The 288,358-nt window shown below is 41.2% G+C and overlaps 10 protein-coding genes across 27 annotated transcripts in view; 5 read left to right on the plus strand and 5 right to left on the minus strand.

The window, feature by feature from the left end:
• Window positions 1–1,854: 1,854 nt before the first annotated feature.
• On the minus strand, window positions 1,855–7,935 carry gcdhb (glutaryl-CoA dehydrogenase b). Its single transcript, XM_058654707.1, has 12 exons — window positions 7,824–7,935; window positions 6,920–7,038; window positions 6,569–6,601; window positions 6,313–6,453; window positions 6,120–6,182; window positions 5,684–5,854; window positions 5,458–5,587; window positions 3,957–4,173; window positions 3,751–3,854; window positions 3,491–3,616; window positions 3,009–3,169; window positions 1,855–2,807 (listed from the first exon to the last, which is right to left on the minus strand). Exons 2-12 carry the CDS (start codon window positions 7,023–7,025, stop codon window positions 2,734–2,736), a joined length of 1,326 nt encoding a protein of 441 aa, XP_058510690.1. The 5' UTR covers window positions 7,026–7,038; window positions 7,824–7,935; the 3' UTR covers window positions 1,855–2,733.
• A 2,083-nt stretch (window positions 7,936–10,018) lies between these two features.
• Window positions 10,019–28,321, plus strand: LOC131475436 (choline transporter-like protein 2). 3 transcript variants are annotated; one of them, XM_058653558.1, is made up of 22 exons: window positions 10,019–10,185; window positions 17,287–17,335; window positions 17,421–17,494; window positions 17,594–17,678; window positions 18,176–18,260; window positions 19,268–19,381; window positions 19,496–19,556; window positions 19,659–19,782; window positions 19,941–20,024; window positions 20,183–20,295; window positions 21,190–21,321; window positions 21,433–21,532; window positions 21,647–21,739; window positions 22,022–22,106; window positions 22,252–22,514; window positions 22,595–22,689; window positions 23,329–23,432; window positions 23,524–23,597; window positions 23,690–23,760; window positions 24,292–24,380; window positions 24,709–24,793; window positions 27,471–28,321. In XM_058653558.1, exons 1-22 carry the CDS (start codon window positions 10,158–10,160, stop codon window positions 27,575–27,577), a joined length of 2,115 nt encoding a protein of 704 aa, XP_058509541.1. In that variant the 5' UTR covers window positions 10,019–10,157; the 3' UTR covers window positions 27,578–28,321. The 3 variants fall into 3 exon arrangements, with proteins under 3 accessions (XP_058509541.1, XP_058509543.1, XP_058509540.1); XM_058653560.1 differs by lacking the exons at window positions 10,019–10,185; window positions 27,471–28,321 and adding exons at window positions 15,487–15,731; window positions 25,282–26,703; XM_058653557.1 differs by lacking the exon at window positions 10,019–10,185 and adding an exon at window positions 15,489–15,731.
• Window positions 28,322–36,497: 8,176 nt separating this feature from the next.
• Window positions 36,498–51,221, plus strand: LOC131475928 (ral guanine nucleotide dissociation stimulator-like 1). 2 transcript variants are annotated; one of them, XR_009242555.1, is made up of 18 exons: window positions 36,498–36,882; window positions 39,732–40,024; window positions 40,536–40,580; window positions 40,968–41,167; window positions 41,278–41,435; window positions 41,525–41,773; window positions 41,892–41,995; window positions 42,229–42,313; window positions 43,752–43,823; window positions 44,347–44,433; window positions 45,284–45,316; window positions 45,585–45,706; window positions 46,512–46,601; window positions 46,871–47,000; window positions 48,162–48,482; window positions 49,262–49,376; window positions 49,459–49,946; window positions 50,064–51,221. XR_009242555.1 is itself a non-coding variant. In XM_058654318.1 (17 exons), the coding sequence occupies exons 1-17, from the start codon at window positions 36,856–36,858 to the stop codon at window positions 49,596–49,598; spliced, it is 2,271 nt and encodes a 756-aa protein (XP_058510301.1). In that variant the 5' UTR covers window positions 36,498–36,855; the 3' UTR covers window positions 49,599–51,221. The 2 variants fall into 2 exon arrangements, 1 of the variants encoding a protein (XP_058510301.1); XM_058654318.1 differs by having other exon boundaries at window positions 49,459–51,221.
• Window positions 51,222–79,711: 28,490 nt separating this feature from the next.
• On the minus strand, window positions 79,712–90,108 carry nfil3-2 (nuclear factor, interleukin 3 regulated, member 2). 2 transcript variants are annotated; one of them, XM_058653634.1, is made up of 2 exons: window positions 89,758–90,108; window positions 79,712–83,844 (listed from the first exon to the last, which is right to left on the minus strand). In XM_058653634.1, the coding sequence occupies exon 2, from the start codon at window positions 83,588–83,590 to the stop codon at window positions 81,758–81,760; it is 1,833 nt and encodes a 610-aa protein (XP_058509617.1). In that variant the 5' UTR covers window positions 83,591–83,844; window positions 89,758–90,108; the 3' UTR covers window positions 79,712–81,757. The 2 variants fall into 2 exon arrangements, with proteins under 2 accessions (XP_058509617.1, XP_058509618.1); XM_058653635.1 differs by lacking the exon at window positions 89,758–90,108 and adding an exon at window positions 88,684–88,853.
• A 4,599-nt stretch (window positions 90,109–94,707) lies between these two features.
• Window positions 94,708–97,677, minus strand: nfil3-6 (nuclear factor, interleukin 3 regulated, member 6). Of its 2 annotated transcripts, none has more exons than XM_058653636.1 (2): window positions 97,417–97,677; window positions 94,708–96,617 (listed from the first exon to the last, which is right to left on the minus strand). In XM_058653636.1, the coding sequence occupies exon 2, from the start codon at window positions 96,527–96,529 to the stop codon at window positions 95,306–95,308; it is 1,224 nt and encodes a 407-aa protein (XP_058509619.1). In that variant the 5' UTR covers window positions 96,530–96,617; window positions 97,417–97,677; the 3' UTR covers window positions 94,708–95,305. The 2 variants fall into 2 exon arrangements, with proteins under 2 accessions (XP_058509619.1, XP_058509621.1); XM_058653638.1 differs by lacking the exon at window positions 97,417–97,677 and adding an exon at window positions 97,053–97,184.
• Window positions 97,678–116,459: 18,782 nt separating this feature from the next.
• Window positions 116,460–124,075, minus strand: LOC131475561 (uncharacterized). Of its 3 annotated transcripts, none has more exons than XM_058653780.1 (4): window positions 124,020–124,075; window positions 120,195–122,421; window positions 117,638–117,723; window positions 116,460–117,023 (listed from the first exon to the last, which is right to left on the minus strand). In XM_058653780.1, the coding sequence occupies exons 2-4, from the start codon at window positions 122,353–122,355 to the stop codon at window positions 116,925–116,927; spliced, it is 2,346 nt and encodes a 781-aa protein (XP_058509763.1). In that variant the 5' UTR covers window positions 122,356–122,421; window positions 124,020–124,075; the 3' UTR covers window positions 116,460–116,924. The 3 variants fall into 3 exon arrangements, with proteins under 3 accessions (XP_058509763.1, XP_058509762.1, XP_058509761.1); XM_058653779.1 differs by having other exon boundaries at window positions 116,460–117,026; XM_058653778.1 differs by having other exon boundaries at window positions 116,460–117,026; window positions 117,626–117,723.
• Window positions 124,076–125,025: 950 nt separating this feature from the next.
• Window positions 125,026–150,469, minus strand: LOC131475031 (probable serine/threonine-protein kinase kinX). Of its 2 annotated transcripts, none has more exons than XM_058652834.1 (8): window positions 150,337–150,469; window positions 133,617–133,679; window positions 132,457–132,537; window positions 130,606–130,724; window positions 129,671–129,812; window positions 129,023–129,047; window positions 128,259–128,351; window positions 125,026–127,019 (listed from the first exon to the last, which is right to left on the minus strand). In XM_058652834.1, the coding sequence occupies exons 2-8, from the start codon at window positions 133,677–133,679 to the stop codon at window positions 126,142–126,144; spliced, it is 1,401 nt and encodes a 466-aa protein (XP_058508817.1). In that variant the 5' UTR covers window positions 150,337–150,469; the 3' UTR covers window positions 125,026–126,141. The 2 variants fall into 2 exon arrangements, with proteins under 2 accessions (XP_058508817.1, XP_058508818.1); XM_058652835.1 differs by lacking the exon at window positions 150,337–150,469 and adding an exon at window positions 141,954–142,011.
• Window positions 132,498–203,901, plus strand: plppr2a (phospholipid phosphatase related 2a). Of its 5 annotated transcripts, none has more exons than XM_058652837.1 (9): window positions 132,498–132,584; window positions 155,747–155,926; window positions 160,878–160,988; window positions 182,361–182,549; window positions 196,210–196,330; window positions 197,141–197,391; window positions 200,048–200,224; window positions 201,343–201,470; window positions 203,369–203,901. In XM_058652837.1, the coding sequence occupies exons 3-9, from the start codon at window positions 160,920–160,922 to the stop codon at window positions 203,475–203,477; spliced, it is 1,044 nt and encodes a 347-aa protein (XP_058508820.1). In that variant the 5' UTR covers window positions 132,498–132,584; window positions 155,747–155,926; window positions 160,878–160,919; the 3' UTR covers window positions 203,478–203,901. The 5 variants fall into 5 exon arrangements, with proteins under 5 accessions (XP_058508820.1, XP_058508821.1, XP_058508822.1 ...); XM_058652838.1 differs by lacking the exon at window positions 132,498–132,584 and adding an exon at window positions 155,433–155,615; XM_058652839.1 differs by lacking the exon at window positions 132,498–132,584 and adding an exon at window positions 155,433–155,551 and having other exon boundaries at window positions 201,343–201,486; window positions 203,081–203,901.
• A 48,436-nt stretch (window positions 203,902–252,337) lies between these two features.
• On the plus strand, window positions 252,338–272,778 carry tlcd4b (TLC domain containing 4b). Of its 6 annotated transcripts, none has more exons than XM_058653077.1 (8): window positions 252,338–252,441; window positions 252,639–252,770; window positions 256,795–256,947; window positions 260,912–261,001; window positions 265,910–265,968; window positions 266,828–266,922; window positions 267,041–267,114; window positions 267,957–272,778. In XM_058653077.1, the coding sequence occupies exons 3-8, from the start codon at window positions 256,802–256,804 to the stop codon at window positions 268,303–268,305; spliced, it is 813 nt and encodes a 270-aa protein (XP_058509060.1). In that variant the 5' UTR covers window positions 252,338–252,441; window positions 252,639–252,770; window positions 256,795–256,801; the 3' UTR covers window positions 268,306–272,778. The 6 variants fall into 6 exon arrangements, with proteins under 6 accessions (XP_058509060.1, XP_058509062.1, XP_058509061.1 ...); XM_058653079.1 differs by having other exon boundaries at window positions 252,366–252,441; window positions 252,642–252,770; XM_058653078.1 differs by having other exon boundaries at window positions 252,396–252,493.
• Window positions 272,779–283,046: 10,268 nt separating this feature from the next.
• cnn1b (calponin 1, basic, smooth muscle, b) overlaps window positions 283,047–288,358 on the plus strand; it is an 11,989-nt gene continuing 6,677 nt past the window's right edge. The window contains exon 1 of the mRNA XM_058654263.1: window positions 283,047–283,336. Coding sequence (XP_058510246.1) covers window positions 283,277–283,336 — 60 coding nt within the window. The 5' untranslated portion in view covers window positions 283,047–283,276. The remainder of the gene's footprint in view (window positions 283,337–288,358) is intronic.

The following is a 288,358-nucleotide window of genomic DNA, read 5'->3' on the forward strand; positions in this document are numbered from 1 at the left end:
AAAACAACAGAAGATGAGTTGATGGTGTAGAAATGCTCCTTTTAACTGTTCTACATACATTTGCAAGTGTGACAATGGCATTTATAGAGATGTTTGCATGTGTAATATAACAGCAGTCACTGAGCACAGTTCATCATACACAGCGACCGTTTTAACATGTTATTGCAGGAAAAACTCAGGTGTTAGTGATCACACTTAGTTTCATTAGTTACATTAGTTACACCTGCACTTGACCAGTCACAGTGGCTGCTACGTGTGTGTGTCATGGTGAGAGCTGGTTGACGTTACAGGCGGCAGCTTGTGGTGAGTAAAGGAATAAAGATTAATGCTAAATTTAAAATGCTTCTGGTGTAAATGTGCATATACATATGTTTAGTCTGATAACATGGAAGTTTATGAACATCTGGGCAGGTTAGGATGAAGTGGCTGACTGAGCAAGACCGACACCATGAACTCCCACAGGAGAATCTCTACTGAATTATAATGTTATAAATCACGTGACAAACAGGATCTGATGTTCATAAAAATTCATTTCATAAAAACATCATTTTAGAAACATTAATTTCACTTTCCACACCCAGAGACTGTGTTTATAATCTATAATGTACAGCAGTGGTCAGCAACTGGTCGATCCACCAGTGTCAGTATCTGCCGTGCCGGATAAAAATTAGGGGGGGGGAAATGACAAATGTATACATAATTTAGAGCCTTTATTTTGAAAAAAAACATCAACTCAAAGAGAACTCAAGGAGATTTTGTTGCTAAAAATTACAATTAACTAACTAAGTTTGGAGAGAAAATGTCAATAAAAATAACTATTAGCAAATGTTAGGCTCATAGAAGAAGCATTCATTCTCAAAATTAAAATGATGATAATCATTTTTAACAGTACAAAAAGTTAAAAGTGTTTAAGAACAATTTTATTTTCTACATCTCACACATTTGTGTCTTAAAGGAGTCTTTGTAACAAGTTGGTGATTAAAGACAACGTCCACATTATTACCACATAATGACTATTGTTCACTTAAAGCAGCATATAAATGTGGGTTTAAAGACACTAGAAACTTTAAGTTACATTTTTGAATGATGGGTTTCCTTAATTAGTCATTTTTATACATGATAATATACATAATATAATATACAATATACATGATAAAGAATTGCCCTATGCCGTCCCTTGATATTCAGTATATTCCCAGTCCATGTTATATACAGTATCAATTATAATCCAGATGATTATTATGAATGTAAATCATCTTATCTTAACTGTCACAGCTGCTGCTGCTAATGTGAGAGGACATGAGAGAGTGAAGCTGTTTTTGAGAGACAGCCGCCATCTCTCTCTTTCTCTCAACAATTCTTTTCATCTTGTATCACAAGGAAACATTACGTCCACCTCCATCATCACCGACTCAGATCACACTGAACACACAGACCATGTGGGAGGCAATTTATCACAGCGAGTCACATCGACGTGAGTCCAAAAGATGAAAGACCATTAAAAGAGAACATCATGTGCAGCCAGGGATTTGGCGCTTCTTTAATTCCCTCCACTTCAAAGTGGCAGACATGCAGTGAGGCTGGACAGGATGGAGGTCTTTATCTGCCCAGGCACAGACAAGACATTCTGTGGCCTTCACTTCTTCTTAACTGTCCTTAACAAGTCTGTGTTTTGTAATGATTCCAGTTTTTTTTTGCTCATGTTAAACATGGTTCTCAAACTTTTTTACATCAAGGGTCACCTGAGAAAATACTGAGCTCTTGAAGTAAAACCATTATCACTGACAACGTTAAAATACAGTGGCGTAAAAACGGTCGAACAAAGTCGACTACAGACTTTTCACAGGAGGCAGATTTAATATAAAATCATTTATTTGTTCAGTTTTTCCTCCAAGTTCCACCAGAGGAAGCTGCATCATGTGCATTTGTTTATTTTCTTACATTACAACATGCACTGTCAAATGTTTGACTGCACATTGACAGTAAATTATTGGCTACTAGTTGCGTTACTTTTGCTTGGTTCTGCTCTGAAACTTTAATTAAACGTTTTTTTTTACCATTAGCCCACAATAGACAAACTAAACCTCATTTTGGGTTTTGTTCAATTTTACACACTGTGCCTAAACTACTGACTTAGCAAAAGAAATCTTTTAAATTTTATTTCACTATGTAACCTAATACCTCATGGGTTTAAGCTTTGGCCAAAATCACAATTATTGTGATCAATATTGAGATCAAAATGAATAAAAATTATTATTTGCTGGTAATGGGGACAAAATATTTTTATTTCATTGATATCTGTTTACCACAATGGTAAACTGATTCTCTGATTCTCATCTTCTCTACTGAACACATGATAATGACAGGAGATCACATAAATATCAAAGTGCAGTAGACATCATAATGTGAGTATTTACTCTGCATACATCAGTAACCAGTATCAAATCTGGATCTTGACCTCATTCAAACTATTAATACTTCGTTAGAGTAAAAAGAAACGACAGTCCAGATGATAAACCTTAATGTTTTCTATACAACTGAGAGTAAAAAAATAGTGTAGCCCTCTTTAAGTTAAACATCTACATTATAGTTCATTACACATCACAGCAGACTTTCAGAAACCTGAGAGAAAACCAACAATGCCACGATACAGCCGGCCCCTTTATTTGAACTCTTTTTTTTTTCTTGCAGAGTTGTTTTAGGAAGGCTGAGTTCTGCTGGACTGGTCACGTCTTACTTGTCCACGGTGAAGGACTGCAGACCTGTGATGGCTCTGCCCAGGATCAGAGCGTGGATGTCATGAGTACCTGAGGACGACAGAGGACGACAGAGGACGGGACGCGTGTCAAAACCAGCTCAACAGGTGGAAAACAACTGCAGCTTAAAGGTGAATAATTAAAGGTTCAGAGACAATGAAGATAACTGAGCATCAGAAATGACTTCATGATGCACTCAACCATATTGGTGTCATGTTGGTGTTTCCTCCTCCTCCTCCTCCTCCTCCTCACCTTCATACGTGTTGACAGCCTCCAGGTTCATGACGTGGCGGATGACGTGGTATTCGTCTGCGATGCCGTTTCCTCCCAGCATGTCTCTGGCCTGTCGGGCGATGTCCAGAGCTTTACCACAGCTGTTCCTCTTCAGCATGGATATCATCTCTGGGGCAGACCTGAAAGAAGAAGAAGAAGAAGAAGAAGAAAACGAACAGTTTTTCACTGACAAACAGACTAAAGTTGACCGGTCACAGCTGGAAATATGATGAAGATTCCTGATCATGTAGTTCAGGTTCAGTCACATGTTTCTCTACATGTATACAACGTCCATAAAGCATGACACTAATTTATTCAGGTTGAACCTGATCACATGACTACAGCTCGTTTTTTTGCGTTTTGCTTTGACAGAGTTCAGAGAGACTGTGTGGCTTCACCGCCCAGACCCAGTTTCATGTCACATTCCGTCCATAACACTGCAGTCAGAGGGCGTGAGTTACTTTTTCTCATCGATGAGTCTTCCCAGCTGCAGGCACGACTGCAGGCCGATGGTTATCTCTGTCAGCATGTCGGCCATTTTCTTCTGCATCAGCTGATTCCTCGCCAGCGGCACGCCAAACTGGATTCTGGGTTAGAGAACAACAGTGGGATATCATCAAGTTTGTTCACAAAAGGTAAAAAAAACAAACACATGATCTACTAAGTATAATAAAACCAGAACAGCAGCAAAGAGCTTGTGTTTTCATGGGTGACCTCTGACCTGTCGAGTGTGTACTGACGAGCTGCATGGAAACAGAACTCTGCAGCACCTAAAGCACCCCAGGCGATACCATAGCGAGCATTGTTTAAACAGCCGAAAGGTCCCTGCAAGAAAAGGATGAGTAATCACTGTGTGTACTATACTCTTCAAGTGAGTATAGTCCCGCATCTGTGACAGTCCGTGTTTGACTGTTTCAGTCCACTCACCCCCAGGCCAGAGATTTTCGGCAGCAGGTTCTCCTCAGGAACCTCCACCTCGTCCATGACGATCATACCAGTGGCCGACGCTCTCAGAGAGAACTTTCCCTCTATTTTAGGTGTGGCGAGGCCTTTCATGCCGCGCTCCAAGATGAAGCCGCGCACCTTTCCATCATCACATTTGGCCCAGACCACAGCGATGTCTGCCACGGGAGAGTTGGTGATCCTGAAGGTGAAGGTAAAGAGTGTTAACACTGGTACGGCTCAAGAAAAACATGGGTGTTATTTGTAAAGTAAATAGTCAACTTTTGTCTTTTAATCTACATAATAACATTTGTTTACTACATAAATGTAGTGATAAAACAAATCTCATTATTAAATCTACACAGTTTTTCCCTCACATTGTCGGTTCATCCGTTTCCCCCTCCCCTCGGGTTCAGAGTCTGGGTGTCATCCTCAAACTTACCCTCTTCAAATCCAGACTCAAAACCCACCTGTTCAAATTAGCTCACTCTCTGTAATTCCTCTCCATTTTACTGTGTTGTCCTGTTGTTTGTTTTTGTAAAGTGTTGGAAAGGTGCTTATAAATAAAATGTATTATTATTATTATTAGAAAATTGATTAAAAATCATAACATGATAGACTGAAATGTGTTTTAAACTGTATATACTTTAAGTGTACACAGCTCCACCTTGTGGACAATTAATGACATGTCACGACCCGTGTGACAACAAAACCTTGAACAGGAAAAGAAACAACACAGAACAGCTAACTACGATCTCCTCAGACTCGCTCCTCTCCACACCACCTGTCTGCCTGTCCACAATGGGACATTCAAATGTCATTCAGCCCCCCCCACCCAAGTGGAATACACTCCCACAACACACAGCTGAACAATAACGTCACTGTTCACCTTCAAATCCCAACTAAAAACGTACTTATTCAGATTTGCTTACCCCACGTGACCCCCGTTAATTTTTAACCTCCGTCTACTGTGTGATCTTGTCCACTTTATTTTATCTTAAACTTTTTATGTGTTTTGATTCATCTTATTAATATGTAAAGTCACCTTGAGTTACTCGTGCAAAAATGATATTAAATTAATAACCTTATTTATAATCCTACGCGTCTTTGGTCGAAGAGGACAAACAGTCTGGTGTTAAAATGACTATCGTATTCCACCAGAGTGTGGAGTGATTTAACAGACAAACCACAAATATCACACTGGTATCACATTTGTACACGTTCCAACCTACAAGAAGTACCTCGCCAAAACAAATCCAGTCTAGCTCAACAGGATGCTGCCTTCATGACGTTTATTAAGGTCAGTTTCTTATGAAACATTTCTAAGGAACTGTTGCATCATGTTTTAGAGGTTGCAGTTCCTGCTGAATTGCATTTTTTTTCATTGACCACATTCATATCAGTAAGAGACTTTTAATTCAGTGCCTCCTCATTTTACTCAAAAAGTCATTTGATTATTTCTCACACATACAGACAAACTACTCACCAGGTCTTTGAGCCAGTGAGAGAGTAGGTGCGACTGGATGGATTGTATTTGGCTCTGGTTTCCATGCTGCCCGGGTCACTGCCATGGTTTGGCTCCGTTAAGCCGAAGCAACCCAGGATTTCACCACAAGCTGAGTGTGACAGAGGAGCCGGAAAGGTGATTACGACACAAAGGATGAACATCTTCGGATGACAGATACATGTATTTGTGATTTTTCCCGTCTTACCCAGCTTAGGGAGGTACTTCTCTTTCTGCTCCTCTGTACCATAGGCATTAATTGGATGCATGACCAGGGACGACTGCACGCTCATGACGGAGCGATAGCCGCTGTCCACTCGCTCCACTTCTCTGGCAATCAAGCCATAGGCCACATAACTTGTCCCAGCACAGCCATAACCTTTATATCAAAAGAGAAAGAATAGATAGAGGAGTTACTCTCTGAAAAACAAATAAATACAGTTCAAACCTGCAGACGACCAAAGTCCATTTCAGACAGTCAGCTGTGTGGGAGAAACGTGGCTTATGTCCATTAGAAATATAGTAAAACATGTTTACAATAAAAGCACAGGATAGGCACATTTTATTCACATCATTAGATGTACATAATGCAATGAGTAGTGAAACGTGAGCATAGAAAATTAAGTGAACTTGCTCTGACTGACCTTTAATGGTTGGACCCAGGACACCCATCTCCCCCATCTCTGACACTATTTCTCTGTGGAACACTGAAATAAAAAGACACGACTGTCACATCTGTGCAAGTTACAGGAATAGCTTCTCTTTTAAAAAGTTTCAACTAAGACCATGTTGAACAAACTGTCGATTATGCATAAACAAACAAACAAAAATTCTCACCTTCATTTCTGTTTGCCATCACGATGCGAGGCATGAGTTTCTCTTGGCAGTAGGTGCGGAAAGAGTCCCTGATCATGATCTCCTCCTCCGTCAGCTGGCCATCCAAGTCCAGGGCATCCCGCCAGTTAAACTGGACCTTAGCTGTCAGACATTTAGATTGAGAATAATTCAAAAACCTTCAAACAAAGACTTTGAAATATACTCTTAGATTAGATAGAACATGTTAACAAGGAATGATAATTTTATCAACACCTACGTGCTTTAGGTTTCTGCTTGGTCTTCTCTGCATCTGTGAAAACACATCAGAGTGATCAATCTAGAAAATATAAGCATCTGTTTTGGCCACTAACTGCAATAATGTCATAGTTGTGATTAATAAACTAAACCTATGAGTATTTTAAAACAATTACACACAACTATTGGCTCTTTATTTCATTAAGGTTTGTGCTGTGCCACATAGAGCTTCATTATAAATGCTACAACATATAATCCTGCGAGTCTTCAAGTCAAGAAAGAAAAAACCAACACTCAAAACATGAAATAATGAGTATGGACAGATGGCTGTGTGAATAGTGAACTGCCCCTTTAAGCAGTATTATAACACTACCTTGTCGGACAGGTGTTGCAGTTGTGCTCTGTGTCCTGCAAGCTGAGATGAAGACACTCCTGTGAGGGTTGACTAAGAGACGACACACCGCTCTCCTCAGAGCCATGATGGAGATCAGTCTGTAAAAGACACACAACTCGTGGGTCACAGCAGAGCTACAGTCTACAGGACACAAATATATTTCATGAATCATTTTGTGAACGGTCATTAGATAGATGGTAACTGGCCGGAACAACCCATCAACTGCAGAACAGAGAACAGCTCCCGCTTGGACAGATTATTCGCCACCATGGTGCTGATGCTGATGATACTCAACTCTATCTCAGCTGTTCCTGCAAGTTTCTGCCACCTGATTGTTTGTTAGTGTTTTTTTGATCTGTTCTCAACTGTACAGTGACCTTGGGTTTTGTGGAAGGCGCTTTATAAATCTAGGTTATTATTATTGTTATTATTATTATTATTATTATTATTATTAATAACATAAAGAATGAAATACAAAATAGACATGTTAAAAAAGTATGTAGTATAATCCCACTGGTAATATGCCACAGCTATACAAAGAGAAGGAACAGAATATTAGAATAAAACCGCAGGTGAGTCATGTAGTAGCCTAGTCCCAAGTCGTGACATCCACTTACACAGTTAACACCCTAAACTAAGATTCATTCTTTAATACGATGTTTAAAATCACAGCAAACAGACGTTCGTCTACACAACCTGAGTTACCTGCTGAGTAACTTCACTGTAGCTACAAGCTAACAACGCTAGCATACGGTATTCAGGCATTAACAATGAGTAACGACACATTAAACAGAATGACTGTAATGCCAATGAGTTACCAATGATATTTTTATGTTGGATTACAGTGATTAGAAGCAGGGGGTGACTGTACAGGGGCTCTCACCTGAGTTATGCGGGACAACAGACAGTCGCTATCCCTACTCCACTGTCCTGCTTTTAGCAAGTTGACGATAGCAAAACACAACCTGACGTCATCACGTAAAGTAGTACGCCACACAGGTGCCATGTTTAGTGTGGCGTCGTGAGTGATTTAAACCTTATTTACTATTTTCTACGGAAGTAAATGTTGCCACTGTGTGACTACAATGCATACAAAATAAGACAAAACTATGGACTGGCTCCGTTTTTTTGTATTATTGATGATTTGGACAATTGTCATCATTCAAGATGGCTGCGTTTTGAGGACGCTTCTGCCACTGTGCAGGAATCTGATTGGCTTATGAGCAGGGGCGTGGAGGAAAGGGGCGGGGCGACTTTAAGGAAGGAGGGGCGACTTCAAGGAACAGTAAATTCCCATCAGGTCGTGTCCTACGCCCGTCTAACATAAACAATATCCAATTTATTATTAGTTTAATTAATTAGTTTAGGTCTACTGTATTATGGGATAAGACTTGGCAAAGTGATATGAGAAAGTTAGAACATGCACTTTCATGTTTGACAAAGTTTGAAAAGTTTTGAAACAATGCATTTAATTGGTTTGGCTAGGGGAAGTGTCTTATCAGCCTTTTTCTGTTAGTAGTGTGAAAACTATATTTACCCCAGTGACAATCATTTTCTCCGTGGTTACACTATCTGACACTGAATTTTAACAGCCTCCTTAGAAAGGCTTTTATGGTAAAAAAAAAGAAAAAAAAAGGTTATCAACATTTAGTTGTCAAACATCAAGCGCACTGTATCTCTGTCTGAGTGCACAATTGAAAGCACAGTTCCACAGTGGCACTTGTTCATTGAAAAAAATGACCATAGGTTCTGGAAAAGACTGATAAAGTAGTGTATTCAGGACACCAATGAGGATTTTTACTGTACAGTTTTAGAAAAATTTCAAGTTAAAAGTCCCACATTTGCACTCTTTAAATCAAAACAATTCTCAACTTGCAATAAACGCAAAGGTTTCCATGAGTTCTGGACAAGACTGACTAGGTTGTGTTCAGGACATCTATGACTACTGTAAATCAAACATTTTTAGAGAAATTACATATTTTCATAATGAGAACCTAATATGTACTTGATGGAACAATCCTAACAGTTTGTTCAACAGGCTTTTAGTTCCTGTAACTTGCACACATGTGGCAGTCTTATCATTTCTGTGTTCCACTGAGAAATTGTGCCAAAGATTGGAGAGATGTCTGTCCTGCACACCACTCACTACTTACTGCATTATGCACATATAATGATACGAATAAAATGGGTGACAGGTGTGTGCTTATCCTGTGATTTCATTGTAATTGTAAACCGACCAGATTGTGTGACGCAAGATGCAATTCCACACTGATGTGATACAATACCCAGACTTACAGTCTCACATTTAAGTCAAACAGCTCTTAAGGACAATTAATTTTACATTTCTAATGCTAGAGAATAACATTTATGTTTGTTAGACACTCTATGGTTTGTTAATAACAACATCTTAAGTGCATGACCACAAGAAAGTATGTGTGTAAATGCAGCCATGAGTCACACAGACAACAGGAGGTGGAGGTAGCCAGAGATCCACTGGGGCCATTCTGAATTTAAGTGTTTTTGCAATCTTATTGTCAAAACCACAATATACTGTGGCAGTATTCTTATATTTTTTCCTGAAGCAAATGCAGAAATCCTCTCCTCCTCCTCCTCCTCCTCCTCCTCCTGCAGCCTCTCAGAGCAGCTGCGGTGACTCACAGAGTGCATAGTCAGACGAGGCAATATTCGCCCTGTAAGCTGAATTATGAATGAAAATAATGGCTTTTATAATTAATGTTGTCTTGCACTTCGTCAGATGTGCAGTGTCATAGATGTGTTGACGGTGAGAGGACATTTCTAACCGAATAATCTCAATAAAGGACAAACACTAACACTAGACTCTGTTTTAATGAGTTAGCTCTTGAATTAAATAGTGCCTGCGAAACAATCAATGGGTATTAAATAGTTATAATTGCTCCAAGGAGAGTAACGAAGTGAATCGGTTAACGGTACTAGAAATGAACCGAGAGTCCCGCCTTTACTGTGTGATTGGTCCAGCAGGTTGTCAATCACAGCGTCCGGCTCTGTGATTGGTTGGCTCCCCGCTGTTGAGGAATCTCCCTTTAAATGTTCACTGCACAGTCAAGATTTTGGAGGGGGACTTCTCTCAAGTGTCCAAACTGAGGGAAGCTCGCCACGATCACCTCCGCCGAGGCTGGAAGTTCGCTGTAGCCGAAGCTTATGAGCATCTGCGGTCCAGAGGAAACACTCCGCAACCATGGAACTGGAGGAGAAAGCGAAATATGGTAATAATTCAAGCCCGAAACGGCGCACGCTTCACTGTGTTTGTCCCGGAATAGCGAGCCCACGACTGCAAGTTCACGCCAGCCACTTTTGTTTTGGTACAAAACGTGGCTCTAATATGTATATCGCTGTTTTGTTTTGAGCTTTTTATTGTCTTGTGGAAGCAATGAGTACGAGGCAAACACTTTCTCTCTCACCCGTGACTATTAATATCAACATTGTGCTCATATTCGTGAGTTTACTACTTCAGCCTCACACACACATGACGTTTACTCTCTGTCAGGCTTCAGGAAATCAGTGTGGAGATATAATAGAATATAGAAGTGGCTGTTTTATTGTCAGAGATGAGTGTCCCAGTTGCTCTGCTGCTTGTCCAGTTGCTGCCACATTCCTCAGACTGGTATGGCCTGAAATTAGCTGACGCCCAGCTCTATAGAGAGCTCAGCTTATTAGAAAATACCTCCAACTAGTGAAGAGGGTCTTCATCTGTCAGCCAAACGACTCTGGTGTCTATGTCATGGTGTCATGACTTTCTTACACAGTTTTCGGGTGAAGTTTCCTCAGCTTTCTTGCTCTACAGTCTTTGTGGTTGTAATTATGCCCTCCTTCCTCCATATACCCCCTGTTATAAATGTGTTTTTACAGTGGCACACCCTCCTCCAGTGTGCTGGTGCAGATATACTGTCAGCTATACAGCAATAAATGATTAACACGATAGAGAGATAAAGTGTGCTAATGGAGCACGCTCACTCATAATCGCTCTTGTTTGGAATCTTCCAGCTCTTGTTTTGTGTGCAGTTGTGAGTTAAATGGAGATTTAAAGGTGTTAAAGGTCCACCAGTGTGACATCAAGTAGAGGACTCTTCTTCTCACTTGTCCCACTCCAAATTGCATAAAGTAAAATGACATTGTATATTCAGTTTCTGCCAGTATCCCCCCGAAATGTCACATACTAGACCTTTTTTAAATCTAGGTTTTTCAGAATGTACTCTGGAAAGGTTACTAGCGTCACACAGGGCGGGATGTTTACATCCTTCTACTTCAATTGGCAAGTAGTTAATTTAAAAAAACAACTTAACATGTTTTGTATAATTATGTCAATACAACATGTTGAGTTTAAAATGTGCATTTTTCATTGTGAAACTCTTGTCTGCTAATATTTTTTATCATGCATGTACAGTGTTTTTCCTCCTCTTCTTCACTGCACACACCCATTTCCACTCTGATGGCTAATTGATTAACATTTCCAACCCTCATTAAAAAGAAATCATCATAGAATGCCTCCTTGTTTGTCAAGCGAGCGACAATACTTTTGATCTAGTGCAAACAGAGAAACAGCAGCAGCAAAACAGCTTCCAGTTAACAGTTAAAGGGGAGACCTTTCAGAGGAAATGGTTGGATCTGTCCCAGTTGCACATGTTGGAGTAATTTCAGGCTGAGATAAATAAAGAAACCTCAATGACAGGATTTAAAAGCAGCCATGCAGCCTTGCCCTGGTGGGGACCTGGTGTAATTATAAGCCATATTTTGGAAAGTGGTTTGAAACTTGACTCCAAAGGGCTCTCCGATCACTCTTGCATGTTTGTAAGAGCTGGTTTACGTTGTGTCTGCTTTCAGTTCACTCGCCGCAGTTGATCTTCTTCGCTTGAGAGGCAACAACAGTCTGCCTCCAGTTACTGTACTGTACCACGTTCCCAGCAAACAGTCAAAGACGACTATGTCGTGACAGCACGGACACCCGTTTCCACTTAAATGTGTTCCATCGTGCAGCGGCAACCTAGGCAGCACCATGTGACCTTGCTCACTGTGCAGTGGTCCTGCCAACTGTCCTAATACAATGTTGTTGTTTTCAGAGCAGTGACTGATTGGTTTTTAAGGTCACAGGAAACGATTTTGTAGAGAGAGAGAGATTCAAATTTTTTTTGGGATGTGAAAGCAGGACCAACCCAGAGATCCGTTCTCTGTATGTCTGGGTTTGTTTATCCTGGCCGACCTCTCTGACTCTTAGATTTAGAACTTAAACTGCTGCCACTGATAATGACGGGTAATTACAAATACATGTGGACGTTTTGTCATTTAAACAGAAGGTAAAGTCTGTGTGATCCTTGTGAGATGGAAACAGTTAGAGATCAACCTTAGATAGTTCTTTGTCCCCAAATTAAATACCATTCAGTATTTATGCTATTTAATACTGACTGAATGTCCCTTTTTACAACCAGTTACAAATGTCTCAAACTTTTTTTTCACAATCGATTTGACATATAAATAAGATTAGTCTGATCTATTTTGTGAGTGAGTAATCATGTGTAGTTACAGTGTTGTTCACTTTGTAACACTATAAATAGAACTTGGCTAGACTTTAACACTCTACGCCCTGTTACTGTAATGAAAGACATGGGGAGACAAGCAGGGGGCAGCAGCTGTAGCCTCTATGATAATTCACTGGCTATAGTTTCATGCTTTCTTTTTGTATTTCAAGAAGTTTGATGTTATCATGTCTAGGGTCATGACTCAAAGTAATGTAATGTTTCATAACAGACATTTCTAGCCGTTACATGCCAAAATGTCTGCTGTGAAAGAGATTGTGGACATGTAGGAATCGGCAGTCGCGAGATAAAAGAAGCTGTTGTAAGTAAATACTGTACTAGAAGGAACACTGTAACAGCAGGATGCAAATTTGGGGCAGGATATGATGCATAGTTATGGTTTCACTTTTGACTTTTGTTTCTCCGGCAATGGAAAGTATCAACATTTGTTTCCATTGTATCACACATTTTATCCATATAATCAGAATCAGAATACTTTATTGATCCCCGAGGGGAAATTCTTGTGTTACAGCTGCTACTATTCAAAGAACATGAAACAAGGATATAAGAATAATAAAGAATGACAAGAGTAAACGTAAAGCTAAGTAAACTTAAACATATGTACTCTAATATAAAATGTCAATATAATACAATATATACAGTAGAGATGTACACTCTATACAGTGCTGAAAATACTAGATGATTGGCTTGACATAAATAAGCTGCGTTTAAATGGTTGTGCTCTTTCGAAGAGTCCCGTCTCATATTTATGACTTGCTTTTTGTGAAATCTCAGAGTTCAGGATGATTACAAGTTTACAGAATCCACTGGAAGGCAGGATGGGTTAGGACTAGGAGTCATTTGATAGTGACTTCTCTGGATTTACCTCCAAAGGCTTCAGACGAGGACAGAGAAAAGACCAGTGTTTACTTTTTCCCCTAACGACAAGCTTGATGATGGAGGAAAGGTTCTCCAAAATGACACAGACTTCACTCCACTCCTCCTGGACTCATACGTGACTTGATGCAACCATGATGTTACATTTCTCTTTTCACTGCTAACTGGCTAGAACAGGCATGACAGTTGTCCGCATTTATATTTATAATATAATTATATAATTATTTATTAAATAATTAAAATAAAGTATCGATGAAAATTAAAAGTTGTTCACATATGTTCACCTTTAGCAACTTCTTAAGGATTGAATTGTGCCATTAAGGATTCTAAAACTGACTTTAGTTCAGGGATGGCAGATATAGGTGTAAACATAACATGGAGGAACATCCCTGACACTCAGGTTGGGGTATTCAGAGGTTTTAGAATACGACTCAATTGTTACAGAACATGATACTTTTTAACTCAGAGGTTGAGGGTATAAATGTTATCTAAAGAAACTTCCCATATAACTAATGACTTAATAACAGAAAACAATATCAGGAATGAATGGTTAACATACAATGTTTATTGCAATGTCCAAAAGTGAATAAGCCATAGCCAGCATAAACAGATATTACAACACACCTGTGCTGAGTTCTGGTAAGCAGTTCAACACCCAGAGTGGGTCTTCTTTCTTTCCTTAAATATCCAGACACTCCCACCCAGATACTTACCAAATGGAAATTTGCATGGAGACACATTTCATCTGAAGAGCTTTTAATCACCGGAGGTATTTGACAATGAAACCACTCAGACCTGATCACCTCTCGCACTGAGACCATGTGACACACAATGTTTGGAGTGACAGGAAGTTTTGAGGAGACAGTTTGGAGTGACCAAAGTGGGAACCACTAAATTCAAGTGATCAAAGACACAATACACACAAAGTGGTTCCTTCCAGTCCGGGGGAAACTTCTAATCTCACACACGAGAGTCTAGGGTGGGGATCGAAACCGTCTTATAGTGTTAATGAATGGTGGTAATGTGAAAGTAGATTAGAATCTACACACGTTCAAATGTTTCTCATGAGTCACTCATCTGTGGGTTTATAATATATGATATATATAATAACAGCTGCTCTGACAACCAACGTGCACATGACCATGTCACCCGTAGCATCGGTGAAAAGAAAGTAGACGGATTTGAGAGCTGTTGCTGTTGTTGTTGTTGTTATGTTTTTGTCATTGTTTGTCAAAACTAAAAACAGATTTTAAAGAAATTTTCAGAGGATGAAAGAAAGTATTTCTTTTGACTTTAGTGCTGATCTGGACACCATGTTATTGATGCTTTGGAGTGTAATGACACTGTGGGAAACTCCGGGTGGTCTCTCTAGTTGTGATGTGTTGTCATTTGTGTCAGCCTCTCCTTTCACTGTGTCACACAGAACGTGCAGTAAAACCAGCGCACAGTTACATTGGCCAAGAAACAAGAATCACATGGATGGAAACTTTCAGTCACTCGAGCTGAGGTTTCTGTTTCTGGCAGCATCTGTTAAAAAAAGGGAAAAACAGCAAAGCTTTAAAACCCTCTGTGGATTCTGTAGAAGTTGTGACTGATCCAAAAATAGCAGCTGGGAAGTTTGTTTTCTTTTCTGCCCCACACATTGGGAGGGATGAGATTTGTGGCAATTTAATAAATAAAATCACAATTTCCCTCCTGTTTGTAGTCATAGATTGTGTGTTTCACTTCCTGCAGCTGATGGTATGTTGCCAAAAATACCTGCACACCTGAATCTCATCTGTCCTCCTCAACTGCAGCTGCACTGAACACCACCGGAGGCAGTATTCCTTCTTGTTTTGTCCAAACACATGTTTTTGATAAAGAACCTCACAACTTCTCCTCCTCAAACACAACAGCAGCTCTCTTTCCACTCCACCTCCTCTCCTCTCTGCCAGCCTTGAAGATCCAACTGGCAGTTTTGGGGGTGGCTGTGTTGAAGACAGACACAGGCAGACACAGCACACAGAGAGTGGGAGGAGACAGATGCACAGGTGGAGCACAGATTGGAAAGGAGCAGTTGTTCCTGAATAAAGACAGAGTGCAGGGGGGGGTGGGGAGTCTGAGGTGAGGTGAGGTGGAGCGTTGCAGGCTTGCTGATCTCACGGCTATTCAGGGACAGGTTGGACTGGTTTCTCCTCCACAGCACTGGTGTCTTTTGGCGGCTGTTGTTCATAGAGAGGGAGGAAGAAGTGAAGAGATTAAAGAGGGAGCGTGGAAAGAGTGAAAGGGTTCTCTGCACGTTTCAACGTTTGACTCGGAAAGACATTTCACCATGACAGAGGATGGGGAGTATTATGGAAAGCATGGTAACGACTCTTTTCTGCCTCACTTTCCTGTTTGTCTGCTCTGTTTTTGGTTTATTCCAGTTCCATTTTCTTCTAATACTTGGCCAAATGGCTCAAGTGTTAGTGTAAATGTCTCCTTTTTGTGCTGCTTAAGTATGTAATGATTGACCTCTGTGTGAAACCGGAGCAGAGGTATTGGCATGTCAACACTGGGGTGAGAAAGGGTGTGTGTGTGTGTGTGTGTGTGTGTGTGTGTGTGTGTGTGTGGAACCTGCTGCTGCTGGTGGTAGCCTGTGATTGTACAGGTGTGTGAGAGCAGGGAGCTCTTATATCAGTGTTTTTCTACCACAAATGTTTTTGTGCCGCATAAATAAGCACATTTTTCTTCCCAGACTGTGTACCTGCTTCTTTAGACCTGTCGCCGTAGCTACATAGGCGTGAAGAAGGCCTCACTTGAGTTTGTAATCGATTTGTTTTGGACTTCTGTGTGTTCATCATTGGAGAAAACACTGCAGGGATTAAACCAGACTGTTAACCAAAATGCCATGTTCCACTGGCAGCACTGAGGCCCAACTGTACATACTTGAAATACACAAAGCCCATGCTCTTTCTCAAAGGAAGCCGTGACCTTTTCTAAAGAGCCCATCTGGTAAATGCTCTCTGCAGCATTATCTCCGTTAGCACATACATAATTTATAATTTATATGTAAAGATGCCACAGAGAATATCACTCTCCGGTACAGACTCCTAGGCAAGGAAACTATGTTTATAGAGCACCAAGGCAATTCAAAGTGATTTATAAAGACATTAAAAAGGTGACTGGGAAAGCTCTCTGTGGAGTCATTGTCCAAGTGTGAGGTTTAAAACGTGACAATGCAGCGCTGATGTTAAAAATGTTGGTCCCTTTTTATTTTTGGAATATAAAAACTGTTAATCATTCGCTCAGTGTTTGTGTTTTGCTCTTTAGCTGTAATGTGGCACGCTGCCATCGACGCCGGAAAGATGAATCCGTTTAGATAACAGACCATGAGCTTCCTGCTTCAGGCGCACTGACCTCCGATAACTTACAGCAACTCTTTCTCTATCGCTGTATCACTATTGAACGTTCACGATTTCACAGAAAGTCACATTGACATTGCACTATGTTAATTCTGTGACTTTGACACTTTGAAACAAGGAGCAGTTTAATCTAATATTCACTGCTTCACATTTTACACACACACACACACACAGAGTCGGCTGCTCATAATAAACATACTACAACCCCTCCCGTGGCCGTGTGAGTCACACTGGCCTTGTCTTTTACACTGGAGTTTCTTCTGCTTAGTCACTAGGGAGGAATTTGTCAGGTTGCCAGGCGTGTCGGCCTGGAGGGAAAAGCCATCTGACAGGAGAATGAGAGGAAAAGACAGGGGCGTACCATTTCTTAACCTTGGAGCTCGTCTTCCCATTAAGACCCATGGGTGTGGATTGAAACTCTGTTGTTGTGTAAACAGTTGAAAGACCTCACCAACCCAAGATGCAATGCAAAGCAAAGCCCACACTGAGTAACAATGCACTTCTTCTTTTAACGTAGGCGAGCCGAAGAAGTATGACCCGACGTTCAAAGGCCCCATCCACAACAGGTGAGGTGGAGATGGGATTTTTAAACTCTGGTTTTTGTGTGAAAATCACCACTAAAAGACATATATTTATTTTTTTATTTTCCAGAGGCTGCACAGACATTGTGTGCTGCATCCTCTTCGCTATCGCCATTGTGGGTTATATTGCAGTTGGAATACTTGGTAAGGAAATAACACTGCAGATTAAAACCTAACTTAAAAACAACATTTTTTTTATTTTATTTTTTTTCAAACTTTAACTTTCTGTTCCTGTGCTTCCAGCCTGGTCTCAGGGGGATCCCAGAAAGGTGATCTATCCCACAGACAGCCGAGGCCAGTTCTGTGGGCAGGCTGGCACCCCACTGGAGTGAGTTATTTTCCAAGTATAGCTGTGAATATCCCACTTACTCTAATGGACCTTTCATTTTCTTCTTTGATACTACACACACACACACACACACAGCTCAATAATATCATTTAAAAACATGTCACCCAACCCCGGTATTTAATGTCGTGTTCACCAAATGTTTTCATCTATCTTGCCCTCATCAGGGTATATGCATAAAAACAACCGTAGACCTTATGATGCTGCTTTTAACTCACTCTTTTAAAAACATATGATACAACACAACTTTATTTATCCCTGCAGAGCAAGTAAACATTTAAGAGGTAAATAATGAATAAATATACACATTAAGACTCTCAAGTTTACATTACCTGGCCTGTTTTTCCGTCATGTCCCTTGTGTTTCATGAATCCACTCTTCTTACTTTAATAATTTAATTTTCTTTTATTTATTTTGACTGCACAGATGTGAGCTTTTACATGAACTCATGCACTTTCTCTGTATGTCCTGATAAACAGGAACAAGCGTCTGTTGTTCTACTTCAACATCATGAAGTGTGCCAGTCCTATGGTGCTGCTGGAGTTCCAGTGTCCCACCACACAGGTACCATATGAAGTCTGCTCTTTTTGCTTTTATGTGCGTACGTGTCAACAGTGTGCATGAATTACAGATTATACTGAAACAAGCCTTTTCTGATTGTTTTTTATATCCTGGGCTTTGCACACACACACACACACACACACATGCACAGACAATTTTTTTACAGGCATTAACAAATCCAATCTGTCATTGTCAGTGCACCGCAATCTTTTTTAGATTTTGAAAAGACATTTCATACCGTATAGTTATTTTTATCTCATTATAATAAGGGCAATATAGAAGGAAACTGTGACTCATTGTCACTTTCACACATTTTCTTTTAAATCTGCCACCTTTAGGGTGACGGGTGAGAGCCACTAAAGATCCACCCCCCCCGGACTTCTTGATAAGTTTAGTCACTTGATTAATTGATTGGTTTGAGATGTTTTTTCTTTAATAATTTAAAAAAACTCAGATTTTCCAGCTCATTAAATGTGAATATTTTGAGAACATCAACATTTCAAGGTTTTACTCCATCGACAGATTAAACAATTATGAAACTAATTGTTAGTTTCAGCCCCAGATTCAACAGTTTTATACTAACAGGAAATGTATACAATGCTGTAGGTTGATCACAGTGGAAAGTAACCTGTCAGCATTTTTGTTGCCTCCACCTACAAATTGTTTTAGTTTTGGCAGCTAAAGTGTCTTTTAATATTTAATATTATATTTGTTAGTGTTATGTTGATTAAATACTGATTGGTGTGCTGCCAATCTGTCACATTTTCTCAATTCGTTGATTAGTTTCTTCCATAAAACACCGACAGTGATGTCAAATAACAAAATGATTTTAGTCCACAAACCTGACGTTCAGTTTCCTGTCATAGAGGGAAATAAAAAAGAAACCAGGACACATTCACTTTTAAAGAAGCTTAGAGGAGCAGAACGTGCACGTGTTTAGCAGAAACCTATGGTTGCAGCCCTTCTGTGTAAGACAAGTGAATTGTTTTCTGCTTTTAAATGTTGTTTAGATCTGTGTGGACAAGTGCCCTACGAAGTTCATGACGTTAGTCCAAGCTTACTCCAACAAAAAGGACTTTGAATACTACAAGAGCTTCTGCCAGGAGGGCGTGACTGACTCAATGGTATGTTGTTGTTTTTTGAAAGCAGCGTTGTTTCAGACATTTTAGTGGAAACTCTTCTTTCCACTGTTCATTGATTGTCTTCACGCCGTCTATTCTGGATTGACTGTGTTTCAGGGAATACCACACATCCTAAAGGCACGTCTCTGTCCTGCTATTCTGACGCCAAGCGTACCCTGTGAGTTTGGTCTCCCAAAAGATTCCATTTCAAACTGATGCAGGTTAACATTTTATACACTAATCAAAAAAAATGCTGTTCTTTCTTTCTCTTGTCTCCCAGTCACACGCAGGTGCTTCCCAGCTTTGGGCCAGAAAGGCGGCGTGATCACTGTGGGGAACAAGTCTCAATTTGAAGATGAAACTGGAAGAATTCGAGATGCCAAGGACCTTGTGGACGGAGTCAAGTGAGTACATCACTGGAGTGACTGTGACAAGACTACTCTTAATGTCACTGTATGGGGGGGGGAAACATAAGCTGTAGCCACATCATATTTTATTTTTTTTTATTTTTCAATCTTACCTAAAGACTGTATGGTGATAACACGCATGCATCTGTCCACAGGAATGCCACTGTGGTTATGGAGGCGCGTCAGGTGGTTATGAAAATCTTTGAGGATTACACACAGTCCTGGTACTGGATTCTCATGTAAGACGCTCGCTGACGGTTGTTAATCTGCTTCTGTGATCTGTTCACTTTGATGCTGTGTGTGTGTTGTGCAGAAAGAACAAGCTGCTGAGTTTTACCTTCCCTTCAAACACTCCTCTCCCCTCTCTCCCCCCTCTCCCCCCTCTCTCTCTCTCCAGAGGGTTAGTTATCGCGTTGCTCCTCAGCCTGCTCTTCCTCGTTCTGCTGCGCTTCCTGGCTGGAATCATGGTGTGGGTCATGATTGCACTGCTGATACTGGTAATAGGATATGGTAAGGATGAATGCACCAATGACATTTAATCATTATCTTTTGTAACGTAGTTCAACTCTCGAGGGGGGGGGGGGGGGGGCTGTTTTTTCAAAAACAGGTTTAAACTTTGAGCCATGGGTTAATAAATGCTGAAATGAAAAAAGAAGATCAGACTTGTTTATATAAAATCCTACCATGTTGATGCATATTAATATTTGACTTTTTACTTCCCCTCCACTTTCGGGTATTGAATAAAACTTTGACTCAACTGTACTATGACTGTGTGAGTCCACTTTGCCTGGACATGGAGCTAAATGCAGGGAGACAGATGAAGTGCAGGCCATTGTTTGTTCTCTGTCATTGGGGAAGTGCTTTGCATCAACGGTGCATTCAAAACTTGTTTCCTGAGTTTAGAGCACAGCTTTGAAAGGAGTCAGGCATGAGAATATATCAGTGGAGCACAGATACAACACGTCACCATAGTAACAGGAAAATAAGGGCGAAGAACAGCTAAATATATTAAACTTTTGGTTTATCCAAATAAAAACCTGGCAGAAGTTACCGAAGTGGTTAATTTGTACTGTGTATTAAAACCTAAAGGAACCTAAAGAGAGAAACTGCCAATAAGAAACCAAACCAGAACTAACAAACTGTTTTTCTATCAAAGAAAATTCCTTCCTTTAACTCACAGTTGACATGTTTGTGTTCAACTGTTGTCTCTTTTGGATGACTTTAATCTCTCCTGCCCAGGATCTACACCCCTGATATTTGCTGTTCTACTGGTTTTATATTTACTTTGAAGATTGAAGAAATTCATTTGCTTAGTGTTGTTGTTCTTGACAGAAAGATGATTTTTTTTATTGTTCCCAAAAGTGGGATTTTTGCTTTCTTATGTATTGTATTCTGTTTGCTCAGGTATCTTCCACTGCTACATGGAGTATGCTTCTCTGAAGGGAGAGCCTGGCTCTAACGTGACCATCCAGGATCTTGGCTTCCAGACGGACTTCACAGTCTACCTGCAGATCAGACAGACCTGGCTGGCCTTCAGTCAGTGCTCATCCTCCTCATCATCATCATCATCATCTGTTGTGGACATTTTTGCTGTTGAGAAATATTTGATCTCTACCTCTGCTTCTCTTTCTCTCTCTTTTTTTTTAGTGATCATCCTGGCCATTGTGGTGGTCATCATCATCCTCCTGCTCATCTTCCTCAGGAAAAGGATTCTCATTGCCATCGCTCTCATCAAAGAAGCCAGCAGGTCAGATTTCACATTAGTGACACAGTCACAGATAAACTGACCAAAATACAAGATGAGATTGTTTTTATTTTTTTATTTGTTTGTTTGTTTGTTTGTTTTTGTTTATGTTTACAGAACCATTGCCCATATGATGTGCTCCCTTTTCTACCCTCTCTTCACTTTCCTCCTCCTGGCCATCGTTATCGCCTACTGGGGAGTCACTGCAGTGTATCCTTTTTTTTATGTCATCAGAAAATTCATAACCACCTGAAGAGAAAATAAAGACTCTTGATGACTTGTGGTGCTGCCAATGAGCCAGATATTTAACCAGCAGGTGGTAAAATAGAGTGAAAGTAACTCCTATGATAATAATTTGTATTTCTACCAGTTATTTTCAAAACTCGGGGAAAAATAAAAGATTAAGCTAAACTAATAGCATTTGCAGAACGTTGGATGTTGATCAAAGTCAGTATTTGTTTAATGATGGTGAACTTTAACATAAGTGATCAGTTTCTTGTCCACATCAAATGAGCCCATCTACAAGGTCTTTAATGAGACGCTGTGTGAACACTCCAGAGAAGTTTGTGAGCCGGCTGTAAGTTTTCCATTATTATTATTATTATTGTTATTATTATTAATAATAATTTTTAACCCTTTCAATTTATCTTTGCCGTCGTCGTATTAAGATCGTTCCCAGTCTCTGTTTACGACGTGTTCATGGAACCTGTGTCTGTCCTCAGAACTACTCGACCAGCGACCAGCAAAGAGCGTGCCCAGACTCCCAGTGCCTCTTTGCGTTCTATGGAGGAGAGACCGTTTACCATAAATACCTGATTGCGCTGCAGTTCTACAATGTCTTCCTCTTCTTCTGGTGTGCCAACTTTGTCATTGGTCTGGGACAGATGACGCTGGCCGGGGCCTTTGCCTCATATTACTGGGCCGTTGTTAAACCAGACGACATGCCAGCCTTCCCAGTCTTTTCCTCCTTGGGGAGATCACTCAGGTCGGTTTCTTTTTTTGAACATGTTGCTCATCTCTTTTCTGTTTTTATTACCAAAACCGTTTCTGTTTGCCTTGTTGTAGGTATCACACTGGGAGTCTGGCGTTTGGTTCCCTTATTCTCTCCATAATTCAGATCATCAGGGTTCTGCTGGAGTATCTGGACCACAAACTTAAAGGTTTGTTCTTGAAACTGGTCGTCTTCAAACATACACTTTAAGGAATACTTCACCGATTTGCATGTAGCTTTGTATTACTAGAATAGGGCTAGTATTTTTGAAAAAAACATGTGCTTCCCAACCTCAGTTTCTCCTGAGTTGAGAAAATATCTTCATTCTTTTCTTCAAGATATTTCTCAACTCAGGGGAAACTGAGGTTGGGACGCTCGAAATGACAAGTAATACAAAGCTAAATGCTAAAGTATTCCTTTGAATAAGCAGCTATTATAATAAATAAAGTGATATAAATGAAGTTTTTATTACCTGACCGTTCACTCCCATCTCGTCTGAAACCTGTCCACGCATTAACAGCGTTCGCGCGCCTTCGTGTTCTCAGCAGAAACCTATTTTCAGACTTTACCCGGCAACAAGAAATACTATTTTGTATGAATGGACGACGCAGAGCAATCTGCCTTCGCATCATCCATTCATAGATTACTCATTTCTGTTTACAGCGTGAGAAATGTCATGTGTCGTGAGAAAAGTTTGTATCCTATAATTAACCCATCTCTTCATCCCTCATTTATTTGTTAACTTTTGAAATGACACAGAAATTCTGTCTCCGTGGGCGGGTTCAAATGTTCTCTTCTGGTTTCACAGGAGCCCAGAATAAGTGTGCGAGGTTCGTGTTGTGCTGTTTGAAGTGCTGCTTCTGGTGTTTGGAGAAATTCATCAAGTTCCTAAACAGAAATGCCTACATTATGGTGCGTGTCACCGAATTCAGTCGTACAATTACAGACCATTGTACCATTGTAAGGATTTCAAATCAATGTAATGGTTTCATTTCGCCTCTAGGTGGCAATTCATGGCAAAAACTTTTGTGCCTCAGCCAAAGATGCCTTCTTCCTCCTCATGAGGAACATGATCAGGTGAGCGTGTTTGTCGTGTTGTGAAAATAAAGCGTAAATGTGTATTATTTTTTTTTAAATTTTTGGTCAAATGATTGTTTTTAACCCTTCAGGGTTGCTGTCTTGGATAAAGTCACAGATTTCCTCTTGTTTTTGGGCAAATTGCTCGTTGTTGGCCTCGTGGGTGAGTCTGCAGTTTATATTTATGACTGGAACAACGGCAAATTTTCATTTATGTGTGTGTTGACGTGGTTCTCAGGTGATTTTGTTATAAGGAAAATTAATTCATTGTACGATGAAATTAGAGTGAACAGGTTTTTGTTTCAGTCAGTCTTTAAATGACTATGTTACTCATCATTTTAAAATGTAGATGCTCTTCATAATCGTACTTTCATGAATACAATACCTCTATTGAGATTTAAATGAATTTTGTACAGCATTCATGTGCTGTTTATTTTATGGTTTTAATGAATGTGTTACAGAACTGTCATCCAGGCATCACTTCACTTAAAAGTAATATGATATAATGCTCCTAAAATACTTGATGGGATGTTATTTGCCATTCTTGTGCATTTTTCAGTCTCCTTTGTAAACATTTGAAAAAAATAATAAAGGTAGCAAAAAATATAAGTGAGGACAAAATAATCTCAGTCTAACAAAGATCTCTGTATGACGAGAATTACTCAAGAGTTTTCTTTTGGTTTTGCTTCCACAGGCGTCTTTGCCTTCTTCTTCTTCTCTGGAAGAGTGAAAGCCTTTGAGGACACGGCTCCCACTCTCAACTATTACTGGGTTCCCATCCTGGTGAGTCTCACGGTGCTTTCTGATTCCCAGGAAAAGCAAAATGCTGTTCTATGATCCCAAACTTTGAATTCAGGGACTCACTCTTTGACGTTGACATACCATCGAGAGCATATTTTATTACCATTAAGAAAAATATGAGTTGATCAAGTAGATTCACAAGTTTGATAAATGAATCAAAAACTCTGTATTTAAAACATGAACCTGCACATCTTCAATAAAAGGCATAACATTTCCCATTCTCTGATAATGACATAAGATAATTGGCACATAATTGTTTTATTTTATATTTCTTACACTTAATAAAACATAAATTCCTGTCGTCCCCCAGACCGTGGTGGTTGGTTCGTACCTCATTGCAAGTGGATTCTTCAGCGTGTACAACATGTGTGTGGACACTCTGTTCCTCTGTTTCTGTAAGTAGACCTTCTCACCTTCCTTCACGTTTAAGTTGATACTTAGAGATTGTCTGCGAGTGTGTCGGATCGATTTAAAACGTAGGAAATCGAGCATTGAAGACGAGTTACGATGAAGCAAAAGAAAAAAAACAACTAAGCGCGAAACGTAATAATTGCCTTTTCTCACTTCATGAATTCTTACTTTGCTGCTCTTGGTGTTGGGCTGTCACTAATTCTAAGTTGCATGAATATAAAGAATAATCTGTGACTCACAGTATGTTAAGCTCAGGGCTGTAACGGATGATAATCTGAAGTGCATGCTGGGTGCTTTTGCTTGCTTGCTATTTGACTTTTTTCTCTTTTTGTCTCTCTTTTCCTTTCCTTTCCTTTTCTTTTTTTATACTTCCTACAATTCACCTCCCTTTCCCCTTTCCCACTGGCCCTTTTTATACTCATTTTCTGTTCCCTTCATTAACACACACACACGAATACTCACACACGATAAGGTGAAGACCTGGAGCGCAATGACGGTTCGGCCGCGAGGCCTTATTTCATGTCGCCGACTCTCCGTGAGATTCTGTGGAAGAGCAAGGCCGAGGACTCGTCTTCGTTTTCCGCTCAGCAACGGGAAGACGAGGAGTTGAAACAGCGGCAGACTAAAGAGGAGGATGTGTCTTAGAGTCGTTTTTAGGAGAAACCGAAGAGGCTACAAGCACATGAACACTGAACACTTCTTTAACAACTACAGTTAAGAAGTAGAAAATTCTCTTTTGCACTTAACCCACTTGTCTCAAAGAGGCAGATTGTGGTGCAATGATAAGACGGACAATTCCAGGTTCAGTGTTTTTGCTTCACGACACTCAAAACAAGTAGATTCAACCTCTCTGTGTTGAGGACTGCATGAAAGACCGTCTTTTTATTCACTACTGACCCCTAAACATTTAACTTTAACCTCAGAAAATGTTTAAATTTAAATTGACCATTCACTAAATTCCTCTTACAGTCCGTGTTTATACAGATCTCTCTATAAGCCAAGCTTTCACTATATTTTTCTCATCTCTTCTGTCGCCCCCTGGTGGCTATTCAATGGATTATAAATTATGGATAAGGCCAAACCCGGAAGACTACATTCACTATTTATTTATTTTTTCAAGTTGAAGTCTTTTTTAACTAATTAAGAAATTTTGAAGCAACAGTAACTACTGGGATTAAGTGAATGGTCAATTAACCAAGCTTGTCTCTTGGAACCAGTGCTTTAACATGTACATAGGATTATTACAGGCATAATTTGATGCTTTGTGAATATGACGATCTCCGACTGGAGGTGATGAGATTTTAGTGTTGACAGCCAGGTCTGTCGTCGTCTTCTTCTTCTTTTAATGACGCAGTTCTTTGGATTTCTGTAGCTGCTTTGTGTTTAATATTAGAGTTTTCAGACGTAATCTGACGTTTCTTGTGCAAAGAAAAAGTGCATTTGACAGCCTCTGGCCACTTGAAACTTGAAGCCGTTCATGTGCCTGATTTACTGTGTTAACGTTGGTCTGTTTGCGTCTGTGACTTAAAATAAAAAAGGGTACTCGCTTGTTTACGGTCAGTGCAAACGGCACAATATAATCATCAGTGGTGCGTTTGTTAGTATGCTGTGTCATCGATGCACTTTATATTTTCTCCCGTTTCACACAAAGCCATTACCGATGTGTATCTGTGTGAATGAATGCTGGTGATTTTACTTGAAGGTAGTTGTTTTATAATTTCATGTCACGTTTATATGATTGTGTAAGGTTCCCCACTTAAACGATTGATTTTTCTACCTGAAGAAAAAACTGGATTCTGACATTCAAATATAGGCAGGAGTTAAGCATTTAAAAAAAATTAAAATAAAAAAATTTAGCAGGTGTTTAGGTGAAAAAAAGCTTAATGCAAACAAATCATTTTTTCAATAATCAAAAGATGCATTATACATACATTTTCCTTTGTTGAAAATAAATTATGAATTATTGAACTTTTATCCTTTTTAAACTTTTGACATTTGTCTCAAATAAAATTGTTTACTCAACTAGATTATTTTTGACCAAATGCTTTTTATCTAATTGTAGTTTAAACTAGGGCTGCAACTAACGATTATTTTCATATCCGATTACTCGAGTAATCGTTTGGTCCATAAAATGTCAGAAATTGTTGATCAGTATTTCTCAAACCTGGAAAGGAAGATGTTCTCAAATATCTCGTCTCATCTTGTCCAAAAACCAAACATTATTCAGCTTTAATGATTTCTTTGTTGTATGGAGCAAAGGAACCAGAAAATATTGACATTTAAGAAGCTGAAAAATCAGAAAACTTGCTTTAAAACCGTTTAATCGATTATCAATTTAGTTGACGATTCATTTAGTAATTGAGTTATTATTTCAGCCCTAGTTTAAACTAATATTTAATCCACTGCACCCTTAATGTGCAAAATCCCAACATAAAGTGCGTGTCTACTTATGATAATTAACTCTGTTTTTATGTGTCATGGTTCTGTCTTGACATAAAACTGATGTGAGAATCTCTCTGGGCGATATGAGATAAACACTGCTATACTGAGAGAGAAAGTTACGTACTACAGCTTTAGAGAGAAGCATTTTTGCAACTTAACCATGGATTAAAATGTCTGCATGTACCATTTTTTTCTTCTTCGTATTTAATTCCATTTCAGTGGAGGATCTGGAGAGGAATGACGGCAGTGCAGAGAGGCCCTACATGATGGCCGAGAGCCTCCGCAAAATCCTAAATAAGAAGAACAAGAATCAGCCGGCTGAGTAGAGCTGCGTCATCTGACGGCCAAAGCCTCAAAGTGACTGTGGGCTGTAAAACTGACTGTGGAGTGATTCAGTGGGAACAGGTCTGGACAGGAACCTCATACCATGACTCACCAGGAAGTTCACATGGGTGACAATCAGTCGTGTTGTTTTTATTTTATTTTATTTTAATACCAAATGTGTCATAACTCGAGTCTAACGTGTGTTGGAATACTAGGATCCAATCGTGGGCTTTGCGTTCCCGCATCCTCCATGTGGATTTTAACATTTTGCAGCTTTTAAAAAAAAATGCAGGTCACATCCAAAAACAGTTTTAGTAAGATGTATATTTTTAAATTAAAGATGCAGCTTAATATGAGCATTTTTTTGAATATCGTGTGTTATATGAAGTTATGTATAAATGTTTATCTATAAAAGTTGTTTAAAATATGCTTTCAGCCTTTTTTTTTTCTTTTTTATAATATATATAATCTTGAATTTTTAATAAATAAATGAATAACCTTGTTATACCAAAGCCATTATGGTGCCATATTGTAGTCGAGGCCTTTTCTACATTCATAGTTTCTGAAACTGATGATGTGCAATCTTTTTCATTCTTTTTTAAAAATCTATAAACACATGGAGAGATGAATACATTTGAACAAATCTAACATTTATTCTATACTTGATATCCAGGGTTATACATCGATGCTTATGTCAAGCATTCGGATTTGTATTGTTTTTGAAATAAATCATAGTTTTGTACATATTTATGTCGGCCTGTTTCTCTTTTGAACTGATGGCTAATTTGCAGATGTGCTGATTAGGCTGCATGGATTATTAAAATGTTCAGTTACGTGGCAAATGCAAGTCTCTGGTTCCTGAAAATGTTAAAATATTTCCATAATCTGGAAAATGAGAGATAGTTTTGAAATATACTCTCAGGAAACCATATATTTCTTAAAGCGCATTATCAAAGCATGGTCTAATTGTGATTATTTCTTACCTGGTTCAGTAGATTATGTTATTTGTCGATTTAAAGTTGCTTACACCAGTGTTTCCCAATCCTGCTCCTCAGGGACCCACTGCATGTTTTACATGTTTCATAGAGAGAGAGAGAGCGAGAGAGAGAGACCCATTTATGTCACAGCAAAGGAATGTGAACAATGACAGTAAATCTCACTATAAATAGATGCGGCCTACATGTTGGAACAAAACCTGAGATGTGTAGCCTGTGTGTGTGTGTAGGTTAACGGGTTTCTTGTTGCAGTATGATCATATAGTTCAAAATGAGCCATGACACTCATGGAGGTCTGACCATATGCAGACTATGCGAATGCATATAGGGCCTCCAAGCCACCAGGGGGCCCCAAAGCTCCATGATTCCTCATCTGCAGAGAATTAAAATGACATGTCTGCTATGTTATCGTCCAGTGGAAGTTGTCTCTCAGATATTTGCCATTTAACATTACTTTAGGATTACTTATGATTAATTTATTAAGTTTAGTGTGTATTTTGTTTGCTTTCTCATAAATATATGGCTTATTGTGGGAGTGAATTATTGCTAACTCATCTGAGTTAGTATTATTTTTTATGTTGGTTTGTGTTCATTGTTGCACTTTAAAATAGATGCTGGTTAATTGTATTTTTATTCTAGGGAACGGTCTATGTTGATTTATGGTTATCATGTGCAATGGCCAAACAAACAGGAAGTTTGTTGTTGTTTTTATTGTTTGCACATTGATAAGGATGCTGGCTCATTGCGTTTTTTTACTCATTTATTTTTCTGTTGACTTTATTTCTTTATTTTATTCTTTATTTATTGACATATAGAAGATTGTTGTTGTTGCTTGTATCAGTTCAACGTGTTTGAGTGGCTCCACTTAAGATGTTTAATTTTAACATGAGAGGTTATCATGACTGTGGCCTGTTTTGCTCGTGAAGTGTAACAGATTGTGGCATCTTCGTGGATCATCTAATGGGTTAGGAATTTCTCCATAGTAGTTTGGCAAACTAGGGGCCCCAAACAGCACCTAGCATAGGGCCAACACTAAGCTGGAAATGGCCCATATGACTGCTGGTTACTGAGGTGACAGAGGAGAGCAAACAGAGCCAGTACATTATGACAAACATTCAGTCACATTCAGTCTGTATCTTAACAATCATTCATAAAGACAGAATTCCAGTGTGCCCACTGTCCTTGTAACCCACTTTCCAACTACACTCTTTTAACTTCTAGTTTCCTACCTGTTGTTCCCCTTGTGGCCATGAGATGGAGTGCACAAGCTAAAATAGGTCAGAAGAGGCTCTCACGAGGCTTGAGTGTTGACTTCATGCAAGCCTCACCTGAGGGTTGCAGCAGATTGTGATCATCTTTCTCCTTGAATCATCTCAACCACAAGCAGTGCATCTGTCACTGCCACGTCGACTTGTTGTTGACACCAGATTAATGGAATGAATCCTTGAGAAGAGCATTTGGTATTCTGTGCTTCAGCTTGCGGCTGGTAGAATGTCTGATGAGTTCATTTCCAACATTCTTTACATTTTCTAGGACCTTGTGGTTAAATTGTGTCAATCAAGGATTAAAGAACAATAGTTATGACGTCACAGTATCAGTATCAGATTTCACATGTTTCACTCTACTAAAAGTACAGTGGCAGCAGTTTCAGGTGATATTGTAATGTCATTTGCTTCAGGTGACTGCATTGTGATAGCACTGCTTGACCTCAGGTCAGCATTTGACTCAAGAGAGAACGATATTCTAAATGTTTTGGACATACGTATATTAGACATGTTTTTAGACTTCTATAATAAAGCTTCATGACACCTCTTTATTCTCTTGTGGGGTCCCATAGGACTCACTTCTGGAGCTTCTGTCATTTGCTGCTCTTGGGTAAAAATCAAATGTAGATTCAATATTTAATATTTTCTATTTAAAAATGACATCCAGTTAAAAATGTTATCCAAGTATAAAAACACTTTAAGGCAAGGTTTTGTTTATAACACACTTTTCATAAAAGAAAAAGTCACAGAAACATTTAAAACAACACAAAGACAATATTGAAGAGAAATTGGTACAAAGTCAAAAACTAAAATCCATAACAAATTGTTAAAAAGAGCATAACAATAATTATGGATTAAGAAGAATAACAGTGTATCAAGTTTATCTAAGCTGCTGGACTTTTATTTAGATGGAGCTTCTTCTTTTTTTGTATATTATACAAATGTTTGGACTTTTGTATGTCTTCCGTTTTGCATTTTGTATGAGCCTGTGTGACTCTATTTTAAGTTTTTATGGTCCTGTAAAACACTTTGTGATGCTTGTCCATGAAAAGTGCTATGTAGACAAACTTACTTTATCTTAAACATGATGGACACAACATGCACCTGTACTTTGAGCAATAAGGTGTATGAACTGATGAGGACTGTTCTGATTAACCTACACAATGTTTGTGGATAATTGTAGTTTCTATTGACAGATTAATTCCTAATGACATGTAACATTACTGTTTTTTTTTTTTGGTTTTGTTTTTTGGTCTGTAACAGTCGGTCTATGGTTTTAATAATACAAATAAATGGTTTGATTTCTGTTGTGAATCATATCACAGCGCACTGAAAGGTTATGTTTATCCATTCACAGACCACATGCTTGCAACACACGCATCATCACAACTCAGGGAATGCAAATTCGGGTCATTATGTTTGAAGTCAAAGACTGAGCAGAGATTTTGTTTGTGAATAACAAAAATATGCTGTTTTCTTAGCAGCCTTGCGTCACAGGTCATGTGTGGTTACCAAGGCTTGTCCCAGGAGGGTTTTCTTTCTTTCCAGGTTCATGGCCTTGATGCTTGAGTCAATGCAGTGGCATTCCTGGGAGTGACTGGTATACACTTGATATTTGTGGCCCTGGCGACCTTAAATATGTGACGCCGCCTTTCCCTAATAATGACAATATATTTTTTTTTTATTTCAAGGCAAACATAGATTTAATAAGGTCTGAGTCACTTTCCTTTTGTGAGGAGATGTTTACACTCAGAGAAACCCAAGGGAAACTGCACTGTTAACCTCATCACCTGGCCAACAGCTTAGCCTGTGTAACAACAATCTAAAGAGGACATGAATGGTTGTCAGTGCAAAGACTGTCATGATTACAAAAGTTAGCAATCAGTATTGAAATTGAAGCATTTGTTTGAATGTTTGTTTCTGATCAGCCTGTGAATGTTAATCTAAGAACTCATGATCTGGCCATTAAAATGTGAACATGACGGTGCAGAAGCAATTCCATACTTTTATGATTAAAGGCCAGCCCAAGTCATGTGGCTTGTGAATGACAGGATTTTTTAAAATGGTATTTGTCTCTCTCTTTGTGCTGATAAAGAATCATGCGTCTGCATTCTTTACCGCTGCTGCTGGGCATCAGCCTTGCTCTGAAGTCTTTTAATTCCTGCGTCCAGAGACCAAATGCCTGAACTCCATGAACCATGTGAGGTTTGAAGTTTGTGTTTCTTTCCGATGGGAGCAGTGACTCACAGGTCAACACTTCTTTGTCCATTGTCAACATACAGTGTGATATGTGATACACTACTCTGCTGCCTGGAGTCCATTACCCCATGTGGATCACACTGAGGGTGACAATGTAATAAATGCTTGTCTTTGGCTTTGTCACTCAGAGGAGTTTGTAATCCTTGACAGGCAGAGAGCAGACGTGAAGATATGCAGTGGTTTGCTGAGGACGAGCCTTACACAATTTGAAGAGCTCTTGGCATGCAGGGGTAGGACTGAGAGTGCTCATCAGTGACATTCCTACACATTGTAGTACTGTTACTAGTATGTGGTGTGTGTTTTTTCATCAGACTAGTTTAAACTGTAAAGCCTGGCGTGACATTTGCCACAGACAACATCGTAACACATTTCACTCAGAGGTGTTTCAAGGGACTGTGGGGACACAAGGGAAAGGGCACTCAGGAGGCCTACACTGAAACAAACTAAAGCAAGCTAGAGGCCTTGTTAGAACGTTTCCAACCTTCTTGCAGTCTCCTTTACATCCTGTACATAGCAAATCAAAAGTTATAAGCATGTTCTCTTACAAAAGTAGTTTGTTTACTGACACAATGAGCCCCTTTTCAGCTTTGCCTGTCCCGTTGCAACGTCCCTTTTTTCATTAGCTTTGATATAACTTAACTATTACTCCAGTGTTGTTGGCATGTCAGGATATCACTTTGTCCAAAACTTGGACTGTCCAAATACCTGCAAATCTAATGCCATTCTTGTCATGACATACATGTCTTTAATGCCAATTAGTGAATGTTAGCACATCAACAAGCTGATCTAAGATGGTGAACATGGTAAACATCACAGAAGCTAAACATCAGCATATTCTCATGCTGACATCAGCGGTTCCTTCACAGCCTAAGTACAGAGCTGCTAACCTGTCTGTACACTGTTATTTGAGTCTTACAATGTCTTTTAAGTCAACTTAGAAGTTGACAGAAAAAAACTACAGGGGGAACTTTAACACTTTAATACAAATGCTCCATAAAAATACATAATCAGACTGGGCTGTGTCAGGTTTATGAGGTGCTCATGCTGTCTGGTGTCATATTTGTGTTTACAGCCCAGGCTAAAATATGATGCCTTTGCTATAAACAATGAGATGCACTCAGGGGGAAGAACCACACCTTTTGGCACAAGAGGGGTCAAGAAAATGGAAAATTACTCTGAACCAAGATTTTAGACAAAGAGGATACATGAATGGATGTCTCTTGTGTCAGTTGTTTGAGTGCTATTGTGGCTACAAAATTAATACAAGCCTTGTGGTGTATGATGCCGTGATGTTGAACACAATACTTGTAACTCAGGTTCAAAAACAAACAAACATGTTGTTTTCTCATATTTTGTCTGCTCATGTTATTGGGCGATATGTTTTTGTTGTCTGTTACATCTGCAAAGGAAGATGTTTACACAGTTCATCAGCTGTGATGATGACACAGAGAAAATTGCCATAGGAGACGATGACAGTCTTTCAAAGAAGGGCTCAGCATGTTTTAAAGTTCTTGGAAAAGCCAGTGCCAACTACAGGTCAAATCATGTACTTGTTGCCTTAAACATAAACACACATGCGCCTCATCCAGGTCACATGTTAAACACCAGAGCTGAACAGGGCCAAAGTAACTCTTCACACTCAGAACAGCCAGTGTCTAATGTATTTCCCTGCTTTTTAGCTTTCGGGCAAGTGAGTTCTCACCATTACCAGTGTCTTTGTTGGACAGAGTTCATCCAACACATGTGAACACCACATGAGCAACTGTCTCCAGTACCAGACACCATTTGCACCCACTGTCAAGCAATAAAGCAACATGTAAGACATGCCCCTTTGATGGGGAGAGACAAAAAAAAAAATGGTTGTCAAACTTACAAACTAACTTCATTAGGTAACACCTAAATTAAGTTCACACAAATTAAAATAGTTAAAAAAAAATTGTCTTCATATAACATGCAAACTTTAATTGAACTGGACTTCTTTCATTAAGGTGTTACCTAGTGAAGTTGTTTGTAGGTTTGACAATCGTTTTCTTTTTTCAGTGTATAACTGCTTTTTATTTGAAAATTAAAATTGTTTTTAAAAATAAACCATCTGCATCCAGACAAGCATCAGAAACATTATGTACATCACGTGATCATTAAGGCACACTGTGTACAAAATGAAGCAGATTCTATCCTCTGAGGGTGTTTGCTTAGTTTCAGTAAGTGTAGAAGTTTCTAGCAGGCAAAGCTAATTATCTTTCATTCTATTTATCTGTTCATTGTTGTAATTGGTATCAAAGCACTGTTGCCTTTAAAGTGCCTTTAAGGTGCATTGTCAGAGCCATTAACCTTTGTATGTGCCTTTGTAAGTGGCTTTGTAAAGCTATCTGTCATCAGAACCTGTACAACATGTCGGTTTTACAACCTAACTAACTCTAGTTAGTAGCTAACTACTAACTGTCTAAACTAAGTACTAACTGACTGCTGTCTAACTGCTATTTAACTGTGTATGTGAAATAAACCTTCAGAAAGAGAGTCGAGTTGTGCCCGCCGTACTTGTTCTGGTTACCCTTTCCAGAAGGGAGTATTGAGCTGAAAGGATCAGCCAGCAGAAATCTGGACAGTAAGTACTTACTCATGAAAAACAACAATTCATCTTCTATAATAAAGTGGGGCTTTATGTGAGCTGGAGCCAATCCCAGATGACACAGGGTGAAAGGTGGTGTACACCTGGACAGTTACCATGGCCAACATACAGAGACAAACATCTATTCACGCTCACATTCACACCTACAGTCAATAGAGTCTCTAATCAACCCAATCCTCAATTTGCATGTTTTTTTTTACGACAATGGGAGGGACCGGGAATAGCTAGAGAAAACTCACGCACACACAGGTAGGACATGCAAACTCCAAACAGAAGAGCTCTTTGTCATAACACAGAAAGACACAGGTATCAATTTCAGTTTGTTGCTACTCCAATTAGTGACCTTCTTGTTGTGAGCCAACAATGTTAACCATCATGCCAGTATGTGGTCCCTTACGAGAACAATGATATGAACAAGGCTTTCTGAAATGAGACTGACGATGAGGTATATGTGAAAGTGAAGCATTAACAGCGCTTCACAGGAGACAATCAAGTTGTGGCCAGTAAGAACCATGGTATTGTTTTCAAAGGTTGCCATTTCTGACGGTCCAGATTGAAACACTGTCTTGGAGTTTTCAGACTAAAACAAAGACAGCTGTTTTGGACTCTACAACGTTGGTGTAGTGTGGATGGCAGGTATATCCAGAGCAGAATCAATACCTTTTTAATAAAAAAGGAGTCATGTGAATGTAGCTCAATCTTGATACTCTCTATGGAGCCTCGTTCACACTAAAGTGGGTGTACCCGGGATTTGTGATCCCAGATTAAAAAAAAGGTGATTAACACCATTCTATTGCTAGTGTTTGGTCTGCCCTATATTATTTTCAACCTTGTATCACCTTCGTGTGAAATATTACATTACAAAAAACAACAACAACAACACAGTGGTGATTGGTGACAATGTTACAGCCATTACTACTTTGTATCTTTTACTTTGGTTCCTCGTTGAAACTCAGTGCTAATACAATTTAATATAATTGAATAAGATGACTTAAAAATGATATAATAACGTTGTCCCAAGTTTAAAGAGAATGTTTCAGTTATGGTTAACAGCTATGATCACAGCAGGAAGATAACTGTGCTGGAAATGATGATAAAAGTAAAATATCAATCCGTGGGTAGTACATATTCCCAATTCACACTGCAACAAAAATTTGCCGGGCAAGGAAATGAGAATATAATTAATTTGACAATTGCATTTGGAATTTAAATTATTAAAATTTAACTGATTTTATTGAAAAAACCCATGCAGTACTTATTAATTTTAAACTGTAGACTGGCTATGTTTCCACGTTTTATTTCCAACTTCATAATTGAATCTCCCAGTTCCGACTTCCAACCACCGATTGTAATGGAATGTTGCACTATCCTCATGTACCTTAACGCTCAAGTCCTCACACACATGTTCGTGCAGCATTTGTAGTGAGGACACGCATAGACATAATGCATTCCCTAGCCCTTTACCCATCACGTCTAAGTGCCTAACCCTAACTTAAACCCAACTCTAACCCTAACCCTAAAACCAGCTTTTAACTCCCAAAGGACTATTTAAAGAAGCGAGGAACAGCAAAATTTGCCAAAATGTCCTTACTATGCCAAAATGTCCTCATTCCGTAGGTTTATACGATTTTTGGTCCTCAGAAAGCAACAAATACAAGAACTGACACACACCCGCTCGCGCACCCACCCACCCACGCACCCACAGAGACTCCTCCTACATTCAACACCTCGAACAGAAAGCCACCTCCCACCTTAAACTCACAGAGTTTCAGTCTGTGACAGAGACAGAGACAGTCCACTGACTCTGTCACACACACACTGGGGAACACGGCCGCGGGTTTCGGTTCGTCCACGCTGTGAAAACACGTCGGAACAACTTCGGTGCAGACGGACACACGGAAACAAGCCCACTCTGCTTTATATCCCAGTGAAATGTAGCCGCGAGTCTGCGGTGAAAAGTCGTGTTTTTTCATTGTAATGTTCTCGGGTTAATGTAGTCCCCAAACCAGAGAGTAACAGAGAAACATTTATTATTGCACGATGCAGCCTTAAACTGTACGCCGAGCAAAAGTGGACGTGGATTTTCAGACCAGCAGTCTTGACAAGATGGAAAGCAGCACTCCTTAGACGACATGATGGGAAAATGGGAGTTAACAATGGTGAGTCTGATTTGATTTGACATAATAATCACATTCTGCATTATAAGGAGTGTTGGAGCTGTTTGATTTCAAACTATGGGAATGTAACATTATACAGTAGTTGGCTCGTGCAGTGCAACTTCTTTAGCCAAAACACTGCTAGTGTAGTTACACCCTCACCTCAGGTGAGCCTGCAGAGCTTTCTCAACCAAATATATTACAACATTAGTTTCACTGTCTCACATTATTATTATTATAATTATTAGTATGACAGTATCCTTGTTCTTTTTAAGTATGTGAAAGTAACATTAGCTTAAAGTTATTGGTATATTAATGTTATTTTAGATTATATATTTTTATATATGTGTATTTATGTATACACGTATATGTGTGTATGTATATATCTATATGTGTGTGTATATATATATATATATATATATATATATATATATATATATATGTATATATATATATAACAACAACAACAACATAGCATTAGGCAAGGCCTAAAAGATAAACCAAAGTCTGAACACTATCAAAAAACAACAACAAAACAATAACAACAACAAAAAACAGGTCAATCCATAAGACTACAGGTATACCGATGGTTGATGCTTGGACTGGTTTTGGTCTGTGTATATGTTTTTAAAGAGCTTATTTCTCTACATGATTTCAATGTTGTTAGCTTGACTAAGTCAGAAATGAACTGATCGGACCTGCTTTTTAATATCTGATATGACTCATTAGAAATGAATTGATTCTGTATCAATGAACAATCGTTTAGAGTTGTTGCATAAGCTGCTTCATTTTTCAAAGCTTGTTTAGACAGTAGGCCTATTTAGTCAATCATATGCTCAGCGGTGTGACTCAAAAGTAACATGTTCACACATGAGGAGCACAAACGGTTGCAAAAGGTCAAAACTATGACTATGCCTCTTTATTAAGTTGATGTTTTTGTTGGACTCTAGAGTCGTCCTGATACTAGGGACGAGTGATATGCAGACTTAATTCCATGTAAGAGGAAGTGATTCTTTTTTTTTTGCATTATATTTTCACTGTGGAAAAAATAATAAATCAAGGTGATGTGGTTTGTGCCAAAAAATTATATCAACAAACATCTAATTTGTGGTTGTTGCCTTTATGCGATCAATATACGTGATGTGCAATAATATTGTTCACTATTAATGTAAACCCATACGTTGACTTACCGATACAGACGCTGAAGGAAAACAAATAAATTGCATTGTTTTCATTCCAACAACATGGTTAAACATTCTCTAATATATAAATAACAATCCTTAATGCCTGGGTTTTTTTCAATCAAAGAACAAAAAAATAAAACCAGTTAAATTGTAAATGAATGTAAACAAATTAATAGTTTAAATTTCTTTGCCCACCAAATTTTTGGAGTATAAGGGCGTTGCACTGTAGAATAAGTAGAATAAATGTCGCTAGTCGGCCTCATTGGGACAAAATGGTAACACAAAAACAACATACAGACAGGTAGGAAATCCAGCCACATCATAGTCAGTTGATTTCTGTAGAACAGAACAGTGTCAGCAGTGCTCAGTACCACCACTACATCACTGACTCAGAGCAACAGGACACGAGGCACAATTTCCCATCTGAGGAACAAAAGGGTTTCTGTCATTTTTGTTAACGCTTACAAACGCCACACAAGTATAACATGTTTTACATAAAGGCATAAGAGAAGATGCAAGTCAAGTAATGTTCACTGTAGGTCCGTGACTTTTACACAATGACCACAACATTTTAGAATGGGAATATGTAGGTGTTTGGACTGACTCCGGCAATTAAAAGGACAATCCCACTGATTTTGCACATGAAGTTTGGTTTGCTTGTCATGATTTCTGCTGTTTTTTAACCACATAAAAGACCCATTGAGATTAACACCTCTTTTAAGGGCATTAAATATGAGGAGGGTAAAACAGAGTCAGGTCATTGACCGTTTTTTTTAACTTTTATTAAGCAATGGGCAGGATTTTCCACCCACACAAAGAATAAAAATAGACATATGCTAAAATAATATTAATCGATTGGTAGCAATTTGCAGAATAAACACACAATGACCGCATGTTGCTCCCTTTGACAGGGCTTTTGTGACACAGCTGCTGTCTTATTATACAACTATGCATAATCGTGTTCTCAAACAGAACAAGGTGCCCAGTATTTGCATTCAATCATCCCCCGCTCCTCTTGTGCACATCACATCAAGTGCTGTCGAGCGTTCAGGAGGAGCTATGGCTGAAACCCTCACTGACAGCTCTCGCCGAGATCAAACATGATCTGCCTGACGCTCTGAATGTATCATGGAACCGGCGTGTTTGAATTACAACCGCTCGGAACTGGAGCATTTGTGACATTTTGGATTAGTTCCTCATGTTTTGCTTTTGATTGAACTAAATATTCCTATTTTGTTCATAAACATTGTTAAAAAATACAAACCTTGAGAAATTCTGGGAACTGGTGAGAATATGCTGAGGCCAGCATATGAAGTGGACGAACACCTGATAATTATGATTGTTACACACTCACCTGTTTAACCAGTCATTACAGGGATGACGGCGACTGTGAGTACATGTAAATATTACGTAGTTCTTGCGGTTCATATGAGATCAGTGTGCGTCTCAGTGGTGTTGTGTCACTTGTGTGAGTGTTTGTGTGTTGGTTCACTTGGCTATTTGACCATGGAGGACTGCTGCTATTTTTACCGCCTCAACCTCTGACCTTAATGTTGTGACCAGCAGGATTTGCATTTGTGCGACCCACACTGGTGTGTGTGTGTGTGTGTGTGTGTGTGTGTGTGTGTGTTTGTCAAACTCAAAACTTTTAATTTCTACCATCTCCAGAATCCAGTGCAGGAGTGGGGTGAGGAGTTTGAGGACGGCGCGGTGTACCGGGTCACCCTGCGTCGGGAGCCTGCCCCGTCTACTGCACAAAAAACCAGCGACGCAAATCCGTCCTGCGCTTTTGTCCAGTACCGAACCTGCAAGGTGCGGCGCCTGAAGGCCGCCACCCTGGACCTGCTGGTGAATCATCTCCTCGACCCCAGCTACCAGGAGCAGGATTACAGCAAGATCTTCCTCTCCACATACAGAACATTCACCAGCGCCTCCAAGCTCATAGAGCTGCTCTTTCAGAGGTACGACTATTTGTTTGACATTTTGATATCTTTGTACAGTAAATATTAGCTTAGCTCTACATAACAGCCTGTCTCTGCACAAAAATCTACCTGCTTCCTCTGAAGCTTTCTTACCAATGGCCTTTAAAGACGGCCCAATTTGGTGAACCATCGCTTCTGTGCTTGATATTAAGAAAACATCTCGTGCTCTTGTTCATGCAAAGTCACCATGTTGCATCAGAGGTTTTTTTTTATACATTGTTTCCCTGACAAAGCAGTCCCGTCCTCCTGGCTTTGATGTAATAATAAGTGCCTAGCAGGTGCTCATTATGTGGAAGCTTTCAATAACAACAGTTGTGCACTGAGCGGTTGTAGGCTGTGGCTGGCATGTCTCGATCTCGAGGTCAGCATAGCTGCAGGCCAGGGAAAAATAACAATTAAAAACTTAATGGCTTGAACTGAAGCATCGTGCCAGGTGCACCGTGACATTTTTGAAAAGTCATAATTCTGACACTGTTTTTTATTGTTACAGAGAAAGTGCTGCCTCAGACCTGGACAACAGTGAATGCTATAGGAGGTAAGTCAATTGCCCTTCCCTTCTCAGATTGTTAAAAGCTTGTCTGATACACTTGTTTCATACGTGACAGACAACCCGAGACAATCTCTTGATCTTTGTGGCCCAGTTCAGATCTGATATTTACATGTGGCCTCACAGAGCCAATCACATGTTTCCTGGTTGCATCTAGACAGGAAGGAGAGAAAAACACGGTCTACGTTACACTGAAAGGTTATTATGTAAATATTGAATACTCTACATACTGTACCTTTGATCCTCTTTATTTAAATAACTTTAAACAAAGAAAAGAAGAGAACGTTCAGGTGGACTTTACTTGACGAACCCTACGGCGCAGGTTGAAATGATTTACATTGTTAAAATGTAAAGACTCTTTTGCTGCGTCCCCAGCCCTTTATTGGCCTTTGTCCAGATGTGGTTGGACGAGTATAATGAGGACTTCAGGGATCCTCCCATGCACCTGCCGCTCAGACTGCTGCTGGATCACCTGAGGATCAGCTCCGCAGTGTACGACAACATACACAGCCAACCCAACTTCTGCTCGTTGGCTGGGCAGGCTGAGGCACTGCTCAAGAAGTTCCAGAGAAAAGGTGCTCCTCCACCTCGTGTCATGATTAACAGTGACGAGGCCCTTGTTTACATGCTGTACTGTCAATGTCAAAAGAGACAAGCTCACCTGCTCCTGCATGTGTCTGTTCAGAAGCTGAGACAAACGTCAGATTTTCCCTGGGAGATCTGGAACAAGAGGAGGACAGATCTGGTGATGAAGATTTCGGATTTGAAAGCTCTGTAGATTCAGGTGGTGTCATGGATTTCTCCACAGCGGCCGTCGCTGAACAGCTCACCCGACTCGATTCTGTACGTGAAAAGATAGATGTTGTTTCACCTTTACTTACAAATCAGCTGTTGGTTTAAGGCTAATGATATTGTTCTTCGTTGTCTTACAGGCTCTGTTCGTCAAAGTTGTGCCTTATCAGTGTCTGGGCTGTGTGTGGTCACAGAGAGACAAAAAGGAGAACATGTCTCCCACCATCAGGGCCACCATTGCCCAATTTAATGCCGTCACCAACCTGGTCATCATGTCCCTGCTCTGCCAACCTCCAGACCCAACCTCCAGTCCCACGTCCTCCAGCCGGCCTCAAACTAGTCCAGCACAAAGAGCTCGCATCATTGAGAAGTGGATTAGAGTGGCACAGGTCAGTCAAAAAGCCACAGTGACTAAACTTTAGGCTGCATTTGAAGACCTTAAAAGAACCTCATTCAGCCTTTGTTTAAAGAGAACACTTTAAAGGTCTGATATATTTTCTTCTGCAGGAATGTCGTAATTTGAAGAACTTTTCCTCGCTCAAGGCGATCCTGTCGGCCCTACAGTCTAATGCTGTTTATAGGCTGAGAAAGACCTGGACCGTGGTGAGCAGGTGAGTTTGGCCTTTAGCCCTTTGTCAGGTCTGTTTTCAGCAAATGTCTTGCTTTTGTGTGTCAGGTCACAAACACTGTAAGCTATTACAATGTCAAGGACAGGTGAAGCCTAGCTCTGTATTTGTCTTCTTTATCATGTAGTCTGGATTGTGATTGTGTTAATTATTTAAGGATTTAATATTGTAGCAAACCTATTTACCTGATTTCTTTTTTTCTCTCTTTTTCTTTGTAGAGATAGCATGTCCACATTTAATAACCTCTGCGAGACCTTCCCTGACGAGAACTGTGTTCTCACCAACAGAGAGCTCCTGGGAGAGGTGAGAAGAAAAACAAAAAAAACAACATCCTTCATTTAACTCATTGTTTAACGTGTTTACTCTGAGATGCATAAGTCACAAATATGCCCTTAATGTAAGTGAGATAATTCAACTCAAACATTTGCAATTGTAATTTTCATCATCAAATGATGACCCATGATTGGTTGTTAGTCTATTATTCTGTAAACTAATGAGTCTAGGTTAGCGAAACGAAGAGTTATAGCCACAGACAGAAAGTAAGAGAATGTTAGACAGAAAAAACAGGCTAATGTTAGTAAGCCATAATGTAGAGTCCTTGGATTATTATTATTATAGCAGATACTCTTAAACATGTTTTTTATGTTAATCATTTTTGATTTAATTGAATTATTTTGTTTATTTTATTTTATTCAGTGAAAATAAATGGCTTTATTTGAGTATAGATGCTATTCTCAGTCTACTAACATAAAGTTATAGTTTGCATATAGTTTGCTTTCTGAAGGCTTTTCTATAAAATTCCATAAGGAAAGCATATGGTTCATGTTTGACACATCCCTGCACACGGTTTAACGTTTGCCAGTGCAAGTCAACCTGCTTCATCATCTCTCTTCCAGTCTTTGCACAGAACCTGTGAGTAATCTGGAATGAAGGCTCATTAAATCATTAATGCAGCCAGGTGTGGTGTTTTCAGCACTGTTTCTTTTCAGATGCAGTTTGGAAATGATCGTCCTCCTGTACATGGACTCTCTCGATCAATTATTAAAATAATAATTCATTTTTCGTTTCCAGTTAATATTGACAGCGTGTTAATGAGAAACCAGAGGCATTGAGCACATTCTGTACCCATTTTTTTTATTTTTTTCATTTAGTGTCATCCTTAAGGCGACTGCGTCAGAGACGCCTTGTGTCTGGTTACAGTGAAAGGAGACTTAAGTCAATAGCTGGGCTCACTGGTACACAACAACACAACAACTCTACTGCTTTATAATTTACAAAAAAGTTCAAAGACATTCTTCACCAGGAAAAACTCTCTGTTTTTTTCTTCTGCTCTTTTTCACTTGCCATTGTAGCTGAAGTCAGCTTTTATCTATGTAAAGGCATGAAATCATACATGTATGTGAGGCTGTTTCCTAACACAGATATCCCACACAAAGGCTTGAAAGACATGGATGTGTTTGTCCTCCCTCTGTCACAGGGTAACATTAAAACAGGATATCCAAGTTAATGTGTAATCAACCTTGAAGAAGTTGCTTTACAGGCGACTTTTGCAGTTCTCCCACGTGCTTCATTTCAAGCCACCTTGCACATATTTGTGTACATGCATATAATCCACTGTCTATAAAAATTAAACCCACATGCCTGCAGATGTAACAAGCAAAAATCATGTCTGTAGTTTTCCATGTATGTATGCTCCTGTAGCCTTGACCTGAATGTAGCTCTGTCTGACCCTCTATGACAGGACGGAGGCCAGGCAACTGTGGATAACATTTCTCCTAAGATATCCAAGCGGTGTCCGATCCCCAGACAGATGGTAAGCTCCATGTCTGGATGAGAAATTAGACGCTTTGAAAACATGAATTGAAGCCCAGTGGGTCTAGCTCAACCATAAAAAGTTGAGCATCAAAGTTTCTTTTCTAGCCACATCGAATGTCATCCTTTTCATATTGTACAACCGTGAATCCCACAAGAAAGCCGATTACCCTCAGTGTGGGTGGAGTATCTGTCTCGGGCTTGGTTAAGACCCAAACTTATCTTTAGCTCTGAGAGAGTTTCAAATAGCCCCACATCACCACGGTTCTAGGATAGTAATAATAGACTAGACTGAGTTCGTTTATGAGTCATAGGCACATTCTCCTGGGCTGTAACATTAACCCACAGTGCTGCAAGTGGGACATGCGCTATGTGAATGTGGCCACATCTCAACCCATTGAATACAGTTTAAAAAAAGAACAAGAGAGCTAATGCTGGATTCTAAAGATGCAAATGAACAGATCCAGTGACAGAGTGACACATATTACTGTAAGTGTAACAGGCAGTGTGTTGTTTCTCTGCAGAGCACCTCCAGTGGCGTTGTCCCTTACCTGGGGACCTATCTGACCGTGCTCACCATGTTGGACACTGCTCTGCCGGACTGTGTGCAGGTACTAAATGTCCCTTGAGTCAGCAGCGTTGTGGTGTAATGTTTGACATTCAGTGGTCAAAGTATCAACTGCGCAGTGACATATCTCAAAATATTATAATCGAGTACATATATAGTAGTACTCTATTAACCCTAAAAAAATAAAAATAAATGCAGATTCTCTGTTCTAGTTTTATTGGACCTCACAGCTGATTTTAAACTTCTCAAACTCGTCGTACCTTACATACAGGGCCTTTCTTTCTGTCTTTTCATAATTTTAAATCACAACAGTTTCACATTACCTCTGGAGGTCCCACAAGGGTCAAGTCTTGGCCCGTTAGTGTTTGATTGTGTTGAGTGTTTGAAGTGAGCAGGTCAGAAACCTGGGCGTCACGTTGGATGCTGAATGTGTTTTATTTCTCTGGAACTGCATGCAAAGTAAGCTGTTCTCCTACTGTACTGTAGGACAGTGAACTGTCTCCCTCAGCACTGTCAAAAAGCTTAACTCTAAAACTTCAATAGCAGGGAGAACCACCTCTTTTGTAGAGGTGTGACTCCTGATTGGATAAATAAAAAAAACAAACTTGTTACAACATGATTGTGCTTAAGTACACATATACAGACAGACTGGTGATTACTATGTTAAAGGAAGTTGTGCTCTTGATTTTTGAAATTGTTGTTTTACTCAACTACTTAATCACAGTCATTTATTTGTAAATGATTAGTCATTTCAGTAAAGAGTTGATATTTGTGTACAATATTATTACATCTTTATTGCTAGGTAAACCTGTGTGTTTTTCATTTATTGGTGCAAGTTATCATTGATATATGATACACATAAATACATTTTGTACGATCTCCTCCTTTGACAGGGTGGGCTCATAAACCTCGAGAAGAGACGGAGGGTGAGTGATAGCCTTTTGTGACATCCTTTCCAGTGCAAAGATGTTTATATAATGTTTATATAATGTCAGTGTGTTGCTGAGTGTGTACAGTGTACATATTTAAATGGATACCATGGCAAACACTTGACTTCAGCTTTGTAACGGTTAAAAAGGGTTGCGCTGTATCACCTTCTGGCAGCTTTTGTTACAACATGAATAACAGAAAGCAGGACGCATTGCAGTCCTTTTCAATCTGTTAACTGATGTTTCTCTCTCTCTTTGCCAAAAGGAGTTTGAGGTTCTGTCACAGATCCGTGTGCTGCAGATGTCCTGTTTGCTGTACAACCTGCCACAGCATCCCAGAATTGCTGCATGGCTGCAGGGATACAAGCTGCTCACTGACCAGGAGAGGTGAGATGGGGGGGAAAAATTAGTTCCATAATGTGGTAGTTATACTGTCAAAAATGTTCTTTTTTACTTATATATGGCACACGGACAGTAAATCATTTCATGTTATCAATTGAAGAATGGAGCCAGAGCTTTCACAGTCATAAAAATGTTGTCATTTAACATTTATAATCCAAAAAAAAAGCACCTTATTCATGCAATCTTTACTGTATCTGCTTATATTGAAACTATAGTGTGTAACTTTGTAACTTATAACTCAAAATGTCAAATGAGTTCACACAATACTGATAAAGCTTATCAGCTCCGCATGACACTCTCTGTGTGTTTCTTAGTATATCAGTGCTGAGATCTTGTGTTCTGTGCCATTCCTGCGCCGCACACAGGAAGAGATTTAGTTTATGTCAAGACAGCAACTTTGTGCTAGTAAAGTGAGATAACTGCAAACGGGTCGGAGTATGACTGAAGACAAAAAAGAAGTTTCAGAAGTCAGTTCTACTGCTCCAAAAACCTGGTTGTTGTCCCCTCCTGCCCCTGTTCTGCTGCTGCTGCTGCTGCTGCTGCTGTATACACACAAGAGCTCCCCCAGTCAGGACTGACAGTATAGCTTGAGATATTTTCAGGTGTCAAAGCCTCAAACAGAATCAGAACGATGACACTATCAACAAAGCAATTGCCAAAGTTATGCACTGCAGTTTAACAGCAACAGCAATGTCAAAGTCAGAATGAAGCACATTTTTGACTTCCTGTCTTTCTGGTCTTCACTGCCTTGAGTTTTTCCACAATTTTCATTGTTTGTGTCTTACTACAGTTATGAGCTGTCGAGACAGCTGGAACCTCCAGTGGACCTGTCCTCGCCAACGCTCTGGAACCACCGCACACTAAGTAAAAAACTCTCCAGGTGAGTGCTGTGCTCCGGTCTGCTTTGAATTATGTAAACACACACCGCACATGTACTTTATAAATATGCACACAACACGTAGAAACACTGGAGGCACAGTTAGTCTTTTTGGACTCATTTTGGGTTTGCCACAGACATTTACAAAGTGGAGTCTATTTTTCTGTAAGCAAAGGCTGCTTCACAGCATTCTATGATATTTATTATACAATTTATAATTAAAAAATTAAGCTTTGTCTATGACACACGCTCAAGTTAACCTCTGTCCTCAGTCTCCTGACAGTTACTGATGGATCTAAGAAAGTGCCTGCTGACCAGATCAGCGTTTCCTCCTCTGGATCCAGTGGATCTGAGATGGATGATCTATCTTCCCCGAACTCAGCCTGCTCCATCAGGCTGCAGGTAAACAGCTCAGTGCGTGTGTGTGTGTGCGTGTGTGTGTGGTTTGCGTCGTTGTGTCTTTGTCCTTTATGGCACTAAGAGTGGTGTCTTTGTTGAAACCCTCATCTGAAAGGTCTTTGTGCTGAGCACAACATCCACTATTTACACTTCAAAAACAAGCGCCCCATTTTAAGGAGCCAAACAAACTCTAAAGCATTTCCAGTGAGAGGTTCTTTTAAGTGGGGATGCTTTTATGATTCTATTTTGTGCGTGATATTGAAACTGGAATAGAATTTAAAGCAGGTTTTACTCAGTCACTCACTCAACACATTATTGAGTACTGAGTTCATCTGTCTAAAACAGGAATTTTAAAGAATATGTATCATCTGCACAAAATGTCGGTGCACAAGTTCCCTTCAGTGCCACGATTTTAAGGCTCGTCTTTTTGTCATTTCCCATATAGTGTGCAGGTAATTGTTTGTCTTTATTTGTATAGTGTAGTGTGGTCTAATGTAGTGACTGTACGGACTTTAACACGACTCCCTGCCCTGCACGTTGCATCTACAGTAGAGGGCTGCGTTAAGGAGTCGCATGTATATATCTTTACTCGGGCCAGAGTCAGAAAACTATCCTCGGTGCTGTGTGCATGCACCACAGTTTTCCACCATTTGCAAATCCATCCATCTTTTACCACTTTATCCTTTACATGACTGTGGGAGGAAACCAAAGTACCTGGAGAAAACCCACAAACACTTGCTAATACCCACAAATAATAGAAGAAGAGTACCCTAGTATGCAGAAGAGAAAGACAAAAACTGTGACAAAAACATGGTGAAATTCAGGCTGGTACATATTTTTAAAGAATTTAACATTTTAAAGTTTATGGATGTTTAGACACAATAATTAGGTGCACACAAAACTAAGTGGAGGTGGACCCACTTGTATCTACTAGTGCTTGTACACTGGGACAAGAGAAGTCTCGTCGAATGGTGTAGTTGAGCTTCAACTGTAGCTCGACATAACTATGCATGGAAAAGTACTGACTGCTGCACAGTGGCTCAATAGCTTAGTTGTTGTATGTCGAACAATCATTATGAGAAACAATACAAATGCTTTGACTACACTCCCAGTGGCGCTCATCAGTCCTCCTTTTGTTGCCTCTCCCTCTTGTTTTCTATGCAGTGCTTTCACAGCTCATGCAACAATGTGTGCGAGTCCTCCTCCTCCTCGTCCTCCTCTTCGTCGTTTTCCCCTTGCTCCTCTGCGGCTTCCTCTCCAGAGTGCCCTACGCCATCCAGCTGCTCCTCCTCTGACCGCCGGACAGAAATCTGCCCTCCATGCTCGTCGCAAGGCGGCGCTCGGGCGAAGCCTCTGGCCTCTCACAAGCGCTCGGTGTCCATGACCTCCCTGCCCATGTACAACCGCCAGGCGGCTGACTCGTGCATCGTCCGGGTGAGCGTTGACCTGTCGCAGAAGAACGGCAACATGTACAAAAGCATCCTGGTGAGTGTCCGCTCCAGAATCCAACTTCTGTTTCTTTAACTTGGAACCTATTGGATGAATTGCGTGTCAAAGTCAGGTGGATGTTGAAAGTGAAAGTACAACAGCAGCAGGGAATTATCACATGAGAAGGAGATGACAATGTGACAATAAAGGGCAATAAAAACATGCTTTATGACATACACCACCAACATGTCTTTGCTGTTGGGCGGGTGGTGCAACAAAATATCAAACCATAACTTAAAATGAAAATGAAAATGAAAATATACTGGCTGTTCCATTGTGATCAATGAATCAAGTATTATATTTCAATTTAACATGTTTTCATAGGAAATAGATGTAATCTAGGTCTTACATTTACTCTCTTTTAAAGTGTCTTATGGCGCTTTTCCACCACACAGTACCAGCGCGACTCGGCTCAATGCTGCTCAACTCTACTCGTTTTATTTTTGCTTTTCCATTAGTACCTGGTACTTTTTTTATTATTCTGTGAACAAGTCTTTTTTAATGAACTGAGTCTAATGATTCTGTTACGCCGAAAACAACTGCTTCACAAGTCACTAAAACAACGCCGCGGCAGTTTCATGCAGCCGTGCTGTGACGAGTCCGCCCACGATGAGGAGTCATAATGGAAAAACGATACCAAACCGAGTAGAGTCGAGCTGTTGCGTGCCAAGTCGTGCTGGAACTGTAGAGTGGAAAAGTGGCATTAGTTAATCACGGAGCTCTTCCTGTGTGTTCAGGTATGTATCGCAGCACTCATGAGTGTTTGTCTTTCACAGTTAACCAGCCAGGACAAAACTGCTCATGTGATTCAGAGGGCACTGGAAAAACATCACCTGGAGCACATGGACTGGCAGGAGTTCACCCTGACACAGGTCATCTCCCACGAGAGAGGTCAGAACACCAAATATTCAACCATGAAAAGAAATTTAGGGGATAAAAATGTCTTTTAACACTTACTTTTTTCTCTTTTCAGATTTGCTGATCCCAGACAAAGCAAACGTCTTTTATGCCATGTCCACCGCGGCAAACTTTGACTTTGTTTTACGGCAGTTCCCCAAAGGCCAGAAGAAACCACTGAAGGCCACGTCGAGCCTCGGGAGATACACGAAGTAGCACGGACTCCACAAATACTCCACTTAAAGGAGCTGATGGGAATGTTCCTGTAAAGTTGTCTTAAATTTTTAAAAGTTGCTCTATATATTTTAATTCTCAGAGATGGGGCCACACTTTATTGCCCCCTTTTTTTTTAACATGACCGACTGAAGATGATGCAAAAGCACTTTATGAAGAGGAATGACATAGAAGCTAAAATACGTCTGGATTTGAGTTTAAAGCTTTAATTTCCCGATGCAATAAACTGGTTAATAATCATAGTATTAATCTAAAAAAGAAAAAAAAACACTTGAACTCCAGCCCCCCTCATGCAAGTTTGCTGCCAGATGTCACTTACAATAACTGACGGTATGAAGACACACAGCGTGTGTGAGAGCAACACACACACACACTCCCCAACAACAGTGACCTATTTCTCCAGGGACGTTGGGGAAATGACTGGCCCCCTTTTTTTTTTTTTTACAGCTGGATGCCATTAATAAAACAAGTGTGGAAAAGGGAATGTGGGTCAGACGCCGTGTGAGGGATGCACAGTCGCTAATGAACTCCTGCAGGCGGTGCAGCAGGGTGTCGGACACTTGAGATGAGATTCCCCCGCTGTGCTGATGTGCCGCTGCTGTCATCTCAGGAGCAGGTGGAGAGATCACAGCATTCCTTGAGAGTTTCGGCCCAGCACTCTGGTGTCACTTGACATCTATCATGTGTGTCCCACAGCTCTGACTGGAAAGTTGGCATTCCTGAAACCAAAGGAGTAACCATGGCAACAACAGCAGCAACTTTGATGGACGCGTGATGTGAATCACGACTTTCAATCGTATCTTGATTAGACGAGAAGAAGAGTTGCGTGCGTGTGTGTGTGTGTGTCTGTGTGTGTTAGACTTTTAAGGGTTATTATTTTGCAATATTATATGTAATTATTTTCACTTTGGTTCCTCTGTGGTTCGCTTGAAATGTGACTTTATTTGATTGACACTTTGTGATGACTCACTAGACTTTAACTTGTGTTCTGATTGATTTACTTTCTTTTTCCAAATTGTATTTAATTTGTTAAATTTTAAAGACGGGAGATATTTTCTGATCAACACTGATCTTATTTAAATGTTGTTGTTTTTTTTTTAACTTAATTGTATTTAACAATGGTTAAGACACGTGAAGCCTGGATGGTGTTTAAATGGTTTGAACTGATTGATCATTTCACTTTTCACCAATTGACAGCTGCACTGTTGTGAGATCATATTCCCATCATTCAGGGAGCGTTTGCAAAGAAGATGAGTTGTACAGTGAACAAGACAAGACATCGGCAAATATGGAGTGTTGTTTAAGGGCAAACATAATAACTGTTGTCTTCGACTCAATTACTTACTGTGAGTAAACACTTTACCACTTTTACTTCTCCTGATATTGTGCAATACCCCCCCCACCCCATGGCAACTTAAACTTGAACGGATAAAATATCTCGGCTTATAAAGGAAAATGGTATATTGCTCATGTGTTTTTTTAGCAAAGGTAAAAGTCACTGTTGTAAAACAAAATGAATAAACTCACTGGAAAAGAGGCAATATATTTGAAATGAATGGATGAAATGAACTTCCACCCTTTCTAATAAACAAATGTTCTTGTTTACCTGCTTCGTAGCCTGTTGTCATGAATTAAGTCTCTGCATTTTCACACTATCTTTAATAATAAATCTTCTTTATAGCGTAAGAATGTGTACTTACTTATTTTTGAATAAACAACGTGCAACTTCTTTTCAGACTTAAAGATATTTAGGATATTCTTTCTACTAACGAGAATGTTAAATAAAACATGTGAGCAGCGCATGTATTTAAATAAAACAATTCCTTGAACAATGAGTAAAAGCCAACTAAGAACCGTGTGATTAACCACTAAATTATGTTTATATCTGTGATGAAATTAAGCCACTGGGCCTTTTTTACTGCAGCCATTTTAACATTAAATTATTTGTATCCCCTCTGAAATAAATAGAATTGTCATTTAACAAGACGATGACTTTAGTAGTTCTACTTCTGAAAATGTTGCACAAAAAAAAATTAATTCACACATAAATTAACACTGAGAATACAAAGCGCAAACTTTTATAATAGTGTCAGAGATTTATCATTTGTCATCTTTATCATTCCCAAACCTTTCATATAACCTCAAACAAATGCAGTTCCATAAATAAACAAAACTGTAAATGATTCTAAAAGAACATAGGGCACCATCTTGTGGAAGTGGAAGTTACTATTGGAATTATACTCTGGATTTAAGTGGGGTCATCTCCAGAGGTAGAAAGTAATGTATAACATTTTTTTTGTACTTGTATTTTTTAAAGTCATTTTTATTTTAATGTGTAATTTTACTTTAACTTAAGTATGTTTTTTATTTAAGTACTGTACTTTGCTATGTTTTAAATTGCATTTGTTATATTTGTGAGAAGAACCCCAACCTTGTTAAAAAAAAGAGTAACTTTTACTATGAGTAAATTTAATAAAAACAAGCTACTTTTTTACTTGAGTAAATTTTTAGACCAGTACTTTTCCTTGTACTATCAAAAATAGTGGTACTTTTACTTAGAATATTTAAGTACTCCCATCTCTAAGGACAAAATCCAGAGGTAAATGAAAGCATAATTTAACAGAATTGTCTTATTTTAGAGGTACTGTGTCTTTGTTTTCTATTTATTTGGACACAGTCTTCTTATGTCGTCTTGGTCATATTTTCAAACAATGAACGCAGATAATGATTAAACAACCAAATAAATGGTCACACAGTGAAGCAGATCAAATACACGCAGGTGTGACGAATCATCGTTAATGGGCAACATGGCGCCGGAAGCTGTCGCAATAGCTCAGAGCTAACATGCTAACATGCTAACAAGATACGTCATTCTGCGCAAGAGCAGCAAGAACCAAAGTGTTTGTTTTATTTTTTTATGCGAAGAAAACATGTTATTAACAAAGAAACACTTAAAACAACATTGGAGGACAGTTCTTCTTCTTCTTCTTTACAAGCCCTGCGTCTGAGAATCATCATGAAACATCAGTCTGGTCACCACAGTGAAGCAGTTCCAGCCATCACTTCATCACAGAGCTGTCAAACATGAGGTAAATAAATACCCTTTGTGTTGTCTTTAAAAGTTCTAAGGATTTGCTCAAACCAACATGTTCCCTGAAGTCACGTGTAAAAGTATAAAACACACCTTTTTAGGGCAATTTACTTAATTAATGAACCATTCCACTTTATATTAGCAGTGGTTGTAGCAAATGTTGGCAAATGGACATTAACAACAAGATTAGACCTCAATATAAATCAACTGGAGAAAAGTAGATGTAATAATATAACTTATAAAACAATTCTCAAATTTGAGAAAACAGAATTATCCATAATATCTGGAAAAGACTGATACAACTGTGTTCTATAACTACAGACATTTTTACTGAACAGTTTTAGAGTAATTTTAAGTTAAATGTCCCACATTGGCACTTTTTATTTTTCAAATTTGTTTTTTTTTTATTTAAAAAGTTCTAATGTGAGACTTTTAACTTGAAATGTCTCAAACTGTAAAGTAACATATGTCTGATATCCACTATACACTAGTAGATATTAATGTGCTGAACACAACTTGAAGCAAACTTAATAATAGTTAAAATATCACCACTAGATGGCACCAGAGAACTGCATGCTCAGCTACAGTTGAGCACAGTGTCAGGGAGATTGCATGTACATGGAGATGCCACTCGGGTGCAGCAGTAACCTGTCAGTGATCACTGGGAGTGTTTGGATTCTTGGCTCTGTTGAGTCTTAAAACAGTGTGTGCATGTCTTGTTTTTGACAACATAACAGACTGTTGCATAACTTAAAAAAAAACCAAAAAAACAATCCCTGATGTCCTCATTTGCTCTGCAGCTAATGATTGTTTTCATGATCAATTAATCAATATGTTTTTTTTATTATTATTGATAAAATGTCAGAAAGGGGTTGAAAATGTCAATAGTTGTTTCCCAACATGCACAAAAATAATTGATTTGTCCACAAATCAAATACTTTCAACCCACTGTCAGTGTAGCCAGGCATTAACACCAAGCAACGTATTGCTGTAAAATGTTGATTATTTTATTTATCTATTGTGTTTTAGTATTGTATTTTAATGTTTCGCAAGTATGTAAGTTGACATTGAGTGTCTAGAAAGGCACCAACAAATAAAATATTATTTATTGTAATACATTATTAGAAGATAATTCCAGATTAATTTTTACTCCGGAGTACAATTTGAAGAATTCTGTTAAAGTGGATTTAAACATTTTTTATGGACATAAAACAACATGCACGGGAAAAACATTATAAATATTATATTGACGTATATTGAACACTTCTGATATTGATATTGAGAGAACGTTTTATTTGTTATTGAGTGAGAAACCAGACAATGTTAACATTTAAATTGAATTTAAAGGAGAGGACGTACATTTATGCAGCACTGATATGACGTTGTCTTTGAATGGTGATCGTTGTATAGTCTGTAAGTTCAACACAAAAGCAAATGCCTGCAGCTGCTCATTGTCTCACCTGATCAGAGGATTTTTGTCAGGAAGGATAGAATTAATAGAGCATCTGTTCTCTGCTGAGTGCTGCTGACCTGGTCTATTTACACTGTGTGTGTGTGTGTGTGTACTTGGCTTAGCAGAGAGATCGTGTTTGGCATCGTTCCATGAGGACTTGCCTCATGGTGTGTGTGTGTGTGTGGAGGGGATGCATAGGTCAGCACTCCTGGAGGAGAAACAGGACACTGGCCCTCATCTAATACTTCCTCATGTATAATGTATACTCGCTGATGTCCGGCCGCGAGCTTGGCTGTGTGGAAGTGCACATTATGTCAATGCTGCCCTTGGACATGCGAGATCCAAAATGCTTCTTATCTGCCTTTCAGAGCGAGGGCTCTTCAGGCCACGGGAGCCACTCGAGGTCTTATCAGGGTGGAGGAAATCACTAGAGCAGGTCTCTGCTGAAGACTGATGAGACACAGAGTTTAGCTGTCAATGAAATTGATGGTGTCCACTTCTGTTGTGTGTTTTGAGGAAGTCAGGGGTGTTTCTGTTTGTGGCTGCATACTTTCTTAAAGTCACGTGTGGTCAGGTCACACAGTCTCAGGTCTGTTGAGTATTTTGGCTTCTCGATAAGTAAGTAAGGAAGGCCACGTGGTGATACAGTGGCTAGCTTTATTGCCTCACAGCAAGAAGGTCACCAGTTAGGATCCTGATTTGACCAAGGATCTTTTTGTGTGGAGTTTGCTTGTTCTGCCCATGGGTTTTATCCAGTGTTGTAATATAGCAAAGTACAAATACTTTGTTACTGTACTTAGAGGAGTTGGTAATGGTCTGTATTTATATAGATCTTTTCTAGTCTTGATGATTTGCTTTAAACTAGAGATTATTTTCATAATCGATTAATCTGTCAATTATTTTCTCGTTATTAATTGAGTAATCGCGTGGTCCATAAAATGTCGATTCATGTTAAAAAAGCGTTGAAAAAAAAAAGCAGTGTTTGTCAAACCTGGAAATGATGATGCTCTCGAATGTCTTGTTTTGTCCACAAACCAAAATGATTCCATTTTAATGATTTCTCTGTTATATGGAGCAAAGAAATGAAGAAAATATTCACATTTAAGAAGAAACAATCGGAATTTTAATCAGTTTTAATCATGAAAAAAGCTTCAAACCGATTATCAAAACAGTTGACCATTTATTTAGTAATCGAGTAATTGTTTCAGCTCTACTTTACACTACAGTTTTAACCCATTCACACATCTTTCATACCCATTCACTGCAACATGGGGTTTAGTGTCTTGCTCAAGGACACACGTAGACTAGCAGAGTCAGGAATTGAACCCACAACCTTCCAGTTGAAAGACAACTCACCCTACCACTGAGCTACCATGGCTCAATCTTTAGTCTTTTCATACTTTTACTTCTAAAACTTGAGTACATTTTATATCAGAAAATTACTTTTGATACTTAAGTACAGTAAATGTCATAACTTTTATTTAAGTAATATTATAAAAAGTGACTGTAACTTCTACCAAAGTCATTTTCTGGTAACATACTAAAACTTCCTCCCACAGTCCATGCACATGCAGCTTAATTCTTACATTCGTAAGTCTATGTTCACCCTGTGATGGACTGATGACCTGGCGACCTGTCCAGGGTGTACCCTGGAGGATAAAGTGGTAGAAAATGAATGAATAAATAAACAAATAAATAATTAAAGAGCCATGATTGAAAGCAACTTAAGCACAGACCAGAAGTAGAGCACAGCATAGAAGAGCCAGCTCCTGCATTTGAAGGACAAGAGACATGAGAATGAACACGTTCAGTGAAGACAGGTGAGGAGTGAAGGAAGCCATCTCTATTAACCTTGAGAAAGCATCACTCAACAGAGGAGGTGGTCCACGATACCAACTCTCAGACACCTACAATGCTGTCCTCAGCTCTCTTTAACAAAGGATCAACGCTCACTCACACACACACTCGACAACAAAAGTGAACTTCAACACTCGCACAATAGCAGGCGACTATTTCTCATGTGACGCCTTCTTGACTCGGGTGAGGCAAACAACCTGAAACTAGGTCAGAGGGTGAACGACCTACATTGTGTAACTAACGACTCTCTTGACAAGTGCACAACCTACAGAGATAAACAGAGAAATGAAATGCCTGGATTTTTCCACCAGTTACTCAGAACTGAAATTGATTTATAGTCGATACGTCTTTAACTGAATTCAGTTTAGTACAGATAATTCCTGAAGATTGTCTCCATGTTTGTTTGTATGTCTGTCTGTGTGTGTGTGTGTGTGTGGAGTAAAACAGTGGAAATGTTCATCAGCACACACCGAGGACTGTCCTGCAGTCCAGTAGAGACATTATTCAGAGGCTTTAACAGCTCAAAAACAACGGCAAAGAGTGTGCATATGGTGTGTGTGCGTGCACGCCTATGTGTGGGTTGAGGTCAGTGAGTTATTGCCATGTTTTCACAGTTTACATCGAAGTTACACATGCCTGTAACAGCTGTAACAAAGGCAGCTCAAAGTGTCATGTGCCGGCTCTGCACACTGTTGATTTGATTTGATTTGATAAACCTCTCTCAGAGGAGGAGGCAGCTTGGCTTTGGTTTGGTTTGGTTTGGTTTGGGGTGTAAATTGCACTGGTAAACATCACCCCTACATATTCTGAACAGGATGTAGAATGGCCGTGCCATATGCGTGCACACACACTCCGTGAATGTGCATGCCAGGCTAAATATGAATCGCCGCTTCCCCCACAGACATACGTGCACATGCATGCGTAATGACATGCGCTACATATGGATATTTAGTGCCCACACGAGTTATTCATCGCTCTCTCTACTCTCTCACCTCTGATTGTGTGAGGGTTACGCTCTCGGATCTCACCTCTGCTGCATGGAGCCCCCACAGTTGTGTTGCTCTATTTTTAGAAGATTTTAATCACATCATCTAAAAATATACAGTATATCATAATGTGGTTCTGGCAATTCTCTAAACTAAAAGTTTGTTGTTAAATTTATGTTTTAATGGAACACTGTAATAACTCTTTATCAAGCTGAAAAAAAAGTCTGTTTTTTCTTCAGATCAATATTTTTCTGACATTTTATGGAAACAAACAGTTCATGTTTGTAAACTACAACGAAAGTGTACATAGTGCCTTTTAATCTTAGCTTTTAATGGGAATGAATGGGGGAAAAACTGATCCCATTTACCATCCTGTGGTACATGTCTGCCGTGCCCTGACCAGAGCTCAGAGGTCTGTTTGTGTTCAGTTCAGATCTGATATCCTGCTCTTATTGTGAAACTGGAAACTTCTATTCAGGTCAGTTTTTATCACAATGCCTGTTCTTTGTCACATTCTTGATAAGAGAAACGCACATGGATTTACTGTAACTGTAATCGGTAATCTGATGCAACCTTTATTCATTTATGATCGTGTTCTTTTGCTCGTTACGTTAACGTCAGCGGTGTCTTTCTTTCATGTCCATGTGGACTGAGCAATGGGTGTGAAATATGAGTGATAGGAAATGTTCTGTGTGAAAGTGAGAGAAGTGGAAAACTGCACTTTAAAGCAGCTTTGAGTGCTCATCAACACTAGAAAAGACTATAAATACAAACAATTTTAAGAGGCTATATGTACACCGAGCATTTAAAACAGGTATTGTAATCCCACTTGCCCACAGTTGCTACAGAAAGTTTCCAAAACACGGAAACAGCAAGCTTAAACAAAGCTATTCCACAGTCTACAGTTCTACAGTATGTTTTAGCACTGGTTTATTATTTCTGTGTGCCAGCAAAAGGCAGAGACTGAAAGTGGAAGTGTGTCTGTTCCAAGAATCAGCAGCAGCAGCAGCAGCAGAGAATGTCACATGAGTGGAGAGATAAACAACAATGATGGATCATAAAGACATTATACTGAATGGTCCCTCGCATGTCGGGGCGTGGTGTGACCGCATTGGCCTTAGAGAGAGGCCACCAATAATTTATGTCAGGATATAGAAAATATAGACCACACCTTGAAGGCTTCATGTAAATGAAACAATGTGTTACTGAAGGTGTACTTCTTGTTGTTGCCAGTAGGTGGTGCAATGAAAATGGGGCAAAAAGCCTGCTGCGTGATCGCGACAGTGGTTCCCGTGGTAACCTGCGTACAGATCACAGGAAAGCGAGGGTGGCATCTGTCTTGGTGGATGCCTTCTGCTTGGCTAGTGGGAACACGGAATGTGTGTTGATGTGTTTTTAGCTATAATTCCTGCTAAATCTATCGGGATTGTCCTAAAACCCGCAGGTCCTGATAAGAACACCAAGTTTGGTGAGTTTTTGTGCATGATGATGATGATGATGTTGAAAGAAAATAATAATATGGCCTTCTCAGCAGTTCGTACACGGGCCCTAATACCAGTATTTTTCTTCAACTTCCTGTCTGTTGTCAGTCATCTAATTTTTTAATGCATCTCCATTTCAGACCCTTGTTTTTTTTTCCTCCCATAGTTGTGCTCGTGTAAAGCTGCTTTGGTCAGGTGGCGCGATAGACCAGGACATAAGTATAGTTTGTCATGTGCAAAAATTAACTGAATTAACTGCTCTGTACTTTTATCAGTGAAGCCTTTATTTCCTTCATCTGTGGTGACATAGTCATTTTATGACTTAATACAATACAGCGCTTAGATAATGTAAGTCATATGCTATGGTTTACATAATATATCTTTTATGACATTGGTCAGTTCTAAATCAAATGCAGTGACAGGAGGAGAGACACACTTCCTCCCATGATTTCTTCATTCACATGGAGAACTGCAGCATCTTTCCCATACTGTCCTTGTGTGTGTTATTGTGTGGTCAAGTGTTTTTCTGAGTGCGTATTGTGATTGTGTCTATTTTTAGACGACGGACGAAGCAGCACGCATCACCTTCATGGATGGATTTGTGCGTTTGTGTGTATGTGAATGGGGATGTGTGGCACGTGACGCTAACCTCCGCCAGTGTGAGTCATACAGTGACGTAAAACGACTTCACTCACTCACATGCTCGGCCCTGGCACATGGCTCTCAGACAACACACTCCCTGCCTTCACATGCTCTCCTACCCCCTTCATCTCCCTCGCTTCCACTTTTGGCCTCTTTATTTTTTTTTTCATATTACCAAGAAGAACCACACATTTCCCCCGGCTCTGCCTGTTGCTTCATGGTCATTTGCAGCCGCTTACTTTCCCCAGATTTAAGTACATGTCAATAACCTACTTTCACTTGAATGAAAACAAGCCGAACGAGCGTGAGAGGTTCTTCCACTTTAAAATGAATTTGTCTGCCCATCTTTGTTCAGGAACTTTTAATGTTTTGCTGCAGATGAAGTACAGTCTATCCTAGATTTTATCTTTTCATCCCCTCTTTTGCAACTCAGGGCAACTTGAGCCAAGATGTAAACATGCTCCAACTGCTCATGCTGCAGCTGCAATTAATAATAATAAGGAGCTGTCTGTGCAGGAGTTGCTCAAGAGCCGACGAAAACAAAACCTCTGCCACGAATCCCAGCAGGTTTTTTTTGGAAGCACACGGGTTTCTTAGAAAGTGGGTGAGCCAGAACGGGAGGTCAAATCATATCGGAGCAGCAGCGTCTACCACAGCAGCTCACAGTCATGTCAGTAGCTGCTGATTTCCCACTGCAGAACAGAAAATCCCAGCCTGTGACAAAGAATGCTCTAGTTTATATTTTACAGTCAAGTGTGATTTTTATTCATAGTTAAGTACGTGACACCGATTAACTGGACCACTGTCATTGACCCAGTATACATTACCGATGTGGGCCGATCGCGATCATTCATGCCGATTCCGATTTAATTTTTTCAAACCAATTTACAGCACACAGAGAGATTTATTTTCTGTCTTTTCTTTAATATAAAATTCTAACATAGAAATACAACCAACTTTTCAGTCATGTAATGTCTGTTAAAAGAAATGGAACAGGTTAACAGATAAATTCTTCAAGACTAAGAGTCAGAGTCTAGAGGTGTTGCTACTGCAATACTCAATAGGGCCACAAGGTGGTGGCGCCTCCTGCTCCATGGACATCCCCAAGAAGGAACTCTCAGTAACTAATTGGTGCCGGTTGTACTGTCTACGTCTTACTGCTCATGTATGATTAGTGAACGTAGTGTTGTGGAGACCTGGCTTTGTATGGTGTGGAAATCCCCACTTATCCCCATAACTTAATCCCCACTCTGTCGACTCTCTGAGCTAACTTGCTAACTGGAGCCTCTGCTAACTGCTAACCCGTTAGCCTCTTTACCAGCTCACGTTACTTTTGACCAGCATAAAATCGACCAATTCCGGTCACCGGCCGATCAATCGGCGCATCCCTAATTACAAGCAGGAGTGGGGATGAAGTGTGTCTGCCTCCACTCCACTAGGGGGCAGTACACCCCCTTTCAGTCTTCCTTCCATCCATTAACTTAAAATATCCAATGCTTTAAGCTGATATAGTATAAAATCTGTCTCCTGACTTGGTGCGACGGTAGCTCAGTGGTAGAGCGAGTCGTCTTTCAACTTGAAGGTTGTGGGTTTGACTCCCGGCTCCACTACTAGACTAGATGTGCCCTTGGGCAAGACACTCTTTACTGAAGGTATGCATGCAGTGTTAATTTGTGTTATCTGGGTGTGTCAGTCAGACACGCTGAAGGTCACTCTGCAGTAAAGTGTTTGAATCAGTGTCTGGAATCCTGTTGTTACAGGTTCAGTGACCCACATACTGTGAGAGAAATCCCAGCTTAATCGGAGTTTCTCACTTCCTGGAGCCTCGCGGACGTAAGTGCACTACACGAGTGTAGTGTTCTCAAACTTGTGAGCCCTGGTACTTCACACCAGGTCTTGTCTCTCACTAAAGTCAGCGGGGTGTACCCTGGATTTTTAAACCCCCAGTGAAGCCACAGAAAAAAGTCATCCTTAATGCCAGTGGTTGTTTTTGTCCTGTGGTGTTTTTCCCCACCCCTGTGTCATGTGTGTCACCCGTGTGTGAAGTGTCAGTTTTGTAATTTAAGATTTAAATGGCTGTAAAATATGTAGTATAGATTTTAACAAATATTTTTAAGGAGTAAAGCAATAGTGTGTTTATTTCTGACCGAGTATAGCCGGTGTCACCATATCTGTTGATCCTAATTAATGTTGGAATGTTTCTTGTCTCTTCACTCTGTTGTGATGCTAAACCTTTCAAATACTGTATTACATGGAGCCTGAGCTGTAGTAACCACATATTCGCACAAAAACAATAATATATTTTTAGTGGGGAGTTTTGGAAATGGCTGGTTAAGATGGTCTGAGATGAGATGAGATGAAGTAAATTAAACTGAGCACTGTTCCAAGTTTTAAAAAGTAAATAAACAAACGTTGGATAATAGGTGGGTCTTACTTTCCCACTGATGCCAATCATAGTTAGTAAAACTGTACACTGTACACTGTAGAATAATCTGACCTGGGACTTGACAGGTTATTTGACCAGTGGAAATGGGATCTAGTTGCTTCTTTTGACAGACATTGCAAGTGCAGTTTGATTTCAGGTGTAATTTTTTACACAATTCAATATTTATTGTGGTAAATTTGAAATGTGGTAGATCACTACCTCATGACACGATCAAAAAAGATGTATTAACTATTACATATGTTTCCAATATGTTATTTTTTCATTTGCACAGATCAAATATGAAACTATAATTATTATAATATAAGTATTGCCTCAGATTTGTATTATGGTAATTATTGGAACCTTTCTTTTAAAGTCACGCTAACATTGTTGCATGTATCACTCGACTATAATGACATTTAATTGCAGCCTTCACAACTTTTCACAACAATTAACAAATTCCGATTCATTTTCTATGTGAAAACAATTGATTGTATCGTCCTACTTCACACACATCAATCATACCAAAAAGTCTGTGAATTAATTTTAAATGTGCGTTCCATGCATATCCTCTCCTTGAGCAGCACTTCTAATAAATCTGCCAAATGATATCTGCACTAGAGCTGCAACTAACAATTATTTTCTCGATTAATCGATTAATTTTTTGGTCCATAAAATCTCAGAAAACTTAAAATGTTTATCAGTGTTCGTCAAACCTGGAAATGATGATGTTTGCAAATGTCTTGTTTGGTCCACAAACCAAAATGATTAACTTTTAATGATGTATTTGTTATTCACATTTAAGAAGGTTAAACAATCGGAAATCTTGTTTTATTTTAATCATGAAAAAAGCTTTGAACCGATTAATCGATTATCACAATAGTTGTCGATTAATTTAGTAATCAATTAATAATATATTCATCGATGAATTGTTTCAGCTCTAATCTACACATGCGATCTTGATGTTTTAACAATGCTGCAGTTTAGCACACTTGAGCACATAGGAAGCCATGGCCTATAGGATATTTGTGTCTGTATGGGGCTGTTTTACATAACTGCCCCACTTGTCCCCAGTAAAGGTGTTACGGTAACACGTTGAGTGCCGACTGCATGTGAGCAGCCGCTCACATGGGACCTGCTGCTCGCCCTCCCCCCCAGGTGTTTGGATTAGAGGAGGAAGGGTTGAGTGGTGGGGAGGAGCACGGAGGCCCTTACTGTAAACTGACTCCCATGTCGCTGTGTACACTTATGGTCAACTTCTGCGTACTTACTTCCCTCTCCCCGCTCCGTCTATCGCTCTTTTATGTGCACTTGAATATTTTTTCCCTTCCGCTCGCTGTTATCTCATCCTCCTTTTCATGCCTTTTTTTTTTTTTTTTTTTTGCACTCGATGCATCTCCAACAACCCGAGAGGCAGTGGTGCTCAGTGCAGCACTGTGTAAATATCCTCACAGGAAACTCTCTGCAGTGCCCTCACAACATGTCGTAACAAAGGTTAATGTGACACCTGAACGCTTCTTTTAAACTTTGATGCGTGTTATGTCATTTTGGACAGTTTTTGCTCTTAAAAAGATGAGGCTGTGTGCTCACTGTTAAATATTAACACACATCTTTGGCAGGCAACTCCATAACGTAGCTTATCACCTTTTTCTTTACTCTTAATTATTTCCTGAGGGTTTATAGATCAGGTAAAGGATCTTGTAGAACAGATATACAGTTAGTGGGGTATTTCTTTTATAAATAGGTTCCAATTAAGTAATAAAATATAGTTATAAAACTTGGTAAGCATTAAAAAGCTTACAAATAACCAGGTTAAAGCTCTTGACTGAAGGCAGTGTTGGTAGTGTTATGATTTTCTTACACAATACGAACAAAGCAAGATAATAATTTACTCAAACTCAACTATTTGTCACACTTAAACGATAGTGAGAATGCCACAGATGCACTTTGAGCTTCACGGCTTCAACAGCTTTTAACAGCAACAGATTATCAGATAGATTTCCCGCCCACTTACTATTTATTACCGCAATTATTTGCTGCTGTAACGCTGTAAATCTCCCCAATGTGGGACGAATAAAGGTCGGTCTTATCTTTAAACCCTTTTAAAATCAGAACGTTTGTCACATTACAATCTTAATCAGAGAGAAGGTGCTTTGACACACTTCCTGCATATTTGTCTGTCAGCAGTCAGAACACTCCTGAAGGAGTGTTTATGAGCTTATAGCAGGAAGCCCCCCCCCCTTCTTCTCTTCTCATGTGTTGTTGTCTGTCAGTTCGGTTTGTCCCCTGACACTAAACAAGAAACAGGAAGTGCTCCTTTTGTCAAGCTGGTTGTTCACACTATTCAACACTAATAGCTACAGGTGTAACTGGCCTGACTGCACTGTTGTGCGCTATATATATAAATATGTGTGTGTGCATCTTTATATACATATTTTGTAGGTACACACCCTGGTCTTTTTGTGCATTGCATACAGGTTGTGTGACTTTTATGGGGGCAAACAGGAACTGGAGCACCTGGCGCTCTCCTTACAGTCACTTGAACCAAGACGGCTCTAGACAGACAGATGGATGGGCCTGTTGACACTAATCCACTGTATGAGGTAATGGAGTTAGCCTGTGTTTGTGAACTCCTTCCCCTGCCACTGCTGACTTACTGACTGACCTACTTAACCAACAACTCACGTGGCACCAAAGCAAGCATGCACAGATTTGGTGTTCCGTTTCCCAAAAGCTCCGAGGACCCTTAACACAAAGCCATGTCTGGGTCACACTGACACTGACTCCTGCCTTTACGTGTACATGGAAAATAGACTTTGATTTGATCACTGATAATTTATAGGTGTGTGTGTGTGAGTGCTTCCTCTTCTGTATTGGTGTGTGTGTGGGTGGGGGGAGTTTGTGCAATGATTCATATGTTCAAAATTAACAAAACTCATCCAGCAGGAGTTAGATTGTGTTACCTAGCACAGGATACAGTTGCAACACAACAATAAAGATGGTTAATGTTGTAACACAATACAGTCTATTTTTTATTAATATACTGGATGGCAATAGTCCAATCTTAATCTATAAAGGTGGAATAAAACCAATATAATTTTCTGATTACCTTAAACAGAATCAGGTCAAGCAAAAAGGATCATCAGGTAGCTGTTTATGCATCTTAATTATTATTATTATTATTATTATTATTATTATTATTTTAACATCCTAATGAGTTTACTCGTCAGTGGATGTCATGTAAATAAACCTAATCAAATTGTGTTCTATATAAACACAACTATGAATGCAATATTGTTCTCGCTACTCATGTAAACACAATTATCCAAACAGTGTCTTATTCAGAATGAGGTCAGTTGTCAGATTATTGATTCAGTATAAACGCAGTCATTGTTGAATGTCACTGGGTTTATAATGACACACACACACAAGGGTGTCGGTTGGAACGAGAGTTCATTATAAACCGTGGCTGCAATTAAACACGCACTGATGTGGTTATTAAAGTGAACTAATAAGCAGGAGGTACATGAAACGGATGGTAAAACTGCCACGGGGAGATAAAGAAATGTCAGAGTGACAAGTAGAAGTGATGACATGCTGTAGCTCTGCATACATGTAGGGAGTGTGTGTGTCTTTGTGACCTCTTTTGGACGTTTTCTGGCATAAACACTGACTTTGTCAGGACCAGTAGTCTTTATTGGGCCCCTAAGATTTGAATTGTGGTTAAGATAAGGTTCGGGTTAGACTGCCCATACCTGTCTGTGTGTCCTTGGCGTCCTTGGCTGCATGCCTCCTGACATGGCATGGAACAGTTTGACCTCGACATTCCTCTATTCTGGTTATTTCCAAATGTAATCAAGCACAGACGTTGAATTACCAAAAATAACTCCCCACAAAACAGGTATAACCTGTGGGCGGGGGAAAAAAGGAAAAATCCCCAGGTGTTTCTTTTTGTCAATTCCTGGTAGCTGGTAACCTGTGAAAGCATGGTTATGGTGTTTTCCCCATTCATTAAGAACGTCTGATGTTGTTGGCCTACAAATAACTTCCCTAGGGCATAACAAGGTGGCAAGCACGGCGGCTGCCAAGTGGCAAGGCTTGCCAATAATGACTTAAGTCTTTTATGTGTAATCATTTATGAATATTATTGTTCTGCCAGTCCAGCACCAAGAGTCCTGGAGTCAATGCTGTTTAATGACTCATAGATGCAGCACTTAACCTCCATTCATCCCATAAAAATCTGTATATCCTATCAAAACATCAGCTTGTTGTAATGAATTCATTTTAATTTACTCAAACTACCTACTTTCTTTTTTAGTTTTAGGAATGACAACAAAAGATCATCGAATCCTAATAAAAGCAAATAATGATGTGCTGCGTCTCATCATATACTGATTATATTTATATGAACAGGGTGCCTGAAATAACATATATTAATATATTCAAAACAAGTTTACTAACACAACATAGCCTAATACATTTTATTTAGGATTTATTTATATTTATTATGAATTAGTGCTGTCAGTTTAACGCGTTAACAATCTCAAAATAAAATATATTGTCTTAATAAAAAAAACATTAGCGCAAAGAAAGCCGATACACTTTTCTATGTTGATAAGAGCATTAAAATGAGAAAAAATAATGGGAAATAATGCGATTAATTACGATTAATCGTGAGTTAACTATGACATTAATGTGATTAAACGCGATAAAATATTTTAATCGTTTGACAGCACCAATGTATTTATTAACAAGTATGTTTACTCCATTCAATCCAATGAAGCAAAGACTTATGTTTTCTTTTGTAGATGCCTTGTTATCTGTACATCCCTACTGTTCCTGTCTGTAGTTGTTGCAGGTACACAGTTATTAATTGCACTCTTTTAGCATTTAGCTTGAATAAAATGCTGTGCATTGAACATGTCTCTGTTTGGAGTTCATTCACTTATATGAGCTACAATACTTAGGTAAAAATGTCTTGTAATTACTTGGCTACATAATGGCATACATAGTCAGAATTTAACATACGTGTTAAAAGTTGGATTTTAAAACCATTTATTTACATAATAAGCCTCAAACGATTGGTATTCAGATGTTTAATAGAAGTCTGTAAATTTGAAATGGAAAATGTTTATGAACTCTGTATGAACCTTTGTTATTATGCTGTGGAGGAAAATGATTGAATTATAGCCCAGTCCTAGGTCGAAGGAGTGATATTTGAGTTATTAGTGCCTGTAAATGCTTAACCAACACACTGATAACCTGGCCATACATGTTTTTTTTGTTCAACCTGAGAAAAGTATAACTGTATAACTGAGACTAACTGTATACTGAGACTGTTTTGGTGCTGCAGTGCTCAGTAATGTAGCAGCGGGGCTGCACCACTGCTGAAAGAATAACACACTGATCCATTTAAACTTAAGTTGCACCCTGAAGAGCTGATATAACAGGAAAACAGCAAACTGCTGTAGCAGTGCGAGTGAAGTCTAAATGAATGCTCCCCTCAGCTCGACTGTTGACCCTAGTGCCTGCAGTTACAGCTCTTCTGAGTACACTGAATGCTCCTAGAAGTGTAATTAATGTGTCGTAGCTGTTATTAAAAGTAATTCCCTTTTAATTTCCTATGCGAGTTTCCTCAGTGGATGCATGTTTCATCCCTTACTGCTTCTCTGAGCAAGGACAGCGGAGAGGAGGAGGAGGAAGAAAGCAAGCATGTGCTCTTTCAGAACGATGGTGAGCTGCAGAGACACGGACTGAGATACAAGGCCTGTTATTGTCTGAGCGCTGGTGTCTGTCTGGCACAATGGACCAGGTCCACACGGAGGCCGGCGAGGAATCCCGGCTCATGGCCCAGTGATTTGTCAGTGGCAGGAAATCAGCACAGTGGAGACGGGGGAGCATTTATCCTGTGACACTTCAGTCAACAGGATTTTATGGATGATGATGCCACTCGAGACATAATGATGTTAAACCACCTGACACTTTGTCATGGCAGCAGTGGGCCAACTCTTTTCTAGATGTAGTGAGGATGGAGAGATCTGTGGTGCAAGGAGCCAGTCAGAAGCTTTTCACTTTGGTGGTGATGTTTTTGAATGTAATCTTATCTGTATCCATATTTTTATATTTCTTTATGTCCGTGATGTGTCCTTGGGCAAGAAACTTAACCTATCCTGAAGGCTGTCTGTGGCAACAGCGTGTGAATGAGTTTAAAAGATCAGAACATAAATGCGGTACTTACTTTTTTAAAATTTTTCACTTTTGACATTTGAAATCAGAGATGAGTCGATACCACTGCTTTGGGTCTGATACCTTGAATTGCTACTGATATTGATCCGATAATCTTTTACCTCTTTTAAATTAATGTGGCTGTAAACAGCACATATATCAATGGGAAATGGTCTGTATTGATGTAGCACTTTTCTAGTCCACCCAAAGCTGCTCTACACTACAGTTTTGCCATTCACAACCATTCAATCACACTTTCATACAGCACATCTATTTTCTATCGCTCATCTTTCACACGCTGCCGGCACACACTGGGGTTAAGTCTCTTGCCCAAGGACACATCGGCTTGTAGACTAGCGGAGCCGGGAATCAAACCCACCACACAGCGGTAGCTGACACTGTAAATAGCAAACATACTGATGCATTAATCGGCGAGCTGTAACCATCCATTTCAGAATCATAGCGTGCCGGATATGTGCAGCATGTCACACATCTTGGTCACATGGTGGTGTTTACAGCAGGGGTGTCAAACTCAAATGACCTGGGGGGGCCAATGAGTGTCTAATCTGGTCAAGAGGGGGCCCCTCTCTTGGTGTATAGAAAAAAAAGTGGGAAAACACAACTGTTCTGTAGCAGGTGGGCAATATGAGCTAAAATATTATATCACAATAAAGATATTCATAATGATATTTCACAGAATTTCAATGTAAAAATGCTTGTTTTGATATGGAACGACGTCTACTTCAGTATAATAACACGTTTATGATGTAAAATAAATCTATGAATATCAAATTTAAAATTAAATCAATAACATGGACAACTGTAATTTAAACACCAAACAGGCTTAAACATAATGTAATTTAATGTAGAACTCAAAACATTTAATACTGTGATAATAACAACCAAATGTCTTATTACTACTACAAAAAATACTGCTAGCAAACATTAAATTGTGTTGAAACACATGATATTAAGTGGTGGGCCGCATATGGCCCGCGGGCCACCAGTTTTACAGCGCTTGTCACTTGTGCTTAGTGAAGCATTTATATTATATTATACAAATGCGTATATGAATCAAACATGAATAATGGGTCTGGAAAATGCAGTTCACGTGATGTGTAATGTTAGGAAACATGTTCTTGAAGAGTCTTTGTTAAATTTTAAATAACATTGATTAAATCCAGGGTATGCTTCAGGGCATGGCTACGGTGTGATTGACAGCGAGTGTCATGCTCTCAGTAGGATCTACTCCTCGTTGTCTCCCAACGTCCAAACGTCTGGTCCAAATACAGTGTCTTCTGGTTTAAAAGCCTTCAAAGACACTGTTGAACTCCACTTTTATGATAGACTTAAACCTGTCCTTGAAACCCAGCCTTGAAGTTACTTTAATGCAGCAAAACAAATGCAGCATTTGTGTGTGGAATGTGTTTATGTTGCATGTGACCGTGTTTATTTTTTTGTTTTTGTGAATGATCTTTTGTGTCTGGTGTCTTCTCTCCGTGTGGCTCGAGTGACATTTCCGCCGTGCACCTTTGACCTCTGACACTGTTTGCAAATAGCCAGGCGTCTTTCTTCTTTTTGCATTTTTCCTGACACCCGATCTCGACAATAATCTTACACAAGGCTCTGAAACGTCACACAGGCAAACATCTCAGGTCACACTCACCTGAGGCCTGTGTGCTGCTTTGTGACAAACTGGATTGAACAGGATGAGAAACTAGGTTCATTGGTTTTGCGTCTATGAGAGCAAGCATCAGTTACAGTGTGACAACAACGTGAGATAAGGAAGAAGGAAAACATGAGCTTAAGATGTAAGGTGTGCTTGAAGGTTACTAAATGCTGTTATCTGTGCATGATAGCTGAATAATGGAGTGAAAAACATGTTAAGCTTCTGGAGTCAAGAAAGAAAACCACTCTACAACCTGCCACACACACACACACACAATGTAAACAACTGTCTAGAATTCTTGACCGTGTGTCTCATTCCTCTGTTCAATGCAAAGGCCACGGTTGCCATTCACCGCAGTACACAAAAGCTCCTTTATGTCCCGTGTTGTGTAACAGGCTATTGAATGCAGTTTGGCTTCTCTGCTTTCACATCGTACTTTGGTTATCTCACTGCGAGACCCTCCTTTGAGGTTTATCTTTGTATCTCCTTTCCTCTGTGAGCCGCGGTGATGCTGACACCCCGCTGCTGCTGCTGCTGCTGCTGCTGCTGCTGCTGTTTGCAACACTTCTGTCACCATTGTGCGATCTGCGCCCGTTTTAAAGCCCTCACTGGTTTCAGGTTGCAGATACAAATACATCAGCCCGTGTGGAACTGCACGATTTGGCCCCGCTGTCATTAAGCGATAAGTCATCTTCAATTATAATTGTCGACCTTAAATATCACCGGGTGACCTTTGTAGAATCAAGCCATTAATTATGAGGTGACATGACGGAAGTCGCGTAATTTCCCGGTGAGTTAATGGTTCCCTTTTAGAGAAAAAAAGGCCAAATCACGACTCTCGAGTCTTCGTATTGGAAGGTCGGATTCCTACTGGTGACGTCACGACCAGTTTGTGCATTTTATTTTAATGTTTTAAAATGTCTTAATGACATTTGAGTGTCTATTATTTTGACGCTAAAGCTGAAATAAGTACAAATAAATTAAATATAACTAACACACTCCAGGAAAAAAAATAGCCCTTGGTGGATGACTTATCAAATATGGGCAGATGTAGTGTGTTTTAAAAACCCCTCTATTTTCCAGTGACTCATCACCCTCAGAAACTCACACCCCTCCTCTTCACCACAGTCAGTATTTTCATACTGCGCAGCTGTTGATGCATAACCTATGATTTAACTTCTCTGTTATGCTCGCAGACATCCAGCCTGTAACGGCTGCAGTGCTATCTGCCAGGGCGGTAATGGAGAGGAACTGTGCTTGCCTTAATATGTGACACACTGCCCTAAACAGCACACTCATAATGGGAGGCTGTTGTCACCCACCCACAGTCCTGCACTCAGCTGCTGCTGCTGCTGCTGCTGCTGCTGCTGCTGCTGCTGAGGGGGCCCCCAAAGTGAGTCAGTGCTCACATTCTTGTCTGGGGGAAAAAAATAAGTCACCCCATCATTCCCTCCCTGCCTCCTGCTTGCTTTGTTATTTTTTTTTTGTTTTTTTTTTTAACTCTGTTCCCTCTCCCATACCAGACCACCTCAGTTTTACACTCCTTAAAAGGTGGCCTTCTGTGTGGCTCAGAGACAGAACAGCTGTGGCACTGTATTAACACCGGGGGAAGTTGACTGAACCTGCTGATTGATAACGGTCGCTCTCTCCCTCTCTCCCTCTCTCTCTCTCCCTCTCTCTTGAGAGGGGTCACCAACGGAGACAAGACATTCCTGCAGTCAGCCGTTGAGGCGGAATCGGAGCCAGTGGAGACATGTGATGACAGTTTAGTCTGTTGGTGTCGTGATCCCTCTGCCTGCTGTATATGGTCAGGTTTCTTGGACAAAGAGAAGATTTCCTCAGAAATCTGAGGGGGGGGGGGGAGTTGTTGCCAAGAGGCTGAAGACCAAATATGAATTTGTAACCCGCCCATTTTTAGATGGAGCTTCTGTTTTCTCTGATGAGCTTCTGCTCATCTGTAACCGTCTGTTACCCACATGGCAGCTTCAGGTGCTTTGCTGTGCGGTGTGTTTTTTGTGTGTGCGTGGGTTCACTTGAGGCTGTTGCTACTTGAAAAAATATTTTGGTAGAAGGGTTAGAGCAAGGCGGGGCCACGATGAAGAAAGAAGGAGGGGGAGGCGGGGGGGGTGACCTACATTTTGCCCCGTTTGCTCCATGTGCATTGGCTTTGGCACAGTGTGGATAACCACAATCGTATCTGATTGACTCGTACCTATTTTTTGCTTCAAATTAGGGCAGATAGGCGTCCGATTACACCAGGTGGTTGTTTGTGAAAGCACTTGCAGCATGTAACCGGGTTTCACTCAAGAAAAACTCATTTCAACGGCTCAGTGACTTGTAGTAATGTGGAGAAAGGAGCCTCATACATAACCACTCGGCATCTGAACCTCTGTCCTTACACTATGTAAGTTTGTGGAGCGGCTAGATACAAATACTGTCTTACTTCATCATAATCCGTGATTCCAACTGCCTGAATCAGTCCCAGCAAGATCAACACGTGGAATAAATGCAGACTCATGAAAGTAACATCTGCTTTCCTCGTGGTGCGTTTGCTGCAGCAACATGTCCAGAAAATGTTAGTAAGAGCTAATTTAACATGGCATTCACTTTAGTTTACAGTAGATAAACATTGACTTTCCATATTTGGTGTAGTTTGTCCCGCTGTAGTGGTCTTCTGCTGCCCATCAGCTTCAAGGCTCGACATGTCGCAGTCTTCTTCATACTTTGTTTTGAAACTAATTTGGGTTAATGATGCCTTTCTTCTATCATCACGCTGCCTTCACTGGCTATCAGAATTATGGTAATTATGAGTTCCCGACATGCACAATACACACTCATGTCGTGATGTCCAGCGGGAAATTTGGGAGATCTTTTTGATCCACGAGTTTCCGAGTTGAGATGACCTTGACATTTCAGTGTGGCAGATTTGTCACGCATTATAATTATTATACTCTAATTATACTGTAATTATAATAATAATTATAGTATTTAATTCATAATTATGATCTTGTTTTATCCAAGAAGCAGGTAAGGGCGTACCGTGTGTCAGCTGTTTTTTCATTTCGCTCCAACAACAAAAGCACTCGTAGTTACGATTTCTCAAATGAGAAGTATCATCTTTCTGATTTATTTATTTATTTATTTATTTATTTATTTAGGGACCATCCTCTGCAAACACGAGAGAGGATTCTACATGAAAATCACAGTAGATCATCAGTTAAAATCATTTAAATCACCTTTTATCCCCGTTTTGAACTTCAGCAGAGCTGAACCACTGTTTATGGAAGTAGTATTTCTAATTTTATTTTTGAACAAGGCCTCACAGTGTGTGTGTGTGTGTGTGTGTTTATCCTGCCTCTCACCCACTGTCAGCTAGGACTGACGCCAGCTCTCTGTGACCTTCAAAGGATGAGGAGTCGAGAAGACTGATGCATGTTATTGATCTAAGATAGTGTTACATGATTTTTATTCGACACATTCTGGCAATAAACATTGATTGATTCATGTCACCACTGCAGTTATAATTTGTGGAGTAATACCTGTTGATAATATTGATTTATAATTGAACACAAATTCATTGTATTCCAAATTGGTTTAACAAAATCTCCCTTTTAATGACACATATATGACTAATGAGAAAAGCTAGTTTTTAGGTTTGGTAAGTGGCAGTCGACATTTTCCACTGTTTGTTGCATTTATGGACCAAACGACTAATCAGTTAATTGAGAAAATAAAGGAGAGACGAGTTAATTAAGTTGTTTTTTTCTTTTTCTCTTTTTCTCATTTTTTTTTTTGTCAGTTTGTGAATGCAGGTGAGGCATGCAGTGTTTGTGCAGCTCTTTCCTGGGAAGGTGTGTGTGTGTGTGTGTGTGTGTGTGTGTGTGTGTGTGCTGATCTCAGCTATGCATGATAAACTGTCAGGACAGCACTCTTTGATTTTATCTGTTGTTTAATGTTCCACGTTAGTGTTCCCTGCTGTGGACATACGCACGCAAGCACACACACACACACACAGACACACACACGGCAACAACACCTGTGATTGTGACTTGACAAGGACACTGGAGCCCTTCCAGAGTGGAGAGTAAACATGACACATGGCCAGCTGCCATTCCTGTGGTTCAATAGCAAGAAGAAGGAAAAACAAAAAGAAAACTGTTTTTCAGTGGAGGGAAATTTGGCTTCAGGATGTTTACAAACACTAAATAAAACATGAAGCTTTTTAATTAAAAAAGCGTTCACTTCATATACATTACTATTGGACCATTTTTCTAAACGGTTAAGAATGTCTGTCTGTTTTTTTTTTTTCTTGTCTTGTTTTTCTTTCGTCTTGTTCCTCCTGCTGCAGCATGTCATGTGACTGCTGACCTCATTTTTATCCATTGATGGCGAAACAAAAACACAGGCAGTAATTAACCCTCCCGTTACTTACACGCATGTGCAAACACACACACTGAACCCTTCTTAAATAAAAAAACAAACATTCCACTCTCACCCTGCCTGGATCCCACAGTAACACAGATGTTACTCAACTGTAACGTCAGGCAGCAGGTTGCGTAGTGTTGTGTAATACCTTCTTAAGTTCTTCTCAACCTGTAAAACAACACGGACGCATGGAGATCTTCACACTGTGGAAGCAGCTTCTGCTAAAGGAGAAAAAGAAAAAGGCTTCATTCATGATATTTCTACTGACTCTGACTGAATGTGAACAGCTAAACGCTGCAGTTTCCAGTGTTATCTGGAATTTAGGGTTTAGAAAGGATGTTTTTTCATGTTAATTTGAACTTAGTCTGATTGTATTGATTTTAGAATTAGCTGCTAAATGTGGCATATGTCTCTTCCTGTGACGTATGACATATGTGTCCCTGTGATGGACTGCAACCTGTCCAGGGTGGGACCCCACCTTTCACCCCATGTCAGCTGGGATTGGCACCACATGAGTGACTCTCATGTGGAGGATAAAGCGGTAGAAGATGGATGGAGTAAAATACGGCAGCAGTTTGACAGGATAAATGCCTCTCACCCCCCCCCTCCTGCCCCTGCCACTGCACTGCTGCTGTATACACACAAACGCTCCCTCAGTCAGAGAGTAAAGACACAGCATACAAATAATGTTACACAGTTTCTGGCAGAATCATATCATCAAAAACAAAAATAAGTTGAAGTTATAACACCGGCTCTTTTCCTCTTCATAATACACAAATGTTTTTGTTTGCTCTTTGCTCCATGCACGTCCACATACTGTATATTATCATCGTTTTTTTTTTTTACACATTGCCAGTAAAAGGCTCATTATGATGTGGCTCGTAAACCCTTGGATAGCCGTTAAGTCAATATTCAGACGGTTTCATTTGTGGCTCTTGTTGCTTTATGTTTGCTTCGCTCCAGCAGCAGCAGCAGCACACGCAGTGTTCAGGCCTAACCGCTTACATTTACACTGAACAATGGCTCATCATGCTATTACATAAACGTTTATTTCTTTATTTAATCGTTTTTTTGTACATTACATAAGGTGCCTTTATATGACTCCATGTCAACTAAACAACAGCCCTAATCGACTGGAGGCAGGTCAGTTAGAGTTTAGTTGTCTCGATGTGTAGGAGGAGAGGCGAGGAGAGCCTGAGCAAATCAATGCACCGTGCTCTCCTTTACAATGGGGGGAAAAGAAAGGATTTGCCCATTGAAAATGGTTAAGAAAAAAAAAAGAGAATCAATACTACACATGAATCAGTTTATGGGAAATATTTGCTGTTCATTCTGAAACCACGATAGGACAAATTAGACTGTGGCTGAAGGATTGGGAAACACCGAGGTCAAGCAGTTTTTGGAAAACAACTTATTTTCGTATCTTCTTATCATCGTGACTCAACACAGTAGTTTATTATGCGGCACATTAAGTCCTCCGTGTTGTTACAGTTGTGTAAGCTCGGGCGGAACAATGTTACCCCACCACTGCAAACCGACATGCCTCTCGTGCTCCGACTCTTCGTCTGTCTCATCTGTGTCACATCGTCCGCCGCGTCCGCGCTGTAGCTCATTACACCTAAGACGAGCGCGGTTTGTGTGGGGGGGCGTCGGCATCTGGTTGTGGGCACAGCTTCGGGGGGCAGTCGTGTGGCAGAGTTGTGATGAATGCACAAATAACAGGATTTGTGGTATTTGTTTCTTACATCACCTCTGTGAGTTAACTCACTGTTTTGGCAGGGAGGTGCAGGTGGGGCCGCTGTAAGTGTGTGTGTATTTGGGTGGGGCTACAGAGTATGCTGAGTACATTCTTCTTCCCCCCCTCTGGCTGCAGTTAGTCGATGGCCTTGTGGTCCTACAGGAAGGAAGCTCACGGGGTGAATCACACAGCCGACTCTTTGTTTTCACTCCCGGCAGTGTTTTCCCACTCCCCCTCTGTTCCCTGTGGGCCTCCATCATCATTCATTCTCTGTCTCCTCGCTCGCTCCTCGTCGGACTGCTTCGCTCTGGTCATTGCTGAATCACCTGATTTTTCTCTCAGTCTCTCTCTCTCTCTCTCTCTCTCTCCCCGTGTTCTGTTTTCTCCGACAGCCTTTATCGGAGCGGGCCAAACCTGGCAGTGCAGATGAAACCCTGGCCGTGGGCCGCTGCTGTGTTCCAGGCGGCTGCATAATCACTGCTGCATTTCCATTCTGCTTTGCTGAGGGGGAAACACAGGTAGTGGGAACCCCACTGCAGTGCAGGTGCAGATGAGAGGTGGTCGAGAAGTTGCAGTGTTTTATTTTTTTTTCCTTCTCCAGACAATCGAGACTGTGGAGGAAAATGGTCATATGAATAAAGTGAGAAGTGGATCCATGAATGAGGATTAATTTATGAGAAGAGTCAGATTTAATTCTCTGTTGATTTTTCTGTGGTGTTTTATTATATACATATCTACGATTTGAGGCTGCAGGACAAGGTCCTCTGTGAGTTTGTGCCGGCGTGACCTAGAGAGTTTGCTGAAAGCTGTGTAGAGGTGGGTGGGCACAGTGGGTCTAAAGCTAAATCAGGGCCAGGCCACTCCCTGTCCCAGCTCTATTCACCCAGCCAACCGCTTCAGACCAGTTTTACTGTGACTGTGAACAACTGTTTAGACTCTTTATGTCATCCACCGAATGGTCTGGTCAAAACACAATCTAACAATCAAAGATATTACAACTTGACTCTTGAATTTATTTCTTTTTTTTTCTTATCTATACCTCTTTACTCCAATATCTTCATGACACTGAGGAAGTATGAAGTCATGTGCGTCGAGCTACAAGGTAAATGGTAGTTAGAAACCATACCGTGAAGTTCTGTTTATGTAACAATAAAGTAGTTTTTTATTGGCCACATTGTAAATTTAACTGACCCTGTAATTGGATCTTCCATTTTCTCTGTAATTGTTCTCTCAGGTTTGTGCATCATAAAGTGAGTCATGTCACCAGCAGTGCAGCGAAACTATGTCTCCTTTTGACTTCTATGTCCCATATACGTGCTGTATGTTTGTAAGCGTAAATGCAATGCCCTGGTGTATGCACAGGTGTGTTTGCTTAGAGGCAGTTGTATATTTTGTGCAGGTCTAGTGCCAGAGTTTGCTCCTTATTCCTACACAGACCACACTCACCTATTCAGGTACACCTGTTCTATTGCTCATTAATACAAATATGGAATCAGTCAATGACGTGGCAGCAGCTCAATGCATTTAGGCACGTAGACATGTTTAAGAGAACCCACTGAAGTTGAAACCGAGAAACAGAACGGCTAATGACAAATCATTTCAGAAACTGCTGATCTATGAGAATTTTCACATGCAACCATCTCTAATGTCTACAGAGAGTGGTCTATGGTATCATCTCAGCCAAGGTATGCACATGACCATCTCTGAATGTCATCAAACCTTGGTTCTGATGGGCTACAGCAGCAAAAGACCAGTGTCTCGTGCACCTAAAGAAGTGACCCGTGAATATGCGCCACTATAGACCTTCTACACGATATCTGCAGCCTTCATTGACTGCATTCGGAGGGTGGGAGGTGTCAGAATGCATCACAGCACAACAAGGACCGTCCCTATTTGCATTGCTGCTGTTGTATTATGATAGTTTTTCTTAAAATGTACTTTTTTGGGTAAAGAAAACCCCCAATTACGATTTGATCTGTTTAGCAGGAGCATCTCTACCCACCACACACAAACAGGAGTGACATGGAGGTGCCATAACCTTCACTGATCTGTCCATCGCCACATTACCCCTGTCTTGTAATCGCTCTCTCCCCTCCCGCGCGTGCACATTGACCTACTTTCTGTCCTGTTTATGGAAGCTATGGCGCAGCAGCCACTCGAGTTAAATCAGGAAAACAGGGGACGCTGCAAAAATGCGGCAGGGGCTTTGCTCTTGCTTTGCAGCGAGTGTCACCTTGGAGGATTTTTATAGTGAGAAAAATAAAATCCTTTGGGGATAGCGTTCAGCTTTGTTATGGTCATGTGTGTGTTTGAGGTAATGTACATTGTTTTAATATCTGTGTGCATGCATGTATTTGTGTATGCGTGTGTTACCAAGAGCATTGTGAAGGGCATTGATGTGTTTGCAGGCTTCGATCAAGTTAGAGCACTAGGTTAACCCCCCCCCCTTCACTGTTCCTCCCTTTGCCCTTTATGTTGTTTTGAACATGACCCCATTTTGGTTTATGAGCAACAGAGTGAGACAGAGAAAATACAGATTCATTAAGAGGCACTCTGTGTGTGTGTGTGTTACCTGAAAAATCACTATTGTTTTGTTCGATTCATTTATTTTATATCAACGACGTGAAGCCTGGGTCGCAGTTCTATTCATCCTAACAAGGGTCCGTCTAGCATTCTGCACATGTTTATTCAAATTTGCAGTCCATTTTATTAGCACTGATTTCTCAGGAGTTTTCCCTCTTTTGAAAGTCCCTGTATTCTTTGGGCACAGCGTTGTAAATGTGAGGATAACTGGTGGACCTCCTCGCATAATGTCAGGATTCTCTGTCTACTTCATTGTTTCTTTTGACCAAAATAGAGCACGTCATCAACTAGACTGCAGAGTCTTGTGCTGCAGGGAGCAGTCGGTGCATAATGGTCGACTTATCGCCATCTGCTTAGGGTCCAGGTTAACCACCCCCGAAAATGAGCGATGGCGCAATCTACATCATGCACATCTGCGTGTTTGCAAAGCCCCTGTGTGATATAGATTTAGTGGTTAATGATTAACTTTAACTAGCTGTCTAGTTTCAAAGAGTCATGTCTAGAGACTGGGTTTGAACCCACAGGCTTTTTGAGGGTCACCAAATGCATTTCCCCTTAATTTATTTTATTCAAACTATCATTGATTAATTTATCAAATATAAAATTCTTGGAAATATCCCATTTACCTCTCAAAATCCAGTAAATATAGAAGCATTACATTGTGTACAAATTGCTCTTTGATTGCGATAGTGTCATCTTTTATATAAAAAATGTGGCAAACACTCGTCTGTACTATTTCATGATCTCATAGAGCCTGTGCATCTGCACTTGGCTTTGTTAAAACCTCAGCCTTTTATTTGTTAAAGCAAAGAATGTGATGTGTCAGGAGGTAGATGGGATAGGGGAGTCAGAAGCTCAGACTGGCTCTGCCGTGGCTTTGTCCTGCAGTGCTGACACTCCGTTCAGACGGCTCTGCAGGCACACGTGTTCAGGTTGGCATCCAGGTTTATGCACGAGTCTCAATGCAGAGGCTGTAGTTGTTTTAGGGTAATGGGAGTGCAACATCTGATGGCATTTTCACGTACAAAGCTTGGGTCTGTCGGTAGAAGTAGGCCAGTGTTACGTCAGACAAGCTTGCCAGGGAGTTTACTGGCCTCAACGGGCAAAGTGTGTTAGTGTGTCATTGTGAAGCTCCTCTTGCTGCCGATAAGGAGTGAGCTGTCTGTGCACAATAGAAACAGGGTGTGAAGTTGCCTCAAAGGCAGAAGAAGTTTTTTGAGCTAAGTCACAAGAGTCTAAATGTGATTATGTTGGAACGGTGAAATGTCTTCATGGAGCAAACGAAAAGAGAGAGAAGGTTTGGAATGCTGTGTTAGTGATTCATTCTCTTATTTGATCAGTGAGTAATGTGTTATACAACCGGCGGTTCTGGCCTCAAGATTGGGGATCATCATATCATCAGATTGGGTGACGAGTCAGACTGCCAGCATGTACGCGCTGCCCACAGGCAGCGATGAGTCTTGGCTGCTCATTTTCAGTGCGGTTGTGCACACTCGGTTAAAAGAAGGGAGAAAAACAGGCTCTTTTCATGATATGTTGAGAAGTCAACATTCTTTTTTTATTTTGAAATGCTCCCATCTTCCACAACATTAGTGTTTTACATACATATTCATGGCAAAATGAAGCAATGTTAATGACCAATCAGACCAGGCACCCGCCGTCTCTACACACCACACTGTCCTTGCCTGATCCTTTTTCTTCTTTTTTTTATAAAACCATCAGCAAAACCACAAACATTACTGATTAATACACACTGAAAAAGGGGAGATGAGGCAAATACATGTCATCACAGTCGATAGTAGGAAAGACACAGGATAGAGGAAAACGGAACAACTTGACGAAAAAGAGGATATAAAACCAATGAAATAAACATTACAGTGTTGTTCAAGGGTGGGGTGATGGTGGAGGGGGGACTTTACATTTATACACAAGCACCAAAAAGCCAAACATGGTACACAGACTCTTTAAAACTAAAATCCAGTGCAGGCAATCCATCTCTCCCCCGGTAGCAGAACTACCGCGAGACGATGATGAATAAACCCTAAAATGAATAATGGAGGCACATGGGAAACAAGGGAAGTCTTCATTAATATCAGCTCGGATTCTTTTAACAGTTTAAACAATGGCTCGAACTTGAGTTTGGCGCTACGATAGCTTTTATTTCACAATAATTTAAGAGCGTTGAGGACTCGGTCACACTACGAAACCTCATTTCCTTTTCAGTAAATTGACAGTTAGTTAGTTTCACGGGTTGTTCAGATCTCAGTGCACTGTAGTGTGTTTACATGAATGTGAATGAATTCCTCCTGCGTCCGGCTCCACACGGCCCGTGCCTGCGTTATAGTTCACACTTAAGGCTGCAGTACGTACTGTATCTAAAATAACATCTGTACACATTCTGTCTATGTTCCCGTGGGCTTTTCTACAGTGATGGTGTGTGAAGAGAAGAGGGAAATAAATACACAGGGCCAGTAAATGGTAACAACAACAACAAGATATGGTTGATAAAGCTCAAATAAACGAGTGGCTCAGAGCCTGCAGCTGGTGAATTCCACCGAATATAGTTAAAGGCTGGTTAAAGGTTAAGAAATCCAAACATTTTAATGAGGCTCTCGCCTCAGGAAAGAACATGTTCTCCATTCAGTGCTGTTGGCGCTCCAGACTGGATGGCCATTTCTGTGTAAACACAGCATTAACGCTAAAGCTGAACAATCAAGAGAGGCATTTTGATCTTGAATGGGTCCTGTGTGGCTGTACAGAGATTGTGATTCATATCAGAATGGTCACTTTCTCAAAAAGAAAATTCCTATTTTACCGTTGCAGGTTCTGTGTCGACTCTGTATTCAAATGTCTTTGTAAAATATATATTTATAATAGATACATATGTTCATTTATCACAGTAATATACAAACCAAGTGCTTAAAAATAAAGGCGATGGTGATCTTTTCGTGAAGTAATGGAGGCGGTTGGGGGGGGTGGGACAGAGAAAGGGTTGATAGAGGTAGGGCCTGGGAAGAGGTATGGAACTTATGGATATTTGTAGTGTTGGTGCTTCTTTGGTCGAGGGAATGTCCCCAGTCTATGTTTGCATTTGATTTGATTTAAGGCAGATAGCCATACATGTGTATGTTTGTCTACAGTCAAGTATGTACCAAATTTATTGTGCTGATAAAGCTTGAAACTTTTTTTTTTTTTTTTTTTTTTTCACATTCGTGTTTTTAAGCCATTTAAAATGCAGATTTTGTATGTACTCTGCTATATACATGTATACTGTTGGATGGGAAATGTAGAAAAGCAGGTAGTTCCATTCCTCCTCTCATCGCATAAACAAAAGTGCTTTGCAAGTATGGAGAGGATGTAAGAAATGACAAATCTGTACAATATATACAAATATAATACAGCCCTACAGGATGTCCAGCCTTTTTGGTGACGTTGGGTGTAGGGGAGTGGACAAGCCCAGCTTTACTGTCCCAAGTGCTTAGTGGGGATTTGATTATAGGGCAAAGGCATGATGGCAGGGTAATTGTTTCTCTTTAAGTTCAACAAGTTCTAAAAACGGCTGGGACTTAATCTCGCCTCTTGTTTGGACATCCACCGCTCTCCTTCCTGGCCCCCTGCCCCGATGCTGCCTGCGTACAGGCTACGACCGGGATCTCTCGCTCAGTGTTCTGTTGTGGCGTAAGAGAAAAGTAGGGGTGCTGTGGCAGGGGAGGAGGTGTGGCACAGGGCGGTGTCGTCGGGGACTCCTGGCCAGAACAGTTGCCGCCGTTGCTGCCAGTGCTCATGGCCCTGTGTTTTAGTCTGAGTTTGTGGGGCAATGCTGTGCCTTTCACCTCCCCCTGTGGATCCCAACCCTGGGCCTGAGCGCAGCCGTGGGAGGATGGCAGAGGTGAGGCAGGCCGGTGGAGACTGGTAAGGTGTTGGTTGTTGTATCGGCCCATGTTTGAACAGGGTGGAGAGGGGGACTCGTCATCATCTGTGGAGGCCTCTTTGTCCGAGCTGGATGAGGTGTCCTTTCTAGAAGAGCTTGGTGGGCCTTGGTAGTAAGCCTCATTCCTGGACACACCTTCGTAAGTAAGCACAGGTGGCTCCTCGTCTTGGGCACTGAGGTATGAAGTTTGAGGCTGCTGGAGACGGTGATACAGCTGGGACTGGTTGACCTCGTCTGCTTGGTTGTGGAGGAGCTCTGCCGATGCGTCGCCCTCCTGCTGGTGCTGCTGGGGAAGGACTCTGTACAGCTGTCTTTCTTCAGCCTCATTATGGCTGTCTGAGAGCTCATACGGAGGGGGGGAGTCCAATATCTGCCTCTCCAGCTGTTTTGTCACTTCTGCCGACGTCTCTGTGGAGCTCTCGCTAACGGACTGAGGCGGTCGACTCACGCACGTCTGGCTGCTGCACACGCTCTGCTTCTGAGCAGCCATCACATCACAAATGTCCTGTGGCCTATTCAGGGGTTCCACGGGATAGGAGGCACTGCTGGAGCCATAAAGAATGACACTCCTCTGGGCAGCAGCAGGTGGGTGAGGAGCGGGAGCGGGCTGGCTACTTGTGTTGATTGTGGTAACAGACTCCTGATGGGACTGCTGCTGTTGGTGAAGATGCTGCTGCTGACTGTGATAAGTGGCCTCCAGCTCCTGAGAATGCTGCTCGATCTGGTGGTGAGTGGGTACTGAGGCCAGACTGCGATGGATGTTAAACATGATTTGGGTTGTTGTGTCATCGGTGATGTCCATCTCCAGCCTGTCGCCTTCCTGTTTGATCTCAAAGGGCATTGGCTCGGGGCTGTCCCTGGAGGAGCTATCAGACATGTCAGAGAGGGAACCTCGTGGGGAGTATTTCACCAGCTGCCTGTGGCCTTCGCTACGCCCCGATTGCTCCGTTTCTGAAGAGTCTGAGGTCACCATCACCTGAGAACTGCTGGAGTAACCGCTGGAGTAGTACTGAGAAGAGGAAGATAAGGATGAGCCTCCATTCCCCGTGTTGCTGCTCCCAGCAATCTGCTGGCTCTTCTCAATATATGCAGCGGTGCTTATGAGGCCGAAGCGCAGCTTCAGCTGAAGGAGCTCCGTTTTGAGCCTCACATTCTCATCATTCAGTGCAATGACACGGTTTTCCAGAACCATATCATTGAGTCGTCGCTTCTCCCTGGAGCGCTTGGCAGCCTCGTTGTTCTTGCGACGCTTCTCCCAGTAGCAGGCGTCCTTCTTATCGTCAGAGATGAACTCGCGCTTTCGCCTGCAGTTCAGGTTGGGTTTAGGTTTCATGTGGCGCCCCACGCGAGCTGGCGTCCCTTGGTCGGGCAGAAGCGACTCTTCATAATCGTCGAAGGTCTCAAGGCAGTTATGGTTATTCCCTGAGTTCTTGTTTAATGTTTTGAGGGCTGATGTCAGATTTTCCATTCTTGACTTGTGGCAGCCAGTTTGAAAGGTGGCTCGATGAGTGGAGGTAAAAACGTGGATCAGATCAGTCTTGACTTTATTTCTCCTTGTGCTGTTGGTTGTTGAGTGGCACAGTGAGCTAAGCTGATGGAGTCGTGTCCTAGATCCACACAAACAGCAGGCCTGTCTACCTCCGTGTGTCAGTCTCCCAGGGAGCCTCACTCACAGTCTACCTCCCTTTGCTGGTCTCCTTTCTCTCTGCTGTAGATGAAAGGCTGTGGAGATAAAAACAGAAAAGAATAATATGTTAATTTATGTGGACTGCTCCTGCACCATTCTGCATTTTATATCGGATATACAACGGTTCTTTTTAAAATAACTTCTCTTTATGCTGTTTGTCTTTTGGCATGGGCGGTGATCAAAGACACATCCTTGCATGTCTGGCTTTTCCCGACTGCATCACTCCTGGCAACCAATGAATGATCGCTAGACTGCAACGTCTGACCTTTTGGCCCCGCTATTGATCTACTCTGTCTGCAGCCTGTGACCCCTGACCCGAGCATGTTGATGTTGACTTTTGTGATGTAACGCGAGCACCGGGTCCATTACACTGCTAGCTGATGTACCGGTTTCCATATGCAACTAAAAATGTGTTCATTTAATACTTTAAAACATGCCAGACTATGTTTTCGAGGCAGCTGAGGGGAAAAAATACAAAACTAGCATTTAGAAATAGCAGATGTGGAAACTGAGCCTAATTAAAAAGAACATGCTGGTAACACAACACTAAGTATAAAAGGTTTGGCTCCTTTGGTTTGGCCTGAAAAGTGTTTGGATCAGACAGAGCAAAGGATGAGTCACACGCACAGCCGACGGGCTCCCTGAATACTTTCTGTAACATTTCCAAAAAGAAAAATTAGGGGGAGCCCATTGCTGTCATGCTGCAACACACATCTACAATCACTGCTTAAGAGGTGCTACCCCCCACATGTTCATCCTCGGAGGAATGTGGCACACATTCTTCACCAAAATAACTCCGGTGCCAAATCAATGATGCAGAGTGAGCAGATAAAGCAGACAAAGGCAGCAGCCAGTGCGGGTCAAGGATAAAGAGGCTGAGACTAAAGTCAGAGATTCGGAGGTGTGTGGGCAGCTGGAGCATTGATAAATATAGGTCAGAGGCCCCTGGAAAGGAAGGCGGGACATAATGTGGCCTGATAATGTTCGGTCAAAACACCACAGGGTCGTCGGGGAATCTCATCGCCATGGCTCCGGGTGCCATAGAGTTCAAAAGTGACTTTATAATGAGCTGAATGTTGTGAGATAAGTGATGAAAACGGCTGAATCACAACTGTCCAACTATAGGATGGATGACATACTGTATATTACACACAATCACAGTTTTCCTCTCACATTTATTGCTGTGATTGCACCTATTGGATGGACTGCTGTGAAATCTGCTATCAAACCCATTCCCGTCATCCTCTCTTGTGCAATGTGTGCAGTGAATAATACTAGCATGCTGAATATAGACGCAAGAGAACGTTTGGCAAGAACAATTTATAGTTTGCGTAAATCCAAATTGCAGTTTGAAACGGCACAGTTGGCAGTTTGCAAAGACTGCGTTTTATTTGTTCTATTTTTGATTGCTCTGTCGATTTTGTGTTCACGTGGGAAACAATTCATATCTTTAGGTTCTCGTCCATGTATAGAAGCTAATATTTGAATGTACAGATGTTGTTATAGAAATGTGTTTTTCAGACTTTAAGATTACAAGGCAAACGTGTACATGGTATATGTCGTCTATTTGACCAGAGCCAGTAAATGCATGTTACTCAATATCTGCACTGCAGCGTTATACTGTCTGAATGTGTAATCTCATAATCTGTCAAGGTGTTTACACTGGTTCTACTCTGCTCTTACCCACAAATGCGATACTATTACATAACTATAGGCGTATCCTCGCGATGATTATGGAATTTAGCCCAGATTCTCTTGGCTCTCAAATACAGACAAGGGCAGACTAAAGTGGACATGTCTGTACTTCTTTTTCTCCAAATAATCAAATCTAATCTTAAGAATTTGCATAACATCTCCACCGTGTCAATTTGAAATGAAGATGCTCTTGTCTCTGCTGGGCTGAATGGTTTAAGGTTTTCCCCCTGTGAGCGTTTGCCATGAAAGACAAGAACAAGGGACTGAGAGACTTTTCTTCTCAGAGTGTCCCACTGACCCAGAAAGTGCGGACCGACTGCACTCTGTAAACACAAGTCTAGCTGCCTACTACTGTACGGCTCGCCGGAATATAGGTCAGCTGATCTATTAAAAAAAAAAAGGTGAATCTGTGAAAGAGAGAGAGAGATCGAGGGAAAAAGACAGAACAAGATGGGAGCACAAAAGACAGGAGGAGGTGTGGAAAATTAGAGCACTGACTATATATAGATGAAAGTGAGAGCACATGGAGCCGAGACAAAGAAATGGAATCAGTGAGCGAGACTTTAAACAAAGAAAGGAGTGGAGATGAGATTATGGAGAGGGGGGTTAGTGGCAACTGTGACAATGTTGATATTGCATCAACAGAAGGAATATGTCACCCATAGCAACAAAAAAATGGGGGGGGGGGCACAGAAGGGGCAGCCAGTCATATCAGACTTTCTCTCCTATGCTCCGACGAAGCAGAGGCCAAAGGCAGATGAAGAGAATGATTGACGTCAAACACCGCGTACATCGCACTCCAGACTCGTGGATGTTAAATGAACTCGCAGCTTCAGAGACTTTCACTCCTCGCCGTGTCAGTCTGTCTCTCCCTCGGCTGCGCGCCTCGCCGTTCAACCATGTTAATGAATGAGAATCACACCAGTCGTCAAGCTGATGTGATTCTTTTTCACAGCTCACTCAGCCTCTTTGTCACTGACGTTACAATAGGTTTACGTTTGCAGAGATGCTGCCGCTTCCTCTGTGAAAGAGAAACCGCTGGTACGGCTGGAAATTTGAAACGATGCATTTAACAAATATGTTGAAATAAATCACAATTAGATATTTTACCCATGTGTAAGACAAAAAAAAACAATATATCCCAAATTCACAAATGCGTCCCCACTTCTTGACCCAGATGACTGTTTCCAGTCCATCATATATTCTTCACTTGTCATCATTAGGTCTCTGTGGCACTTGTGGAATGACGGCAATGTAAGAAGAGCCAAAACTGCACTCGTTCACACAGCCGCGAAGTCTAAATGTGGCAATAAGCTTTGGAAACGGTGGACGGAGTTCAAACCCCGCTGCACGTGTTTGTGCCGGAGCATTTCAGGAAATGGGAGCAGGTCAAAAATACGGGGGGGGAGAAAAGGGGAATGATGAAACAGTTGTCTCCCCGACCTTCCTGGGGAAGAATGTTACGTATGTATGGCACGTGGTGCAATGGGGTCAAGGGTGGGATCTGCTTGAAGTCCAAATCTAGGACTATCTCCCCCCAAAAAAAGAGAGAGGGGAGGTGGGAGTTTATGCCCATAAGGCGGAGGCCTATTCAAGCCTTGTTCCACAAACACACACAGCCATATCAACCCTCACTTTGGAAATGAGAGAGAGGGAGGGAGGGAGGGAGAAAAAAAAGCAGAGTGACTCAGTCCATGTGTTGCACCAGTCACATGTGCTCCCTTGGCCTACTAAATGCTGTAACTCGCCTCTCTGCTGGCTCCAAACCACGGCGCAATAACAAAGCACGGCCCTCATCTTTTCTCATCTTACATGTGCCAGGAAACCTCGAGAAAGTCAAGAGGCCACAAAGCGGGACAGGATGGAAACCGCGCCGTGCTGCTGACCATGACGTCCCCTCCCTGCTTTTTTATTTTATTTTATTTTCAGTAGAGCCTGTGGACTCAGACGGGGCTTTAATAAGACCTAAATAACCACAGAGCAGTTGTCTCAGCAGTGATGCAATAAGCTCCAAACTACTTTTAAAACAGCTGGTGTTTTTGTGTTTCTCCCCTTTCTCCAAACTATAGGCTGTATGTCATCACTGTTGTGATATCTATGCTTGTTTTTATCACTGTGTGTGCATGCCTGTGTTGTTCTGACTGCCCGCCTCGTTTCTTTGTTATGGCGGGGCGAGGATTTATTTTGGTGGGGTTTTTGATGCTGCCTTTCTCGTCTCGCCCCCCCACTCCCCTTCCTCCTCCTCCTCCTCCCACGGGGCTAATGTGACCTACATTCGTAGCTGGCACAGAAACCCAGTGTGCACGCCAACTAATTGGCGGCGGCCGCACCACAGCAAAGCGCAGTCCTGCACAGCCACAGAGAGACTCTGGGTTTCCTGCTGATTGCATAATCTGCCCTGTTGTTTAATCCAGAATATTTATTTATTTAATTCATTCATTTATTATGCAAGCCGTCCATCACCTTTTTCAGCCAGAATTCCAAGAATGCAACACATGCTCACAATCATGCAAATCTCTGAGGAGAAAAGACATTCTGACGTTATTTTTGATGCGAGAAAACCACTTGTTCTGTGAATATTACTGCATGTGATGCATTAAAACATGGCAATAAAAGAAACTGCAAGAGGAGGGGGGAACCACGTGCATGCATGTACAAAGCCACTGTTATTAATAAAGTCAGCATGAGTTTTCTATTTGGAGAAAAAAGGGTCAAATGTGACATAAAATTAGAGAAACTGACATTAATTGAAGTTATGGCAACATTTTCACTACTACTGTGCAAGTGCTGGACTGCTGACCTGCAGCCAAAAGTGTTCTAGTCCAGTAAGAAAAGCCTGCTGTTGAATTTTGCCTTTGTCTTGGCTGCATTGGCTCACAGTGAAATTTGGAAAAGAAGCCATGACTTTCATTCAGGAAGTAATCTGTTACCCCGCGCGCGCCTCCTTTGTTGTACTGACTGACAAATCGTCCTCGTGCATATGTATGTAATCGCACCCTCGGTCACACCAGGCCACTGCTGTGAATCCAAAAATTCTCCAAAAAAAAATAAAAATAGACTTCATCTCCTTCATCCATGACACCAGCATCTAGAGCCTATATATGGCACAGCTGATCATCAATCTACACACGGACACATCTGACCCACATGTGATCCAGATGTTCACATCCGCACCTCACCTCGCAGCTTCACCGGAGCCCGTGAACTCCACTGTTCCGCCTCCTCCCTCTCTATTTCTGGCTGCAGAAAACCATCACGGAGTCCAGGCTGAGGAAGGAGAAGCGCGCACATGTATCCAGGACGCTGCTGCTCACTGTCGCTCTCTGTGCGTGTGCGCTCCCTCACTTGGTGTTTTTGCCCCTTCCTTCAGTCTACCGGTTGCTCGCGTGAAGGGGTTAAAACCGGAATGCGCGCACGCGCACGCACGCACACACATACACAAACAGCAGCCGCGCTAACCTTTACACGTGACACACAGAAGCGTGTCCTCCTCCCTCGGAGTTTGCATGGGATTTTTTTTCCCTCGCGTCTGCCAGAGACGAGCCTACAAACCGTGTTACAGAAGCTCTGCAACATAAAAACCTGACACGGAACATTTTATTTATGTAATAATAATAATTAAAATAATAATAATACTAATTATTATAATAATTATTATTAGAGCGCGCGCTCTAACACTACATCTCTAGGAAATGCCATCAACATCCTAATCCCCCTTACCTTTTTACGCGTCTCACAAATAGTGATAATAATAATCATAATAATACTAATAATACATATTTGCATATTCTAAGTCTCATTGTTATATGGCAGGTGCGTTTCTAAACTGAGCATCACAACAATCCACAACAAAACAACCTGAGGTTGTAACTGCAGCGCCGACCTCATTACAGCTGTGGCACCGCTCCAGTTCTGCCTTCCATCACCCTTGTTTTTTTCCCCCCTGTCCTAAAGGAATCCCATAATAACCTCTGGATCACCACTCCCTCCCCATCTCTCTCCCCCACATGCTCACACATACACAAACCCTCTCATATATAGATCCACTAGTGAGTGGAGAGTAAAAAAAAAAAACACAGCCTCGCCTTCTCACTGAGAGGAGAAAAACGCACCAAAACAAACAGTCACGGAGGCAGAGCGCCACCGATCCATCACCACAATCAATGAAACCACATATGAACTAAATAATGACAAAAACAACTACAACAATAGTAATAATAATAAGTCTATTTCTAATAATGGCACAAACTTACCGTTTTATAAAGCAGTGAATCCACAGAGTTGTGCTGCTGTCCAACAATCCGCTTTGCGCACTGACTGCTGCTCTCACACACGCTCAGTCAGAGTCACTGTCACACACACACACACACTTTCAAAACAACTGCTCTCCGATCAGTGCAGGTATATGCGAGTGTTTCCAGTGCGCGCATCATGTCCTGTTTGCTCCAATTCCTCTCTCTCTCGCTCTCTCTCTCTCTCGCTCTCTCTCTCTCTCTCTCTCCCACTCTCTCTCTCTCCTTCCCTCTCTGAGTCTCTAAATGTATGTTAGTAGGTCAGCTGTTGCATAACAGGACGCTTTGGCTGCCTAGTCACGTTTTTTGTTTCTCTCTCTCTCTCTTGGCCCCCTCCCTCTCTCTCTCTCCTGCCTCAAATCCCGTTGCAGGAGGGGATACGCAGGGGGAGGAGAGAAGGCCTGAGGGGGGAGGGGCTACAGGCTGCGAGCCATACTCCATAAGAGATCATTGATTCCCATTAAAGTAAAACTTTTAAATACTGTATAATAGCAGCGATGGCGTAAAAACACAGAGAGAGCGAGTGAGCGAACAAATGAAAACAGGCCTCAGCAGACTTCATCCAAAACAAGAACATGTGACTTTAAAGTGACTTTAGTCAGTTTAATGTTTCACTTTGTCTTCCTGACTTAATCCGTTTACATGCTGTTACATGTTAAAAGTCAGATTTTAGTCACGTAAACACGTCTAAAATTGAGCTAGTCTTAGTTGGACTAACATACCTGGATTATGTGATTCATAGTCTGATTACTCCTGCATGTATACGCTTAGTCAGACTGGAGTCGGACTTGGCGTTCTGCACATGCACCAAAATGTCCTTTGCGGTCTCTGACCTGGAAGTAGAAGGAGACGACGTCTAAACTGCAGTGTCAGCGTCTTTCTTCGGACAACACAGCAACTATCTAATCTAATCTGTATTACGATCAACATACAGAACCACAGCACCATCCATCTCACCATTCGCTGACTGTTTTTCATTGATGTAAATGTCAACAGGAAACTGATTCAATACTAGTTTATGTAGAGCGATGCAGCGCCACCTATGGAGGCGGAGTCAGACGTACGCGGCCAATAAATCTCTGCACGTACACTCGGACTCGGCCAGTTGTCTGATTGCCTGTCTTAGTCGGACGACGCCCTTCGCTCGATTAAACTGTGCATGTAAACGTATTGATACTAGCGCTTCAGTAATATTTTATAAGAACGTTTACGGGGTCAACTGTTAGAGTTTTTGTAAGTGCTAGGTTGAAAAACCCCGATATTCCCCTTTAAGTTCAGCCAAAAAGACTAGTAACTGGTGAAGTTGGTCCACAGGTCATCTAACAGCACAGACAGCTCACTTAATGCAATAAAAAACTAAATATTTAGTATAAGGGCCAGAGTGAGTAAATTTACGAGAATAAAGTCGTCATATTCTAACCTGTTGTTTTAGAAGAGGAGAGTTGTTAAAATCAGGGCCGTGGGAGCATTTCGTGGAATTGTACTTTAGAATAGGTTTGACAAACAAGGAGGTACTTCTTCGCATCACACTGTCATAAGTATCAGGACTTTAAAAGGTATGTGAAAAATACATCAATCATCAATCAATAATGACAACACTTCCTATAGAGTTTTGTAGCAGAGATAAAAGTGTACAGTGTAAATAATATTTCTCTACATACAGTATGTGTGTGAGCAGGTGTTTTAGCTGTTTTCTACCCCATGACCCTTAACCCCCCAGGTTATTATTTGAGCTCATTTGAATGTGAAGAAAGAACATCTGTCATCATCAACTTGGGTAGCAGATGACTTCATGTTTTTTTTGTAGTTGAAAATATCTTGTGACCCCGCCTCTTTCAGTGTCTTACCTCAAGTGATCCTAAACCCTAATTTGGTAGCAATTAAATGTGCTTCAGTATAATGACATGGATGGACGCAAATTCCTAAACTCTAATGCGTCTCCACTTTGATAATTTCTCATTGTTATATGTTGTTATATGCTGTCTTTTATAATATTATTCTAATACATTACCTGACAGGAACTGACTTATTGTGTCCTCAGCAAAAGATCAAATCCTGCGACGCGCACACACACGCAGAAGTCTGTCCATTGTATTCCTGCAATGAGCCGAAGCTGCTTCTGTCACACAGAGTTAATTAAGCTCGTCAAACTAGCTCCTCGAGACGGAATACAAACATATCGTTCAACTGAGGAATGTGTGTGTGAGTGTGTGTGTGTGTGAGCAGTCAGTGCTGGCAGGTTTGAAGCTCAGAGGAGCTCTGAGTGTTTGTCTGTCAATGCTGACGAGCAGGAAAGTGTAGCACACGCAGAGACTCGTACCTGGAGTCCTGCGTTGGGATTATTTCTGCAATTGCTGCACTTATTTGGAAATAGTGCAACTGTGCAGGTGTTTTCCACTCGAGCTATGAAGTCACAGTAGCTGGTTGGTGTTAGTGGAGCCATTCTGTGTCTTTCTACCATCTGTTAAATCCATCATTTAGTCTCCTTGTCGAATTTTTTTCAGCTGTTATCTTCTTTTGTGTACTCATATGTACACATACTAATAATTTGACTTCCCTGTCTCATTATCTGAGTGCAGTGCATCATGTAAATGTACTGACTGAGGCAACTCCGTGTGTCTGCACAGCTGTCTCGCCGTGTGCCGCTCCAGGCTCAGTTCTGCTGGGTGTCTCAGCAGCACGGTACATTATCAGATCACTGAGGTGTTTAAACTGGACACAGTTGCTGTCTGAACAGATGCCTTGAAGGTTTACGTCTGCTCTATCGATGCGGTCATTATCTCCTCGTGTGGAGGTAAAGAAAGGTGTGTGCTAAGAGAACAATTGGTTCATGTCCCACGTTTAAGCCCATTATTGTGAAACTGGTGTTTGTGGTGAACACATTTGACTTTATTGCAACAATTATTCAGTGTAATTGAGTTGTTTTTGAAGGACTTTTTCACCTTTGGCACTGCTGTGTTTTTCTGCACTCGAGTCTGTTGAATACACTTCATTTGTTACCTTTTTTTATATTCTTGATTCAGTAATGTGTACAATGTCCTTTAATTTGTAGGGCTGGGCAAAAAAAGATTTTAATCAATTAACAGTTCATTTCTCCATGGTGAATCCCGCCTTTCTCTTAAAACTTTCTCCCTCTGACAGCTGGGATTGGTACCAGCGACCCCCACGAAAGTTAACTGTTTTAATTTTAAACTGCTTTATTTGAAACTACGAGCGCAGAAACATGTCACAACTCTACTCTAAGCCATTGCATATTGCATATCAAAGTGTATTTGCACAGTGCATAAACATTATATAAACTGAACCTCTGTTGTGTATTATTAAAGACAGGATTGAATCAGTCCAGATTTGTGCCATCATTTCATTCATCTTTGCTTTTCTCTGCCATTCATTCAGAATCCACACCATCGGAGGGTAACCCCCCGAATGTGGAGCTAAATACGGATTCCCATTCCTTCACATCTCTTTGTTTCCGTCTGCGTCTCGAGGAGCAGAAGCATTGGCCGTGAACTTGGATCCCCCTCCCCCTCCGTAAACATACATAAACACTTACTCTCACTCTCTGCATCACTCCCTCTCTTCTTGCACCCCGTCCTTATCCTTATCCCCACCCCGTACCCGATGTTTTTTTTTCACCCCTTCCAGCTATGTCTGCGAGCGTTTCCATGGCAACTGGCACACTGCCTGCCTAGCAACAGGCATTATCCCTTTCATTGGAAGCAAAAGGGGGGATGCGTGTTATTTGGGGGTGCATGGGTGTGCGTGAGGACAGCAGCGTGTTGCCGTGGCTTCATTAAATCAGGCTCCCCTCTTCTTCTTCATCTTCTTCTTCTCTCAGCTTCACACCTGCAGCATCTGCCTCGCCTCTATCTTTCTACTGAGCTTTCTGTTCCACCACAGGCTTCTTCTCCTGCTCGAATATGTGCAGTCTCAGGAATCGCGAGCAAAAAAAAAACAGCATTCATGTTGTTAAATTTTGTAATCCGGTCACGTAGGTTTCATCTATTTTTGTCTCGGGGTGTCTTTTCATTCAGCTCTTTATTTTATGACATTAGCAGACGAGAGCATCATCGCTGTCGCAGTAAAAATGATGACACACGTATTTGATACGTAACCATAACCAAATAATTGTTTTATTATGGTATTAGATAATTGAATTGTATAACTGGATGAGATTCTCTCCCGGAGACTGCTGCAGTCATATTAAACTGCAGGATGAAATAAAAATTGCATGATTTGGGCTCCAGAGCCAAACTTAAAATCCTGTCTTTGTCGCCCCCTGCTGACGCCGTATTAAAAATAAACAAATTAGATAACAGCAGAAGATTTACAACATTTCAGGGAATTGAATATAAATTGTCAAACTGTCTTTACGAAGCATAAAAGGTGGATGCGTGTATCTGATAAACTGACGTGTTGAGTTCTTCCCCTGCAGCTGAGAGAATTAAGGCTGTTATTCTGTGTTTGGACGGGTTTTATAAGGACAGACGAGTTAGAGTAGACACACCCTCACCCTCTGCTTCTGTCTGTGAAAAACCTGCCAAGTGCACGTCTCCATTTCTCACTGCCAGAATTTGTCAACACTTATCCGTCAAACCTGACCCCACCCTCATTCTGTGACACATTGTTATCAGCAGCATCTCATGGAGACAAATAGGAACAATGTGACCTTTGCTTCATTTAGTGGAGATTCTAATAAACTGGTACATTTCGATCCTTGAGTGTTTAAAAGCATAATTCAGAGAGTTTCTATTATTCATTGAAAGAATTACTAGTTTAGGTCAGAATCAGTGGCAGCTTTCAAAAGACTTTCCTTCCTTTTCTGACTTCTACAATTAAATCCAATTTGTCCTCATGAGTAAACCGGACCGCTCTTTCCTCGGGTAATAATCGACTTCACCAACACGGATGTGAATGTGTCAAATGTATTTTATTTTTAATATGAAAACACAAGAGAGAGTAAATCAGCTCGGAACAGACAACAGTAATGAGAAGTTCAAACTGCACGGCATGAACACAGACAAACAGTGAATGTCAATCACATGAAATACAGTGTGTTTCCTACAGGAAAGTCGAATCAAACATGATGTGATGCAGTTTCTGAGGTGAACAAGCTCAGTCTTTGACACCTCACACACTGTCTGGGGCTGTAATAGGCAAATATCAGCTGTGGGAAACTTGTCCAGTAAAATCTAATTACTAAGCTCATCCATCATGATGTTCTGACAGCCTGAAGCTGCTGTCTGCGAGGATATTATGCAAACAGATTCCATTGTGCTGTGTGCTTTAAGTTGTCACAGTGTAAGACTGTTTTTTTTACATTCTACTCCTCACTGATTAAGTAGCAGTCGAGATTAAGCCGTTGTTTTTGATAGCAGGTTAAGAGACGACGGCCGCCTACAGACATTTAATCGCGGTATAGTCACAAATATGAGGTCACAGCAACAACACACAGACTGTTTTTACATTTAGAAGTCCATGTGAGAAGTGCTGCAGCGCAGCGGAGTCCTCAGTTGACTTTGGACATGAGCTGTTCTGTGAAAAGCCTCTTGAGCTGAGCCACTTCCTCACTGAGAGACGTGAGCTGGGACTTGAGGTGTGTGTTCTCATGCTGATACTGAAACTCTTGCTGTCCCGGTGCGGGGCGAGGCTGGAGGCTGTAGCCGGTGGCTGAGGCGTTGTTGTACTGAGGAGACTGTCTCCCTTTTCTGCCCTCGGCCCCTTCCAGCTGCTGGAGCCATGAGCCTTGGGCGCATTGTCTTGCTCCCATTTCCCCCAAACCCTGTCCTTTGACGGTCTCTCTGGGGACGTCTTGTCCCGCTGTGGACAGCGTGGGGCTGCGTCTGGCCCCGAGACTGTCCCCTGCCACGTCGAACCCGTCGCCACTTCCCGATGTCTTGAAACGCAGCTTGTGAGGCAGGGTTCTCATCACATCGGCTTGGTCCGGCTTTGCTCCGGCGAGTCCTGCTGTGTGGTGGACATCAGCCGGGGAGTGATGGAGGTCGTAGCCCAGGTCCTCTGCTCTTTGCGGGGATAATTTCCCATGCTCGCTCAGCCGGTCTTCAAAGAAGACGGGGCTGCCCACGCTGGACCCGCCTGGTGTGGAGAATCCAGAGTCCTCTGACATGGGACCGGTGTCTCTGGAGACTCGGGTCAGCTGGCCTGTCTGGTTGTTGTTGGGGTAAGAGGCCGAGGAGCTGGGGAGGCCTACATCCCCACTGTGGAGATGATAGTGTGGAGTCAAGTTTTGAGCGTTGTGCTGAGAAGCGGCAGTGAGAGGCAAGATGGGAGCGTTGGACGGGTCTTTGACCAGTCCGAAACGGAACTTCAGGGCGAGGAGCTCCGCCCTGAGGCGAGCGTTCTCCTCGAGCAGAGCCAGAACCCGACTCTCCAGGACCATGTCATTCATGCGGCGCTTTTCTCGCGAGCGCTTCGCCGCCTCGTTGTTCTTTCTCCTCTTGTCCCAGTAGCCATCGTCCTTTTTGTCTTGAGGTATGAACTCGCGCTTGCGTCGGACGCTGGAAGAAGGACTCTCTTTGCGTTTGATGGCAGTTGTGCGACCGAGGAGGGAACAAGCCAGCAAGCTGCCGGAGGTCATGATGCACACGGCCTCGTCTGTGAAGGACCGCGACCCGGCTCGTCCTCTTGCACCTCCACCTGGACTCACTGCACGGGGAGGTTCCAGCGTCTGGAGCACGGCCGCTTCCTGCTGGGACTCCTCCTCCTCAAACATCACAACGTCAGAGGTGGTCCTCACTGTGTGTGGTGCTGACTGCTCAATGCAGGATTCCTGGTGGGCAAAGATGCAGCAACAGTGCCACCTAGTGATCAAAGGGAAGGAATCAAAGGGGAGAGGATGGATTTTAGTGGTTACGCAAGAGCTATTACAACACTATTATGTAACACCATTACATCTCTCCGGTGAAACGCAGAGCATTGCTTAACTCGAATATGGGACAGTGTGTGCACGAATGCAATCCTCATCAGCCAAACAAGGCTCCGCAGCTGCTCGTTACATACAAACCTCTGTGATAATGTGACTTTAACCTGCTCAGATCTGAACCTACATTTGTGTTTAGTTTAGTTTGAGACCTCATCATCAAACATTCACAGCTTTGACCACTGTTTGGTCTGTATAATAAACATAAATGACTAAATAACTAAATAAAAACACACGTTTCATCAGCTCTGACACTTAAACCCTTTAGGAACATGTTGACCTGACCTCCAATCCACATCACTAATTTTAGACTCACGCGCATCAGTCTGACATACATTCACCGGGTCTAGAGTTGCAGCTCCACGCTCGGTGTGACCTATATTTATATAATTTATACAAACTGGAAACTTAGTGTATGAACACGAGGGAACGATGAATCGAATGAATTGATGCCTTTGATACCTTTGAACAGACCATCATCTCAAACTATATTCAAGGAGTTTAAAGTCAATTTAAATTATATAACTTAATAATATAACTTATAACTTTGAGAATGTTAATGTGTTTTTTTTAAACAAACAACAAAAAAACAAACAAACATTCCCTGTTGTTTTTATTAATTAGCACAATAATAATACGATGTCCGTCGTTTCAAAGAGAATAATAGAAAGCATCGTTACCTGTGAAGACTGATGACTTCTGTCCGCGTGTTTAAATGTAGTTTGAATTCTCTCTCTCGCTCTGTGTGTGTGTGTGTGTGGGTCTCTTCTTCTGTGGTGTTGGTCTCCGCGCCCTCACTTCATATCAGTGCGTCAGTGTGTCGCACCTCCTCTCTGCTCCACTTGGAATGCTGCACCTCCTATTTGTAACGTCGAGTTCAGGCCGGGACGGAGTCTATCCTCGTATGAACCAACAGCGCGCTCTTCCTCTCTCTCTCTGTATGTGTGTGTGTGTGTGTTTGTGAAAGCGCCTCCTTCTGTGACTCACCCCCCCCCCCCCCCCCCCCAGTACCCCCCCACCCACCCCCGCCCGCTCCTATCGGCTTTCACAACATCGCCGTTCATCATCATCATCATCACCAACATCATCTGACCTCACTCGCCCCGCCCCCTCTGACAGCATAATCCTGCCATAACAATTAGATAATGTTGCGCCTCTTGTTTCTCCGCAGCGCTTTAACAGGCAGCTGCTGTGACTCAGCCGTGTTTTTATTAGAAATACAAGTTTTGTGTTCATGATGTGAAACACACAAGTTTGCCAGGAGAAGATTCACAACTTTTGAACCTTTTTGGACCTTCATTTGAATGCAGTGATCAGTGATCAGCCTCAGATTCATACATCAGCTTTGAAACTTCATGACTCAATTCAGGTTCTTTTGTGGACATGTATGCTTATAGGTAACTGTACGCCCTACACACACACACACACACCATATAATTCCAGAACGTTACATTAAACAACATTCATTCTCCAGGAAACCCGTAACCCTTACCTTAACCATTACAACTAAATGCCTAACCCTTACCCTTAAAGCAGTATCCTTAATCCTCAAAAAGCCCATTAAAGTTGTGTGTGGAGCAGCCAAAATGTCCTCAAAATGTCCTCACAAGGTCAAAATGTCATCACAAAGATTAGTTTGACAGTTAGTCCACACACACACACACACACACACACACACACATTAACTGCAATAATCACACCACGTGATTTTAACAAATCAAAGGTGTTGCATTTTTTATATAGTTAGTTTAGTTGAATAATGATGTTGTAATAAAAAACAAAACACATATATATATATATATATATATATATACAGTATATAGTTGTACATCCAATGTTAAAAGAAAACGTATGTGGAAAAGCTAAATTGGAACAGGAAGAACAGGCTGTTTGGTGTCTCAGCAAAGATGAGTTTATTAAATAAAAGTGATGTTTATGTGAGGTTGGTGTGGATTTTTGTTATTGGAATTTTATTACAAGTTTTACAGGGAGGAACCAAAGGTATTATAAAGCCTTAATATTCTGTTGTAAGACACAGTAAAACGATTTGTCGGAAATGCACTGTACTGTTGTTCATAATAACAGAAAATGATTTATTTTTATTTTTAGTTTCATAATGCTTGTTTTGTCATTTCTGTATCACAATGCAGTGCCACAATGTATGAGCTTTATTTATTTTAGCGTCTTCATTGTGCTAATGAAGTATTTACGTTAATAAACTACTAAAGTAAGGGATCATTTGACAGGGGGCAGTGACAATGTTGAGAAAGCATGAGGTGAACAAACGGGAGGAACTGGAATGGAGGTTCCATTACAGGTTCATCTTGTTACGAACTGTATGTCACAAGCAGGGTTAAGACCTTTTTCAGGAAATTACAAAACATCCCATTTACACACCTCACCTTTTCTCTATAAAGCCAGATTCCAAAGAAACATTTCAACCCTATACTGCACAGTTAATATGAACACTTATCTTTAAGGCAAAGTAGAGACTACTATCTGGAATTCTGCTACACACCCGACAAACATGATGCAATGTGCCACATTTCTATGCATTTATGAATCGTCTAATTCAGTTTAAACACAAAACCACACGTCTAAAAACCAGATTTAAACAGCACTTCTGTGGCTTGCGGATGTCAGCAGTCCTCGCCTGTATCAGTTGTATCCAGAGTTGCATTACACAACATCTGACTCATTGTTACCCTCAGTGTGTGTGTGTGTCCTGTTCAGACCTGGCGTTTAAATGTGTCTCCTGTGACCTCCTCCGCCTCGTCGTTCAAATACACGCTGACATTAGCACTATTTGCAAGAACAAAATGATCTTTTTAACGTATTTGACTGTACACACGTGTCTGCTGCATATCCAGCTTATAAAAAAAAGTCTTCTATTTTCCTCTCTGAAGCCAACCTGGAAGCAACAATATATTAAATGCGAACCAGAATTCTAAACAAAATGAGATTAGCCAACTTCTCACTTGATTGATAACATCAGTAAATCATTTCCTGTCGAGTTCTAGTCACAGTTGCTAGTTTCAGGTCTTCGTCAGTAGATCCTGATGTCGATTTTGTAAACTATGTTCCTGTTTTGATAAAAATAACTTGAGAAATCATGGCACATGAGTGTGATTGACAGCTGGTATTGCCCATGTAGGCGCCGGGTTGCAGGTGAAATCAAAAAAAGCTCTAAAGATCGATCATGTGGCAGTTGCTTGAATAAGTTTTTATTTAAGCTTTTCTTCATTTCTTTGCTCTGCATAACAAAGAAATCATTAAAAGTGAATCATTTTGTAAAATAATCATTAGTTGCAGCTCTACATGCTTTCTGCCTTTCAGCAAAGCCCTGTGAGTCTTCATTGTGTCTGTTCAATGTTAGTTGAGTTTTACAGAAAGTAAGCGGGGGATTAATCGGATTGTCTGGCATTATTACGTTTGATACACTTGTCAGTCGGCTTGGCTCGTCTGAATGGAAACGGTCCATGCAGCGGTTTCACTTGCTTCCAGTCGTTATGGTGGATTAGTGGTTAGCACCGGTTGTGGGCAACACTGTTGCCTCACTGCAAGAATGAGCTGTGTTTGATTGAGCTACCTGGCTGCTGTCATATTTACTGCACTAACACAGGAGCAGTATTGATCTTTTCTGCACAAGAAAACACACAAAAGATAAATGAACACCAACAAAGAAGGGATGAACAATTGATTGCGATCAAATCAAAATTGCAATTTGAAACAATGTAAATAGCAAATCATAAGGCTGCAATTTAAGTGTTTTGTTTTTGCCTCTTCTATCATCTTTTGAAATAACATTTAACTCATACAATTTTTTGTGGCATATTTATTTATTCATAGTCACTGTTTGACTAGAAAACAGTTTTTGCAAATCAAATTGCAATTGGAATAAATTCTGTCATAAATTTGCAATTAGATATTTTTCACAGAAAGCCCACAGGACTTATTTTAAGCCTCTAAATATAAAATCTCAAATATTATACAGAAAGTCTGTCCAGAGTACACGTGATTCTTTTTTAAATAAAAAAAACACCATGATAATAAGATTAAACTTGAGTCATTTCCAAAAAACTCTTGATATGTGAAAATGTTCCGATAAACATTCACTGTATTTTTCTTTGTTTGAAAAGGTTAAAAGCCTCTTGGAAATATTCACCAATCATGAGTGAAATCACATTGTAAAAGCCCATTTCATAATAATAGACCTTTGAAATCACACATGCGATTTCTGTGGTCACATATATGATGTGCTCAAAAGAGGAAAACAGTGCCGTGTGAGTCTGGCTCGTGCCTTTGTACTGTGCACAATAATAGAGCGATGCTTATCTGATCCCCGGAGCAGCGCGCATATGATAGAAGCTTAGCGACGTCACTGAGCTGCACCACATTTATTGTAACTCTCTCTTTGTGCAGCCGCAACTTCACGCTGTCCACGAAAGCTGCTCAAAGTGCTTTAAATGACGTGTCGTTCGGGCTTAATTACCTCCTTGTTTCTGCGAAATGGATCACTGGCAATGTCACAAACACAAACACACCCTGCTGTGGTGCACTGATGTTGTTTTTAGGGCAATAATGTGCCGTGAAAGGCCAAGCCTGTGCCTGTAGACACACTCTGACATGACTGATGGGGAAATTACATTAGAAGTGAGTTGTCTTTGTAACCCAGTGGAGTGTGTTGTGCTGTCAAAGTGCCAAACGCTCTCTTTGTATAAAGAAAATAGCACTGAGTGAAAGCATGAATAATACTGAAACTGAAAGCTGCACTGTGTAACCTTTGGGGATTTGTATTAGTGTCCTCTGCACCTATGTGTTGTTGTAATAGTTCTGTTTGGTCTTTGTGAACAGAAACTATCAGATCTGACTGAGGGAGCATTTGTGTGTATACAGCAGGATCTCTGGGGCGGGTGGGGACAGAAGAACTCACTTTCCGTGGACACTTCTTTGTGTTTTCAGTCATGCTCCAACCTGCTTTCATCTCACTTTACTAGTGCAACGTACTTCTGCCCCCATGTGTCCTGACATAAAACAAATCACTTTGTTTTTTTTATTTTATATAAGATAAACTGCCCTGATCTGCCCTGATCTGCCCTTCCCGCGCTGTGCTTGGATGTTGCTGGGCGATATGAGATGGAAGCATAATGAGAAACACGGAGAGAATCGTACAGAGGTGTTAGGCTTAATCAGCGTCGTGTGAACTCTTGACTGCAGTGTAAACCAGGGGTGTCAAACTTAGAAAATACAAAATACAAATATGCTCAAACAAAAAAGGAGTGATGGTTTCATTAATATTATTATTATCTACTTCTCTGCTGGTTCTAAGGCAGGCAGCCACTTTTCATTGAAATCATTTACGACTTCTGAGGCAGTGGGAGGATGTAAAGTAAGCCAGGAATATATTAGTGCTGTCAAAATGAACACATTCATCACTGTGATTCATTTTCGGGGCTGTTTCTAGCTTAGTGGGGGACCTGTGTGAGACGCTGTTTGTGTGTTTGCCAAACTATGATGGAGAGATTTCTAACGTTTATTTTAGATGATCCACAAAGATGTCGCAATCTGTTACACTTCACGAGCAAAACTGGCTGCAGTCGGTCATGATAACTGAAGCAAGTTAAACCGATTTAAAGAAAAAAAAAAAGATAATAAAAGGAAAATAACCATCCTGTTTACTTCTGAAAGTACGAACACAACTCGACTTCTCACATCCCAAAACAATATAATAAAGAAGCAAAGTGGGCCAAGCATAAGATCAACAGGAAATAAATAAGGTTATTACTTAGAGTAAAAAACTATCTGTTATCTGTTTAACAAGTGTTTGTTGCAACTGGTTTCTTAAACATTCATTCATAACCAAAGAACAGTCTGCTAATTATCTGACATTTTATTGTGATATAATTGATTTATAATCCTTTTTTTGCTGTTTCATTTCAAATCATAATATAGCAATATTCATTATATAGCAGCAGCAGCAGCATTTTGTTTACTTCCTGTAGCGGCTGACCTCTGACCATGAACGCCACCACACTATTGAAAGAGGAAAGAGCCGTGATGAGTCTCCACACCCACTCTGGCTAAAGATAAATGTGGACAATGATGCAGCTCAAGTCTACGATAAATGAGCGCTGGAGTGGGAGAAATCGTTCAGGAAACTGCAGTCATTTACGCTGAGAAGTGTCTTTTGTGCGTTCTTTTAATGAAGTCTCTCAAGTTTGGCCTCGAGAGAGAATCATCACAAGAGAGTATCTATGTTTAAAGATGTTATTTAACATTAAAGATGTTTAATTTGTCTTCATTTGACATTAATTACAATGTTACAATTGTTGCATATGTAAAAAAGAGTTCAATGAGTTGCTGTTTATTTCCGTAATAGGCGATTTCCACATGTCAGTTTGATTTATGCAACAGGAAGTGAGTTTCATCACACACCAGTTCAACTTTTGAAATGTGTGTGTGTGTGTGTGTGTGTGTGTGTGTGTGTTACACATCGACTTGAGAAAGTGGCTTTGGAAATAAGCAAAGAATAGATTTCAAAAAAGGAGACAAACAACAAAGGTCAAATGACTTCCATCCTTGTTTGGAAAGACAGGACACAAATCCAAATCAGTGATTCTTTCATGGTATAATAATGCATTCACACTTTCCTCACAGTGATGTTACAAAGCATGAGCACCAGTGAGGATCAACACGAGTTCAACCAGTTCAAGTTGAATTCTTGAAATTCTATCGCAGGCTCTTATGGAACGGCTCACCTTGCAGCCTTGACCTGCAGTGAAAATAGGGCAGAAAAACCCTTTAAGCCCCGGAGCATGTGCTCCACACTGCACAAACATCTCATGTCTCAAGGCAGTGTGAGTTTCAGTCACACCGGAAGCTTAAAAGCTGTCAACAACACCAACACTGAGAAAACTATTTATATAAATCAAGTGAGAAGTTGGCCATTTAAAGTAATACCAGCCTGTTGCAATTCATATTTTATACTTCTATTAGAGTTAATATTTTGATCCATGCCACATCAGTTTATCACCACAATCATCAATATCTGTCAGGGAAACTCAGACTTATATGCGTATAATTAGAAGTAAATCATTAAAGCTTTTGCAGCAAATCTCCATCACCATTGTGTAATATCAGAGGTAATAGATCTCTGGGTTTGGACGATTTATTTGAAATTCATGACTGATATTAAAAGCCTGGCTGTAAACACAGCTGTTTCTATCGCAAATATTTAAAGTCTCTCTCAGAATCATATTTCACAGTATCGTTTTATCATCGCGGCTTCTTTCATCGTTCATCAGCTCCTGGGTGAATTATATGTGCAGCAGCAGCAGCAGCAGCAGCAGCAGCAGCAGTGAGCAGCAGGATGGATATAAATAATGATGAGAATGTTTACACCAGGTGACCACGTCTGATAAAGAAAAACGAGTCCGGCACAAATGTGTTAGCCAGAGTTGACGGGGGCAAAGGTGCGTTACGTAAATGTTCTCTGTGGGGAAGGAGAAGCTGCGGCTGAGCTTAAAATACACTCTGAAGTCGACGACCACAAGGGAAGTCCAGAGAGGAGGACAGGGGTGGGAGGAGGCCGTCACTCTGCTGACACACTTAGCTGCTGCCTGAGGAAGGTGACGCGGGCGGCCATGCATTGCCTTCAGCTTAATGTCACCTGTCGGAACGACAGAGCTTCCTCTGATGCCTTATTTTGTTGACTTTTTCTCTATATTTGTTCCTCTGAGCTTCAGTTGTAGTTGTGCAGTTTCATCGATTAGATGAAAAGTCCCTGGTGTAGTGACACAGTGTGCGGCCTCATTACACCTGTCACGTAAAGTTATCTAATGTAATAAGTGATGTTGTGGAAGAACAGACGAGCTGTTGTGGTGTTTTAATACGTCTTTTTATCCATGTTTACCACGTTAAAAAACATTAAGATCTGCTGATCTTTTGAGTTCCATCTCACGCTGCTCTTGTTAGATGTTTTATTTGACTGACAAACATCAGAAGCTTTTTAATAATGTTTTCTTTCCTCTCGTTAGAGTCGAATGAGAAGACGCCATGTTCCCGTCTGTGTCACTTTGCCAGATATTCAACAACAGACAGAACAGAAGAGGAATAACTCACCTGGCTCTGTCTTAAGGTAACATGAAAACACACAAAGTTGTAGTGCAGGGATAGTCAATTATGATTTAAGGAGGTCTGGATAGAGAAAACTTTCCTCCACGGATCCACAGCACCATCATGTTTAAGATGCATTATCATTTAGTTATACATTACAATTAATTCATAATGAAGTCAGTGTATCCATATCTGCACTGTGTGAAGTCAAGGACGCTCTAATTCAATGCCATTTAAACAATGTTTATTTTTTGAACTGCCAAATTTAGTGGGTAACATTTATAAAATAATTTTTTTTTGCTTAGTTTCATAGCACGTCCACCGTCTCAGAGCAGATGAGACACAGCAGTTCCGAGCTTCCTAAAGGAAGAATGAACATGAACGCCTCGGTCCATTCTGGATTAAAAGCCTGTTTTGTTTTTTTTACGTCAACCTTACGTGGTTTGGAACAAGCCATGGTACACTGACTCACACTTTCGCCGCTTTTCGCTCTCTCGTCTTCTCGATCCTTTGTAATTCGCTCTCCCTGTCACTACCTGCTGTTTTTGCGTAATGAAGGCACTGTGCCTGTGATTGGCTGACTTACTGGCCAATCAGAGACATGCCGCATGTCCCTTTCACTGATGAGCGTGTAGAAACGCTAGAAACACTGTCAGAAAAGTGTCCAAACTAATTTAAACTCAATGACATGTCGGTTCTGGCTCCGCCTATTACTAACCCCTTGTGTAGTGTGTGAGAATTAAAACAAACCTTCCTTTGTCGACCTCCATAAAGCGAGACACTTATGTAAAATGATGTAAAAGCCTTATTCTAAGACTATAGCCAAACTATTTTTTCTTTTTTTACACTTACGTAAACATATTCATGTAAAAATATATACAACCTCTGACAATAAACCCTGCTAAATGTTACACAATGGACATTTAACATTAGCAAATAGCACACGTTAGAGAAGAGAATAATAATAAAACACACCCTTATCTGTACTTTATTAGATGAATTACTGTATTGTCATTGTAAGGATATAAAACAAAATTCAGAATGCGATATTTGTAAATTAAATAAGTAAAAATCTTTCAATTTCAGTGTCGATGTATGCATTTGAGAGAGCTAATTAAGATAAATAACAATATATTGCACAATAACACTGTGGTCAGCACATGGAGGTGCTGTATCGTCTCATGTTGGGAGGTTTTTAAAGTTCATTGCTCAGTGTGATTACGGCTCGGGGGGAACAAACTGTTCAGGAATGGCGTGGTGCGTGTTTTAATGGATCTGTGTCTCTTGCCAGAGGGCTAACCGTTCATAAAGGGCGACGGGCCGGATGAGAAAGAGACTTTGACGATGTTACGTGACTCCTGCAGCCAGCGAGAGGTGAAGATGTCGTTCAGATGAGATGTTACAGGTTAACAATGTAACCTGTAGTTTTTGTATTTTGTGTGCGGATGACTTGTCTCAGCTGTTCTACCACTGACCTTGAATTGAAGTGAATTGATAGGTTAATGAGCTGGTGGTATAGCTTCATGTGTTCGTATGGATGCTAAGTCTTTTATTCTATCTTGTTGATGCTCCCTTTACTTCCACATGTTTACATTTTGGCTGGTGACAAAGACAAATGCAGCTAAAGAGAAAGTCCTGTCATGAATCACCACAGCTGCAGCTCCAGCAGCCTCCATCTAATGCCCATACACATGAAAGATGTATTGCAGTATCTATAAATAGGCGATGACTCAGATTGTTTGACTTGGGGGGCGGGGGGGATTGTTTTATAACAAGCTGTGCGTGTGTCTGTGCACATGTGTTTTTTTCAAGATTGGCTTCTTGATCGATCGTTGATCGGCCGATCCTCGCCTGTTTGACCTCCGTCGGCTCCAAACTCTACCAGCAGCCATGTGACGCTGCTTTTTCTTTTCATTTAACCTCCATCAAATAGTGTCAACACAGAAGCCACCAGCTGCTCTGTAATCAGACAGAATTTCAGCATCATTTGAGCTCTGGCTTGCGACACATCCAGGGAAAACATTTGGAAAGGAACTCAGACTGACTGTGAAGCAGAAGCCAAGAAGCCTTAGACCTGCTTCCCTACTCATGCTTCTATTCTTGGGATCTGAAAATGTCGTCACGCTGTTTCCACAGCAACCACTTTTGATGATTTTGGCGTGGTTGGGTGGGTGGGGTAGCTTATGAAATGCTCATAAAGCAAATGGCATATATTAGAGGGGACTTGTCTCTGGAGAGTGTGAGAGGATGAGAGGAATCAACAGGAACGTTTAAAAAGGAATGACATGGATATAAAGTCGTATGTCTTCTCAGATCTGTCATAGTAACTGACACCAGTGAGTCAGAGGAGGATGGAGACAGACTCCTTGTGACATAGTCATTCTCCTGTTTACCCAGAATTCAGAGCAGTCATGATCCGATTAGTCCCATCTCCTCTCAACATGACAGCCCCAGGTGGCTTTTCTCTGTGTGGACTGTCTTATGTCCCCACTGTGTCTCCGAGGGTTTTCCCTGAGTACTCGGGTTAGGTTAAAGCTGCAGTGCGCACATTCATTGTCGTCGATGTTATTATTGTGTCATTTGTATGCTGTGTTTTCAGATTTGCATTTGAAAATGGGCTCTGCCAAGCAAAACTATCAGACCTCACCATGTACATAAATGTGAATGCCATCTTCAGTTTGACCTTTGACCCAATGAATTTATGATGGTACATCCTCGAAAGGTAGCCGTAGAAAAAAACTAAAACCCTCCCATGAAATTAACTGCACACGTCGCAGTACAAGCGAATAAATAGTGCACTTTTGAGTATTTAACTTAATTCACCATGAATACACAATAGTATCACCATTATCAGTCGTGGAAAATAACGGTGTACGTTCATAACGTGTCTGAATGTTAGTTAACAGGGACGTGCACCTGACTCGACGGCAGAAACACATTGAAATTGCAGCATGAGGACATGCCTTAGGTGTCGGAGACAAATACAGTAACATATTTGCTTTGTTGTCAGGAGGATGACATGACCACACAGGGGTTGGGACAATTTAATTTGGAAACAAAGAGTGTAAACACAAGTTCAGAGATGTTATGTAAAATGTGGTTATGTAAAGCCTGCTGTGCGGTTGCATAATGTGTTTATAATCAGAGGGTAGCACCGATATAGATGCCCCACTTTCGTGTTCCTTGCAGTACGACAGTGACACAGTGTCTTGAGAGCTCAGGGTCATCGCGTGTGGCCGAGGGTTTCATGTTGTTGAAGTGCAGCCACGACAACAGAGCTCATTTACTATGACGAGGAGGAGGTGTGTGTTTTTGTTGTTGTGAGTTTGTGCGTTTGTTAATCTCTCCTTCTTCTGAAACACCGTCTATAAACCTTGTCACTGCGAGTAAACACTGAGAAACAACGCTGTCACATCTCCTTCTAACCCACAGGCTTTGTGCGTATAATCCGTCAGTGTGCCACTACACAAATCACATGAGACGCTCGTGGTTTTCTTTCTGTGTTTTATAATCTTTGGAGGATTTTTATGCAGCTCCAAATTGATGCGTAGTTTTATTTCACAACGCCTCTCGCAGCAGCAGTTAAACAGGTTAGACAGTCGGGATGTAAACATCTCTACATTCATCACAGACATAATTAAGAGAGTTTGCAGTATGAGCAGGTAAAACAAACAGGAACTTGATCTCTCCGTTGTTAGCCAATGGTAAAATTTGTGACTTTTCCTCCAGTATCAAAAGTAATAACCCAGCTGAGTAAATGCAGTACACCCAAAATTATATTTTTTATCACCACCAACAACAGTGTTTATCTGTCTGTCCTTTCAGATTTGGCACAAATACTGACTTAGACTTGAAGGTGAACTGTTTAGATTGTGGTTGGAAAACATTGCTTGTGAATTCCTCATCTTAAAGAATGCCTCGAGAGCTTCTTTTCAAATGTGGCTCAAATGTCCACGCGTGGATTAAGTGCGCAGACGTATGTCGTCAAAGGTGTGGATCTCAGTGGCCTCACAAAACACATTGAACACATTGAACCTTGAACATTCAAAACGTCCACGTTAAGAGGCACGGGCTGCTGATGGAGGGGGCGGAGTCACGTTACTCAACACCGCACACAATCCGAGCGATTGCCCCACTCTTTAAAAACATGTTGTCACTAAATACAGCACATATTTGAGGCATGATATGAATGTTGAGACCGGTTGCCGGGCAGATTCCTGTAAGATTATGTAAGAAAACCTGGTCTGCAGAGACCAACGTGCTTATTTTGTTTCCACTTTAAAACAATGTCATGTCAGTGATGCACACTATACCCTGTTTCTGTTACTAAGGACAACATAATGTTCCCCAAATGTGCTTGAATCGCCTATTTTTGAGATGTTTTACCTTCATTTTGGACGATTTTTGGGGAAGTAGAGTCAGTGTATAGTCAGTGTAGCAGGAATGCAGGGTAATAATAACTTAGAGTTACAGGTGGAACGTAAATCCAACAGAGCAGATGTTGATGTTAATGTTAACTGACACGACCTTCCCACAGTGAGCAAATCAACTTCTTGGTGGATTTCACTTGTGAACAGGGCTTTTGTTTGTAATGCAGTTACAAAACCAACCTTGTGGTTTGTTAAAAAAATAAATAATCATCTACTGAGTGTTCTTTCATTTCGATGGAACGCTTGCATAATGAAACTCATATGCCATAATTATAGCAGTTGAACAGTCGGAGCGGCTTCCTCTGCACTTCGTCAACCCTGACGGAACATCGCGACCTTTCATTTATTCCACGTCTTGTTTAGTAAAGTTTGCATCAGGTTGACCTTGGTCATATAGGAGCTGCTACCTTTCTGAACACGAGGCCGATCGCGTTGCACGACTGTTCGAGCTCCTGTGACCGAGTCATGTTTCCTGAAATCCCCACTGAAAACTCGCGCACATTAGATGATGAAATGTTTTGTAAAGCACTCGGGAAGGATGGTCAGGCAACTTAATCACCCGCAAATTATGATCTGACAAGGAGAAGGACTAATGTCTGACTCTGTCATTATCATTAAACCGATGTTAATGAAAATGAATGCCCATAATAAGAAAGTTACGCTGCTCCTAAAAATCCAAGGGTAAAACTCTGCTACCATGAACAGACCTTGAACTTTTTTATTCTGTCATGAGACTTAGATTCATTCTAATATAAGAACTATGCTGCCTGAATTTTCCCATTTATGTAACTTGCAATAAGCACTTAATCATAACACTTTAATCCAATTTAATATTGGAAATATTTTTAAATTGGTTTTGATTAATTTCCATGACAAATACAAAAGTGAATTTTTTTTTTCCTAACAGTTTTTAACAGAGGATATGTTTCCTGTATGTTTATATAACCGCAGACTGCATCCTAATCACAGCAGTGCTATATATGGTGGATTGAAGAGCTCCAGCAAATCTTTTGAAATCCCGAAATAGAACGGGGAGGCAGTTCCGCAGCGAGGCCGCGAGCAAGGCAAACCCTGCAAAAGAGCTTTTGAATTGTTGGCTGAACGGGCTTCACTTGGACTGATGCTCCGAGCCAAGGAATCAGGCCAGCGAGTCCAGAGATGGAAGAGAGACATAAAAGATTAGAATCTTATTTCACTAAGGAGGATTTATGCCTGGGTGACCACTGAAGGTCCCTGTGGCCTTAGATCACCCTGCCCGACCACTGACCTGGAAACTATGATATTAGATAATGTTTTATCAAACCATTACAGGCTGTAACTCAGGCAGCTTTTGGACCTAAACTGTAAAAGTGAGTGCAATGTATCTAATTATAAAATCGTCTTATAAAAACAAGGATTTCATAGAAAAGCCAGTGGTTAGGAGCTCAGTCAGGAGGATATCCCCCCCCCCCCCCCCCTCATCTAAGAGAAAAATCAAAGTCAGTGCCCTGGAAGAGGATTTGGTGAATTGGTGGGTGTCATATTTGTATAATGCATTTATGGGTTTATGTCGAGGAGTTTACAGAATCCTAACTTTAACCATTTCACCAACTTCAAGGCTACTAATGAGATGAATTATTACTAGACAAATAAGTACATTTACTTCCACTAAAGTGATAATTACCCTCATTATTGCCAGTGTTGTTTGAAAGCGGATGTTTTCTGTAGACACAGTAAACACACTTACCACACATCCACTGTCCTTTGGAAAACAAACAATTCCCCTTTTTCCCTCAACAGAGGAGAATCCCTCCTCCAGACGTCAAACACATGTTGTGCGTAAAGAGCAGATCAACAACAAAATTGTATTGTACGTCATACAATTATGACAATTATGATGATATTTGATAATGCACTACAGTACACATACAGCAATAATAGCATTACAGTTAGCAGAGATGGACACAGCATTTATAAGACGAATAAAACCGGTCCGAGCACAGAACCTTGTGGCTTTCCATGACAAACTTTGATGTTTGAATGATTCATCATTAAATTGAACAAACTTCGCTGCGCTTACACTGTGCTTCTGTGTCTGTGTGTGTGTCTACACTCGTGCGGCAGAAATGTGCCGTATTTATGACAGAAAGTCACTAGATTTGTCGCTAGTCGCTTTTTTAAAAAGTCTGTAAAGTCGTTAAATATGCACACGGAAATGGCACAAACTGTAAAACTTAAACACACAGATATGATTTCCATTTCTTCCTGTGACTTTGTTCATTCTGTCTCCGTTTCTGTTATTATATCCAATGTGTAACGTTACAGCAAAACTACAGCGCTGGCATATGAACTACAGCACTCTGAGTCGTTCCGTGTGGACGCAGATATTTCCTGAAACGATTGTGCAGTCTTCATAGGTCACGACCTCTGAAGGAAGCCCTTGGGTTGGTCATGATGCTGTTGTGACATTTGACCATTTTGCTGTTTAACAAACTGACCCTATATCCAAGTGTAGGCTAATAATAAATGTAGCCTTTAGCGTGAACTTCCTTTTTAAGATACTTTAATATAATATAATATAATATGATAAAGTCTGTTATTTGGTTTGTCCACGTTGTTGCTTTAAGTTACAGCAAAGATCATATGACACAGTCACTCTCACTCAGAGTTTGGCTACACAATAGACAGTTGAAATGTAATTAGATAAGTCTGAATTTGTTTAAGTTCCTTAGGGAAATAAAAAAAATAAAAAAAATCTTATTTGAAAATAATTGTCATAGAAACCTATGACAAAGACACAACAGTGATATGTCTCATTGTGCAAGACTGCTTTATATCATTGTGTAGTGTTGTAATGTGGGATCATGGAATTAGACAATTGAGTTTTCATTGTGCAAGAAGAGAGAGAAGGAGGGAGGGAGGGAGGAGAGAGTGAAACGGAATAGAGGGGTTTGTTGAGGACAATGGCTCAACTTATCTGAGCAGTCTGAGCTCTGTTTATTCTGTCTTTACCTCATCCTCTCGCTACCCAATGTTTATTCATTCATTTCACATCAATAATAGGAGCAGAGGCACGGGCAAGTTCCACAGCCACAACATGTCCACTGTGGAATGTCCTCTACTGTATATGGACACTTTATGAAAACACACTTGAGAGGGAGAGTGTTTTTATGAGATGATGTAACTCACCGAGTGAGCACAAGCACTCCTTTGTCATAAACCACCTATCATTTATCAAACATGTTTTTTCCTAGTCCTAGTTTCCTAGAAGTTTGAAATGAAAGCGCGTGAAGTGGCTAGCACTGTTGCCTTGCAGCGAAAAGACCCAGGTTTGTGACCCGGTCTGACTGAGGACCTTCCATTCACTCACACATCTACGGTCAATTTAGAGAGTCTAATTGACCTAATCCCCATATTGCATGTATTTGGACTGTGGAATGTTCTTCAGCTATGAGCAGCAGATGATCCACACGTGTGATTTGGCAGAGATTTTTTTACGCTGAATGCCCTTCCTGATGCAGTCCACTGGACCCAATGTAGAATGTCCAATTAACAATGAGCAATGGGGATTGGGTACCTTTCTCAGGGGTACCTCCAGGTATTCGCCTGGCCTCGGGACTCGGTCCGGCAACCTTCTGGTCATAAGCCAAGTTCTCCGTACAGTAAAATTAAAAGAAAAAACACGAAAGACAACACACTGACTAACTATAAGTATAAAATACTTCCTTTGTCCCGGAGGTTATAGCAGAGTCTTTTACCATTAAGTCATTAAACTGAAATGGTCCATTATCTTAAATAGAAATACAGATGTGTAAAGAATGTTGGAAACATTTGGACTAATGTATGTACACTGCTCAGCTTAGATATTTTATATTGTCTCTTGTGGTTTTTCTGGGTTCCTCCCACATTTCAAACTCATGCAGATTGAGGTCAGGTTAACCAGAGACTGACTCTAAATTCACCATCAGTGTGAAAGTGAGCGGTGGTTTGTCTCTGACTTTGTGACCTGTACCAGGTGTGTCCTTCCTTTTTGGAAGTGTCAGCCGGGATTGGCTCCATTTCCTCCTGCATCCCTCAAACAACAGGCAGTACAAACGATGAGAAGTCTCTGCTGTACCTTGGGTGGTTTTCTTTGGCACACGTCTCATCTTCAACTCTGTATGACACGACTTTGCTGGTTGGATTGTTGAAGGGGACTCGCTCTGGAGCCCGGAGAGAGTTCCTCGATGACGGGTCCTGCCGATGGGGAGTCAAGGGAGGGAAGAATGAGTCATCCATCATCTGTCCTTTTATAGATTCAGGTTCTTGCCTCTGGTGCAGAAGCGAATCAAACCCCCGGGACGATGTCTGAGCTGTCACCGTTCTACTCTGTCATCAGGACCCACAGACAGACAGACAGACAGACAGACAGACAGACAGACAGACAGACAGACAGACAGACAGAGTCAAACCTACTGTCTCTGTGTCTGAGCTCCATTTTAATATTTCCTCCTCTCAGCTGTCAATCACTGCTTCACTGCTGTTTTTGTTTACTTCTCTGTGTTTGCATATTTTAACTGCCAACAGTTAGACTGAATGAGACGACAAAGACTTAGAACTATAATAATAAAGGGTGTCCATAAAGTCTCTTTGCAATTTTAAAAATGTATTACAAAGGCCGTTAATAAGATATCTTAACCAGATTTGTTTTATTGTAATGTCCCGTATCTTTGTTCGATACACGATATCTGCACATCTGATTTTTGTCTCATTAAACCATGATACACATTGTGAGTAGCCAGTTTTTAGGGTTTCATTTAAGTGGTTAAGATATCTTATCAACTGCCTTTGTAATAGATTTTTTAAATTGTAAAGAGACTTTTTGGACACCCTGTATAAAAAGCACAGTGAAGCTGTGAACAGCAGCTTTTATTGTGACCTGTTTATACCGATTCTCGTGAACGACTCTATCTGAAACATCTCGAGACGTCACCACCCATGTGTTACTGCAGGAAATGCTCCACTTCTATGAAGTCAGTGACTAATTACAGGAAAAGTGACTGATGTTACACAACTACTGCAGGCCCACAGTACTGTCACAACATGCATATGTTTACCCTTCAATGAAATGACCTCCTTGTGCAGTAACATCATCTCTGAGCATCTCTTTTACTCCAACAAACAAATAGATTTTAACAGACATTATTTTTACTTTGATTAAAGCTATTTATTTCCTGTAATCATGTCCACAAGAGTACACAGTTGCTTTACTGTCATTCTGTAATACTTTCCTCTAGTTTTTAAGGCTATAGCGCCCTCTACTGTTGATAAGAAAACACACTCCAGAGATGTTAAATAACATGTTTTTTTTTTAAGGACGAATTTAACAAACAGCCTTTTTCATCAATCAAATAATATTACAGTGTTCACACAATGACACAGCACGACAAATGCACTCTGTCATCTGTTGTAATACTGCTTTAGTCATTTGATAATATTAAATGGAAGGAGTTTATACACACTCATTTTCAATTATTAAGCCTTTGTTGCATATTTTTTTGTTTATTTTTCCTTTACAATAATCATACATGTATATAATTTAGTTTAAATGTGCTGCATAAATAAATTAAAGCTATAAATACACATACTTTAAATTATTTCTTTAGCCCTATAGACTGTATATGCAGGAATTCACAAATTCAGTGAATTCAGATGCCACTGGCTGCAAAAAGAATTAGTTTGAATGGAAGTCTATGGGAAAATGAGCTTACTTCTCACTTGATCTATAGTGTCAGTAAATATTTTCCTGAGGAGTTAATGGTCTCCTTCAATAATTATAGCTCTTCTTACAAAGAACATCATGACAATTTATGTAAATTATGTTCCAGTTCAAAGGAAAATAGATAATAAACATAATACATATGAGTGGACACCAGTGTGATTGACAGCTGGTATCCAGGTCTAATAGGAGCCTGGGTGCAGGTGACCTCTGTGAATGTCTGATTTTAAACAACTAAATAACTTGGTGATGTCAGATAGCAAATCTCAAAGCCTCCAAAAGGGAGTTCACATGTTTCCAAATTCCCAAAAAAAACGTCTGGCCATCGTTTGGGAGTTCTTGCAGCTTGGTCTTGACACGTCATCTGGGCACAAGTGGACGTGGTTAATGTGGAAATGTCTTCTCAGTTTTACACTTGAGTTTCTCATGAAGTATGACATGTCCTGACCAGAACTAACTCTGTTCTTGTTCTTGCCAATTCGAGATTAAGAACACATGTCTCTGTTCTTGCTGTTAATCCACTCTCATGCCAGCACAAGACTTCCAGGTGTCTTCTCTGATTCCTTCAGCCTGACTTCATGTTCCATCACTGGCAGATCAGTCACAGGACAGTCAACGCGCTGCTCCTTTATCTTTTTAAATGACTTGTCATTGAGATGAATGAGCATGCGTGGTGTCTTTTAACGGCATGAGATGAGAGGAGATGCTGAGGATAAAGATAGATGTCCCTCATTACAGTATGTGCTCAAACTGAAGACGTGAATTTGTAAGCCTTCAATCCTCGAATGATTCATCCTCGTTTTATTAAATAAATTGACTTATTTGATTGATTTATTAAATATTGACATGTGGGATTGAGGGAGGCCATCCTTGCTGGCGTCCTGCCTCCTTTGGCAGAGTCACCGTTGTGGACAGATGGTTCCCAGACAGACTAAGCTGTTAAGATTAGATAACAAACTCTCACTTGTAGACATGATCACAGGTACTTTTCATAAATCTTCAAAATGCTCTCTGATTCTTCATTTACCATGGATTGATTCTTTGTTGATTTGTGAATGAAACAGTCAGACAGTTGAATTCACGATCAGCTCAGTGACTTTTCTTCCAAAATATAGGAATAAGAAAGACCTGTATTTACTCTACGACTTCCTTTGGGTGCTTCCAGAGGTCAGTCACTTTCCTGCTTTAATAAAGCCAAATATTGCTTTCTCATGACCTCAGTATGGTAAAACAGTGTGGCCCAGTCTGTTGTTTTTATAGCCGTGACGCTCTAGCAGCACTTTCAACTTTCTTCATTTAGAAAGTCATTTAAAGTTGCCCTTTACGCCCCTAATGATAACCGTTTCCACCACAGGAGATGTCGGCTCGAGCAAATATCGAGACAGTCTGGAAATGTAATATCAGGCTTCCATAAAGTGGAGTAACTTACAAGAGGCAGGGAAGTAGGAGACTCTAAAAATATTGTCTCTCTCTCTTTTTATTACCTTGAATAGGTCAAGTGCACACCTGTAATGTCGCTCTATTGTTGTCTCTGTTAGACTTTTGTTGACTCTTTTACTGTATTTTTTATATAAAGTTAAAATAGCTTCACAACACAACCCCAGAAGATTATACAATATAATGAATAATACTAAGATGCACACGCCACATGTCATTACATGTTGAAACTCTGTATCCCCTTAAAGACTGGACTGCAGTAGGAGGAGTGAATAAAGGATAAAAATGATGGAGAAAGATGGAAATACCTTTTATTTTCTGCTAAAGAGCATCATATATACCTTGTTTCTGCTGTATAATACTAGTATTTAAAAAAAAAAAGCATATTTGACATTGGTGATATGGATTTTTCTACACTCACGTTGCAGATAATTATGTTACATGTAGTGTTAAAGACAATGAGTGGGTGTCAGTTATTTTTCTTTGACGACTGCCCATTGATTTGGCCGGATTCCCAGCGCTGCCACAGTGGAGACTTCTGACCTCCTGCCCTGTGAACTTTTGACTCCTGCTGTGGAATAAAACAGATGAGATAAGAGTGGGATTAACACAGGGATTAGAAGACACTGAAAATGCATGACATTTAAAAAAAAATCTCCTAACAACGTGCAGTAAAACAGTAATTATTTTATTAAAATACCTGTCCATTTCGTTAAGGTATCACAATATTTATGTATATATATATATATTTGTGTGTGTGTGTGTGTGTGTGTATGTATATATGTGTATATATATGTAAAAAATAACTATTCATCATACCAAATCTATACAAAAATCATTGCATGTATGGATTTCATGGCACTTTTATAAAATTCCGTTTTTGTCACATGTAGACAAAACTACTTTATAAATGTATTCCAATGTGTAGCTTAGAAAACAGTCAGTGACCGTGGCAAGAGCAAAGTTTAAAGTCAAATAAATTAGAGGAAATTCTCTAAATGGTATTTAAATTGATCTTGTGAAACCTAATGGACAGTGATAACACTGCGAGAAAAGAAACTTTATAATAATGCCTGATCCTTTGCATGTCATGTGACGATACACTTGTGTCCTGGCCTGTGCTCTTCACAAAACAGATGAAGAAAAATAGACTGTTTACACTAATCAAACCTGACACATCACCTGTGGCTGCTCAGATTTCCACTGGTCTTTCTTGGAGGGCGGCGGCCAAACCAGTTCCAATTTCCCCCTGGACTGTCGTCTGTCATCTAAGGATGGGAAGACGAAAGGAGGGGAAAATACAGGCAGCAGTTTTGCATTTATTTATTTAAACATTTAACATCTTTGACTTAACCCTTAGAACACAGAGCATTTTGGCTGCTTTTTTTCCATTACTATTAAACATACAGTATAGACAGAGCGTATAAGAATGTGCAATAGAGTGTCTTACATCATTTTTTTCAGCACAACCTAGACAATCGGAAATCTATATATATATTGACCAACCATATAAACAAACCAGAGCAAAAAGTACTCGTGTAAAATCCGATTTGAATTTGTGAAATTTGGAAATGCGTCGCAGTTCAAAGTTCACTTGGTTCGTTTTTATGAATAAAAATAAAAATAAAATAACGTCTATTTTGTGACTTCTGCATAATTATCGCTACTTTATATCACTACTAAAAATTTGATATAAAATTAATCAGAACTGACTCAACAACACATAAGACGAGAAAAAAGCATTTTGTAAAGCCTGAATATGTGACCTATTATGGTCACTATTATGTTACCTATTATTATTGTATCATAAACTAGTAAGTTCACCGACTTTTTTCCCCCCAACATGTAACTTTACCTTTGGGCTTCAGCCATTTTCTTATTTTGAAAAAGAACTTTCAAAACATCCAAAAATGTAATTAGTATTCAGTGTGCTGCTTAAATGTCTCTGCGATTCTATCACTGTGTATTTGTGTTCGTCGAGTTTCTCTGACCTTAAGACTGAGTCATTTCCTTCAGTTTAGTTCAGCCCAGGCACATTCTGTAGCTGTTACATGTGACTTCATCATCTTCACCCCCAGTCATCCCACACATCATTATCCAGCAAGTGGAAATGCTGCACTATATAGTATCGTGTCAGACTCCTTGGCTGGCTGCTCTATTTAGTCAGGTGTTCGAGGCTCTCCTGCTGGGTAAATTGGCAACCACAGCAGACGGGGAAATAAAAAAAATACAGGAAAGCAAACTTTCCCATTATATACCGCATCCCCCTCAAAAAAGTCACATCACTAGTCGTTTGTATTTATGCAACAATATAACCTGTCCCTGGTCAAGCTGTGCAGACAGTGGACTTGGCGTCATCACCTGCTGACTCAGATCAGGCTGCAAGGATTCGCTCTTAACCACCAGTGACAGGGTTGACACTAAGTTGTTGATAAGACTCCTTGGATAAAACTATGTGATGCTCATATTTAGAGGCATTCGTTACAGTGCTAAGGCTGAGTATGAGACGGCTGACATGTCCCGTGGATAAAGGATAATGCAGGTTAACCTAATTGATCTGCATTGTGCACAAAGTTGCCTGTTATATCTGTGATAAAGCAGGTGGAACAGCATCATATATACTGTAGTTGTGCATGTGTGATTTTGAAGTTTTAACATTGACAGTTTGGGCCAGTGCCATGTTGATGCGACCAGAAAAATCACAAGCGTCACCTGCAACCAGACACTGATACCAGCTGTCAGTCTCACATTAAAATGTGCTATGTTTTATTTTCCTATATAATCGTCATAGTGAAGAAAAGCTTACTGACTAATGATCAGGATTATTAAACATTAAAGGAAAATGTTGACGTTATAAATCAAGTTAGACGTGGGCTCATTTTCCCCAAAGTCGCCTCCTGGTGGTCACTGTATTTTGACTTCCTGTTTGGCTTCATCCAGCAAACCAGAACACAGCATCCACTTTTTATAAGTGTCCTCTAGATAAATGTAGTTGAGTATTAAGTATAAAAAGTAAAATATCTTTCAAGTATGCACAGAAACAAGTAAATCATTTCATGACTAGTTTACCAAACCACCATTTTAATGACGCTTTTCCATTATACAGTTCTAGCACTACTCGGCTCTACTCTACTCTGTTTAGTATCAGGTACGCCGTTTCACATAACTCCATAGTACTTCCTCAACTTGAGTTTTCGTAGTACGGCTGCATGAAACTGCTGTGACATAATTTTTTACATGACACACACAAAACTAGTGACTAGTGAGTTTTGGTGTACTGAATCATTAGAATCAGTTAAAAAGATTAGTTCCTGCACTAACTGAAATACGGCTCGATGGGTTGTGATTCGGCGCACGATCACTGACTTTCAGCAGTGGGGTCGCTGAATACACCTCCTGTCTGAGACTCCTCTGTTACAGTAAATGTTGAGATTTTAGAAGTGTTGGAGATAAGTCTTTGTTCGGTTTGATTCTTGTGTCTGACGTTGCGCTCATGACTCTTCTAGTGACGACACTCTCTGACCAATCCGTGGTCGGCAGTCTGTTGATGTCACAGTTTAGTATCGGCTCAGCTCACTTGGAACCTCGTCAACTAAAAAAAGTACCAGGTACTGTCACTAATGGAAGAGTAGATTAGCGTTGAGCCAGAACTGTAAAGTGTGAAAGTACCAAGTCATTTGTTTTTTAAGTACTTAAATATGTGTACCGCTGATTCTTTGTAAACACGTCCCACACTAACCTGGTAGATGCATCTTTGCAAACTGTGACTTGTCTTCCTCTTGACTATTCTGCCCGTCCTCTCCGTACAGAGTGCATCTCTGTCTGCGTAGCTCCTCCTCTCTCTCTCTGGCCTCTCGGATGTCCTTCTCTACCTCCGGCTGCAGAACTAGAGCCGGGCGCAACTTGAAGAAGGGGTTTTGTTGGAGGATTGGAGATTGTCGCCTTGTGTTGCCCTCCCTTGTTTTGCTCCTAGCTTCCACAGCTGATGTAGGGGCCTCAGTGCTTATGGAGTCCATGCTTCTGTGCATGCGTGGATGTTTGTCTTGTTTTGGGTACGGGGATAAGCGTGTTTTGTCTCGTGAGCCTCCAGTCGGGCTCTTTGACCTTAGGTGTTCGGGACTTTTCTCCCCCTCAGAGGGGGCAGATTCAATCAGCCCGAGGGAATGTGCTGCGGTAACCGGGCAATTTTGAAGACAGAACATCTCCAGACTATGTGTGCGCTCCAGCACGGACGGATAAACATGGCTTTTTACCAGTGTGGTCGCAAGTTTCCTGTGCCTCGCTGGCCCCTCTGTGTTATCCTGCTGGAAAGCCTCAAACAGCAGTTTTGTCTCCTGTAACTGGCGGACTTCCTCTTTGCTGTACGTTCCTGGGATCTTTCCCTGGTTCACCAGCACCAGTTCTCTCTGGATCTCCTGGCGTATCTCCTTCTTCATCTTCTGCTCAGAGAACTGACTGACATCACTGTGTGCAGGCTGGTCAACCTGACAGGTGAGAGGCTCAAGTGAGATATTGGTCTTGAAGGGAATCTCTAGCACATCTGGATTATCTGCAAGATTGAAAATACCCCCGGCTCTCTGCAGGTTTTGCTTTGCCTGGTTTGCCTCTTGGATCTGTCTCTCCATCGAGGTTTCAGCTGTTGAGAATCGGTGTTGGGCAAACAGATTAGGGATTTGTGCAGTTTCATGCAGATTCATAGGAGAGCAATCAGCAATCTGCTGATCATCATCAGAGTTATCATCATCATCATCCTCTGATCTGGTAATTATCTGGTCCTCTGGATGTCCAGACGTTTCTGTTTCCACCAGGTTCAACTTTGCTTCCTCATCCATAACAGTGTGAAATGTCACCTCCCTCCTCCCGGTCCCATCTGTCAGATTCACCTCTCTTGCTGTGAAATCAGACACACCTTTTTCCTCATCTCCTTGTTCTTGTACGTCCTGTTGCTGCTGGAGAAGTTGCAGACGTTGAAGCAGTTGCTCTCCTTGGTGGAGATCTGTTTCTATGTTCTTGCCTTCATCTCCATGCTCTCTTTTTGTCACCATCCCTACACAGTCTTTGGAGATGGGGCGTTGGCACTCTTCTGTTTCACTGGTGCTGCTCTCTCTCCTTACCCAGTCACTCTTTGTCAGGTTATAGTTTAAATATATGATGTCAACATGCTCTTCATCTTCACTGGTCACCTCTGTAGGAGTCTTTGGGTCCTGTGGCTGAAAGGTTGCTGAGTCCGTCTGGTTTTGTTTGCAGACCTCTGTCTTAATATGACCACTAATATCCTCAGAATTGGGTATGTCTTTTGGATATTTGCCTCTCTTCCCCTCAGTTTCTTGTCCCAGTTCAATGTTCCCAGATTCTTCAGTTGATTCTTTGTCTCTTGAAGCATTACCCTGATGATGCATCAGAGAGCCTGTGTCCTCATCTGTTTGTGGAGTGGGGTCCTTGTCCTTGACGTCCATGGACTCCTTAGAACTCTGTGCTGTATTTGCTATCACTTCATTTGCCTCGTTCTGTGCTGCTTGGAACTGATTCTCATCATGATGCCAGCCTAAGCTGCTGGGATTAGCTTTAGCCTCTGTGTCGTCTGCCACATTAGAATGGGTCACACTGGAATTATTGGCCCTTGCATCTGTGCTGCCCTCTGCTGGGGCAATAGAGGACAAAGGGGGAGGAGGATGTAGTGAGTTAAAGACGTCATCTGCACCCTCAGCATCCGTCACGCAGCAGTGCCTGGTGGTCTCTGCTTGGGCAGGGGGTGTGACTGTGATTTTGTCTTGAGGACTCTCACCAGACGTCAGTGATGGGGTCTCTCCATGGTCTGTCCCAGGACCGCAGTCCATTTTCATCCACAGACCACCATGATCTTGGGAAACCAGGCCAGGTCTGGGATTGCTTGTGTCCATGGTGTCCAGACTTAATCAAACTCTTAAGGGTGTTTCTTTGGTGTGTTTTCTTTTACTTCTCCCTTGCTTGAGTTTAAAGAAAAGGTCCATGAGAACATTTTTAAGCTTGATACCAAAATGCTTAAATAAATATTCAACAATACTTTCATTCATTCATCCATTCTAGTTGAATTAGTTGTAATGATGAACTGCTGAGTACTCGGGCCTGAATTAGGTAAAACCTACATTTTAATTGACTGAACATATTTAAAGCTGCAGTTTGTAACTTTTGGTGACTTTTTGACGTCCATCATCCTCATGTTTTTTGAGCAGTAGATTACATTTCTGAAATGTTTCTTTGTGTTTTCAGTCATACTCCAACTCCAACCAAGTAGTCATCGCTCTTATTAGCACAGTGTTACTGTTGCCTCTGTCTGCTTTGATATCATTTAAATCACTTCCTCATTGTAGCACGTAAACACTGCTGAGCAGCAAGAGATCTAAACACCCCTGAGAAACACAGAGACTCGTAGGCTTAATCAGCATTGTATGCAATTATTTGGCAATGGTTTAAATACACGACAGCTTTAAACCAGGTGAAATAGACTAAAATAGATTCAACAACTTCAAGTATTAATTCAGTATATCTACACTCTTATTTAAATTGTCAGATTAATAAAAAAAAGGTAGGCACATTCCTATAACACAATTCTTACAGGCCTATACAGCAAATGAGTTGACCTTAAAAACAAAACCTTTCTTTCCCATTTGGTCCTTTGTTCTGTGAACTCTGGGAGATTAAATGATGTTTCCTTTGTTTTTGAACAACCTGTGCAGCTACTGTGTTGTTTTAGTGACTTTTCCCCCCCCGCAGTGACCTAGTACAGCCGTGTCTGCTGACAAAGGCAAAGCGTAATCGGCTTTTCTCTGTCGGTTTTGGCGTGCACACTTTGTTTAATGTGTACTTGAATGTCTGAACACTCACTCTCATCATCTCACAGCCTGCCTGTCAAAATGATGCTTTTCCATTTTTTTTTTTTTTTTTTTTTTTTAATCTGCATAAAGCACGAGTGATCAACTTCATAATTGCTACATGGATTTAATACTTTCACAGCTGAATCATGGAAAGCATGGACACACCGCGCCGTATCACTGACTGCTTTCTTTTAAAATGTGTTCTGCCCAATCAAGTAATGTGGTTGTCTAAACTGCAGGTTTAAATGGACACGTCTATATTTACACCTGCATTTGGAGCTTACTGCCAGCCAGTGCAATTCAGGATTATCATCAGCAGCAGCAGTAGCAGCACCACCACACTTAATATACTGTAGAGCTTAAGCAACAGGACATGTTAATGTGCTTTAATGAGCTTAACCTGTTTATTCCTTCCTCCTTTCAAGGAACTTTTTCTCTTTGGTTGTCATTTTGAAGCTTGTAAACATAATGTTATAGAAATTGTTCTCATACTTTACTCAACTAAATTCTATTCTGCATTATTTGGGCAGATGTGATAAAGGCTATTCTGTTCTGTCGTACCCGTGATGTTTTCCTGCTACAACTACAGACAAAGCTCCACTCTGTGAACCTACAATTCAGCCAGAGATATAAACGTGTGACAGGAAAGAAAACAAGTGTAAAGCAACAACATTAATGTAGAAGAAGAAGAAGAAGAAGAAGAGACCCACCTGATATTGTCGCGGCAGCCATCATTCTGTGTGTGATAGAACTAACCTCAATGGAAATATGAACGATGCAGCTGATGATCCAGCTTAGCACCTGCACCTTCCCGCCCTGGGTCATGTGAACAAACAAATCCTCTTCTGTGATGGTAAAATGATGCTCAGCACTTAAACTTTATGACAATTGAATGTTGTAACTTCTATCTGGTATGTGAATTTTAAATTGTGACTAAAATAATTAGAAAATGTACAGTGAAGACTTCATAATACATCACATTCTGTTAAATAACCATATATTCCACTTAAAATAACCCTGTCCGTACAAATTTACAGCAAATCCACTGATAAATGGATGACTGGCATTAAGGTATTTTTATTTAATTGTTAAATATTGTTTCCAGTTTCATGTTTTTCATGTTTTTATCCCATAAGTGGAATTATGAGAGGGAATTTCTAATCAGAATCCTAAGAAGGATAAGTAGGTTACACAGGTTTGCAGGTGAACATTGAATACAGAAAACATCTGTCTCTCGTTTGCTATTGTGAGCAGCTGTAAGGGTTTGTGTAGAAGTCTGTTAAAATAACGGCGGGCAACACTTGGCAGGTAGTCTTTGATCCAGTTATGCAAGACTCACTTTCAGGCAATTAAAAGGAGTTTCTGTAGAAGTTTTTGCTGTGATGCAGGGGAAATAGAATTCCCCAGAGGGCAGGGTCTAAGAGGAAAAACATCAGGGTCTTTTTTTAGTTTTTTGTTTGAAGTGTTCATCTAATTATCTCTGAAATACTAGACGGCTATAATCAAGACTTTAGTTTACACTACCAAAAGCAACGCAGATATGTCCCCTCATTAGAATGACGGGGGTGAACTATTCATTCCGTGCAGATTTGCTTGTTTTGAATCTCTTGGTCTGTGACCTGTTAACGTTGTTTTTAATCAGCTCTGTAGCCGCTCTCAGTGACACTGATCTCCTCATTTAAATCTCAGCAAGAAAACGAGTAAGCGTGTTTGCCACAATGTTCAACAATTAGTTTAATGAATTTGACACAAAAATACATCCGACAACATTAACGTGTTAAACTTCAGGCACATAGTTGAATACAAACTCCTCCTTATGACTTTAAAATAGCACCAACAGTCGTGTGGAGTCATTAAAAAAAAAAAATTAAACATTAAATCTCCGTGAAACAGATTATTGTTAGAAACATTCATGCCACAGTGTAAAAAATCTAATTCTTTTGCTGCTGTTGTGCACTTTTCTGCTTTTCTGTGCACAGGAAAGAAAAAAACACATTGAGTTTTTTTTGGCTGATAACGGAGGTCTCAAACTCGCAGCTCCTCAATCAATTTAGTGTGGCCCGTCATTTCATATTAAGTTATAATGGTAAATGGCCCATGACCTCCTCTACCCGTAGCTAGATTATAGACAGAATATAGTACTAAATATGGTTGTTAGCTCTAGTCAGAAATGGTGAGCAACATTTTATTAATAAATATACATTAGGTTGTATATATAAATGTTTTTAATTGATTACATTTAACGTAAAGTTATCTATATGAGCTTGTTTAGTGTTTTTATTACAGTTGTCCATGTTATATTTTACTTACTTTTTTAATTAATTTTGCATCATCCCTGTCTTTTTATTGTCAACTGTATTGTTCCATATCATACCAACCACTTTTACTACCTTGATTTTAAGCTCTTTTCCCACATAGTTGAACACTTCTTCTCCTGACCAGACTATCCCCTCGTTGGCTCTCAGGTCATTTGGGTTTGAGACCCCTTGTATACAGTGTTTGTCCAGAGGCACAGAAACAGAGGATCCCTTGCAGTGAAATGTACTGCATGTCTTGTAGGACTGCATGGTGAAGTTCTCTGTGTTGTCCACTAGGGGGAAGAAGTGGTTTTTAACAGTGCCTCAGAGCTGCTGACAGTCTCCAGCTGCTGCAGAGATGCACAACATAAAAACAGTCTTTTCTTTTGCCAAAGTGAAGTGGTCAGCACTCTGGGCCAAAACCATTGTGAGACCACACCATGAAGTGTGTGTACTCTAATGTAGTGCAGCATATGTTGTGTTTCAGAAGGCACAACTTAATGTTGTGTTGAGGTCTGGTGAGTGAGTCAGTGTCTTACATGACGGAGCAGCACTGGCAGGTCTTACGCTTTGTTGGGCCCTTTCCTTGTTCTTCAGCTTTGTCTGGTGAAGAGGATTTCGGTGATTTTTCCTGATCACATTTATCATCCTGGACTTTAACTTGCGCTCCATTTCCGTCCAGAGGAACTTCCTGAAATACTTCGTCCTTGGACTCTTTCTCTGCCTCCTGCTCTGCTTCCTTGCTTACAGTCGGTGGAGCTGGAGCAGATGTCTCATCTCCTAAGACGTACTCTTCTCCATCATCGGTGATCATGACTCGCTCCACAGTGATCATGCCCTCATCCCCGTCTTGGCTGTTTCCCTGGTCAACTGTGGCGTCAGTGTATCCCAAGAACAAAAGAGTGACTGGGCCGTCCTCTAACTTTTGATCCTCAATGTCATCTACCGTCACTGCTGAGACATTCCTGTCATCTTTTTTATCTTTCTGGTTCCCCACAGTTGCAACACTGTCATCTGTGCTCAGCTCAGCCTCTACGACGTAGCTTCTGGAGCTGTCGAGCTGCATAATCTCTTCTGTCACTGCATGATGGCCAGAAAGAGAGAGCTTTTCCCCTGGCGTTCGGCTCGCTTCTACGATCTCAGTCTTCATCTCCGCCTTGCTCGGCACGACTGTGACTTCATCCAGCAGTGCTTTCATCCCGACGCCGTCAATGACGTTCAAGATCTGGCCAAGCTCTTCGTTTGAGGGTTGACCATCTGGGCCTCCGACGGTGTGGATACTCATTCTGCCATCATCAAAGACCGTGTGAGCCCTCTCAGTGCCACCTGGTGTGGACACGGGGGCCACCGACCTGACGACAGTCGCCCCCGTCTTTGGATCTCTCTCGACCTGCACTGCTACCATTCCCAGGACTGCGAAACAACAGACGGAGCAGAATTCAAATGAAGGTAACATGCAAGAGGAAAAACAACTCTCAAAGCAAAATGACTGATTACATAAAGGTCTAACTCTAACATTTAGGACGGTTTATTGGCATAATTTGAACATATATATATATATATATATATATATAAAAAAGCTTTAAAGCTGTAGTGTGTAACTTTTTGTAACAGTCAAATGAGTCCATACAAAGCTGATTAAGCTCCACACGACTCACCCTGAGTCTTGCATGGCTACATTCCTGCACCTGCACACAGGAGGTAATCTGTCTTTATGTCAAGATAGACGGAAGCAACAGCAGCATTGTGCTAGTAAAGTGAGACGACGGGTTGCAAACGGGTGTAAAAACACTTCTTTGTGAGTGAAAACACAAAGAAATGCTCACAAAACTGAATTCTACTGCTCTGGAAAACACGGTCGTTCAGCAGTTTGGGGGGGGTTGAATACTTCTTGATAGTTTTGCTTGACAGAGCCCATTTTCACAGCATACAAAAAATGTTACATTGTTTTGTTCCTGAAGATAAAAGATTAAGATAAAATAGGTTGATTATTTAGTCTTTTATACGATATGCTTTACAGAGGCTGCCATATTTCTACAGCGACCTTCTGAAGCAGAAGTTTACTAAGTAAACAATGAAGAACGATAACCCGTCTGATGTGTGAAGGCCACTGTGAGGGTGAGAAGTTCTCCACATGTCACCAATTCTCACACAGTCTAAAGTCATTTGCTGTCCAGGACAGGTCTGTGTGTGTGTATTTATTTATTTATTTTAAACCACATTGTCTTATTGTCTTTAAACTAAAAGGTCAGAAGTGCGACGGTCAATCCGAGGTCAGAAACAGAGGTTTGTTTATCTAATGTGAGGGGACACAGGGCTCACAATACAGTCAAATTAATAGAAAACATTGTGCTAAGTATAACTTTGCTCTGAGGACTTCTGTTCCATCGTTAAGTCGTACCCTGCAGGCTCAACCTGGACAGAGGAACATTACATAAATGGGTTAATACATGATGAGACTGGAGAGACTATTGCACACAGCTGGAGAGTTTTATGTCCTAAAGTCCTGTTGTTAATATTTATCCTACACGAAATGTCAGTGAAGGTTCAGTTCAAATCACCTCAGTTAAACCTCTGGATCCCCGGTGCTATTTGTAACCCAGTAAATGCACATACAGTATTATATAACATCTACAATACCGTGTGCCTCACCTGATCGGCCGTCCTGCCCACCTTCAAGAAACATCTGTTTTTCCATTTGTGTCTGGATGTGCTCCTCAGCCTTTGTAGTCACTGTAAAGAGAACTGACAGAAAACAGACAGAACTGATATTATAATCAGTTTTTTTGTTTAAAAAAACAAAGGAAGGAGTTTGGCTGATGTATAGTACAGCATTGGTTTAGAGCTGCAACTAACGATTATTTTCATAATCGATTAATCTGTCGATGAATCGTTTGGTCCATAAAATATCAGAAAACCTTAAATAATGTTGATTGGTGTTCGTCAAACCTGGAAATGATGTTCTCAAATGTCTTGTTTTGTCCCCAAACCAAAATGATTGACTTTTAGTGATTTCTTTGTTATCCAAAGCAAAGAAATGAAGAAAATAATCACATTTAAGAAGCTTAAACAATCAGAAATCTTATTTCAATCAAGGAAAAAAGCTTCAAACAGATTAATCGATTATCAAAATAGTTGTCGATTCATCTAGTAATCGATTAATAATCAATGAATCGGTTGTTTCAGCTCTACATTGGATATATGAAATGTAGTCGAGCCGTTTCTCAAAAATGGCTCCGTTCTGTCACGTTGATTTAAATGGCCATTCTTCACGCTCAGTATTAGTTATGGCAAATGATCATTCGTCAAGACAGAACCGATTCTTCGGGGAACTCGGTCATGAGAGTGACAGAGAGGAAACCAAAGCTGATGGCGAGCTAGTGACAACGACAATGAAGTAAACTCTGACTTCCTACCTCGTGCGTCCTCGTCAGTTGTGGCCTGTGGGTAGAAAGAGATAAGTGTCAGTGCTGTCCATGGTTCCACGCACAGACACTGCGTCACAACTGAGTTTGCAACTTTCAACACATGCCTCCCACCCTTTCCGGAGGCCCTCCCCTGCAGCTCGTATCCTGCCATTAATATTTCACAGTCCTCATTGGAGGACACTTCAACCCAGCTCCCATAATATAAAGAGGCACTGAGATTGTTATTTTTATTCACGATACATAATTCAAGGTACTTGTACAGACTATTTTGTTGTAAAGTGCATGTATTTCATAATTATTCAACCATTACCAAAGAACCGAGCTTTGACTGGAGGCCAAATTCATTCACTGACCCTTATTTTTATATTCATTAATGAAAAGGTTTGAGTTTTTTATATGTTCAGCTTCGAAAGGAGAATTTCGCTGGAGGACCATGGTACTGTGTTTGCTGCACATTTTAAATCTGCTGCCTCCACAACATACAAATACTATTGGGTTATTTATGTAGCTCAGTTTCTGCTAGAAAACCGAGTTATTAGGTGAACTTTGCTGCTGTATGTGATGAAACTATGCAGAAACTGCTGCTGATCTGACGTTGTTTTTATCTCTGACTATAGACACGTCTGCCTATCTCACCTGATAGGAGTTGTGTGTTCTGGCTGTTGCTACACAGCTGACCAACTCTTTCCTTTCTTCTTGGGAAGCTTGTTCCTTTTTTCTGGCATCAGCTGTCTCTTCTTTCTCGTCCTCGGGCGTCTTTTGACTGTTTTCCTGTTCTCTGGATAACACACACACACACACACGCGTATTGACACAGACTTAGTCTTTGTTAACACAAAAAATTGCAAATTAGAGCCTGTAAAAATGAATGTACAGTATGTTCTATAATTCATCACGCCATAAGCGCCAGTTGGTCCTGTAATTGTCAATAAACAATTATTAAAAAACTGTATCGTGACTAAAACACTGTGCTTCAGGTTCCATGTTTAGAAATCAACGTTAATTTTTTTGGCTGTGTTGATTAAACCCCTGTACCCTCCTCAAATTTACTACCCACTGGACACCTTTGTGACAAAAATGTACACATACAAAAAACTGCCATTAAATCGTAATACATTTTTTCCGCCTTTTATAAATGAACTTCAGCCCTCATCAAATTGATCAAATATTCAATAATTTTCAGTATTTTAACCATTTAAATGCCAGTTTAATTATTTGAATTATTCATTATTTATTTCACAGAAATGTTTTATTGCTAAACTTTGACATATCGAAGACTCTCAACACCCCCAATGCCTCAACTCCCTACTAATACAAATACTTAAACTGGAACTCAAGGGGTTAAAATCCTGAAAATGATTGAATATTTGGTAGATTTGACTTTAAAATTGTTTAATAATAATAAATTATTCATCCATGTTGCTTTTGTAGCAGTTTTTGTAAAGTGTGCATTCGTGCAAAAATTCACACCCACAAGCTTGTAACACAGCCAAAATGATCAAAAAAACAATAACATTGGATCATAGTCTGCCTATTACTGATCTCAGAGAAGCTGTTAAAATGTGTCTCACGCGGCTGCCTGCGTGTCCTCTTCCTCCTGCGGCAGGGGACCGGTCCAAAAGCTGTCAAGTGGAAGGAGGACAGGAGGTCGGGTAGATTCACTAAGCCACTGGTCCCTCAAGTACTTCCTCTGAATGAGAGGTGAAGGAGACGAGATACAGACAAGAGAGTGAAAACTAAGACGACTTCAAGCTTTATGCCTCACACAGTTTACAATGATTTAAAAAATATATAAATGTCGAGTTATGTTACTTGCTGCTGCCTGACATCACAGGTGTAAACAATCTGTGCCAATGTTCCCCCCTCATTCCTGTGTTGAGCGCCACCGTGAGGAGTGATGAAGTAGTGCTCCGGGTGAGTCAAATGCTGCATCTTTTAAATACCAATGTCAATATTTGGTGCCAGCCAGCATATTGATAACTGTGTGTCATGATTCATTCAGCACATCTGCTGCAGTGTTACTGTTAGTCGGCCTTCGGAGTGTTCAGATGTGCACACCAAACCTTCTGCCTGTGTGAACGTGAAACAGAAGCAATCACAGAACAGACACCTCTCCGTAGAACACTCAAGGCCTTCTGCCATTTTGTGTCTGGTTGACAGTGAAGGGGATTTTACGGCTCTGTGACACACAGACATGCTGCTCCTGGTGTGGAGATATAATCTGTCGTTCATGTCCGACTCTAGTGTGACAACCTGAGCCTTTTTTCTTTTTTAAGCTTCAACCTTGCCGTCTTATCTGAAATATCAAAGAAACTCCAACCATTACAACTCAGATTATATGAGAACATTAATACCACCCTAAAAATGGAAATTGCTGAAGATCCTTTACTTTCACCTTCTGTCCATGTTTGTCACAAACCTGCTGCTCTTCCATCATCATCATCATCATCATCTTCTCACAGTGGTTTTATTTGCTGTGGAGATGCTGAGAATACCCCCACCACCAGCAGCTCTCCTTTTAGTTTCTGAAGTAGAAACTGACGGATTCTGCTTCATGTTTAGCCCCCACTAAGATGAAAGAGGTGTTGTTGTGCCTGGTGTTTAGTTTTATTCATTTGCATTACGACTGCAGCTTAGATGGTGTGTCCATGCTGTAAATGATGCACACGCCCCCAAGGCAACACTTGGTTGTATAAAGAAGTGTGCTCCATGTTTTTTTAAATGTATTTATTTTTTATTTTTGTGGGAGGCTGTAACTGCATACGTGATGCAGCCTTGGGTTATTGGCAACAGCATAAGTTGTTATGTGTCCTATAGTGAGCCACCGTGAAGTAGATAATAGGATACATACCAGCTCAGTGCGAAGAATCCCTGACAGACATTAAAAAACCAAAAAAACCAACATGCTCTGAGTCTTTCATCACTTCCTCTGCAGCGTCGCTTCCTTATTGTTTTAACACGAGCAAACACAAAGCGCTAAAAGCAAGTCAAGTTCAGCACATGTGAAGTGAACTGAAACAGCTTGCTTATGTTACTGGGCAAAGTCCAAGTGACCCCTCCCAGAACACTTGAGCCAGACGTCACCTAGTGAAGAGCTCATGTTGGCAGCGGCATGAGATGAGGGCGGGGACACGGCAGTGGTTAATTTTTAACATGAAACAGCTGGAGAAACATAAACAATGGGGTGAGATCACAGAACAGAAATGTTTTCAAGGCATTTAAGAGTGCCTTCTCTTTTAAAGGAATATAATATGTCTTCTGTTATGTAACAAGTGTAAGTCCACTCTCATGGTATGGTCAATTTAAACCTATATTTATAATCTCCATTAGCTGTTTTGGTTTAGCCAGCATGAAGACATGTCACATGCACCGGACGGATTATTCTGATGTGTTGTAAAGTGAAAAGTGCTCAGTTTACAAACCTTTGTCTGGGCCTTTTTCAACCACTCTTCCTCTGTCTCCCTCCTCAGCTTCTCCTCTTCCTCCTGCTGCTGAAGCCTCTCCTGTTGAAAGGACCAAACGTTACTGTTTTTTAAAGACAAAAAGTAAGGTAAGAAAAACCCTGGGATCCTTAAATGTTAGGATGAATTTCTGGAAACAAATCTCTCGTATAAAGCGTGATAAAGTTAACTTCTTGACCGCGCCCACCACCGCCACCCAATCACGGGCTTCTTTTACTCTCCTCACTTTTCCTGCTGCAGAATTCCACACATGGCCTGCGCCGCCGCCGTCTGTAGATTATCAGCTGTGTCTGTACTTCAAAGCTCACAAAGACGGTAATCCCCCGTATTCTCTGGCAACTGTCTTACCTCTTAACAGCAAACTGTCACGGAACTTGAATTAGTCCAAGAAGTCATTGGTGATTGTGAATTATGAAGCGACTGCTGCATTTTCTCACACTAACACCAGACAGAAGTTGGTCCGAGAGCTCTGCCCCTGCAACATGTCGGTGGGTTACACCCGCTTTTTAATATATTTCTTTGGTAACACCCCTTTGCAGTCATGGTCCCAGAGGACAAGGACGACTTCTGCATGAAAGCAGAGAACTGAGATAGTTGGAGAGAGGGAGAGGGGTAGAGAGGGAGAGAGGGAGAGAGGGAGAGGGGTATTTTTAGGGGACGTGACCGGCAGATTAAAGTGGCAGATACAGCTGGCAGAGAGCAGGGATGCCGAGAGAAATAGTTCAATGACGCAGCACATTGTACGCATGCTGATGCTGTATTTGTACTGTTAATGTAAGCTGTAAACATGTTGTGCTCCGCTCCAGGCCTTTGCTGTCTCTGGTGAAGTGGTTCACTTGTGTTAAGGCTGATTTTTACTCCGGAGAGAGAGAGAGAGAGGTCAAGCCAACTCCACTCAGGCCCTCAAACCTTTCATTACACACACCGGTGATCATTGGCCAGAAAGTTAACTGGGGAATGTTCTTTCCGCGCTGACTTCAGGCCGTGCACATCAAGTGAGATTGTTCACTCAAGTGTCACTGTTGGTACGGCAAGATTATTTTGACAGGAGGTGAAAGAGCGTGTGGCTTTAAGGCTGACTAAAGAAGAAATAATAAAAATAAACAGACAGAAACTCTCACCGTGATGACTCTCAGCCTTCGTTGGTACTTTTCTGCTTCATCCATTTCTTCCATGCTTTGCATCTAAAACATATGAATGGGTGGAATTTTCTTTGAATGAATGAATTTGTTTGTTTTGTACATAAACATACTGTACATGTGAAAATATGTATATGAAATAAAAAAGAAACACAAAACAAATTGAACTAAACACGTACATATATGTGTACAGTACTGAGAAAAAGTCTTAGGCCACTATTATATCTGTTGTTTTAGCAACGCTACAATGATCATACAGTATAGTGAATAATAATAATAATGTTATTGGTAAAATTCTGTCTGTCCTGTTTCATATAGAGCAGGGCTGAACGATTTTGAATAAATATCTAATTGTGATTATTTTGACAGGATTTGCGACTTATTCTCAGTCTGTAGAATAAGATTTGTATAGATCAAGACAATAATGAAGCAAAAAGGATATTTTGACACACTTTTGTGTTAAACAAAAATATTGTGCCTCTTGCGATTGAAGGAAAAAAAAATGCACTAGGCCATATTGTAATTTCGATGAAACTTTGATTAATTGTTCAGACCTAATATAGAGAAATGTCTACTGTGAGTAAAGCTAAATTGATCATTAGCATTTGGGTTGGAATGAGTTAAACTCATACAACAGCATGTCTTAACCTGCATTTAATGCACATTAATACAGAATCATGTGCTGGGTATATGCATGTATATAGTATATGTAAAAAAAAATTAACAATTTCATTTGATTTGGAAATTCACTTCATACTGGACAAATAAAGTTGTGTGAATTGAATTGATTTGACCCAAAGTGCCAGGAAACAATATAAACACAATCACCCATAAAAACCACAGCACAAGGACCATTAAAAAAATAACAATAATAATAATAAAACAAGAAATCATTCAAAAGATATACACGTGAAGTGTCATGTCCATAAAACATGTTTTAAACCAGGGATTTAAAAAGTAAGACGACGTTGGCGCATGAAACACCAACATGAGGATGGTTCTGAAGCACATCTTAAAACTTTATCGGTGAACTTTAAGAATACTGCAGAGTGCGAAGGTGAACTACAAGAAAACTACGAGTAAAACGTTGTGTTGTGAAGCCAACCTGGAAGCACTGAAGCAATATATGGATCAGTCACAAGGGGGCGACTTTACTATCTGCAAAAAGACATCCAATTTGGATGTAACTCAGTGTGGAAACTGATCCTAATTCTCACTGGAGTTACGATTTTAAAACATCGTGTTCTGGTCTGAAGACTTAAAGTGTCGTTGTGCTCATCACACTCTATGATGTGCTGTCACGTACTCGAGTCCAGCGTCATGTAAACACGTGGTCAGAGAGTAGTCGTGTGCAAATGATGAAAGAAGCTGAAGTATTGCTTTTCCTTCTTCTCTCTGGTGGAGCAGTGTGTTCCCTGTGTGTTCCCTGTGTGAAGTGTCGCCAGCTCAGTGAAATTTTCCCGGTGACAAAGAACGTGGCCTGATGGCAGCATGTACAGTAAAGTCAGTAAAGAGGAAGTTTTAATCCCCGAGGTTCACCTCGTGATGTGTGTGTGTGTGTGTGTGTGTGTGTGTGTGCACTTTAAATGATGACTGGATCAGTTCAAACATACATTTTGTGTTTGGCGTGCAGGGCAGGACGAAAACCAAACCAGGGCTGCTCCAGAAACACCCACCTGCTATTTGAGTCTATTGATTAGTGAAGCGTGAACAGTAGTGTCACATGCCACGCTGAGGTTAAGTAGCACCGACACAGATCAGGTCATAGAAGCCCCGATAACCTTCAAAGGAGGACACGTTCAGTTTTAGTGGGATTTAAAGTGTGGATTTGTGAGATGTTTCTTAAAAAAAAAAAAAAGGATTTTAATTTGTTGTTGAAGTTAATATTTTGCAGTTAATAATTTTTGGTACACATTTACCAAGACCTAAGGACTGTTTTTATATGATCAGCATGAGAATAAAGCTTCCTTATGTGTTGACATTTACTGCATTACATAAACCTGACTGCTATCCTGCTAAATTTGTAGCACTTTTTTTACTCATAGCAGGGCTTTTCACACAAGTTCCATTCAAAGGGAGAATCAGTATTTATGATGTTTATCTTCTGTGTAGTGGATATAGTTTAAAACATTCTGTTGTTATTAAATATCTTTGGATGTTGCTCAAAGACGTTTAGATTTGACATCATTTTGGAAATGAAGGGACATTTTAAAGCTGTTAAAAGTGTTTAATTAAGCCTGGGACCCTGAAGCAGTGGCTGAATCATAGACTGTAACAAAAATCTCACTGAAGCCAACCTGGAAGCACTGAAGCAATATATGGATCAGTCACAAGGGGGCGACTTTACTATCTGCAAAAAGACATTCAATTTGGATGTAACTCAGTGTGGAAACTGATCCTAATTCTCACTGGAGTTACGATTTTAGCTCCTTTTTTAGAAGACAATAAACGATAAAGCACAGCACATATCAGCGGACGCTGGTGTGATTGACAGCTGATATCGTCCTGGTTGCAGACCATTATCTCTAAACCCTCTGGTTGCAAAGACACCCCCCCGACCCCCCGACCCCCCGACCCCAAAGACCCACAGAAAGCAGAAGGTGACGAGGAGCGCGAACATGGTTCCGTTATCTCAGAGCTGCTCTCTGCTCCATATTAATGAGGAGCCGACTTCGAAGCATTATTGATTGATGGGGAAGCGGAGCAGAGGAGGAGGATGGAGGAGATAAAAAGACCGTTGTGTACTACATAGATATTGATCAGCTCACACCAGCCCTCTCTCGCTCTCTCACATCAAACATTCAAGTCCTTGCCAAGACCCGTCTCACACAGTGTCAGCGTGGCAGAGAGTCATTGTGAGCCGGAGATAGCTGCAGCTCACATTCCTCACACATTTAACTTGAACTCTGAACTTTTCTCCCCACAGTCCAGGCTCTAATGTGCACCACAGCTCCACCTGTTGAAAGCACGCGCACCTGTGGCCTTTTTTTAAGTGAATTTTTCTATTTCACTTTCTCCATAAGCTTTATAAGCTTTATATGTGTAATAATGTGGTTCATAGTCTCGCATACACATTACATCAAAGCCTCTCTGTACAAACGTTGTCTCTTTGAAGTCAAGAAGCTCAAAACCCCCCTCTTAGATGTATAATAATTTACCGTTAATGACTGTTTGTTAGTTCACCAGAGATAAGTGTGTATCTGCTCCAGGCTGATGAGTCAGTGTGTCGCCCAGCTCGACTCAGCTAACCTCACATCTACTTTTCATGTTTGGAAATGAGGTGATGGACAAACTTTGTGCTCTTTTCTGACATATTATACATATGCTATCATTTCAGCCATAATCACAGACTGTATATGAACATGTCGTCTATGGTTTGAAAAGTGAAGTTCAGAAAGTAGGATGGCAGTTCAGAATTTAGTTTGAATGGAAGTCTGTGGGAAAATGAGCTTGAATTATAACATCACTAAACATTTTCCTGAGGAGTTAATGGTCTCAAGCACTAGATTTGGGTCTTTTTTGAGTAGAATATGATGTGTTCCTATTTAGAGGAAAATGGATGATAAAAGTGTGGCTCATATGATTGAACGGAGCCTGATTGCAAGTGATGTCTGTGAATTTTCTGCTTTCAGAAACTGACATGGCAGTGGTCAAAAACACTGATTGTACAATGGTTTAATATGGTGTTTTTTATGAAACATTGGTGTGATACAGCCAGCCTTCAAAGTGATGCTACACAGCTTTTTTACAAAATGATGATTGGTCTGTTTGTGCTGTTATTATACAGTCAAACACATTTGTTATTTTTACTGTATGGTCAAGCAACATAGTGTTGAAATGTGAAATGTGTGTTTCATTACACAAACCTTGAATTCTTGAATTGAAACTGATGGACACCCAATATCTCTTTGGTGTAATATTTGGCACCGTTTGAACTGAAACAGTAAATGTAAAAGTGGGATTTAGTTTTTAAATTTGTGTGGGGGCATTTTAAATTATTGATATTTTATAGCTCGATTTCACACTTAATAATTTATGAATCCACATAAAGTATTGCATGGAGTTTGCATGTTCTCCCCTGGTGTGCGTGTGTTTTCTCTGAGTTCACAGTCCAAAAACATGCAGATTTGGGGGATGAGGTAAATTGATGTGAGTGTGAGAGTGAATGTTTTTTTGTTTGTATTTGACCCTGTGATGGAACTCTGTCTTTCGACCTTTGTCAGCTTAGGTTTGCTGTACCTGCATGAACAAAAAAACAGGATGCAACAAAGACAAATTATCAATGTGCACACTGGAGATGTAAATAGTGTAAATGCCCATTGTTGCGGCGTTAATGTGTCGCATGTTCACATAAAACAAAATTAACAACCCCAAGACTGATAGAGGTAGACAGAAGTTGTCCTGCATTAACAGTTGAGGATTTATCAGATTATTCGCTGAATAATAAAGCCGTTGACGCTTACGAAATATAGCCTTTACCGTGACATTTTTTTACTTGTTATATGGCCTTACCAGGTCATCTTGGCCCTAACCCGAACCTCACTTCTTCTCCATGCCTAAACCCCTCTTTTCCCCCGAAATGGAATTGTTTCTTGTACGTGATTTACTGAGAAGCCGTCTCTTCTTCCACTTTTCTGAGATTTCTCTCAAAATCCTCTATTGTAGTGAAAACTTCGGGACTTCTAGCTTAAGGAATAGTTGCCAGCGTCGGCTTTTCATTGGCAGCCGGCCCTCAGTACGTCACAACCTGCATTAACCAATAGATGAGTGAGTTTTCTTGTTCTTCGTTGTCTTGCAAACCCCAATTGAACCGAGTCTAGCGTAGTGTTAGGTGTGAAAACGATTTGTTCCCACTTTAATGCACCACATTTTAGTCACGCTCGTTTATATTCACATCCGTTTCTGCTGCTAACCACACTCTCAGGTTTGTTCCCGAATTAAATTCTGTTGACTGTGAGAGTTTAAATACAAGTTCCTGCAGCTATAGTCTCCAAAATGGAGGCTGTTAACACAACAGATAAAAGCCTGTGATTGTGAGAGGGATGTTGCTGTAATGTTCATGTGTTCACAGAAATATGTGCGGGAATAAAAAAACGGTCCCACGTCAGAAAAGAGCACAGTAGGAGGTGCAGGTACAGAAGCAGCAGCAGTGGAGACAGTTGTACTCGTGTTACTTCATCTCACTGACAGAACTTTGTCACTGTGATGAGATTCAAAGAACAAAGTACAGAGATCACAGGAAACACAAAGCTCAAGAGTGTGTGACACACACACACACACACACACACAACAACAACATCCGTGGAGGCCACAGGTGGGAAGTCTCAAGCATCTGTGTGATATTTGAAGAAGGAATAATGAGATGCCATGTCTGTTCATGAAGTGAGTGGTGTCGCTGTGAGTTTTTGGTCTGTTTCAGTATGTGAAAGAAGCACAAGGTCACCGTCTGCCCCGAGGGAACTGCTATCTCCTCATGACAGCAGCCTCAGCCTCGACACATGACTGTAACAACACACATGCACTGTGCCTCGCAGTGACTGAATATGACTCTGATACTGTACGTGTGTGTGTGTGTGTTGCCTAGAGGTTAATGAGATGAGGAAAGTGTGACAGGGATGCTTGATGTTTCATGGGTAGTGTAGCCAGTGTTTCACAGACACCATTATTCTCTTGGTCGCCCTGTGGAAACAGGCTTCCATTATGGATGATAATGATTTCAGATTATGTGCATCCCTTCCTCTGCAAACAGAGAGACAGTGATGATGCAGCCCCGAGAGCCAAAACGGCTCGATGACACAAAGGGCAGCGTTTAATACGATGAGGATGAAGAGGTCTCGAGTGGGGAAAAAAAGACAAACAGATGTGGAGTTCCACAGAGTTTCATGAACACAGCAGAGAGTCTCTGTGCATGGAGAGCTGCAGCTGCTCTGCAGCAATATTGTTATGGTTTAACTCATCATTTCCTCAGGAACTTATCTGTTTCTTTTGCCAAAAAATATGATTGTATTTTATTTGTTCATCCTGTTATGTTTGCAAATGTGGGTGTGTCGGTAAATAGTACTTAGAAACTTCCAGAACTGATCTGTACAATGTTAGATAACGGCAACATTCTGTTATATCTGCTAAAAGTACGGGTTAAAAAAAGAGTCTGACGACATTAGTGACACACTAGTGTCTTTTACTCAAAAAAGATCTATGTCATTTAAAGGGAATGGAATCTTGAAAATATGCTTTAGAAAAAGTAGATTTAAGATAGATTTCTGCTCATTTGTATTTGGGGGGGGGAAAAACAATGTTGCCTTTCAGGGCAGGACGATCTGAATACTCAGGTCTAATCAGGCCCACTCAGGAAAAAACGGGATGTTTATGCTGATTGTCATTTTGATCAGTTGTTCCGATCATGACCTACTTGGTTGGGTTATCACGCGTTCGCCCTGTGTAAATGTGACGTACGTTTAAAGGACATGGAGAGAAACATGATGGCAGCACAAGCAAACACTGGCCTGGAGGCAACACAGTTTTCTTAGAAGAGAATGGTAAAGAACTCTGGATTGTAGGGCAGCGAATTAAAGGAATACTTCACTAATTTGCATTTAGCTGCTAGAATAGGGGTAGTTTTTTTTAATCTCAGTTTCCCCTGAAGGAGAGAAAGAAATATCTTCATTCTTTTTTTTAGTTATGCAAAAAAGAATGAAGATACTCTAGTAATACAAAGCTAAATGCAAATCTGTGAAGTATTCCTTTAATGTCATCCTGTCTTCAGCATGAGCTGCTGAGCCTGTCGCTTCTTTGCAGAGAACAAATGAAGCAAACGTATTGTTTAATAAAACATGATGTCGGTTGGCGGAGGCCGGCTCCCCCCCTGACACATACTTCATTTCCCAGAATCCCTTGCTTCACTCTCTATAGTTACTACCTCCCTGCAGGGACGGCCCAGCATAAGAAAGTCTGTGGGTTTGAGTTTATCAATATTTTAGTCCTGAGATATTTAATCTGCTAAATAGTGTGATTACACTTGACAGGACACTTTCTGTGATGTACTACGATTCAGGCAGGAACACTCTTGTCACCATTAAACATTCATCGCGACAAAATACAGTGAGACTTGACGCTGATGGCTCCGCTCCTTAAAAGCCTCCTGGATTAGCCCTGCAGCATGTTGACACAGAACTGGGAGCGCGACGCAGGAAACGCTTGTAGACGCAAGATAGTAGAAATGTTCATTTTAAACTTTTGAGCCTTTGACCGAGAAAGGTGTCAGAGCTTTGCCAGCAGCAGCAGCAGCAGCAGCAGCGGCGGTGGTGGTGGTTTGAGTCTGCGTTGGTGTAGAAAGAAAGGAGCCTCATTTAAATGGACCACCTTGGTGATAGAGTGGCTGTGGCTGTGATTGAAGCGTGACTAACAGACTGCAGTCAGCTGGCTGTCGGCTGATTACAGCTGGGGTGTATGACTACTGTGTCCTGCATGAGTTTAAACTCACAGCGTCGTCGCATTGGCTTCAACGTGCGACAATTAAAACAGCTTTTTGCTTGTTCTGATGATTATAGCAGCGCTGATAAGCATTAAAATAACCTCCACTAGCAACATAAGTGTTAGTTGCAGTCCTGATATACACCAGTATACACACTTGTAGGGTTGATCAACTGTAGTGCCTGAGAACACATATGAACCTTTTACACTATGACATGTGACCTTTTCTCTGGTAGTTTCATTAACAGTGTTATTGTAGGCAACTAAAAAGGTCAGCGAGATGGCCTCAGAAAAACTCTTTTTCTGTCCCTGCATAGACACAAATATACACTGTTTAAAAAACAACAACAACAACAAAAAAAAACTCATATTTTTACATACATACATATTTTTTCCCCAACCTCCCACACTGCAGTGTGCCCATATACCCCAGGCAGGCCAGCCCCCCTGCATTAATGTGTACATTTACTTAACATTACATCAGTATTCATCCAGGTATCAGTACTCTCTGTCCTGTATAATATGAAGGTTCTATTGTTATTTTAAGCCTTCAAGGACTTCCTCGACTGTCAGATGGGTTTATTTCTGTGGACTTGTCATCTCGCAGCACAGATTGTGAGTTCTCGTGTGTGTGTGCACACATTTATTTGTATTTGTTACCTCTGTAGGACCTTTTCTGGCATAAGCACTGACCAAAACAGTCCTAATAATAAGGTAATTTTTGAAGATTTTAGGTATTTGTTTAGGATGTACCCTATGCAGTACCCTAAGGAGGATAGCTGTGTGTGTATGTGTGTGTGCATGCTCTCTTCAAAGCCCAGTGTGCAGCCTGGTGTCAGTGCAACTTACGTCATCATTGGCTCAAATCATTATCAACGACCCGGCAGACGAGGCTTCTGCAGATGGCTGCTGTGTGCTCCGCTGCCTTGAGCTGCTCTGTCAAGTACTTGTTAATTAGAGAGACGGGACGACCCTGCAGAGTGCGTGTTAAACTCCTCCCTTCTGTTCAAACAACAGATCCGTGATGAGATGTCAATGATGTTGCACAGTTCTTCGCTTGCTTTCTCCGCTCGCTCCTCGGCGTTCATGCATTCATTCACTAATGCGCTCTCTCTATTTTGCTTGAAAGAAATGCCTCGTGAACAATGTGTCTCATTTTGTGCTCGAGTCAGCTCTGAAGTGCAGGGGCAGGGTCAGAGGGCTGTACTAGGAAGTAAGATTAATGGGTTAGGGAAGTATATGTTGAGTCTAAAAGTCATAGTGTCAAAAAGTTGGCTCACTTTTAATCTGGCGAGGTCACCATGGCAACTTCACTTTGCAGTCAGCTATAAAAAGCACCACTCTTTTATGAATCGGCCTCTTTGGACATGCTTTTACCTTTTTGTTTCTTGTTGATTATAGATTTGCACTCGTTGTAAAGAGAGTATTCAGTTCCACAGCTCTACAGTGTATCAAGTTAGAAATAAATGTTAGTTGTCAAATGTATCCATATATACAGTACTGTATATTGGCTATATTATTTACAAATGTACAGGTTCTGCAATTATCTGCCGACATCGCTTTCTTGCCTTATTTGCAGCAAAAGTGTTGTTTTTTTGTTTTAATATTAGGTTATTTTTTTTATTTTTTTTACTATAAAAACCTGTTCCTCCGATGTGTCATACGCCCGTTCTTATGTGAACACGCACAGAGCCTGATGAAGAAAACGTTGATAAACCAGTCACTTCACTGTGTTTCCACTCATAAACTGGTAATTCTAAAAATGATTCATACTTCAGACTTCCTTTAGGGGTCGCCACAGCGGATCATCTGCCTCCATCTCACCTTATCCCTCATGTCATCTTCTGTTACATGAGAACCATCTCGGTGGTCTTCCTCTTCTCCTCTGTAGACTAAAATATAGGTGCCAAACAAACCTGCTTTTCTATTATTCCTAATTCTATTATTGTCATTATTAGACGCACTTCATATACGACAAATGAACAAATGAGTGTTGCTTTGCAGTGTAAGCAGTTGTTGCCAATGCTGCAATAGTGACTTTTCCCACCAGAGGAAGGTTTGTGTGCAGCTTCTCAGTAGATTAGCCAATACAAGTACAAACAGTGTCTTTCTGCACTGCCTCGTGATTGGTTAAAGGCTCCCACAGACCAGATTATCAATTATTGATCAAGAAAACATGCATATTTGGGGATTAGGCAAATTGGACACTGGATTTGATGGTAGGTGTTCACCCTATGTCAGATGGGATTGACACCAGTGCCCCCTATGCCCCTCATGTGGAAGATAAAGTGATAGAAGATGAATGAATGAAGGAATGAATGCAGAGAAATATATTTTCTACCCCAGCTTTAAACTGCCCATTCTCAAACACAAAATACAGTGTCAGTGTTTCTAATTGTTCTGAATTAGAGTTCCCAAAGTCATCTGGAGTTATCCATGTTCTGTTTGCCTGATGCAGAAAGAAGCTAATCTTTGTGCTAAGTCGCTATAAGCCAGCCATACCTCTCTCTGGGATGTTTCCTGCTCGTGGGAAATCAAAGAGCTGCTGCAGCCTACACATTACTATCACATGCACACACGTTCACCCACATTCTCCAAAGGAAACATATGATCTCACCAAAATGTGCACACATTGATCCGCCCACAAAGTAGCCAAGGGGACGTGACCGTGCTGGAGTAAAAGCATACAATGTACATGTTGAGGAGATAGACAGGGCACACTTTATGAGCAATTATGAAACATTGTCTGTCTGTCCTCCCACTCTAACTGCAGGTTGAGCTGAAACACTGGCTAATTCATGTTTATTTAAAAAAACATGGGACATGGAGGGCCAGGGGCGCACATGCACATGCACATGCTGTCTCTGTGGAACTATCTCATACACATACTGTATGACATAGAGAGACAAATAAAAGGGCCCTTTTTAATTTAAATATCACGCTTGTCTTTTATATTGACTTAATGCCATGAGTAAGGTCGCCCTTCCTCTCTCCCTCTGTCCTTCATACGATATCGCTCTCTGTCTCCTGAGAGCTGGAAGAGATCGGTGATGTTATAGGGTCACACTGCATAAAAAAGGATTACCATTACCATGAAGGTCAATATAAGGAACTTTTTAAAGGGGCGAGCAGGAGCAAGCCTGTGCTGGCACATTCAATAGCTTCAATGCAAAGGCAAGACTCCCATTTATGAGGCTTGTTCCATATGTTTTATCCATCTTGACATGTAGTCCATTCTTTTGTATTTCTTGTTACTTTGTCTAGGTTACATCATCTTCAAAGTGCAGTACTGTATGCATGGCAACCATCTTCAATTTCTATATGAATAGAGTCTCTATTCATTCAAATTGAAATGATATTTCTTTGATGTGTGTTATCCAGTGTGGAGACACATCTTCAAATGTATTTTCTCAGTCCTGCAGCTGTCTGTGGTCTGCGTAACAGAAATGTTTAGCCACGGTGAAACCAAAACCGAAATTCAGCATTTTAACAGCCTGTGCAGAGCTGCTCTACACTCGCTGTTCTGCCAGAGGTGCAACAGCAGAAGATTTTACAGCCAGACAGAGAAACCATGTTCTGAGTTTTAATGCATCGTCTCAAAGTTCCACATCACAGCCATGTGCGTACATCTTCTACAGATGAAGCCAGCTGTAAATGATCATCATGTAAAGAAGTTGGCTTGGCTATAATACAAATATTTGAGGATTAAAAACTTCATTGTGCTCAGGCAAAAAAACTGTACATTTTTATTCAGTATATTATCAAAACCTTAACTGTATGGAGACTTAAATAAATGGCTGTTAAACTTACTATAACAGGACAGAATGACAAACCAATTAAGATTGGATTTGGAATGTCCCCATAGATCACTGTTCATTCTATTTATAAGGCTCATAATAATGAGTGATTATAATGACCTCACTAATAAGCTCTCTGTATATATTATGTACTTCTTTCTTCTTATGGATAAATACTGATCCTTAATCCACCAAATATCAGCTAGCATCAAAGTTTTTAAGGGAAACAGCCCTGACATCACCTCACAATTTCTGCCACATTTCCTTGATTTGCCTTTTGCCGTTTTCGATGTAAAACAAAAAACCAGTGAAAATGCTGTACGTGCCTCAAGTCCATCGCAAAGTAAAGTGCTCTGTCACACGTAGCCTCTTAATCTCAAGAAACCAGGGATTCATTTAAGAGAATCATCTAAGTTCTTGGCCCTGAGCTAATTAAAGAGTGCAAGAATATGGCAACAGGCCTGTGACCCATTTTTGGATCCAGCCTTAACCACTGATCTTCAGAGAAATGTGCTGCTGCAGGGGGATTTATCAGCCAAAGGTTGAATTAGGTTAATTAAATTTAGGACGAGGGAGATAACGTATCGTCATGCAGTCACTTCTAGATGCAGATAATAAACTTAAGCAGGTTTCAAACTTTCAATCATGATGGATACAGTAAATATTAATACATATAGTTGATCAGTCATCTTAAGTATTATTACACTGCAATCAGCTGGTGAAACCAAAGTTAAGACCATCATTTATGAATGGATGACAGTGTCTACTTGGAACTACACATGTGGCGTCCATCAGGGTTTAATACTGGGTCCTATGCTTCTATATTTGCATATGCCTCATAATCTTATCTTCATTATGTTGATGATGTTAACGTTTATAATCGGACAAACGTTAGACACTAACCATAATAAGTTCCAGTTCCTACTATCGGTCCATTGAGCTGTCACTCCAAAACTCAGTAGCCAATCAGCAGGCAGCTTCCTAAGCCCCACCCACGGTCAGAATCGCAAACAAAAAAAACGTGTATATTCAAACAATAAAATACAATATTTTATTTAACTCCTACTAGTTGGTGATGCATTACATAGTGTGCTGTCTTTTGTTTTTGCATTTTATTGCATATATTTGTCATTAATTGATCACAATTACTGAAGTTCTCCCTAAACAACAACTCCCATGATCCCATGCTGCTTCACGTGAACAAACTAGATCCTCTGTTACTGTTTTGAGAGACTCTTGGCAGCAGAAATTATGTACTGAGCGTTTTAACCCAGTTAAATCACTGCATGAATGGATGAACTTCTTTCAGCTCAACCAGGACATAACACACACTGTGTTGTGTTCATACTTATAACCACACAGTTCATTAATCTGGATGTTGTCCTCAAACCTGACCTTAAAATCTTAAAAATAGAAAAACCTAAAAATGCACTTGAATATGGCTCCAGTACTCGAGCAGTTTTATCACTGAGTCAGCATGTACTCTGATTGCACATTAAACATCTGAATGAGTGGACAGTGATTCCATAAATGTGGATTTATGAGGCCCACGCTGACCATGTCTGTGAAAGTAATGGTTCTCTGGGTGGGACAGACATGGCTCATAAATTATTCAGAGGAAAAGAGAGGGGGAAAGACAAAGGATGAGGTAGATGTATCTATCTGAGGTGATGAACCTGTTCTTTGTTAGTGTGCAATTATTATCTGCAAATACACCAAACAACAAACATCAGTGCAGAGGTTTTGTGTCCCAGAAGTGCTCATTCATCATACCGCAAACCTGATTCACCGCTGCAACCTGACAGCTCATTATGTGCCGGAGACCACAGCAACACTCCGTTCTCTTTCTCAGCCTGTCAGTTTGTTTCCTTGCACAGTTTTTTAGCTACTGATGATGGACACCAACAAACTGGAAGTATTAGCTTTGACAGAGGCGAACACGGGAGTGTTTTTGGAAAGTAGTAAATATAGAACTGGGTGGTCCATCAGTGTAACTGTGTGAACCTGTCAGCCTCCCAACCCAGGATAATAATAATGCAACAGAGTAAAGTAGCTGTGGAGTGAGGAGGTGATGAGAGGAGGTAACGCCACAGCAACGACCATCATGCACAGAAACTCCCATCCATCCCATTTCTACTAACTACGACTAATTAAGTTTGTCCAGCAATGAAAACACCATCGTCTCTAAATGGATGTCATCACTCTCTAATGGCGTGATTCCACTAGCGCGACTCGACTCGTCTCGGCACGGCACGGTTATTTTGCTTTTGCATTAGGGATTACTTTTTTTAGTACCTGCTCTGGCGAGGTTCCAAGCACGCTGAGCCGATACCATGCGTGACGTCGACAGACTGCCGTGCTGTGATTGGTGATTGGAGTGCCGTCACAGGAAGAGACGCAAGAATCAAAGTGAACAATGCCGAGCTGTAGATCAGTTAAAGAGACTTCACAATCCTGAAAACGTGGGTTAATCTCCAACATTTAGCAAGGAAATGTCTAAAGTCTGGTGTATTTAGCGACAGCACTGCTGTTATTTCAGTTCAGCGACTGTGTCAGACGGAGTCTGTGGAGGAAGTACTGAACAAGTTTTCAGGTTTAATTAACTGATTTTAATGATTTAACTGCTTAACAAATCACTAGTCACTTGTTTGTGGGTGTCGCATGTGAAACAAAGTCACGCCAGTTTCATGCTGTGATTACTCCGCCCACGTTGAGGAGGTACTATACTATATATTATAGTAATGGATACACAACCAAACCGTGTCGAGTCAAGCGGAGGCGATATTATAGAGTGGAAAAACAGCATAAGTGAGATTTCAGCTTTTAGCTTATGTATGTAGCTTATTACATCCTGTAGTTACTGTTATTATTTCAGGAGTCTACATCAAGTGATGTTTAAAATAAAAATAATTATACTCGTGCAGATGCAGTAAATAAAAAAAATAAAAATATCTGGACAAACAAACTTTGACTTGTTTTAACCTAAGTCAGGACAATCCAAGTTGTTTTTGTGTCTTATTCTGCTTATTCTTATGAATGTGATGCTGAAGCTCTGGTTTGTGGTAACTGACCTAATCTACACTCCAGATGAGAGCAGATCTATTGGAGTTAGTACATTAGAAGCAGGTATGCTATACATGTGTGCATGACTGCCACCCTCTGTATCATCTATACTTAGAATAACCTCTGTAAATGTCACTGTATTTAGTAACGGTTACAATGTAGACATGCCGGTGTTGTGTGTTCACGAGTATGAAGTGGAATGTTAAGACTTATGGGCAAGAAACCATGTGGAAGTTGTTCATTTTGTAATGAATGATGGAATGTATTGAGTATAAAATCCAACTCTACACAGCTCAGTGTATTTGACCCGTTGGCCTGGACGATAGCTTTCTCCTCCTGTTTTCAGTCTCGCCTCGTGTCAGCATTACTAAGTTGTGACGACTGTAGGGGCATTTTAAAGATTCTGTGCAGATGGAGCGTGAAGAACTACTCCCTTCATCTTACTCCTTCTCCCACCCATCCTTCGAGTAATCCTCCTCCCCCACTGCTGCACATCCTACCTAATGAGGCGCTCTGCTTCAGCATGTGGGTGTCTCCGCAGCCATGGGCACCAATCTGGATGGCTGTAACAGTAGGACTCTCGGCACGCCGCAGATTTCCTTCCCTCTCTCTCTCTGTGAGATGCTTGCACACAGCTCCAACATGCAGAAACATGTCAACAAATACAGCTGAATGCATCCACGCACACAGCACCGGTGTTTATCCAACTTCACATTTAGAAAATAAACAACTGTTTGTCCTGTGTTGCGTCACCATATAGATATTTTTGCACTTGATGATTGAACACTAACTGTCATCGTAACTGGGAAAGTGTGTGTTCTGATGACATATAATGTGGAGTGTTGTCTATATTTTTTAATTGGTCGATTCCCCGAGCAATCCCATCATGCAGTGGGGTAAAATGATATATCGAATTCATGGTGAACGAAATCACTGTGACGCCGTCATGGACTGACTTGGATTCTTAAAGACAACTGACCCATCGTCTTTAATGTCGTTAGTAACACTTGTGCTTTCTCATTATAGAAGTCTGAGGAACTGTCTATCACAGTTTAATCAGCTGTGAGTTATTCCTATACTGCTACCATCTACTTAAACAACACTGCAGTCGAACATGAAGATTACACTTTACAGTAGAGCTGAAACAATTATTCGATTATTAATCGATGACTAAATTAATCGCTAACTATTTCGATCATCCATTAATGCGTTTGAAGCTTTTTTTCATGATTAAAACAAGATTTCTGATTGTTTAAGCTTCTTAAATGTGAATATTTTCTTCATTTCTTTGCTCCAGATAACAAAGAGATCATTAAAAGTGAATCATTTTGGTTTGTGGACAAAAACAAGACACTCGAAAACATCATTTCCAGGTTTTTTTTTTAACGTTCTCTGACATTTTATGGACCAAGCGATTACTCGATTAATCAAGAAAATAATCGACAGATTAATCAGTTACGAAAATAATCATTCGTTGCAGCTCTATTACAGCTTAATAGGTGATGTGAGGAGGGTGGCCAAAACTTAAAAAAAAATTAAATGTTTCTTTAATCATCACTTAATAAAATCAAAAAATAATTTTTAAGATCTGAAAATGTAGATGCAAAAACAGATTGTGTGTCAAAACATCACCTTTCTCTTTCTAATCCTGGCCACAACAGATGGATTATCACACAGACATCAGAGGAGGAAACAGTCAGAGCAGCTGACAGCAGCAGGTACAGCACGTATCCACGGCCAGAGAGAGCTGACGACAAATTGGTGGCAGCAGTAATGAGGATGATGACAGTGATGCTGATAGGTTGTGGTGGTGGTGGTGGTGGTGGTGGTGGTGTTGTGCCTGGACTGTGGCCAGTATGTTTAATAAAAGCCTTCTTGTGCAGTGGGTGACAGACAGACAGACAGACAGACAGACAGACAGAGAGAGTGTCCTAAGGCGCTCTGTCTCCTTAACAGTTGGCTCGAGTTAAGTGCATGGTCTGAGGTCTCTGTTGTTAGTTCATGTGTCCACTGGTGGGGATGTATTGTAAGTCACCCATGAATGACTTGTTGTTTACCCTGCAGACTGGGGCTGCATATAAAACAGCTATTTAGGATGCAGACTGTAGTTTCGGTTGCACCACCACCGGTGCTTGGCCCATTTTACCCCATTTTGTGCTGTTTTAAGTCTTTGACATAATTTCTTCTCCGTTTGAAAATGTACATTTCCTGCAGTCTATTCCTCCCAAACTCAAATTAGTTGAAATAAACTTGTCCAGAGGCTTGAAGGGTGAGAAATGACAGGTTTTTGCTGTCGTGTCTGAGCTTGTTTGTGGGGATGGAAATGTAACTAGTCCAGCAAGCGACGAGCGATAGTAATTAAAGTGTCTTACCTTTTCTTATTTGCAAGCAGTGGAGGTCACAGCAGATCGTCGTCACAGATTCAGGCCTTTTTGGAGTTACTTCACAGAACACGCTGAGCAAATTCACATCCAGAGAGCAGTGGGTGTGTTTTAGCCTGTGCTCTGTGTGTACGTGTGTGTGTGTGTGTGTGTGTGTGTGTAGTTGGGGTTGACCAGAGTGTGGTGCTGCACACTCCTGCCATTAATAAAGTGAAAAGTGAAACATTCAGAAACAGGATCTGGGGGTAACTGCTGGGGAGGTAGCAATGGAAACCAGTAAATGCCACAACACAACCACAAGTAGTACGTCTGTGTGCGGCCGCTTCTTTTTTAAGCTGCAGGATAGGATTTCCCTCTGTCAGGCTTTAAAATAACCGCCACACACACTACTATGTTATTGTAGAGTCTTCACAACAAAATGTACTCAACAAAATGTGTTCAATTTAGAAAACGACTCATTTGTATTTTTGATTTTTATTATCATTGCAGATTAATTGTACATACTCTTGTGTATTTATAATTATGTACATTTTATTCCTATGTTTTGCTTGCTAATATCTAAGTTAATATTTATGACCCTCTGAAGTACATGTAATGAACCAAAACAGCAGTTATTTCTGCTGTTTGGTGCCGTCAGAGAAATGTTTCCATAGTTTAGAGAAGTTAGACTGGCTAAACTAGTGCAGGGAAGTGGAACACTATATTGTGCATTCATTTGTCTCTTTTCCACTACTTTATTGTTGGTTGTCATTTATTTTCTTGCAGGTTTGCTACCTGTCACTTACATCACTTTGCAGTGTCACCCATTGAAATAAGCCGCACTGGCCCCACCCCCCAGCCCGGAGTTGCATCCATTTACATCTCATTACGGAGCGATTGCTTCCCTCCCTCCATGTTCTCTGCTTCAGGACCCCATCTGGTGTGTTCACAATAACATGCATCATTTCCCTCCGTGCCTCGGGGGGTTTAACGCGAGCCTCCACGTACAGGGGGACCACTCCTCTTGATCCCGCGTAAAGGGGGTGGGGGGTGATAATAGCCAAGTGTGGCTCGGGAAATCACATCACATGAGATGAAATTTATTTCCCAATCACCGTGAAAGAGTAAAACACCTGCTGTCGCAAACCTCCCCGTGATATTTGCATAACCTTGCCCACATGCTGTTATGTTAATGGTCTGCCTGTAATGGCATGTTTCAGACGGCGAGAGAATTCCTTCTGACAAACCCGAAGCACGAAACTCCTGAAATAAGAGCGTTAACAAACTCCTGACAACAAATAAATAGCCCGAAGTCACACTTCACCTGCAGTATTGTCAGAAGTCCTGGTCTATTATACAATATGATGCGATTGCTATTGTTTACACATACTTTTTATTTTTTAATGTGTATTATGGTAGAACGGTGGCGTGTTAGGAACAACCTGGTTATAGAATAAACAAAAATAATTGCTTATGTTCGCACAGGATCAAATGAAAGGCCGAGACAAAGGAGAAAGGATAGTGTAGGAATGTGGTCCTTTGTTGTCGGGCTGATTAATGAACTGCCCCTGTAGACTACAACTGGAGCCCCCGGCATAATGATACTCCCTCTGTGTGTGTGTGTGTGTGATGGGGGGTTGTATTTGAAGATCTGTGCAGGAATGACTTGGTAATGTGATGGGCTGGAAAGTGGACATTAAGGTTGTGTGGTTGAGTTTGCTAAGTTGTTAATTAAACGTCATGAAACAAAATGCATGAAAAAAAAAAACAGTTGGAAGAAGCCAGGGCTGTTTGGAGGTTGCACTTCTGTCGCGTCTGTCGTTTTTAAACAAAACCAAAAGCGAGGAGCGGCTGAGATGCCACGGAGGTTGCTGCAGCCAAATGAACTCATTCGACTAAGAAAAGAAAAGATGAGTGCTGATGTGTCGCCGTGTTTGGGTTTGTCAGTCGGCGTCAAAGTAGTATGAACTGCAGATGTCGTACAGCTCTGAGCCAACGATGAGCATTTTCTTCATCTCCATTGAATCCCACTGAGGCACGCTTTAACCAGAAGGTGCTGATGGATTCTTTCTTATCATCAGCATCCGCAAAAGTTTCCTTTTTTATTCATTTCTTTTGGTAGATGTGCCCAGAAGAAGAGAAGGTGCCACTCTTGTATGTGCATGACTCTAATGTGTCTCAATCCATCCATTTTCTACTGCTTTATCCTCCACAGGAAACAACCATTTACTCTCGCTCTCACGCCCATGGTCAATTTAGAGTTTCCAATTCACCTAATCCCCATATGCCTGGTTTTGGACTGTGGGAGGAAGCCGGAGAACCCAGAGAAAAACCCACACACACACAGGGACAACATGCAAACTCCATGCAGAAAGACCCATTTAATGAACTAAGGAGTGCATGTATGAACACATTAAAGCTTTATTTAATACGATACATCTGACTGAGCGTTGTAGGCGAAGGAGAACTTTCATCTGCACTTTGCTCTCGTTCTTTGCTGCTGCAAAGCATTTCAATCCGAGTGCATATGTGTCCCAACTGCAGACCCAACGTCTTGCATGAACGCACATTTGATGTCGACACCGAATTGACCATTTGAATTATTTAAATGAGTTATGTACAGTGGTGGGGGAAAGGTAAAGGAAGGCATCCAGCTGTAAGGCTTCTGTGGATGCCTGTATTCATGCATATATACAGTATATAGGCATAAATGGATGAATGGCATGAATGAAAGACACTTTCATTTGCCCAAGCATCTCCTCCATCCACCGTCCCTCGCCCTCTGTTTTCTTTCTCCGTTATTCAAGAATGGAGTTTGGAGGATTTCCATTGTCGGCTGGAGCCATCAGAGAGAGAGGGGGGATGGACAGAATGATGGAGCCGTGTATATGGCTGGAAGGAGAGTAGACCCATGGGACTGGCATCGGCTGTGCTGTAAACCATAACGGCCCCATAACAGGCAGATTTCTCATTTCCACGACGCTCGGGCCATATCTCATCTACAGCGTGACAATCCCACCGAGACCCACACGAGGCAGGACGGCACACTCAGCAGTGGAGGAGGGGAAATGGGAGGTGTTGATTTGGAAGGAATGTGAGAACGGTGATAAGATTTAATTACAGAATATTTAGGAATAGAGCTAAAAAAAACAAAAAACTGAATTATTCCCACACGAGGACTGTGGTTTTTAGGCTGTTGGATTGTGGATTTGTTATTTTCTCCTAATTCTGTACCATGTCAACCTTTTTGACAGTTATTGGTGTTTCTTTTAAAGTATTATCATTATATAGGTCAGAGGCTTTGTGCACATAAAAGGGCTAATGTGTCTGAGGTAATGCTATATTAATGAAGAGCGGGCAAAGACAGAAGCCAGCGGCAGCTGGACGAACAGGAAAACCTGACGTTAACCTCTTGATTCATTTAAGACCTCGGGGTCTCTTTGAGCTGCTGGACTCCGCCCGTCCTCCTCTTTAATGTGTGCATTATAAAACATGTGAGTGCAGCAGCTCACCACGTAACCCTGAGCTTCATGTACAAGAAGATGTGACTTCATATGGTTCAAATGATGGATATTTACCTTAAATGTATATGTGATTTAGGTCATTTGACATTTAGCATCAATCTCAGTGTTGGGAACAATCAGAAAGGCTGAATGAATGAATTAATGCATTTTGGAATATACATTAATCATCAATAAGTATTCATTTAACCCCATCAAAAGTGACTAAATCTTTTAATGACATTACTTTACTCTCAGAAATTCATATTTAATCCAACTGAAATCCAAAAAGAGAACTTGTCCGTTGGATGAACGCGTGTATTAAATGTCAAATGTTACAGCACAGAGTAGATGTAAGTCTTTCACCCCCTGAAGGATCACAGGCCATCTGATACGACTGTAGGCTTTTCTTCTCTGCCTCCCTCTCTCTCTCCAAATGTCATGGCGATGATCATCCTAATGCTGACATCTCAGTCGTTGTTCTGCTACTGTAAAGGAAAAAGTCACAGCCATCGTTGTTTGTACACATTTGTGTGCCAATTAGCCACAATAGGAATATTGGAATAAGAATAACCTGCAGATTATCTTAACTGGACACTCTAAAGTGACTGTGAGAGTGAATAGTTCTTTGTCGACACATAGACCCGACACAGTTTTTAACAGCAGGGCGTGAGATGGTGTATTTTTGTCGTCATGACCTGTTTGTGTAAGAGTTGTTGGCAGGTTGTTACGATGTTGTCCCAGCTGTCATCCTTCACCTCTCACACACTGACGTGGCAGTATAGGGCGAGCCCACACACACACACACACACACACACAGGAGAGAATTTTGTGAGACGACCAATGACGGCACCTCTGGAGTCAGTGATGAGTTAAGTTGAAAGATCTGAGACGATGCCTGACATGTGCACAGTAAGGCAGCATCGCAGATTCTGGCGAGCAGCGTGCCACGCCTGATACATATCATTATTTAGCCTTGAGATAGTGTATCTACCCCAGACGCCTGGATTCTTGGTATCTAGGGAAGGAACCTTGAAAGGTGCCTAGTTTGTGTCTAGTTATGACTGTTAATATTGAACACCAGGTCTGGTTATAAGAATATGTGAGTAATTAAACTTAAAGTTGGCTGAAGATTAGAATTTTCTCTCACAATGGGCTCCACTGTCCAGCCTGAGCGGCTTATATCTGTCCGTCTCCCCCACACACACACACACACACACTTACTCACGTACCAGCTCAGACCTGCGATGTTACATGTGCTCCAGGAGAACTAGATCAATAGCACATTTCATTAACCCATATCCAGAGTGAGCTGGGCAGAGCTGGAGGCAGGGACCCGAGCATCCCTCCCTATCATCTCCTCAGTCTGCAGCATCCCTCCATCTCTCCCCTTCTCTCTCTCCTCTAATGTTAGGGTCAGGTTCATGTCCTCTATGTCCACTCACACAGAGCAGGGAAAGCGAGAGGAGGTGAGGGATGGAAGGAGATAAAGGGAGAGATGGACATATAGGGTGAGAAGGGGAGGGATGGAGAGGGAAAACCACCTCTGAATACAAATGAGATGCCCTCCCTCTTTCTCTCTCTCTCTCTCTCTCTGCCTCTGTGTGTGTGTGTGTGTGTCTCACACGCGGAAACAATCTTACTCCCTCACACACATGTTCTCACACACACACACACACACTCTCTCTCCTCTGTGTCTCCGTGTTGGACCAAACAGAGCACAGGAGGTAATTCTAGCCACTTAATTTATTAGTCATTGCTGTTTGTTGGAACAAGCTAATTAGAGGAAAGGTGAGAGAGTGTGTGTGTGTGTGTGTGGATGATTTGGAGACAGAGACACTGCTGCTGCTGCTGCTGCTGCCGCTGCTGCTGATGCTGCTGCTATCTGTTTGTCTGCTCTCTCACGCTTCACTGTGATACAGGAGGCAACAGGGGAGAGGAGTGGAAGGAGAAAGGAAGAGGACACGAGGAGGGGGAGAAGGAGACAGACAGCTGAGTGGAGGGAGGTTTTCACACCACTTTACCATCATCTGATCTGACATGGCCACCGCATAGGAATCTGGTGCCACGGCAACCGGCAGCTTGGCGACGAAGTATCTGAGGTAAGGATGAAATGGATGGATGGATGTCAGGTTTTCCTAACCTGCCCCCCCCCCTCATCATTTCACCCATCACATGCATTAGAAGTCACTGTTTTTACACATGTCCACATGTGATGTGAATGCTGGAGGGTCTTCAGCTACGTGAGGCTTCCTCAGGTCTTTGAGTATGTGGGTCTGTGGGGGTGTGCATGTTGTGGTGGTGGGGGGGGGGGTCTCTGTCTCTGTGGTATTCCCCAAACACAAGTATCCAGCGCTGGGTAAATCCTATTATTATGCTCCTGCTGTCGACCTTTACTTTGTTATAATAACAGTATAGAGAGGGATTGCTTTACAGTCAGAAGAGTGGGTTGTTTGTTGTTTGTGACTCAACTCAGGTGTGACGATAGGTGTGTTGTTTGTATTTGTTGCCTCTGTGTGTGTGAGGAGATTGACAAGTGTGAGTGAACACATGAATATGGTAAAACAGGTGAACTGACTTTGAGATGTGACTGCATGTAGATAGAAACGGTCATGCTACACACACACAGGAACTCACGTGAGCTGTGGGCTTTAAGGCTTTCGCTCACACTGACAGTGACAGCGCGAGGCTGAAGGTAAATGGGATTAATTTTAGTGGGAGAAACCACATCTGCAGTCAAATGAATAATGTCCAGGCTGTGGCAGAGTTACATTTACTGTAGAGACAGAGGAAAGGATGATTTACTGACAGTTTGCATTTGAACACTGCATTGCTGCTGCTGCTGCTGCTGCTGCTGCTGCTGCTGCTGCTGCTGCTGCTGCTGCTGCTGCTGCACCTCCTCTGATATTCCTGCTGCACCCATGTCGATTTATGCATTGAGGGATATGTGATATGCAGGAGAATTGTAAAATAAGGCAGAAATGAGCGACAAATCAAGCATGATTTTGACTGCTGGGTTCAATTAGTGTGTGTGTGTGTGTATACTGTATGTCCTGGGGCAGAGTGGTGGACAGCAGAGACAGGGGACAAGACATGTGGCCACTTGAGACTCTATCCTTTAGATTGGATTCCTCACAGCAGCAGAGGATTGAAATGACGCTCAGTCAACTTTTTCCTTTTCTGCAGCTCGTGTTCTCTGCCGTAAAACTGACCTTGTCAGGACCCGTAGAAGAATAGCTGCACAAACCTTGTGTGTGTGTGTGTGTGTGTGTGTGCGCGTGCACATGTGAGTCTTTGTGTTACAGTGCTAATTCAACTTTCCTCCCTCTTCTCCACCATTTTGATTTCAGTTCACACGTTCTTATTCTGAGCTGATCTGAGTCTGTGTTGTTGTGTAATTGTGCCACACCTCCTCCCCCCCAAACTACACACACACACACACATACACACGTCTGTCCAAACATCTCTGTCACTGTTGACAGGTTAGTTTGATTTTCCCTGATTGATAGATGAATGATCAGATTAGGGCCCCTTTTCACTTTGAGCCTTCTAATCAGATTAGAACCATCTGGACTGTCTCTCCCTCCACAAATCTGTGCAGCTCATCCATTGTTGTCCAACGACTGCACGACTGAGGAGCATGTTGTGTGACTTTTGTTGGTATAAAGCAGCGCTCTGGATCAGAGCTGCATCTAACGATTATTCTCATTATCGATCAATCCGTTGATTATTTTCTCGATGAATCGTTTGGTCCATAAAATGTCAGAAAACCTTAAAAACTGTTGATTGTGTTCGTCAAACCTGGAAATGATGACATTTTGTCCACAAACCAATAACAATTGTTTTAATCGAAAAAAAAGCTTTGAACCGTTTAAACGATTATCAAAATAATATAATAACTGGTTATTATTGTATGTTACAGTTAGTAGTTAAAGTGACGCTCTGTCACGACAACAGTTTGGATGCTTTTGTTTCTATCTTCAGGAGTTCACTGTGGGGAAGTCGACATGATGTGACCTGGATGACTTGTTAATGTTGTCTTAACAGCTAGACTTCCAGGTCCAGGTGAAGAACATGTTTGTAAATACTTAACCTTTTACAAAAGGCATAAAATTGCAATGTTGTTAATAGGGAAGGTCTTTGCTGTATCTTTTTGTTTTTAAATAACATGCTGTTTTATGTCATCGTGCCACATTAGCCACTGATAGACCTTCATGGTGCATGAATCAAACGAGCTTTATACATCATTTGTGATATCTGCCCATTTCACGTTGGATCCATTATGTCTGAAACCTTTGAATAACACCTTGACATCACTTGCAGATATTTGCAGCCTGGTTCACACTGGATGTGTGGCATGTGCTGCATCTTGCTCGCGCGTGTGTTCACACCGGCTGTGTGTGTTCACAGCTGCTATGTTTTGCATTTTAGAGAATCTGTACAGGTCCTAAAAAGTTCAAAAGACATAATATCGATGTTTTTCATGTATCCAGATTCTGTTAGACACTGTAAACTACTGTGAGAGGTGTAAGTTTTATTTCATCATGCTGGTAGAATGTCAATATTATTATCAATAAATCTAAGTCTATTTTCGCTGGGAGCCGCATGCTCCATACAAATAAGCCAGAGCCTAAAAGTAGACTCGAGTCTATTCAAGTCAGATTTATTTACAAAGACCGGCATCACAAACACAATTTGCTTCAAAGGGCGTTACCGAAAAACCCTTGTACGGGGGAAAACTGGGAGAAACATGAGGAGAAATCTCTCTCCCAGGACAGACGGGTGTCACATGTACAGAAACAAGTGCAGCACAAGACGCCGGTGTTAACCAGGCCTCAGAAAGAACAATTTAAAAAGGAACAAGTGTGTTTTTTTGAGCTTTTTCATGCTGACAACTGGTGAAAGTGAGAATAAAAAACCAGTGAGAGTGAACAATGAGCTAAAATTCACCATATAGCTCTTTAAAGATGAATGACACTGCAGAGTTTAGGTGCTTATTCTTGCATGTTTGAGAAGTTTTCTTTGCCCCAACACACCTGGGAACCACGATGGTGAAAAGTGTTGGGTAATCACCGTGATTGAATCCTTCCACATTGTTTTCCCATCGTCATTTCCATCTATTTCAAGATTTCAGGTGTCGAGGGTTTTTTGTGTTGTTGAAAGGCAGCGACAAGTTTTGCTGCTACTGAAGGAATGCATTTACTTTGTCAACAGTTCCAAACCCATAACAAGAAGTGTATCACTGAGAATGATAATAAGATAATGTCCTGCATACTGAGCAGTGCTTTCTGAGACACTTCCTTCCTCACACCCAGTGTGAACATGAACATGAACGTGTGCGTGGGACAACTGAAAAGTCTGCATACACCCTTGGGAAATGTTTTCACAATTCCAATTCTTTTTGGCGAAATCATCCCCGACTTGCAAATCATCAGAAGTCTCTCGCTGCCTCCTCTTCTCTTCCATCACCCAAGTGGTTTCTTCCACAACACAGTTTCATCTTCAGTAGATCTGTGTCACACAGTCATACATGTACTTTCTCAGCCAGTGGCTCAGACTCTGAGAGCCTCTTTGTTTCGCTGCCTCCCACTAAGACAATGAAACCCCAAACTCTCCATCTGCTGCCAGAAGTGAACGATTTATCTCTGTTTCTCTTTTTCTCACTGTTGGTTTCCGCTACCTAAGGCTTATGTGTGTTAGCCCTGACAGCTACTACTTTTATTTTGGTTAAGACACATGCACGCTTGCACACACACACACACACACACACTGTACCCACCCTGTGTAAAAGCAGCGTTAGTTGGCACATTGTGTTGTTGGGAGGTTCTGCTAAGAGCTTGGCTTCATGCCTTATTCATCCCTCAGGCTTATTCTCTCCACCAGCGTAAAAGAATTAGGAGGAAGAAAGCTCCCCCTGCATGTAACACACCACTCACCAGAAGAATGGAGGTCAACCTGTCAGAGTCTGAGAAACAAAAGAAAATCTCTTCTCTATCTGTTCTCCTCGGTCTCTTGGTGTCCATTTGAGAGCAGGTGACTGCAGCTCCTTATTGGACCAAGGTCCTGGAGCACTAAAACTGCAAAATATCACATAAGTTATCTCTGTATTACGTCACATCCTGTGTATAAAAAGTTTAACATGCGACAGTTTTCACTTCTTTACATTGTTTTCTTTGTGTTTATGAGGAGACATTACTGTCTCTCATCAAATAATAAGTGTTACTGTACATGTATGTGTTGTCTCTACTGACACTAAACTCTGGATCTATGTCTTTTTTCCTCTACTGATATGTGTTAATGAATATCATAAAGTTAAAGTAAGTGATTGTTTTAAATAATAATAATTAAATAAAACATTAAATAATTCTTTCCTTTGGTCATGCCCATGCTTCCAGAAGTTATTTGATGTTAGTTCTGCTGTTTTAAAAAAAAAAAAAATAATCATACTAACAGTTTAAGATCGGAAAATATGTCTATTTGCTTTCTGGTGAAGATTAATAATGATAATTTGCCCAATTATATTATTTAACAAACCCACACTGGCAAATTATGTTGTTGTGTGAGTTTTTATTTTTTGGGAAATATACACAATGGTCACATTCAAGAGTTTTTCAATAATCAGTAAATTCAACCCAAAAGAGTCAACTGTAAACTTCATGTTGTGATTTTACAGGTTAATCTCACCTGTAAAATATCAACTGTAATTGCATAATATTTAAGACATAACTAAGTGAGCTGTAATTAAATGATCAGCTGCACCTGGATCATGTCTGTATCCATAAAAACAATGTGCAGAATTGATGTATTTGTTTTTTGTTGTGTTCTGCATCAAACCCTAACAACATTAAAACAACTTCCACGACTTTAACAGTCAATGAAAAAGCTTTATCACTTCATGGAATCTGGAATATGAATAAATAAACACGATATCAAGTGAAACTCAAAATCCATCCAAAATGAATTTGGTCCTGATTGGATTCCACTTAATCCGACACTCTGGACTTGACTTTATCGACGAGTGCTCTAACCAGACTGTGGACCGCTGTCTTACAGGAGAAGGAGACAGAGACGCTCGGAGGAGGAACACGGAGAGGGATGGCAGCGGAGGAGAAGCCCGGTGTGAAGAGCAGCAGCTCCATACTTCCCTGCTTCCTGTTTGTGGAGGTAAGAAACATGGCCATGATGACATGTTTAGCTCTATTCTTTCAAGAATAATAATGTTTCGATTCAAATAATTCTCCTCCTGGACATTCAGACTCATTAATTATTGCAATACTGATATTTCAACTCTTATTAAACAGAGAAACAATTCACACTAATAACAAATGAGAATAAACCAAATCTATAGCTTCATAAATATTTACAAAGTTCTTAAAAGACCACTTATCCTGTTTATTTGTTTCATTTGTGATGCACAGCAGGTTCACAGTAGAGAACATGAATGATTTCACTGTCTCTGCGTTTAAATATCATTGATATGAAGTCTGTCTTAAGTGCTTCAGCCAAAGGATTTGAAGTTAAGAGACAAAATACAGAGTTAACACGTCAAAGTGAATTGTGTCTTGCGATAAGAGTTTGAAGTGAAGCCACAATGAAGCAACAGCAGCTTTGTTGAACTGATGCTGAAGATTAAAAGATGGGTTCATAGCATATTTAGGTTGGTGTAGTGGTCTGCAGATCTTTGACTGATTTTTTTATTGTGATTAAATTGTTGCCCTGCTGGTTACTTTGTGATACTCTGGGCTGGTTCTTCTCTCGGTGACATCACAGCAGAAAAAGCATTGGTTCCTCTGAGATTTGACTCTGTCTAAACGCTCATCTCCATGCACTCTCCTCTCCTCTCCCCTGGTGTTTCTACAATCACCGGTGAATGTTCCAGGAGTTTGGGACGGCTCGGCAAACACGCTCTGCGTCGCTGCCATTCCCACTTGGTTTCCGCGCGTCCGTTCCCGCTCCAGCACCAGGGGCAGCCGAGGCTTTCGTAAAGTGGCTGCACTTGTTCTGTGGAGTGTTGAATGTGTTCCAGCATGTTTCCAAACAGCATGATTCATCGAGATGGTAGAGGACATACAGAGTGGTTTCTCTGCAGTCGGCGCTGTAGGCTTTGGAGCTGTGTTGAACAGAGAAAGCCAAAGGTCATTGTCTGGTGCAGACAGACAACGAATTGCAGACAAACTCACAGAGATTCAACCTCTGTGGAAAGCATGCCCGACTCTGTGAGAGCAGTCGGACGGAAGCCAAAGGGCAGTGAGGTTCCAGAGCGTTCATCAGGCTGCGACTGAGGCAGAGAAATGCAGCAACTTTTATCTAATTCGACTTCAAACAACACTCAGCACTTTTCCATGCACAGTTAAGTTGAGCTACAGTTTGAACGTTTGAACCATGTTCTTGGCCCAGTACAAGAAACCACTTCCCTAGGGGCTGATACGCCCCCATTCTGCTTGTTAATACGAGGTGGTTCTTGGTTTAGCTTGTGGCTAGATGCTAGAATGTTAAGTGCCTGCCTTTAAAATATTAAATTCTTTAATGTGACGTCAGTCCAAAAAATGTACCGCCTGAATTTTACAATGGTTTAGCCACTGTTGTCTTGTTCCTCTGAGAACTGGCTCCTTCGATTGTTTTTGTCTTTAAGCTGAGGGTGGTAACTATGGTACGGAAGGGGATTAGGGCCGAATTCTGACTTTAAGAATTTGACTTTAGAATTTTTGATTTTAATTTGAGTTTAAAGTCAGAAATTCTGAATTTAAAAAGTCAGAATTCTGAGAATAAAGTCCGAGATTTTGAGTTCAAAGTCAGAATTTTCAGAATAAACTCAGAAGTTCTGACTTTAAACTCAGAAGTTCTGACTTTAAACTCAGAATTCTGACTCATGTTTTATTTCTTCTTTTTGGGAGAACAATGTTTGTTACACAGTTGGAGAATGATGTCTTTGAAATGACAAATGTGTTGTTCACAGCTTCATAAAACAAAAACGTGGTATCGTCCCATCCCTACTATACGTATATGTCTTTTAGATCATCATTAGTCATTATTTACAGGTGCAGATAATTGTTTCCTTTATTATAAATGAAATCCAGTGAGAGTTTTCTCTCATTGGATCTATGAGCACAGTGAGAACCAGAACTGCTCACTGCAAATGGAACATACTTTTAGCACCATTGTGCTTCCTGTTTACACCCCCAAAGCTCCTGAAATATTACAACTGTATTTCCAAAACTCATTGCAGTAATTTTTCCATAAAATTCACGCAAAAATCTTCCAGTCCAGAAGAACCCACAGTATTTGGTAATGAATTAGATCTTATTAAACTCCTGAAAGGGTTTTATAATTGGCCACTGGTGCAAAATGGATGGTTATTGGTGTATTTTCGCTGCACTTCACCTGAGGAGGTCTTACCTGTCCACTTACTGTTCTGCAGGTACTGTACTTGTCTGCTGTTCCCCAGACAGCACCACAATACAATATTTACACAAACCAAACGTGTCCATGTGAACCTGTCTGTGACACAGTGGTCCCTTTGGTTATAATACACTGGAAAAGCTCTCCATCAGGCCACTCGGCCATATGCCTCCCACACATCAGCTCTCAGCTCTCAGCCCTCAGGTCTTCCCTCGCTAACGCTCTGTCAGTGTGTGTGTCTGTCTGTGTGTGTGTGTGTGTGTGTGTGTGTGGAATCAGGTCCAGAGAACAGAGGCCAGCAGCTGTTACCTGTGCAGGGCAGCGAGCCAGGATTGCTTCTGCTTGCTTTGTGCATGCAGTCAAAGGAAATGGCGAACAATTTGTTAACTATGTAGATATTACATTTTAAAAGTAAGTTATTTAAATCTTGAAGAAAGTTTCCCGTACACTTAACATTGTGTTTGTGAGTTGCACAAACAAACCTTTGGAGGATTTAGTCAAGAAGGAGAAAACATACCTTAGTGAAATAAAATATATCATACTTGCTAAATAAGTCAACTTTAGCACAGTTAATGGGTAAAAACACAGTTTTAGGCTGCGTTCACACCAGCCCTTCCCTAGTTTGTTTGCTTGCTTGGAAAGTCTGGTTCATTTGAGGAGGTGTGAATGTGCAACTGAACTCTGGTCCGCCTAAAAACGCAGGTCTCGGCTCAGTTCAAGTGAACCATATGCAGGACTACGACTCGGGGCATTGTGGGTAAACACAACCAAAACATACGCACGTGGAGAGCGATCGCTGGGAGAAATGGCACCCACAAGAAACTAAGTTTTTAAATGAATGAATGAAGCAGGAGAACGGAGGCTCTGGGATTCACACCCACACAGTCGAGCAGTGCCGCACAAAGGTGAAAAAACGACGGCAACAATACATCAAAAATACGTGACATGCTTAGAACAAGTGTCAGTTTAGGAGACGAAAAGGAGAAGTTTCCATGGCATGAAGAAATAGACGCCATTCTTGGCACACGACCAGATGAATACTGTACGTTATTCAAAAGGTTTGGTTAGTGTCACGAGAGTGTAGCTCACTGTTAAGTGTGAAAATGACCAGGCTTTGTTATGTTAAAGCTGCAATACGTAACTATTGGTGATTTTGTTGTTGTTTATATGAACAGAAACAATAGAACATTATTTGTTTTGTGAGCAATCGCATTAACTCCTGCACGTTTTTGTGGAGATGACAGACTAAATCACCATCGTGTGAACTCCTTTGACAATTGTTTGAATGTAATATAAATATATTTTAATATCTAAAGGTCGTACATGAATAAAATGTGCATGCAAATGTTTACAGTGTATGTACAGAAGCATATTTTGAGCATCCGTCTCAGTTGAATCCAGCTGATAATTTGTCATTTTTTCAATTACCTTAAAGAAGCTGGTGCCTCCGCGGTGGTGTCATATGATGGATTGAGAATTGAAAAGTGCTAAAACTTATTATGAATGCTTGATGATATTTTTGATAAATCGCGAGCTCCCGAGTCTTATTGTCTAAATATCCCTGCAGAGTGGACATCAGTGTTATTTCCCGAGGACGTGCAAAACATGTTAAAAATGCCCAGTGAAAACAGTTGTGATGCATTATTTATCTTTTGCAGCATTTTGACATAATCTGACATCTCGATACAAGTTGGAAATCAGGGCGCTGAGTCACAGTATGAAATGGCTTTAAAGGAGTCAATCTCATTATTGATGCTGTTGCTAAGCAGAAAGCAACATCACAGACTCTCTCCCTCTCCCTTTCTCTCTCTTCCTGTTTTGTAAATGTGCAGTGTTAGTGTTAATCTGAAATTTAAGATGCTTTTTTTAATCTGGAATATGATGTGTTGTCTTCCACGTCAGTAACAGGAGTTACTGTGATGATGAGTGACGATGGCTGAATATAGAACTGTAACAGGGTTTTATGTGTGAAGTGATGATGTGCCACCGCGAGTGAAAATCATCACACACTGATGAGGTCACCTCATATTTCTGTGTGCGTTTGGTCTTCTTAAAAGGAAAAAAAACAAAACTCTGCTGCTTCTGCTGCTGTTTACACACGATCGCACGTCAACACCCTTTTGCTGCAGTCATTTAACCCTTCATCCCTCGTCCACTATCACACCCTGAAAGAACATCCACAAGTTCCTAATCACCAGCGCGTCTCTTGGGCGTCCACCTCTCACCGTGAAATGACAGCACTGACACAGAGCTATACTCCTGCACTGATGAATACAACTTATTTTTTGCTTGTAATGAGCAAAAGAAATCTGCCAATGGAACACATGAAAATTCTCTTGGTAAGATTTCTTGAAATAAGACATTTATATTTAAGCCTTACAAGATTACAAGAGTCGTCTTGGGAAAACTCATTTTTAGCTGTATTTTACTAGTATTGTGATGTTTTGTGTCTCATAATAAGCTTGTGATGCTCAAAAATAGTATTTTCCCCTCAAAAGTAGCATCTTTTTCTGTCATTCTGTTTGTTTCAAGTGTATTTAACTCAGTTTTAGTTCTATAATTGTGACACTGTTCTCGATTTAAGTCCAACACCACCTTGAAATGAGATTAGTGTAAGAAAAATAGCCACACTCACACACACACGTGAGTTGGGCATGTTGACCATGCCGCTTTCAATAAAGCAGATTTGTTGTCTCAATTCAAGTTAAGTCAAAAAAGCTTGTTTCATCTGAGATACGACTCAACACAAGATGTTTGTTAAAGTTCCCCATAACAAAATATTCAAGATGCACTCTCTAAAAACAAGCTCCTTTATCTCACTTAAATCTTACTCTTTAGGTGATTTTGTCTTATATTAAGTGTGATGAGGTGAAAAATATAATTTTGAGTTTTTGCAGTGTGCGAGTACATGCAGTATAAAACTTATTCTAACCAAACTATTTTCATTTTAAAGCTATTATACAAACATAGTAATGGTTATAATATTCAGTTTCTGTCTAAAACAATCCTTTCTTAATGTTACACACTGGATCTTTAAATGGAAAAGATGATTCATTCAGGTCCTAACAGCCATATGTGTGTGTGTGTGTGTGTGTGTGTGTGTGTGAGTGAGATATGACAACAATCCATACCAAGGCAGACGGACCTGCTCTTTCATTCAATCCCCCCCACCTCATCAATAGTTACCATGGAAACCAATCAGTCAGACTTCTTCTCCGTCACCACTCCCTCTCTCCCTTTTCTTTCCTCTGCCTGCTATCATCCTCCGTGGCCTAATCACAAGTCACAACCTCTTCTATCAGTGCTACCCACTCAGCCATCTTGTTGTGTGTGTGTGTGTGTGTGTGTGTCTCCTCTGTCCCCCTCCATTTTGATCCGTCACTTCCCCGTGTGTCAGTGCGATTCCCGGCCAGTGCTCATCCCTTGTATGTGAGATTTCACCCCTCCAGTCACAGCTGCCCACATTGTGACACCATTATTCATAGAATGCTGTTAGGTCTGTGCTTTACAGTGTCGTACAAGAATATCTCCTCTCTTTTCTGCTTTTAATCCACTTTTGAATCCTTTTCTTAGCCTCGGAGCAGAAATGAACCCTTCGCTCTCGTATTTGTCGATAGAGATCAGATTTTTCCTTCGGCCCTTAAAAGTGTTTATTTGTTCACTGGCATCTGGGGACACGCCAGTGAAACGTGCAGTTTAAAAGTCATTTCAGTTTAAAGCTTATCTACTGTGTGCTCCAGTGGTGACTGCAGCTGTCTGTTGTGAGGAGTCTCTGATGAGGCACTTATCCAGACCAGTGGAGGGGCGAACATAAAGCCCCACTCCACCACTGTAAACACATTTTGACAGATCTGCATATAGAACACGGCCGCCGTCATGTGTCATGTGTCATGTGTCCACTGTGACCTTTTCACCTGCTGTTAAATGTTGTCACACCATTCACACGGCAGCTCTGGCCCTCAGTCAGTGTATTTATATATAAATCCCAAATCTGTAATGCCGACACTAACAACGTGAACCTGAGAGCTCTATTTTATGGAATAGCCGTGTAATGATCTTACTGGTGTTTACTCAGAACTGTGTTTGGCTTCACAGTGAGTTAAGAGCTTTGAGATTAAAGGTGCAGTATGGAAGAATTACACACTGGAATCTAATGGTGAGGAAAGAGGAACTCTTCTTCTTCTACTCCTTGTTTTTGTTTGTGAAAGCTGTAGAAACATGTCGACACAAGAAGAAGGCTGCAAACACATTTGTTAAACATTAATATAAACATCCTTTAAGACAGGTTGAAAAATTGCAAGAATTGACGTTTTGCACTGTTGGATCTTAAGAAGGTTCTAAGTAGTGCTTCAAAATGCCTTCTTTTTTTGAACTCCTGAAAGGGTTTTATAATCTTCTTTAATCTTCTATCATCTTCTTTTTGCATTTTGAAGCACAACTTAGAACCTTCTTAAGATCCAACAGTGCAAAATGTCAATTCTTGCAGAAAAGGGCCAGAAAATGTCCTGTGAGTAACTTTTGCTCCATTGCATGGCAGTTACTAACAATTTACTCCATGTTAAAATAGTGTGTTGACAATTCAGAAAAACAAAACGTTTTATTTAGATGCAACACTGTATGTTAAATTTGAATTTTTAACCGTCACGTAATTAAAGTAATACAAAACACGTCGTCTGCGATACGCTCTGTGTTAAAAGGTTAATTTCTGTCAATAAACCCTCCTAAATGTTTCACACTGGACTTTTTAATTGTTCAATTTCTCCTTAAATATCAGTTTTACTTTTACATTTTACATTTGAATGATGCAGACGCAGAGATGGTCATTATTTCCCCGGGAAAAAAATGCTTAAATTGCATTATTACATATTTTTAATTCATAAAAAACTAAATTAATCTGAATGTGGTCTGAATCTGCATTGGTCCGTAACAGTCACATTAATCTTAAATCTGTATCGACATCCATGGTTTCATCCCTATGATATATAGTGATTGTTATCATCATTGTATATATAATAATTATACACATGTACACATCCACCAGTCTTTTATACCTACTCTACCTTTTTCCACGTCATTCAAACCACAGACCGTAACCACAAATTATAATCTGTAAAATGAAACGTTTATGGACTCAAAGTACATTTCTAAAACCTAATGGTCTTTACTGTACGGCCGTTAAGTGTCCGGTGTATATATCAACATCACATTTGTCAGTGTTAATGGTTCCACGCTCACAAGATTCATGCACAGGGGGATCATATATTTTCTATGGAACGAGGAATAAGATTAACCCCCTCCCCACATCACTACTTCACACTCCTTATTATGTCGGGCTGAGCTTTTAAAAGCTTTATTATGAGGCATGCAGAATGTTCACATGAAATAATGATGCCGATCATTTATGATGTCGTTACCTAAATGCTCTTAAGTTACATTTTCAAATGATAGAATTGGATTCTGATCGTTTTTAGCGTGGAAAAATGTGAAATTCAAAGCTTTTTTTTTTTTTCTTGCTGCAGCTCAGGCATTATTTTTTTTTACAAAGCTGAACATGCACTTGAACAGCGTGAGCTTCCGTGCTCCCATTGCTCTGATATAATTAAGGAACCGGAGCATTGTCATTAAGAGGAGAACTGTTTAAATGCCTCCACCAGAGGGCACTGCTGTAACACAGCTGAAGTGTCCCTCACGAGCTCCGTCAGCACAATCTCTGTCACAATCATCACTAACTTTGATTCTTTTGTCGCTTCATTTGAACTGTTAACACTCCGGTGAGTGCGTGTGTGCGTTGCGTGTGCAAACGTTGGCTCATTAACACCTGAACAACACATGCACGTGTGTTTAGGTGCATCCTCTGTCTCTATAAATAGGCCGCTGTGTGTTTAATGGTGGGTAACACTGTGGAAGCTTCACACCTGTCAGTGGAACTCTCCCCCACCACCACCCATCACCGTTAATCACACATACAGTAGCTGAACGTACAGATGTTGCCGTCGCTACACTAAACATTATGTTAATAACGGGATAAACGCACGTCCACTGGATAGAAAAGGCAAGAGTTGGGGCTCCGAACACATGCGTGTTCATCGTCTGTGAGTCGTGATCAAGCACATGAAACACCAGCAGACTCTTGTTTGGTTTAAAACCGACAAACATCCTAAACAGGAGCAGCTGTTTGGTTCTGGACGGCGGCTCCAGATTGAGTCTCTGATGCAGAACGAGCCTGAGAGACTTTCAAACCCCCACCGCAGCGAGGCATGCGCTGACCTTTTCTTTGTTTTCACATCTCACGTTCTTTTTTTTAGGCGCATTTTTTTTCCCCCGTCTGAATATAAATTCTTATCGTGGCTTTAATTAGCCGTGATTTTTCACAACTTTGTTTTGCGACTTTATTGGTTTGGCTGTAACCGACGGTAACGGGAGAGAGTTGTGAAGATGTGAATCTGTGAAGGGCACAAACCCATTTTTAAAAGTAACAGTGGGTCAGATGATAATGAAGGCATCGCCTGTAGCTGTGGATTAAGAACATGTTTAGAGATTAAGTGTGTGAGGTGTGAGGTGTGTGTTTTTTTTACTCTCCACAGACGAGTGGAAGGATGTTTTTGTAGTTGCGTAGATTTAAAAATGTTCTTACATTCATCTTCTACCGCTTTATCCTTCACATGAGGGTCAATCCCAGCACAGGGCCTCAAAAAAGAGACACACAGTCACACCTACTGTCAATTTAGAGCACAGGTGTCAAACTAGAGGCCCGTGGTCCACATCCGGCCCGCTGTCCAATTGTATTCAGCCCGCAAGATATGTCATGTCTCACACTTATCAAAGTTCCCCCGACGATAAAGTAAATAAATCAAATGTCGACTTTGAAAACACAGCCGCAACCAGAGGAGGGGTTACAAGGGGGGCTCATTTGTATTTGGCCCCCTCTCTTTTAGCTTTAAATGTCAGATTATTGGCTAAATGACATGTGATTACAGGTCTGTATGTGCTGTTCTACCAAAATACTGGCCCCCGACTTGGACACAGTTTTTTAATTTCGACTGTCTCTGTAACGTCAGTTTGACTCGCCTGATTTTAGAGTGTCCAATTTACCTAATCCCCAAATCTGCATGTGTATGGATTAACACACTATTATTTCTTTTGAGACAACATGTTGGCTCCCACACCTTTCCAGTGTTGACTCGGGAAGTGTCGTAAGTTTCTGGTTTCATTACTTTCCGGCCACAGCAGAAAGAAGCCTTGAGTGCAGCGTTGATTTATCGAAGCATTTCAGTCGATATGATGAACTTGTTGTTTGTGGACGAGTGTTGACAAACCGGTCAAAGGCAGACACAGCTCACACAGGATTATTAGTCGTAAGTTACATCACTCGTCATATTGTAAATACGATGAAGTGAACTCATTCAGAACTGTCTTGACACAACTGGACACACTTTTTTGTAAAGATTTCTGCCTTACTATGTACAGTGCCATAAGATAATGAATGTTGTGTTTTGGCGCTGTACAAATAAGATTGAATTGAATTGAATGTACAATAAGTTTCTTCTGGAGCTAAATCCACGTTATTGACATAGAAATGAGTTTCATATTCCTTCAAATATAACTTACACGTCATCATATGATTTTCAATAAGACATCGAAAGGACAAAAACAATCTAGTAATGTATTACTTTGCTTGGTCATTGTAATATTATTAGTGTTTTGTATGTAAATGTAATCCTTAAACTACTTCTGGGTCATTCATTCATTCATTCCAGCCGGGAAAGAAATTCACACCCTTCTTTTTGAAGCACAAAGCAAAGCAAACGCTGTTGTGCTGCTGTGTAGTTTAAGACTCTGTGACTCAGGGCAGGTCGTCTTTGCTGCAGTGTAATCTCAGTAGTGTGAATTAATGCACAGGGTTTCCCCACAGTGCTGTGTGCATTGCAGGGGTGTGGATTTGACCACGGTGAAAAGATGCAAAGGAAAGTGGATCCTCATCTACTGATTTAGTGATTGTTATTACTGATTTAATATGATGTTGAAAAGCCATTATGAGGCTGATGGCAGGGGATGAAACGAGAGCAACATGAGAGGTGTGTTTTTTTTTGTGTTTTATTTTAAATGAGAAGAGCAGGACTAAACTGGAGGATGATTAAAGCGACATTAATCTCATCTTCTCCCCTTTCAGCCCCGTTTTCCACATAAATACAGTACAAAAGCTCTCTTCATGTCTGTTGTCACCTCACTGGCCCATAAACACACATTCACTCAGAGAATTCCAGGCCAAAACTCTCACAGAAAACCTCTCCATTGTCTTCTCCCCCCCTTTGATTCACTCACCTCATCCCAAGCCACTCCCTTCATCCTCTTCTCTTCTTTTTCCTTTTCTCATGCCTTCACTTTTTTAAACCTTTCCAATCCACAAAACACTCTCCTCACTCGCTCTTATTTTAATTTTCTTATAAACAAATCACAAACCTCTCGGGGTCATTTTAATGTGAAAAGCATTTATTCAACATCCCGCGTCTATTGATCATGTTTGGCTCTGTCAGACTGCTCATAGTATGGATGTGGAGCAAAAACCACCCCTCAAACATTATTGTTTTCCCGTCATCATTTAGGAAACATGTCAATAGAAAGAGCAATGGTGCACATTAAGGGAGCTGAAAAAAAACTTTAAATCATTATAGGAGTGGGTTTTTTTTTATACAATGCTAATCTACAAACCCACACAGTTCCAAAAACTTATGTATGCATGGTGAGCAATTACTTTATCTCCTCTGAAGCTGCAGTATAGGCACGAGTGTATGATTGTTGAGTCTCACCTTATGTAAAGTACCAACATTTATGTCATAAAAGCTGTAAACATAACCGATGAGAACATGTGTAGAGGTGCCGTGCTCGTGCCGTGGTGAGGCGAGCAGGGCCATTTGATCACTGGATTTACATTATGCTGAAAGGTTATGATGAAATCTTTATTTATAATGCACAAATAATGCCTAATTTACCTACATTTAAGTAATGTCAGTTTAGTTTATTGTAAAATGTTCCAAAACCAAACCAAACAGTAGCTTAACAGATGCTAAAATGATTCACACCACAAACCCGGTTAAAATATAGTTGTTTTGCTTAGATGTTTTAATTGACCCCTTACACTTGATTGAAATTGATTACAGAAGCATTGTTTTGTTATCCTGCCGAGTTTAAATCAAACTTAACGGACAAAAAAACAGGCGATAATCCTGTTTTTATATTTTCATTTTTCAATGCAAACCCAAACGAAACCATTACTCAGGTTAAAACCAGTCTTGAGCAAAATAACATGCACTGTGTCACAGCGGCTGATTCTGCCTGGAGAAGTAAAAAGCAAGAAGAAAAAAAGCTTTCCTGTCTTGTCGGTCTCTACAGGGAGCCTCTCTTATATTTGGAATGATAGATTAGAGATCAGTCCAGATCACTGAGCTATTCCAACGCCTGCTGTGAAGCTGTAATTAGCACTGACCGCCTGTCACTTTCCACTTCACAGTGGATAACCCACATTAGGATGACAGAAATCTTTCCATTTGAGTGCAGGATATTTTCTTTTGTTTAATGATGGGTGAATAAGAGGCAACAAGGAAATACTGTAGTAGTATGTGGGAATATGTGAGTGGGAGTGCAGGGTGTGGGTTGGTATGGTTGCTGCACTGGCAGCCGCGATGGCAGGTAGGAGGTTTTTGGCTGAAACGAGTTGAGGAAACAAGACTCCAACTCACTATGAAATAACAACTATACAAGGTCACACTCCTCAGTGGATGTAGATGTAGCAGAGGAAACCTAGATCCATCAGTGGGTCACAAACTGTGTGTGTGTCGTGTTTCTCCTCTTTAACACAGAAACAAACGTACTACACATGTACTACATCATTATGTAACCAACAACTCAATTCAATCTTTAGTTTGGACTAATAAAATAAAGTTACTTTAGACAACATTCACACAGAGGCGATGGTGCCAACGCCGTCTGAGCCTGGATGAGAACCAGTGATGCTGTTTTTGGAGTTGTCAAAGCGACACATAAAGTTGTACATCAGACGTCTTTGGAGAGCTTCACACGGAGGAAAATACAAGGCAACACATGGACTTCATAAAGAAAGCTAACAAGATATGTTGCAATACATTTTAAGACGTGGTGCAATAATATTATATTCTTTAAAAAAAAAAGAAACAACTATTAACCCTTTAACACCTAAGCCTCAAAATGTCCAATGTTCTTTTTTTTTCTCTTTTTTTTGCTTATTTTAACCAGAAAAAGCCAGAAAATTATCCTGTGAGTCCAGAATAACTTTAAATATCTGTCAGTTATTTACAATTTACTACACGTTAAAATAGTGTATTAAAAATGTACAATGAAAAAACACTGCAGTCGTACAAGTGTGTTAAATTTGAAATGTGAACAGGATAAAACATATTTTAAATAACATTTGTTTCAGTCTTTGTCTCACTGTCCTAAAACAGCTATGTACAGGCGTTTTTCCAACTCTCTCTTCTCTGATGACAAAAACCAGCTTCCTGCAACAGCACGCGTGAAATTACCGTAATAACCACATATTGGTTTTGACGTGCAACTTCTCAGCTTTAACACAGACCATCGCGTAGTTACGGTAATGCAAAGTGCGCTTTTACAAACGTGTCGTCTGTGATACGCTCTGTGTTACAGGGTTTAATAAAGAAAAGAAAATGAGAAGCCACACAGCAACGACCAGCACAGCATAATCACAACACATTGTAAATTGACACAGGGGTGATGTGGCATCACTTAGAGTTTCACAATTAAGCTGAAGGGGTAAACAAGCGAAATGTCATAGACCTGAAGTTGCATATTTATAGATTCTCTATAGTTGTGGCAACACTATCATTTATTGTGAGTCAGGGTTTGGTCATCTGGTGAATGTAAATTCAATATTTCTATTGCTATTTACTTTATTTTAATTATTTTAATTTACCCAAACTAATAACTGGTATAAAAGCTGCCTTAAAACACTGTCCAGACCTTATGACAAAACATAAAAAAAAAACATCGTCATTATATCATAAGACAGATTGTGAATAAAAACTGAATGTAACATAAAGACATGAAACTTGAATGATTCATACTTTAGTTTGGGTGAAAACAACTTGAAAATGACAGTATTGAGTGTTAGGGCCGAACTGAAGAGAAAAAAAATGTAATCTTTCGAGAATAAAGTTGTAATATTATAAGAATGAAGTCGTAATATTAAAATAGTCATAATTTTACGAGTATAAAATCATAATTTTATGAGAATAAAGTTGTAATATTACAAGAAAGTCATAATATTACAAGAATAAAGGCGTAATTTACGAGAATAAAGTCGTAATATTATGAGATTCTTTATTATCATTCTCTAATGTATTAATATTAAATAGCAACAGAACACAGAAGTAACCGGTGATAGTCTGCAGTCGACCACTGGCAGCAATGGCTCCTCCAGTCCACAAAAAGACCATTTCCTCCAAGTCTGGGATTCTTTCTTTATTTGTGAATCCCCAATCAAAATGTAACTTTGCTCATCTTGATGCAGATTTGCAGCTGATCATCTGAGATTTTTCTTGAATAATAAATACTACTTTATTCTCATAATATTATGACTTTATTCTCGAAAGATTTAAGAAAAAAAAAACTTCACTTTGGCCCTAATATTCCATCGTATAAGACAAATTGCTAAAGATAAGGGGATTCCAGACATAAATTCCCTTTGACTTAACTTTATGTGCGGTAAATATCACTTATAGCTGCTTTAAAACGCTTGAAATGCTACCAACAAAGAGTTGGCACTATCTTGCTGAATATTCTGGCACGCTTATGCAGATTTAGACATCTTTCCATAATCCCTCTCAGTCATAGAGAGAGAGAGAGAGAGAGAGCTGTCAGAAAACCATGCGGTTGAAGTTGCACAGGCGCCGTCGCAGCCACCTACAGTGACTGAGCATGAAAGCGTAATCCTCTTGATTGTCATGTTCAACATTCGACAAGCTGAATCACAGTCATCACCTTTGATGCTGTCAACACTGGGGAATCTGTGTGAGGTGGAGAGAAGCAGAAGCCTCTGTAGGAACAACAATGAGGGGAAAAGAGGACGAGAAAGGAAACGAGGAAGAGAAGAGAGGAGGAAGAAGAGAAGAGAAGAGAGGAGGAGGTGGTTCAGTTTTTCCACTTTTACCCCAGAGCTTTCGCACCTGTTCCTCATCACTTCCTCCTTTGTCGTTTCTTTTACCTGAAACACAATCACACTCCACTCTCTTCTGTCCTTGCCTCATCTTCATCATCTCCCTTATCTTGTCCCACCTCCTTATTGCGCATTCACTCCCTCTAGTCGTCTTTTCAACCTTCTCCTATTCTTGTTTCTTATTCACTTCTTTCCTGCCTCCTTCCTTCCACTGAGCGTCCTCCTCCTCCTCCTCCTCCTCCTCCTCATCTTGTCATGCTGGCCAGGTGCAATGTAGCGTGCACTGAAAGCAGGCCTGTTAATGGACAGCTTGCGTCTGACGCCGGACCCCTGTGCCTTGTCGTCCTTCTGCTCCAGATCCTCTGTCCGTACAACACAAAACTGCTCTTTCTGGGAACACGGCTTTAACAGCGTCCAGGGGCCCGAGTCGACCTCCAGAGATTAAAGCGAGAGAGAGAAAAGAGGGAAAACACAAAGAGAAAGACAATGTGACACATGTCAAAGCGTTATGGCTGCTACATGTAGCATAAATAATCTTTTAATTTTAACTGAAGTTCTGCATGTGGTGGTAAATCTGTTTGATTTAACTTTTAAATGCAAACAAATTTAAATCATTGTCACATAAGTTCCTGTGTTGTGTCCAGACAGATGTAAGGCAACATATGACAGACTGTAAGCCATGCTCCCCCAGTCAGGTCTGATAGTTTTGCTTGACAGAGCCCTGTTCAGGTGAAAGATGCAGCGCACACATAAGGTTACATTGTGTCTGTTACTAAGACCAAACAGACTTGAATCTCCAAAAGTTACGCACTGCAGCTTTAACTCCTAGCGGTATGAAAGTGTGCTTATTTTACTCAGTAAAGGGAAAAACACGTAGCACAGAGTGATGCAGAGGTGAGTGGCTGGATCCTTTTTGCAAGAAGAATGAGTAAAGCCTCTGTGTATTTTAGTCTTTAAATTTGAGACTGCAATTTTGTAAAAATCTGATGTAAGAATGTACCAACATTAGATCAATATGAAAGCTATTTCACCATCTGCACATGAATACGAGCTTATGTATCACTGAAGGTGTTTTACTGTGGAGCTGACATAAAGTACACAGTATAAATCTTAAATACTGCATTATTGGGGTACCAATAACAATACTGAGCTGAAAAATGACTGAAAAAAAGTCATATTCCACAGTAAATGTTGAACTATCCATGCCTTTTACTTATTTAGAGTTTTCAAAATGTTATTTTCGGGTCAAAATCATCTCAACATTGCGTCACTCACCGTTTCAAACTGCATCACAATGTCAGTAACTGGAAATTACACAGAGCAATAAGTGTGAAACCCTCTGTTGTACACTAACAACACTCTTATATATATAATAGACACAGGTCTATATTTAGATGGTCATCATTAAAGAAACATGCCTTCACATGCATTAAGTATTAGTAGAGATAATCAAATATGGCTGATGCCATAAAGCTGTCAATCCCTGATAGTCATTTGCACCAGCAAATTAAGGATTTAAGGAGGAACAAATCCAGGTTATGGGAAAAGAGGGCAAGTGATGCTACTTTCCAGGGCAGCTCACTGTGGTCGGTCCCTCACATGCCATCGGCTGTTGCCGTGACTTGTTCCTAAAATGCTGTGCACATGTCGATGCCCAGTCTCGCTGCCCAGTGTGTCATTTCAGCAGCTGATGTTGAAATTCAGATGTGTGAAACTTTTGCCAAGAGTGAGAGTCAGGGTGGAGGAGTGGAAGAAATGTTAGAGTGAGAGTGGGGAAAAATGGAGGATGACAGAAACAGACGGGGAGAAGAAAAAGAGAAGAGGCGGCGACTCTGAGCGGGACAGTATTTAAAGGTGGAGAGGGGCACAGTGACATTTCTGCTGTCATACATACAGATAGAGATCAGGTAAAAGTGAATAGTTGTTTAAGAAAAGGGCAGAATCTCATCCGTTTGTGGCTTTGGGAACATGACGGTGAATCTCTGCTCAATTCTCTGACCTTTCTGACACCGGTAATATCCAACTTCAGGTCAAATTTAAAGGTGTATCACATGGAACAAGCTTTGACTCGCTGATGTTTTTACTTTATGTTCATACTCATACTAAATGGGCCACTGGAGACTTAATGTACAACTCAGCAACTTGTGATGTTCCCTTTACATGAGTTAAGTCAGCAGGTTTGTAGTTCCGCAGTAAAACATGCGTCCGTGTCAAAAACAAAAACAGAGCAGGTTGTTTGACTTTGGCGGCTGATTTTGTCCAACACTTAGTGACAAATTGAAACAGTCAAACGTTGCCTAACTGCATTGTGGGTCTATAGAGCTCCAACTCTATAACACGCCCACTGGCAGGTAAGAACATGGCTTATCCCATCGACTTATACAGGAGACAGCACATAAATCAGGCGATATCTCAGAAAAACTTGTTGTTTTCATCATAAAAGTGAAGATTGTAGATAGCTATTGTGCCGGGATGCCAAAACAGCCAGAGACATAAATGGGAACCATGTTTCTCGTCCAAAACATTACTGTTTTTAGGTCAAATTACTGCGACTTCCATTGGCACGACGTGGTTCGCGTTGTGTGACAACAACACAATCTTTTTAGCCAGAGCCACAGAGCCAGATAACGTCCATTTCCTTTCCTCCAGGCTCTTGTAAACTTTCAGTGACTCTCTGGAGTAAAATGAAGGGAAGTTAATCAGGAAGTTGAAGATGTCAGGATGCTGCAGGTCTGGAGTAATGTCCTTTTCCACCTGTTTCTAAACTCTTGAAAAGCACACGGGGGCATTATAAGGATCCACTATATATTCACTCTGTCACTCGATCGGTCTCTGTAGATGTAAACTGTGCAGTGAAGTGTCAACATGAGCAGCAGACAGTGTAATGTCAATAATTGCAGACTTGTATGTCAGTTAGACCGAGTCCATTATTTACCCAGAGTTAATCCGATGTCTTCTGCTCGCTGTGAGCACGTTTGAATGGTAACATTTTCACACATTAACATGTCTCTGGCTGTTTTGGCATCTCGGGGCACAACAGCCAATCTTCAATCTTCACTTTTATGATGAAAACTGACGGAGAACAGACGAGTTTTCTGAGATATTGCCTGATTTATGTGCTGTCTGCTGTCTAAGTCTATGGGATGAGCCATGTTCTTTACCTGCCAGTGGCGTGCGGCGCTCTATTGTGTTGCTTTGCTCACCCGGTGTGCGTCAGAAGTTGAAATTGTTCAACTTTCCCAGCCTCAACCAATCAAATCATATTTAATGGCACGCTCAGAAATAGGTAAAACAAATTGTCCTTCACCATGAAGTCAATTTAATTCAATTCATTGTCCAGAAAACCTTCTTAAATAAGTAGTACAGTCATTTGTCATACAAGTATAACTGAAAAGAGTGTAAAGTAATGCAATTTAAAGTACATGCTCATAGTTATTGTCCATTGTCTTTTCATTCATAAAGGATTGGATGAGATTAGCGCTCCCTTTATCTCTGATGAGCACATTTCACATCACCTCACTGAAATCAACGAGACACTAATATCCTGTGTGACTCGTTCCACTTACCCACACTCTCTGCAAGGAACTGAAGCTTGTTGGAAATATCCGCATACCTGGAATAATTGAGTTAGATCTCAGTTGGCGTGTAATGAGGCGAAGTGTGGAAATGGCTTGATAACCTGACGGCTGTGAAGTGCATTTGCACAGCAGTGATGTTGAAGACGGGCTCCGAGGGCAGCGGTGACATCCTTTTAGAAGGTCGGGAGCAGATGAAGTCGCTCCGATCAGGCAGCTTCTCGTCTGCCTGTGACAGCCTACCAACATGACTCGTTGTAATGTGACCTTTCATCTTGATAAGCCGCGAGTCGTCATTGCCATTGATCCGTCCTTGTGTCGCTGCTGTAGAATAAGTCAGAGTGAGATGCTGTGCTCTATGTTCACGCTTTTTTGATGAAAATAAAATGCAGTCTCTAAGTCAACATCTCTACATCACTGCATTTTTATTTAAAAAAAAAAAAAAAGCATAATTCCTGCTCTGCATGTGCTTGCCCTCCATATTACCCCGGTGTTTTTGAACCCTGAAAACAGCGAAGTTTAGATTTAAAACTTTACCCAGAAATAGAGACATTTTTGGAAACAATGAGTTGTAAAGGAAAAGCTTCATTAAGACTGACTTTCACTTATCTAATGCTGCAAAAGAGAGAATCATCTACTCCCTGTTTATACCAGCACACACACTCAGTGTACCTGTCCATTGAACCACTCGAACCGCTCTGTTGAGAATATAGAAGTGCACATTTTGGACAGAGAAGACAGATGGATTGAGATTGAAAAGAGGAATAAGATATCAGATATATAAGATATAAATCCATTAGATGGGAACAGTGGCCTGACAGAGGGTGAGAGTGCAGAAGTGGATCCAAGTGATGGTGCAGGGGAAGTGGGTAAAGGTGAGTGCTGGGACAGAACGATGCTCTTGGAAGAGCTGGGTCTTCAAGAGCTTCTTGAAGATAGACAGGATGTTCTGGGAGCGTTCAGTAGGTCATTCCACCAGCGTGGAACGACACATGAAAAGAGTCTGGATTGTCTTGTGCGGGTGTGTTAGTAGTCTGGAGGTAGATGATTTTTGTTTGTAAATGCTGTTTGAAAATGGAAAAACTAGTAGTATGGTCTAAGTACTGAGTCTTATGCCACATAGCACTTGACTTCATGCTGCTTTTACACGTTTGTAGCATAGTTAAATGTAAATTAAGGTGACGAGAGAATGTATTGAAACACATCATATGAATGGACATGTGAATATCCAGGTTAAAGATTGTAGTTCTTCCAGTGGCATGGACCCGAAACCTGAAGTTCCATCGGGCAGATGCAGGCGATGCAGGCGATGCAGGCGATGCAGGCGATGCAGGCGATGCAGACATTCCCCCTGCATCATCGAAGTCATCTCAGGGACATTATTTAAAGGTTAAAACTGTGGTTAACACTGTGTCGCTTTAAGGCAGCCTCGTGAATTAGTGGTGTTCCTTCAGTTTAACAGTCACAGGCATGAGTCACAGTAGGCAGGGAGAAATGCAGAGGAGGAGGAGGAACGCCAATATTATCAAAAGACAAAACAAGGTAAAGCTCCATGAGTCACGCACATATCAAAACCTTCCTCACTCGGTCCAAGCAAGCTCACCCGCAAAGCTCCTATCAGGTGTATCACGCGCGCACACACACACACACACACACACACACGCACGCACACTCACGAGCACCGCTAGCATTACCCCAAACAAAAGGACTGCTCTTTACCAACACAGTGTGGAAGCACTAAAAATACTAAGTATTGTAAACCCAATTTCTCGGCCATCTCTTCACCATGACAACCGCAGATAGCAAAACACATCTTCCCCGAGGGAGACGCAGTAGAAGTTCACTTAGACACAAATAAAGAAACAAATACACATGTCCGTGTATGTGTAAGTGCACCATCACACGCATACATCTTTTGTCATATATATATATATATGTGTATATATATATATTTATATGTTTATATATATATATATATATATATATATATATATATACAAACATATATTCCCATTTCATGCTATCTGATCACATGGTGCAGGCAATTTAGAACTCAAACACCACCTGATTTTGGTCCTGATGTGGCCCGTGTGTTGCCTTCTAATTTTAGGATGATCTGAACAGATTATCCTGTAGTGTGAGATTAACATACACGATTTTAACCTCATCGGGCGCGTCAGTCTTCCCAATATCAAATAACATGTTTGATATTTATGACCGAACAGCAAACCCTGCAATAAAACAATGAGAGCGCGTTGACCAGGAAACAGATGTTGCGTACTTTTGTTTAGAACTGTAACTTGTACACAGACAGTCAGATGTCTGTTTACATTCTGACATGATGTTAAATCCCAAATCCCTGGAATCTCCTCCCTGAAAGTGTGTGGTCCTGCGTCTTGACTGGATCTTTAAACTGGAAAGCATAATCCAAATAAAAAGAAAAGGGTCAAAGTTTATTTCATAGATTGAACTTTTGATCCGAGGTGTCATCAGATGGTGGCTCTTGCCACACACACACACACACAGGTTTGCACAGCTGTCCTTTTAAGGACATGCATTGACTTCCATTCATTTGGACAGAAAAGCAAAGCCTTAAACTTAACCATAACCAGTTAATGTCTAAACTGAACCTAACCTAAACCCAACCTAAACCCTGAAACCAAGTCCTGACCCTCAGATTTCTGAGGACCAGCCAACATGTCGTCCCAACGTTCAAATGTCCTCACAAAGACGGGTTTGAGACAAAATGTGTCCTCACAGCCCACAATCATGTTCATGCACACACACAATCCACAAATACACCCACAGCTCAACAGTAGATTTCATGAGTGCTTGCAGCATAAAGGCTGCTACCCCTTTCTCTCCCTCCCTCCCACCTGCCTCCCTCCCTCCCTCCCTCCCTCCCTCCCTCCCTCGCTTCCTTACTCTCTCGCTCTCTCGCTCTGCACTTCAATGTTTTTGCAGCTTGTGGTGGTGGAACCCTCTTTTATTCTGTTTTTTTGTTCATCTCTTCGAGAGACAAACCTCCTTGCAGATTATCTTTTGTCTTTCTTGTCTTGTTATCGTTCCCACACTCTGTTTTGCTCTTCCTCTCCCCCCCCTACCACCCTCTCTCTCTTACACTTCTCTCTTTCTCACCCTCTGTCTTGTTACAAACACAGAACCTCTCCCTCTGTCTGTCTCCTGCTCCATAATTCCTATGCATCATCCTGTGGCTGAGGGGAACAGGGGCTTGATACTCCCGTCTTCCTCTCCTCCTCCTCCTCCTCCTCCTCTACCACCTCCACCTCTCCCTCCTCTGCATCACCTTGTGTCCTCTGGCTTCCTAACGGAGGGATAATGTTCTATTTCCAGCTGGTGATCATGGCTGGGACGGTGCTGCTGGCTTATTACTTTGAGTACACGGACACCTTCCCGGTGCACATCCAGGGCTTCTTCTGCTATGACAAGACCTTTTCTAAGCCCTACCCCGGTCCAGAGGACACCAGCAAGATCCCGCCGGTGCTCATCTACTCGCTCGTCACAGTCATCCCCACACTCACGGTAAGAGTTAGAATCAGTGTGAGAGTAAATGTGGAGAGATGGAGGGACACACTTCTGAGGTTATAAGTGTGTGTGTGTCCAAGAAAGAGAGTGTGGACAAATGAAAGAGTTGATATTTGTTTGATTTGTTGTTAACATCTGAGTTTGCTGGCTCCTCTTATGATGTGTTGGTTCATGCAGACGTGATGAATCACCTCTGGTGTTTGTGCTAAACTACACAGAGGTAAACCCTTATTTTCTTGACAGGCAGCGAGTGTGTGAGTGTGTGTGTGTGAGTGTGTGAGTGTGTGTGTGTGAGAGAGAGTGTGTGTGAGTGTGTGTGAGTGTGTGAGTGTGTGTGTGTGTGTGAGAGAGAGAGAGAGCATGCAGAGATGTCAGTGAAAGGGTCATTTGAGAAACAGAAGTCAAAGAGACACAATAAGAGTCGGTGCAAAGGTTGGAGTTGGGACAGAGTGATGATAGCGTGATGGCAGCAGAAAGAAAAACTAGAGTTAAAAAAGACAACGAGACAATTTGCTGTGATTCAACTGTTGTTTTCTCTGCGTTGTTGGTCGCTGTGTTTGTGTGAGGTTAGATGTTTCGCCCCAAGCGAGAGCGAAGGCAGTGAGCGTTAAACGCAGAACACCTGGCACTGACTCTGAGCACAGACACACACACACACACACACACCTGAACACCTTACTTTCCCAGCACAACACACAACACACACACACACACACACACAAAACCCCACGGAACACAACCATCCCACAGCCACAGTTACAAAGTAGACAAATAACAAATAACCTGAGCAGCATCACAAGCACTGGAAAACAAAAACACACACAAAGACAAACTGGTTTACATGCAGAGAGAGGTCACAGGTTATTATGGAGTTTCTCTCACAGCCACAGTTTAGTTCACGTACTGTATATGAAGGATTGAATGAGTGAATATGAATCGATAAGTATAGCACTTTGTGCGTTTGGAGCAATGTGGAAGGCTTTATCTATTTTCTTTCTATTTTCTTTTACGCTTCTCTTGTGAGGAAAAGCTTTGGCAGCATCAGTGGTTTTAACAAGTGCCCAACGATGACATATGGCCTCAGTGCGTATGACACAAGCAAAGGAGGGAGCCAGGTGACGCTAATACACAACAACAGAGTCTGTGTTTGGCGGTGGATGACTCATCACACTTTAATACACGTCTCCTTTCCAACCTTTCCCTAACTTTAACCAGGTGTTTATTATTCTAACCTTGAAGAAACAAAGGTGACGCTTACAGCAATTACTTAAATCTTTTCTTCAATTTTAATAGAGTTGACGACAAATGAATTCCACCAAGGTCATGAGAGACTTTTCACTGTACACTGAAAGTCAAATCAGGTCCACACGGTCATGTGGTCACTATGATATGTCCTGTCATGACATCATCATGGGTTAATTTAGGTTGTTTTGAGCATTTCTTTGAGCATATGATGATAAAAAAGCAAGAATATCACAGTATCGTGTGAACAGCTCCAAATGTCACCCCCTCTGGCCGTCCTCTTCTTCGTTATGATGAACTACAGCTGTCACCCTCATCCTGGTCTGTGATTGGCTGCGACTTGCCCAAACTGTACTGTGAATTATGCTTTTATATGACTTGGATCCACCAAACCCTCACACATGGTCTTGAAATACCTGTAGTTGAATGGATCTGAATTTAATCCACTTATAAAGTGCAAATGTCACTCCCCTCCTCATTGGTTAGCACTGACCATGGCCTTGCCCACAGTGTGAGATTTGGATGTGCGTCCATCTACTTCAGTTCAACACATCTGGTCACTTCTGACACACAAGGCGCAATCCCATGCTGCTCTATGCCATCAGAGCAGGGACGTCCCTCACTGACCTCAACAAATCAATAAACCTGGGACCAGAGGTCATCAGGTGAGGAGGTGGTCTATGCAGGACACATTGGGTGCATTCAGACCATAGATTCTGAATAAAAATGGACATTCCAGTCTTACGCAGCCTCGACATGCGCCATGACAGTTTTTGAAATTTGGAAATTCACAAACATCTTCAACCAGGCACCTGTTGGACCTGAATCTTGCGATTTAGGCCATGAACTGCTCAGGAAAATGTTTATCCATCCATTATCTACTACTCTATCCTCCACCAGAGGGTCACGGGGGGGTTAAGTCCATCGCAGGGCCACACATACACACAAACAACCATTCACTCCTATGGTCAATTTAGAGTGACCTCTTTACCTAATCCCCATATTGCATGTTTTTGGACGTTATAAATAAAGTGTGAAGTAGAACCTAATTTTTCCATAGACTTTCATTCAAAGAGTCGCCCCCTGGTGGCTAACTGCTACTTCCATCCTACTTCCAAGGCTTTATCGGGTTCTTATGCACAGTCTATGGTTCAGACCTGTACTGAGTGTCAGTATGTGATCAGATCGATCAGCACCGACGTTAATCCCAGGCCTGTACTTGGTTTTTACTGTTGGACGTCGCTAAGTTGTGAGTTATGAGTGAATATACTGTAATGATGTCACTTTTCCAATACGGCCATCACATCAAATATTCCGAGACGTTATTAGTTTATTCAGCAACTCTTTTCTCACAAATATGGAATGTTTTCTGTTGATAATTATGTGCAGCAGTTGCACTCTTTTAGCACCGAGCAGCTCTCACTATAGTCCAAACCAAGCAGACTTCTAAAGCTGTGCCGGCTCAGGATAAATTACTCTGGGATACTTTGATCTGGGTCAGAGCACATTACACTAACACCAGCGAGTCTGTCTTCTCCCTGCGCTAACAGAGGTGTCGGGGTGTATAACAAGCAGCCAGGTATATCCCAGCACTAACTCCTGGTGACTGAACCCATCTGGTGAGAATGAGGTTTATTTGCAGTTTGCTGCTGTTTTTTTAGAGGAGCTTGATGTCCTTTTGTCTAGTGAGCTGCACAATCCAGCATTTGGGGATGAAGTGGCTGCAATTCATTTTGAAAAAGAGTTTTGACCTCCTGAATGGTTTTAAATATGAGATCCGGATCTATTGTTGTATTTGTGTTGCCAAGCAACCATGGTCGTACCACAGGGGTGTTTTTTTTGCATGCCCTAATAGCAGAGAATCCTACAAAATGGCATCATATTACTGCTAAAGCACAGCCAGTATAGCTGCAGACTACAATGACATGAAGTGAACCTGCCACACTGAGTCCTGTATTTGGGTCAACGCGAAAGTCCTCCGCGATCAACTATCTGCCGTCTCCCACGGCGGATAGAAGTCCCAACATCTAATTACAGACATCAGTCACTTTCAGAAGATTCAGCATAAAAAGGCAATTCTATGAGAGACCTGATGAGAGACCTGATTAGAGACCTAACATCTCCTGACCTCAGTCTGTCGGTCACATTAAATCCAGCATGTTTGCACATGGATATTCACTCATTATTAAATGTGTCAAATCTTCATAGGTACCACGGTTAGGTACACCTAATTCAGTGGAGATTTTGTAGACCTGATACATTTTGCAGACTTTCTTTCTTTTTTATCTGACTCATTTTTGAAAGAGAAACTTGTGTTGTTAAGAGGAAGAGGTGAAAACCCGAATTAAATCAAGTATGACTCATTTTCATTTTATTTTTGTGACTGGAAGACTTCAAATTCACTAAGAACACAGCAACACATTCATTGTCTACTGCTTTTATCCTCCACATGAGGGTGGTGGGGCCAACTGGGGCCGATCCCAGCTGACACACCGGCTCTTTTTGCTGTTAGGCAATAATACGTGTCAGTAATCCGCCGTGTGACCACACATTTCATAATTGGATTTTTAAAAAACAGGTTAAACTCTTTTGTCTGCTTTGATTTTAATATTTTAATGTTGATAGAATTCTGCTGTATATTTTAAGGCCTAGGGACACCATGAGTAATGTGTGTGTGTGTGTGTGTGTGTGTGTGTGTGTCCTCTTCCTCATCTTTCCAAAGAAAGTCAAAATAAGTCAAAAGATTGTTCAAAAAGTGTAGTTTTATTAAAAGTTAGAGAGGATGAATGCCAAAATAACAAACCAAAACTTCTCTTCAAAAATCTACCTGCAAAAAAAGAGAAAAACAAATGAATGACACAAAAACCTAATCTCTAAAAGAAAGATGAAACAAAAAATGGCCTCACTCTCCTATTACTGCTACCTTACTTAAAAATGAATCATTTCTCTTAAACAATTTTACAATTTAATAGTTAAAAAACTCAAAAGCAGAATATCTAGTTGTCTTAATCTTTAGAATTAACTTAACACTGTATCCAGCAATGTATCCAAACACACACACACACACATTACAACAATCTTCTGCCACATTTCAGCAACACAGGTTTTGTTTGATGATGAGGAGGAAGGAGGAAGCCCAGAGTGCAGGTCTTCTTCCAATTAGTGACACGTGGCTGCTGTGATCCGACACCACACTAACACAGACACTCTTAAACTGAAGATCATAACAATGTCCCAAATATACACACAAGTTTGGTTTATCCATGAGCTTTTTGAAAGTTTTTTGAGACTTTCCCATTCAGCCAATCACTAAAGTCACACCACAGTGACCTTTATGCCTTAATGTTGGTTTATTCCAAGCCTCTCCCTCTCTCTCATCAACACCTCCTGCACCTTTTCAAACTTACCGTGCTATTTCTGACCTTTCCTCACACCCGTGTTTGTCTCGCGTTCCAATTAACACATCACATGTGAACTGGGGCCTCTCGACTTGTCTGCTCTTCGACCGACGGGATAAGAATTCTGTTTCTTGGTTCCACTTCCTGCTCCTTACCTCAGATGAAGAGGCAAAGTACGTGTCTGCAGTAAGCGAGTACCTTTCAGCTTTTCCACTTTTCATCAAGTTGACGTCACTATTACACAACGCGAGTGGTACTGTGGCAATTTATGTTAAGTGGGTTCGGACCAGTGATTCTATAGGCTACATCCACACTCCTCCATTTTCATTTAAAAGTGCACAAATTCTGCTCCGGATATACCCGTCATTCACATTATACAATTTCCCTCCCCAAAAAAAACATGGAGGATTGAAACTCTGAGGCTGTGTTTCAGTATGAATAGGCACAAACACTGAGACCTTTGGAAATGATGACACAGTTGCAGACATTCTCTTCCTGACTGGTTCTTATCAAGAGCCGTGACTCCACTATCGCTGTTCACACGTTCAGTTTCTGTTTTCAGCTTCCTGTTTACATCAGCATGCACACGCCATGCCATGATACCTTAGTGGTCATGTGATACATGTTTTTGGACATGTTAGTATGGATGCAGATTACTTCTCAAACTGAGCCAAATGCTCGTCTGTTATTGAAAACCTAGATGAGAACAAGTTTAGGTGAATTTCACAAATGTTTTGTATAACATCAGCTTTTTTTTATCCATGTGGAATTGGCTATATTTGGGAAAAGGGTCCAAAATGCCACCCTTGCATTTTTGTGTATCCAGCCAAACCATTAAATGCCCCTTTGTAAAGTGATTGCAGCTCCTACCTTGTGACCTAAAGGTTTTTTCTGGCTCAAAATCACTTGATTTCATTATTGAGGGGCAATATTTGGCAGATTATACCTCTCCCCGTCCTTTTTTACTTATTGGAATGCCTTTAAAGAACCAATACAACCCATGAAATGTACATTTTCACTTGCCAAAAAGTGACTGCAGGTCTGACCTTGCAACCTTAAGGTATTTTCTGGCTCAATATCACTTGATTTCATTCTTGAGGGGTAATATTTGGCAGATTATACCTCTCCCGGTTCTTTTTGCCCATTAAAATACACTTAAAGGGCCAATACAAGCCATAAAATGAACATTTCTATTTGCCAAAAGTTAGTTGCAGCTCCAACTTTGTGACCTGAAGGTTTTTTTCTGCCTCAAAATCAATTGAATTTGAAAAAGATATTAAGGGAAATGTCTGTTTCCATGTGGCTCAGTGTAGATTCCCAGCGACAGCCCTGTGAGTAGTCACCACACAGATATATTGTGCCTCTTTACAGTTTTATGGTCAGTTATAAAAGGGAATTCAATCGTTAGAATAACAACACGGTCTCCAGTGAAGGATGGAGACTCGGTAATCGGTGAAAACCGGAGATAAAATGATACTGTGTCTCTGTTTAGGTCTCATCTTTAACCTGAGTGCTGCAACATGTCCTCCCCTCGCATCATGGTGAGGTCATAACGTCACTGAAGTGACATTAAACTGCACTTTCTTTCACCCAGAAGAAGCGTGACCTTGCAGCCGCCCCAGAAGAAAACTCTCACATTCATGCACAATTGCACGACCATGGATCAATGCGTGTGTGTGCGTGCCTCTGTCTTCTCTCTCTCAAGCTTTTGCCTTGCAATTTTCTGGGCTGTTCATCTTTTCTGCACCATATTTCATGACACACAGTATCTCCCCTTTGCCCTCAACCCCGACACTTCGATAAAGATGTAAGCAAACTTGGCCAGAATGCTGCTAACCCGGGTTAATGAGACAGATGGCAGGGTGAACTCCATAGTGTGAGAGAGAGAGAGACAGGGCAGGCATCAGATGCCGTGACACTCGCTTCCATGGGAGCATATGTGTCAGGGTGAAGGCTGTTTCACCTCTGCCCTTTAGTCTGCAATGGCAATGGCAAGAGAACTGGAAAGTTAGGAACAAATAAGGGCTGTCTTGCAGAAATTACAGCTCGATTTAGTTTTTTGTGCATTAGCACCTGAACTCGATCTGTATGAAGCTGTTTCTGAGACCTGAGATTATGACCGTCTTGAAAACTCGAGTCAAAAATCTTGATATGTGCACAAAGAGAAGATAAATGTACCGATCAGACTTGCAGCCCATCAGGAAAAAAAAAAAAAAAACAGAGAAAAGATGAAATCACCGCTCTGAGAGAAATCCCTGAAGAGACACTGATAGGGATTCTATTCATGGAAGGAGGGAGAGAGAGAGACAGAGAGAGAGAGAGGTACATGATGTTTTCTTCACCTCACAGTAATGAGGCTCTATCTGCTCTTCATATCTGTGCTGCTAATATCCATACAGAAGTATAATTTAACACAGTCTGCACAGGCCCCATTCTGCCTGAAACACAGACACCGCTCCCATCACGATAATCACCCTGTAAAAAGCCGAGCACAGAGATCCATTTGGTTCGTGCATCATCGAACGCTCTCCTTGTTCCATTTTGTCATGTTTCCTTCTCTCAACCGTCTTAGCGTTTCCTCGCTGTCACACACACGCTCTCTCTCTCTCTCTCTCTATACTCTAACTCTGCCTGCGCTTCCCTGACGGGCCTGCAGGCGGTTTGTGGCACCAGACGTCTGTGATGGAGTGACACATGTAGAAAGATCCAGAGTAAGAGAGTGTGTTCCATGCTTTCCTGATGCCTGTCGCTTATTCAGTGGTTTTGAAGTGGCGCCTTCCTGCTAGAACCGATCAGACTGAGTCGCTGTGGTCATTTCTGCGTCTTATTCAGTCAAAGGAGAGAGGAGAGAGAGGAGAGACACCCTGGGCGGTCCTGACTGAGTAGTGGACTGTCTGAAGCAGGTTCACTTGTATTTGCCCTGATGATTTGTTTAAAAAAAATGTCTCATTATATTGTTAAATATAATAATTACGGAAAAGGAAAAGTTCTCTGATTCTGCTTCGCTGAGTCCCCTGTGTGTGATGCACTGATTTGACATTTTGATAGAAGATACACTTCTTTTTTTTACTTCCTTTCCTCCTGAGAGCTCGATTAGAGTCCTGATAACACTCTCACTCTATTACCAGCACTGACTTTTACTGAGCACAAGTGGAAACAGGAATGTAATCCTTCACCCGCACCACCACGTATAAGAATAACCAATTAGCACTTAGTGTCTTATCGGTGTAATCTGTAGAAAACTCAAGTGTGATAAAGGCAAGTTGTGGTTTTTAGTGAAAGTTTATTTCTGCACAGCCGACATATATCAATGTGAACAAATGATAATATCCCTGGATTAACTACGCTGCATCACTTCCTGTGAATCTTGTGCAGAACAAGGAAAACGTCTGCAGAGAGAATGTAGAGGAATTAAAACGTCTGTCGGAGACGAAAATAACTGCAATTACGTTCAAGGCCTGGGTTTGATTTCATGAACATTTTTAAGGATCGCACAACTCCGATGATGTCATGGGAATGTGTCTGTGATCTGGGAACCTTGCTACGTCGTGCACACACCTGGCGTACGATGCATGCTGCTATTTATCCTGCAATAGATCTTCCACATATTCGTGCTTAGTGCAACCGAGGAACGGGAGCAAAGAGGAAAAACGACAGATAAACAGTGAGACAGGAAACAGCCAGCAGTCCCACGGATGCAGATTTTCTAAAGGAGGAAACGTAACAGAGCAGATTAGGAAAATGGGGGCATGAAATTGCGTTGGGTAGAAATGGAAGGGGAAAGAGTGTATATAACCTACTTTTTTCCTCCGCTGAGAAAAACACAATGAAAGGTGAAAGAAGAGCAGGGATTAGTGACGCTGATGTTCCAGCAGGTTTTGGAGTAAACGTCTTCAGTGGACTGATTCTCAGCAGGCTCACCACGCTGATGAATGATGTCACTTGCTGTGAATTGTCGTACATGTGTTTGCATTCCTTTATACCTCCTGCAAATCCCTGAACAATTGCAAATGCCTTTGGTTTTTTGTTTTTTATTTGCATTTTGAAGCTTTGTGCGGCGCCATGTCCGCTGCTCCCACACATGCTGCTGTGTTTGTTCTCCCTGGACTTGCAGTACATGCAGTCTCCTGGGCTAACGGGCTCCTGTTAGCACCTATTTCACACAGTCACAGTCCCGGTGAGAGGCGTGTGTGAGTAAAGGCGACGGTGATGCACTCAGACAGGAGGCGGGTGTGTCACCCATTAACCTGGAACTCACACATGCAGCGCACTGCAGAGACGGAGGTGGCTGCACACGGCGATCAGATGATGGCAAGTTAGTGGCAGCTCGGCCTCAGTCTCGTACCAGAGCTGCGACACACTTGCATTAGTGTACATACGTGAGAAAACCTGTGTCTCGCCGCAAAGGCTTCCTGCTGAATCATTCATGAGTCATCAAACTTCACTCGTTTGAGGCTGCATCGCCTTTGAGACGCTCAGAACCGTCGGAGCCACAACCAACAGACTGACAAAGAGCTGTGGACACTTTACAAAACAAAACAATGCACACCTTTTCAAAACAAGTACAATACATATATATATATATATATATATATACTGTATATACAAAAGCTAGTGAAGTAAGACGGCTGCAAACAGGTTGGAGTATGACTGAAAGCACAAAGAGGAGCTCAGGAAAAGTTTCAGAAGAAAATTCAACTGCTTCCACACAAAACCCACGGCGTACACACTTCTTGTCCGCGCCTGCTGCTGCACTGCAGTCATACACACACACACACACACACACAAATGCTCCCTCAGTCAGGTATATTTGGTAGTTTAAATTGCTTGACAGAGCAGCATACAAATGATGTTAGAGTTTCTGTTTGCAAAGGCTAAACAGAGGCAGAATAACATTCAAAACATCAGGATAGCACAACAGACGAGAAGTCACCCTATGGCGTATCTTTTGGGGTTTAAATATGAACCCTTTGACAGCGTTAGGTCAATTTATGCAATTTATGCAAAGTCTAGCTGGTGTTGTTTTTCCATCACTTTGCATCTGTTTTGTCTGTGTTGTTGTTTTTTCCCCTCCATCATATTGGCACTAACACAGGCTGAGCAGTGCCAGTTGCTTTTCACAGAAGGGAGAACTAATGGAGGCAATCTGCATCTCCAGGACGCTTGATGCGTCTCGCACAGCTTTTATTGACATTATTACCACAACTGAGTCACATGGCAGTCAGTGTGTGCCTCATCCATCCTCTCCTCTCTGCTGAATAACCTCAGACAAACGTCTAAACACATAGGATGTGAGCACGTAAATGCATTAAGTCTTTTGTTTCTGCGTTCTTCTTCTTCTTCTTCTTCAGTACCGTTCCATTAATCACTCCTGCTCATCTTGTTCTCTTCATTCCCCGAATATCAACGTTCCCCAGTCATCGCTCAGAGTACAAACTCGCTGACACAAAGAGAGTTCTGATAACATTTGTCTTTATCTATATTTCATTTCTTTACTTCTCTCTTGTTACTCACATAAGTCATGTATGTAATACTCTGTCCTTTTTTAACCGCAGTCATCGTCTCTACATCTGCGTTTTATGATTACGTCTGCGGACTGGGTGAATGGTTTAATGTTAAGGAATTATAATCTGCTCATCCCCAAACCCGCAGTAACAGCCTCATCATATATTTAACTGTGAGTCCTTGTAGGAGCATGTGTAGTTTTAGCACGGCGCTCGAGCACATCCCACTGCAGTGGAGAGAGATCATTTAAAAAAATATTGGTTGGAAAAATGCGCTACATTATTCACTATCACGCCATCTACGCATGAATAATTAATTTCTGCAGTATGACCTTAACCACATCGCTGTTTTACCTTCCCCTATATTGTTCCTTTTTAATTTCCCTGCCTTATAGTTCTGCTCCCACTGTTTCACTTAAACCTTAATAAACTCTTACACCCAAAGGCAGAATTAAGGCGGACAACTTGCCTGTAAACTTTTGTTTATGTAAAGTTGTTACGACTAACTAAATCAATCTGCGTTAAGAAAGTAAGAAAAGAACTGGGCCAACAAATGAAGCACGTAAAAGACTCTTTACACTAAATCAGCTGTTGTGGACAATTCTTTTGCTCACTTTTCTCTACAACTTGTTTTAAAGCAATTATACACTTATACTAACATACTAAACATACATATTATCAAAGTAATGTATCACATTTCTGCTTGTAACCTCTCCTGAATGCGTCAGATCTTTTGCTTTTGGTTTATTTGTACTTATCTCATGAGGGGATGGTTCTCTGGCGTTCTGTCCGGGGTGTACATCTCCTTTTGCCGTATGTCAGCTGGGATTGGCACCAGCACCGCCTGCGACCCTTGTGTGGAGGATAAAAGTGGTAGAAGATGGACGGATGGGATGGATGGGATGGATGTCTCTTAATAATTGAAGCCATAATTCATCAACTTCAACAACTCCATGCATTCTTTACTAATCAAATGCTAATCCATAAAGCACAGGTTATCTAACGTCCTCTTTCTATACAACACATGATCGTAAATATTAGATAAACAACAACAGGTTTGACATCGGGACCACTTCGTTCCAATAAAGGAAGTATCTGTGTTTCTTCAACAAGTCTTATCCAGGACTGGCCCATAAACGTGTTGTAAAACTGTTCAAGGTAATGCTCGTGACCCCAAAATCAACCCCAATGAGGAGTTTCCTGCTTGCTTTTCAATGCAATGGAATACACATCCTTACATAGTCTAAACAAATTAGCTGAGTCAGATACTACACAAGGAATCAAGGATGTTCCTGTTCTAAAAGTCACAACTTAAAGAAACATCAATATATTTTGTAAATCTGACTATTCATTCTAATGTTATGTAAGTCATTTGGAACTACTAACAGTAGCAGGTCACATTTTGTTTTCCCTGACAAAGTAAACAATGGGAAACAGTAGCGTGGCGCTCTTGGTCAAGTTCATTGTGATGGTTGTGGCGTGTTTCCACTAGCGCGACTGTACTCGGGCAAGGCGCGGTTATTTTGCTTTTCCATCAGTAATAGTACCTGATACTTTTTTTTTTTAGTACCTGCTATGGCGAACTTCCAAGCGAGCTGAGCTGAGCCGATACGATGGGTGACGTTGGTCACAGGAAGAGTCAAAAGAATCAAGCCGAACAATGCAGAACTTTAGATCAGTTAAAATGACTTAACAATCCTAAAAACATGGGTTAATCTCCAACATTTAGCAAGGAAATGTCTAAAATCTCAACATTTAACACAAGTCACTAGTTTGTGTGTGTATGTGTCGCGTATAAAACAAAGTCACAGCAGTTTCATGCAGCCGCTGTGATGACCCCGCCCACATGGAGGCAGTACTATTATTGTAATGGAAAAAAAAAAAACTGTGTAGAGGCTGAGGCGAGGCGAGCTGGGACCATGTGGTGGAAACACGGCATTAGATGACAGAAGGACGCAGTGTTGGGAGTAAACACTACTTTTATTACTACAGACGCTGTGATGAGTATCATACACAGTAATTCCCTGTGAATAACAGTAGTACAGTAGTATGTGCTTGTAGTGGAGTCATAGTAAATCCACCCACTGCTTTACAAGTTTTGAAGAGCACTCGTCGATGAATGGCACCACCTTTATCTCAGAGTCCGTGGTGGACACACGCTCACAACCTCCACAGACCAGCAGTCGTCCCCATGGAAACAGCCACTGTATTTTTTTAATTGCCCTGTAAATGCTTGTCCACTGTGAGTCTGTGCCCCTAACAGCTTGCATCTGAAGCCACTGGTTAACCCCCTCCCCCAAAGCTTTGATTTCATGCTTGTATTAGAGTGTTGAACACCCGCCAGAGTCACGTTTCACTAATGGAAGAAAGCACTCAGCTGGGCATGCACTTCACAGCACTGCTGCACTGACGGGGGCCCGTGCATGTTATCAACTCATTTGCTTAAAAGCACGAGAAATCATCATGATTGTGTTTACTTTCTGCGTGTTTCTCTCCAGCCAGCACTGACTGACGACAGTGATTCAGACATGGGGATGATTTAAGATGATGGGCATATCTCTGTCACAGAGCTTTAGTCGTTAATTGCTGTGGGATCGCGATGTACAGATGAATGTCACAGTTCATTAAAAGGATCATCAGCCTGGAGCGGCGCCGCTGTTCAGTCTCACAGTCGGTGAACTCACCGTCGTCCGACTGGAACCTCCTGACAAACAAAACACACGTGAGCTCCCGGTAACAACACTGTTAATACTGAAACCTGAAGACAAGACTGAGTTTACGTCTTCATCCAACCACAGATGATTGCAGAGTCCCATTAGTGTCATTTACACTGTTGATCCATCCGTTGTCTACTGAGTCACGGGTGCCAGTCCCAGCCGACATAGGGCGAAAGAGTGTTTTTGGACACGTGGGAGGAAACCAGAGAACCAAGAGAAAACCCACGTACACAGAAGGACAACATGCAAACTCCAGGTTACATCTTCAGCTCAGTAAACATGTGAGGCCTCATGACCATGTGTACAGTATGTTTGATTTCAATCTATCCAATACTTTACCTTAAATCACTTCACCGTGGTGATAGATGAGACATAAACAGGATTCATCTATTGGGAATTATGAAAGTCACCCTTAGAGGGTCAGATACTTAGTTGCCTCCCCCGGAGAAAAATGCACCAGCCACTAAATCCAGAGCGATGATAATATCTTGAGGTTGTGGAGACAACACTTCCATGGCTTAATGGCTGAACTACAAAATGGGATCAGCGGTGTTTCTACTCATGTCTCTCATCTTAATGCTGCTGTTATATGTCATTCATTAAGTGATTAACGGATTACTGGCTGTGCTGTAGCTGTGGGAGGTGCTCTGTTGTGCTTCATCTCTGACTTCTGTGTGTTTGCTTGAGTGCTCTGTTTAGATGAAACACAACAATAACCTGAGTCCACTACATGTACTGTTAAATTGTACATGATATAAAATACACGGTGTGTCCTGTGCTTGCTTCGTGTGCACAGATTCTGGTCGGAGAGCTGTGTGCCTTCTTCAGCAAGACAGAGGGAACGCGGGAGAAGACCATCGTCACCGCAGACTGCTGCTACTTCAACCCCCTGCTGAGACGCATCATACGTTTTCTAGGTGAGCGTGGCACTGCTCTTTACAGACTCCTCACACGCTCCTCACAGGACTGGGAAAGGTCATTTCTTTGTGTCTGTGTGTGCGGGTTTGTCAGGAAGAATTGATGCAAAGTGAAAACAGACTTAAATGTGACCTGCGACATTTCAGAATGTCCCTGGTAGAGCTCTTCAGTGGATGATAAACTGGAAAATATTGTAATCTTTGAAATAATAAAATATTATTCAATATTATAGTACAAATAACATCATCTCCACATGACTCTGTGTTTCTCAGTGTATCTGTGTCTAGATCTCTTGTTGCCCGGTGACATTTCCGTGCTGTTTCCTTTTATGTCGAGACAGACAGAGGCAACATTGATATTGTGCTAGTATAGCAAGACGACTGTAGTCTGACTGAAAACACAAAGAAGCGACTACACAAAGTGAATTCTACTGTTAAAAAATACCCATTGTTCAGCACTTTGAAAGAAACAATGCTTCTTGCTCCCGCCCCTGTGCTGTTGCTGTATACACACAAATGCTCCCTCAGTCGGGTCTGATAATTTAGCTTGACAGAGTCTGTTTTCAGATGAAGCATACAAATAATGTCACATTGTCTCTATTCATAAAGACCAAAACTGAGGCAGAAAAATCCAATCAACAACAAACATCACCAATAGTTACGCACTGCACCTTTAAACAGCCTGAATATGTATAGACTGAATTGGCTGAGATGAGAACAATACAGATGGAGTGTATGTTTTAACTTTATTTCCACTCTCTAACCCACTGTATTCCACTTGCTACCTCTCTTTATTCCCATATCTAACAGGTGTTTATGCCTTCGGCCTCTTCACCACCACCATCTTTGCCAACGCGGGCCAGGTCGTGACAGGAAACCAGACGCCTCACTTCCTGTCCGCCTGCCGACCAAACTACACAGCGTTGGGCTGCCAGTCCACCATGCAGTACATCACAGAGCGCCGCGCCTGCACAGGCAACCCACTGACTGTCATGACGGCACGGAAATCTTTCCCTTCAAAAGACGCAGCGCTCAGCGTCTACTCTGCCATTTACACAGTGGTAGGTCTGAGGAAGCCGGATTCATTATTTTCTGCACAGATTTCTGCTTATTTTTCTTCTGAATACAGTTTTGGTTTCACTTTAAGTTCAGTCAGTGCGACTGAATATAGAAGAAGAGAAACAATCAATTTAAAGGAGAACATTTCCAGAGTCACAGATAGCTTGATATTAATCTGATGCATTTAAGGTAAACACAAGTTCACAAATTAACTGATTTGTAGGGGCGGGACTTGCCAGAGACACCACGATACAATATTATCACGATATTTAAGTGTCACAGTACGATATTATCACGATATTTAAGTGTCACAGTACGATATTATCACGATATTTAAGTCAAAATACCATATTATCATGATATTTAAGTCAGAATACGATATTATCACGATATTTAAGTCACAATACGATATTATCATGATATTTAAGTCACAATACGATATTATCATGATATTTAAGTCACAATACGATATTATCACGATATTGAAGTCACAATACAATATTATCACGGTATTTAAGTCACAATACGATATTATCATGATATTTAAGTCACAATACGATATTATCATGATATTTAAGTCAGAATACGATATTATCACGATATTTAAGTCACAATACGATATTATCACAATATTTAAGTCACAATACGATATTATCACAATATTTAAGTCATAATAGGATATTATCACAATTTTTACATCACAATACGATATTATCACCGTATTTAAGTCACAATACGATATTATCACGATATTTAAGTCACAAATATTGCAATATTTCACCGTATCTACCTCTAGTAATTCCCATAAAAACAAGAAAAAGGCATAATGTTTTAAAAGCACTTTGACAGAGAACGGGAGCTGCTCTGTGCTTTGAGCTGCTGAACAGTCCTGTGTAGGACTTTCTGATCTGACTTTTAAAAAAGCAAGTAAACATGTTTTCTTAAATGGCTTTTCTATTTTAGTAAACAAAAGTAAATGTTTCAGGAAGTTCAGCATGCTCTACAATGACTAGTCTATTGGTTCTTTTTTTATTTTTAGGGTTCGAGCAACAAGGTTGCAAGAACCCTATTGAAACTGGAAGGATTATTATATATGTAACCTTTAATACTGTAGCAAACCACCTGATGCTGAATAATGTGTCATACTGCTCTTATACGCGTTACGCTGCTTATTCAGATGACCTTACATCCATTCACTATGTGTGGTCACTGGTGGGAAAATCCACTCGGTGCACAAAAAAAATGAATGAATCATGAAGTGAATGAATGAAACTCTTGTTACGTTTGCGGCTTGTATTATTCATACAAATGGGATTTTTTTTTTATGTAGGCATTTGTTTATTTGCTCCAAACAGACAATGTAAAAATGTGTTGGCTGTCGAGCAGCTTATGCACCGGCTGTTATTTGAATGTGCTCCTGCTGTCGCCATGTGAGCGCAGACATCGACCTGATGTCAGTCATGATCATAAACCAATGATTAATCCTTCACTGGATGAATCCACAGCTATTTTGATCATTAACTCTTCATTTTGAGTGAGGTTTTTTTTTTTTTTACATTAAAAAGGAGGTTTTTCGATTCTGAGTTAACTTAAATGTTTTGGTTTATTTGCTCTATGCTATATTTAATTTGGTGGCTGAGGTTTGGGAAGAACCCGTCAATATTTTCCATTATTTTTTGCAATTTACGAAGCGAGAAAATAATTCAGGGATAAGAAAAACCCTTTCTTGTCGTCGTCTATAAAATCATTCTCATCTTTACGCCACTACAGTAGCAAGCACCATGTTCTCTCCTTGTCTCCATTTGTCTTTCCCACTGAATGAATGCAATAATGTCAGAAACACATTGAGGGAATCTTCTTGTGATTTCGGAGGTCAGAGGTCGAGGTCACTGTGACCTCACACCTGAGCCACTGGTGTGAGCGCAATTTATCATCAACGCCTGGAGGGAATTTCATTACATGAGCCACAAACGACCACTTGGACTCATCAATGAACTTATTAGTTTTTTTATTATTATTGGCACAGGTCACCGTGTCTTCCTTTCTATAAACCCATTTATTCCACCATAGGATGATATAGTTGATATAAGGTAATATAATACAGTTTATTAGAGTCACAAATCATCAGGATAAGTAGTTTTATAGTCAGTATTTATTTTTTTTCCGGCTCCTTTAAACCCTCCTGCATCTTGTGTTTCTTTTAAATTTGCTTCCAAAAAAGTGACATACAGCGTTATGATGTGGGGTTCAGGTCTAGGTTCAGGTGTACCTAAATATAGATGTCCGTGTCAAAATGCGTCAGCCTCAAATTTAAAAGAACGGTTCAGAGAGCATCGTTTTTACACATGGATCAGTCACCGCAGAGTTCAGACCTTCACCTTACTGAGAGTCTCTGGGATGTGCGGGCTTCAGACTTAATGCAGCGGTCCAACTCTATCGTTAATACAAGTTACTTACTGAAAAATGACTGAAGTCGTGAATTGAAAGTTGCATAAGCTTAGGAAACAATGTGTGCTGTGATGAACCTGAAGGCTTGTGTGTGTGTGTGTGTGTGTGGGACTCCTGTGAGAGGGAAACCACAGACGTAACCGCTTGTGTGTTTTGTGTGGATTCTTCGTGCCCCACTGTGTGCGTGCTCTCTTCTTTGCCTTGGCACAGATGTACGTGACGCTGGTGTTCAAGACCAAAGGCACGCGGCTGACCAAGCCCACCATCAGCCTCACCCTGCTCTGTCTGGCCATGCTCGTGGGCGTGGTCAGAGTGGCCGAGTACCGCAACCACTGGGCCGACGTTCTGGCCGGATTCTTCACCGGGGGATCCATCGCTGTGTTTCTGGTGAGGAGAGATGAGTGCTAGACTAAACCAGGAGCGAGAAACATCGCGATTTCTACGAGAAACACAAACATGGTGTCCCTCAAGGCCCTGGGGATCCACTGCCCTGTGTGTTTTCAACGTTTCACATGGAAAACATGCAGGGCAGTGGATCCACAGGACCAGGACTGAGAAAAGCAGGACATTCACATTTCATGTCCTGACTCATGTTTTGACATTTATTCTTGGTCGAATTTGTTATTGTTTTCATCAACTTTTTAGTTCTTTGTGCCTTGTTTTACTTATTGTGTTTGCCTTGTTCCCCTGCGCTCGTTTTCAATTATCCCTGCCTCCTCAGTGTATTTATCCTCTGTGTTCCACTCTGCTGTGGTTGGTCAGTCTGTCTGTGTTGTTAACCCTGTTCACTGAGGTATTTTTGGGTTCTCATATTTTTACCTTTATCCTCATCTCTTGCACCCTGGGTTTGCTTCCTTTAACTTTTTATAAGGAGCAATTAGTTTAAACAGATTATTTTGTAACAGAGCCATGTTGCTGGTGTGGAGCCGGACGTACCTCGGGGAAAAAAACCCTCAAAGAGCAGACATTTCACATGGTTTCAAACCTATCACAGTTGACCACTTTGCATAAAACCACATCCGCTTCATTTTAGGTTGAATATACCAAGTCTGACACTGTGGTCCTGTACTTAAGTCCAATTATGAGTAAATTCAAACGTGTTGTCTTGTAATTCCGATGTTTGAAATCCTTCATCATGTTTCACATAAGTTGTACAAACGAGACGAGCAGCTCCCGTGTCCCCAAGAGCTAAAAACATTGATTTTTCTCTGCTGAAGTTAGTCCAGCTCCATCTCCCGTCAGCAAAGCCTGTCAAACAGCAATCACAGGCACCACACGGGATCTTAAGAGATCCGCCTTAAACTGTCTTTAATCAACCATTTCATCAGTGCTCAGTTTGCAGATGGGTCTGTGCTTGTGAAGTCGGTGTCGACGCCTTAAACAACCACACTATCCCTTTATTTTGTAAAACCCAAATCCAAAAGTTCCCTTCATGCATTCTAAAGCCTAACCTGGATCACATCTGTTTGAGTTTCTAGCTCCTCCTCTTTGACTCTGTGTTTCAGGTGACGTGTGTGATTAACAACTTCCAGCAGTTGCAGTCCAGTATCGCTCCACAGCGACCCCAGCGCCCCGAGTCCATGCTGGGCATGCCCATGGTGACCCTTCCCTGTGTGGAGAGTCCACTCGAAAAGTTAAGTGGTCCTCAGGTAAGGGGCTGGGGTGGATGTGAGGCAAGGCTGTGAGGGGGGAGGGAGGGGGGGAGATACTCGTGTCTTAACCTGAATCCATCGTCCTCGTTTTCTGTTTTTTTTTTTCCCCCCCTAAAAGAAAAAAGCGTGCATGCTGCAAGCTCCACCTGCACCTCCAGTCCCAACAGAAAACATCCAAGTGATCCCTTTAAATCTCTGCACAAGCAATCCTTGTAGTAGGACGATAAGACGCTGCAGAGATTTGAAATCCGAGCTGTGGTTACAGTTCAGCCAGAAGACAGAAATACTAACTCTACTGTTGCGTGATCCTAAACCCTGCGGTCTTTCACGCGTCCGTGTTCAGGGTTTAGAGATTTGCTTATCTTTTATGAGATGAGTCAGCAGTTCCACGCTGACGCGCTGAGGTGTCGCTTTAGATTATGTTAAACTTTATCATCCGCACTTGTTGAAAATCGTTTCTGGCTCCACACAGAGAAATGCATTAATCACGAATACAAAACATTTATTTGAAAAGAAAGACAATTTCACAATTCATCAATTTAATAACACTTGGTACAAAAGATTTCTTGTAGTCATGGGTTTTAAAAACCACTTCCTGAAGGGAGCGGTTTAAATTTGGGGTGCAGTCACTTTGTTTGTGACAGTAGCCGAGTAAAGTGATGGTGACATGATGTTTGCTGCGTTCACCATTGTTGAAGCGTTTCTCAATGCAGTGCCACATGCAGTGCAAACAAAGCCACCCACCCATGCTTGACATCACTTAGTACAAAGTGAACGTGTATCGATGCCTCGGCCACTCTGGACTTTTCTATTTCACACCACACATCCAAGTATTTATACCAAGCAACATGTTAACTTACCGTTTGTCACAAAAATCAGATGCCAGAATTCGTCTGAGGCGTTTAAAAAAAGTGAAAATTCATAGCGAATTTGCCCCTGACTTCTTCCCATCTTCTCTTCAGCAGTGCAGCGTTTTCTAAGACATCTCCTCAGGGGTGGATCAGGGGTGGATCAGCGGTGTCATACACCGACCACATATATAAAAAGTGGACGCAGTCTTCTTCATACTTCACACAGTATGTGCCGTGCTTTATCATCTATTTTCCTCTAAATTGGAACTTAATTTAGAATAGAACAGAAATACTTTGAAATACTTTTAAATTGTTTTAACATAGCAGCAATACAATACAAAAAAAATATTATAAACGTAAAATGTGGTAAAAAAAATAGTGCAATAATAAAGGAATGGCATAAAGGAAAGAAAAAAGGAAATTTAAAAAATTGACATGTCAGGAAATGTTTATTAAATCAAGTGAGAAGTAGGTTTATTTCCCCATAGACTTCCATTCAGAGTCGCCCCCTGGTGGCTTACTGCTACTTCTGTCCAACCTCCTTCAAACTGAAAGACTACGTCCATTTTTATATAGAGTCTATGGTGTCGTATGTCCACGTCTGTATGGAGGAAAATGTCTTGCGTCCTCTGTGGTCTGTCTCTGTCACTAACCCTCACTTGACTGCCTGTTTTCCTCTGTCTCCCACCTTGCCTCTCTCCTCTCGATCTGCTCACTTGTTCCTCACTCTTCTCCTCCAGCATCCCACACTCTCCTCCTCCTCTACCCTCTACAACACCTACGTCCAATCATTCTGAACAACTTTGACTCCTTTTTGCCCGTCCCATCCCTCCCTCCCTCCCTCCCTCGCCCTCCTCTCCATCGTCTCTTTGCCTCATTTCTGTTTTTTGCCCGTCTCTTCTTCGCTCCTCATCCCGCGCATTGCTCTGAATTTTTCTTTTCTTCACTTCTTCTTTTTCCTTCACCCTCCCTCTCTCTCTCTCTCTCTCTCTCTCTCTTTCTGTCTCACTCCTCTCTTTCCCCTGCAGACTCCGCGGGGATCTCCGTTCTCCGAGATCACATGACCATCAGCCCTATCGGTTCCCCGCCACCCCCGATGTCCTCGTTCCGACTCGCTCCATTTCCAGCGAAGTCTAGACCAATCGGAGCAGCACTCGCCGCACTGCGCCGCCCATCCGGCTGGGCGGTACGCGACACTGCACCGCTCCTATTCCACCCAGGTCTAGGCCGATCATAGCCCACAAAATACACACACACACACACACACACAGCATCTCTATCCCCGGGGAACCGATAGGCAAACTCTTACGCAGACTTTCTCTGTTGCTGGACTCTCAGTAAAGTAAATCCTGAACTTTTCGTACAAAGTCAGGTACATATTTGATTTTCTTCATTTTGAATATTGTACTGAAAGACATTTTTGTATAAACGGTCATGTGATGCTTCAGTGGTGCGCTGGGAAAAGGAACCTGCATCACACTGTGACCTCTGAGAATGTCCACTGAATATTTATTCACTCACACAATTGTATGAATGAGTCACTCCACCCCCCAACCCAACCCACCCATTTGAAGGAGACACATGCTGAAAGCTCAACGTGACGGTGAACCTCCGGTCCGTCTCCCCGGACGCAGCTTTGATGTGAGCTGTCAGGAGGTTTCGCCTTGTTGGACCAAAGAAACCCCCTGAAGGATATTTGTGCTGCTGAGATTTACCTGTGAACACATCCTTTTAGTAAACCATACAAACACACACACACACACACTGTCTCTGTCTCCCCTTCATCTCTTTCTCTCACCCTCACCTTATCTCATCCTGTTTGTGCGCACACACACACACACACACACACACACATGGTGCATTCTGAGTTGCAGTGCCCTCGTCGGCTCCACATGAGGTTTACTCAGATCAAAGGATTCATTTCATATCTCTCAGCAGAAGCAGCAGACTAAAGCAAACAGGATGAAAGTGAAGACATCTTCACTCGGCTGTCCTCGCCACGTTGTCTCTCAGACGGTCGCAGCTTCGCCCAGAACCTGATGTGAACTGCAAACACATTTTTGTAAGACAAAGCCGAGCTCCCGACTGCAGGTGGCACCACAGTGAGCCCAATCACCGCGATCAGGAGCAAATATTTTGTGTGTTTAATCCCCTCGAGACGAGAAGCCTTCAGAAGAAACGTGTCTGTACCTTTTTCTATCCGTTTCATTCACCGTCGTGGACTGGATTTACTTTCTGTCCAAATCTGAAACTGCTGTATGTAATGACTGTGTGTGTTTTATCAATAGATTTATTTATCGACGTGTACATAATCTGGATGGAGTGAGCGCTACACACGGCGGGACACAGTTTTGCTAAGATTTTGATTTGCACACAGAAATCCATGTTTTTACTGGCGTTCTCTTCCTGGACATGTATTTTGATAACTTCTCTCTTTCTCTCTGTGGCGTTGGTGTCGTTGAACTATCACTGTGCTGTGAAATGTTTCCCTCTGCTGGATGACACAACGCACACACACACACACACACACACACACGTTTGACAGAGCACATGTACAATGACACATATTCATAAGCACATGCATACTCCATCACACTGAAGTCCTGTAGCCTAAATGTTAACGTGCGTCCCCGCCCCTTAACTCCACTTTCTAACAAGGAAACATTTGTATCATAATGTACATAATTCTTTTTTTGTATTGAGAGTGTGATTTTCTTTCTTTTTTTACACAAGCTTCACCACCACTGAAGAGGTCGTCTGTTTATTATGATGATGAAAGAGGTGATGAACCAACACTGGATCAGTTAGAAAACAACCACATTCACTCAGTTTTCAGGTCACTTCAGATGTTCAAAATTTAATGAACCCAAAACATTGTGTTTAATTCTCATGTTGTGGTACAGTTGTCACAACTCCAGATACATTGCTGTGGTTGTTTAGTCACGTATGAAACCAACAAAGCGAGCAAAAATAGATGGGTTTTTTTTTATTAAAGCAACACTCTGTAACTTTTGCTGGGTATGTTGTCCTAGCAAACACATTGTGACAGTTTGAGTCCCTGACTATCATTCATTTACACAGTGTTTTTGTTACTTACATGCTACATAGCCACGTTAGCATTCAGCATGTGGTACTGGACACCATACAAAAAATATTTGGCTGAACGTGTCACTGAATTTACAATCTGTTAGCTAGCGTCGTCTGTCTTTATCAACACAGTAGCATCAAATCTAATCCATATGTTGAGGTATTGGCTAGGGTTACCAGCCATTCCCTAAAGGAATACTTCACCGTTGTTGTATTACTACAATAGGGTGAGTATTTTTGAAAAATTGTGCAATATCTTCATTCTTTTCTTTGTTACGTGCCCACCAGTGACACTTGGTCCTGTTAGCATAGCTGTTAAAAACTGTTTAAAATCTGGGAATGAGGTCCCGCCCCCCTAAAAAGTGTAGGGAATTAGCATTGCAGTTTCAAGCCTCGGACCAATTAAGTGTCACTGGTGGACACGTAACAAAGAAAAGAATGAAGATATTTCTCAACTCAGGGGAAACTGGGGTTGGGAAGCACAATTTTTCAAAAAGCTAAATGCAAATCGGTGAAGTGTTCCTTTAAAATAAGGATTTGTTCCATATTTGAAAAATATCCGATACAGAACGCATTTGGTCATTATTTTTGGAAAAAAATTTGATTGCCAGATTTGTATGAAGTAAAATAAACCCCTCCCCCTGCTGTCAGACCCTCATTCATTACTATCACTTTTATATTTTATACATCACTTTTTCATATTTGAGTAATAGAAAGTTACATACATCGAAACACTGCAAAACTGCACATTTTATTCACCTGTGAACATGTGTATTTTGTGTGTAAAGTAAACTGAGTCATTACAAACAACCACTTTCCTTATTTTCTTATCAGGAAGTTGGCAACCCTGGTATTGAACCAAAACACTTAACTGAAAAGTGCTAAAATGCTGAGAAAGGGTGTGTGTGTTATCACTTTTGTTGGCCCATTTCATATTCGCTTTCACTGTTATCTGACAGCAGTGTGGTTTGGTTGAAAGGCAATTAGATCCCAGATGATATTTGACTAATGCCCCTTTACAAATGATACTGTATTTGTGTTTGCTTACCTAATATTAGCTTTACTGACTCTGTGACCATACGTGTGTCTGTTGATTGAACGACAAAAGAAACTTCTGACCCAGTAAATGGTTTTAATGAGAACATCTTCCACCTGGTTTAGACCCCCTGGTTCTATTGCACTATACTGTACTGTAGTGTATGTGCAGCAGCCATCAGATTTGTGCCGGGGGAAAAGTGGAGATATGACCGAGCATCTTGTACATGTGAGAAGTTTAATTTGTGGAAAAAGTGCTGATATTGTGTTGCCAGTGAACACACGCTGGACAAACATGCATATATGAAACTGTGAATATGAGTCAGACTCATGACCTTTGCTGGATGTCATCTCTTTGATCCATCTGTGCTTTCTAGTCTGTAATGTTCCAGTGAAGCAGAAATAAACCATTTAAGTGGAAAAAAAAACAAGAGAGAAACAGACTGAAATTCAAAGAAGAGGGGAAACCTCCTCATTTGTGCAAAATCTCACTAACTCATCATCTGAGTCACGGTGAACACTGAAACAAAACAGCCTCTGATGTAGCTGTCATCGCCGCAGCACTACTCTCCTGTACGGAGTGGAGCATTTTGTGTTTTCAGTCAAAAAACAAACCCACTGCAGTTGACTGATGTCAATTATAAAAGAAAAGCACCGACCTCCCTCAGATCTGCAACTCAGACACAAAACACTTCCCTTTGATCCTGTTGCAACAAACCCCCCGTGTTTTTGTAAAGATTAGTGTGATGACAATAAAATGGATATTGTAATAAGAAATTGTGTGTGTGTCGGTGTTCGCTGTTTGTTACAGTATTCTGTGTACAGATGTCTGAACTGTACATAGAGCTGTGTCTCCTAAAGATAAGGGAGGACCCAGAGATTATGTACAGGCGTTGTTAATGAACTGCTTGTTAACAGATATATCTACAGCAACGGTTAAAGGAATACTTCCACCGATTTGCATTTAGCTTTGTGTTACTAGAATAGGGCTAGTATTTTTAGAAAAAAAATACTAGAAAAAAGTATTAGAAAAATGGTGCTTCCTAACCTCCGTTTCCACTGAGTTTTTTTTTGTTATGTGCCCACCAGTGACACGTGTTCCGAGCCTTAGTCAGAGGCTAACTGCAACGCTAATTCCGCACTTTTTAAACCCACTCGTAGGGGGGCGGGACCTCATTCACAGAATGTAAACAGTGTCCGCTAGTGCTGTAGTACTCGAGATCGGTCTTGGTCTCGAGACCACTTTTTGAAGGTCTCGGTCTCGTCTCGGAAACGACTGCATTTTTACTCGGTCTTGTCTCGGTCTCGGACAAAGCGGACCCGGGATTTTATTTCAAGACCGGTCAAGACCACACCTGTGGGGATATCAATAAATTGCCTGTGCATTTTTGGATTAACTCTCGGTCTTGGTCTTGTTTCGGTCTCGACCCCTCAAAGTCTTTGTCTTGATACACTGTGGTCTTGGTCTCGGTTTAGGTGGTCTTGAATACAACACTAGTGTCCGCCATCTTTGCGAACAGGACCAAGTGTCACTGGTGGGCACGTAACAGAGAAAACTGAGGTTGGGAAGCACAATTTTTCAAAAATACTACCCCTGTTCTAGTCATACAAAGCTAAATCAGTGAAGTATTCCTTTAAGACAACCTGCTGAAGTTCAGACTGAGCATCAGAGGGAGGAGGAAATGTGCTTTAAGTAGCTCTGAAAGGGCATTGTGTCTGCGTTTGACTGTAAAACACAGCCTTCTTCAGGGTTTACTGAAAAGTGTCCATCTAATGAGCAGAAGTCTTCTGGGTGAAAGAACCAGACGTCAGGGTACAAAGGCTTGAGGTGACAAACACAAATGTGAGCCCTTGTTACAACCAAATGATGACTCGTTATTATGAATCTCTGAACACTAGCAGAAGACCACACTGGTCACTTTATTAGGTATCATGTGTATCTAACTGCACATGTGTCCATTAAGTGTACTCTACAGCGACAGGATGTCAAGCTCCAAAAAAGACACTAATCCTGCACTTTAAAAAGAAATGACTGTCAGCTGCCACAAACTGTTCCCACTCATGATGAGTGGTGAACACATGACACTCACTGCTCCCAATTTGGACCCAGCACAAGACCTGTTGTGTTCTGTGACAGGCTCAGCAGTGCCACCATGTGGTTTAGTGCCTCCTTACCCAGCCGCACACGCAAGATATACCTGCTGCAATCTCGATAACAATCCGTCAGCAAGTATGAAATGTGATATCAGTGGTGAATTCATACAGTCTGAAAACGATCACAGCCTCATAACTCTCCCCCACGAATGAATGAATGAACGAGGAAAGAGAAAATGTGAGTAATCTAAGTGACTAACACTTTATACATTTATAATAAAAAACAATGTTCTGGAAGAGTCATGTGGAGGAAAGGATTTGCCACGATAGCTCTCCAGAGATTATGCATTTGCAGGTTTAATCCACAAGATGGCAATGTACATCATAGACATTTATTTTCATTTATGTATATATATATATATATATACATATATGTGTATGTGTGTGTGTGTTGTGAAGGGTCCACTGAGAGCGAGTTCTAACAGCCTTCATCTCTTCAGACATCTTACACAAAGACATCTCACAAGCTGTGTCGTGAAATGAGAGGAACAATTACACAGCAGCTAACGAGATGAACCGCACCTGTGTTCACTAATGAGACACAATGACATCCATTTTCTTAATGTCACAGATAATGGAAAGATCTGCACATATCCTTCGCTTTGCTTGCCTGATTTTTTTTTTTCTCCTTCTTCTATTTTTTATGTTTTTTTTTTAACTCATCTGAGGAATTTGTGCGCCCGTAAAACTCGTGGAACACAATCAATGAATTACACTGAAATGCTGATCAAAGACGCTTTACAGTACAGCTGACACTAATTGCAGCCAGCTCAATTCTCTAGACTTAAGAGAGAGATGCACCTGCAATTCCTAAAAAAAAAAACTCTGCTTGACTGAATTTAAAGGACCACCAAACATCCCAGTCAAAGAGGTTCAAAGGATGACGCCGTTTCCTTGATGAAATCCCACCTGCAGCGTCTTTCTGTCTGTCTCTCACCCTCACTCTCTCGCTCTCTCTCTCTCTCTCACCCTCTCTCTCTGTCTCTCTATTTTTCGTTCAGGCCTCATTAGTGTGAGCAGCACAACTCCCCACGTTAGTTTGCTGGGAATTTTAATTCCACGGCTTTCGTCTCCGCATGCCAATGACGAGCGATATCTGGTCATTTTAGGTCCTTTCACTTTCAACCAGCGAGTTGTTTTTGGTTTTAGAGGCAAACGTGAGCGGTGTGAACAAACGCTTAAATACTAACCCCGCGCTGAGCCGTTCACAGACGAAGCTGCAGCGGAATATGAAGAAAAGGATTCTTCTTGTCGAGGAAAGCAGGTTTTTTCATAGAACATGTTTAAAAAAAACAGTACAGTAGCATAATGTAAACCTTATGGAGGAGCAGATGGAGCCTGTACCTCAAAATGTGCGACTAAAACTTTGGCACTGGACAGAATATGGTGAAGAGAAATCATTGTAGCACTCGTTTGTTAATTGTTAAATATTAACCTTAATATAATGTCCACTAAAACCTCTCCTCTGAGCTACGATGAACAGACACTGCGGGCCTGCCGAGCAATGGATTTCTCACATTTGTGCGATGTGTGTTTGTAGTGTGATGCTCTATTTAAAGACTTTGGAAGCTACTGTTTTCTGTTTTTGTTTAGTGTTGCTGTCTCTATATAAAGCAAAGGTGTGTTTGTCTGCTGTTAGCACTGCAATGGTCCGACTGTTGTGTGTGTGTCTGCAGGGGTCCACTGAGGTCCAAGCGATGTCAATTTTGACTCCTTTTGTAGTATGAATGGAACCGTGGCCATATGTGCACATGCGGACACATGATGACCTGAAAGAGACAACTTTTTGGTTTAAACGTTGACATCATGTCAAAACTGACTGCACAGTGAAGAGGCAACTCTGGCGATAGAAAAACACCATCTGCATTTGTATAGATGGTGTTTTTTGTTGTGGTTGTTTGGTTGATGGCACGATCTGTGGCACACATCGGCCGCTTCATGTGATACGACACGCGTCGTCAGCTCTGAGGGAAAGTATCCTCATGTCCTTACCTGCATCTCTCCACTGCTGCGTTTGTACAACAGTGAATAAACAGAAGCCACTAGGGACGCGACAGCTGTCTGTTGCACCTTTAGCTGATGCTGCAGCCGACAGTACTTCAGAATGTGCAAACGTTTAATATCAAATACATGATGCTGCACTCGAATGCATGAATAAACGAGGAGAATGCTCGATGTTTTGACCTCCATCTGCAAGCACACAGTCATATATGCAGCCGTCAGGTCACTTTTATATTTGTCTCACTAACCTTTGGTTCTGAGTCCAGTCTGGAGTCCTTTGTGTTTGACGCACCAAAGTAGAGTCCAAGTGGATGTTGAGTATATAAATTGAGACTAAAATGGACTCCAGCGCTCCACTATTTATTGTGTAACTGCAGTTGGAAGCTAAATCTGTGGAAGGAAGGTGTTCAATTCCTCTATTCCAGGCGCACACACACACACACACACATTTACACACTTACACACGTGTGTAAGTCAGACTTTATCATTCATTCATTGTGCAATGTTGCAGCATCATAACAAACAAAGACTCCTCATCTTCAACTTTCAACTCCAAGTAAGGTCAAGAGTGTAGTCTGACTCGAGTACGACAGTACCTCCCTGCATCATGTGCATATTTAATGCAAGATTCTTCTCACATACATTTATCTAATGTTATTTTAATTAGTCCGCTCGCTATAGGTAATAAAGTCTAATCTATTCATTATTACCAGCTACTTATTTCAACTGTCAATATATGTCTAAAGTAAAAATATAGAATGTTTGAAACAGTAAAACTATCAACCGTATAATTGTGTATCATGGCGGCTTGTTGTCTCTCATAGCTCGTGTGTTTTTGGGTGATCGGGATTGAAAAAGCCAGATGGATGCGTGAGATCCCATCCTCTGTTTGAATTCTGCTCATTTTCCTCCTGACGTGTAAACGTCAGCGCTGATTTATATTCTCCGTCCTGTATATGCTGAGTTCTTACGGCGGTGCGAGCGAGCAGGTGGCAGATGAGGAGGAAAGGCACCAGAGAAAATCTATAACAACCAGACAGTGGGACATTCCCACCCCGAATCTCAAATTCTACCCCACTCTTGTCACTGTTGTCTTCTGTCTGCCGCAGTACGGGACTTGTTTCTGAAAGCAGGCGCTGAGAGTCTGAGGCATCACTTTCCTCTGACAGTTTGGAGGTGAGGCACAGTCAGCTGAGGTGCTCCATTCAGGAAGCGGCACATGTCATCATCATCATAGTTAAGTGGAGGAGAGACAAGACGGATGAGTCATGATGGGACAGACGGAGACATAGAGGGGAGGGAGGAGCGTGTGTGTGTGTGTGTGTGTGAGAGAGAGTGAGTGTGTGTTGCTAGTATTGAATTTGTATAGAGTATAAAAGCAGGTGTAGAGCAACTTCTTATGTTTCCACTCCTCACTGCCCAACCCTTTATTCTTCTTTTTCTTTTTACACAAGTAACACCACACACACACACACACACACACAGATACCAGATGTCAGCTCAATATTAATTTAGTTACATTATAATTGTTCAGGCAGAACTACAGGCTGACACAATGAAATTACACATAAGCGTGAGTTATTGATTTTGTGTTATGTGCAAAGGGTGTGAAATAAATTGAAAGTATTACTATAGCACTGAGCAAAGTGTGCAGCTCTGACAAGAACATAATGTATACACTTAAATTGTCCCTCTAACATGACCGGCAATTACAGATACCCATTGAAAAGCAGGAGGATTCAATCAGGCAGAGCTGAGACTCATATCCAGTGGTGGAGCGGGGTTAATTAGTATACTTGACTTTAACCAACCATGCAGGATGTTGAAGGGTTGAAGGATAGTGTTTGTTTAGATACACGGGCGCGGCGTCCTCAGATAATGTCTTCATTAACTATTGATGCACTCACACTCACACACACACACACACACACTGGCAGGCTGATAGCCGCTGTATCTCCTCCAGCTTATATGCTGCATTTCCTCCACCTCTACACCTTTCCTCTCACTCTCGCTGTCTGTCTTTCCTGCTTTATCTGAGCGTTCAAGAAACTCTGTAAACCCCCAACCACACACACACACACACACACACACACACACACACACACCAGGTTTTTCACGCCCTGTACTCTCCTCTCTTTTTTTTTCTCCCATCTTCCCCTCCACTTCTCTCTTCCCTCGTCTGAGTCTTCATTCTCTCTCTATTTCACTTGAACATAAGCGCAAGGTACACACACCGCCCGCCCATCCTCCCTCCCTCCCCCCCACCCCTCCACCACCACCACCCCCCCCCCCCCACACAGCCCTTCACTCCTTGCATTATCTTTCCCGGAAATTGCATTTCCAGCACAGCCAGGGCCCCATTATGAAGAGGGAACGACATGCTGTAACCTTTTTAAAAAGCCATTAGTGATGCACCTGCCCCTCCCCCTTACCCCCCTCCCCCACCTCTCTCCTGCACAGCATCCACCCCCATCCGGATCCCCAACCAATCCTCACCCGTCACACAGTAGCTGCCCCACGCCCCCTTCTTCTCCCTCGCCTCACCCTCCCTGACCCCTCCCTACCCTCATGGCAGCTGTAATGTCATTAGGCTGTTTCTATGGCCATTACTCGGCCAGCTCCCCCTCTGCTGCTCCCCCAGCTGAACACGGAGCAGATGCAGAGGGAGCAGCACAGGCCAATGGCTGCTGTGATAAGTGAGCAGGGGTCAGATGTAAAGCAGGGTTTGTACCCGCTGGATGGATGGATGACGGATGATGGATTAATATATGCATTGATGGATGTGCTGACGGACTCATTGATCTATGCAGTGATAGACAGATAGATGATGCATGAATAGATGAATGGATGGATTCATTCATACATGCATGCATACAGTATATGCATGTGTGGATGGACAAACGGGTGGATGGATGGATGACTGCCAAATGGACGGATGGGTGGACGCAATGATACATGGATAGATGCATGCATGCATATATACGTTGATGGATCTACTGATGGACTCATCGATGTATGCAGTGATAGACAGGTAGATGATGCATGGATGAATTCCTACATGCATGCATAGATGCATGGATGGATGGATGATTGCCAAACGGACAGATTAATAGACGCATAGATAGATGCAATGATGAATGGACAGATGGATGATACATGGATGGATGGACAGACAGACAGGCAGACTGCCATAGGATGGATGTATGACGGATGGATGGACTGGTGAAAGGATGGATGCAGTACTATGGGTATGGATGCACCCATCGATGGATGTATGGATGAACAGGTGGATGGATGGACGATGGACGGACTGATGGATGATGCAATGATGGACAGAGAGATAGGTGGATGGATGGATGAATGGGTGGGTGGACAAATAGATGAATGGATTATCAATATATACATTGATGGATGCAATGATGGACGAAATAATGGATGGATGGATGGATGATTGCCAAAAGGACAGACGGATGGATGATACATGGATAGATGAATGATGGATGAATTCATGCATGTATGACTGAATGCCAAAAGGATGGATGAAGGATGATTAATATATGCATTGATGGATGCAATGGTGGACATTCAGATGAAGAATGGATGGAGATACAGATGATGGGTAGATGAATGGATGCTGGATTAATATATGCAATGATGGGCAGACAGATGATGGATGGATGGATGGACGAACAGATGATGGGTGAATGGATGGACGGATGATGGATAGATGGACAACTGATTGATGGATGGACGGATAGACGGACAGATGATGGGTGAATGGATGGACGGATGATGGATGGATGGACCGATGTAGCTGGATGGACAGATGATGGGTGGATGGATGAATGGCCGGATGGATGGGGACAGGTGATGGATGGACGGACGGACAGATGCTGGATGGATGATGGATGGATGGGGTAGAAAAGATAGGAATGTGACAGAGAGAGGAGAAAGGAAAGCAATCGATAAAGGTAAACAATGAAGTGTCTATCGCTCCAGTGGTGTCCCTGCTCCCTCTTATCTAAACACAAACAGTGAATGTAACAGCAGACCTGCGTATCACACTGGGCACGTGCACATATGTAAACAGTCACAGTATAAACTAAGCCCACAGCAGCAGCAGCAGCAGCAGCAACTTGATACACAGTCGGTGGTGAGCCTTGTCGGAGGAGCACTGGTGTTGTTGTTGTTGTTGTTGTTGTTGCACTGTCATGTAGTGTTGTAGTCGTGGACCACACTGGCTGCATTATCATCCAATTAGAATGCAGACACAAGCCTTGGAGAAGAGTAAAGTGGGGAGTGCAGTGCCACAGAGCAGCGAGAGACACACAGAGAAACACAGAGGGCTGAGAGAAGCCAGGCAAACAGACACTAAATCCAATTGCACGAGCAGGTTCCAGGAAGCACAGAGTGACTACAGGAGGAAGAGGAGTTGAGGAATCAAGTCTTTCCCCCTTCCTCCTTGTATTTCTTCTTCTACTTCTTCTGTATAGCTCATGACAGAGCCGGCTGCTATAGCCTTAATGCAGTGGCTCTATAATTTGACTGTACAGTGCAGGCCTACACAATGCAGCTCCAGCACGGCTCTGCCCACTGACGGACTGTCAGTGGGATGGAGGTGCTGCACCACACCGAGGCATCGCAGTCAAACCCAGAGGAAACAATTCATATAAAAACAACCCTGTGCATGTTTTATGATTCCGCTCACTTCATAAAACCCACACTGTCATACTGGAGCAGGTTCATTAAAGCCATTACAGGCAGAATGGCGCGTGCTGTACGACCCGTTTTGGTGCCATGACTGTGGCGATTGTTTTCTACCAGTATCGTAGACGACTTTACATTCACACTGTTATTGTGATCCTGGTTCTGAGCTATGTATCGATCAGAGCTGCATGAGATGTTCAAGTGGGTTTAAAATGATGACCAGAGCTGCAATTAGGTTTGTAATCCTCCTCCATACAAGTCCCCAGTGTCTACTGGACAATAACAGGCCCTGAATCACTTCACTGTGAGTCACTGAGGGCACCTCCTCACCCTCTATCTATCTATTTATCTATCTATCTATCTATCTATCTATCTATCTATCTATCTATCTATCTATCTATCTATCTATCTATCTATCTATCTATCCATCCATCCATCCATCCTCTTTACTCTTCTTCTGTTGTTAATCTCTCTCTCCACCTCACCTCATCCTCTCTTCATCCCTCTTGCTCTCTCCAGACACTGACACCAAATGCCACAACAGACGCCCCTGTGATCGATACCATGACATCATCAGTGGGCTGTGGGGCGAGGAGCTGACCTGAAACACACACTCACTCACACTCACTCACACACACACTCTCACTCTCTCAATATTCTAAACGCATACATTAAGGCCACAGAGACTTAGCCAAGCTGAGCTTCCTCACACCAACCTATATAACCTCTACCTTCCTGCCAGCGCTGCTGCTGCTGCTGCTGCTGCTGCTGTAAATCTGACTGATGGCAGGTCCAGGACCTCTTTCACACACACATAAACACATGGACACATACCGAGCTAATAGAAGATGAGGACATTCCCCTTGAGAAAGGTGCTGAGAGGAGGCCGGGATGATGAGATGTAAGTACAGTCAAGACAAAGCACTCTACACTCACAGACTGTTCAACCACGCTGCAGCTGTCATGTTTGCCCTGCTTCACACCACTTATCAGGATTATAGAAAGACCCTAAGATCTTCTCCACGACACACACTCACTGTGTGAGGCCGACACGGACTGAGTGACATACACTCACACGTGTCGTCTTCTGCTGCTTATGCCAAGTGGCTTCAGTGTTCATGGTCTTCTTGGTTGGTGGTTATCGCTATCATTTCAAGTCAGTGAGACCAGTCTCGTCTGACTTCTGGCAGGAACGAGGCATTTTTGCCCAGAGAACTGCCACCCACTGGATATGTTCTCTTTTTTGGACCGTTTCTCTGTAAACTCTAGAGATGGTTGTGGGTGACAATCCCAGTAGATCTGTAGTTTGTGAAATGCTCAGAACAGCCCATCTGCCACCAACAACCATGCCATGTTCAAAGTCTCCCAAATCACCTTTCTTGTGCCACTTTTTTGGACGATCTGCATAGTTTCCTTCATTTTCCACCTGCTAGTGGCTCCGCCTGGCCTGACAATGCTTCATGAACATGAAGACATGTCCAGTGTTTCTCAATGAAAATAGTGGGCCTGATTTAGGCCTGTGCATTATAATATTAAATTATTATAATATAAATATTTCATTTCAAGATTTCTCAAATAAGGCCACACGGTCGGTGTAGTGGTTAGCGCTCTTGCCTTTGCAGCAGGAAGATCCGGGTTCGAGCCCCTGGTTGGAACAATGGAATATGCATGTTCTCCCCGTGTGTGTGTGGGTTTTCGCCGGGTTTTTCCACATGCAATAATGGGGATTAGGTAAATTGGTCACTCTAAATGGTTGTTTGTCTCTATATGTGGTCCTGTGATCAACTGGCAATCTGTCCAGAGGGTACCCCGCCTATTGCACCCAAAGCGACTCTCCTGTGGAGGATAAAGTGGTAGAAGAGCTTCTACTGAAGATGGATGGATGGATGGACTTCAAATAAATACATTAATTTCATTGACTTCTGGAAATCCAAACACCAACAACCAATGTCTTTTTCTAAAGTCCCTTAAATCACCTTTCCTGTCCTTTCTGATGCTCAGTTTGAACTTCATGAGGTGGTCCTGACCATGTCTACATGCCCTGAGTTGCTCCCATGTATTAGATAGTTGTACCTAATAAAGTGGCTGGTGAATATATATCTGCACTTTTGTGTAAAGGTGGCTAATGGTCTGAAGCTGTCACCGGCCTCACAGCGAGCTGGAAGGCTCCAGTCTATAGCTGGACGTCCAGGATCAAAGAGCAGAGGAGGAGTCAATATCCATAGAGCTGCAAGCAAACACCTCCCACTCTGTTTAAGACAGCTGCAAAGGGGGGGACTTGCTCAATGGACTCTGCAGTACATGCCTCACTTTAGACACAAAGAAGAATGGACTGACACAGGAACACAGGAAAAAGGAGGGCGGGGCCGAGATGGCATAAGACAACTTGTGATTTCTTTTGTCGATCAGACACATGTAAATATTGGTGCTTAATGATCAGCTTTCATTTTTTTCCATCTTTTATAATGGCTGCCTGTTGTCTATGAAGGACGAGGCAGTTTGACAGTAACTGATGTTACCATATTATTATTTATGATTTGAAAACAGTTCTGTTTTCTTACTACAGCAGGATGTTTATTTCCCCCCAATGAAACAGAAACAGGCTGCAGTCAGAGTGAGGCTGCTCTGAGGAGGAAGCTCTCAGCTTTTTATTGGACTCGCATATTGCCAGTTATGCTATTTGTGTGGACTTTTAACTAGATGACAGAGGAGGAAATGCTTGATTTATTTAGCAGATAATTCATCCATTTTCAGAGCTATTTCAGAGAGCAAAATGTACAAAATGTACCTCAGGTCATTTGAAATTACATTCAGCTATGTTTCTGCCGAGCAGGAAATGTATTCATTCCATTTTCATTACATGTAGCTCACATACTCTCTGGGCTAAGAAGTCACTCGAAATGTAGTGGACAATTTAAAGACAGCTGTGTGGACATTTGTTTTTGTATTGCGGTCTTTGGATCGCGTGAAGTCGCCGCGTTTGATTCATGCAAATCAGTGGTCGCGTTTGTTGACGCTGCTTCTCAACTGAACAGACTGGACACCAACTGTCGCTGTTTGCATTCAAAATATTTACTGACCGCACGGTCGTATACTGTAGACCTCAGACTTTGATCGTCATGCAGTCGAGCAGAAGCTCTAAGTCATGTTTATTACTACACCTATGGACAACTTCAATTCAGCAAATTATGCGCTCAAATATCTAATGTTTTTTTTCTTTATTCCTTTTCTTTCTGTGTTCCAGGTGAGGAACAACAGAGTGGAATTTTCTGATTTTCTGAACATGGTTACAAATGTTCCCTCAGGGTGATGTGATGTGATGCTCAGTATCATTCAAATGGAGTCAATCATTTTCAGTTGATCAAGACACATGTTAGTCAAACTGGAAACTGTGGCTGTGATTTTGACTATTGGTGCTTTTCCACTACATGGTCCCAGCTCGCCTCGCCTTGGCATGAATCAGCACATTTTGTTTGCTTTTCCATTATTATTATTATTTATTATTATTATTATTATTATTATTAATAATAATAATAATAATAATAACAACAATACTAATATAATAATAATAATAATAATAATAATGAATTTTATTTGTAATGCACTTTATATTGAACAAACAATCTCAAAGTGCTACATAAAAAAATAAAAATAAAAATAAAAATAATTGGAGAGAGAACGTCTCCAATTAAACTTAAAAAGCTTTCCATTAGTGATAGTACCTAGTACTTTTTTTTAGTACCTGCTCTGACGAGCGAGCTGAGCTTATACTATGTGTGATGTCATCAGACTGCCGGCCACTGATTAGTCAGAGTGACATCACTGGAAGAGTCATGAGCAAGACGTCCGACACAAGAATCAAAGCGAACCGTGCCGAACTGTAGATCAGTTAAAAATCCGGTGCTAACTGGTCGCTAGTTGTTTGCATGTTGAGCATCATTCCGTCTTCCTATCATCCATGAACTTAAAAATGTCCAATTCGTCAGCCTGACAGCATAAAATCCATGTCAGAATTTCGCCATGTTTTTGTCAGCTTTGTCTTTTTTCTATCATTTTGAAGCCAGTGTCTGTGTCACCACAGACACACAAACAATGGTGTGAACTTATTTCACAGTGGTTTGAATGAAAAGGCCATTTGTTTGTGTTGAAAAGTTGCACACTACAGCTGTAAGTAAAAGAATGGAGTCAATTATGCAGTCTTGTTTGGATACCCAAAAATATCTCCCGCGACCCATCTGTTGGTCCTGACCCAGTCTGTGGGAATGACTGATCCACACTATCCAACTATACAATGCCTGGCCCCGAAAAAGTCTGGCCCACCTGGATTTAACGCAGCAAATAGATAACAGCCTTCCACTGGATAATTATTGCAGTGATTGATATGTTTCAGCTGGCAACAAGTTATTCAAAAGACTGGAGAAATATCCTCCTGAATATGATGTTATTATTTTTCACGAGGGTCAAGTTAACAAAACCGCGCAGAAGGTTTTGCAGAAACGACCAACATTTGGTTAAAAACTGTAACACATAATCAAAACTTGAAAGGATAGTGATGAATCCTCATCTTTGAGGGGGTAATGTGGTTAGATAAAGAATCTGAATGATCGTGATTCAACATGTGAAATTAAATCTTAAAAAAAAGGGCATTTTCTCCCAGGGAAACTGGATATTTTCTCTTTTCCAGACCAATCTCTGTAAACCCTAGAGATGGCTGTGTGTGAAAATCCCTGTAGATCAGCATTTACTGAAATACTCAGTCCAGTCCGTCTGGCGCCAACAGCCACTCACCAAGTCACTTATAACACCTTTCTTTGTCATTCAGCAGGTTGTCTTGACCATGCTCGCACGCCGAAATGCTGCAATGTCTGTTTCTGATTTAGGTAGTTGCATAAACAAGCAGGTGAAGAGGTTTACCTAATGAAGTGAGTGTTAAAATCACCCCGACACTAAAATATAGTGCACAAAATTTTAATAGGGGAGGCTTTTCAAACCGTTTTCACACAGCCAATGTGAACTTAATTACCTAACTATAAAATCCGCTGGCAACAGTTTGCATTTCAGCAAAGTAAAGGTTGAGGTGTTTTGTCTCCCTCGGTCTAAAATCCAAGTACCACCATTTCTAAAAGGATGAATTATTTCTCACCGTAAACTGAATGCATGCAGTGTGAAGAGGAGAAATGGAAAAACTTGACGTGGTAGCAACAGTAACTTGGAGGGGCAGGGTTCGGCGTGGACTACAGTTGGTCGAGGCTGCCTGTGCTGTTATGTGAGAGATGTGCAGCTCGGAGCCTCTGGTCAGAGTGATGTAGCGCGGAGCCATTTCAGCCTGTCACCCTCAGCCTGCTGCCAGACCAGATGAGACCAGGCAGCAGGAGCGAGGGGGGGGGAAACAGCATGGTGTATCACACCTCTCCTCCAGCTCAACTCCATGGTCTCCCCATGTGTCCTTACATGTACGGTTGCATGCGATCTGTGTGTCTTTCACTTTTATCTCCCCTGTCACTTTGGTGCTGCGGGCCGACAGAGAAGGAAAAGGGAGATTTCTATTCTCAGTTTGTCTCCTGTCCCTGCCCACTGCCATCCCATAATCGTGTCATACAGAAAGCGAGGTACAGTCGTGCTGACCCTTTCTTTTCTACCCCTCGCTCGCTCAAACCTTGCACATTCAGAGTGTGTGTGGTGCAACACAGTGAAGTGGGCCCATTCAGCTCCTCCCTGCCTGAATGTGTGCGCTCAGAGTGAATTGAGCTTGACTTTGAGTCCCCATGACCCACCTTCCCTCCATCCCCACCACCAGCACCTCCTCCTCTTCACTCACTCACTCACACCTCCTCCTCCTCCTCCTCCTCCTTCCATAGCAGGTGGCGCCACTGGCAGCAGGGCAGAGAGGAGGCTTTGATTCCTAAGCCAGTGGGCTCAGTGCATATTCAAACTAGGGCCTTTTGTTTGTGTTGCTGCGAGGCCCGAGTCAGACTTGCATGCAGAGAATACAAATCAGACCTTTGACAGGAGCAGTTAACCTGCCGCTAAATATAGCTGCCCTGGGTCTGAAAGAGATGGAGGGAGCACGGGGAGCGATGGAGGGAGCACATAGGGCGGGAGCGATGTAGGGAGTGAACAAAGGACGAGAACGAGGAGAGAAGTGAGCATGGAACATATAAAAAGGAGGAGTGGAAAGAGAAGCCTCTCTCTCTCTTTTTTTATATCTCAAGAAGCACATCAAGGATGTGGTGGAAAAGTATTTATAGATGTGACTGCTGAGCAATGCAGGGATGTATGCTAAGCCAGTTGTGTGTGTGTGTGTGTGTGTGTGTGTGCTGAGGAGGGGGCAAAAGAGAGAATAAATAAAAAAACACTGTCTGAGAGTGAGGAGCACGGTGGGGAGAGTGGCAAATGAAAGATAGGGAGAGTCTGTTTAATAAAGCAGCAATCTTGAGGGAGCGAGGGTGAGTGAGAGAAGGAGAGGGAATGAGAAATGTGCTCATACCACAGGGATCTGAGCAGACTGCAAAAGAGGGGGAGAGACAGAGAGAAGACAGAGAGGAGAAATTAGAGAACCAAGGAGCCAAAGCAGCCAGGGAGCAGGACAGGCACAGGACTTAACAACTCAGCTGTCCTGTCCGAGCTCTTCACTCACTCCCTGATTGATCCCTGAAACCACCAGCTTGCCACCAGGGGCCATCTTGGCTCAGGAGTGACCTCAGCAGTGGGATAAATTGTTGGACGATCGTGTCCACGTGGGAGACGGAAAAAAAAAATAAATAAAAAATTGAAACTCGAGTTTGTGCAAATTACACATGCGTCGAGGAAAATGATCGAACCACCAAGTGATTGACAGGCAGCATGCAGCAGGATTATGTAATACCAGAGCCGTATCAGCCGCAGTGATAGATGGTCAGATATGGTGTGTGTTAGTGTGTGTGTGTGTGTGTGTGTGCGTTTGCCGGCTCTTTCCGCCCAGTCTTTCTGATATATAGCAGATCCGCCCTCAGTGTCAGCCCAGTAAAACCCTGCATCCTGATACTATTTGACAAATAATGAAACCATGATGAATGGTGGCGCAGTCCCACAGTGTGCCCCACCTCGTCAGCTATACTGAGCTATTATGCAATGATGGAGCAACACCTACTTCCACACCAACACCATCACCACCACCACCACTACTACTACTACTACTACGACAGGAGCATTCGCCGTCTACTTCCACTGCTACCCAGGGAGCTGGGCTGTGTAATCCCCGGCAGATAAGGCGAGGTTTGGAGAGATTTGGGAAGCAGAGATCCCGCTGAAGCTGCCAGTCCTCTCGCTGTGGAAATTCAACGGCTGGAAATCCCATGGGATTGGATTAGGATGGATATAGAGCCAGTCACTGAGAAGTTGCTGTCAGGGAGCTGAATGCTCACAGTGCACATACACAGATTGTGCCCCTGAATAGGCAGGCGCTGAGACTTCCTTTACTTGTGCATCAGGCAGTAATGCACTTACCGGCTGTCCATCAGCTCCTAGTATGCGCTGCTGCTGATGAAAAAGAAAACAATTATGAAGAGGGGGGGAGAAAAAAAGCATTCCAAATTCATGCACATTCATGATTTAGTAGCATTGGAGGCGGAGCCCAGAATTAATAACAGAAAATGTCCATCATTTTAACCAGAATTTAAATGCAGTACCATCTGTAGTTTTGAAAAGTTAATTAGCCCAACGTGCAACGCGGTCGTGTTCAGGGCAAACGGCTCCAAAGTGGAGCTCTCCAGGCAACCTGCCAAGGCCTAATGAGTGTCTCCTGGTGTGCAGGTTTATCATGTGAAGACTTTGGTGAAGGTTACATTTGAATAATTTCCAAGCCTTAGTTAGAGACTAATGTGGTTATTATAGCCTAATGGAATCAAGACGCTGATGAGCCAAAGGAGAAAACTGAGGCAACACAAAGTCCACTGACCATAAAAATGAAAACGCCAAGTTAATGATGGACTTGCGTGTGTGTCCCTTTAATGTCCTGACACGCAGTGCGCTAGGTTAGCGGAGCAGTCATGGCTAAGTGACTAGCAAGACTTGCTAAGGTTGCTAAAGCGATGTCCAGAGGGAGAAGGACCTTCACTAAGATCTTCAGCCGTGTGATAAATGTACTGTATATGATCTGATTGGTTATAGCACCTTGGCTTGTAATATTTGCATATTGTGACTGGACTAGGCCAACGCTCATGCTGTCACTAACAGCTGACTCACATACACACACCAACTGAAATGCTTCTCATTCACTTTGCTGGACTTTTGAAATGGGGGAATTCATTTCAGGTTCACTTATTTATACGTAAATTCTGCAAACGACAAAATTAAAAAGTAAAATTGAAATGCTATGATAGTGTTTTTATTTACAGTGTATATGTACAAATGAAAATGGGCTTTATTGCCGAGCAAATAACACCATTTGCTTGGAAACAATTATTTATCTACAGAGTTCCTTCACAAAAGTTCCTGCCGAAAAGGCTCCAATGTAGTGTTTGTTTCTGCGACTCTGTCAATCAAAAATTGGTTCCACCTTTCAGACATTTCCTCCAATCAACATGCAGAACCCCAGCGTCCGCGCCTCGCCCCCTGCTCCCTTGACTCAGAGAGAAGCCGAGCTTCCCTGGAAGTGATGTTTTTGCCGCATTTGTCCAATCACCATCAAGCTCACTGCAGTGAAATAAACCTACTCTCAGTGTTTCCCAGTCCTGGTCCCCTCCCCTGAATGTTTTAGATGTTGCCCTGCTACAACACACCTGATTCAAATGAATGGGTAATTATCAGGCTTTTTGCAGAGCTTGACAACATCTAAAACATGGAGGACAGTGGGTCTCTGAGGACCAGGATTGGGAAACCCTGCAGTTGAAGCTGAACTTCAAGTGGTTTTAATGTGGAGGCTGCTACAGGAAAATTACGTAAGACGATCTGTCATCCGCGATAAACAGCTAGAACACGTTCTAATCAAGATGAGTATTGAAATGTGAATACATCACAGTACACATCTGACCACAGTTCAGAGGAAGCTGAGCTTCCCCTGTTGTCTTGAAGCAATCGCCACTGCTTTGAATGGCGCCGTGTCAAGTGTTGCCAAACTGCATTGTGGGTCTGTTGCTTTGCTCGCTCTGCGTGCAACATAAGCCAAGTCAAGTCACGCTATACAAATACTACAACCCAGGCAACCCCATCCTATTTCTGTTGTACAGTACATGCTGCCTCTGGGATCAATATTTCAGAAATATGGTGTATCCTTCCATTGTTGTGCTGAGGATGTGCAAATGTACCCGCCGCTTTATTAATGGGGAAACAGGGACTCTCTCCAGCCCTAACTTGTCTGTATTAATGATATTACAACATGGATGACTCTAAATTTCCTTAACTTAAATGAGAATAAAAGAGAAGTCAGAGAGTTTGATCACCATGGTTAAGTGGATGTGGATGCATTGAGCCCTCTGGCCCCAGAAACCCACTTTTCTGTTAAAAGCCTTGGCGTTCAGTATGACAGTGCTTTTACATTTGATAAGGAAATCTCAGCACCCTGAGCTCAGAGCTCTGATATCAGGTTGCTTTTAGATGTGCCTAAAACCTGACTAACCTTTTCCGTCGCTGTCCCCAAACTATGGAACATTTTACTCATGGAAATGAAATATGCCCTCACCAATTAACATTTTAAGTCACTTTTAAAGACACGCCTATTCTCCTTGGCCTTCACTTCAGGATGAGAATAGTGAATATTTTGTATGTGTTATACCTTGTTCTTGTGCTTTTTACTTGTAAGGCACTTTGGGTTTTTACATGTGCTCTAAAAATAAAGTTGACTTGACTTGAGGTGCTAGACGATCAAATCAAACTTGTTCTGCCCGTTACCAGTGTTTTGTCTTTGTTTTGTTAGGTTCTTTGTTGTTGTTGTTGTTGTTTTTTGGGACAAAGTGCACCCAACAATGACAGAAATGGCTGCAACATCACTTTAGCACTTTGTGTCAGACATGGCAGACACTGCTCTGCCAAGCTCAGATCCAGCACCAGACATCAGATGTGCCCTCTGTTGAGCGTTAAAGTGCCATGCACTGTACACAAGAAAGTTCTCAACTTTTGCTGCACCACGACATAAACGAAGCCAAGCAACAAGGCCCCACAATGCAGTTCTGCAACACTTGATGTCCTCCATTTAAAGTGAATCGGAGGCATTTTCAGAGCGACTGGACCACACCAGATATTAGACTGAATGCCTTGAGACTCTTCTCCTGTAACAATACAAATCATTCCATTTTATTCTTTATGTGATTCATTTATTTTAGTATTTATTTGAATTTTCCTCAAAAAAAAAAATCCCTCAGAATGTCATCAGCCATGGGCGCACCTCATCATCTTCATCATCACCATCATCATCATGGTATACGGCTCAATCGGCTTCTTCTTCTTCTTCTTCTTCTCTGTGAATCCTGAAGCGTTGAGTCTCCTCTGCCGCGCCCCTTTGACCACGCTTGATTCGTAACAATGGGAGGACGAGAGAGAGAGGGAGAGAGAGAGAGAGAGAGAGGCAGAGAGAGAGAGAGAGAGAGGGCAGAAGCAGCAGAGCCACAGATTTCACAGATCTACAGGGAGGATAAAGGGTGCAGAGAGTCTGCCTCTCCTCTTGGATCTGTCCCCCTCCTCTTTTTTTTACCTTCATTTCTTTTTTTTTCCTTACAAGGGAGAGGCTTTTTGCGGGTGGAGGGAGAAAAAGAGAAAGAGAGTGAGTTGGAGAGGGGGGCGTTTCCCCATCTCTCTCTCGCTCCCTCTCTCTCTCTCTCTCTCTCTCTCACTCTCCCCCTCTCTCTCTCTCTCTCTCGGTGTGATTTCCAGATGCTGCCAAATTGCGCTCTCGTCGACTTGAGTACATGAGGAGGAACTGACAGACTTCCCACACCGGGGTGAGTATGGAATAGATTCTCCACAGATGCTGCTGCTGCTGCCATTCTCACCGTAATCCGTTTGACTCAGTGCTGCTGTGTAATAAAATGAACGCACATGCGTGAAGATGCGCACGGATGGATAGACGTGTGCGTGTGTGCGCCAAAATGTGGCTGGAGGAGAAAAAAAAAAAAAGCTGTCAGTTTTATCAGATGCGCGCACTCACTCCAATGTTTGAGCAACGCAAAGAAGAACAAGAGCAGAATGGAGAGAAAGAGAGAGAGAGAGAGGTGGAGGAGAAGAATGACGGGGTGGAGAGAAGAGAAAAAGAGAAGCGCTCTGTGTTTCAGTCGCATCACATCACAAAGCCAACTGTGGCAAACCCCTGTCACATGTCTTTTTTCCTCCTTCCTTTATACTCTGATCATTTCATCCTTCTCTTTCATGTTTCCAAACTTGCTGCGCTTTTTTCCCTCTTTCTCTTTTTTCTTTCTCCTAAATTGTTCATTTGTCACCGCAGGACTGAACGAGGATGAAAGAGTTGAACGTGACATCGCTTGTTGCTTACATTTGCAGTGACTTGTCGTCATGTTGAAAGTGAACGCTCTGCTGCTGCTGCTGCTGTCCATGACTTTAGGATCTAACTGATGGAGCTCATTGATTCAAAACACTAGGGGAAAAAAAGTAGAGGAGAGGAGGGTGGAGTAATGATATATATTGATTTACTTCATATTTTGAATTGTGTTTATTTAAATGTATGTATTTGTTGCTGAAGTGAACAGTTGGGTGTCAGTGGATTCTTCCTGTGTCTGTGGTGTTCCTGACACTGTATTCTTCAGCTTCTCAGTCAGGCCCTTTTTTCCTTCCACATTCCCTTTCATGTATGTCGGTGAATGTCATGTCCATGTGGGATAAACGCTGTACACTTTCACTCTGTGAGCGTTGCAGTCGGAGCTGGAGCCTGAGCTGGAACTGCTATATTGTGAAGTCCTCTTCAATTGATTGGTTTTAGCTTCACTTCAATGAAATATTCAAGCTTTCTCCCTCAGATCCCCCCTCCCCTCCCCTACCCTCCCCTCGACTCCCCTCCCCTCCTCTTCCCTTCGCCTTCCTGTGAGCTGTGTAATTCAATAATCTGTGAATATATCAATCTGTATCAGAGTAAATATTACCTATGGCCCATAATCAATTCACTTTATAGCATTTGTAATTCAGTTGGTAGCTTTTGGAAGTGTGTGTGTAGCAGTGCAATGTGCATGTGTGTGTGTGTGTCACAGAGAAAAAGCATCAATTTTAGTGTGTGTGTGAGTGTGTCCCTCCCCACTGGCTGCCTCTCAGTGTGTGCATGTGCTCAGCCCCTCCAGCACATTGGCAAGCATGAACTCCCTGAACTCAATCCTTGTCCATTAAATTCCTATTGATCAAGCAGCAGAGAGAGACATAAAGTTCCATCTCCTCGGTTTCATGTGGGCTCGGCTTGGAGCTAGCTCTCTGTCTTTTAGGCTCTCTCTCTCTCTCTCTCTCTCTCTCTCTCAGCCTCCAATGAAGAGGAGAAGGGAGAGAAAAAGAGAGGCGAAGAAGGGAGGAAGAGAAGGAGGAGGAGGAGGAAATAGAAGAGAAAAAGGGCTGGTTGAAGCCTTGGGAATCCATTAGGAGAGATGGATGAAGAGAGGAAATAGGAATGAGCTAACAGTGATTACTAAATCGTACTTAGTGCCATGTTCGAGGAACAATTGTGTTTATGTGCACGTGCGTGTGTGTACTTTGCACATTTTTTCACGTGTGTGTGTGTGTGTGTGTGTGTGCGTGCAGGGGAGACCTCCATTTAGTAACGCAACAAAGCGGCACATATCTCTCCACTGGGAGCTGTCCTTGGTTCTGATCCGCGGCCCTATGCTCCTGCTGCTACACTCCACCCAACACACACACACACACACACTCCCCAATCATTGCCTTCCTGCCCCCTCCCCTCCACCCTGTTGATTGACATCCACATGCTCTCCATTTGGCTCGCTAAAGGCTGCGTGTGTGTGTGTGTGTGTGTGTGTGTGTGTGTGCAGCACGCATACATGTGTGCACCTCAGTTTGTTTGAGTGGCAGAGGGTGTTGTTTTTCGGGTGGAGCGGGAGGGAGGGAGGCTGCGGGGTGTGTGTGTGTGGGGGGGGGGGGGGGGACTGGACCATCCTCAGAGGGTCTTGAGCAGAGAGGATGCTGGGAAAAAAAAAGAGAGGGCTGTGAGGAGGAAAAACAAAACATCTGTGCGGTAATTGGGCTCCCTTTAGTATTGTAACGCATACATTGACATCTGTTTGATAATTGGCTACCCTTGCTCCTCGGCGTGTGTCATGCTAAATGCTGGTTTGGTGGATAGGGAAAGAAAGAAAGGAAGAAAGAAAGAAAGAAAGAAAGATGAGGAGGGGAGGGGAGGGAGCTGTTGGTGTGAGTGAGTGTGCATTTGTGCATTTGCATCTGTACCATTGGGGGAAGGGATGCATAGATTTGTTGGTATTGTAAAAGCTCCACAGGTCTCATGTGCACATTTACCACCTTTGTGTCTCTTATGAAAAGAAGGTTCCCCACATTTCAGAATGCACGACTCTGAGTGGACGAGTTTCGCAGAACTGCGTTTAGCTCCGCCGATCAAAAAAATAAATATATACACTATATAAGTGCTAAGTGTCAAGTGATTGTTTACAGCCTCTCGTGTTCCGCCTCTCGGGTGTGCTCGCCTGGTGATTTGAGCCACAGAACCCAGAAGCAATATTAGCTGCTTCTGCAATTTGTTCAGAGCTTTAGAGGGGAGAGGCCGTCAAATTGCATAGATAAATATGTTGAATAATTAATGCGGCGCATAGTGGGGAGCTGTTTGGGAGCACACCAGAGATTGTTGGTGATGCCTGTGTAGCCTCATAGACAGACTGTCTGTTGTAGATGAGTGTGTGTGTGTGTGTGTGTGTGTGTGGGTCTAAACATTACAACACTTACTCTCATCTTCACAATCAATCCTGCATGTGTGAGTCCGCTCTTATAAGGAGTTTGTGATCTGAATTTTTTTACACCGTCCTCCACAATAAGTGTTTTTTTAAAAAAAAACAAAAAAAACCCCTGCTTTCACTTTGCCATCGTCAGACATGATTTAAGCTGCTACTTTAAAAAACTAATTCCTTGTAATACCTCATAATACGTACCTATTCTATAATCCCGCGGATCTATACAAGAGTGTCAGCGCTTAATGGTCGAAGGATTAATCTGAGGATTTCTCTTAGACGACACATGGGAAGGGAAGGAGTCAGAGGAGAGAGAGAGAGAGAGCGGCGGCCGGACGGGCCACCAGGACAGTTAAGAGCTGTAAGATGTTAAATCCCGCAGGAAGTGAGACGTAGGGGAGTTGCTCCATCTCTCCCTCCCTAATGCTTGTCTAATGTGAGAGCTTATAGTGAGCAGAAAAGGAGGAAAGACTTGTAAAGACACAGGGATTTGAGATCTCGGGCCTTGCAACGAGCACAAAGGTACGATCAGGCTACAGCCTCGGAACATTTTCAAACCAGTCCTTCTCTGTCTTTTCTTTCTTTTTTATCCCTCTCTACACCCTCCCCTTCCCTCCCTCCCTTTGAAAAAAAAGTGTGGTATTTCACATGCAGAGGTGTTTAGAATAATAGCAGGAATCACTTCTTTCATGTAGTCTCTTTTCAGTGCAGAGGAGCGCGCGGCGGTGTTCTCCACCGTTTGATTCCGGGGCCTTGAAGATGCGAGGGCAGAGGGATGTGAAGACTGCTTATCTCTTCCTGACACAGCCAATCATGTCGTAGAATGACAGTCCGAACCCAGCTGATACCCCCCCTCCCCTCCTCTCCCCTCTCCCCTCCCCTCCCCTCCTCCTTTTTTCCCCCTTCCCCGTTTTCTCTCTCTCTCACACGCACAAACAAACTGCTTCTATCCATTTCTTCTCTCTCATCTCTGTAAAATTACACACTCTTCTTCTTTTTTCCACTTGCCTGACATTTCCCTCATTTCTCTGCCTCTCCTCGCCGCCTTTTCTTTCTCTCACTTGTCATTTTGCCTTCATCTGTCCTTTTCCGCCGTTCCCATGGCCATGAAAACCCAAGTGCGTGCTGCACCTTTTTCCTCTCCTCCCCTCCTCTCTCCTCTCTCCTCTAAACCTCCACCTCTATGTCTGTTTTTCACTCTCTTTTCTCCCTCCTTGCCTCCTGATTCCTCTCATGTGTGCAGCATGGGGGCTCGAGCTCGCAGCGCTGCGGGGGCAGCAGCCCTCTCTCCCCCCCCTCACATGCATGTGTGCAACTGTGGCACTCGCTGATAAACACGGGGACAGTGAAGCTCACATCTCCCACTTCCTTACTCGCACTCAGTCAGGGGTTCCAAGCGTTGGAAGAAGGAAGAAGGGGGGGGGGGGCAAAAAAACAAAACTTTATTGCACCCTAGCGCGCAATGACAAAATGACTATTCATGTAAGCACGGCAGTCCGTCTCTCTCTCCCTCTCTCTCCGCTTGCTGCTGCTGACTGCAGATACCGTTGGTGTGGCAGAAGAAGCTGCGAGTGGAGAATATTTACGACACTGGAAACAACAGCAGTTTCACCGTGGCGTTGTCTTCGGTGTCATTAAAGGAGATTCACACCAATTAGTGAGGATTTTCCTACAATACAGAACAAAAAACACCCGATTTACAATTTTGGGATGAATTGCTCACAATATAAATGTACGTAGTGATTTTACTCTCGTAATATCTGCGCGCGGCATCTACAGGGAGAGCTTTCATCATATAGTGAATGTGCACTGATTGATTTCTTTTTTTCAATCCACAGACAAATAATCAGGCAACTAATTGATTTGTCGTTTCGGTGGTTTTTCAGACAAAGAGACGTTCTCTGGTCTCTGCCTCTCAGAAGCACTCGCTGCTTCTCTCTGTCGTGTGTAAACAGATTATCTTCTGCCTCTCGATTACTGCTCAAACAAAACAAAACATTTAAAGATGTCACACATTAAGGCTTTTTTTTTTTTTTACATTTTTGACTAATGGGGGGGTGGGATGTGCAGATCACAGATAAATCACCCGTCGCAGTCCCAGTATTTGTTGATTTGTTGATTCAGTCCCAAAAGAGTTGGATCTCTTTCTCCTTTTCTCTCTCTTCTCCTCTCTTGCAGGACCTGGACAGTTTGAGCAGCTCATGAAAACACCACCCTTCCCTCCAGCTCTCTCCTGCTGTATAGCGTGAAACAGAGAAACAAGGGAGGGGGCGGGGGGCCGAAAGCAAGAAAGAGATGAGAGAGAGAGAGAGAGAGACGGTGGAGGGGAGTGAGGTGGCGTGGCTGTTTGCTCCCGTCTCGACCACGGGTATTCTTGGGTTGATAATACAGATGTCGATGTTATTGCTTGAGAATACGCGTAGCTGAGCGGAAGCCATCCTCGTCGGCAGCGACAAACCTTTCTCCTCCCGATGTGAAGCAGAGCCTCCATGGTGATGGTAATCCTCTCCTGAAGTCCTGCTCGTGGTCCTCAGACTCACCCCCCGTTCCTTTGCCCAGCGTCCTCTGCCTCTGCAGGAAGTAAGATCCTTCCAAGCGTGCATCACACACCTTTTTCACTCTGATTGTTCATCCGCTTGACAGATGCCCTTATCAGAGTGCATGGTGAAGAGGGGAATCCAATAAGTGCACATGGTGTAGGGGCGGGGAGGTGCGGTGTGTGTCGAGGTTAGGTGGGGGGAGGGGGGGGAGGCTTGGGCCCCCACGATGGCAGGAAGACACAACTCTGCACGACAGGACAGAGGGTCCAGCAGTCACACCAGCTCCTGTGGCTCGCCATGTATAAGGTCACAGTCAAAGAGCAAATCCAATATCCAGACAGGCTGGCGGGCAGGTAGGGGCATGGGCAGGAACACATTTAGAAAGTAAGAGATAAATCTACGTCTACTCTCAGCTGTTCTCCAGGCTGCCAGCAGCACGAGGGGCGGGTGGAGACGCAGGGACGAGGACAATAAAGGAGACAAACAGGGAGCAGCAGACAAATATATACGTGTGTGTGTGTGTGTGTGTGTACGAGGGCAGAGAGTAACTAAGTACATTTACTGTCCAGACTTTTACTAAACTGATCCTTTCAGCTCAATAAACCAGAACAAGTGTCTTTATGAAGTTTTATTTCACACACTGGGTAGTTAGTTAGTTAGTAGTTAGGTAGTTAGTAGGGTGAGTCGGTTGTAAACGTACACATATGAAGGTTAACATATAACAAAAGGGCTTTTGAGATTGTCTATTTGAGGATAAATACGATACTACACAAAAAACCTAAATGCCACGGTCAATGTTAATTTAATAAATCATTTTATGGGCTTTTCTTTTTCTTTTTTATATGATATTTGTCACATATTTGGAGCTTTGTGTTGTTGAAATGACAAATACTAACCTCAGCCTGTTATTGGACTCTTTGTGTTATGGGTATCAGTGTCAGACACAGCTACTTCCTGCCTGTATCTCACTACACATCAGTGGTAATTATTGTATCTACAAATTGCTCTTGTGTTTCATGTGTGATGCATATTTTCATACGTTGAATATGAAAATATTCATAAATGCAATACACTTTTAGTGCAAAGCATCTCGTCACGTCTGTGACTCTTATTATTCAGTGACAGTAATCCAGACTTTACATTTTAGTCTCAGATTAGAGGACTTCTCATCACTGCCTCATAATTCCAATCCGAACACACTGCGATACAAGGTTTTTGACAAATATTTAGATTCAGTGTAGATAAAGGCACAAACACGTGATTCTACTATAAATTAAAGTCTATATTGCTTATCTTTATGGCCAATGTATAGTTTATAATGAATCTAATCCCAGTCTGCAGGTTCTCTGGACTATGGGAGGTATAGCCGGACTAACCAGAGTAAAAAAAATACACGCTTAAATTGTATATTTGCATCAAATGGCAGTTAAGTCAGTGTTGGTGTGTGAGGGCATAAAGAATGAATAACATCGCAATCTAAACAAGAGCAGGTTGTGAAGATCACAGCCTGGAGCAGGAGGTGACAAGTGTTTTTCTTTTGTTTTGGTTGTTTTTTTAAAACAGCCCATTTTAGACATTTGCATATTTGAGGCAAACACGATGTATAATAAATAAGTGCAGTTTGCGAGAGTAGCCGGATTAAGCACATAATGCGTCCAACTGTCACGCCGTGGTAACAGTAATGTGTTTAAAGTCTGTGTTATACAGAGAATCGTCTCCTGTTCTATTGACTGGAGGATTTTTGAATTTCTAAGGCAGAACTATTATGTTTGTTTTAGAAGAATGTTTAATCAGCTCCACCTCAAACATAGTATTAGTATTAAAATATACAAATTGGCCAAACTATAATAAGCACATAATATATGTTAATGTAATTTACACCAAAGGGATCGACTTGCTGCATAACTGTTACTTTTAATACCTTGAAGCCAATTTAGTGTTCTCTTTACGTTGTATTGCTACTTTTAATAAAGAAATGAATCAGACGAATAACTTGTAAATAACCAGTGTGTCGAACAAATCACGTGTCAAGGCATGTTTTAGAGCCGGAATATTACATTTATTCAGTCACAACACTTCCCCCACCCCCATATTATTTGTTATTTTAGTGATTTACTTCCCTCATCTGTAAATGCCCTGTGGGGTTATCAGAATGCTCCATTTCCCCACTCTGGTGTACTGTACTTTTCAGGGAATGGGATCATATTAGTGTTATTGTAATGGGGTGTAATAAGATTATTCAAATCCCTCTATTTCACAGTGGGCAAATGCGATGCTGACGCTCGTCCATGTAAAAGGGCCTTTTGACAGAAAATGTGTCTCCGTGCTAAACCCTGGAAATTCCCGGCCAAGAGGATTCTCCACGCCGTCCCCTAGAGACTCCACTCACATCAGCCCCACTGTCTCTCTGTCATTATCCGTGTGTGTGCGTGTGTGTGCGCGCAATATTTCTGTCTCTTCTTCCTCACAGCAATTAAAGATCCAATTGATTTCCCTGCCTAGACTGATTACCTGCTTCACTAGTTTGGCTTTTCTATGATATCTGATTAATACTGGAACTATATACAGGGAGGCGTCACGTGAACGTGAATGGCTGACACTGTTACGTCTTTAAGGGATTAATGACTCGCCAGAAACTTTCATTTCAACACATTTGCTAATTGAGCAATCGTTTATACAAGAGTTCATGTGTGAGATTGTCCTGTTTTCTTTTTTAAAAAAGATCTTGTTTGACAGCAAAATGAATCCTTTCAGGTCTATAACAAAACAGGACATGGCATCTGTGGCCCTGAGAAATAATTATATGTCAGGCTTTTCAAACAACCTCTCTGAGGTTATTGAAAGATCAACCGAAAAGTTTTTTTTTTTCTTAAGGCCAGGTCATACTTTCCGCCTTACACATCCACATCCACATCCACGGCCGCTTCGCGTTTCCACAAGTTCGTACTGAACGGAGGATCCGTGTCAGTCTGGCAGCCCATGCACATGTTCTCAAGTCTCGTTTTCCATTGCCGTTGGAATATTTGTTTACTTATATTCTTTATTTGTTCTAATAATAATAATAATAATGATAATAATAATATTATTAATAATAATAATAGCTTCTGTCAGGCTGTACACTGAGAGGTGTAATGCTGCCTTCCATAGTTTGAAGATGATCTTCACCAGTACTGGTGCACTCACTCATATATGACCCTAAGCTTTCAAGTTTCCATGGTTACCATCGTTTTTGATGTCTCTATTAAATAAAGAAATTAAAGTCTGACACCAACCGGACGATAACATCTACAGGAAGCATGTGCAGTCGTCATGTTTGGACGCGTAACGGTCCTCTGCGCACATATGGACGTCCACAGTAGGACGTCTCTTAGACTGTCATACTTTACTTTGTCATACATTAAGACTTAAATCATATTCTGTTTATGGTACATATTTAGCTGGCACAGAGCAATTTGATCTCAAGTGGGCCAGACCAGTAAAATAATAGCAAATAACAGCAAGAACTCCAATTTTTTCCCTTTGTTTTAGGAACAATCTGACATTCCTTGATTAAAATGTGTGCGATTCTGACCATATTATTCCTAAGTTTACCGTTTAAAGGTGTCTGGAACAGAAAAATACAGTATTTCAAATTATGATTAGATTTTAATCATAACAAATTCAACCAGCGGGCCGGATTGGACCCTCTGGTTCTGGCCGGTGGGCCTTACGTTGGACACCCCTGGTGTTAAGCTTAAATTTTAAAGGATGTTTTTCTTTTTTATCTATTATATTTATTGACTGATTTTTCAAAAGTCAACTCCCCCAAACCCAAACACAGACACACACACAGGGACGTGGTGAATAACCAGAATAATAATAATAATACGAGTCATTTATAGAAGGACAAATCTATAGAAGTCGCCTATAAAAGCAACCAATAAAAAGCACGACAGTGGAAACAAACATAAAAAACCTCCAAAGTAAGAATACCAGTGTAATTAAAATGAGTTCAGACACTGGAGTAAAGGACTCTAAACTGTTTCCCACTTATGCTAACACATTTTATGTCATTTCCTCCAATTAAATGGTTCAGTTTCGTGTCTATTTACCAACCTTCCACTAAACCAGGGTTTTCAACTTGCACCTGATCGTGTCGTAGAATCGGCACAAACATGAATTTACCAGTGGCACGAAAAAGCAAACGATAGTTGAGGGCAGTCCCTCTGGTCCACCCTCTGGGCACCTTGAATTTCATGAAAATCAATAAAATACGTGTTTTTATTAAATGCCGCAGGACGTATTAGTTTGAGTGTGAGTGGACAGACCAACCGTGGGGCCGTTTCTGAAGGCCATCAGGCTAACGTGGCTAAAAGCAACATGCAGCTACTCCAGTGACCTGCAGCAAGTAGGATAATAACATCTGTTTCCACACATATTCAAATGCACAGCGACATTATATTTACGAGCTCGCCCATCGACGTCAGAAAGTAACATGTAACACACACACACACACACACACATACATAATAACCGCAGCGCTAAAGCAAACACAGACAGTAGATGCTGAACCAATAAGTACATCTTGGTCTTGGCCATGCAGCGAGAGCAGTAATTTCACCCTTAATGAGTCACTCCATTACAATTACCCCGTAATATTTATCCGGACCAACAAAAGGCCTGATGCACACAGGGGCTGCTGCAGGGACGTGATGGTTCGATGGATGAATGGATGGATGGATGGATGGATGGATGGAGGGAGAAAGGGTGCTGCAGGTATAGGAGCATGGATATGAAAGGAAGGAAGGGAGGGAGGGTGTGGTGGAGGAGGGAGGAAATCACAGTGCAATAAGAGCCCTCTCATTAGGGTCTGTCTTTATCACTGTGCAGCTCCTATGAGACGTGGCAGATGAGAGGAGGGAACAGAAGGCCAGGAGGAGAGCAGGGCTCAGATTAGGATCCTTATTGCTATGATAATCACTGTTTGTCATCCACTGTGCACATTTCACACCTGTGGTAAATGCAGATGGGTTAGTTAGTTAGCGCCAGGGTCGTATCATTCCTTATCTGTGCCTGTGTGTGTGTGTGTGTGAAAGCATGTGTGTGTTTGCAAAAAAGAATAAAGATCACAGCTCACACACGTGTGTGTGTGTGTGTGTGTGTGTGTGTGTGTGTTCAAGAGAGTGCAAGAGGGAAAAGATAACTGTGTGCAGGCGTGTGCAGTGTGTGTGTGTGTGTGTGTGTGTTTCTGTGGCGCACGGAGGGGGGCGCACGTGAACGCTACAGTGGACACTGTTAGAATGAACAAATAGATAAAGATAGAATTAAATAAATAAGTAACAATCACATGCATTGCTCTCGGTGCCTGGCAACCGGATCTCTGCGTTGCCTTGGAAACAGTTGCTACAGAATGTGAGGTGATTGGCAACCGTGACAACGAGGAGGGAATAACATTTGACCCCGCTTGCTGACGAGGGGAGGTGAGTCGGGGGGGGTGGGGGGGTTGAGTGTGTGTGTGTGTGTTGGGGGGGGGGTTAGTAGACAGAAGATGGTATCAGACATGGGTGTATTTAGAAATTCATCCTGTGGAGCTGCTTTACTTTCACTCCATCCTTGACACACACACACACACACACACTAGTATGTTTTTAACATACCAGAGCTCATGCCAGCTCAACTCACACCCTGCCACCCACCACACACACACACACACACATGTTACACACACACCACTTTTCCCATCACGTGTAATATGGTTGACGCCATATGTTTGAGACTCCATGAAGGTTTGACTTCATGGCCGTTCGCTGTATTTATGATCCAGTAACGACGCGCACGCCTGTAATCAGGGAGGCATTGTTAGCTCCTAAAGCTATACTGTGTGAAACAGGAGGCAGTGTGTGAAATCACAGCCAACTCCAGCACCACGAGGAGAAACGCTCCCTCTCTCTCTCTCTCTCTCTCACTTTTCTTTTTCTTTCCATCCCTCTCTTCCTCTCTTCCCCCTCTTCCTCTCCGTCCCGCTCTCTTTCTGCCTGGCTAAACTAATAAGGTTGTGATTAATGGTCTGCTAATTGCTGTAATCTCAGTTAATTAGAGTAGAGATTCTTCAGTGGTGGAGTGCTTAGGGAAAGATGCATGTTGCACTGATGTGAAGGTACAGTGCTGACAGAGAGGAGCCGTGCACTCTCAGGCTGAACACTGTGCTATAGTACTATCTTACTCTCAAGGCTCGGCACACAAAGGCGTTCACACGAGGCTTCAGAGGCTTTTCAAACACGACGTCGCTGATCGCAGAGATATTCTACACTGGAATACTTTGTTTGTTGTGGAAAATAATTTCTATTCAAACCAAAGCGGGGCTGCAACAAATAAGCTCGTCGCTGATTAGTCTCTCATTTTCTTTCTTTATGGAGCTCAAGGGCAACTGTTGAGAGCACATGACTTTAGTAACTTGCAGATAGGAGCAAATGTTTGGAATATTATGCTGATTTTGAATCTATAATCTATAATTTCATATTATTGACACAACCACTATAAGATGTGATCATATACATCATATATATATATACACATGTACCCTGTGTTATTTATCTGCCGGAATCACATTTATCAACAACTAATTCATAACATCACATAAATTAGGAATAATAATAAGGAAATATAGCCCCAGTGGGATTACATTAGCTATTAATACAATAGAAGTGATGTTAATTAATGTATCTGGCAAGACGCTAAAATGCTGAAACGGAACATAATCGGGGGAAAAACACTGTATTAATTAGCGACATATAGAGTTTGCGTTCTGTTAGAAATGTCTGACGTGCTTCATCATTGTCACCAGCTCTTTGTCTGTTTTCATACATAAAAAAAACCCCACAAAGATATTGAATTTGAAATGAGAAATAAAGTGTTTTTATGGCAGTTTCGTGCTCAATTGAACATCCCTGAATATCCTCTCTCAGCAAAAAGCAAAAAGAACGCAGAACTCCTCTTCCCCTCCGTTCACTCTCTAAGATAAATCAGTAAATATGTTGACATATTTTTACATATTTCATCATCTTTCTTGTTTGATGCCTCACACACACACACATTATTGACCTTTCTCAAACTCATCCGTCCAATAGATATTTCAAAAATTCCCATTGAAAATCCAAGACTAAATATAGACGACACCATAAACCACCTTAAACTGTTTAAAATGACGAGCAAGACATCTGCAGTCTTTTGTTTGAAGTCGTGGCGCAGTCATAAAAACTGTGATGCATTTGAAACTTTGAATATTTGACTTAGAGGGAAAAAAACACAGATGCAGGATTTACACGGAGCTTTTTACAACAAGTGCCTTAACTCATTTACCTTTAATTGTTTGGTGTTCTATGTATGTATGTTTTATGTATTTATGTATAATAATAATAATAATAATAACAGTAATAATAATAATAATAAAAACCTGAATGGCAAACCGTAATTAAGAAACAAACAAAGAAAAAAAGAAAGAAACAAAGAAAGAAAAGGATAACACATCAAGCAGCACTGAGCTTGTGTTTAAAGAGATATTAGATCAATGTCAAAAGTAGATTAAAAAAACTATAATAATATGCAAATATCTAAGAAATTGCTAATAAAAAGGATAAAAATGACATTTAAAAAAACAAATTCAAAATAAATAAACGATAAATCAATTAAAAACCCAAATGAGTGCAATAGTAGCTCCAAAATTAGGATAAAGCACAAGATTAAATGAGGTTATTGTCAAATATACAATAAGAAACAGGTTCTCTGTGCAATGAAATTCTTTAAAAGAGTTAAAAGTCAAAAGAAATAGATAAATAGTTCAAATAGATAGTTTAAAAGTAATAATAACACACAATAATGGCAGTATAACTAGAAATGCAATAGAAAGGAAATAGACATCTGTTATACACAATGATAATAATGATAATAAGAAAATAAGGAATGATTCCAAAACAAATACAGTTAAATGATGTGATCTAAATATGGCATTAAGTGTTAGACATCGTATAAAAGTGGAGTCAACTGATGCCACAACCCAAAATGATCCGTGGCGTCTGTGGTCAGCTGATCTCCGCGGCCTGGCTGGACACGTATGGGGTTAAGAGTTCAACGATGCAGTCCGGCTCCAGGCCATGGATTGTCTTCAAAGTGAAACCAGTGCAGTGCTGTTAAACCTAGAGTGATGTGACAGGACCTCCTGGATGCAGTTAAAAGTCTGTCTGCAGACTTGTGGATTCATTTTAGCTGTGAAGTCAAGTGTGAATTTAAACAGGTTAAATAAGAAGAGAGAGTTACAATAGTCCCGGCGTGAAGATATCACGGCGTGTACAATCCTCTGTGTCGCACGTCTAATCTTTAATGTGTTTCTTAGCTGATATATCTTAGCCTTTAATGTATTTGCTGCGTTTTTGGAAAAGTGTATGTGTGTGTGTGTGTGTGTGTGCGCTTCAGTCTTTGACCCACATACACACACACACACACACACACACACACACACACACCGTCTGCCTGGTGTGTCTTTCTGAGTGTGTCTTCAACTGAGAGGTGTGAAGACTGGAGCCTCAGCCCCGAGGACATACATGTACCCTGTCACACACTTACACACACACACACACACACAAGCAGTGACGCACACATTACACACAGACACACACACACACACACAGAGCAGATGTGGCAGTGTGGAATGCACATGTAGCCCGTGTCACGCCTCTGACAGTGAGGTGGGCCTCAGGTAACCCGGAGTGACAGCTAGGTGTCTGCAGGACGCTGTCCAGACTCGTGAGGAGCGGCACAGCTGGACTGCCTCCCAGATGTGGCAGGAGTCATCAGACACACACACACACACACACACACACACACACCAGATGTGGCAGCAGGAGTCATAACACAGAAGGCCACAGCTGTTCACGTGTCAGGAGAGAGGAAGACCAGCTCTGATGGTGCTGCTGGTCAAACATGGTGGAATGAAGGGGAAACTGGGGTTAAATCGTTGTGACGTGTCGTTGCCAGTCAACAGAAACACTGACATATGAATTTGTGTGCACCTAAAACGCTTTTCTTGACTTGTTTCTCTAGTTTGTGGAGTTGTGTGGGTGTAGAATGGAATAGATTGTGCATGGAACCACACAAACTTATGGACCCCCCCCCCCCCCCATCCTCCCCTCCCTTTTCTTTTTTCTTCTGACGCCTCCACACACACCCCCACACACACAAACTGGGACCTGGCATCGGCTGCACTGCTGCCCATTCCATTCTCACTGCTTTACATCTTTACATTGGTCCCAGCAGTGTTATGCAACGTGGCACGAGGTTGAATTTTAAAATTCAGCCTTGCAGGAGACGGGTCCTGTCCGCTGGTATTTGGGGAAGTTTTAAGACGGCGCGCTCAAACTCCTTCCTGTGATCGCACAAAAAAAAAGTATTTGTTTGGAGAACTGTAGTGATTTATCAGCCCGTGAATAATAATAAAAAAAACTAAAACCTCTTCTCTGGCCTTGGAGCTGGTAGATGGTATCATGTCTGCCATCTGGTGTTCATTGTCAGAACAACACCTTTAAGGTCGACTGGAAACTTACAGTCACTATCATGACCCTTGAATATATATTAATGCTTTAATTCATTATTATTCATTATATCAATGTGTTTTTCTTCATTTATATTTTTTTTTTAAATTAATTTTGTGTAATTTTTTGGCGTTACTCACGTTACCTGTGTTATTCTGCTGTATTTTAATGAGTCTGACCTCCTGCTGTGTCTCTCTGTCTAATTCCCATCACCTGTGCTGGTTTTCTTCCACAGCCACGCCCTCTGCGGTGATTGCCGTGGTTGTTTGCACCTGTTTCTCAGCATCCGCTCAGCTCACAGTAGAAAGTCTCCACTCACTGTTTCTCTGGCAGCTATATTATCTTGTTGTTGTTGTTTTTTTGACCGTCTTTAATAAGTTTTAGCTCAGTGTGACTCTCTGTTCTACTACTGACCCTGGCATCACTTCACTGTATTTGGATTTTTGCCTGAACTGTCCTTAATTGTGAGTTTTGTCCTCTCTTTTCACCATGATAGATTAGATAGAGCTGTTTCTTTGCTACATTAAATAATAATAAAAACAGAAAACAGAATAGTTTTTGGTTTATCGGAGAAAACAAGACATTTGAGAAACACTGATCAACATTTTCTGACATTTTATGGACCAAACGATTACTCGATGAATCAAGAAAATAACCGACAGGTGAATTGATTTGTGAAAATAATCGTTAGTTGCGGCCCTAATAAACAGTATTTATAATTGTACATGTAAAAATATAATAATTTCAGTCAGTGAAATGAAATAAAAGACAAGACAGACAGAGATATGATGGGTTTACAATGGAAGTAGTTCTGTTGGACTTGTTTAGGAGAGATTTTCTTTCCATATTTGTATTTAAGTGGTTAAAACACTTGCTATACTGTATAATATAAATGTAATTTAGTTTGACACGGCTGTATACGAGTCTGTATAATCAGTCCTCCGTACACGGTTAATCATTTGCCCTCACACTCTATTTTGTGCATTAACCTAATTACAACTGCAGGGCACATCAAGTTTAATAAGTGAGAGTCAAAATGAAGGTTTGTCTCACCTACGGTACCTGGCAGCTTTACTCCGCCGGCCTTTACGCTCACTTTCTCCGGGCTGCACTTTATCACAGACGACTGTAGTTTGCTAATGAATAATATTACTGCAGACTATTTATTCAGGAAATGCTGTGTTACATTTCTTATCGTATACTTGCTGCTGGAAAGCACACAAGAGGATTCTTTTGGCGTCGCTACATCCCCAACCTTCCTCCTACTGCTGAAACGCCACAATTAAACTTTAGATAAATTTAAATTGCATGTTTATTTGTTGGAATAATGGCTGTTTTTGACTCACTACCTGCAATACAGTGCTAATTAGCCTCCTCCTGAGATAATTAAATATTTTAAGCCTAGGTAAGTTCAAACATTGCTCAGAGGGCCCAAGGGAGGTTAATAATTACTGTAATTGACTTAAGACGACAGCATAATGATTTATTCTGCCAAGTGTTTTCTTGGGATTACAGCTAATGTTATTGTATTAAACATACACTGTTCAAAAGCGACTCCATAAAATGGAGAGCCGAGGAAAAGCAATGTTTTAATGCAGTCCATTAATAAGGAGTAAGTGTTATTTGTATGTTAATGCTGCACACAGAGCTAATTCCATGTTAAAATATTCAGATGTATTCAGAGGGCATTTTACACAGTGGTGAACACTCTTGAAACAGGTGGTTAAATATTTCCTCATTATTCACCATGTTCAGCCATTTTTTTGTTGAACTTTTCAGGAAACCTTGGCCGCTCCTCTTTTTGTTTCCACTGGTGTTTCATGTGTGCTGTTCGGGGTGATTTCATTATCTTTTGTGGCCTTTTCCCTGCGTCTGATTGTGTTTCATAGGTTATCTGAGAAAAGATCCAATCAAGGCTCCAAATGTCCCTGACCTCGGGGCAGAGCCGTTGACATTTCCTGTGTCTGGAGCTCTGTCTCATGACTGCGTCTCATCCAGTGGAAAATAAAAGACCGCGGCCGACGCTCTGGTTTTGTCCGTGTGTCACTTTCTGTTGAACCAAACAAGCACAAACTTTTGATGATTAAAGACTTTAAGCTTTTTTTATTTGCTGGAGCAAAGATTTGGGAAACACTGAGGTCAACCACACAATGTTTTTGATGAAATACAACAAAAATGTATGATTTTCATATTTATCATTGTTTGGGAGTATAGGTAGTGTTTATCTGCACTGAACTATTTTCTATATAAAACTATTATATTACCATTGGTGTAGGTTTTAATAGCAGAATGTAGATGTGTTTGTTGAAGACGTTTTTTTTCTTTTTTCTTTTTTGACAGGAGTTGGAAAATGTGAGAAAAAGCAGGCAGACACTCAGCAAAGGGCTGCAGGCTCAGTTTGGAGTGTGCCAGATCTACCAGGTGAGTCGTCAAACACCCAGCTATTTAACCAAGTACTTTTACACATGCTGTATATACACGTATATATTAGCATGTCAAAATATTTCGTTATATAAATATTTAAAACGTGTTGTAAAAAATGATCCGTCTACTCCACTAAGGTTTTATGCAACATGATGGATACAAACTGCCTTAAAAGACCAAATAACAAGTCAACACAGCTGTACAGTATATTGTTTACTCTGTGGCGGCTGACCTTTGACCATGAGTGCCACCACACCCTCAAAAAAAACAAAGAAATCAAAGCCACTTCTGTGTGACTTCACATCCTCCCCAGCTGAAGACTAATGCAGTTAAATAAGATCATTTGCTCTCTCATCCTCCTCTTCCTCACATATACTTAATTTTTAACTCACTCCAAATTCCTCAGCTCCACTCCAATCACTCGTTTATACAGTACAACAGTATGTCTGATTTTCCTCCAGTATCACCAGAGGAAGCTCGTGTGATACTGGTGTACCACAGTTTGAGCACCATGGCTCGCACACAAGGAGATGAAGATGCTTGAGCAAACACAAGCAGTTACAGTCCCTGTTGCTAAACTGCAGTGGTGTGTGTGCTGTTTTTTTTTATCCTGTATTGAAGCTTATTTATCCTTTTTATTCTCACTGTTCCTCTGATTCCCGTCTTTTAGTATGACGCACTGTTGTCACTTTACTTTTTATTGTTTTTATTGTCACTTTGCCAGCTGACTTCACAATAAATCAGCTCAGTCACTGTGTCAGACGGAGTCTAAGCTTCATTAAGAAGACAGATCTTTTTAATGAGCCGATTCTAATGATTCATTACACCGAAAACAACTTGCTTTGCTTGTCACAAGTTTGTGTAAGGGAAAATGAGGTCCCTGATACCACACCGAGTAAAAAAAATGGAAAAGCGCCATAATGTGTAGGAAGGGTTAAGTGGTGGAGTTTGTAGTCTCACCGTTAGCTGTCACACACTGGACCTTTTAATTAACACGAGAAAATGTATCCTATCTAATTGATATGAGTATATGTGCCTCGACATGTAGAGGAAAACTGTCCCAATTATTGTTGATGGCGTAAGTGTGAATGATTTCAGCTGTTTTATCTGTCAGCGCTCGGGAAGTATAAAGTGTTTTTCCTCACAGCTCACACAAAACAGCCGTTTGTAGACACGTCTAATAGTCTTTTTTTTTTTACCTGGTGATGTAAAAAAAAAAAAGACGAGACTCAGCACAGTGTTTATTCACTTCACTCCGTCTCCTCCTGTTAAACAAGTGTTTTGTGAGATTGCTGCACCGTAGGCAACAGTCTCAGCTGTATGCGTGCACATAAACTGTACACACATCAGCATTTGTACGTCCACTGCAGAGTAACCAATTGCGTCTTTGTTCTGGGGTACAAGCCAACCACTTCTCTTCCTCCAACAAATGTCCTCAAGGTTGGAGGGAAGAAAAAAGAGAACTTGCTTCACGGACTTAATGCTTCATTAAACAGAGCCAACAGAGATGGCACTGACCCAAAGTCTCAGCCAGTCTGCAGATTTTTTCTACACGGCCCTGCTGTGTTCTGCCCTTCATCCCGTCTCCCCGCTCGATGAGAACAGCCTTTTGTCCTGCGGTGAGGTGAAGTAGCTCGCTGAATTAAAATGTTCTCCTAATGTAATAAACAGTGCCATTGTTGTCCTCATTATCATCGTGTTTACAGGTTAATTACGGTAAGTCGTCAAGGACGTGGGATTTTCTATGCGTGAAAATGTGAATTAAGGATTTGTTTAGTGAGAATGGAAGATTTAATTAAATCAATTGGTGTAAAAAAAAAAAGGAAAATTTTTAATCAATAGAAATTACTTTCCCACTTTCACTCTGGTACCAGAATTAAGTATTTTTTAAATGTCCATTCATGTTCCACCCGTGTATGATTCACTTTCACCTATTTCACAACCATTTTCATACACATCTTTGCAGGTGTGTGAAGGACATGTATATATGTTATCATGTAGCATTCATGTAACCTGATGCCTGAAAAAATCTATATTTATGGACGTAGGCTTGAGCTACATGCTATAAATTGTGTGTTAAAGTAAAGTGTGTTAAATATGAGGCAACTGTCAACACATAGTTAGCTCAGCTTAGCACAAAGAAAAGAATAAAGGTTAAAAAAAAAGAAAAAGAAAAGAAAATCACCTTCCAGCCCCTCCTGAGGTTTAAAAATTAACACATTTTATCTGATTTATTTAATCTGCACAAACCTCTCTGCTGGTTGCCTGGCAACTTCAAGGTGAAGACAGAACAAAAGAAAGTTACTGCACCCAACCAGGAAATAGTCCAGCGCATAATAACCCAACAAAACCCACAATGTGCTGTTTTTATCGTCTTTTTTTTCTCTAAAAATCAGGCAAGTGAAATATAAAGCTTAATAATTAGTGAGCTTTCAATGTGCTGGTAGGTGGGTTTTTATTATATCGTACTATCTTTTGTTATCTTTTGTTATCGTCGCTGTTGTAAACACTGCTGAAGAGGAGGAGGAGGAGGAGGAGGAGGGTGTGTGTGAAAAATGATGGACACGCTTTATGTGTGTAACAAGTGACTCACCACATAACCTCTTCCAGTCAACACAAATGTCAACGCGAGTGTCGCCGTGTGTGTAGATATTGTTCCATATCTGCAGCACAGAAACAGAACATTGGTAGAATGTGCTGAGATATTACCGTGGCAACATATCTGTTTTATCACTCTGCTTCAGTGTTTGTACTTTGAACCCCAATAATAAAAACCAGATAATAACATCAGTTAACAAAATATCCTGTGACAGCTTTTATCTATAACATTACAGTACACTTCTTGACATAGGTAGAAAGCCCTTATTAGAAGAGGGAAAGGTTGTGTATTTGAAATATTTAGTATTTAAAAGTTACTGCACTCCCACTTCAAAACATTAGAGTGTTTGCCAAAGTTTCCCCAATTTAATGCACATACAAAACTTTCCCATTGTCTGTTGTAATTTTTATATAAATGAAGAACCTGTTTGGTCAGCAACTGACGGAGATTGAAAGTGAAAGTGTCTGCATCGTCAAAATATCCACTAACAATATGGAACAGAGAGTGAGAGTTGGCTAAATTAGGCTCCCTGTTTTGTTTCCCTGTTCCTCACACCATCATATTTGTCTTCAAGTGCCTTTCAGATTTCAGCTGTCTGTATTTTAACACATCACTGCAGTCCCTCATTTTCCTAGTTTGGTTGTTTTTCTCCTTTTTTCAAAGAATCAGAAATTGAATCATTGTTTGTTTGTTTTTTAAAAACTATAAGTGATAATTGGTCAGATATTATATTAAAAAATCTTTAAATGATGTAGAATCATTCCTTTTTTTAATTGAATTGTTGCACACTCAGGTCAGAGTGTAATGGCCCTTTTCCAAGATGGTCCCGCCTCGCCTCAGAAACTGATTCTAACTGAATCATTAGAAACAGTTATTTAAAACTATTTGTTCAGTACTTCCTGCATGAGCGGAGCACAGACTCCGTCTGACACAGTCACTGGACTGAAATACAGCGGCAGCTTTTGTGATGCCGGAATACACCAGACTCCTCTGTTAAATATTGTGATTTTAGACATTTCCCTGGTGATTGTTTAATTGTTAAGTGCTTTGGATGTGTGTTGCACGTACAGTCTTGCATGCTGTATACTACACAGCACTCACACATATGCGTCCAGATGTTTTTTGGAGAGGGGTAGTGGGGCTTTTTAGGTTTAGTAACACTGCATTTCAGAACCCAGAGAGGTGTGCTGATGTGCTGTAAGCTGTTATTGTGTATCACAGACCAAAACACCAAACATAAATAGAGTTTAAAATTTTAATAGTGGATAAACTGACGCCATTATTGTCAATGAAGCCAGTGTTTCCATTTAACATGTTTCCTTAATCTTTGATGTCATATCATGGTCGTTTTATGACTTAATGTAATACAATTCTTGCACATAACCCCTTTATAAAAGCAATTAATACAAGAGGATGATGAGCAGTAGAACACCCGTGTACATGTTAATGCTTTCCAACAAAAACATGCAAGGTGTTAAGATGAGTTTTACAATGACTAAAGATGTTACCTGTCAGAGACTGTCAGCCTTGTTCAGTTGCAGTGTAGTAGTTGGTCTCGAGGCTGAGATCACTGTGTGTGTCTGTCTCATCTTGAAATCACACATATTTTACTTACTTATTTGTAAGAATCGCTGTGATTGGGTAGAAAACTTCCACCTTCTAGAGTTTCATTGGCCTTTGATCTTTTATTCCCATTCATTCCTGTGGGATTTGTTCTTCTTCCCTTCTGTGAATGCTGTGATTATTTTTAGGTCGTTAGGTGGTTAATTGATAGTTGTCTTGTATTGGTGCTTAACTTCACAGTGATGCTGATCAAGTCCTCAGATCTAGATTTCTTTTCACAAACTCCATACAGAACATCAGCTGTAAATGCTAGAAGGGCTTCTCTACTAATCGAAATAACACCCTGAGTATTGCCAACAGGGGAAATCACTGGGGAACTGCAAGGCAAGCAGACATCCCAAACGTATTGCTATCGGACCTAAACAGGCCGTCAGCCGACACTCCCACTCTCTCTGACCCCCGGACACTGGTTTTAGCAAAGGAGGAATATGTGATACATTGATTAAATAATGTGATAAGCGACATGGCTTTGATCTTCAAAGCAGAAGCTTGCATTGATTTGGTGATGCATCGCTTACCTTTGAAACAACTGAAATGCTAAATTCAGTCATGGAAAAGAGACAAGAAACAAGAAAAAACATGACCGATTCCAACTGCCCTCAAAAAGAGGAGAAGAAGAAGAAGAAGAAGAAGAAGGTAAGCTGATTTAAACTTTAATTAAAAAAACTGTGGGAGAAAGGAAAGATGAAAGAGGACCAAAGAAGATAAAGGGTTTTAAGTGATTGAAAATAATCCTCTTAGTCTGCAAGCTGCATCTCCTCAGTCAGGTCATTATAGAGCCTATATGATATCACTATATATATAGATATATATATATATATATGTGTGTATGTATATGTATATGTATATGTATATATATGTATATATGTATATATATATATATAGACATATATATATATATATATATTATATATACAGTATGTATATGTATATGTGTATATATGTATATATATATACATATACACAGTACATGGATGGATGCTCTTGGTCTTGACTCAGTTAAGACAAAGTAGAAGAAGCAGCACAATGGAATGGAAGGAGAATAAGTAATGGATGATTGAATCCAGAAGAATCCAGTAATGTAACATTACAGATTTCAAACGGATGATAAATACCACTACCAACTGCCTTGCTTCACACCTTTTTACTAACAATGTACAACTATTGACATCAGATCTGCTTGAAGTGGCTGCTGATGTCACTCCAGCCAATCAGGCAGCCCATCATGTTTCCATTGGAATCCCTTTGTACAACCTGACTTCTGATTTCTAAATATTCCTCTTTTTGTGTGATGTTGTTGCGGCAGTTGGCATCTATTATTGTTCCACCAATGCCTCCTCCTCCTCTTTCCTTTGGCCTTTCTCCTTCTTGCTAGTTGAGTAAACAGTGACAGTGATGAAGCCCTGAGACTTGCCTTTGTGGGATGTGATGTGAGATGGATGTTTCTAATAGGTGCCTTGCTTCTGGTTCATTGGTAAAAGAAATATTGGAGTACTAAGTATGGAGCGCTCAACGTCACTGGGGCTGGGAACCAAGATGTGCAAACGGCCCATGGCTCGTCAAGGTCACGCACATAAACCTATTAGTGTTTTACAGCAGTCAGCATCTGGACTGTGTCACAGTCTGATTTCACTTTTGCTCTCTGGTCATGAAGGAACAATACTGGTCACGATTTCTCTGATATGGCTTATCTCTGAGTTTCCATGACACTTTACTGTAGCTAGTGACCATTACATACAATAATATACCGTGTCTTCTGTCAGACAATATGGCATCCACTCCTCCAAATGCCTCAGACACTGTGCTACTGGCACACTGTGTGTGTGTGTGTATGTGTGTGGGTGGTGAAACCAGATAAACAACCTTAACACGTGTCATCCATAAGAATGACTCAGACACTGACAGAACAAGACAGTTCAGACAGTTTGACGAGACAAATGACAGGACACACCAGGAAATAAACAAAGCGCGTGTGCAGCTGTAATGATCGTACATTAGCTCCATCACTATTCTGGTACAAGGATATTTATTTTCCACACAGGTAAAGGTGACATGTTTGATGTGCATTTACATGCTGTCCCTCGGGTGTGACCATGTCCTACATTATAACGTGTATTTGTGGCTGCGTAATAGCCTGGAAAAATCAATAGATTCAATTCTCTCTATCTGCCTTTCAAGCTAAGGAATAAAATGCCTTCCTTTTGAATTCACCGACATGTTTCTATGTTAACCAGACGGCCAGTGGTTTCTTCTACGTGAGCTATCAACATGTGAAATTGAAATAATTTTGTCCATCGTCACAACTATTGACTCGGCTGTTGTGAATATCCATGTTCTATTTTGAAAGAATTCATTTACGAGCATCAATAATGGTTGTAAAACTCATCTTTACGACTTGAGTAAGTCAAACATTCACAGATAATAATCAGCCATACTGTGGCGGCTAATCGTTGTATTTGTATTGTAACGTGGTTACATAAGTGTGGGTTGAGTTTAGTAGTTAAATGATCCCGATATCAGAAGTTTTTCTACCAAGTATCTCCTGAGAAAATATTGAGCTCTTGAAGTTAAAATACAGTGGCATAAATAGGTCGAGCAAAGTCAGCTGCAGACTTTTCACAGGAGGCAGATTTATTTATTATTCCCAATAAGATAATTTACTCTCTCATCCTCCTCTTCCTCACATACACGTCACACACTGGTATAGTGAAATTAGATTAAGATGGAGCGTGAGATAAGGTGACTTAAATTATTATTATTTTGTTACTTGTTTAATTATCCTAAAATTCCTCTCAAATTCCACTCTTATCACATATCCTGATATAAACAGTATTTCTGATTTTCCTCCAAGTACCAACAGAGGAAGCTCGCGTACAAGTGGTGGTACACATACTAGATTGATGTATCAAGTCAATGAGCAACAATATAAAATATTCATGCAAAATGTGAAAACGTGTTTTTAAAAACACATTTGGGTATTCAAATGTCAACATTTATGCTCATGCATATAGAGTAGGGTGGTCCTTATTGGGGACCAAAAAAATAAGTTTGAATTTTCATTGCTCTGACCCTCTAATTATGTTCTACTTCATAAAGTAATGGCACAAGTACATTTTTGTGAAATTTAATTGATGTGTAGTGATAGCTCAACCGTCACAAAAATTACAGATTGATAAATAATGCAAAACATTCCTTTCAATTTAACATCCCGAATAGAATCACAATTCAGCAATTATTGTGTTTATTTAGGTGACATTTTCAGTATGGAGTACGTATGTTTGCTGAGAAATTGAACGTAAATAAACATTTATTCATTTATTATCAGTTCTAATTAACATTCTCAGAAACTATCACGTTATTTCGAGATAAGATGTTTTCACGTTATAACGTTTTAGTTTCTCGTTATAACGTGAAAACGTCTTACCTCGAAATAACGTGATAGTTTCTCATTATAATGTGAAAACATCTTACCTCGAAATAACGTGATAGTTTCTCGTTATAACGTGAAAACGTCTTACCTCGAAATAACGTGATGGTTTCTCGTTATAACGTGAAAACATCTGACCTCGAAATAACGAGAAACAATCACGTTTTAACGAGAAAATGTTATCTTGAAATAACGCGATAGTTTCTCGTTATAACGTGAAATCATCTGACCTCGAAATAGCGAGAAACAATCACGTTTTAACGAGAAAATGTTATCTTGAAATAACGCGAAATAACATGATCTCGTTATAACGTGATAGTTTCTCGTTATAACGGAATACTGAGCACCAGACTTTTTGTTTATATGTGTGGCAGCAATGCGCTTCTGTAGTTCTGCATCAATATTTGCATGATCATTAAGAGGTGATCATGCAAATATTATATATACAGTATATATATTGCTGCCACACATACAAAAAAGTGGGGTGCTCATTATTACGTTATAACGAGAAACTATCTGTTATAACGAGAAACAATCTCGTTATAACGAGAAACTATCACGTTATAACGAGATCGTATTATTTCGAGATAAGATGTCACATTATAATGAGATAGTTTCTCATTATAACGAGAAACTATCGCGTTATTTCGAGATAATATTGTTTTCTCGTTATAACGAGAAACTATCACGTTATAACGAGATAGTTTCTCGTTATAACGTAATACTGAGCACCCCACTTTTTTATATGTGTGGCAGCAATATGCTTCTTAAGAAACCAACTGGAACATTAATGCTGTGATTTATTGGGAATTGTGCACACGCGCAGTGTCATCATGGCCCTTTAAGTCTCCGTCACCACGTATGAAGCTGCACGTTATCGTTAATAATAAAGCACCGTGGCTTTTGTTCCTCGTGAGTGCATGTGTGCGGGGGGCGGGGGCGTGTGCACAGGAGGAGGAGGAGGAGTAACGAGATACGTGTCGACGTCACCACTTGGTCCTCACTGTCAACTCCAAAATAAAACGAGGAGGGAAGAAAGGAGAAACTTGTGTTACGTACTCGTAAGTAAATACATTAAATTAAAAGAAAAACAACGCAGGAGACGAGGCAGCGGTGAGAAAGGCCACCGTGTTCCGCTGGACTGTGACGGTTGTTTCGGACGCGGCATTGTTCACACAGCAAACGTCTTTCCCTTTCTCTTCCCCCGGTGTCTCTCCCTCTCCCTCCCTCCCTCTCCCTCTCTCGCTCTCACCCACAGCAGAGGCGGTGGTGTAGTTTAGCCGACTCGCTGCTATAGCTAACGTCAAGTTGGAAGGAAAAAAAAGTGGAGCAAGACGGAGGCTGAACGAGGGGCTCGCCCGCCTACACAGACCTATGCGACGGACAGCAGGTAAACGAGCTCTCGCCGCTCCTTCCTCGCGGCTCTCTTGTCAGCTTGTTATGATGTAATTGTTTAAAATACACACCCGAGCTCCTGTGACTGTGGCACGAAAGAGTGACTGCACTCTGCTCCACATACTGTGCTTGCTCTTAGCACCTTGTCGGGGGGTTTTGTGTGTGTGTGTGCGTGTGTGTGTGTGTGTGTCGTGAATGCTACGCTAGCTTGTGATAACGTGGCTCGTGTTCGTGGCATGTGCTTCAAACCTGGGAACAATTGTGTGTGCTGTGCTTTGTTATTGCTTATTAAGGAAAAGGCAGCCGCCTACTGTTACATATACACCCTTTATTTTGAACGGCACACGCCAGCTGCTGCTGCCGTGCAGCCTGCACACACCGCTCCCAACCACAGAGCAGACTGTTTTGTTTACGGTGGAGTCTCGAGTCCTTTTTTTATTATAATCGAATTGCGGTCATTAATCAGTATTCACGTCATGATTCATGCTGCCTACAGCGGTTCGTTAGGACCGAGGGACTGTGCCTCCAGAGCCACTGGTGTGGTGTAGCAATGCGGTAGACAGGGGTCGGTTTGGATTTCCACAGGAACTGTGAGGGAAATTGAACCGCTATTATTTATATTTGGTCGATATGTCACAGGGTCACGGTTTGCTGACAGCAGCAGCAGGAACAAGGTCAAACTGTGGCCGGATGAGCTGCTCTCCTGAGCGGACTGTCATCTGCAGTGAGGAGGATCTGCTCTGGAAGCTGCTGCCTCTCCCGTGGCCCTTGTGTGTGTGTGAGAACCAGGCTGCAGACAGGTGAAGAATGCCGATGAATTATTCAGGCACATGCTGCATATGATCAACGTGGCCTGGGGAATGTGTGTAGCTGCTCCCTCTGAGGCTCTCATGGTGGTTTGTGTTCCTCCTAAGAGCATAAATGCAGCCTCAGCTTCCCTGTTGAACTTGCCAGTTTTCTTAAGAATGGGGCACTGGAAAGGTCAGTGGTGTAGAAGTTGCACTTCTAATACTGACTCGTGTGTTACATGCACAAACCAATCAGACACTACATTAAATGTTAATGTAGGAGGTCAGTGGGAGGGGGTTTCTGCTGACTTGCCAAGCCACCTAGCAAAATAAAGCTAGAGAAAGAACATGGGGATCAAACATCCACCAAGGTCAGTCAGTTTCCCACATATTAGGATCCAGGTTTTGACTAAACTACACTGCTCTACAGACCTGTATGACATATTGTATAATATTGTTCTTTTTCTTGTCAATACTGTCATTTTTGACAGAGTTATCAAAATAATGTCAAACTCCCCTCCCTATCATCTAGTGTTAACAATTGTAATGAAATAAGTCCTAAATTTGATCTGGTCATAACCTGCATCCTTAGAATATATCATCAAAATCCATTCTTTACTTTTGCTGCTCACAAAAACATAACCTCCTTGAAATAAGTAACAAAATGAGTTAAAATTACATTAATGATGGTTCAGAATGAAAACAGGACACAAATATATACATAGGCCATTTTCCAGTCAGTCTATTTTAACTTAGTCAGGTATCCTGTCTGTTTGAATCCTTTTTGAACTCATTTTATTCTGCATCTCTTCTAAGTTTTTCTGGAGTTCACATGTAGCCTAAACTGAAGTTTGTCTCTAGTGGCTGTGAGCTAAGCTGTAATCTTCAAAAAAGCATTTACAGTGATGGTGTTACTTGTGGTCGGATGTCCTGAGGTGCTCTGTTTTCTCCAACAGCTTGTTCTTGTCCTCAGATTCTTTGTGTTTTATGGTACAGTGAGCATGCATGACGCTGGACGTTTTAGATTAAAAATAGTACTTGATGTCAGCTACGTGCCTTCAGTGTCATGAGTTGCCCCAGAGGCTAAACTACTTGGGTTTCTCTGCAAACCCAATACCTTCTCAAAATATACGGTTCTATTATGATTGGTTGTTAACCTTGTGGCATGCCAGTAAGTAGTAAGCTTCACCATTTACAATCCTAATCATCAGCTCTGAGGATATAAGTGGTTTTAAATAGCTTGCATAACTGATGTGGTTTAATCAGAATTCCAGTGGGTCTGTCAGGTCAGAGTTCAGACCAGCGTAGCAAATACTGTGTTGCAATCGGTGATGTTACTCAAGGTAGAACAGATGACATGACATGGTGTTCTCTGAACTTTGAGATATTTGCTTTGCCGTGATTCTAATTAGCATGGACTGTTATTCGAATGTTGCTATATGGGCAGTTGTTTTCAAAGCTAAAAAGCAAAACTGGATGCTATTTTTTGTGGAATACCAATGATGTTAATATCATTATTATATATATACATACAATAACTATAATAATATGATAAATATGTGTATGTATACAATAAATACCAAGTGATGTTTGGAACGCTAGTCTTCATTTCAAGTTCAGGGATACTAATCACTTGGAATAGTGGATGTGTCTGTTTGTCTCTGTAGAGAGGGAAGTCAGTCAGAAGTTGGTGAGTCACTGATGTGTCAGGTCACTCACAAAAGAGCCTGATGTTGTTTTTCTTCCTGAGGGGTCATACACATGAAAACAAATTCAGGAGAATTGGGAGCACTATACACGATATTTTTGGAAAACGGATCCCAGAGTGGGAGCATCTCTGTGTGTTTGTGTATTCAACCAGTGCACTACTTTAGAAGAACAATAATAATATAACCAAAACATAGGCTCTTGTCGTCTACGTCGTTGTCTTCTTCTTGTGTTGTGAGATTGTTTTGGTCTATTCACTTGTAATGTACACTTATTCAAATAAAACTTTATATAAAAAAACACATGCTCAACATCAACATACAGGCCTGACATATGTATTACAGTCGTTTAGAGTCGTTTTGGTGGATAAGGCCTGAGTGTTTACAGTTTGAATGATAAAATCAGGCTAGAGTGAATGGAAAAATGACTTAAAATTACTCATTTGTTCAACATGCCTTGGATTGGAAAAAAGACCTGAAACAGAGTAAACGGTTACTGTGAAGGTTTGTGGATGCTCCGAAATTTGTTTTGGTCCATAATGTTATTTACAACTTATAGTGGTACTACACATATCTGCAGAATAAATTAAAGGAACAAGGAAATACAATCATTTACTTTATATCTGCATGATCTGTTCACTGTTGAAATAAAACACTCATTTCACAGCCTTCCACACCTCCAGTCCCATAAACTGAGCCAGTTGCTTCATCATAACAATCCTCTTTTCTTCCCCAGTTTAGCCTCTTATTTCTCAGGGATATTTGGTTTGTTCCAAGTAACTCACTTTAATCTTCTTGTAAAATGTACACAATAATGGAAACCTTTTTGGGCTGCAACTAATGATTATTTTCGCAATCGAGTAATCTGTTGATTGTTTTCTGGATTAGTCATTCCTACTTCAGAAAATGCTGAAAAAATGTTTATCATTGTTTTCATTACCCTTAAACGTCTTATTTTGTTCACAAACCAAAATGATTACATGTTCATAATTTCTTTATTATTATTGTTATGTGGGAGCAAAGGAACCAGAAAATATTCACTGACAGTTGACGATTAACTTAGTAATCAATGAATACTGGATGAATCGATTAATCATCTCAGCACAACCACCTTTAATTTCAAATCTTAATGCTCCACCCACTAAGTTTCTTTTCCATTTCTGCCCTTTGTTTTTCTCACCTCTGTTGCCCTTAGCTCTAATGCCTCTCCTGTGCCTTCACACCTCCTCTTATCCCTCTGTGGACCCCTGCTTGTCTAAAGCTCTCATGTTACTCATATTAGACAGCCCCGCGTTTTCACCGTATTTTTTTCTTCCCCGTCTGTCTCTTCTCCTTTTGTCTGTGGACTGGACGAACCACACAGTGTCCCTTCACCCTCTCTCCACCACCGCCACTCCAGTTCCTCCTCTGCTTCCTCCCAGGATGACTGACGGTCATCAATAGAACCTGTCCATGTGTATCACCCTTCTTGTATCTTGCCACCTGCCTCACCCCTACCCTCCCATGTCCTCCCCTGTTTGTTTAGGTGAGTGATGGAGACAAGAGAGTTGACTGTGGTAGCTGGCAGCTTTGTGACCTTCCAGCTACTCTTCTCAGTGGCCAGCCCGTGGCTCTCCTCCGCCATCGCACCAGGTTATCGACGGCTGCCTCTCACCAAACTGACTGAATGGAATTCCAGGTAACACAGCACTGTCTCTCCATTGGCAGCCCTTTTTTCTTAATTAGGCCAACACCACCATGTGGGTCTGGATTCGGACCCAGATGCTGTCCTTTCTGGACCTCGCCCATTTCCATAAATCGTTGAGTTTTTATTTTATTTTATTATTTATTTAAGGAAAGGGACAATGCATATTAATCAACATTACAATGTAAATATGCCAGGTTATAGCCTGAGGCTAGTTTTCTCCTGTTGTCCCTTGGCAGTGTTGATGTTATAAGGGATAAAAATGAACAAAAACATGGGAACTTGAGCGCTCACAGAAATACAAGTTATATAAAGAAGGAAATTCATACATGTTCTTATACGTATACAGTATACACGGCTGTTAAAAAAGTGCCAGTGACAATGGATGATAGTAAAGTGCTAGTACATGTTATAGAAAATACAAAGTGCATTGTTGCATAATTGTGTGATTGCACACAGCCCCTTGCACATAAACCTATTGCACATTTTCATGCTTTGAGTGTTTGTTTTGTAACAGGTGCTGGTTTTTTTTTTTTAGCACCCATGCTCCACATAATGCAGCCCAATTACATGCAGTGTAAATAATTGCGACACCACTTATATCAGGATCGTATTTGGGTAAATTGTTTGTCATTGAGAGACAAACGCTCCAGACAGAGACAAGCGGAGAAGGAATAAACTGATAAACAGAGAAAAGTAAGAAACTTGACTTCACATGGCGTAAGAACACAAGAAAAACACAGACGTTTAACCAAAACAAGAGCAATCATTTTATTTTATTCAGTAAAATTAAAGCAGTTTAGTTTAGGATTCAGTTCATGTGTGTGCAAAATGCCCGTTTCATTTATTTAGACATTTTTATTTAACCATTTTTCGTCAAAGTGTTAATTTATAATCACTTCAATTCAATGTGAAAATTTGAAATAATATCACATCATATCTTTTTTCTGATATAAAGTCATTGGTTTACTACAAACAGACACTTATACAAATACCAAAACACTTGTTAGACGTTATAATGTTGTGTGCCTTTGCTTGTAGAACATGTTCTCTATCTGGACCTCTTGGAATATTCATTCAAAAGGTCTATACAAAAGTTTATCATGTACTGTATTTATGCTCTTACATCTTCCTAAAGATAGGGTCTCTCTTTATCAAATGAACCTTAGTCGGCCAACACATCAGAAAAACCAGCCAGTAAACTGGGAGGACCCAGAGATGTTATTTGTCTTCTTTGCTGTGTGTCAGATGAGGAAAGCTGGAAAACGGTGGGTCACGGCTGGCCTGTTTCTGTGTGAAGAAAACAAAATTCACCAAGCAATACTTATCTCCGGCGTTATATTTACTGTACACACATCAGCCCAGTCTTGGATCTTCTCAAGTACTTCTGGACTAGAAATATTTAGTCAAATATAACACTTTATAAGCTATTCATTCTGCAGCCTGATCCTCATACAAAGGTTACACTTCATTACTAAAACACCTTTTTCTTTGACACCTAAATACAAAATGTTCACGACTTTGACGTTAAATTAGAATCTGAAGTGAAACTACACACAAATCTAATACCCCGTTCTTACCTGGTGTCAAGGTTCATCCTCAGTGATCCAGTCACAGAGGGACAGCTCTAAGTACATGTCTCTAATGTGTCCTCAGAAAGGGTTAGAGACACATGTGGCCTCATTCCCCAGCATGCATGAACACAATCTGTCCTCAGCTGATGTCCTCTGACCTGCTGCAGTTTTACCAGTGAACTGAAAGTTTATGTACACTAATGAGAACCCATACGTCAGTGTCATCAACACCGTTCAACATGTTATATTTATCCATCCGTTCATTTTCTACTGCTTTATCCTCCACAGCAGGGTCGTGGGCGGGGGTGCTGTGCCAGTCTTGGCACAGCACCCCCCACGATAGGCGGGGTCACAACCATTCACTCTCACATTCAAACCTGCGGTCAATTTACCCAATCCTCATCGTGCATGTTTTTGGACTGTGGGGGGAAGCTGGAGAACCCGGAGAAAACCCACGCACACCCGGGGAGAACATGCAAACTCCATGCAGAAAGACAGAACCTGGGTCTTCTTGCTGCAAAGGCAAGAGTGCTAACCACTACAGCAACAGTGTGGCCCCCTGTTTTATTCATTTTTAATCTTATTTCATGTCAAGCAGAGTAGATCTCTGGTCCACTCAGGTTCTCATGACTTTATTTTTCCCCCTTTCTCTAACCAGTCACTCACGCTGATACACACACACTGACAGTGGACCCATCTGTACACCGCAACTTAATATTGTTCCCATGAACAGACATAATGTCATTGTGTGTTTGAATACTGTGCGAGTGAAGCCAAATCCGATCACACGTGTTCACAGGAGACGCATCCAGGACTCTCTTTAATGCAAGTTGAACAGTCCTTATTAAGGAAGTCCTCTTGTAAACTGGTCAATCATTTACAGTTGCCCAACATCTTCTTCTTCTGACTGTTGTTACTGCTGTATATTTTTGGTCTGTTTCTGTTTTTTTCCTCCGGCGCATTTTCTGCCTGCGAATTCTCACAGATAAAGCTTGGTTCATGCAGCCATAGTTTACATTAGCCTATCTGCCTGTAACTGAAGCACAGAGAGTATTGACCAAGGAATTCAAAACAAGCCGAAGGCCGGGCACTGATGCTTCGCCTTAAAGCAACCTACTGTTGTATAAAAGCCTGCTCTCAGTGTGTCGCTGTGTTATTTATGTAACCACAACTTAAGTGCAAGTAGAGGAAGGAGAAAGCTTTTCCAAATAAAAAGCATGTATGAATCATAAGTCTTTTAAATCTATTATTATGATCATGATTCCTTTTATTTTTGCAAGCACTAATTAAGAAGCAGAGAGCAAATCTAAAATTCACCTCCAAAGACAGCCATATGGACGCTCACCAAGTTCACATTGAGCCTGTTCCATTCTCAGACACTTGACTCCGAGTCAGCAGTGATAGTGGACTCATCCACTCGTATAGTGGCCCATCTGTAGTGCCAGTCTTGGCCGTGGCTCCTGCCAGCAGCTGCTGCTTTTGGACAGGGGTAACTGTGTCCCAGAGGCTGTGCTGTGACAGTGGAGGATGTGTGTTCTTGCTCGAGGAGAGATAAGAGCCTCTGGACCTCTGGAGTATCTCTCTTAAGGTCCTAGATAACCAGCTCTAAGCTCCAGAGTGACGCTGTAGCAGAACTAATGAATAAAATAGTAATATATGCAATTTCATGCTGTATGCAAACATGAAGACTTTGGGTGGGCATCACAGGCTAACGGATGGCCTACAGTACAGCGATTTTGCGACAATCGATATATTGCAAGACAATTATTAAATGATGCATCGCTATATCTGTCTAAATGAGGAATATAGCATGCCCCGGAAACACTTTGTTCAGAGTTTGGGGGAAATTACGTTCTTATCACATCAGTTAAGAACATTTCCTTCATGTTCCCATCCTTCCTGTGTGGAGTCCTCATAGCTGTCTCTTTTGAGTGCTGGATTATTTAAAAAATTAATACCTGAACAATAACAACTCAGTTATTATCAATAATTAAAATGTGTGAAAACTGTCTACCTTGACGTGTTTTAATGCCATCTAGAGCTGCAACTAAGGATTATCTTCGTAAATGATTAATCTGTCGATTATTTTCTCAATTCATCGTGTAATTGTTTGGTCCATAAAATGTCAAAAAATCTTGATTTGCGTTTGTCAAACCTGGAAATAATGATGTTCTCGATGTCTTGCTTTGCCCACAAACCAAAATGATTCCGTTTTAATGATTTCTTTGTTACACGGAGCAAAGAAATTAATAAAATATTCACATTTAAGAAGCTAGAACAATCAGAAATCTTGTTTTAATCATGAAAAAAAAAGCTTCAAACCGATTGAACTGAGTAATTGTTTCAGCTCTAATGCCATCTTGTGTGTTTGTGTCTATCCGCAGGTTGGTGTCGACTGTGCACGCCCTGATTGTGGGCTTGTTCTGTCTGTACATCCTGTGGTTCGATGACGCCGTCAACGCAAACCCCGTCTGGTGAGCGGAACACTTAACAAAAGTGACTTCATGAATGAAATGCCCAACAACGAGACGTATATATGAGAACTCGTGAGCTACAAATTGAATTAATACCATCCTATAAAGCCTTGTATTCAAAAATGATGATGCAGAAATGAGGCCGCGTACCCAGTAGGAAAGAGAAAATTGCTGACACACTCTGTCTTGCAATTTTTAGCAGGGGAAAAATAAAACTGTGAATGATCACGATCCTTTTAGAAAACCTGCCTTTTCAGTGCAGCATCCATGACTAACTCACAAGGGAGGGAGGTAACAGATGAAGGGATGAGAATGGGAGGTGGGGAGTTATGTGGGATCATCAGGGATGGTAGTTTAATACCTTTTGGAGGGATGACAATGGCATTGCTTTTCTCCGAGTGGAGAGGATGGATCTAGCTTGTCAATGGAGCCTCTAGAGAGTTGTAGATTCGTTGGATTTAGCCTTTGATTATTGTCTTTTCTGTCTTCTCTCTGCCTCTGTCTTCACTTCAGCTGACTCTTAATTTTATCAATGAATGCCCAAAATTTGAAATCGTAAATTTCTCGCCCATTGTTCTTTTCTCTGTCCTTTTAAAACATGTCTCTCTAGCTGTCCGACCTCCTTTCACACACTTATTTCCTTATAGTCTTTTATGTATTTATTTTTAAACATCTTCCTTGTTTCTCTCCTTTCCTCTTCCTTTTGTTTCGCTTCCTCTCTGGCTCTCTAGCAGACAGAATCTCACCAACAAGGGCCCTTTTCATAGCAAACAACAGCAGCCTGGTATTCTGGCCCCTCCCTCTCCCTCTCTCTCTCTTTCTTAATGTGGACCCCCCCCCATCACCCTCTCACAGCACCTCTAGCTGTCTGTTGAAGCAGCACCCCACATCTCAGGCTGTCGAATCAATGCAGCACACCACCCTCGCTCGTATTGTCTTTGTGTCAGCCTCGGACTGCATTGCTGATGGAGCAAAAAAAGGGAGAAAAAGAGAGTTTGGGAGGAGTGGTCAAGAGGGACTCCCTCCCTCCTCACTCTGCTCGTCTTTATCAGCCTCTCTTACACTATTTGTCTTTAGCAATGAGAATATTTTATACTTTTTTGGTCTCAGAATTTGATCTCTCACCATGAAACGCTTTTTTATTTAAGTGTTGTCGGTGTCATAGTGTTATTTCTTCATGTTTCTTTTATCTTTCTCTTCATATTTATTTATTCCCCATCACCCGCCGGCACCTAGCTGATCCCCAGCAGTATCCTCACCTCTCAAAAGCTCACGCTGTTGCAACAGCAGAGTGGTGCAAGCACCAATTCTCCAGTCAATCTGGTTGTATTACAGCATCACTAAGACCTGTCACACAGCAGCATTGTTCTCCCCGCTGTTCTCAGTATGGCTGGAGTGGGCAGAGACGGACTGTTAGAAACCTGCATTGTTTTCAGCAGCTGCTCAGACTCTTTCTTTCACTGTGTCACTGTAGCTGGCAGCGCACGCTTTGCTGTATCATAATCCATTCAGTTAACTAGCAGCGCGTCCCACTGCCACGTCTCTGCTGCACTTTGTGACGCTTATCTGGACGACGTGAACTTCAAACATGCCGAACATGTGTCAGAGTTGTGTTGTTTAACCTAAACCTCTCTTAAACTTTCTGGGTTTCTTTGACCGATTGCAATTGTCAGACTGCAAAATAAATGTGTAAACTAGGGCTAAGCAGTTACTCATTTTCAAGTCCAAATCACAATTTAAAACAATAGTTATTCTATTGTTGATTGTTCTATGTTCTGCACAGATTGCAAATGCAGATTTTGTCCCTTTTCACACACAAAATAGTGGCGGCGGAAAAACCGTGCAGTAAAGAATTATGGACCAACTGCCCCTCTAACACTGTAATGGTATAAAAAAAAAAAACGTCAGTGCATTTGACCGTTAACTGACGAGTAACTGCACATGCTGCCTTTGGTTTGCCAGCTAGCTGAGATGTCTTTGTCCTCAAAATGTGTGTAATGCACAGAAAGGCTCTGCCACTTTATTTAAAATTCCTAAAGATGATGAAATGAAGTAGAGCATGTTAAAATGATGTGTGTGTGTGTGTGTATATTTGTCACCTCTTAAGGACCTTTTCTGGCATAAACAAACAAACTCCATGAGGACCAGTACTCCTCCTAAAACCTAAACCTAAAACTTTGTCACGTGGGGTGACGCAGTCAGAAGATCTATCTACCTTCGCTTTACATGCAGTTTAAATTCTCATCCTTGCATTAGTAGTTAATATTTTTATAGTGTCTTTTGATAATAAGCCATCAAGTTTTCAATTTAATTCATAGTGAATACGTTTTGCAAAAAACGATATCCCAAATCATATTGTTATTGCAACAATTAACCCTAACCTAGATTTTGGAGTAGGAGAACTATAAACTGTATGAACGCTTTGATAATCGAGATAAAGTCTATGTATTATTTGTTGCCGTGAAGACCAGCAGATGTCTGTACAACCTGCACAACAGGTCTGGACCACATTCTCTTTGCACAAAAAACGACAAGATCATTAGTAAATGCCCCTCAGGGGTTTCTTACGTGAGGCCAAACCACACTGACTCTGTTCAGACCTGATGTTAACATCAAATTACTGCTGATCCCATCACAACTGACAGTAATGCTTAGTAAGTCTTCAGATGTTCACACCACATGATCCGATCACTCAAACCACCTCTGAGTGTGGTTTGATCAGATCTGAAGATGCATTCAGGACCCAATTCCTCACGTTCAGATCACTCAACATGGATGTTAATACCAGATCTGAATGGCGTTGCTGATTAAAGACTATGGCCACATGCGTCCCCAGACCACCGTGAATGTGTAATCAAATCTTATATCTACGGGTCATTTTGTGTTCACACCTGCACTAATAACCATCAACGTTTGATTAGATCACTGGTGAGAGTTGCCAGGTCTGAACAGGCCAGCTGATGACCTTATCAAGGGTCCTCTGTGACTTGAAGACACTGTGAATATCACAGTATCATGTTATCCCACCATTTACAGTACTGTGTGTACTGGCTGCATTTATTTTTAAATACAATGGTAAAATGATACAACTCTTCAATTTACATGGGGATCAGACATTAGAGACAATGCATAATCCGAGAGAAACAAACCGAATGTTTCATTAGTGTGGAACAAGGTGACAAGTTTCTGAATTGCTTGTTCCCAATGCTTTTATGTGCCACATGTTGCATATGCATGTGGTAGGCATGTTTTCGTGTGACTCATAGAATCAAGCCCAGAGGAATGTGAATCGCTATGTTTGTCCTGTCGGCTCCAAGGTTCAGCACATTAAATTTGAAGTTAAGTTCCAGTCTCAGGTGTAATGTAAGAGGATTTAAATCAGTATAGACAGAATTGTGTAGGAGCTGTTCTATTTAAAACTAATCAGAGTCAAACAGTAAGCCAATGATTGTGTGACGTAGACCTAGAAGACGTAGATGTACATCCTCCATCCATTAAGCACAATATTATTTATTTATTTAAGTGAAAGACCTGGCCAAGACGGCAGCATCAGCACACTTACAAGTTGCCTCTTAAAAACAGACAATACAGTAAACAACCGACACAACACAAACAACAAACGGGTCACTAATTAAAAACTCAAGTAGAGCAGCTACAACCGTGAAGAGAACACACTTTTCTCTGTCCCTTAAAATTGATTTAAATATGCTCAGTGTGACCAGTTTAGAAAATGTAGACATTTTAAGTCTTTTTTGAAAGTTCAGTTCCAGGATGACAAGGCGACGTGTTTAAAAGCAAACATAAAGGGGAACGTGAGCTGGGATTAGAACGTCGTGAGAGCCACAGGTTAGTTGCTGTTGCAATAGTAATCATACTTTAAGCCTGTATATCTTCTCTATTCCTGATCGTATTTGTATATACCGTGAATATGTTGACATTTCATTTCTGTTTTATTGTCATTATTTGTTTTTACATATCTTATTTGTGGAACCTTTTTATTCTGGAAATGGCATTTTGTTCCCCTATGTGGAAATGACAATACAGAGTAATTGTTTGGTCCATAATATTATTCACATTTAATGATTTATTGTTATCTGGAGCAAAGAAACAAAGAAAATATTCACATTCAAGACGCAAAAACAATCAGAAATCTTGTTTTAACCATGAAAAAAAGTTCAAACCGATTAATCGATTATCAAACGAGTTGACGACACATTTAGTAATCGATTAAACGAGTAATAGTTTTAGCTCTAGTATGATCTTTAGCCAATGTTACATGAAATTTGCAAGGATAAAATGGGACAGGGAGAGTTCAGGGTCACGGTGTGTGAAAGGTGAGCTGTAGTACAGTGTGTGTGCTGTTGTGGGATACTGTTACACAAACCGTCAGCGAGCCATTTGCTATACGATACATGTGACTGATACCAGGATCAGATGTCGATTGAAGCAGGCGCCTTTCGTTGTCTCGAGCAGATGTTTTTGGCGAGGACACCAAACGGTCAGTTGCATACAGGTGCACTGAACTAACTACTGTTTACTCAGGACAACAAAGAGTCAATACCGTGCGTGTCCTGTGTTCCACTTACAAGCTCAACTTCCATTCCAGTCTTGTCAGCACGCTGTTCTGTTTTAATCGCGGGGCCTAAAACATCATTAGAGCATTAGACCATCAACCTCGAGTGACCTCACTCCATGATTCATGATGGCTTTATTCCATAGTTTGCCAAACTGTATCACGTTCCCTTTACAGGAGAGGATTATTGATCCGAAGAACACACCTCACTTCAGTCTGTTCAGAGTTTAGTAGAATTGTGTCTGGCTCGTGGCTTGTTTACCTTCGGGGTGGTGGTGGTGGTGTTGCAGCAGTGTGGAAAGTACTTTTACACTCTGTTCTTTCCTTATCCACAGGGGCGACCCCAGTCTTGTCAAACTAAACGTAGCCATAACCTGTGGTTACCTCCTTTATGGTGAGCTGATTTGTTTTCTTTTTTCTTTAATTCTGTCCATCATTGTCTCCTCTTGCACACAGTCCTTGGAGGTCATTTTTGGTGAAAGAGACTTAGAAGCTATAAAATGTGTCTGTGAAGATAATGTTTTGACATAAAATAAACAAGTATTTTTACCTTTTTATACTTGTTTTAGATCAGGGGTGTCAAACGTACGGCCCACGGGCCAGAACTGGCCCGCCACAGGTCACAAATCTGACTGTGAAGTACTATATTTTTCACTTCCAGATACCTGTGACTAAATGTTTGTGCCTTTTATAGATCGATAGAGACATGTGAACTAGGGCTGCAACTAACAATTATTTTCATAATTGATTCATCTGTCGACTATTTTCTCGATTCATCGAGTAGTCCATAAAAAACAATCAGTCCATAAAATGTCAGAAAATGTAGATCCGTGTTTCTCAGACCTGGAAAGGACGATGTTCTCAAATGTCTCGTCTTGTTGTCTTGTCCAAAAACCCAAAAATGATTAAGTTTTTAATGATTTCTTTGTTATATGGAGCAAAGAAAACAAAAGAATATTCACATTTTAGAAGCTGAAAAATCGGAAAATTATTATTAACCGACTAATAGCTTCAGCCCTAGTGTAAACGGTAAATTTAGGCATAATATTGCACTTATTTGTTTTTAAAAAGATACTTGTGAAATTCAATCAGTTGCATGAAATTGTGCTGTAGGTGGCCCCCGAACTAAAATGACAATGAGTTTTTAAGTCTTGAATATCTTTTATCCTTGTGTACGTCTTGATCTCAAAACACACACACACACAAATGGACGTATCACTTTTATGTCTTATAAGTGTCTTTCTGTTCTCCAGACCTTGTGCTGCTAGCTTGTAACTGGAGCACTATGGGAGACAGCTTCTTCGTCTGTCACCACTTGGCGGCGCTGTATGCATATGGATATGTTTTGGTGAGTCACTCCTCTGGACCCAGAGTGCAGACACTGAAATAGACACATGACCCTTCAGATAATTCAGACATTGGCTTGTGTGTGTGTGTTTATAAAAGCCTTTTTCTGTTCATCGCAGACTCGTGGCGTGCTTCCCTACTTTGCCAACTTCCGTCTCATTTCAGAGCTGTCCACGCCATTTGTGAACCAAAGGTAAATCAATGAACAACCATGTCCCAGGCTTCATCTCCTTTTGGCTCCCATATGTTTATTTATACATCATTTATTTATTTATGCATGTATGTATGTATTTATTTATTTATTTATTTATTTATTGGCTTAATTAAAGAAGGCTTTTTTTGTATCTGTAGTCCCTGAAAACAAATGATAAAAGTTAAATTTACAAAACTTTACACTATGAGTTTACAGAACAGTAACAAAACAGTAATAATATAGAATATAATTAATGAAAAATACAGCAAAATGTATCATTTAAAACATACAACATACTCACAATACAAAAAAAAACCCCAAAAGTCCTGTTTCCATCATGCGGCACAGTATGGTTCAGCTCAGTACGTCATGCAATTATCTGCGTTTCCACTGTCAAACATTGAAAAGTGTACCAAAATAACTCATCCAGGCCATCCCAGTTGTTGGCACCCTGCTGTTGACGTCTAGCACGTACAGGGTGGAGATAAAAAAAAACTAAACAAACCTGCAGTCTGTTGATTTGTCATTAGAGAATCATCACCTGTGCCAGTAAGGGAACAAAATTGTAGTGTTTTTTCATGCTTCCTGCAGCCAACTCCCAAATAAAGCTTGTTTCTTCTTGCAGTAAAGCGGTGCATGCCAAGAAGAAGAAACATAGAATGTTGAATGTCCTTTATTGTTGCTCTTGGTGTAATGACTAGGGTGCACTGTTCCAAATGTTACCGCAGTGAGCTGAACTGCATTGAACCGCTTGGTGGAAACGAGGCTTAAAGTACAATAAGACATGCGTGCAGGACCGGCATTCAACCCTGAAATTTCTCTATCCCCTCTTTTCCCTCCAGGTGGTTCTTTCAGGCATTAAATTTCCCCCGCTCGCACCGCTTGGTGGTGATAAACGGTGTCGCCATGTCGGTGGTCTTCTTCCTGGTACGCATTGCCGTGATGCCGTCTTACTGGGTCAGTGTGTTCGCCACCTTTGGCACCGAAGCATTTGAGCGGTTGGGTTTGGGCGCCCAGGTGGCCTGGATCACCTCCTGCATCGCTCTGGATATCTTGAACACTATCTGGATGTACAAGATCACCCTCGGCTGCTACAAAGTGCTGACCGGCGCGGGAGGGCGGAAGGACAAGGGAGTAGCGCAGGCGTTGTCGTCTTCAGACGGAAAGTACATCAACAACCACACGGACTAAAGAGATGAGATGTACAAGACGTGTAGACGGAGACATAAGCAGGGAGGGAGGCTGGACACACAAGAACCTTTGAGCCTCTCTATTTTGCTATAGCCTCAGCATCCTCTCTACCCTTGCTTCAATCCCCCAGTTTTAGCCCCAGTCTCATTGAAGTCGGCGACTGGGCCAGGCTAAGACTGCTCAGGTTCTGACTCCAACGCAGGACAAGGAGACTGCTCTTTGACTCACTTAAGCACCAGCCTTTGCAGCCTCAGTGTTTTCCTCCACTGACAGATCAGTATCCTGCTGGGTGATAGCTTTTGGCCGCAGACGACAAGGTAGAGCTCACAAGCACACTTTTAACTCCCGTCTGTCATTCGTCCGTTTCAACCACCAACCCACCACCACCATTCCTCTCTCATCTCCCCCTCAGTCTCCTGTCACACTCAACTTCAGCCAAAGCCCAAATCCTCTGAAGTGCCTGTGAACGACAGGGAAGCAATAATATCAGAGTAAAGTAAAGATCGCAAAATTTCCAAGTAGTTTAGCCCCTTCAGACGACGACAGCCCTCTCTCTCGCCTGCTGCTGCTGCTGCTCCCGCGCGACTGGAGGCCTCTTCTGTTTTTCGATACCGCGCTCAAAGGAGACGTGGCGTGCAGGGAGAAGAACTCGGACATCAGACCAATCAAGTGTTTGTGAATCTATAGGGCTTTTGTCTTGAACTCATCAGACCTCACAAAAAGAGACAGAAAAAACACCATAATGCCTCTTCAACAGTATCACCTGCTGTGGCCTCCTTGTAACAAGTGGCGCCTGCCTATATCACCAGCCATGCCCCTCCCAACGTCCTTTATAATTTGGATTATATATATCAGAACAAACTGAGATTAAAATGCATGCAGGAGAGAGAGAGAGAGAGAGAGAGAGAGACTCACAGGAGAAGTGATACCTTGTCAGTATTCATCATGTTTGGCATCACTTTGCTGTACCTGGTTCTCTTAATTCTCTTTAGTGGTCACAGTCACACATGTCTGACTCTGATATTATCATCCATCCATTGCAACCCTCTGCCTCACTGGATAGATGTCTTCTATCCAGCTCCAATATTTGATTTTGTTCTACCTCTCCCCTGCCTTACAGACACTTTGTCAGTCCTTTCTTCATGGTTTTATTTTAATTCTTTTTGTTTTCTTTGTACTCTACTGTACTTTAGCCTTTAAAATGTAATATCACTGGTGCAGAGGGGGCTTCTCCTTCTCTGCTAACATGTCTGTAGAGCTGATCCCAGACTGCGCAGGGGAAGAGTGGCATCACTTTTCTTACTAAAAAAGAAACACCCCGGGAGACTTTTATACGTCCATTTATCTCCCATGTTCTCAGCGACTCTGAGACAAAACGGGGGTGGAGAAACGTCTCACACACACACACACACACACACTGCATGCAAACCATACACTGTAAATGGTGCCCTTCTAAAACACCAACGTGGTGCTCTTCCCTTTGCTGAATGTTAGCAATATGACATTTTTCAAAGTTTTTCTATCTCTCACATTCGTTTGGATCTAACCGGTGTGTGTCGACAATATGCTGTTGAAACAAAGAGGCCGTTCTGCATGTTCAGATGTTTTATTTTTGTTTTGTTAGAGCAGAAATCATGACTGTAAAGCATGGTAAGAATGACATGTTTCTGTGATGCCTCAGTTAAATAGGTAAGGTAGATGAATGACATCTAAATATGAATTGCATTAATCTGATGCTGAAAAGGGTTTGTCTTCCAAAAAACAGGTGACGCTTTTCCTCCTGGAGCGTCCCGATGCATGTGTTTTCTTTTCTTTCCTTTCTTTCCTCTCCCTGCATGTCTGTACAGTATAAACAGTGCACATACAGTAAATCTGCAGGTACTTTTGGGCAAACTGTATGGCAAACTAACTCATTCTTCAGTGTAACAGTTGGCATTAATCGGTCTTCACTTCAGTCAATTGTCCCTCTCGCTCTGCAGTCTGCCGTTAGAGGACGGTGACGCTGGTGATATCACGACAGACAGAAACACACGAGGATGTTTCACATTCAGATTCGGCCTTTTTCCACATGTGCACGCTATACATTTTATTTTTGATTTCAAGTTTGGCCTCTGCTTATTATATCTCGTTCAAGTTTAGCAATGCCTCTCCTGTGATGTCTGATTTACAATGTTGATGTAACGAAACGTATACATTATGGCTAAAGGTGATAATATTAATTTAAGATTTCATTCTAACTGTAGCACAAATTTTAAAAACAAAACAAAATTTTCTCCAAAAAATCAAGAGAATAAGGCCAGTGTGTGTGGGTTTTTTTTAATCCACTGCACCTTAAAGAGTACACTTGATACATGGAGAACAACAGGTGGTGCTAATTCAACAGTTTCAGAGGATTCACTGGGATCATGTGACTGGAAACTCTCCCAGTCAAACCCAAATCAGTTTAGATAATAAAATGTAATGGAGGTGTTGGTTTCTGTTTTCTTTTCTTTTACATAATAATAACAATAATAATAATAATTGAACAAAGGACACAGACTCCTTTGACCTCCTTTGACCTCGAGCCAAAAACGTGAGTGATGCTTTTACGTGGGTCAATATTTATTCTCTTAATCTGTCTCCAATCTCCATTTTTAGACCTGAAATATTGTGAGAAAATATCTATTACAAACTGGTGGACACTGTTCTTCATCGCTCACCAATGTGAATTTCATTTTCTAACCTCTACATCTGACTTTCTTTGTTTTGTCACGTGAGGCAGTTTATCAAACTTTGCACAGCTCCTGTTTCGGAGCCAAAAAGGCTTTATTCAGTAAACGCTAGTACGCCCCCTAGTGCACCTGTGAACAAACCTTCAGGTGCGTTACCAGGTGGCGTTCCCATCCAAGTCCTTGTGTCTGTAGTTGCAGAGTTAGTCTGACGTTGTCACTGTGGGATTATGAAGCACACTCCCTGTGGAGCAATAACTCAGTGATCTCCTGTATTTCTGTCTGTCACCACAGAGGAGCGGCTACAGAAACTTGTGCCTTCACACAAACGGTGGATGTAATTCAGTCAGATTTGGATTAGCATGATCTTTCTAATGTAATATTTAGTGATTATTTCCTTCTATATTCCATATGTATACTCTTGTGTATATTTTTATAATCTGCCTGCACAATGATTAATCCGGCCAAGTATTATAATCCAAAGCTGAATGCTCATTGGGAGCCTGTTAAATGTGGACTTGCTCGACGTGAACACAGGGACGTGTGTGTGAATGTTTCGGTGGGTCATTAAGTCACGTGACGATGAGCTTGCGGTGTCCCAACAATGGAAATTGAAGTGTGTATTTGGTTTTTTTTTCCTCTTTGAAGACGTACAAGACGAGTAGGTCACGGGGAGGCTCACTTCTCACTTCTCTGGCCTTGGAAACTCAAAACTGTGAATAGCTGTAGAATAAAAACTCTCTCGATACTAAAACAGTTCGAGCGGAGCGAGGGAGATTTTACCGAGACTGTCCGAGCAGTAATGTTGATGCACTTCTTGAAGCAGCATGTGCTTTTTTGGGGGGGCGATGTCTTTCACTTTAAATTTGCAGTCTAGACGAACTGAGTGTGTTTTTTTTTTTTGTTTTTTTTACCCGACAGGATTTTCTACACAACATGATTATTTAAAACGTGCTGTATCTCACTCCCTGGGGCTGATTGGAAAAATCGACAGGATGGATTAACGGTTGTCGATGAGTTTGATCTGGCTGCTGTTAAAAGGCCACAGTCTGTATTCTGTAGCGAGTATTGTTTCAGGTTAGAAAAACCCAAATGCCTCTGTTTGTTTGGGAAGGCCGACGCTCATTATACTCGAGAATAAATATATATAAATTTATATATACATATATGTATCACAAAGATAAACACCGAGTGCATTTCCTGGTGCATTATATTATCAAGCTGCGTTAAATCTGGTTCTTAACACGAAGCATTGAGCCGATTGTGTCAAGGTTACACATGGTACCTAACTATTACTTTTTGTTGTTGAATCTTAAATTTAAAATTGGATCCTAATTGTACAATGAAATATAACTCTGCGAGTAACAAGGATGATGATGATGATTATGATTATGAATGACTGGAAAACTTTCAATCAAATGTCTTGCCCCAGTTTCCTTCATTTTCTTCTTCTATTGAATGACCTGCCAGTGTGGATTATGTTCCTTCCTCTCCGTATCCCTTTTTGTTTTGTTTTTTTTAATTGTTTTCCTGTTAATGCAATGCAATTTGTTGTTGTGATCTGTTTGTTTTTCTTCTCTGAAGATTTAATGTGAAACAGTCTACACTACACACTGGCCTTAGGGTCCTTGTTCTGAGCATTATTACCTTGTGACTCTACAATCACCACTACTAATGATCATGTAATTGTAGATCTGAGAGCTGAGACTTACTTGAAAGTGTTCTTCAATAAAGTTGAAGACGAGAGAAAAGGAAAGAAAATGGACGTTGGACTTTGCTTTTTTTTTTTTATAATTCATATGAATGTTCAGGTCTCGGGAAGAAAACGAGAAGAAAAAATATTGATCAAATAAAAACCCTAATATAAGAAAGAAAGAAGGAAAAACACAAATTACTGATATTTAATCTTTGTAGCCTCCTGGAAATACTTAAAGTCCGGTCATAGGCATCTTGTGTCTGGTGGCAAACTGATCACCAGTCTGGTTTTTGTTTTCCACATTTATTTTTTCATTTTATAAAACAACCCACAACAATTAATAGTAATTTGGAGGAGAAGTCAAATTCCTAGGATAAGCTGGTCTGGTTAGGATGAACTCCACATTTAAAAATGTCTGAGAAGCAAGAGAAGAATTTGTCTCGGAATCGTAAAAAGATTTTTGCACCGTGTAACCCTGGATTAGTGGGTTTGATGTCAAATTTTGATAAAATTTCAGACATGTTCTTCATTCTCCAATGAAGACTTTGAAGGAGCTAAACACAAGATCGTTCCTTGTGACGCACGTGGCCATAAATGAACTGCAGCCTCATCGCTGTGCTCGCCCTTGCGGGGACTCAAATTCCGGGCTACGGCCAAAACCGCGTCAGCCGGCTCACACGTGGACAGTGGAGTCCTCGGCTGAAATATTTCTCATTTACTTCCACTGGCATCCGTTGCTTTGATTAGCTAGCGTTGCTTGTGTCAGACGTTTCTAGCTTAGGTGCTAGCCAATTACATTATATGTGGTTAGCTTAAATAACGCTACACAGCTCAAACGGAGCTCTAGGACAAAGTTGTTCTACCTGTTACTCATGGTTTTTGTTGGCGGAGGGCACCCAAGAATCGTGGACATGGGGAACATCACTTTAGCAACAATATCTGTTAGTTCTGGCTAAATTGGTAGCTATATAGCAGATAATGCTAAAGGCTAATTTATGGCGTGTTTCCACCGGCTCAACTCGCCTCGGCACGGTTAAGTTGTGTTTCCACTAGAATAGAACCTGCTACCAGGTCCTTTTTTAAGTACCTGATCTGGAGAGGTTCTAAGTGAGCTGAGGCGACACTATTCTATTCGAGGAAATATTGAAAATGCCCCTCGTCATCTATCTCTCTCAACACCAACGAGCAACGTTCTCCGTTCACCGGTCTTACATTCCACTGCCGCAAAAAACCCGCTCGCGTTTCAGTCCATTTCTGCAACTTTGTACTCAGCACTGCCCTCTAGAGGAAATATTGCGTAAGCATCCATACCAAATGCAAAAGCAAACAGAGGTATGTGGGGACGTAGATAATGTTTACAAAGGACGGACATAAAACAGACAAAAATGGACCTTAACCCTCATTAGTGACTGTTGAGTGAGTGTTACCATCACGTTCCTGTCAGACGCTATAAGCCTCATTCGATAAGACTTTCTTTTGCTTTTTATGCTTTTGTCGAGTTTCTGTTCCGTCTGTGTCTGCGTTGTGGGAACCGGTCTTATTTTGATGTTATTAGACTCACGTTTGTCCATTAAATGCTATATTAGTCAGTCGACAGGAGGCTGTCCATTCATTGCATTAAGACAAATCAATGCTTAAATAATCTTACATATAGTCCCTTTAAAGGCCCTATCGCATGGATCTGCTTTGTTTTAATAATGTTAACTTTTCTCATTTTTTTTTTTTTTTATGAGACAAGTTTCATTTTTGACTCTTTGACTCAAGAATGGCCTAAAGTGGTTTATACCAAGTACCACCTGAGAAAATACAGCGGTGTAAATAGACCACGCAAAATCAGAGACAGACATTTCACAGGACGCAGATTTATTTATTCAAGTACCACCAGAAGAACCTCGCGTGGAACTGGTGGTACACGTACCACAGTTTGAGAACCCGCGGGGCCTATTGTATTCCGTGTAATGCGTCCAGACAGGAGCACACTGAAGTGCTCCGGTCATTCATCAGCATCAGCTGGTCGTATGACAGTTCTACTCCAACACGCCAAGAGGAGCTACTGGTAGCTGGCACCAAGTTTCTCTTTTCTTTCAAATTGTGAGTGTGTGTGTGTGAGAGAGTGAGAGAGTGAGGGGGGAGAAGGAAAAGTGAGGTATAGCGTGCGACATTAAAAATGAAGGTGGAAGAATTAAACAAGATATTTGCCTGAAATAGGGATGAAAGCTATTTGGAAGGAGGGAGGAGGGGGCGTCTGAGCTGCAGTACGTCTGTGATTGAAACCATCGTGTGTGTGTGTGTGTGTGTGTGTGTGTGTGTGTTCCAATCGGTCAAGGGGCTCGGTCAGAGACTGTGCTGGAGAAGCTTTACCAAACATGGTCACATAACAGAGAAGTGAATGAAAGGTTCCCCCTGCTACTGCAGCACACGCCCACACTGTAGGACTGGAGGGCCGACATCATCACCTGCACGCTGTGTACACACACACACACACACACACACACACACACCTGTGTGACACAACAACCTCGCCACAGTGTGTGTGTGTGTGTGTGTGTGTGTGTTTATCTCCTTTTTTTACAAGCTCCCATGTCTGTTTTGACTTAGCTCTTTGTGAGGAGCACAAGCAGTAACTTATAGTGATGTGAAAAATAAATAAATGAATAGGATTATGGGGGATATGTCTATTTCAGGAGGAATTTATGGTGGAGACCTTTCCCAGACTTGGGGGGAAATAAAAACACATTTCATTTTTTTTATTATTTTTTTTTGTTAAAGAAAGAAAATCAACATTCCAGACTTTGGAGAGGCTATAAACGGAGCCGGTGCTTAAGTCCTTGCCCAGAGGTAATCAAAAACTGAAGCAGTGTGTTAACAAGCAGCACCTAAGTGTCACTATGCCTCCCTCAGCCAAAGAGCCTGCGTCACACAGTGGGAAAACAACTGGGAGCACGGACTTGTGCTGCGTTACCTGAGCCTAATGTTCACATATTAAACGCTTAATAACGCTTTAAATGCGAGAAAGAAGTTAACTTACCCTTTAAAAATGGAAGCAGAAGTTGTAGTTGTCGTTTGAGTGTGAACACTGAACGACATTTAAAGGTCCAGTGTGTCACATTTAACCGGGGTTTAATGGCAGAATTTGAATTGTCTTCTTTTTTTGTAATCTTAGAATAATCCTTTTGTAATCTATGTACTTTAGGTAAGTGTTGACATCTTGCATCACTATTGGTGCTTTTCCATTGTACACTTTTAGCCCTACTTGTCTGTGACGTTGTTTTACACGCGACACAAACACACAAATGAGTGTATTCTGTGTCACTGAATCATTAGAATCAGTTCATTAAAAAGATCAGTTCAGTACTTCCTGCATGACCGGAGAAATACGGCTGAACGGGTTGTGATTCCTTTGCTAAATGTTGGAGATTAACGCAGATTAATTCTTTTTAACTGATCTACAGTTCGCCATTGTTCGGTTTGATTCTTGTGTCGGACGTCGCGCTCTGTGGTCTGTCTGTTCAGTGACGTTCACTTGGAACCTCGTCAGAGCAGGTACTCAAAGAAGCAGCAGGCACTATCGCTAATGGAAAAGCCTGAGTGGACAAACCAGCCAGATGCAAAGGCTGCTGTTGTTCCCTGATGCTCTTGAGCAGAGTGGATGTAATCTTGCAGGTGCTCCTGTTATGAAGCCTTAAAGGAATTCTTCACTGATTTGCATTTAGCTTTGTATTACTAGAATAGGGGCAGTATTTTTGAAAAATTGTGCATCCCAACCTCAGTTTCCCCTTTATTCTTTTCTTTCTCACGTGCCCACCAGTGACACTGCCCACTGTTTGCCCGTCCCCTTACAAGTGGGTCTAAAAGGTGCGGAATTAGCGTTGCAGTTTCAAGCCTCGGAACACTGGTGGGCACAAAAGGACTCGTGCCTCGTGCCGAGCTGTGCCGTGCCGTGCCGTGCCAAGGCAAGCTGGGACCATAGGTGGAAAAGGGGCTTTAGTTGATATGTTTATGTGACACCTGAATTTGCCATTTTGAAGTTAAAAACTGAAGCAGTTCAAGTGCAAAAGATGAATTTAGTCATTTTTTTTTTATAAAAATAATAAAAGTTTTTGAATTGTAGTGCAGTTTAAAAAAATAATCCCTTAGGTCACACTGACACTTAAAGTATTAGATGAGAACAACTGATTAAAGCTCTGGAATTTGTCTGAGCTTAAAGAACACTTGATTACAATATTATTATTATAATAATAATAATAATAATGATAATAATAATAAAGAAAAGCCAGTAAAGATTGAAACTGAGACTATGAGACTGAGTATGCGTTGCTGAATGTGAGAGAGAGCGCGGTCTGTGTTGACTCTGGTGGTCTCACTGACCAGATCCAGGTTTGTTTGAAGCTTCATGTCCTGTACTGTAGCAACAGGTTGGAATTATGATGCCATGAACTCAGCACTAAGAACTCCTCTGAGCTGCGTAGGATCCTGAGGCCTCCTACCATAAATAGCCAGGCGGAGTGGAGTGAGGAGAGGGGTCGGTGGGTGGAGGGAGAAGCAACCGAGTGCAGAAATGTCCTTCTGAGTTTCTGCACTAATCTCCCTCTTTATCCCCTCTTCTCCTCTCCTCTCTTCTCCTCTCCTCTCCTCTCCTCTCCCTCCCTCTCTACATCTTTCTTCCAGAATGCTCATCTACATTCTGGCACATTTCATGACTCATGGCTTCAGAATAACTCTACCTGTATCCTGGAGCTCTCCTGCTATCAATTATGTCTTATTTTTACTTTGAAATAATTACTCTGGAAAGTGCCGTGTGGAGTAATAAGTGAAATAAGACGTCGTAAATCTTTACTTTATGTGCTCCTTTTGTTTGGGTTGCCGGGTTGCTTATGACGTTGCTCAGCTTTGTTTTACTGTAAACACAAAGCACATTATCAGAGACTGTGGCACCTTTATAGCTTGTTGCTTATCAGCTGAACCATCCACATGACTTTTTCGCCGCACAATAAATGTGCCCAGAAGTCGCCCATTAACCCGTGTAAACGTGGAGTCAACGTAAATAAATAATCTGCAGAGGGATTCCTCACACACATCCCTGTACCTCTCCCAGGCAGCGTCGGCCCGTCCCTTCTCCCGTCCCATGCCCAAATAAAGTGTCCAAATTCCAAGTGGAGACTTCTTCATCTCTCTGTGAAATGTTTATAAGACCCTCGCTTACTGTGAGTGTGTGTGTGTGTGAGAGAGACAGAGAGAGAGTGTGACTGTGCATAAAAGTATCTGTGCACACATTTGTGTGAAAGAATGTAGAATCCTGCATTACGTCACCATACAATATGTTATTGTACAAAAAGTATGATCATTTTACAATGTTACGATGCAGTCCAAAACAAGACTGTGCGACACGGTCCGGGACTGAAGAGCGTAAAATCAAAACAACACATGGCTGCAGCGAGCCACATCAATGAAGCGTTGCACTTTGCACGTACAAATATTGCCTATATTTATTTATTTATTTAGCCTCTGTTTAAACAGGAAGAGGCCGCGCTGAGATTTAGAGCCTCGTTTTTCCAGGAAGACCCGAGCGAGACGGGCGGCAACACAAATACAACACCGCGTTAAAGACATGACACACGAGACAAGAAAGACACTTAACCGCTAATGCTAATGCTAAAATATTACAATATTTCATGGTGGAGTACTGTCATGGTTATTTGAAGCACTTTGTTGCTATGGTAATGTGTTTTTGTGCTGTATTTAAGCCTCCGACCACTAGTTAGCAGCAGACTTTTGGCTATGCAATGCTCTTCCTCTTCCTTTCTCCAGACCAGAGGTCTCAAACTCGCGACCCCCACCCCTCCCGCGGCCCACCTTCTCGATTTTATGCCGCCTGCCGCATAATATCATTTTATATAGACAGAAGATAATACCAAATATGATTGTTAGCTATTGTCATGAGCATAATAATAATACCTAAGTATTTAATGTAAAATTATACATATATGAGTTACTTTTGTGTATTTATTACAGTTGTCCATGTGTTATTTTAGAAATGTTTTATTTCAATTTGTATCATAAATATGTTTTTTGTGTATCATTCCAGTATTGTGATATAATTTGAAGCAAAATTCCCACATTGTTGACATGTTTCCCCATGACCGGTGTGGACACTCATTGTCAGGGGGTTTGAGTTTGAGACAAAGGCATTTAATGTTTCTAGACTAACGACAATGGCACAGCATAAAAGCACCATGAGACCTTTACACAATCCCTGCAGCTTTAAACAGCATCGTTTAATCATTTGATGGAAAATAGGTACAAATAACAGTGTTGCACTTTATATTATTTGCCAGAAAGCAGACGCTTGTATTCTGATTAGAGAATATTGTATATGATGAATTTTGTGTTTCTAAGAGCTGTGCAAAATCATAGTCTTGATTGTGCCCTAAACAGTGACCCTTTAATATGTGTTGAATGAGTGAAATTTGAGTTTTTTCATTTATTTATTGCTCTGTAGGTATTTAATATGTTTTATTGTTTCTATTATAATTTTATTTTTTATTTGCCCAGTTCTGTTGTACTTGTATGATGACAATCTATGTATCTACGATGGCACAAATTTAAATCTTAGCTCTGAGCTGCTGTACACCAATTATTTTACTGGCCTCTTTGACATATTTTGGACAGATATTTTAGTTTTGTTGAGAAAAAAAAAAGCCAATAAAGTGAAGGTTAAATCACCTCAGTGAAAGGTCGCTCAAATAAAACCAGCCAAATCTTTACAACCTTAAACATTAAAGGACACGCTGAGTCTCTGCTGTAAGAACACAGACTTTCAGCTAATTTAAGATAATCTGTTGAAGTTTGTTTACAGTCTGATACTGAGGTCTTGGATAATCTTAGAAACATTACATATTGTTTAAAAATGTAATAAAAGGTTAACCAGGTAATGAGGTTAATAATTATGATCGTATTCTCTTATTATTGGAGCAGTGAGCTCATCAGGGACATACAGTAATATTATTTTATAAAACACTGATGTCATGAGTCTAAAGGCCAGAATTGATTAAAGTTAAAGTTCAAAGTTTAAAGTTAAAGTTTTGAAGTTAAAGTTAAAGTTTCCAGTTTGTTTTAATTTCTTCTTACTTTATCTGTTTAATTATACTGTCTTCACAAAGATATTCTAAACATGATTTATTTTAGTTTTCCTTTGAAAAGTAATGTTTGTTTTGTAGCCTTTATTTAATATTCTTGGTTAATTTAAAGACTTAAAGACTACAATACACATCAGTGGTTTTTTAAAAAAAATCTTTTTACAGGCTAAACGGACATTGTCATATATAAACACATTTACACATATATATAAAATGTACTTAACTTTTAGAAGGAAAAGTATAAAACAAAGTGAGGAGTCAGGATTGAGCCATGGTGGCTCAGTGGTAGGACGAGTTGTTTTTCAACTGTAAGGTTGTGGGTTTATTTCCTGGCTCTGCTCGCATGAGGAATTACTGGGAATGGGAATTTCAGGCAAAAATGGTAGTCGGACATTTGACAGGATTATTCATTGCATATTCAAATATTCTAAACTCCAGTGCATGGGAGCTAGTGATAGTAATGCAGGGTTCCCAGCTTGTTGAGCGAAGAGGATAAGCTAACGAGATGCATTCAAAGACCCTGGTAAAGTGTTTTGAGCTTAGAGGACCAGCTTCAAGATGCATTCAAGAAACCTCTTAAATGCAGTCCACTTACTAAAGGCTGCTGCTGCTGCTGCCTTGTGATAAACCATTGATAAAAATCAATATGAAGAGTCACATTAACCGATCGACTCTTAATAATCAAACAAATAGTCAAATATCCGTGCCCGTCCCTACTGTTCACCGACACTAACATCTTACATTTCACTTCCTTGAACCTACTGTAGCTGTAAACTACACTTTGCCCTGATGCATTTACCGCCACACCTTAACAAGACATTTCAAACTGTCTGACAAATATTCTGCTTCCATAAAAGAAGAAAACACGCTTTAACAGGCTGTACTTAGTGAAGCATTTACTGCGTGTGATTTTACATTTATTCTTTTTCACATCCAGTCATTTTGGCCAGTGTCAGACTAATACTGTGTATAATTTTGGCTCATCGCTAGTTTTTATGTGCGGGTTTGTACATGAATCTCAGAGCAGAGACATGCAGAAACAAAAGGAACACCAAATGGTCTGTGGGTGGTATGTGGTGTTTGTAGCTCTCAAACTCAGTATCATAGGGTGCTTGTTTCTGAAGCTGTAGCTTTGTGGTACCCTGCTGTTCACTGGGCTGTTTGTATGTTTATCTCTATCCCCGCAGGCCCCTTCTTCTCAATCACATCTCAGACTAAATCTTAACAATCTCTCTGAAGTCACCATTCCTCCTGTATCATATTTATAAGTGCGTCTAAAAGTTCCGTGAAATCAATAACAATCGGGAAAGTGGAGCTGGACTGTGGAACAAAATGTATGTGATTTATTCGGAGACGAACAGCTGCGGCGCGTTACATCGTGAATGTGACTGTGGTCAGGGCGGAAAGTCTCTCATGCAGACAATTGCTCTGCAGTAATTCTTTACACCTGTGTGTTTGTGAATACATCCGTCTCTGCTGCTAATGTAACCATCACAGCATTCCCTCATTGTCCCGCCATGCCCGGCCCTCTCCAGAATGTTCCTCGTGTCCAGTGGTGACACACACACACACACACAGAAGTGAGAGTGCAGAGGGTGAATCACGGTGTTCAGTGAGCCGCCGCCGCCGCCGCCTCCTCTGATCCCCACTGACTGACTTTACACTCCACAGATCCCAACAGTCTACTGCATTCCTTCCCTTGTTATCCACCTGGCTATTGAGGGAAAGACGAGTAACACACCGACAGGAAAACCACCTCATTATCATTATTACAAGTGATGTCAGCTCTACGGTAGCTTCCACACACACAGAGACACACAGAGACACACGTCACACACATGTCAGATATGCTGCTATTCCACAGCTGTGTGTGGGTCCTCGTACACTGCATACACTGTATATTTTTGGATATGATAAGGACTCTTAAAAACTAAGAAGTCAGTTGATGCTGTGCAGATCCTCAACGCCAACTGAATGAACCGTGTGAAGGAAACATTTTGTCCACTCCTTGTATCAAGGTCAAGAGAACTTAGACTCTGTAAGTCATTTCACACATGATCCAACTGTCACACTCTGGATTAATGTCATTATTTCTCCTGTTAAACTAATGATTTTCACTTTTGTTCCCCTTCAACTCTTAATCATCTACATTTGACTCCTTTAAAGTACTTTTTCTTAGGTCATTTGAGTTGATAAGGGTCAAATTAACCGAGTATCTACCAAAGTTACATTATTTTAATACAAATTCACCACAGCTTAGAAAAATAAAAAGAGTTTTATATAAACCTTTACTTGAGGATTATATGATTGTTTTAATGGTTGTTGAAAATTGAAATTCTAAGGATTCAAGGATGTTGTATTTGTCACATACAGAGGAGGATGTCCGGTCTCATTATTGAGCAAACAGAACAGAATAAAAGCATAAAAGATGAGTCTTATGCAAAGTTAAATACATACGATACGATATTATCACAATATTTATGTCACGATACGATACTTTCATGATATTTAGGTCACAATAAGATATCATTATATTTAGGTCACGTAACGATATTATCACAGTATTTAAGTCCTTATATGATATTATTACGTTAAGTTACAATACAATATTATATATCTATATATATATTATATACAATATTATCAGGATATTTAAGTCACAATACAATAATATTACGATATTTAAGCCACGATACAATATTATCACGATATTTAAGTCACAATACGGTATTGTCACAATATTACATTGATTTTTTTAAAGTTAAAAAAAGTATATGCTAAAAATAAATAAGAAAATATGTCTGTATACTATCACCACGCAAAATATCACTCCTAATATCACATCAGTACAGTTAAATATGATTATTGATAATGACGAGTAACATCAGGCCTATATCACTTAATGTAATGTGTCGTTAAATCCATAGGGTGGTTATTGATTGATTGGCATTACATAGTGAAACAAAGCAATGACATAAGATGACAAGAACAGAACAGTGACGTCACAGAGCATCATCATCAGCAGCAGCAGCAGCAGCAGCAGCGTCTCTATCTGGCCTAAAAGTGGAAAAAGTGACTGAATGACTTCTAATACCCGAGAGGTGACATCACTCCTCCAGATGAGGAGGCTGCGCCCTGATTGGCCGGCGGCCTCGGCCAATCACAGGGCACACACATGGGAAGCGTTTAAAAAAGATTCAGAACAGCGTCGGAAAGTTCGAACCGAAGCTTCAGCAGCTGCACGGAGTCTCACTGCGACAGAGAGTAAGACAGGACGGGACGAGGGAAGACAGAGACACGGAGACACGGAGACACGGATTTGTCCAGGACTGTGTGTGTGTGTGTGTGTGTGACTTTGGGACAGAGAGCTGCTGTAACCTGCGTCTCCATTTTTAAAGCCCTCCTCAGCTCCACTGACCGCACACAGCAGGATGTCAACACATTTCAGGAGCGGCCCTGCCTTCGGACTTTCTGCCGAGGTCAAGAGTAAAGTAAGTCGGATTTCACTTCACCTTCACTGGCTTACATTCAAATCATATGCAGCTGGAGCCTGAACTGCTTTAGATGGAGGTCAGAGGTCCACCAGAGGTCAGTGAAGGCCTCGCAGCATGAAGATGGACACAGTAACACTCCCTGTTTTTAATCTATTATGATAATAATATACATATTCTGCTCTTTCAGCTTCTAGACTGGAATCTTGAATCACTAAGTTACAGAATACCAATAGTCAATATGAATAAATGGAAATAAAAGAGCAAATAAAGGAATGAAAATAAATGACTACAAGTCATACAAGCACTCAAACACACCATAAAGTGATAAACGTATGAATGAATGAAGGTTAAAAAGGGGAAGTGATGAACGATAAAGGCAGTAACGCAACAGTACAACTGTCATAAAACACTGAGTATTGTCACAAATACTCACTGCAGTGAAACACACACGTAAGAAGAAGGAGGTCAGTTTTTACAAAGTGATTTAAAAGACTTTTAGTGAAGTTGGAAGCTTCATCTCCTCTGGCAGGTTGTTTCAAATCAGCTCTGATGACAGAGAAACTATCTTGTCTTTACACTATATGTTAGTTTAGGTCGTTTACATGATGCTGTAAAACACTGGTGTGTAAAATCCTCAAAGAGCAGCGATATAAATCAAAAGTGACCAAACTACAGTGAGTTGTTCTTAAAGTGCATTTATGGCCCTGTTAAAACAACATAACGTTGACATAAAAGGGCAAATTTAATGTTTAAACAGATGATAATTGAATGATACGTACACGTTTGAAAACTGAGTTCATAGAGTTTCTCGCAGTGAAGTGTGCTTTCTATTTTTGAGTTAAAATCATTAAGACGCAGACATTCTAACATGATTTGGTCAGGACTCGGCTCCGGTGACTCTTGGATCACACAGTGTGGGAGGTGATTGTTTTGGAGCGAGTCTCGCGTCTCTGTGGCCAAGTTATTCGTGCTAATGTGAAAGGATCAGGACATTTTTAGTCTGTGGAAATCTGACTTCCACTCCTCATTATTGTTCCTGGTTCATTTAAGAACCGACTGACAGGAGTGAGCTTACAGTGACTGAAAGACGACGAGAATTAAAAGCACTTCTGACGTGTCATGATGAAAGCTTGAATTGCAAAAATGTAAACGGTTATGAATAGATGTTATTATATGAACAAAATACACGTAAGTATTTAGGAAGTAATGCCATCTATGAGGATCTGTGTGTAAAAGAATGGTAAAGTAAAGCAGAACCATGTTTTCCCTCTGAAGTCCATAGAGAAAATCAAAGATTTTACAACCACAGCGCACAGAAATGTAGTGATCCATCGCCGCCTCCATCGCTAACTATCTTAAGTTGCGACTTTATTTTGATTTACTGAAGTGGCACAAACTATGGCTAACAAGGCGGCAGAAGACCAACAGCTCCTGTGCCGCTGCAGGATAGAAACACTGATTTTCTCAATGGGGTTTGGTGCTGGAGACTGAGGTGTTTACAAACTCCAGTATCCAGCCACAAGTGGCTTATTATTTGAATCTTAATTGTCACCGACTGTTACCTTACGAAATCATTATAAAGGGGCAACCTATCCTTAAGATATCAAAGACTTAATCAGGCCTAGATTTGATTTGATTGCATTTTATGAAGTGGCTAAAATCCCTGCTGATAAAGTGTCAATAACCTCATACGAGCACATTTCATAAAACTATCCCTTTAAAGGTTCAGTTATATTTTCAGTTATATTTTCATTTGGCTAAAATAGAAGGGTTTATTTCCCATGTGATTGTATGAAGTGTTGTGAGCCTTTTATATTTATATGAGGACTTGGGTCTGCTGGTTCTCCAACACACATGGAAGGGAGGGTTAATATGAGGGTAACATGTAACTCCACTACTACATTGTGTTGATAAAGTTGATAAAGTGGATTTTGCTGCTATCGTGACAGTAGTGACTGTGTTCAGTGGGATGAGTCAGAGCTGCCGACAGTTTTTGTTCCCAAAGGTCAGTCTGCGACTGTTCCGACACCCACATCATTGTCGTCCTTATTCTCCCAAAAGGGATGTGGTCTCTTCCCTGAATGGTGCTGTCTATCATCAGTGCTTTATTCCCTCACGGAGGCACCGGGCACTCTGTGAAAACCCACATTCCTGTCATGACTGCTGTTGAGCAGCCACTGGGCTCTTAGTCAGGAATGAAGGTTTGAGATTTCAGTGCTGCGTTGTTTGTTATTTGGCTGCCAGCTCTGTGCCGCGGCCGTAGAGGAGTGAACTCCCATTTGCTGAAGAATGGGAACGTTGCTTCACAAGGATGCGAGCGTCAGGGCTTTGTGGGTCACGCGGGGATGGTTCAGTTCCAGAGACGCAGCAGGAAGGGCGACAGGTACAGCAGCGTGATCTCGTGGCCTTGTATGGAGTGACTGGGCTCTGGCTTGGAACTTGAGAAAGTGTCCTTTTAATCTAAACAGTTTACTCTGAAGTCAAGACACACAAAACCCCGTCCTGACACAACGCAGGTGGACCTGAGACGGCAGATCCGTTTGAAACTCGCAGAAGAAATAATGTCCGAAACAAGCGATGTCTGTCTGTGTATGTGGAGATTTCCACTTATCGGTGACCGGCGTTTAGACAGATGCTTTTACTCTGAGCCCACACACGTTCCACTGCACATAAAGTGACATTAAGACACTTTGAAAGACAGTAATTCTTAGTCTTGCAGATTTAAAGGTGCATTAATATCTCTGTATAAATCCATAAGGCCCCAGGGTGTGCAGTGAAGTTTGGATAAGAAATGCAAGAGATTTCAGTAAAAGAGCTGCTTCTGCCCCCGTTTACCCTGTGGCACGAATTCATCTCTCTCTGTTCATCACATCATTTATGTGTTAAGTGCAGGATTCTAACATCAAAATATTGAAATATTGAACAGGTATTGCACTAGTTGCACAAATATACACCATTTCCACATTTGATACACTCAGAATGTTGGTGTACTCAACATTAATTCAGGTATTTTTAATTAAATTTCGAGATACTTGTGCCATAGTTGGTGGTGATATTATTGTATATTTTATGTTCTATGTCTTTCAGAACACTTTTACAAGCACATGTAAAAAACCTATGATTAACATATGAGATAGATAAACCGGTGTTTGCATAACTGTTAGGCTTGTGACTCTATAAACGCAGGGTCACATTGGGTCCTGTCCTCTAAATAAATGTGACTAACGTATGAAATGCAAAAGAAATGTATTTACTACTTATGCATTGAGATAGCTGGACTTTGCCCTCTTCATTTATGCAGTTAATCATCTCTCAACCTTACAAATGCACCTTATGACCCTTTTAGGTAATGTTTAACCTCTGTGTAGTTGTTTAAACAAGTGACGCCACAACCAGGGAAAATACTTCTTATAAAAGTATTTTTATACTGGAAAAATGTACAAAATAAGACAGAATTGCTCCAAATTGTCCAGTCTTACCCCCAGGTTATTAAAATACACATGTTTTGGCATCGAGGCTGTCTGTCCTGGGCCCTTCCCAAAGATGCTTGTTTTTTTGAGGATGCTTTGCAGCGTAGGCAGTTGTTACCAGTGCTGGAAAAGTGATCTTTCTACAGAAGGGACGTGTATGTGGAGCTGCAGAGTGGAACAGCCAATAAGAGCGCCCTCTGTCAAAGTCTCTGTCATGACAGGCTTGAAGGATAATTCAATAATAATAATAATAATAATAAAACATTTTGCAACATCATTTTCTTTGTCCTTAGAACATTTTCGGTCATGTCATCAAGCCCTGGGTGCTATAGTCTTAATTTATTCTCAGATCACTTGATTTACATTATGCTGGAGGGTTATTATGGAATTATTAATCAATGATTATTAATCAATGAAGAAGTGTCATTTAAGAGACGACTTCTGCTTATTATGGAATATTTTGAAAATGTATTTGTGCTTTTAAAAGATTAAATAGACTACTTAATGGATTGACTATATATAAATAATAGATTTTATATATACATACATATGTATATATGTGTGTGTGTGTGTGTGTGTGTGTGTGTATATATATATATGTATGTGTATGACCACATATATGTATGTGTGTGTATATATATATATATATATATATATATATATATATATATATATGTATATATATATATATATATATATATATACGTGTGTGTGTGTGTGTATATATATATATATATACACACACACACACACACACACACACACACACACACACACACACACACACACGTATATACGTAGCGCAGGTCGTCCTATAACAGGTAGTTCTGGGTTTTAATCCCAGGCTCCTCTCGTCTACATGTTGACACGATACTTAAGCCCAGATTACTCACAGTGACTGTCCTGGCAGTGTATGAATGTGCTAATGATGCATAAATGTGTTGTATTAATGTGCTTGTGAATGCATGAGTAGCACAAACATTTTGTGTGGTCATCAAGAATAGAAACATTAATCACAAATGTAATAAAAGTGACTGCAGATGATTTTGATCTGAGCATCAGGAGGTTTTCCGGTGTACAGCCTTACTTGGTCTGGTATGACCAGTAGCTTATGGTGGCTGGCTACTGTAGGCGTATGGCTACAGCTATCTTTAGACAGATATTGCTTCAGTTGTGTCATTACTGACTTATCTGTTCTCGTGCTGAGTTTGCTGTAGATGAGTGAGTTCTTTAGTAAAACTGACACTGGTTTCCTTCATGGAAAGAGAATCTTAATTCCGACTTCCAAAGGGCGTTTGAGCCGGGGTCACCAATGCCATCTGGTCCAAAGAAAATGGCACATTTGGGCAGAATATTTTTAATAAAAACCTTTTGTATTGTGTATTCGTTTGTGTCCGTGCTCCATCCCATCCCACAACTCTCCTACGAGATGAACGGTCAAGTCGAACCTCGACAGGAAGCAGGACCTGTCCATGTTGGACGGTTGTTATCAGACGGAGTTTGACTGAATAGTCAACTCACTGTAAAAGGACAGATTCTGGAAAACCCA

This window comes from Solea solea, chromosome 16 (assembly GCF_958295425.1).
Source record: "Solea solea chromosome 16, fSolSol10.1, whole genome shotgun sequence".
NCBI lineage: Eukaryota > Metazoa > Chordata > Actinopteri > Pleuronectiformes > Soleidae > Solea > Solea solea.

What these genes read in the sequence shown, in the direction of transcription:
- LOC131475928 (XM_058654318.1), top strand. Translation starts at nt 36,856, where the DNA reads ATGATGGGAAAATGGGAGTTAACAATG. An exon ending in ACATGTACAAAAGCATCCTG is followed by an intron (nt 48,483 to 49,261) that starts GTGAGTGTCCGC and finishes TGTCTTTCACAG; the next exon opens with TTAACCAGCCAGGACAAAAC. An exon ending in GGTCATCTCCCACGAGAGAG is followed by an intron (nt 49,377 to 49,458) that starts GTCAGAACACCA and finishes TTCTCTTTTCAG; the next exon opens with ATTTGCTGATCCCAGACAAA.
- gcdhb (XM_058654707.1), bottom strand. Translation starts at nt 7,025, where the DNA reads ATGGCTCTGAGGAGAGCGGTGTGTCGTCTCTTAGTCAACCCTCACAGG. An exon ending in CCTGGGTCCAACCATTAAAG is followed by an intron (nt 5,855 to 6,119) that starts GTCAGTCAGAGC and finishes TTTGATATAAAG; the next exon opens with GTTATGGCTGTGCTGGGACA. An exon ending in CGTCAGTACACACTCGACAG is followed by an intron (nt 3,617 to 3,750) that starts GTCAGAGGTCAC and finishes TCTCTAACCCAG; the next exon opens with AATCCAGTTTGGCGTGCCGC.
- nfil3-2 (XM_058653634.1), bottom strand. Translation starts at nt 83,590, where the DNA reads ATGGAAAATCTGACATCAGCCCTCAAAACATTAAACAAGAACTCAGGG.
- tlcd4b (XM_058653077.1), top strand. Translation starts at nt 256,802, where the DNA reads ATGGAGACAAGAGAGTTGACTGTGGTAGCTGGCAGCTTTGTGACCTTC. An exon ending in CTGACTGAATGGAATTCCAG is followed by an intron (nt 256,948 to 260,911) that starts GTAACACAGCAC and finishes GTCTATCCGCAG; the next exon opens with GTTGGTGTCGACTGTGCACG. An exon ending in ACGCCATTTGTGAACCAAAG is followed by an intron (nt 267,115 to 267,956) that starts GTAAATCAATGA and finishes TTTTCCCTCCAG; the next exon opens with GTGGTTCTTTCAGGCATTAA.
- plppr2a (XM_058652837.1), top strand. Translation starts at nt 160,920, where the DNA reads ATGGCAGCGGAGGAGAAGCCCGGTGTGAAGAGCAGCAGCTCCATACTT. An exon ending in CAGTCATCCCCACACTCACG is followed by an intron (nt 182,550 to 196,209) that starts GTAAGAGTTAGA and finishes TCGTGTGCACAG; the next exon opens with ATTCTGGTCGGAGAGCTGTG. An exon ending in ACTCTGCCATTTACACAGTG is followed by an intron (nt 197,392 to 200,047) that starts GTAGGTCTGAGG and finishes GCCTTGGCACAG; the next exon opens with ATGTACGTGACGCTGGTGTT.
- nfil3-6 (XM_058653636.1), bottom strand. Translation starts at nt 96,529, where the DNA reads ATGTTTGAGGAGGAGGAGTCCCAGCAGGAAGCGGCCGTGCTCCAGACG.
- LOC131475436 (XM_058653560.1), top strand. Translation starts at nt 15,698, where the DNA reads ATGACAGAGGATGGGGAGTATTATGGAAAGCATG. An exon ending in GGAGTATTATGGAAAGCATG is followed by an intron (nt 15,732 to 17,286) that starts GTAACGACTCTT and finishes CTTTTAACGTAG; the next exon opens with GCGAGCCGAAGAAGTATGAC. An exon ending in ACAGACCTGGCTGGCCTTCA is followed by an intron (nt 21,322 to 21,432) that starts GTCAGTGCTCAT and finishes CTTTTTTTTTAG; the next exon opens with TGATCATCCTGGCCATTGTG.
- LOC131475031 (XM_058652834.1), bottom strand. Translation starts at nt 133,679, where the DNA reads ATGCAAAGCATGGAAGAAATGGATGAAGCAGAAAAGTACCAACGAAGG. An exon ending in GAGGACACGCAGGCAGCCGC is followed by an intron (nt 129,813 to 130,605) that starts GTGAGACACATT and finishes TGTGTTATCCAG; the next exon opens with AGAACAGGAAAACAGTCAAA. An exon ending in GAACACACAACTCCTATCAG is followed by an intron (nt 129,048 to 129,670) that starts GTGAGATAGGCA and finishes TTCTACCCACAG; the next exon opens with GCCACAACTGACGAGGACGC.
- LOC131475561 (XM_058653778.1), bottom strand. Translation starts at nt 122,355, where the DNA reads ATGGACACAAGCAATCCCAGACCTGGCCTGGTTTCCCAAGATCATGGT. An exon ending in TGCAAAGATGCATCTACCAG is followed by an intron (nt 117,724 to 120,194) that starts GTTAGTGTGGGA and finishes TCCCATCCTTAG; the next exon opens with ATGACAGACGACAGTCCAGG. An exon ending in AGCCACAGGTGATGTGTCAG is followed by an intron (nt 117,027 to 117,625) that starts GTTTGATTAGTG and finishes TTTATTCCACAG; the next exon opens with CAGGAGTCAAAAGTTCACAG.